Consider the following 283,181-nt stretch of genomic DNA (forward strand, 5'->3'; position numbering starts at 1 on the left):
AAGTGGGGTTTCGTTTTGTTCTGCTAGACTAATAGAACCCGTCTAATTTTGTATCAGGCGACAGGTTGGACGTTGATGCACTCTATATATCTCACATCCAGGAGAACGAGGCTCAGAAGCAGAGGTGCCGCACCTACACGCTCACGGAAGAATGAACCATATGTTATCAGACGTTGTGCCCTTGTCATCGTCGTCTTCATTCATACGATTGCTAATGTTATCTTGTTTAATTTTTTACGGCGTATGTGTCTGTCTCCTTATCACATCAAGCTGATTTTGTCATAAACTGATGAACCCGTGAGGAAAGAGGTAGCCTGTTGTTCCGTCTTTTACCACGTTAATGGCATAAGCTGCCTTGTCGAGCCGTTTTCTTAGGTGCAATGTTGGTCTTGCAGCTGCTGACTGCGTTGGCAACCAGCAAATCTGAGAAGTCGCAAGCTTGAGGCTCTTTCGGGAGATCGCCCTCGTTTTTGCCTTTTTTTAACTCTTTGCCGTGGTAGTATTCAGGAGGTCTGTCATCACCCTTTGGTACGAGAGGAACACTTCTTCACCATACGTAGGATGTTCTAGTCCTTGGGGCTTTGCTCAATTGAATTTTTTCTGGGTTCTTGGTTAGGACAGTCAAGCGAGCTCTCTATGTGTTCAGGGTCCTCCAAACTATATTATTCCCTCAATCAAAATCGTGATTGCAGTTTTCTTCGCTAATCATCAATGCACGGAATGTCCTTAATATCGACCCGATAACATTATGAGTTCTTATGTTGTATTCTGCTAGTCCAAGACAGTAGTTACGAAAACAGAAACATATGCGCCAGTACATTAATCCACTTTGACGGGAGTCCATCTGTTAATGTGCACTATGCACAATATGATTTGTCGTGTTTCTAACATCAAATTCTGGCAATATCCCAGTGCATTTCCGAGCATTCTTCATATGAGGCGGTATTATCGACGAGGGACAATAATGGTGATTCAAGTACCTCAAGAGACACGAGGTCTATCTACTTACAAGTTTTTCAAGTAGTAGACAAACTAGTTTGAAACTGCTTGCACTTGTGACATTTTCCCATATATAAATTAAAATTTCCTTAAATCTGTCTTAGTGGATGGATGTAAAGAAAATTACAAGGAGCTCAGCTTGTCACCCCCCCCGCGGTTTGGAAGTAAAAGAACTCAAAAAGTTAGACATCACAGTTATGCAAGGCCCAGACAGGCCAAATTGGGTCAGGGGCCAAGTGAATATATATATACTCATAGTCCCACATCGACCAGGAGACACCATGAGAGAGAATGACTTGCTACAAAATGGCACGCGAGAGTACATCAATACTCATCTTTGCGCTTGGGGCAATGACGCAGCTAGTGAGGTACTAACCGAGGCGCGTCTATTGCTGGTTGAAAACTATTTCCAAACCCCCTCTTTGGCCTGGGCTAGCCTCAGGCCATTGAGAATTTCTGGAAGGGCTCCCTTTATTGGGTAAAGTCCTACAATACCTAGTCTAAAACCATATTTCGCCTAGTCTACAAACTTATTTCGTCTGGTGAGGTTGAGGAGTTGAACGACTCTACGGCCTTGACAAGCAGAGAAGTACATTAGCATGAGAAGTACATCTTTTCCCTCTATTATCAATTGAATCACTCCCGAGGGTAAAAATAAGCGTACTGGGTCTATTCGACTAAAGTAAGATCTTTCAGACTGTCAAAGGTCAAAGGTTCGGGGAGCTCACGATCGAATTACAACTCTAAACGCTTGCAGCTACAAAATCATGTTGTCCTGTACATGCATCTCTCTCGATCTGGTGACACTTTTACATCTCCAGAGACTTGATATGATAATCGAACTGAGATGCATCGACCACGCTTTCATATACTCGTCTAGGCCCTAAATTGAGTCTTCTTGACATCTATTTTCATAGCAGAAAGGTCAAGCTAAGAACAACTTGGTTAAAGCCAAAACAGAAAGTTAATATCTACAGTTCTATAAACCCGCATCAACTCACTGGCTGTTTTCATTTCTTAATGCTCTCAAGATGGGATCATTTTCATCATCTAATAGGCTGTCGTCGTCATCCAGCTCATCTAACTCATCCAGTATAGATTGGTTGATCGTCTTTCGTGATAGCCTTCTGTGCTTCTTGGGCTCCAATCGAGGTTCTGCTTGTTGGACCCCCATATCTCCTATCTTGTATCTGCAAAACGAGAAGATCATTAGTTCAGATAAAAAAGAAAAGATTAGGATCCACACGTGCGTTCACTAGCTAATGATAGCCAAGAAAATAATAATAATTAAATAATTAAATGACCTTCACAGGCAGCTGATATAACATGCATTACAAAGCTAGCCGCATCATGATAGATGAATGTTACAGGAAGTCTTAAGTTTCTTCTGCAGGAAAGATTGATATTCAACAGCCCCACTTGCATTTTAATATCATATGCCGATCAATTTCGCCACATCGCTAGAAACCAGTACCATGGCATAGTTGACAAAATCAGGACATCAACACATTCAATGCAGGACAGTCTCAATACCACACGAAATCTCCCATGCATGCCATTAACTACTCGTCATCAATACAAACATACCAAGCACACATGAAGCACACAGGAAATACCTAACATCACTCTCTTTTTTGGTCCCAAATGTCCTTAGTTGAAACTCTTCTCTGACTTTTATCTCGTCAAGGAGTTGGAAGTAATAAGGATATCTCTCCAAAGGTTCTCCTTCCAGTATGCACCCAGGCTCGCCAAGATGTAAACAGTTACTGAATGAGCACTTAGCTGGTTCACTTGCTTTGAGTTTCTTCCTGAACTGAAGATAGTTACAAGACCATTGTTTCAGCAAAATGAACATGAAGACAGAGAGAACACCAGAAGATATGTGAGGAAGTGATGACATCACCTCTGGAAAAGCTTCTGCAAGAGATTGCTTGGTGACTTTTAGTAGACTTGGCTGGTTAAACCCAGGAGTATCAGCAAAATATCCTCCACCTGACAATGGAAGTAAAGAAACATTGCGTGTAGTATGTTTTCCTCTTCCACTTCTCGAAGACACTTCCCCTACCCGCTGATCCTCATACCATTTACTGCCGAGAATCTGTTGGGAGAACAGCTAGAGTCAAAATGTTGAGTTTACTTCATCCCATCACACATAAACACAAGTGCAACAAGAACTAGAGAACCCACAGGCTCAAACCAATTGGTATTGGCTGCTGCATCAGAAGGATGATTGTTGCTTCGCAAAGCATTGATCAGGCTGGACTTTCCAACTCCACTTGGACCCACAATCACAGTCGTCTGGTCTCTCAAGGTAAAAGCGAGCGAGTCAAGTCCCTTTTTGGACTCAACACTGCAGAAAATCGGCCTATAGCCCCAACTGCGTAACCTAGACTTCCAGGCAACCAACGTCTGCAAACTTCATTGAAGCCATTCATCAGTGAAGAGAGGAAAGAGAACTCATTCAAGAAATGGCAGTATTCTAGGCTAATGAAGTTTTCCTAGTATAAGCCTCCCTCCATGTCACCATAACTCAAGCTTAATCCAGGAAAAGGTTCATAGATGGTGACCGAGGCAACAATGACACCATACTGTGGTTCTTTTTAATTTTCATTAGTAACACTGCGTCACGACACCTGTTACTTGTCTGTGGTTTTGATACAACTTCAGAAACAATTCAGTCATTTAATAACCGAAGCAACAAAAAGTACATAACCTATGCCAGAATATTCAGTCTCATTTGATATCACAAACTGAAATGGATAACCGGAACTTCAAATCTAGTCTTGCGTAGATGAACAGCACTCTCTTCCCTCCATCTAAACAAAAACAACAATCATCGAGTAACTTGACCTTCCCTGGTGTAAAAAGAAATGCCACTTATCAGATCTTGAGGCCTCGCTCTTTATCTCTCAATCTGCATCTGATAGAATATCACAAAGGAAATGCCCGTTCCGTGACATTCTCCCACTTCAGAGACATCTACACCAGTCACAGGCTAGGGTAATGAACACGAAAGCCCTAAGCCTACACCAGTCACAATCTAATCTTTATATTACCAACCAGCGCAGATGAAATTTGCCGTGATCTAGTAGCTCATGCACACAACATAAATTGCTCCCCTAATCCTCCTATCACAAAAGCATTAAGCTTGACCACTAATAATCACTCGTTTGGGCCTTAATTCAGCTCGTAGAAAGAGTGCCAACCTCTTCATCGACGAGTTCGCACTTGTTCAACGCGAGCGTGAGCGGAATTCCCGTAGACTCAGCCTCCACAAGGAACCGAGTGAGCAAAAACGGCTCCACCTTGGGTTGCTCCATGGAGAAAAGCACGAGCAAGTGGTCCACATTCGCGACCGGCGGGTCCAGGACCTCGGTCCTCCTCTGGAACACGTTCTCGATCATGCCCCTCCGATCCACCCAGTCGATCGACCCCACCAGCACCTTGTCCCCCACCAGCACCCTCCTCTTTATCTTCTTCAGCACCGCCTTCACCACGCACAGCAGCTCCACCCCGATCCCGGCGCCCTCGATCGGCGGCAGGGACTGCACTATCACGCGCATGAAGTTGGCCTGCGCCGCCGCGACCGTGCCGATCGCCTGGAAGTCGGACAGCGGGGGCTCGTCGCCGGGGGAGAGGACCGGCGCGAGGGAGGAGAACTCCCTGACGATGCGCTGCTTGGCCCTGAGCAGGTTCTTGCCGGGGCTCTGGAGCTTCCTGGAGACGTTGCCGGGGTTCCGGTGCCTGGCGGCGGCGGCTGCGGCGGAGGCGGCGAGGGGGAGGTGGCGGAGGTGGAGGAGGGAGGCGGCGGCGCGGTGGCGGAGGGCGGAGATGGAAGCGATAGGCATGAGTGAGAGATGGTGAAATGGCTGAGCGAGAGTTAAAGAGTTAGTTGCAGAGGTTGCAGAGACGCCGGAGGAAGACGAAGGTCGAAGACGGAAGTCTGGATAAGCATCGATCTCTTGGGTTTTTCAGAGAAATGACAAATGCGGGAGAGAGGGCAAGGGGCATTCCGGTCAATTCACGTCGTTTCCGCTTCTAGTCCGATCGCGCGTCCCCCGGTTTCTCTGCAGGTGGCCCGTAGCCGATTCTAGCAGTCTCTGGGGGTTTTCTCTTCCAGCTAAACCGGTTTGGCGCCCGGTTTTGGCGGATCGGGCCGAAAATGGCCCGACCCAAATTGATCTCGTTTTTACGCAACTCGATTTTAGTGATCATACACGGCCCGATCCATATTTTAAAGCACATCCTTATTTAATTTAACTTTTGAAAACTCATAGGCGCCCATTTAGCCCACTTTAACCTCTGTATAAATATGTTAGTTGTATAAAATTTCATATCAAATTGAAAAGGCAAATCAACAAAATAAAATGATCACTTACTATCGTTTGCACTGCTTCACATAGCCGCCATAGTCTTGCCTCTGTCCGAGCCCCCAACACTGCTGCCGTGAGGCCCCAAGCCTAGTCCCCCACCAAGCATAAATGATCTTTGCAAATATGGATCACCAGCGAGATACAGGTAAGTATTATATGGTTAGATTTTGGAATGTAAGTAGTCCAATTATATATAATAACAAGCTCAAACTTGGACTCTATCCCCCGCTTGTTCGTTGGGCTCTTTTATGCGAGAATACTAATGCATCTACTAGGTATCCAATGAAATATTATTTAATGCAATGCATATTTACTTAGGCCATGAAAAAAAGAAGATAATAACACCACGGTAGATATCATCCATTCCATTAGAAATCAACCCACAACACTAGAAATTAAAAAGGAGACAAACAAAAATCCTCCCATCAATTTTATGAAAAACTTCCAAGTGTTTCCCGCCGCAGGTCATCTCACCTGAAATTGTGCGCTTTGTTGTTTTTCCGTTTTCCATTTTCCTTTGAGTTAAAAATCTCCAAACCTGCTCCAGTCTTAGAAGGTCAATAAGTTTTTTTTTTTTTTTTTTTTTTAAGGTCAAAAGAGTTGAAATTGGGTCATTTAAGTGACCCATTTTACTAAGCCCTGTTTGTTTATTAACCCATGTCGATTCATGGATGACCTAAAACCAATCCAGCCAGGATGCGGTTGAAACCGATCCACATAGCTCACATTATCTTAACTATGCCAATTAACACTTGACAAATTTAAAATAATAATAATTAAGGGAAAACGAAGATGCAAAAATTAAATGTATATAGAAGATACAAAAGCTATACAAATCTCAAAAAATAAATTAATGAATAAAAAATATAAAAAAATCTCTGAATTTTGTATTATATCCTATCTAATTCTACATTGACCAAATATCCATATAAGCAAACACAACCTTCGTGATAAGGATGAAAATAATCAGGCGTGATGCAAATCTAAATTCAATTCATTTCAAGTGATTGACTAATGGAAGATTTGATTTAATGGTAGTTTCCTCTTTCGATTATGTGCGATACAGTCCATGCAGATCTCAATCCAAGCAAGAATTTGCCCACTTTGGACAGTGCTCTTAAGAAAAGCATTTAAGAGTGCATTTGTCTTGCGAAAGATTAATGATAATACAATCGTTTATATTATTTGAAATAATTATTCAATACGAAATGTCTTCATCATTCACAAAAATTTAAGTTTAAATATTTTTGTTGATAATGACAAAAATTTTGTTAATTTTTCTTTCATAAATGATATAAACGATCATTTTTAGAAAAAATATTTTTCAAATCTTAGTCTCTTACCAAATATCCTAGAACTCGAGTTAACAATGTTAAGGCCCAGAGTTCGGGAGGTGTAACCTTCCAAAATCAAGAGACAACGTAGGTGCGGCCCAGAAGCTTCGGCCCAATTTTCGATCGAGCCTGTAAAAGGACAGCGATATGTCGGGCAATGAGTCGAATCTAAAGCGAGATACACAACGTACGAACGCCTTGGATAACGATGATCATGGGAAGAGGAGCTTCTTTTGCTTTCACACGTTGGAGTCGGAAATTCTGATAAGCCGCCCTCTTGAAACTTCTAGGGTCATAGACTCCTACGCATCGCAAATGATAAATTCGGAAAAAAATATCTAAACATATCATAAACCTATTATAAAATAATTAATTCAACTTTAAACTTTTCAATCACATCAATTTAATCTCCAACCTTATAACAATTTACCAATTTAATTATTCCGATCTATTTTAATCGAAAATTATTAGTGTATTTTAATCGGCATCAACCATTCTATATAATATGTTCATTTGTTGACCATCACCGGCCTCATAATTATTAGTAAACATTAGTACGGATCGCTAATTTGCCTAAGAAATTGTTGACGTATTCTAATTAGCATCGGCCGTTCTATGTAGTGTGCCCATTTACCGGCTATCATCGACCTTAGAATTATTAATAAACATCATTACAGATCGCTAATTTGCCTAAGAAATATTAGTAAGCATCAGCACATGTTCTTATAGGTGAAGAATATAATACTCATTAAACATTAAAGAATGGGACTTTTTTGGCAAAGAGAAGGGTGTGGAAATTGTTTAAAGAATTAAAGTCAAGGCATGCTATGTCCCTCCACATTAGTAGCTGGATTTCCACGAGTTGAAGAACAGTTGAGGAGGATTCATGCACCGGACAATTGACTTGCTAAGGCACTCAAGGTCTGGACAACGTGTTATCGCATTATCAAATAAGTCTTTTGGTAATCTCCCCGGAAGGCCAAATCGCCAGCCCTAGAAATGATGACCTCGAAAGACGTGGTGAGTGCGTGTAGCTACGCCTACGCCCACCGTCCGTTTCTCTCTCCCCCGCGATTCTTCGTGAACGGCCCAGATTTCACCCTCTGCCACAGAGCACGGACGTCGTTTTCGATGCCTGCTGCCCACCAAATTTCTCCACTATGCCGAGCATATTGAAATAAGGAAAAATGTTATGGACCAGAAAAAGAAAAAAGAAGGAAAAATGTCTGACCAAAAAAAATAGAAATACGGAAAAATGTCAAAAGGAGCTCGATAGGACACTTATCAAGATCGGCTAGTAGTGACACCTCGAGAGCGAAATTTATCTTGCCGATGTAGTTATATTGTTTTTTTTCATTTTGATCTTGTGTCATTTGGAGACTTTGTAATTGTGCTCTTGGATGCGGACGTGAATCCTCTAATCCTAAATGGTCCTTCTCTTGGTTTTCTTAACCATTAATTTATGAAAATGGGTTTTTCATCAATAGAATGAAGCGCCAGAAGAATATCATATAAAAAAGAAGCTTTATATCCCCTTTTAAAAGGGGGAAAACAACAAAAATTCTTATCATTAATGGACTGCCCCTCAATAAGGATTTGCAATTAAAACCTCATAAAAACGACAAGCTCAAAATGGAAAGGATTTTTTGTATCGTAATACTTTATTAATGATTGCAAGCATCATTTCGGTTGCCGTGGCAACAAAACTTATAAGATCAGTTAAACTATGGATTGGATATTCTACCTAGAGCTTAAAAAATATGGTTGGGATATAGTTGACATCACAATGAGAGGTGGTTTAGCTTTTATAAATTTATCGGCAAAAATATAATAACAATAATTCAAAGCACATCCTTGACTTAGCTTTCCTCTTTCCTTTCTAAACATACGAAATGTTCAAACCTTTGACTTTATAGTGATCATAAATCTAGATGAACCCCACGTTTACACTAATGAAGAAAATTCTACTAACACGGTGGTCAACAATCACTCCCAAATTACTCTGAATAAAAGGTATTGTAATTTAATTATGAGATAGTCAAGCATTAAATCACTCAATCCATACGTTACAGAAAAAACAAATAATTGCAAATCTTCTCAATCTGCACATGAAAAAATTAGTTTTGATCTCAACGGAATAAGTGAACTCACTTTTTCAATAAATTACAGTTAATTCAATATATCTCTGAAAATCAACAATATGCTAATTTCCAAACTAATTATAAAATTAATCGATCAAATATTATTTTCCTAACTCAATATTTGGTCACCATCCGTGATCGTGAGTGATTTAACGTATCATCGATTCCTTAATAGATCATGCGCCTCAATACACCAGACACGCCTTTTCTTTTTTCTTTTTTAAGGATAGCATGAATGTGAAGTGTGAACAGCTCCATCGCGACCGCACCGGATAAGAACACATCCCGCGAGAATCTGATGCCGCGGGATCTAATCACGACCACACGTGTGGTGTGGCGGGTCTCGAGACGATCCCATGACGCGCGACCGATGAACGAACGGGCCACACACGCGGCTTCCTGTGGTGGTGCTGACCGCATCGGATCGCAGCTCGTTAAAGTCGATGGTCCGCATCGCTCGACGTTTGAACCAGACACGTTCAAATCGAAGAATCTCCAGACGACGTCGACGACGACGCAGCGTGATTTCGGTATTGGGTGACCCAAAGGGGCTCCGCCACGTGTCGCATCGGCAGTGGCTCAGGCGGACGAAAATGACAAGAGAATTGTCGAGGGGGGGGAGGAAGAAAAATTCCAGACCGCAGGTTCGTGGAATCCGGCAACCGCAGCTAAACGGCGTCGTTCTTCCTGTTAACTTTGCGTTGTTGCCTTTCGAGAAAGTTAGGTGCGCTCCGTTCTTTATTGAGTCGAACTTACGAGGACATCAACGGTCAATTCGCACGTGCTGGTTGAAAAATAAAACGACCGGAATTTTCTGGCCCACGAAAATTTTGTGGTGTCAAATTTCATTCATACTTGACGTGATTATCTGGGATCACGTTAGAAAAAAATGCTATGCTGACGAGGGAATTTTTTTTTTTTAATGAAGTTTATGATCTTTAAAGTCTATAATATTTTTTCTCATTGCCCAAGAAAAACAAAAGACATTTATAGAGATGCATAGTTAAATCAGTTGTATATGAAAATTTGATTGTACTACCCGAAAAACAGGTCAGGGAATAGGTTTTAAATTTTCGGAACTAGTTGTGACCATTAGGTTTTGAGTAAATACCTATCAGAGAATCAAATCGGACCGCTCTATTTTGAAACTGATTTTATAAGTTAAAAAATCAAAACACCGATTTCTTTTTACCCTAAATTATAATCTTAGTGCCCCTTCATCTCTTATCTTTCCTCAAAACTCTTTGTCAGTCTTTTCTCTTCCCTTAAATTTTTATGGATGAATGAAGAATAGAGTTTTATAATTTATATTTTATGTTACGTGTTTGAACTTTTTATCATTTATAATTGTATGTGACTACATATTTATTTTATGAATTGTTGCTTTTAGTGAATTGGGATTTCTCTTGTTCATCTTTTACTTTGAATCGTTTTGTTACTTATAGTTTCATAGCAAAAAAAATGAACTAAAAAAGGGAACAAAAAAATAAAAATAGGTTATTGGGTAAGCTGAACTAGAAAAGCAAGAGGTTGTAGGGTCTAAAAATTAAGAACTAATTATAATCTGGTAAGTTAATCTACTCCGAAAGTGCCCAGAAGTGAGTATAGAGTAGGAATAGAATAGGACTGACAAAAAAAAAAAAGTTAATCTACTCCGGAAACCAATCATCCCTAAATATACTTACATGAGTTTGTAACTAATTGCGTAAAATTAAAAAAAAAAAAAATTATGACGCGTGCGAGACTAGTCACTCTCCGCACTAGTCCATTAGTCAAATGCGCCAATAAAATCGTCGGCCAAAAGAGAGAGAGAATAAAATCCACGGAAAAATAAAAGATCTGGTGAATTTCCCGGCGTTAACTAATTTTATTTGATCTTTTTCGGACAGGGAAAAGGCATTATTAAATTATCCGAAATTCCCCATTCGAGCGTGGAGATCTCGTGTCCCTGTCCGACGTGGTCGCTTCTGTCAGTATTATCATTATCATTATGATCATAATTTATAATCTCTCTCCTTCTCTAAAACTCACATTCCCATTTTTTTAACCGCTTTAATCTTTCCCCTCCTTTTTCCCTTTAAAATCCCCTCCCCAGTTCTTCCTCCTCGCCTTATCCACCATCCATCGATCTGCTGCTGCTGCTGCTGCTGCTCTCCATCTTCTCGCACGCGTTTTCTCTCTCTCTCTCTCTCTCTATCTCTAGCAGCTGATTCGTCTCCGGCTCCGCAGGTAATTTCCGGTCCCGGTCCGGTCGGATCTCGCGCCGGACGGCTCGTGCCGTCGACGTCGGCGCCGAGTTTTCGGGCATTCCTTTCGTTTTTGCGCGTCTTTCCGAGAATGGAGTGTCCGCGGCGACGCGGCCGATGATCGGAGTGTTGCTGTTTGTAGTGTCGTAGATCCGATTGCGGGAAGTGGTGTTTTTGGCTTGCTCGATGTGGAGCTCGATTGAGTTTCTGTTCGAGTGTTGTTGGTGTGCGAGCTCGACGAGCTGGGAATTTCTGTGTCCTGTTTGGAGCGAGTGATTCTAGTGCTGTTTCCGATTCTCTCGCTGGCTTGACTTGATTCGATTGTTCGGCGACGCGTGATGTGTGTTTTCGTGCGGTTTCGTCTGCGCTGAACGTGTCTGATTGTTGCACGAACGCGCGAGATCTGGAAGTGGTTTTGAGGTCTTCATGCTTGGATCTGTGCGGAAGAAACCTCCGACCGGACGGTTGACGAGCTAAAATGACCTAAGCATACTGTTATAAAGCGATTCGTCGGTTAAACTTTCGCAAAACCCATGTTTTGTTCTTTCATTCTTGGTTAATTTTTCCTCGCTTGGCTATTTTATTTTATTTTTTTATTTTTCGATGTTGATTGTCTGATTGCTTGTACTGCAGTCTTGCTAGAGTGTTTGGACTTTCGTTAGAAATTCTACCGCCGGGAATTACAGAACATAGGGCCGATATCCATGTTGAATATTTTCTCCTCCACAAGTTCATAACAGAGAATAATTGCACAGACGTTAAGGAAAGGAAATGGAGAAAAAAAAACTGGGAAATGGTGTATGAATCTCTCAAATGTTAGACTTGTATGGTAGGTAGGTGGGTAGAGGGTTGGTGAAGTTGAAAATGTCGTGTCACTTAATAATGCAAGGAGTTTGGCTTAAGAAAAGGGGTCAGGTTGAGAAGATCTTGTAATGTGTACTTTTTTCTTTGGTAAGTCTCTGTAGATTTGCTTCCCTGTTTCAGGTGGTAAAATTAATTTTCTTTGTATAATTGCATGAACTAGAGGTCAATGATATGTTGATAAGCCCTTACCGGAACAGGGAAGAAAAATTCTCTTCATTTTTATTTGTATCGAATCTTTTCATTCCCATTGAGTCTCTGAACTTTTTTTCCCCGGTTGGTTCACGAATCTGTTGCTTCTAGATTATGATTTAGAAATTTTGTGATTGTCCAGACACCCCATCCCCCTTGTCTTTAAGTGCTTGTGTTGTGGAGATTCACAATGTCTGATTCCTTTGCTGTGTTATTTTTGCTGATCAAGGCGTTGACGTCAACTGCTTAGGATCCTTCTGCTTGAGAAGCATATTGGTTTGTCTTAACTCATCTCTATTTGTACTAATTTTAGTTCAAATTTCTTTGTTGCCTATAGGCAGCCCACTCTCTCCAGGAAGATGGAAGTAAGAGGGGGCTGAAGCTTTTCAGTTTTATCACTTTGACTGGTATGATGTTCATGCTTGCTATTTCTTCTTGAGAATTAACTTCTAGAAATTTCTCCTAGTCAGCTTTGAGAGTCTACTCTTGATCTAGTTGTAGGGAAATGTGTGGACGGAGAACCAACTTCGGGAGCCTGGAAAATACTCTGCTTCAATCATCAAGAACAAAATTCTCTAAAAGCAGAAGTTCTGGTATGGAATTTGAGTCAGATTGGACAAAGCACCGAAAGACCTCAGCATATGCTGCATTAGCAATCCGTTCCGCCACATCTTTCATGCCTTGGTCCCTTAAAATTCCTATAGCTGAAGGTTACCATGAATTTCTCTAATTAGAAGGCCTTCCTTTCGAGTTAACTCGTCCTTGGGGAGGTCAATCCATCGGTACGAGAACCATTCACTCTTTTCTTCAGTGCAGCGTCATCTTGAGAAATGCCTTGTTTTGTGAGTGAGAAGAAAAGATCCACGGAACAGGCCATGTTTTTCTCCAATTCAGTCCACGAAAGCACTCCAGCTCGTTCGAAAAGTAACCTTCCTATAGCAACTCCTATTGCTGATGATTTTGGCAGTCCCATTCTTCCTGGACTGCCTGATCATGTGGCTGATCATTGCCTTGCACTAGTTCCTCGTTGCAACTTTCCATCAATGGGTGCTGTCTGCAAGAAGTGGAGGACAGTGCTCCAAAGCAGAGAATTCCTTATAGTGCGAAAATTAGCAAAGGTTGTTGAGGAGTGGCTGTATGTGTTAACTATGGATGCTGAAGGAAAGGAAAGCCACTGGGAAGTCTTCGACTGTTTGGGACACAAGATCCGGCAACTTCCCCTAATGCCTGGTCCAGTGAAATCCGGGTTTGGAGTGGTGGTTCTTAATGGAAAGCTATTTGTCATGGCTGGTTACTCCTCATTAGATGGACCATGCTCTGCTTCTGCAGAAGTTTACCAGTATGATTCTTGCCTGAACAGGTATATACTCTAGTTTTTGATAAGCGAGTAAGGGTAGGAAGGGTTGACTAGTTACTCTGATTCTTGTGTCTTATATATGTATTTATCTTGTTCAAGTTTCCGGGCATCTCATTCATCTGGAAAGTAAATGGGATTCTTCACTTTCTCTTATGATGCGTCAAACTTTGCCTACTAGATGATAGATCTCCTGCTAGGCATTGGATTTCCATCCTGAAGCATTGCTATTTTTTTATCATGCTGTCAGATGCCCTGAAAATGGAACAGATAACTGAACGTTTGAAGGTTAGAAATTCAGGTTTATGCATGATCCTGGAAATTGCACGCTTGTGTCTCTTGATGACCTGCTAAATCAAGTTGTTTTTTTTATCACAAATTGTTTCAAGATGCCTCTTTGTTTTCTCAATTGAACGTGACAAATACTCTGCTGTATTGAGACTGCGGTACCATGACTAGTCCATATGAACACGGGTCTGCTGACCCGATTTTCTTATATGTTCTTTGCCACTTTTATTTTCCCTAGTTGCTTTACTATAACCTGTCAGCTTGCACGCGCCAAACTATAAAAGTTCACCTGCATGCCTGCTCTTTTTTTCACTGTGGGATTTCATTGCAGTTGGAGCAAACTAGCAAGCATGAATGTGGCTCGCTATGACTTTGCTTGCGCAGAAGTCAATGGACTCGTATATGTGGTTGGAGGCTATGGAATTGAAGGTGAAAGTCTCTCCAGTGCTGAAGTGTACGACCCTGATTCTGATAAGTGGACTCTCATCGAGTCTCTTAGGCGACCAAGGTGGGGATGCTTTGCGTGCAGCTTTGAAGGGAAGCTCTATGTGATGGGTGGACGATCAAGCTTCACCATTGGGAACTCAAGGTTCGTTGATGTATACAATCCCGAGCAGCACACCTGGTGCGAGATGAAGAATGGACGCGTCATGGTCACTGCCCATGCTGTGCTTGGAAAGAAGCTGTTCTGTATGGAATGGAAGAATCAGAGGAAGCTTGCCATATATAATCCAGAAGACAATTCCTGGAGTACGGTGCCCGTTCCTCTTACAGGGAGCTCAAGTATAGGGTTCCAATTCGGTATATTGGAGGGGAAGCTCTTGCTATTTTCACTTAAAGAAGATCCGGAGTACCATACATTGTTATACGATCCCAATGCTGCCCCGGGCTCTGAATGGCAGACTTCTGAGATAAAGCCATCAGGTTTGTGCTTGTGCAGTGTGACAATAAAAGTGTGAAGCTTTTAACTACTTGAACCCAAGAGTTCTGCCAAAGTTTGGAATGTACCATCCCATCCCATAAACACTCGGTTATCTCGCACTTTTTTGAAATCAGGTCACAGGGGCCAGATTGTTTGTTTTAGCTGTAGCTTCTTGTTCCGATTGTCATGCTTGGATCACATTTCTGAATGTTTTTAATTTTGCATCTTGATATGTACTTTGTTTGCTATTAAGTTGTCTGGTACTTTGAACTGTCGAGGCATGTGTCAAGGTATGACTGCTCTATCAGGAAGTAGCAACATCTCTCTACGCTAAATGCGGTGAGATCATGTTCTAGACAAGTTCAGATATGAAGTTTATCCATATAAATACCAGGTACACTGACAAACACATTAGTTCACAATTTCGAAAAGAAAAAAAGGTCAATTGTTCGCCGACTAAGTATTGCTGTCTCCCTTCTTCTCTGCCCTTTACTCTGCAATACAGAGCAAGAAAAATCTAGCAGACCGTCAAATGCAAACAGTAAATTTGTTATGCACCTCGACTCCACAACTACATAGCAAACAATCTCCTCATAGGAGGGAGGGAGATCCATTAAACTTTGCCCGATTTTGCGTTTCAGCATTCAAATATTGTTTTGAATAGCTAGACACTTTGAGCAGATCATATAATCAAAGAGTAATGTAAACAAGTTCCTCAATGAGCAGAAAGTTTTCTCACTCACCATGCATTTAGCATGGGGGAAAGAAAGTTATTTATATGTCAACGCAGTAGAGTTACGTGGACTGAGTAAGGAACTAAGCTCGATTAAATTAGAGGGATGCTAGGATAATAACTCAGCGTGAACGCTTAATTTGAATTCTTGATCCAACTTCTTACTCATCGACTTCTTTGCAAGTGATGAGGTCGTCCCCAATTAACCTAAACTTTGTGAAACTGCTCTTATCGGCTCAGTACTTCAGGTCATCATTTTCGACTGTCATTTTCAAAACTCCAAATATGCATATAAACTAATAATTGAACAGGGTAGACAGTATCGAAAATGAGATCGCGGGCTCTTTTTTTTTTAGGGTCAAACTGAGTGAAGGTATCCTCCAAATTATTGGCTTCTCCACTAACAATAATGTGACGTTAAATACTATTTGATACAGCGCTACGTACAGTTATAGACCAAATTTCTTTAGTCTGAGGTAAGTAGAAGTACCCTGCTTCAACCCAGGCAATGAGACTTGCTGCCGTTGCTTCGCCCTCTTCTCCCTCTCCTCCTTATTTCTACCTCCGCATCGGCCAGCGATTTCCTCAGGTTCTCCATTTCTTCCTCCATGGCCGTCCTCTCTTCCTTTGCTTCTTCCCGTGCTCCAGCAGACATATCCGAGTCCTTAATGGAGAAAAACATGGGACCCAGTTCGGCCTACTGCTGTGGCTCCACAGAGATGAGGGGGCGCATTGCATGTACTCTTTCGCAGTCAGAATCAGCTCGTGGTAGACCAAATACTCAGGCACGTCCCATGCCATAGAGAGTGCTGCTTGGATGTAAATGGCAGGGCATCCTGGTCCGGCAATTCACGTATTCGCCGACATCCTTCAGTCATGCTGCACTGTGGACATATGCAGAACAGACAGCTTTCCTCACGGCATCCGTGTCGGCGAACTTTAAGTTAGTGGGATTTTAAATGTCTTGAGAATTTCCAAAAGTTGAGATCTCACTTCTCGAGCCTTCCGCAAGCCCTGGACATACAAAAAGTGATCACGAAACCAATCCCTCCGTACTGTTTACTTTTCCACTGCTGATGGACATTGTACAGCGTTAAATGGTCAGAGTCCAGAGCCAAAAACTTCGTGCTTGCAGCATTGCTCTCCTCCGCTCTATCTTTTGGCCAAAAAAATACAGATGACACCGAGAGCATCGAAACAATTGTCAAAACCTCATCTAGGCAATCTAACTGCTCGCCCATCAAGAGCTTCTTGGCAAGTCCAAACAAGCTCCGTTAACCCTCCAATGTTGTTAAGTGCACCTAAGACCCATAATTAGTACATAGAATTGAGAATGTTATCCTGTGGAGGATGGTCCATGAAAGCAAAATCTAGAAGGTTCTCCACTTTATGATACTTGAGCAATAAGACCACACCCCCAAGGGTGGTCCTATGGATTTCCAGAATGGAACTGGGGAGCATTTCATCCAAATATGCACTCTCCTATTGAAGTCGAGAACATGTGCCTGGTCCTGTTCTGACTGCACGACCAGCACAATGGGCTGCAGCTGCACAGCTCACCGGGAACACTTGGAGCGCATCCATACCCATTTTTGGATTGTAGACTTTCATCTAAACGTAGCCTGTGTCAATGCCGTAATATATTACATCTACCATCCAAGGAGTCTCTGCCATGTTGGTGCCCACAATGCACTTGTGAGCCTGTCTTCAGCCTTTTGGAATATCTTTGCTTGCAAATCAACTGGCAGCTGGTAGTACATGGGAAGAATCAATAGCTTATCACTGCCTTGCTTTGTGGTGGATACAAGCTTGTTCCATGCGCTCTGCTAGAGCATAGCACGCTGCCTCGATTTCATCTTGGCCAGTCATGAAAATGAGAATGTTGCCTGGAGGACTGCTAATATGGATGGCCATAGCCTGCTTCACTGTAGCTTCAACATAATCTTCAAATGGGGTTTTACTCCACGAGATGTTAACGGGAAATGTCCTTCCAGGTATGTGAAAAATAGCTACACTGTAATTATCTGCATCAACAGACATCCACATTGAATGAGCTTCTGACAAATGTGATTTGTACTTGCCAAAGAAGTTCAAAAAATTTTGTGCATTCAAAGTTGCAGATATTACAATGAACTTAAAATTGCGACGTTGGGCTACCACCTTTTTAAATATCCCAAAGAGAACACAGTGCTCAGTGAAACAAGTAACAACGGCCATCATTATGAACATAAGGCCCCAAATTGTGAAACCCCAGAAAGAGGCGCCTGAAGAATCCGAGTCTCCGTAGATTATTCTCGATGCATATACAAATCCACTCAAACCCAGTTCACATGAATGAGAAGTAATAGATCAGAGCTGAGAAGACATTGTCATAGTGGTACTTTTCAAGGTCCGAATCTTTTATTGTTTCACAGAAAAGCTCTCCATCTGTCAAGTACTGAAACAAGAAAGTGACATACAAAAAGACAATTATACATGACAGCATAAAATCAAAACGAAAATGCAGAGTATATAATAGAATAGGAAGAAGACCCTAGACAAGCAAAGAAAATCTAATGATGCAAACAGAAAGCCGGAGAACATGCGATTGTTCCCACAATGCCTTTATTGGGCAAATGTCATAAAACACAAAATATAGGGGGCTTTTTCTATCAAGAATGCAACAAAAATTGCGATTTGAAAGCAATTTTTTCGGCCACACAGCATGCACAATAAGCTGATGAGTCTCTTCACAGAAAGAAAATGCTAGTGATACCATTTTATTTTATGGACAAAGTGAACAGAGGCCAATTTCCCACAATCACCACCTCACCCCCTCGACTAACTAGTTCAAGGTAATGTTAGCAGGATTGCATTCTCCATCAATTGACAACGTCAAAGTACACCCACATTAATATGATAAATATATTCCATGACCAAAAGAAATAAAAATAAAAAGCTAATCCTTATAAATTTAATGCCGATTTTTCTGCAAGGAAAAAGAAGTCTTGCTCTTATTAAGTGAAATTTAAGTAATTTAATCTGGATTTCTCTCATCTCTGCAAGAAAATTTTCAATCAAATAGAGCAGAGATTCAGATGGTTCCATCAGCTAACTTGAAGACTGAAGTTTTCTCATCTTGTATTAAACAGAGTCTTCTGTTTAATTTTATTGAAAACGAATAATAAAATGTGGCATTGTCCTTAAACTGATACATAATAGCACAATTAAACTATAAGAGAGCTCAGCAAAGCTATAATTGCAAGAATTTACACTTCCCCAGCTTCTATTTGTTCAAGTAAACAAAGAAACTACGACTCTGGTCTGTGTAAGTTTGGGTCCTGATCCCAACATTATCCCCATACCTCATTACCCAATACCAGCCCTAAAAGAATACCTATGGTTAAAAACATTCATAACCTAGACTGTTACATTTCTATGAAATTTTTTGTGAAACTAACTCAATATACATTGGAAAATTAAGTCTATTCTGCAATCACTCATCCCGCAATTAATATATGGAGAGATACTGCCTTTACTGCATACTAGTTTTTGACATCACAAATTCACTCACTGCTTCACAATTTTTCATGTGCTGTGCAAACTTGCTTCTTCTTTAATCTACCTTGCCCTGTTCCCCCACTACGGCAGTATCAGCATCAATCCAGAATTTATGAAAAATAAGCTATTAGGCAATGGGCATTACTACAGGTACTTTTATTAAAGAAAAAAAGAAAGAGAGAACATCGTCATTTGAGTCAGCATCATCATACCTACCTCATTCATTTGCCCTAACCGCATATGCTATAATTGAGTCAAGTTGAAGTCTGGCTCAACTAATGAAATTGCAGCAGCTCCTGTAACGGTCTCTCCCAATAGATGTTTACTAAACACTTCTAAGGAGATATCCAGCATACTTGACAGGATTTTACGACGATTCCCCAAGCACTCTATGAGCAGTGCCGTCTCAGCAGTATAAACTTCACAGTATAAATACATATAGCTCAGTTATGATAGACCGGGAGAAAATTGGTATTCAAAGATGAAGCAGTTCCTGCGAGATATCAGCTCATGACAGTGTGCAAGAGTTATTAATTCTCAAATCCACCGCAAAACTTTCCTCACCTAACATCCACGTCCTCTCGGAGGGTCTAAAGACTACTCTCTCGTCCCCAGCAATACATAATCCGGCAATGACACGCTTCTCTGACTCCAATGCATCCTTATCCTACACGAAAGCATCCAAACATCACAAACTGAGCACCGCCCGAACACCGATTCATCATAAAATCAACACAATTCAAGATCATAGTGAAATGAACCGTGCACTTTTAATCATCGCATACCTCCATCTCTACTGCTCGGAACCCGAAACGGAAACGATCGCGGCCGAGACGACGCGGCGAGAAAGAAATGGAGAGGGAAATACGAAGAGAAGACAGTTGCCGCCCTCAGATACAGCACCAGGTTCTGTACTTTGGAGGCAACGGGCGAACGCCGGCCGAGGCCGGCCGACGGCGACGGACGGCGGAGGGAGGCCGCGCACGGAGGAGAGAGCAGACGGCGATCAGGCGACCGCGATTCTGGCCTAATGCGCCAGTAGAGATCGAGCGAGCGAGCGAGCGAGCGAGCGGGAGAGAAAAGGAGAGAGCGCGCGCGAGCATGAAGTTTGATGAAACGGTCGGGGATTTTCGACATGGGCTTGATGGGCTTTTGTTAAAATGGGCTTCACGATTCACTCTTAGAAAGTAGGTTTTTCTTCTTCTTTTTTGCGGGTTTTTTCCCTAGCATATGAGATTCTAATTGTTTAGTATGCTTGGATTTATGATATGTTGGTTCACTAACTTTTTTGTATAAAAATAACGGGATTAAAAAATGATTTTAGAGGAAGAAGGAGTATTAGGAGAATTGGGAGGCTTGTAGAATGCAATTTTCAGGCAATTACTAGTAGGAAGAGGTGAAATACGAAGAGATTGAGTAATAGAAAAAAGGGTAAGTTTGGAAGAATCCTTCCAGAATGCCTTTGCATTTAGAGAAAGGACTTTGACAGTGAGAACTTCACAGTATGCAAATAATATTTGGTGATATATGTTACCTTCATTTTCTAATATATTATTAGTTTAAAAACCATATTTTGAGAGAGTTTTGAATTTTTTTAAACTTAGAGGGTCGATAGTATTGAAAAGGGGAGCGAGGGCAATCCTTCTGTGGGCCAAAAACGGTGAAGGCATTCGGTTGCTATACAGAGCAATACGCTCATGAACTCGACATTCGATTGCGAGAAAAAGCGTAAGGTACGAACCTACCTACACAAATTAACTTGTCATAAGTCACGATTATCCTACCAAAACTCGTCTGTTCAAATTTCTGATTCTTTCCCGTTGGAGTTGTTGAAGGCCAATTTCCTCTATCAAGCATTTCGGAGGACATTTGAGACATTCAGCTGCAATTAACGTCTATCAACAATGCACTGAAATTACTTTGAATCGATGCATTTCACCCATTTTTCCATTAAAAAAAATTCCAATCAAAAGAACTTGATAATCAAAGGTATACGACTATTTCGATGAGAACGCAATTACAGGGAATTACCTTGAGCAAAATTTACCGTACGCCGTTGAAATTGCGGCAGTTTTTCCCATCATCAGTTGAGAAAGGATTGCACATCTATCATCAGTTAAAGGCTGCATACAAAAGACAAGTCCTAATTCGAAATCCATTCCGCATCTGCCTTTTTCCGCTCTTTTACTACCTTCCCGGTTTAGGTCAGTAGATGTGTCGACCGTATTTACCAAATTATTGGCTTCTCCGAAAACAATTAAATGTTACATTAAATACTATCGATACAGCGCTATGTACAGTTATAGACCAAATTTCTTTGGTCTGAGGTAAGTAGAAGTACCCTGCTTCAACCCAGGCAATGAGACTTGCTGTTGTTGCTTCGCCCTCTTCTCCCTCTCCTTCGCCTTATTTTCTATCTCCGCATCAGCCTGCGATCTCCTCAGGTTCTCCATTTCTTCCTCCATAGCTGTCTTCTCTTCCTTCTGCTTCTTCTTGTGCTCCAGCAGAGACGTATCCGAGTCTTTAACGGAGAAAAACATGGGACCCAGTTCGGCCAACCACTGTGGCTCCACAGCAGTGGCACATTGCATGTACTCTTTTGCTGTCAGAATCAGCTCGTGGTAGACCACATACTCGGGCGTGTGCCCCATGCCATAGAGAGCACTGCTCGGGTGCAAATGGCAGGGCATCCCGGTCCGGCTATTCACATATTCGCCAACACCCTTCAGTCGTGCTGCATTGTGGAAGTATGCAGAACAGATGGCTTTCCTCACAACATCAGTATCGGGAAAACTCGAAGTTAGTGGGATTTTCAATGCCTTGAGAATATCCAGCAGTTGAGATCTCACTTCTCGAGCCTTCCGCAAGCCCTTGACATGCAAAAAGTGATCATTACACCAATCTCCTCTGTACTGTTTATTTTTCCACTGCTGATAGACATTGTACAGCGTTAAGTGGTCAGATTCCGGAACAAAAAACTTCTCCCTTGCAGCATCGCTCTCCTCCGCTCTATCTTTTGGCCTGAAGAATACAGACGGCACCGAGAGCATCGAGACAATTGTCAAAACCTCATCTAGGCAACCTAACTGCTCGCCCATCAAGAGCATCTTTGCAAGAGGAGGATCCAATGGGAATTCTACCATCTTCCAGCCGAGCTCCGTTAACCCCCCAACATTGTTAAGTGCACCTAAGACCCACAACTGGTACATTGAATTGAGAATGTTATCCTGCGGAGGTGGGTCCATAAAATCAAAGTCTAGCAGGTTGTCAACTTTAAGAGACTTGAGCAATAAGACCACATTCCCAAGGTTGGTCCTCTGGATTTCCGGCACAGGACTCGGGAGCATTTCATTCAAATATGCACTCTCCGTGTAAAGTCGATAACATGTACCTGGTCCTGTTCTGCCTGCACGACCAGCACGCTGGTCTGCAGCAGCGCGGCTGACTGGGAACACTTGGAGTGCGTCCATACCCATTTTGGGATTGTAGACTTTCATCTTACCATAGCCTGTGTCTATGACATAATATATTCCATCTACCGTCAAAGAAGTCTCTGCAATATTGGTGGCCACAATGCACTTGCGAGCCCCTTCTTCAGCCTTTTGGAATATCTTTGCTTGCAAATCAGCCGGAAGTTGAGAGTATATGGGAAGAATCAAGAGCTTACCAACACCTTGCTTCGCAGATGATTCAAGCTGTTCCATGCGCTCCGCTAGAGCATAGCATGCTGTTTCAATTTCATCTTGGCCAGTCATGAAGATGAGGATGTCGCCTGGAGGACTGGTAATATGGATGGCCATAGCCTGCTTCACTGCACCTTCAACATAATCTTCACATGGGGTTTTACTCCACAATATGTTGACTGGAAATGTCCTTCCAGGTATGTGAAAAATTGGTACGCTGTAACCAAGAGAAGTTAAATTTAGTCCTGCATCAACAGACATTTGGATTGGATAAGCTTCTGACAAATATGATTATTACCTGCCAAAGAAGGTCGAAAATTTTTGTGCATTCAGAGTAGCAGATGTTACAATGAGCTTAAAATCACGACGGCGAGCTACCACCTTTTTTAAAATCCCAAAGAGAACATCAGTGTTCAGTGATCTCTCATGTGCTTCATCCATCACAATGACCCTGAAAAAAAGTTAAGAAGGCAAAATGTCAGTCCCTGGTGGAGGAACCTTTATCTCTTGTCTGCATAAATTATTCTCAATGCACGTGCAAATCCAATCCAACTCAGTTTACATAAAAGAGAAGTAACAGATCAGAGCAGAGAAGACTTTTTCATACCGGTACTTATCAAGGTCAGAATCTTTCAGTGTTTCACGCAGAAGTACTCCATCTGTCATATACTGCAATACGCAAGTGACAAACAAAGAAACAATGATATACGATGGACTGTAAATCAAAATGAAAAAGAGGGGATTCAAATTTATCGGGTAACCAACAAATTTTAAAGATGTCCTAGACTAACAGCAACAGCATGAAAAAGAAATAAAAGAAGACACAGAAAAAGTCAATCAACCAAAAAAATAGTATCCTAAAGAATTTGCTCTTAACAATAAAAAACAGTCTCACCTTAATTACTGTGCTTGGCCCAGTCACATCCTCAAAACGAATGGCATACCCCACTTTGTCGCCCAACTCAGTTTCCATCTCTTCACTCACTCTCTTTGCCACACTCATGGCTGCAACACGCCTCGGTTGGGTACAACCAATGATGCTGTTCACAGTGTAGCCATCTTCATGCAGATACTGTCACAGTATATAACAAGAAAGAGGTCATAATAGATTCGAATTGCCCTTAGAACCTAACAACAGATTTTCAGAACAATTAATGACATCGATCATGAAGAGAACCTGTGTTAGTTGAGTTGTTTTCCCTGAACCAGTCTCTCCCACAACGACCACCACCTGATTCTCACGGATAACCTATCATATCAAATATTCAGACACGATATAAGCAAGGTTACAACAAACACCCAGAAAGAGTCATGACATTCATATCTAGAATAAGAAGAAGGCCTCTAGATAAATGTAGGAAATTTAATGAGGCATACAGAAAGCAGTAGAACATGTGATTGTTCCCACATTGCCTTTCCAGGGAAAAACTTGTTCCCACACTTATCAAGGACAAAATATAGCGGCCTTTATCTAGCAAGAATGCAACAATTGCGATTTGCAAGCAATATTTTTCGGTCATATAACATGCACAGTTAGCTGATGAATTTCTTCACAGAAAGAAGTAAATACCATTTTCTTTAATGGAAAAAGTGAACGGATTATCAAGACATGATAGGTCAATTTCCTAAACCATAGCCCATCTCCCATAGTCACCACCTCACTCCTTGAAAAACCAACATGCTAGGACAACCAAGAAAGAGAAAAGGAAATGTAACCGCTATTAATTCCCCAAACAATATTTCAGCTATATCTATTTCCATCTCTATCTATCAACAACTGACTATTATTATGTGTTGTTAAGGGGATTGCATTGTCTGTCAATCAACTATGTCAAAGTATACCCTCATTAATCTCATAAACATATTCCGTCACCGAAAGAAATAAAATCAACTAATTCCTATAAATTTAGTGTTGATTGTTGTGCAAGGAAAAACAACTCTTGCTTTTATTAAGTGAAAAATAAGTATATTAATCCGGAATTCTCTTATCTTTGTAAGAAAGTTGAATCAAAGAGAGCAGAGATTCAGATGGTTTTGACAGCTTACTTGAAGAGTGAAGTTTTCTCATCTCATGTTCTTCATATTCTCATAACATACTTATGTAGTTATGGGTTACCATATTATTGTATAAACAGAATCTTCTGTTAGATTCTGATGTAGATGAAATCAATAACAAAAATGGAGCATTGTCCTCACAAACTGGCCCATAATAGCGCACCCAAACCATAAGAGAGCCCAACAAAGCTATGATTGCAAATTTTGTACTTCCCCAGCCTCAATTTAGTAAGCAAAGAATCTACAACTCTGGTCAGAGTAAGCTTGGGTCCTGACTTCAATATTAACCCCATGCCTCATTACCCAATACTAGCCCTAAAAGAATGCCTAGTTTAAAAGCATATAAAACCCAGACTCTTACAGCATGAGATATTATCCAAAACTAATCACAACTACATTGAACTTATTATATATTCGAAAATTAAAAGTCCAACCTGCAATAACTCCTCACGCACTGAATAAATGGGGAGATACTGCCGTTGCTGTGCCATAGTTTTTGACTTTGCAAAGTCACTCACTGCTTCACCCTTTTTCATGTGCTGTGCAAACTTTGCCTCTTCCTTAAAATCTACCTCGCCCTGGTCCCCCACTACAGCAGTGTCCGCATCAATCTAGATTTTAAGAAAAACAAGCTCTCAGGAATGGGCATTACTACAGCAACTTTTATAAAGATAGAGAACATCATCCTTCGATGTCGCAAAACACATTACCTCCGCTTCTGATTTCTCAACACCAAGAATATCTCCAAGTTTTGAGCCAGCCAGCTCCCAGAAGCGTTGGCGAGATTTATTCATACTCTGTTTTTCACGGATCTCCCTGACCAGAGAGGAACCTTTTCGTGAAATTATAGCCATATCTGATGTCGGATCTTTGAGGGGCATTATAGGCTCAGCTTGTTTAGTAAAGACTACTCTCCCATCCAAGAAAGGAGGTTTTGTATCTGTGACAAAATACAAAAAAATCTTAGCCTAAGCCAGAGCAACCAATTATATGTATGTGGCAATGCACATAGCCTATGCCACTGGGAGTTTAAGCCCACACTAAAGCTTACCATGTACAAGAAGAATAACCTTGCATTCTTCCTCCTCATCAAATTCGGTCTGCACTTCTGTACCTCTAACAGCTCCCGATCTCAGGAGTTGTCGGTCTTCCCACTGAGCGTTATCAGCAGTAAGCTGTGACAACTTTTTGCTCTGAGAAAGGGTCATCTTAGTACCATCCCTTCGAACCTGCAATTGAAGAAGCCAGAGAGCCTTAACAATGAGTATTAAGCAACACCAGTTTTGGATTCCATCCATTTTCAAATCTTATAGCCATATAAGGAATTATGCATGAACTACAATGAGAATACAGAAGTCAATTTACTGTCATTATCGTCAAAAGGAGTTTACCACCCAATCAAGCAACACCCTTTGAAAAATCTGAAGATTATTGATACAATGGCTCACGTAATGTCAAAGGAACCAATCAGCATCTTTTCTCACATGATGCACACTGATGACAGGCATACAAGCTGATTGCCTTCGACAGATGTAGACACAAGCTCAAATCAAAGAGATTTTGGACAATATGAGATCCAACAAAGCATATATTATTTTCATGCAAACTCATGTCACAATAGATGAATAATGCCACTATAACCCTAAAAAAACATGCAAGATTTAAAGCTTGACCGCATCTGGACACTGCTTGTCAGGTCCCTTAACTCATTTACAGATGAAGAAAAGCATCATATCATAGTGTAAACACTCCATAGGGATTAGGAGGATATCAAATGAAAAGTGTCACTTTATTGAAATTAAACTAGCCAAGCAAACAACATTGAAACAGACTGTACACTGGTCTGCCACAAGCTAATTTTGAAATGAAACATATTGACGAGAGTCACTTTACCATATCAGACGCATTGGACTTTGGCACATGATCAACTAAATAGTGGTACAGCATTAAGGAGCCCCAGCCATTGTTAATCAGACAAAGTACTTTGTGATCTATGCTAAACAAACATCCAAAGTTCAAAACAACTGAACCAGAAGCCAAAAAGAACAGAAAATGAAAAAAAAAAAAAAAGGGGCCAAGACACTCACCAGTCTTTTTGCAAGATCCGCCTCTTTCTTTTTAAAAGAGGCCTCATCTCCAAGGAAAACCGACGACCTATCCCCATCAAACATAGTGGTACCTTCTTCTCTGTCATACCTGTATGACAGAAATTGCCAAATTAAAGATTCTGTCTATACTTTATAATGCAACCAGTTAAGGCTGCACGGAAATAAATAGAATTGTAAAAATAAACTTCTGGTGACAAAGAAGTAAAGTGCATTCGGTCAGAGATGCACGAAAAGATAGCTACTTAAATTGAACACCGGGCAATGAGTGGAGAGCTGTGTCCATATAACAAATTACCATGCACGGTCTGCATCGTACTCCATCTCCAAACGCATACTCTCAGAAATCTCATACTTATGTTCATCTGCCATGTCCATATTGTCTGCTTCTCTATCCTGGAAAACAGAAAAGCAATGGAACAAATTAGAATTAACTAAGCAATTGGATAGCAAGAATAGCACTTTCTAGTTTTAATAGACGCCTCACAAAAGCACTTAATAAACAAAGGTTTCAAAAGTTAAAAGTTTCACATCAAGATTTATTCCTATACAAAAAAATTAGAAGTACCTCATTCGGTTCTGAATTTCCAGCAGAAAATGTAAGTCGATGGGACCTTCCACTGTATCTAGAACTCGAAGATTTAACCGAAGCTCCAGAAGCACGTATTGGAACAGGCGAGGGAGAGATGTGGTCCCAAGGAGAAGCTGCAGAACCTTCCAATTGGGGAGAAAATTATAAGCACAATAATGAAAGGACTAATATACCTAACAGGACATTACGAATATTTAAAACAACATACCACTAGAACGGGGAGTATGACCACCCGACCAAGGTGAAACTAATCTGGCATCAGGTGAGGCCCCAATGAACATCGGTGATGGCGAAGGTTGCTCTCGCCCACTAGAGCTAGAGTAACCATCCCGGCGTGGCGTGTCTTGCCATTCCCATCTCCCATCATCCCATTCATTTCTACCTGCAATTTCCATATTTCATGGCAATTCTATGATTACGTTATTATTAAAGCTAAGGGATACAGTAAATCTTAGACAACTTCAGTACACTCAGACAGATTCAAACATCAAATAATCATCAAATAAAAAATTGTTGACTTCTAAATTTAAGTTTTAAAAAATAACCACATAAGTCTAAATGGTAAGATCTCCAAATACTTAACCCTTGACAGAAAATACAGCTGGCCCACAAAGAGCTTCAACAGGCAAAACTGCCAATTTCCTCATCTCTCAGTCCAGTGGAAGCTAAAAATCAGAAGAGATTGAAGAAACCAAAAAAATGCAAGGGAACAAAACATACCAGGTGTCCTCTTGCCATCATATCTACTCCGTTTCTTTCCATAATCTCCCCCGTGACTATGCGCATATCGATCCCGTACTTCTCTTCCATGATATCTGTCTTCACTATCCATACTATATGTCTGTCTTGACCGCCTCCTTTCAGTTCCATCATCTTTGGAATCCCGCCGTTCACGGCGATGGTGGCCTTCATCAAATGGGGGACTCCCCCTACTATTCTGAGAGGTGAGAGTTGAAACCTTACATAAAAATGAAGCAAGCAGAATTTTCGTGAATATTCAGATTTGCAGATATCAATTCAGCATAAGAGTGTCAGAACCAACAGAAAATGATCAACGTTCAAACAATGCAGTCGGTCCTCTTGTCTCTCCAGCCCCTCAAGTATCTTTGATAAATAAATCGACTAAGAGGTTGTGGTGAATCGATGCGGAGAGTGTAATACTCAAATAGTTGAGGTTGTCGGAAGAGAGATCTCAAGTTTTACAAGTAGTATCATTCTACTGTATAAATTGCTAGAATATTTAGAAATAATTCAAATGTCTTGTGTCTACGTTGTCAATGGTATCGAGTGTTTTGTAATGAATGAACGTTAAAATACCAAATGTTAGCAAAATTAAAAAAGAAGAACAATCAAAATATCTAAATTTAAATAATGTCCATGTCATATGTCATTGCGGACTAAGAGATAATATAAGTATCAGCTCTTTCTTAATAAGAAACAACTTTACCAAATAACTCACACGATGCCCTATTAGTACATTAAAGTGTTTGGCTAAATTCTTCGTTTAGATGTACATGATAACCACACGTGCCAATTCTCTTGATTAACCACATTAGTGCCTTTATGTTTTGTCTGACTAATTTGCCAAAACACTTGAATATTACATGTCTAAAGTATTTTATAAGATTTGGTTACAATTAGACTCCAATTTAGATTGCGTTCAAGAAATTAAGAGCTTAATATTTTCACAAATTTTTATAAATTAGTATATTCAACTGGAGCTTTAAGTTTTCACTTATCACAAATTTCCAAGAGGGTGCCTGTGCAGAGCATAAGCCCTCAAACTAATAATATGACAGACCTGAATTCTAAACTATAAAGTACAGAGAACAGAAATCATAGTTACATCTTCCACACTATGCTTTCTCCCAACTCACACATTTCCTAGACTGTCCCCCTGCTTGAAATTCCAATTGCAATTGCTGAAAGAATGTCTTTATATTAACATTAACTTAAAGTTGTATCCTCCTATTAATGCACCTCCCTGATAAGAGGGCCTTGCAAAAGAACAAGCACAAAACATTTCCCAACTCTTAAGAATAACAAAATGCCAGGTCAACTTTCTTTAACTAATATCACCAATGAGATGAGATATGAAAAAAATGAAGCCAAATTTTCTTTTGTAAAATTAAACTAAATAAAAAGATATAGATACAAGGATGATGAAAAGAGCAGTTAAGAATTGCACAAATGATAAAGTTAAGCAATTAAATATAAAAGCCAACTGTTGTTGCCAGAAACATCAAGCCAAATAAAAATTATGAACAGAAGGACATGACAAGTAAAGTCCTGAGACACTTAAACCTTCCTCATAAATTCCTTAACTAAATAAGTTGTCTAAAAATAATATTATGTGTATTAGAAGCATTCATAAAACATCTAATGAAGAAAAGAATGTCACTTGTCATTTAAAAGATTCCCTTGAGGAAAAACATAACATAACTTCAATTTCAATGAATCAAAGAGAGGCTAATGCAGAAAGGCACATCGAGAAAACTAGATCAATAACACATGATTATGTAACCCTCAATTTGCCATATCTTCATCAAGATATGAGAACAGTGTTTGGACTAGCAAAGGCAGTAGATCTAATGAATGGGCATATGCACCAATCGTCATATTTACAAGAAACTACTTGCATCAGCCAATCAAAATATAGCAAAGAAATACTAGAAAGGAAAACACTCACTTCTGAACGTATTGAATCACTTGAGCGACGATTTCTGGGCGTAAAGGTCTCGCTTTTTGAACCGGAGACATTATCTGCTCAAAGAAAAGAAGAAGAAGCTAATCACATAAAACTTCTTCGAAATGGTGAAATAACCCTTTAATGACTTTTACACCAACAGCACAGGAGCTATTTAATAGTTTACATCCCAAAAGACAGCCTACAGAAATCAAGAGCTATTTTCAGTATGAACATTGCTAGGAATTATTGAACAAATCCACAACCAATGGCATAAGGCTAACGAGACTATGGGCACATCAAATCCATAGATTGCAACCTGTTAAACCACTGGAGTCTACCTTTGACGATTGTTTGAGATCAACTTACTTCTACAAGTAATTACCCATGATTAATATCACCTGCCATACAAACCTCAAGAAAGCTATTTCCGCTATCCGCTGCTTTTCTTTTTCTCAGATAATATAACGTACTAGAGAATGCAGCAGCAAATATATACCAGCTTATGAATCTCCTCATCCCTACATTAATTATTATTTTGCAAATAAAGCATCTATATCCCACTTCCAACCAGACAGTGTGAAGAGGTTCAATGATTGGAAGTCCTCCTCTTTCGCACCGGGAATACCACTACACAGTGAAGGCTCTTTTTTGCCAGATTGTTGAGCCAAAACAGCTAAAAGAACGTAGCCGATGCCCAACAACATTGTAAAAAACTCATTTTCAAACTTCAAACAGATAGCCTAACATTGAATGCGTGTTACTCCATCCGGGTGAAGTCAGTTCCTGTCCTGAGATTGAAAGCATATCTTTTATAAAATTTAGAGATCTAGTTGACTAACTGAAGCTCTTGTGTGCACGTCAAATCAATGGCCCCTAAACATATGAGGAAGATAAGAAGGGCAAGCTTATCATTGAAACAGAATGATTAATAATTTTCTAACCTAGTTGCAACTACTGATTCAACTCAAATAAATGTATATAAAAATGTGCGAACCTGGATCAGAATTTTTGCTTGCGGCCGTCTCACGATACCTCCGATTAGTATTGCGAGCACCATTAACGATATCACTTTCTTCTTCATCTAATCCTGACAACTCAGATTTCTCTTCCTCATCGATAGAGGAAACAACAGAAGTAACTCTCTCCTTAGGAACCTTAAATCCATCATCAACCTTAGATCCTGCCCGCTTTGCATTTGCAAGAACATCCAACCCTATCCATACATGAAGTTGTACAGTGACTTCACAAGTAAATATCGACATTCAAAGCTGGTAACCACTGACATACAGGACAGGGCACAAAAGATGCCATAGCTACACCAAATGAAGGAGACAAACCACTAAAACATAATTTTAATAATCAAAACAAACGCATGACAAAAAATGACATTGCTGAACTAACTGTTCGATCTAGGCAGCTTCCTCTACAGAATCACATCAAGTATTACATAGACACACCTAAGCAAACATCGAATAAGCCCTTCATAATCAGTTGCAGCTTAGCATCACATTTAATGGGGATGACCATGCAGAGTACAGTTGGTTCTTGTGAGATAATCTCTGGCTTTGCAAGCAAGAGAATCCTTTTCCTTCTCTTCCTAAAAACACACAATTTGGCCACGGTTCTTACTCAGTTACATTGAGTCTCACAAACAAACGTTTACTAACCACCTCTTCGGACATGTGCAGAATACTTGACTGAATTTCAAAATGATTCACCAATAGCAGTCATGAGTGATAATGTCTCAGCATTATGGATTGCGCAATATAATACACACATAAATAGCCTAGTTCAGTTACGATAGAACAGGAAATAATTAGTAGTCGCAGCAACATATCAGCTCATGACAGTGGACAAGAGTCATTAATTCTTAAATTAGCCATGAAACTCATCTTACCTAACAACGATTTTCTCTCGGAGGGTCTAAAGACTACTCTCTCCTTCCCAGGAATATATAATCCGGCAGCACCACTCTTCTCCGGTTCCAATGTAACCTTATCCTACACGAAAGCACCCAAATATCACTAACCGAGGAACTACTCGAACACCACTTCATCATAGGATCAACACAATTCGCAAACAAAATGAAATCGACTATGCACTCAAGCTTTTAAGCATCACGTACCTCCATCTCAGCTCTAAAATACACGACCGACGCACCGGGTGCCTAGGGCACTCGATTGCGAAAACCGAATCGCTCCCTGCGCCGGACCTGAACCAGAAACGACGCGCGGCTGAGGCGACGCGACGAGAGAGAAGCGGAGAGGGAAAATACCAAGGGAAGACAGCTGCTGGCGGACGCAACTCTCGGCGCCGCAGATTAGAGCGACGCGCGGACGCCGGCGGCTGTTGGCGGCGGCGACGACCGGAGCAGGAGGCGGACGCGCCGGGCGGCGATCGGGCGACTGCGATTCCGGACTGATGCGTCGCTAGAGATCGAGCGAGAGAGAGAGAGAGAGAGAGCGCGCGCCGAGCGAGCAAGCGAGCGACGGCAAGAGAGAGGGAGAGAGTCGGTGACGGAAGCGTCGAAAGGATAAAACGAAGGCCGATGGGAGAGACGACGGGGGGATCTTCCGACCGGGCCTTGATGGGCTTTTTGTAGAACTGGGCCTCTTGCCATTCCCGCTTCGCAGGTGGGCCCTCACTTTTCGCGGTTTCTCTTTCCTTGTGAGATTCTAATCTTTCGCCATGGAGTTGTGCTTGGATTAAAGATGTGTTGTATCGTTAATTCTTTTTTTTTTTAAATAACGAGGTTAAAATTATCATTGAGAGGCAGGAGGAGTATTAGGTAAATGGGAAGGCTTGTTGAGTTCAATTTCTAAACATTTCTTACATCTATTAGATGGATGTCAATTCAATAATAAACCTATCAATTTTAGCCAATTTAATTTTAAACTTCTGGACAATTTATCGATATAGTTCTTCTGATGAAATTTTGATTAGAAATCATTAATGTGGACGTTGTTTGTCCAATGTGACATAGTTGAGGTTGACATTGACAATTTTTAACGATTTTTTGAAAATATTTGTCTTGAAAAAAAAAAAGTTAGCATTCATCGCTTAGAACTTCTTGTAGATACATCTCGAACTAGGGATGATCAGTTCCCAGATAAATAATTTCACCTTGAAATTAGGAATCACCTAGTAAGGACTAGTTCCAAAAAAATGGAATAAGGAACCGGCGGTTAGTTCTATGGACCTACCTAAAGATCGACCAGTCCAATTTTCAGGTGGTCCAAGAAACCAATTGAAATGTCCTAACTTCAAAAGAGGCATGAGACTTAAGAGCGAGCAATGAGCTTGAAGGCTGGAGGTGATCAAGAGTAAGAGTAACGGAAGGAGTAATGAGGCCGGAGGTGATTTAGAGTAAAAGGAAGAGAGGGATCACTGAGAGTGAGAGTAAGAGAGGGAGGCAAGGCTACAAGAGATGTAGAGAGATGAAGAGGAAATTATGGTTTTGATCTAAAAAGTTAAAAGCTAAATATATATATATGTGGGTGATAACTCTATAAAAATAGAGTTATTTTACCTATTTTAGGCAACAATTAATGCAATATCTATGAGAAAATATTTGGTTTTCCTTTTGATTATTTGAATTTTCTTTATTTATGCAGAATAATGAGATATGGAGAAAATAAGGAAAATAATGGCAAATATCAGGAATTCAAATAAAAAAGCAGTGGAAGATGGATATCAAATTAGGAAATTCTTGATTTTGTTCCATAATATTATCTGCAAGTGTTGGGAGATAGATATCTTGGATATATCCTGTAAATAGAGCCAGAAAGAGCTAGGTTTTTTGGTTAGATCGTTTTTCATTGTTTTGAGAGTTTTTCAAGTATTTTGAAGAGAAGACCAAAATCATGATAGAATTCTTGTTCTTTGATTTAAGATGCTGAGTTTGAAATATTTTTATTTATTCTTTTACTATGTTCTAATTTTCTTTTGTTAGGATTACAATGTAGCTTAACCATGATGATATGATTTCATGATTTTTATGTTTTACAGTTGATTTCATTCATGTGAGTTATGTATTATTGTGTTTAATACTTTTAAGTAACTGTCCACCACTTGAATGATTTGATGTGCATGTTTGAAACTGAAAATTGATAATATGTAATTGTTCATTATAATGTATAACCATGAATTAAACGTGAATAGAGATATACCGCGTTATTTGTGTAGCTTTTGGTAATAAAGTGATCCAAAAGACTCATTGTAAGCCGAGAATATTCATAATTTTTAATGCATTTATACTTATTTTAATTCACATAGAGATATAATGGATTAATAAGCTAAGTAGGTTTGCTATACCTAAAGATAAGATAGTAAATAAATTAGGAAATTCCGCTATCACATGATTGATATCGTTCTTGTATTCACAACAATATGAAATTCATATTTAGTGATTATGGTGAAATCGGATGCTCTAACACATTTATTTGATCGATTTATTGCATTTATTAGTCTACAAATTTCGTTTTTAATTTATTCTTAAATATATTTTGATCTGTTAGATAAATTTTAGAATTAGTCTATTTTAGTATTTGATTAGTTTATTAATCATCGATCTCCGTGGAACGAAAGTGGGACGATACTTTTTCTCATCATTATATTACTTGTTTGACACGTGCACTTGCGTTTAGAATTTTATGAATAGTGGGTCTACACCTAAAACTGAGGATCAAACTGTACTCTCCGGTTCCAATAAATTAGAATTGGGAATGGCTGATTCTTGGCCAATCCGATTCGATTTGGAGCGATTTCCGGTTCTTTTTAGCCTAATATATAAAAGATCATGTTCAATTTTTTTTCTAATCTTAATATCAATTTATCACCTCTATTTCTAATGTCAGGATTTCACATTCTGAGTTTTCATATTAAATATAGAATTTGACTTAATACTAAAAATAATTTGCATTAATGATCATTATTCTTTAAAGAAAAAAACCCTTTTACTATAATTCTAAGTTCTCCAACCGCCCAAAGAAACTCCCCACTAGAAAAATCCTGACCGTCAACCACCATAGCGTAGCTTTAGTCCCCACTCTCCTGCACCACCGTTACTCTCGCACCAGCCACCGCCGCCGTAGCCTCTGCCCCTCTCGTCACCAATTGTCTTCGTCGGCGAGATGCTGAGCCACCACTCATCTCTCTTTGTCTGAAGAGGATGACTATCAAGGACCTTGAATCAAGGTCCCCATGACGTCTGCGATCGAGAGATCGAGAGAGAGAGAGGAAATGAGGCTAAGTGTGGTGGCGCCGGAGACGGTGGCCGGAGGTGGTAGGAGGATGTTCACGAGCGCTGTTGGGTGGCTCTGTCGATGCTCAAATTCCTTTGGGGTGTGTTTCGGGCGGATTTAGACCATATGATTTGCATTTTCGCAGAGGACATTGACTCAAAAGGTTTTCATGAAAACAGATAGTGTTTGGTAAAAACATTGTAAGATAATTATTACTCGGGCGGTGCAGAGCTGACATCGTAATGAAAACTACTGCGTACTATCACCCTCTCTCTTTCCCTAGCTCCACAGCTCAACCCAACGGCGAGTCAATCTCTTCATCTCTACATCTGCCGTCTTTCTTCCTCTCTACTCACCCTTTGCTTCTCATCGCCACTGTCAACGAATACAGAACAGTGACAACGACGGGCGTGATCCCAAGGTTGATACATGGTTGATTGGGTCGGTGAAAGCCGCAAGTGGCTTTTCAAAATCCAGGGCCATCGTCAACTTTGGGTGGAGGTCAGCTCGCAGACTCGAGCCGTGAGCAATGGGTGACATCGGAGGTAGAAGACAAAGGGGGATCGTTGGCGTGGCAGGGTCTCAGGTGGAGTTTATCATTGGACTTGGCGGATGACCTTTGCTTTGACCATTTGCCTAAAGGCATTTGAGATTATGTTACCAAACACAGAAACTATTTTTTCAATGGTCTTTCAAGGTCCAGAGGTGCTTATAGATAACGGACATTTCTTAATTCCAATTCAAAAACTTATTTATAGTAGATAAACTAACGCGCACACGTATACATATTTCCAAAGAGAGGTAGAGATGGGTAACATGTTACTTGATGCCAAATTCAATTAATATTCAAAAGGATTTTTGGAAAAAAGAAAAACAACTCTACAAAACGATATTTCCTAATTATTATATTGTTGTTTTACTATTTGGAATGTGACAAAGGCGTAAAGGAAAGAATTGTAATGCAATAATTAAATAAATGACACCAACAGGAAAATTCAAAAATGGAATTCAAGTTCCCTTAAAATAGTTAATTACCAGATTGGGCTAGCACTCGATAAGTCAAATAATTAATATATAATCATATAAGTTTGTATAGATAATTTGGAAAATGGACAGAATTTAGAACTTACCCAATTAGCCTGGATGAAGAAAAATGAATGCACAAAGATATGTTGTGAGCTATATTGCCGTGAGTAAGTTGTTTTCAAAGCAAAACCTATTTAGAAATGGCAAAAGAGAATATATGATAAAATACCAGTGGTATCTCCCACAAAATGGTTATGAGTAATGTGTATGTTATCTTAAATCCAATAATGTTTATGTAATAGCATAGACACAATGAAATTTAGCATAGACCAATTGAAGAATTTCATTGTGTCTATGAAAATCCGTGTTACGTCGGAAAAAGGTAATTTCTTATCTCCATTTAATGGGAAATTTCCTTTTTGCTTGACACAAATTTTTTTATATGATAAAATTCCTAAAAAGGTATGTATAATCGCATATTATCGTAATTTGGCTTAACTATTAAAGTTCATATCCAGTATATGAATGAGAATCAAAAGTTTAATAGGATGGAATGATCTACTAACATTGGGAGCATGAACAATATGGAAATGCATCACATAATTGGTAGTAAAAATCCATCTAGATTTAAAGCTCTCTATCTCAAATTCTCCTTTACAAAGAAAAATATCTACTAGATTTCCAAGGAGATCATCATAGTTAACTAAGGAACCAAATTGGGAATATCCAAAAATTTATTTAACTTTCAAGTCTAACACTATAAATACGACCCCGTCATTCCTATGACGAAACATGATAAGCACATAAAGATACAATGATATTACATCTTATGGAACATACCTCATGCATCCTCCTGTGAATGATGGCCCATAGAGATGAAGTCCATATCTTGGGACAAACTATAGCTTGCCTCTCCCTTCTGATTGCCATCCCAACATTCTAGATGCCGCAGAAGTAATTTGATCTGCGGGAATTAATAGTTGGAAGCCTATAGCCCGATCGAGTTCTCCTATATTTTCTCATTAGGAACTGCTCTACCTTGAAGAACAAGTTGGAGATGTTTCCATAGGATTGAGTGTAGAAGTCATTTCCATAAACCTTAGGTCACAATGATAACAATCCTCGACTTCGACAGAATCTAATGTTGAAGTTGAATCATGTTGCAACTAAATTGTACTTTGTATTTTGCTAAAACTATTGTAGGTTCACTTCCACCGATGAAGATGAAGCTTGGAAAGTTGGATTGTGGGCATTACTTTCACTATGGCTGCATTTGGAAATAGCTCATGCTTACGAATTATTGTTTATTTTGCAAAAGGAAAGGTCTAAAATTAGTGAATGATAGTAATTCATGTAAAGATTTGTGAGGAGATTAATTGTCTTTCCTCTCAAAGGAGTCAACTCCTACAGGAATAGTTGAACATATACGATGAAAATAGTGTATGATACATTTCATCTTGTTCATCGTGCCTATCATCTTGACTCTGTACATCTTCTTGAAATTGATGCCAATGTTTTTTCGAATTAAACAACAAAAACACTATTTTCATAAAAGGCAGATGTACAAGGGTCGAAATAGGTCACTACAAAATCCACAAATGCAAGTAGATATAACAATCTATCTCGTGCTTCACTCCAATCCTATCCATAAATTAATGGCAGCCTTTCGGGCTTCCCAAAAGTCGTCTCCAAAAGTTTTATGTTGAATATTAGCTTGTGTTTTTCAAACGCAATGTTTTAGGATGCTTGAAGATGATTAAACGAACGGTCCCCAAAAGCGAAATACAATCCGCCCAATTTGAGGAACTTTCATTGATGTTTTTCAGTTAATAGGCATGAAGATGATTGTAAAGACTGACCACCAATTCATCTCGGAGTGACTATAAATGAAGCAATATTGTTATTACAGGCTCAACCAAAACTGTAACAGGGTTACAATCTAAGTGAAAAAAAATAATCATAAAGCTATTTCTCTTCTAACCCACAAAAGGAAAAACAAATAATAATGTATAATCCCAAGCATTATACTCCAAATTTCTGTGCTAAGGAAAAATTGCCGGACTTTGAGACAAATCATGGCCTCAACCTCTTCGGAGAATGACTGAAAGAACATGAATGGCTGCAGATATGATCCTCCATAACAGAGGAACGTGCCATGCTTGATCCACCATCGAATCATTTGTGGCAACCCAACTTTACATGGCGACTAAGCTTGAAGCCGGGCGCATTCTTATGTACCGACCCTCTCGAGATTTTCAGAGACTGTCTTCATCCGGGGCCGGATCTCGGGGTCGGCCTCCGTGCAAGCTAGGGCCACATGAAACGCGGCTAGCACCTCCTTCTTGGCATGCACCTCTTGAAGCAACATCGGGTCAACCATGTCCGATAACGGGACCTCATCTTCGAACCCCTTCCTGACCCATCTTACGATATCCGGCACTTCGATGGAAGTCGAAGTGGTAGGCGACAGCTCCGGGGACTTCCCCGTGAGCAGCTCGAGCAAGACAACCCCGAACGAGTAGATGTCCCACTTCTGTGTCGGCCTGCTGCCAGGCACGCGGGCCTCTGGGGCTCGGTAGTTGTTGGCCTTCTCTGGCTGGACCGACTTGAAGTAAGGCAGGGCCCCACCGATGAAGCCTCCGGAAGATGGGTTGTTGCCGGTGATGGAGATGAGCCTGTTGAGGCCAAAATCGGAGATGTAGGCTTGGAATTCGTTGTCGAGGAGGATGTTGGATGGCTTGACGTCCCCGTGCACGAATTTCCGAGGGCTGCATTCGTGGAGGTAGGCCAATCCTCGGGCGGTCCCTTTGGCGATTCGCAGCCTGGTTGACCAAGAAAGGCTCGACGAAGGCTGGCCACTTTTACCTGAGAAATTATCAATTATATCAGCCTCAGCGGAGTTCCTAATTCAGCTAGTATAATGAATAGAAACAAGATTTTGAATGCAGCACACATCAATGCATGAATGTCATTATGAGACTGATGTCAATTCGAGAGAAAACAAGTGAAAACAAAAATGCAGGCAGCGAATGCCCATTTCGGTTAAGTACATCTCTCCGTATATAGGATCAGAAAACGTTATTCACTTAGCTGATTTTGTAAATAACTACATCAAACCACTCAGTCCGAACAGTGACGAGCTCACGCAACATTGAGCAAATACACGATCAACACGGAAGTGAGACACGGGTGCAAGAATAGTACAGAAAGGGGAAAAGGAAACGAAAAGAAGAGTCCTCTATAATTGCCGCCTACCACCTAACCGAGCTCCACTCAGAAGAAATCGCACTTCTAAAGGAAGAAAGCGTTCCTTCCATTCGAAGCTCGAATCCCCCCTTTTGTGGTAGTGCTGTTCGTTTCTGCGGTGCAGTCTAAACTGCCATTCTTTCATATTAACGAGAAGACTTCAAAAAGGTGCATCCAACCACTCTACCTTCGATAACTTGAGCTTAAATTCAAAGCAAAAGGGTCTTTGCATGATGTCGGACAGAAAAAAAGATTCCACTTTTTAAGGACTCTGATCCGAAACCAAGCGAACCAACCATAGAATGAGAAGTGACTGGTAAACTTCGATGATGGACAAAAAACACCGTACAGAATTTTCATGATATATCAAATCTTTTTTTTTGCCTGCAGAATATTTTATGTGGCTCGCGTATTTTATTTTTTTTTTATTTTTTTTTTGCAACGAAATACTTGGAAGGTGGTAGAGTCATGATCTAAATCCGTACTAGCTTTGGAGTTTGGACCATGACCTACCACGCGCGGCATGATTGAACTCTAGAAACGCAAAAGGCTTCTGCATCATTCCACACCACCATGTGTTCCTGCCGATTGTCCCGGTGGGCGAGCCCCTACTATCCCCTTGGATCTTAGCTATACCCCCAACACCCACCCAGTACCAACTATAGTGACACTACCACGCTCCAAAAGTCAAAGAAGACCCAGAAAACCCTTAAGAATTCGTTCGATTCGATTCCTTCCCGTTTTTGTCCGTTGTGATCGCCAGATGCCTCCGCACTCCGACCCGCAATTAAGTTTCACATTGTCAGTCAACGACCATGTGTAGGACTGACATTGCTCGGATAGGATAAGGGGATTTATTAAGAACAGCCGCGAGAAGGGAGCATCGAAATGCGCGACGACGTCCACGCTCGCGCCGAAACAGAACGGAGAGTCCGCGTGTGTCCGTGCGAGCCCAACATCCGTTCATGGCCCAACTTCAAGGACCTCACCGCGATTTCTCCCACGACGATAACGTGACATGACCAGGGAGCGTCCTCTATCTCGCAACTTGTCGGGCAAAAGACCAAATCTTCGCTGAAATAGAAGTCCTGGCGCACCAGGGAAATTGCACGGACCGGACAATATATTTGCGGATGACGTGACCCGGCGAGACACGACGCCCGCGAGAGCATTTCTTTCGAATCACAACCCGCTAAATTATAGTCAGACTAAACCCCACTCGAAGCGGTACGATGGTCCCAAATCTACCCAGTACCGACCCTCACTCTCTTTATCAGTTCGCCTCACCTCGACTCGACGCAATTACTTAATTAAAGCGATGCACCACGTGGGTTGCAATGTCGTTTTGAGTCATTCTATTCTAAAGATCCGGTTTCTTTAAAGGTGTTATAATGAAGTCCTTTATTGTCTTTTTAACTTTTTCAGGCACAAATTCGTAATTCCTCGAGAGAAAATTGCTGGAAAAAGCATGTTTTAAGAGAAGTGAATATTTTATATTCACGCATTTTTTGAAGACGTTATTTCGTTTCGATATTTTAGAAATAATAAGAAGAAGAAAGCTAGAATTGGGAGAGGGAAAGAATGATTACCTCGTAGAGCGGAGGCGAGATTGCCATTGGAGATGAAGTCGCTGATGAGGAGCTTCTCGTCGGGGGCCCAGTAGTAGGCCCGCAGCTTCACCACGTTGGGGTGCTTCACCCGCCCGATCGCCTGAACCTCCGCCACGAACTCCTTGTACCGCTGCTCGCCGCCCTCCCCGAGCCGCCGCACCGCCACCGGCACCCCGTTCCCCAGCACCACCTTGTACACGATCCCCAGCCCGCTCTTCCCCAGCACGTACGCCGACGCCCTCAGCAGCTCGTCCAGCTCGAACGTGAACCCCCGGTCGATCGCCACCAGGTCCCCTTCCTTGCCGGCGGCGCCGCCGCTGTCGCCGTGGCTCCGCTCCGACTTCTCCGGTTCCTCCGCCTCGGAGTCCTCGTGGCCGCCCGCGCCCCCGAGGCACGGGAAGACGCAAATGCGGGCGGCGGCCCGGCAGCCCCCGCCGCCTCCTCCACGGCCCAATTTGGTTTTCCCCGTGCAGCTGCAGGTGTCGGTGTCCTTCTTTTTCCAATAGATGTAGACGACGACGAGGCCGAGGAGCGCGACCCCGGCCGCGTCGGCGACGGAGATTAGGATGATCAGCCCCGGGCTGAGGCCCTTCCGGGAGTCGGAGTCCGTCGTTGGCGAATTGTTGGGGCCCGACGATGGCGCACCCGATTGGGCCGGGCTGTTGCAGGCCTTCTGGAGCGGGAACCCGCAGAGCAGGGGGTTGGCGAGGAACGCCGTCGGCCCCTGGCTCGCGAACGAGCCCGTCTGGGGGATCTCGCCGCTCAGGTTGTTGCCCTTCAGGTCGAAGCTCACCGTCACCGGCAAGTCCCCGAGGGCCTTGGGGATTGCGCCGGAGAGGCGGTTGTGCGAGAGGTTGAGCGTGCTGGAGAGGGACTTGAGCTGGCCGATTTCGGCCGGGATCGGCCCGGTGAAATTGTTGGAGGACAGGTCGAGCTGCACCAGATTCTCCAGCGCCGGCCAGATCGCCGCCGGGATTTCGCCGGAGAACCGGTTGTCGGCGAGGATCAGCCGCTGCAGCTGCTTGCAGCTCCGGAGCCCATCCGGCAGGGCCCCGGAGAAGGAGTTGTTGGAGAGGTCGAGGTTCTGGAGCCTGGGGAGGCCGCAGATCGAGGGCGGGAGCGGGCCGGAGAGGTTGTTGCCGTAGAGGAAGAGGCTGTGGAGGGAGGTGGCGTTGAAGAGGGGGTCGGGGATGGGGCCGGAGAGGTCGTTGCCGTGGAGGTTGAGGCGGCGGAGGTAGAGCAGGGTGCCGAGCTCGGAGGGGATGTAGCCGCGGAGGCCCTTGCCGGAGACGGCGAGGCCGACGACGCGGGGGTCGTCGGAGGAGTTGGCGGAGACGTTGGCGCAGGACACCCCCGTCCAGCGGCAGGGGGTGGGGTCGTCCTCGTTCCAGTCGGCGAAGGCGGAGGCGGCGCCGGGGGGCTCGTCGACGGCGGACTTGAGGGAGAGGAGGGAGAGGCCGTCGGGGCTGAGGGAGAGGGCGGGGCGGGGGCGGCGGCGAGGGCAAGGAGGGCGATCAAGCTCCACAGGGAGGCGCGGCGGCTCATCGCGGCGGAGCAAATGGCGGTTATAGAGAGAGAGAAGGAAGTTGTGTATGGGTGAGAAAGTGAGAGTGGGAGTGGAGATGGTTTTTAATGTAGTTTTGCAGAGGAAGGAAGGGGGGAGGAAGTGGAGGGAGGTGGAGGAGGAGAAGAGTTAGTTGAGTGTTTTATGAGAAAGAGACTTGAAATGGACGAGAGCTTCATTAAAGTGTGGCCCAGCAGTCCACAGGAGTCTGCTAATCTGGTGGGGATGGTGAGTAGAAGAAAAGCAATCACCCTCTCAAAAGTGCTTTGGTTCCTTTTTAGCTCCATCTTAAATATATTTGAATTATCTACACAGGATATATTTCACTAATTTTACCATGCAAGGCGCAAAGCAAAGTCCTAATGTGTCTATATTTGAATGTATAATGTTATTCCTGTGTATAATGTTGCGAGGTTGGATACACGTCGTGCGTTTGATTGTTTTCTTTCTCTTTATGAATTGGATGAAGAATCGTGTGAGGCTAGTATGAAGTGTGAAGGTTGATGTCAGACGAATGCTCTTAAGAGTACATTGAATGAGATCAGTAATTTACATTTATACACTATTATAATGTATCTTATGTACGTATAATCTTCGCTCACCTAATAATCTGAGCTTTACATTCAGGTTTTCCAATGAGATCGAACCATTTTTAATGCTCGAACTAATCACACTCGACTCTCGAGTTGGAAATCACTCTGTGACAACGATAATACTTCATGTAACGATGTACTAAACGAGATTTGCGAACTGCCCTCGGGCTAGATAGAGCGAGAGAGCTAGGCCTATGATGTTGATGTCAACTGTGTTGTCCTGTGGTATCATTTTTGTCTTCTTCCCGAATATATGTCCCCTGCAGCGACAGTACAGAGACTTGTGTTGCTACAACTACAGTACAGAAACTTCGATTGGCGCTTGAATTTCTTTATTTTTTTATTTAACGGCTTTTAGATAGCAGACTTCATTAGGTCCTTTGGTGCCTAAATACAATTATTTTCCGAAAATCACCTTTTTCGACGAGTTTCATTCGCCCCATTTGACCAGCAATGTGGATGCTCTACTTGTGGCGGGGATTTGGCCATGTTGCATTTTTATTTCCGAAAACGCAGTTTATGTTTGTTCGATCTGCGTTTCCTGTGCCGAAATGAATGTCTGCAGCAAAAGCTTCGGGATTGATGAGATGGACGGTGATCAAGATGAAGGACGAAATCAATGAATCTTTTGGATTTACTGATTCTTCATCGGGAACAGTAAACATGTCAATTTCCAGACAGCACAACCACCTTTCCGCTCTCGTATTTACGTCCGAAGCATAGTCCCGTCGTGTGCTCTGTAACGACAATTTACGCTTGTCTTCAACGAAAGCAATGGGTAAAACAGAAGAAGCAAATTCTCATGAATGTCGTCCTTCTCAGTTACCGTTCCGAGAGGCATGCAATTGCACACCAACGTTTTGAAACTACGTGTGTATGTACAGACCGAGTTTGTTAACTAGAAGACACCGCTCGTATCCGGGGACGGACCAAGGAGCGAGCAGTTGCTGCCCACCTCCCTCGCTGTCCATCATACCATATATCCTCCGGTCGATATTCCTCATATTAAAAATTGGAAATTATACTTTCTCTGTCTCATTCAAGCAGTTCATCCTATCTTAATGCGTCTGGACAAGACGACCAATGGACCCATATGTAGTTATTTCACGTTGACAAGCCAAAATACGAATGCGAACTGAGACTTTGTTCAAGTCGAATTTAGTGGAGCACTCTTGATGCCATCAATCCAAGGGATTCCCTTTCGGAATGAAAAACCGCATCACCAAATATCGCTAGTCAAATGAGTGAATATGAGTGTACCAATGGGCGGCAAATTTCCTTTTTAGGTATCAACCCTTTCGGCTCGTAGAAGGCTCAATTACTCCACAACCTGGCGACATCATTTTTCTACCCTTGACAACACTCATGCTTCATGATTTTTCATCCCATTCTTCTCCCTCCTTTTCCCCATCCTGCGTTATCAAATCAATACCTCCCAACACGACCTTTTCCACAAAAAAGGGCGACCCTTCTCTTCATCAATCCACGACTCGTGGTTCATCAACAGCGGGTCGCTATTATTGTAATTGCGCAGCGAATATGTCCATAATGATGGCATCTCACTCCCAATCATGAAAACATGCTTAGAAGCTAACAAACCTACGCACAAACGAGGTAGAGAGAGAGAGAGAGGTGGGCATGTTGTGTCCAGCTAGAGCCAAATAATCTTTTTTGTGTCTTTTCTCCCGTCTTGTTCTGGAGCAGTTGAGACTCGAGACTTGAGATGTACTGACTGACGGCTCTCAAATTTCATATTTCTCATGATCTTTCCAATGAGATAATGGAAGCAGCAAGTTGCACGGAACTGAAAGAACAGCACGTGCCTACCCTAAATTTCATTCGTTGGGACTCTGTATGCAATTGCATGTCCGAGGATGCTATTAGTTAGATCGGGTCCCCCCCAGGCAACCTACTTCCTTTAGTTTTCCCCCATTCCCATTTCTAATAACGAATTGTTTTCTGGCCGACTCCGAAAAGATAATTTCTTTACCCTCTTTTCCTGTTCTTTTCCTACTATAGAACTCATCTTAGGAAATGACATATTTCAATGATGTCTGCCCTGGGGCTAAAAGCGAGTTCTCACAAAGAAGCAAATAATTTCCGGGAACGTGGGAAATTTTTACAAGGATTCGAAAGCAAGACGCAATCGCTTACTTTGCTCTGAAGAGACATACCTAACGCAGTACAAATCAAATCCTGGCTCTTTCCAGCTGGGGTCAAAAGGAATTGGATAAAGAACCGGCCCCTAATTATGCAGATGTCATCCCACATACCACTGATGTCAAGGTGGGGTTCAAATCCATCACAAGCAACATTTGTCGTAAAGCAAAGGACAAGAAGGTGGACAATAACCCAATGTGCATTACGGGGTCCGAAAACCTTAAAAGCAACTCAAAGTCACTCCTTGCTGACCTAGATCCGATAGCTGCCCGCAGAGAGAGATTACTGATAAAGAGAGTGATTGAAAGATGTTCCTGACCAATTTGCCACTTCCATTCAGGTTTCCAAGCATCCCAACATCAAGGTGCCACGACAGGCAGGGCGTCAAGTCCTATTTTTCAAAACTCTGCAAGGACTGACATTTTTAATGGCCGAAAGCAGTACCACATTACGATAGCTATAAGTTGACATGTACAGTTGACTAGGATAACCAAGGAGGCAATGAGCACTGAGTAGATTCTCTTCTAATTTTAGTTCATTTCAGGTTCATCAAGGGCTGTTCTGCTCATCAATCCAACAGCAAAAAAAAGAAGAAGAAGAAGATCAAGATACATAAGCACGTGAAGATAGTCTTCCCCGGCAGATGGAACACAAAAGAACCCACTCAAAGCATTCAGTTGAAGAAGAGATCCTTTCATGGCGCCGCCACTACTTCAGCCATTTCCTGCTCCACTGTGCTAGGCGTGACAGGGTGGTAATGGTAGTGAAGCTCCCCAACATCATCACCAGATAGCTTCTTCCAACCGGTTGGTCCCACATGATAGACTGGATGGGAGAGAACAAAAAAGGCTCATGTTAAAGTTCATCCTATCGAACCATGTAAGAACCACATGTGAGCTTGGACAAATATTTCCCAGATGTGGGTGCGCTCTGCGCATGCATGCATATGTGAGTGAGAGAGAGAGAGAGAGAGTACCGCTTGCAACTCCACCACTGGCTCCATCACGAAAAGTTGCATGGTAAATGGCTCTTCTAGCCAATTCTGCAGCCTCTTCAACTGACATGTCATAACGATAGCTAGCAAATGCAAGGGCAGGAAAATCATCAGATTGAAAATGGTATTCATGAAAATTTTCAAATTAATAATAAATAAAAACTTGAAGAAACTTCAAACTTCAACAGGGTTTGGTGTAATTACAAATGAAAACTAACGCCACTAAGGGAAAGCTACTCAATCATTGGGATACTGCTAACAAAAAGCTTAAATGCATGTAGGTTGAACCATCCCAAAGCAAGAGTATCCATATTGCATATTTGCATTGTCAGGAATGACCTCTGTTGGTCCAGACCTCGTGATAAATCTAAGTTTGAAGGTTATAGTGTCTGCACTTATATGTATTCCAACAATATCTTAATAAATAACCAATTGCATGTTTTATATTCACGATCCAAAGTCTGACCACCATCATTAGTCAAAGGACTTCTCCACTCCCCATAGAGCGAAGACCCATCTAGTTTCTTACTGTGTGTAATGCAGATGCAAGATAAAAGCACGTTCTATGACTAACACAAAAAGAAGATGGAGAAGAAAGTTTGTTCTCATTCTTGCTCTTTCATTTGGGGTGGGTAGACAGAGCTTCAACACAGCATTCAACCCCCACATGCTTCCCACTAGATTTTCGCTCTTTCTATAATTTAAACAGATTAATTCATCTGTTCTTACTGCCGATAATTAGGTGAATATGTTGCCTCTTCTGCATATATAAGCAATACATTGACAAGAAGGATTTCTGACTAAGAAATGAGTAAGAAACGCATCCAACAGATGTTTGAGCATCCATTTTTTGAAAAGCAAATTAGTCCAATACAATTGACAACCTACAGGCTAATACTTCTAAGAAATAACATACCCGCTATCCAAAACCCCATATGCATATGGTGACCCAGATCCAACCGAGAAACGAGTCCCTTTCAATCTTCCTCCCTCACTGTCCACATAATATAGACCTGGGCCCTACAATGAGTAGAAGCAAGATATTGAAAGATACAGACGAAAAGCCTATATATTTTTTGAATGGACATGCCAATACCGTCTCATCCCAGCCAGCGATCATCGTCCCAACTGATAGACCCATTCCACGATAGGAATAAAGAATGTTTGCAAGGAGCTTTGAAGCCCCTGTGACTGAAATCCTCCGTTTGTTTGCCAATTCATGGAGCCGACACTATTCAGATAAAGCACATTTTCAGTAACACTTTGTATTGTTAAAAGCATGTAAAGTTCAGCATCGTGAAGTTCAGACACAGTGGAGATAGATTATAGTATACATATATCTTTACAAACCGTAGTAACACTCTTCCATCACAGTTGTTCATATTAATTGGGACTAGACATAGAGAAACCACAAACTTACGCATGCAAATCATTGGTTAATTCTGCCTATAGAACGAAGTATCGTTTAACACAAAGCGAACCTACAATTTATGATTCCCCATTCCTCATTATATAACACACAACCTTCCAAAAGAAAGAAATATCTTAGTATGCGTGAAGATTAGCAATCCAGAGTTTCTAAGAAAGAAAGTAAGCTAATTTTTCCCTTTTCTTCATGGTTTTCTTTAGTCAAGTCTATCAGAAAAAAAAAGATTCATATTGTTCTACTTTGTTTACTCATAAGCTTGCCATGCAACCAGAGAATCTTAAGATTGACGATGACAAGAAGGAGAAAACATCGTGCTCAACATGCTGAGTGTGAAACAAGCGAGCAGATTTCCAATTGCTGAAGCAGCAACTCAATAGGGGAATGCAAAGTATATCCTAGTTCACTATTTGCAATTCAAGTGTCACAGAGTTCCTTTCATAAGGTATCACTATCAACAAAAAAATATAATAAAAAAGAATTTCCTGTCGAGGAGAAAAGTGATTACCTTAATACCGAGATTTCGGTGCCAAAATTGGCAGTCAGCAGCTCCTCCAGCCATTGTTCCGAGCATGTGTGGATTTATTTCAATTATCTTCTTCACGGACTGAGATGCTGCAGATAACATAAGTGAAAAACTGATCATAATAATGTTAAGCACAGCAAACTTCATTGGGGCATGCACTAATGAACATTGATCAAGACAACCATATACAGTGCATTACCTGACCCAAAGGCAGATAACACGTACTACAGTATATAAAGGAATACGAGCTTCTGAATCTATTTGAACGAAACATGGGCATCTCTCTCTCTCTCTCTCCCCCCTGCCTTCCAGCCCACATAAATAGCCATAACACACATCCTGATGATATAACTAAATCAACAAAAATGAACTTACAGATATAGCCTCCCATGCTAGCTCGAGAATCAGCAGCAACCATAACGCCCTCTTTAAAAATAAAAGCGAGGGTAGTAGTTCCCTTAGCTGGCTTCACCATCTGCACAGCTTCTTTTTGAAAGTTGTCGAACTGAAAAAACAAACGCGAATGTAAAAACCCATTGTCCAACCGATCAACTCGGCATACACAGCCAATCCAAAGAAAAGAATGGCTTCTCGAAACTCACATCACAAGCACCAGGAATTTCAAAAGCCGGGGCAGCTGAAAACCCCTCAAAAAGCTCCTTGTTCACCCCGAAAACCGGCATGGTGGACTCGAGGCCGCTGGTATCGAGCTTCATGGCTAAAACCTGTAAGAAAAAACTCGGGCAACTGAAAACCACGCAAAGACAGGTTTCTCAGATAGCTCCAGACAGATCGAATTCCACCCTTGCCAACGAAATCATCCAATTCGAGCTATTTCTGGCAAGCTCGATTGTCAAATTACTGAAGCAACGACAACTATTCCGCAAGAAAAATTCCAATTTCTCATTACAATAACCGAATCTCGAGCATACTCTCCACTAAGAATTTGACTACAGGCGCGAGGCGAAAAGGGGAACTGCGAAACCCTAACAGGCGCGAACGGCACCGGAGCAGTGCCGACGGATCAGGACAGTACCTTGTTACAGACGATGCGGCGAAGAAGAAATGGAGAGACGAGACCTTGCGAAGCGATCGAGCGCGATGCGGAGGAGAGCTAGGACGACGAGCGCGATGCGGAGAGGTTTTATGCCTTTCTTCTTCTTTCTTGCTCTGCAGGAAAAGTGCGTTGCTGGGCCGCCTGAAGCCTAAATGGGCCATGAGGCCCGGCCCATATATGACAAGTTAATCCACATTCTCGATGGCGCAATAGGAATAGAGGGACCGCGGCTTACCGTGAGGGCGCTCGCGAGGCTGGGGATGCGCACGAATTGGGAGGGCTCCTCCCTAGCTCGCCGCCGCGTGCGGGAGCGATCCGCTGCCGCGCGGGTTGCTCTCGCGGTTCTCCGGCGGTCTTCCGGCGGCTTGACTGATCGGACACTGTGAAGTAGTGAGAGAGAGAGAGAGAGTAGGAAGGTGAGGAAGAAGGAGAAGCTACTGCTGCTGCTCTCGGGCTTTCTTCACCTGCGCAAGAAAAGGAAAATAAAAACCCTATTTTCTTTTTTCCTCCCCTTGCTTTTTTGGCTGATCGGGCCGGGCCTGGACCCGGGATTTGGATATCCGTTTTTGGGCCTAAGGCCCATGGCCCGTCTAGGAGATAAGAGGCCTGTCCTTTTTAATAAGTGAAAAGCTTCAGTAAGTTTGGATAAGCCTATGTATGGACGAGTTCGGTGGCGACTCTGATTTTGAATTTCCTTGATTTGAAAATTTTTAAGCTCCACTGTATTTAGAAAGAATGGTATTTTTGGAAATCATTGGTTTCACAATTCAATTACGTCGTCTCTTTTTCTTTTTTTTTAATCGAATGGATATTGAATGAACCTTGATGTTCATGTTGACTCACTTGTTTAGGATAAGATATGATATAATTCATATATTATGTCTTGTTTGGATGTCATTAATAGTTTGGCTACGATCTCTAAAAATCCACAAGCTCATCATTACTGCAATTGTGACTCTATAAAAAAGAAAAAGAATCAATTCACAAATCTAATCAAGTGAATTTCACATGATTCTTTTACGGGTTGTGCAAAGGCAAGACTGCAGATTTATTGAGTCCACCGACACTTATGTTGAATTATCTAAATTAATTATATCAATACATTAGATAAATAAAATAGATTAATGGCTAATTCCTTTTTGATAGATTAAAGTCGGAGTTGGTAAGAGGTAATTTATTTGCATTATAGAAATCAACGGCAAATGCAATGGGAATAGAGTTCTATGCCCACAACCCATAAAAAGTACGCTGCACTGCTTTTCTGGGTTTTATATTACATATTTAATTTCGAAGGACTATTTTCACTTTGATCATAAAATCTAGGATCACTTTTCCAATTAGGCAAGGTTACATTAGCACATAACTGCATCAACTCTGAAAATTAAGAGTTGGAAGTACCGTTTGAAAGACAAAATACTAATTTATAAAAGAAATTACCTTAAAAAAGGATATAAATTCAATATGACTCATTTCTTCAAATATTCAAAACACAGTTTACCACATCATTTTGGGAAAAAAAAAACAATTTTGTAAACCGCTCAATATGTTGCTGGCTGCTATGTTCACAGTGACACAATCCAACGAAAATTTCGAGTGACGGAATCTCATAAGACGAAAACGTCGGTACGGATAGTTGCCGTCCAACAAACAAAGTAGTGAAGCAGTGGAGCCTATACAGAAAGAATTGCCTGGCTTTGGGTATTGTCACATATGCAAAACATGACCTAACTAGTATGACGGTTATCTACTATCAGCATCATAACTGCTGCTGCAACAATGGCTGCCTATATAAACATCAGAAAATTCCTGTACAAACTGTCTCCACGGTGGAAATTACTGCTTTTCTTAAAAGTGGGCCTTTGATTGACACGTAAAAAAATGGATTAGTGCAATACTAAGGTAACTACCCCAAACGTACCCAATATTTTCTCAGGTCGGAACCCTTCCACGACAAGCACGGATATAAATTTCCAGTTCCGAATTTCCGACGTGGAGCATTTCGGGACGCCTCCACTTGCGTATTTGGGCCTAGCAGGCCCGAACGGGATCGAGCTGGCGATCGGGACTAATGAGAACCGATGAGATTTGCACCGGGTGAAGACGCACGATCCGAATCGAGCGGGCTTCCAGAACCATAAGTCCAAAAGGAATCATTTAAGCAGGCGAATGCTAAGCTTGGAATTTTATATTTCGAGAAGCGCACAAGATCTAGATCCATCGTTAGATCTATTGAAGAAGCAAAGTCCAGGGGCCGATCCTTTTCAGGCCCAATCGAGAAGAATGAGGTCCACGATCACGACTTTGAAAGTGTATAATGCCTTCCACTTAGGCAAAATCGGTATATCTTATCATGAGACCACGATTTACTCTTTCTTTTTGGTGGGTACTACAATTTACTTAAAAGGGCTCTTTCGTGAAAACTTTTATCATCGCTCCGATGGCCTAACTCTTTTTTTATTGGCAAAAAAGTTGAAGAGGGCCTGACAGTCGCTAGCGACTCCCAATGGACATTACAATTGAGATCCCACGTTCGTTATGAAATATTCCGTTCGAGTTCTTATTGCTCCGTACCGCCCTCGACCCGATAGTTCAAAGTTCACAAGCCCATCACATCGCCCGCCAAAATACTATCGCCTAGAACCTATGTCCACATGACGTATCCCACATCTTGACAGCTCAACACCACGAGCGGTCCACATTTTCATTGGACGTGAATTGAACTCGCCACCTCTCGGAGGACGGGGTGGGCCATTTTTAATCCACGGACCGGTCACTTTCGGACCGCGCGGACGGCTTTACCTAAGTTACCTCGGAGGGCGCTGCTTCCTTTTCACAGGCTCTCGCGTCAGCTGGATTTAGCCCACGCACAGTTGTCTCACGTCTGTCACTAAGAAAAGATGGGTCGGTCCTTGCCTTGATCGGCCAGCTGCGTGCGCATCGTGGTCCCCGGAAATGGACGTGGCGGAGGAGAAGCCCAAAAATAGCGTGGGCGCTGCTCGTAGGAGTGGAAAGCCATCCATTCTTCTAGGAGTATGCAAATTCGTTCGATGGAAAATACCCCTTCTTTTAAAGAAGCACTTGCAACTTTATTAATTCGAAGTTGCCCCCAATTGGAAAGTACAGGAGTACTCACAATTAAAATAGAAAAAAAGCCGACAGAAAATTCCAACCTATCCCCATGTAGCACATTTGTTCTAAAAACTTTTCCATGACGCATATAATCCCATCCATATTGTGCATATGCGACGCATTTACCACCCATCAAGGTTTTTTCAATGAGCACCGTAAAAAATCTGCCCGCATGGACATCAAAGGCAAATGGTGTTGACATGATGCCCACGTTACTGAAAAATCATCTGACTGAACCTTGTTAGAAGGTAAGTGTATCATATAAATATAAATTTGGAGTTTTTTATGTCACGAGAAAAAAAAGTTTAGATTATATAGTGGACATGATTTTGGGGTTTTATGTCAGAAGAAGTAGTTAGAGTAAATGTTATCATAAATATATTAATTTAAAGTTTAATTTGAGAAAAGTTGTCGTAAATATATCCGTTTAGTATCTTTTTGTGATGCATCATATTGAGATTTTTCGTCGCGTCAAACTTCCCATTAAATAACCAGGAATAGTCGACGTCTCCTTTTAGTTTTTGTCTTCTTTCTTTTCCCCTTTCAGTAGACCGTTTAGGCCTCGATTGGTGATGATGTTGAAAAGGCCAATGAAAGCGAAGCCGGGACCGCGAGGTCGGGGGCGAGGAAAAAGACCCCATGACGAGTATTTTCAAAAAAAAAAAAACACCATTTTTCTTCAAAGAGCGAAGCAACTCCCCCACGATCTTCATCTGATTCGACGAAATCGACCGGCAGCAATTGAAGACGGCCTTCGAATTCCCCAAAAAAAAGGGTCAAAGAACGTACCCAGATTTCAATTCACTTTTGGGCATGGCGTACTCTCTTTTAATGCGGAAGCGAGGAGGAAGGGAAGGGGGACTTCATGGGGGGAACGTGGTCGCTAATAACTGCACTGCCCCCACTTCCACTTCGAGCCTCACATGCATCCGGTGAGCCCCCTCATTATTGTTCTTTTCGTGCTTGGCGGTAATCCGCAATAATCCATTTATCTAAAGAAAACTATTTCCCCAAAAAAAATTCCGGTATTAGGATGAAGGAAAGCTAATTAATCTATGGAAAATGTTTTTCGCGGGTTGAAAATATCTGGCTTAGAATATTGATGAATTAACTTTCGTATGCTAGAGTTCGAATATTACTCTATCCATATCGATTGTGTTTCATTTTTTTTTTTTTTTGTGACCAGTAACCCACCGCACGGCCGACAATGAAAGTAAACCCGAGAGGGAGCGCAAGAAACCATCACCCACGCACCCGGGCAAGACATCACGCAACGCTTCAACCTCCCCTGCGAAGCAGGGCCAACAGGGACCTCTGCGTGGAGTCCAAGAAGCCCTACCATCCACGCTGCAACGATGGGTGGTATATCGATTGTGTTTCATTGACGGCCAATTATACCACAAAATCAATTCATCCTAATTGAAGCCTTAAAAGGGATAGCAATTTTTTTTCTTGATTTAGTTTGAATTAGGACATGTGAAAAGAGATCCATTCTATTTCAAACATCTCAAATTATTGTAAAAAGTTAGTGATGGTGCCTGAGAAAGTATCTTGTCCATCAAACATATCTGTGTCGTCGGTCAAGGTTGAGATACTTCCAACATAAACGCAAATTATCTATGAATCTTAATTAATCAACTTGCTTCCCTAGGTTGGCAACGCTATAAGCGTTACCCAAGATGCTTTCTCGTGATGATGACATGATAAGATAGATTCGATTGATTAAATACACTAGCTAGGCCCAAAATGAGCAACTAGAAGGATCCATCAACCTAAGTCAAACTACTTGAGTTTGGACCACATCAAATGTAATAATGAGGTAAAGCTTAAACACTCGAGTCCAACGTTGTTATTTCTAGCTAATGGGGTGGGGTCTGGGGAGCATAGCATGTGATTATTGCCCCTTAGGCTTGGGTTGTAGATGTCCCTTTTAAGATATATGCATGTCGGCCATTTGTATATAAATGGAAAATAAAAAAGGCGTAATTACATTGAGGATAAAAGGCGTAATCTCGAGTCCAAGATTGTAAATGCATGACAATATGCAGCATAGGGCGGCTAAGTGATAAGAATACTGCCACGTCAGTGATTTAAATTAATTGAAAGGATTTTATTAAAATTTCGCACTTAAATTTAAAATTAAATGCGTAGGATTCGAAGTTGGTTTGCATAAGCTTCACTTTTTTTTTTTCCTTAATGTCGGAGATTGACGCGGAGTGACATCTCTGGAGTCTATCTGGAAAACTGTACCATTCTCTGCAGGAAGTTAACCAATGAACTATTTTATTTTGGGTCATAATCAATGAACTAACTACCTGAGTCGGCAACGAAAGAAGTCCTGTCGCATATTAAGAGTTCAGGACAATCTGAAACACGTTAAGTTCCAAAAAATAAAAACACGTTAGGTTGCCGATCATAAATAAGGCGATGAAAAGAGCAAAGCTTTTATTGGCAATCATGAGAATTTTGTTTCTAGCTGGGGCAAAATATAAATATAAATATTTATTTATTTATTTATTTTTACGCAAGCTATATTGCATGCGCAAAGCATTACCCTTATGGGAAATAGAAAGTAAATTTTCTTGGGCTCGTGTGCATCTAAGTCATGTAAAGGCTCTTGTTGAGGTAAAATTTATAGTTAAGGTGAGTGATTGGAATGTTTAAGACTCGCTCTCAAGTAATTCGAAGCATGCATTGATTGATAAAATCTTCGGACACTCCTAGATCTAATGAAAAATGCGACTCATCAATGGCATTAGTCCAATTTTTGAGCTGAGCATAGGATGGCTGCAGCTCGATTCCAATTTATATTAGAGAGATGGCAGTGGCAGGCTTGCACATAATTGCTAGGAGATATGGCTTGAATTCTACATTCCAATTGCCAGTGAGGAGCTCTTACGATTATGCTTATCGAGAGTCGCCTCTAAACATCTTTTTTCACTTATAGGAAAAATCTAAAACGAACACTTGAAATGATGAGAGTAAGTCAACTCTTTTTGGGGTACTTCTAGGGGGCCGTAAGCAAATAATTGGGAAAGATCTCGTATTAAATAGTAATTTTTCTCGTACTTGTCGTAATTTACCCAATTCCATCATAAGATCGGTTATACCTATGTTGAGCAGTTCAACTTGATGGCTCATGATTTGTTTGTAAGCTTCCTAATTCGTTTGCTCATATAATTAGTAACTTTCCGTTGCGGATGGTAATATGGCTATAGAGTTCGTAAAATGAAAATTTGGACACGATGGTTACGTTATTTCCCTATAATTCATTGTAAATGACTAGTTAATAATCATTATCTAGACGTATCATGCAAGGTTAAATATCTTAACGGTCGTAACTATTCATAAAAGATCGGAAACAATTTGAATTTAGATATTGTTTGTTTCATGAAAAATATTTTCCTTGTTTTCCGACATTTAAATCTTTTAGAAAAATGAGTTAACGAAAAATCAATATTTAAATTTAGAAAGATGATTTTCAATTTAAAAAATTGGTAATCATTTTCCAAATATATGACTAGATGTCATGCTTGTGCTAGAAATCCTATATTTGAGCACGGAAGACTAAACATCCATTCCTGAGTCCCTAAGCTCATGCCCATATCCATTGAGGTTGGTGTGCTCAGATTCCTAGCGCATGTGCTCGAGTCTATCAAGTCCTAGCCCAGGTGACCTAAGCTGAGGCTCATGTCCATCGATGTCGGGCTAGGGTCTTGGCGACTAGGCTCAATTGCCAAGATCCTAAGGCTAGGGACTCAAGCATGTCATCAATGGACCCGGGCTTGAACGTCGGGGAACCTAAGCCGAGCACAGGCACTAGGGTCCCAAGGGACTAGGCTTAATGGACTACGCCACAAGCACTAGGTTCTAGGCCTCAACCTTGATGGATAAGGGCATAGGCACAAGACATCCAGGTACAGGCACTAAGGTCTTAAGGCCAAGTGCTAGGGACATAAGCATGGTTTGCAAGGTTCTAGGCTTAGTCTTGATAGACTTTGGACACAAGCATTAGGGACTTAGGCGCAAGCATCAAGGTCTTGAGTCTTGGCCTCAATGGACCTAGGTCCTAGTGTCGAAGTATTGGGCCCAACCTCGATTGACCCTGGCCTGGGTGCTTAAGACCTAAGCCTTGGCCTCGATGGACCCGAGCTTGAATGTAGGAGATTCGAGCCTAGCTTTGATGAACTCGAGTTGGAGCTAGCGACCCGGGCATGGGCCCAAAGTCCTAAGTGTGGTCTTGATGAACCCGAGCCTGAGCGTGGGAGATCACAACACAAGCACTTGGGTCTCGAGCTTGAGCATCGCGAACCTGAGCATAGGCATTAAGGTCTCAAGTTTAGCCTCAATGGACTTGGGCCCAACCTCTACGGAGTTGGTCTAATCATCCAACTCTAGAGTTTCGCGCTAAGCTTCTGTGGACCTAGGCTAAGGTGCCAAGAAGCCGTGTGCGAGCATTGAGTTCTCGATTCTAGATTTCTTATTCGAGACTGCTCATTGGTAACTGTCCCACAACCTTGCTACTCAATGTTCTCGTCTTCCAAATCATGACATGTCTTGTGATCTTATTTTTAAAAATGGTAACTATTTACTCCAAATATGCACATCCATTCCTTTTCAAATCCAATTGCCGGCCGTGCTTCTATGTTCTTTAAGTGAATCACCGCCAATTATTCTAATATTCTCCAATTACTTCATCCCAAATTGGTACTCATATCCCTATGCTTCTCTTGCTTCCATAGAGCTCAGATACCATTCTATTGTTTGCCAATTGCCAATTGCCAATATCTATGTTGATTGCTGCTGGAGTATTATCATAATGGATCAATAACTGAATATATGCATCACTAAATTTATATTGATACCAATCAAAAGATCAACTTCTATAGTCATCATCAAGGTGTGCGTGGTAATGCTCACGTGCTACTCATGCAAATAGTCTTTGCTCACTTGTCAAGCGTGCGCTTGCCTATGTCGACCACGCGTTATCTTTTTAGCGTAAACAACTCTTCGTGGACCGACACTAAAGAAAATCATCTGATGGCCCGAATATATTCCCTCACCCAACAAAGCAAATCGGCTGGTGGGTCAATCCGAAGTTCTCGTGGTTGAAAAATGTGATTTGTATTTTCGATCTGTTTTCACCGACAGGCGGGTGCAAATTAGTCAAAAGCTGGCTCGTCTCGCCCCTCCTCCTTCGGGGGAATCATGATTGCGGGAGCATCGTTTCACCGGGCGACGTGGAACGGACACATCATTTCGCCACCCTCCTTGTCTCGGCCAATCCGGAGAATTTATGTGGTCCGTAAGATTTCACGAATCCAGCGTATTAAAACAAAAGCCACTTTCGAATTCAATTTGACTTCAACTACCGGCAATTGACCCCCGGCCCTCGCGCGATTCACGTGTTCCCCCACCCCTCTAATTTGAACTTTCTCAGTAGCGCCACCACTTGACCCGTGCCACCATATTCAGGCAGTCTCGATTGAAATTAAGAAATGAAACGAGCATTGCCAAGAATTTGGTAACGTGCTGCTGGAGCTAGAAGTTTGAGCAAGACAATTTAACGAGATTTCTCTTTTCAAGGATGATTGTCTAAAGGCCTGAATTTATTGTACGGCGGACAAATCAATCCTAAATTTTTTGATTTTATCAATATAGTCCTAAATATTTTAACAATTTATCAATGTTGCGACTTCGACTAATTTTGGCTATAAATCGTTAATGTGATGGTTGTGTTACGTAAAATCGTCAGCATTTATGTCAGCAAAAAAATTGCTAAAATGACTGCTTTATTGACAAATCGTCTAAAAGTTTTGGACTAAATTGGAAAAATCGAAAGATTTAGAATTGAATTGACCACCATGCAATTTGGTTGGAATAGGACTAGTTATGGGCAAAAATTAACAAAAAATACTATTAAAATATTATTAATAATTGTTTCCGTTAGCATTAATTATGTCATGTAGAACATTTGACATTCATGTCAATGATTTTCCGGTCAAAATTGATTGGATGTACTGAATTGAATTGGTACAAATACAAAAGATTTAGAATTTAATTGATGAAAAGAGAAATTGTTTATGGCTAAATTAAATACAGTTACAATAGGTTTAAAGACTTTTTTTTTAAAAACTTTTCCTAGTTATGGATACTTGTTCGAGATTTGATATACATTTAAAACTAAATTTGCTAAAATGTTTAACATGGTAAAAGGTCTAGTTTACTGAACTTGAGCCCTACAAGATGTTAATATAATGCGAGAGCATAAAAGAGGGAAAATAAAAATAAGATTCAAATTAACAAAGTTAGTGATTAGTTTCGAATTCACATATTTGTCCATGAAAGACAATAGAATTAAATAATGAGGGTTACGATATTTTAGGTAGAAAAGAAAGGAAATGAAAATGAAATTTTTTTTACCTTCATGCATGGGAAATACTCAAAAGTATTTTGGAAGGGTTTTGTTCACTACAATGTGAAATTTTACCATTTCAAATACACTGATTATCCTCTTAACATGAATAATCGATGCATTGAAAATTGAATTACATCAAATAAAGTACACTTAATACGTGCTCCAAAGACATTCGCTACCAATATCTGTTTTGAATAAATTAATGCTGTTTTTCTTATTTCATCTACATTGTTGTCTCGTCGAAATGCTATAGATGTATCTTCCATTTTGCTTAGTGGATGCGAATAAAATAAAAAATTCACATTTCGATTTTTGCACGACACCCCCTAATTAATTGGTGATGCCAACATTGCCTGATATTGAATAGCTTCCTTCATGGCAATGTTCTAAGAAAAACTCATTCGAATAGTTTCATGAAGGAAAAATGCTTCTTTTCAACACAATAAGATATTTTGAGAGCTATCAATTTTCTTTATAGACGATTCTCTAGTGGGTCCTAGAGGCCCTCAATCGACGAGCGGTGATTACGCGGCATACATGTTACGTGATTAATTTGAAACCGGCATGAGTCGAGATATATAATTTCAAAGAAAATGCAAAAATGTCTAAATATGTTTGGAAGATATGCGGATAAGGACGCGAGCTCGGAAGTGACGGGCGAAATTAGTCACTTTCCTACGACTTCTAACGGCCGGATACGGTCCACGGTTTTGGGGGGAGGAAAAAAGCAGGTTTATTAGCGTCGATTCGATTGCGTCTAGAGCGAAATTAGGCGGAGCGGACGCGAATCTCGGATTTGACTCGAGTGATGTGATGCATTTTGGTCGTTAGTGCTCCTTCGATCTCCGACCCCCACCACCCGAATTCTTTCAACTTTCGGTCGTCAGGACTCGGGAGCCTGGGGCCCAGTCAGAGATGTCTGGCTCTCTTTTATCCACGTAATTTTCCGGGATTTCTTTTCTGGTCGGGGAAGCAAATAGTCGCAAACCGTGATTTTCGCCGAATACGTTTTTCGAAATTCTTTACTTGCTCGTACAATGCAGCAGGCCTGATGCAATTATTAGCGTGACCTTTCTAAAGTCACACGGAATATATATTTGTAGGTATGATGCGACGCTAATGAGGGAAAAAACGCACGGCGCGATGCCAATTCAAGCCATAATGCACGAGGTAGAGATGTCCCTCGGTCCCTGTCAAGGTTGCCCGATGCCTCAACCAAGGGTAAGGTCTCGCAAACCTTGAGGCGGTACTAATGGCAAAGATAAAGCCCAAATTGATTAACCAAACGTGCTTTGAATTTTTTTGATCTTATTACACTGTGTAGTTGACTCTATAAGGCAAATTGATAATCTAACAACAAAATAGATCACACGCCATCGATGCAAAGGGAAATTTTTTCACCATTGATTTGAAGATTATATTTACTTGTTCTCCTTAATTACCGGTGTGTAAAGCTATTTACCGTTGGAGCACATTATCATTACCCAAAGTCCAAATTCAGAAGGTGATTAGATAAGATGATGATTTTTATCTTTCCCCAGACTTTCATACTGCCTTCCCATAAATAGAAACCACCAACTTAGGTAGAAAAAGGTGACATGTAATAAATGATTATCAGCATTCAAACTAGTAAAGTTCCGATAGCTGACTATGGGGAAACATTAAGAAATGAGAGCCGACCGGCCCCGCATGTTACACCTTTTTATTTGTTAATATTTTTCTTTTGTTTCTCTAATTCTTGGAGAAAATTAAACCACTCCTCTAACTTGCCAAGTGGCAAGAGCATATTGGTGGCCCTATCGCTCGCATTTAAGTAAAAAAAAAGCAATTTTTTTTTTCACAGACAAAAGTGAGTAAAAAGAAGAAGAATGAATAGAACCGTTCATTTGAATGATGTGGGATCGGAATTTTGAGATCGAGCAAGCGATTGCCACGCGTACGACAGCTACGTGCATGTCAACGGGCGCACGTAAGCAAATTTTCCGAACGTCAAAGGGGGATGATCCCCGGACCCCACGCGGTCACGCTTGCCCATAGCGCGTGGCAGCCTGGACCTCGTATAGTAAAGTTCCGGTAATAAACAATTTCGCACAATAGTAGTGTAATTAAGTGAGCAACGGTAGAAGTATTACCGGCTTAGGTTAATTAACATATGACATGACACATGACATGGCGCAACCAACAAATATTGAGTGACCAAAACAAATAAAAAGGTCGAAATAACTATTATTGAGTTTGGGTTGGTGGTCGCTCCTATATACAAGTGAACTCTCGTTCTTCGTTCGAGAAAAAAACACAATAAAGTACTAAGTATTAATATAATGAAAAGTTCAAAAGTAGCACACTTGTGCACTTTTTGTTAAATTTTAATATCAAATTGCTTAATTATAATACACATAGCAATTGATGAATGTACTTTGTATTGATTTGTGGTTTTCTGTAGTATTAATCAAATTTAATAGAAACTAACGAATGATGAATTTATCATAAATGTATCAGTTTGAGGTAAATTTGTCAAAGCATACAAATTTGAGGTTTTTTATTATCAAAAAATTAGTTTTTGGTAACATTATTATTGGTGTAATGATTTTGAGTTTTTCATGGTATTAATTCAAGAATTTAAAGATAAATCATTTTGTTGTGCATGAGAAAAACCCTTTTTAACCTCAATCTAATTTGAACTCAATAATTTAGATATATAAGTTGATCTCGACCCAAGCACAACTAATCAAAATAAAATATGATGCACGCAATCATAGAAGATCTCAAACTCTCACTCATAAGCCATTTCGTTTTCATTTTTTTCCTCCATACCACTACGTGAGGTCATCTCAAAATTATTATATGTTTTGGCCTTTTGTATTGCATTTATCAAATGTATCAATAGAATATACTCTTTCAATGTAAAATGTATTGTGTATTTGAAAACTATAATTTGCTGGGGTCAAGTTTTTTTGTCCCCGTCAAATAAACCCGAACCTCCTATTCTTGACAAGAAAGAAAAAAAAAAATATACATTGAACAAGTTGGGAACTCAAATTAGTCCAACTCATCTCCATTGCAATCCCTTCAACAATGAGCCAGGCAAAAGTTTGGAGCATATTTAGATTGACTTCAAGATTTTCCTCTTTTTCATTGTTTGGTCGGTAAAATTTTCCCCTTTGCTTAATACAAATTTTCATGGTGCATGCACTTTTAATTTGATTGAATTTGAAAAATCTGAAAATCATTTTTAGACCACAATAATGCTGGTTTAGCCTCATCTTTCACATTCAACAAGTTTTAGTTTTTTATTGTATTTTTCTTTAGTAATTTTATGACTTAATTTTATTTTTTTGTCAAGTTTTATGAATTTATTTTAATAATTTTCTGAGATTTTGATAACATCTTAAATTTCGACCGGAGGGAAAAAAAAATGCCGTTTACTTCAACCGCATCACTGCATCGAAACTACTGCCCGGCCGTGCCTCCGCGCGTGGGGGTTTCGTCGCTAGCGGCCGAAGAAATCTCATTTCCCTCGCTGATTGGGAGGGAAAGCAAGAGGGAGATTTGGGTGGGCGGGATTCCGTGAATAACGGATCTGGAATGGGCGAGTTCGGTAATTTACAGGCGTGATGGTGCGACTCGCTGTAAAAACTCGTGGTTAAAAACACGACCACGTGGAGCAGCTGCGAGGCCGGAGCCATTGCTTATTATTTATTTCATTTTTTGGTTTTTCTCTTTTGGGGTTGGACAAGGACACCCGAGGGAATTCCTGTTTCCGTACTCCTGCCTGGAGACAGCCGCTGCGCGATTGGGAACGCGCTCCCCAAACTGCCCCTGACAGCTCTTCCCTCTTCCCAAGTGTCAATGTCATCAGTTCAATTTTAATTACAAAAGTATGATCAACGGATTTAAATAAAAAGAATTATAAATTGGTAATTATCTCAAATAAAGGTCTTTCCCGACAATCCACGTGTTTACCTTTTTTGTTTTTTTTTTTTCTTGTCGAGGATTATTGTTCAAGAAGAACTCCATTTGAATAGAAAACCAAGTTAGGAAGTTGGATTGAGAAATTCAAACGTGATGTTGAATTTTCTATACAACTATGGGAGAATTATTGAGACCTCTTTGGTTATGGAACAAATGATGGCGGTGCAATTTTTCTTAGATCTTCATAATGTCTATGTTTCCATACACGATTGATTCCTTTACTTTTTTGTTTTTTTATTCTCTCTCTTCTTTTGTTGCTTTTCATATTGTGCTTGGTGACAAGGTCCACTTGGAGCACCATATTCAAGTGCATATACAGTAGGATTGAACCAAAAAACAAATGGATTTTATGATTAAGGAAGCATCGAGAGAAGATTAGGCCTAACAGGCCCTCTTTTGGAACATCCAAAATTTTGACAAAATCATGGCAAATTGTGTCCTAACAATAAATCTCTCACCTATTTTTAACGTGATCACAGATTTATTCACAATAATAGTGAATTATTCGAATTGTTGGCATGTTGGTGAGATGCAATAACAGTCTTGTCAATTTCACATTTTTGGACTGCAGGCTACATGAAGTAAATTCAGATTAAACCAAACATTTTGTAATGAGTGTAGAATCCTTATGACAATATATATAAAACTTACAAGAATTAGTCGGTTCTCCCCACTTTTTTACTTAAAAAAATGTTATGAAATCTGCACATGCGAGGACTTTGAAAAGCGACTTGTATACATAAACTCAACGACACTTTGTTTCTCCGCTAGCTTGGTGGAATTTATTGGGCGGTGATTACGTTTTCGATATCGTGCTTACTATTTGTTCGTTTTTTTTTGGTCGGATGTGCTTACTATTTGTTCAAGACGAGTGTTCATCGCCTTTTCTTTTTTAAAATTGATATTTTCTCGTTTTTGGGAGAGTCAATGTGTGAGCCATAAATGTAAAAGAAAAGCCGATTCCCGAATTGATTCATTTATTGGCGTAAGGATTTGCATTGAAAGCAGGTGAGGGGGACGAGAAATTATCCAATCGGAGGAGGACACAAGGGTCATTCCCGAGGTACAATTGGACAGATCTGCTAGCCGACAAACGGGGAGGTCGGCAACTGTCGGCCGGTGACCCGGGGAGACAATAGCGGCGATATATTGCCAAAATCCCCCCCTCAAGAAATTCTCCCCATTACTTTAATCCCTCCCCCTATTTTTTAAGCGCCAAATTTTAATTTCCTCGACATCATCCCCCTCCCAACGCTTTAAAATTAGAAATAAAAAAAACGAAAAAACAGAAAAAACGATAGTAAGTACGAATCTCTCATCCCATTTAATTTCCCCTTTTCAAATAACTAATTTAAAATCACTTAAATAAACAAGCCCCACGGAATGCTTCTTCTTTTTCCCTTAAGCTAGCCATCGCCAAAAAAGAAAAAAAAAGAAAAAAGAAAAATAGCCATTGCCATTATTTCCCTTTTTGTCTCTTCACCGAGACTATTATTATCATTTCCTTCGTCCTCTTCCCTCCTCCTTCCTCCTCCTCCTCCTCGGTTTGCATCTCTCTCTCTCTTTCTGCGCGAGAAACCTGTTCGCTCTCCCGGAGCCATCCGAACCGGCGGAGCTCGGAATCGCGGCGTCGACGGAGAAGGCGGCGCGTCGCTGATTCGCACCTCCATTTTCGCTCCCTCCTCCGTCTCCGCCTACCTACTCCTCCGTCTCCGCCTGCCTACGCCTCTCGCCGGCGCTCTCCTATGAAGCCGCCTCCGTGGTCCCTCCTCCTCCCTCGCTTCTTCTAGGTATCCGCGCGCATTCCGGATCCGGACCCCCCGGCTTCTCCCCCGCCGAAGATTCGTTCCTTTCCGTTCTCGTGTTTCGGCCGATGGGGATTCGTCGCGCTCTCGTACGGACGATTTCGTTCTGCTTTCGGGCACGATTCGCGTCGCGCGTCAGGCATTGATTGCGCAGAGTTTCGGCGTCACTTGCGTGTTTGGTGCTTCGCCGAATCGGATTGTTGCTCGTCAAATCAGAGGCCCTGTTCCGGTTCGGGTGAGATCTCGGATAAGCCCGTCGCTTTCCGTCGTTATGCTTGGAGTCGTTGTTCGGATTTTATTTTATTCGGCTGGGAATTGTTGGCGGAAAAATAAAGCTCAATCGCTCCGTGGTTTTTTGGTTCGTCTCGCACGTCATGTTTTCTTTCCTATTTTTAAATGGACTTCTGGAATTTCGCATATTCCGTTTGAGGAAATGTCGAAATCGCGAATCCTTCCTCGGTTTTTCTCCTCTTTTTTTTTTTTGATTTTGATTTTGATGTTCTAATCTTTTTAGATCCTTTTTATCTGAGGGAACAAATGAGTTTTCGTTATGCTGTGTCCTAAATAGGCGTTAAATTGTCTTAATACAAGCAATCATTGTTTGCCTGTTGCTTCGCTTATATGCGAGGAAGGTAAAATGGTGGAATTTTTCGCCTTTGATAAGAAAGTTTTTCTTTTTCTTTTCGAATTTCATCCATTTTAAATTTCTGCAGAGAATCGAACCAATAGGGATGAAACTGAATACAATGGATTTGTTGTTTCTGGCCGCGTCTTCCTTTAGCTGCTTTTGTTGATAATGAAATTTTTGTCTGAAGTAACTATGCCCTGTAACCTGTTATCTTCGATCCCCTTCCCAGTTTATTTGGCCGTTTTGGAATTTAGTAGCTGTGTTATCTTTTGAAAGTTAAAACTGATGAAGTTCGTTTCTTTTCTGATGATGGATTTGCTCCATTTTTTTCTGTGGCAGACTGTAGAAAGTTGCTTAGGAGTTTTCCACGTTAGCAGGACCTATGGACGTTGTTGAAGTTGAAGAAAGTTATTTTGCAGCCAGCGATGCCAAGGTATGAATGGACTATATACCCACGAAATTTGCCGAAAGAATTGATTTTTAAGATATTCTTCATAATAGAAGCTAAGGCTGTGAGTCAATATTGTACTGATACTTTCTCAACCATCTAAAAGAGTGCTTCCATCTTCTGAAATATTTAGTTGTTTATTTTGTTGGCACATTAAAACAGAGTATACTTGGGTTTGAGTTATGTTCTAGTTTTTGGAAGGCTCTAATAATGAAGAGTATCATGAACAATTTGATAAAGATCAGCTTAAAGTGCCGTTTTTTAGCACTGGACCATGACGAGGCAATTATTTTGTCTACAATTGGAGTTTGGTGACTGATTTGACAAGTTGCGTTTTTCAGTTACATGGAGATATGTGTAGGACTCTCTCCGCAATTTACTGCAAAGTATTGGCAATTTTCCCTGAATTAGAAGCTGCAAGGCCTAGAAGCAAATCTGGAATTCAGGCTTTGTGTTCATTGCACGTGGCTCTGGAGAAAACAAAGAACATACTTCGGCATTGCTCCGAATGTAGTAAACTTTACCTGGTAATGTTCTTCTTGGAACTCTGAGAGATGCCATTCTCTTATTTCTGATCTTATAGCATTGTGAATATTACGTGGCTTCCAACAGAGGTTTCTTTTGGGAGAATGAAGAGGCATTCGGTGTCATACGTCTTATCTTCTTCTCCTATCTTACATGATTATCACTAATTTTGATTTCATGTGCCAAGCTCTGTAGTTTTCTCTCAGCAATCCATTTTTCTTTGCAGGCAATAACAGGAGATTCTGTTCTTCTTAAATTTGAAAAAGCTCGATCTGCTCTTGCAGATAGCCTTAGAAGAGTTGAAGACATTGTCCCACAGTCTATCAGTTGTCAGGTAATTTTTAGTTGTTTAAACTACTATTGATGCAGGGGCAATTTTTTTTTTTTAACAAATCAAACTGATTTTTATGGAGACCTTTCTTCGATTGGTGAGAGGCAATTGATTAGGATGATCTATATGTGGTTGATTGAGGTGTTTTATCTATTTAGGAAGCAAAGCTTTAGATGAGGGGCTCTGAGAGACCTACTCTTTTACTCTTTATTAATGGAAACGTGCTTTGTGGCAATTATATATGTGTTTCTACAAGTTCGTTACCCTTGTATGTGCTTTGGCAATTTCATTGAATGCCATTACTTGGCACGTTTTATTTTTCTGTTTTCGTTTTTAGTAATTGGAACAGTCCATGAGTCTGTCTTGCTTAAATTGAAATAGGCTGAACCAAACATAATATTCTACTTTTGCAGATATTGGAGATTGTTGCCGAACTGGAGGCTGTTGTATTTACCCTTGATCCGCAGGAGAAGCATGTGGGCGAGGAAATAATTGCATTGCTCCAACAAGGAAGAAAGTTTAATGACTCTAACGATAACAATGAACTCGAGTCTTTCCATCAAGCAGCTAGTAAACTTGGAATCACTTCTTCTAGAGCGGCTCTTACAGAGAGAAGAGCATTAAAGAAACTTATTGAAAGAGCTAGAGCAGAGGAAGATAAGCGAAAGGAGTCAATTGTGGCTTATCTTTTACATTTAATGCGAAAGTATTCGAAGTTATTCAGGAGTGAATTCTCTGACGACAATGATTCACAGGGATCAACTCCTTGTTCACCAACCGTCCAGGGTTCCCTTGATGAAGGAGGCATTGTGGGCAATGGTCACGCATTTGAAAGACAGCTATCAAAGCTGAGTTCTTTTAACTTCAGGCACAACATCAGGAAATCAGGCCAGATGCCACTTCCACCAGAAGAGTTGAGGTGTCCGATATCTTTGCAGCTTATGTACGATCCGGTTATTATTTCTTCTGGACAGACATATGAAAGGATCTGTATTGAGAAGTGGTTTAGTGATGGGCACAACACCTGTCCTAAAACTCAACAGAATCTGTCTCATCTTTGTTTGACTCCTAATTACTGTGTGAAAGGACTTGTTGCTAGCTGGTGCGACCAAAATGGTGTTCCTGTTCCAGAGGGGCCTCCAGAGTCTCTTGATTTGAATTATTGGAGGCTGGCATTATCCGAGTCTGAGTCCACGAATTCAAGATTGATGAACAGTCTCGGTTCCTGCAAGTCAAAGTTTGTCAAAGTTGTTCCTTTGGAGGAGAGTGGTACCATTGAGGAGGAAGATGATGAGAAAGAAAATATTTCTGCGCCCGAGGTCAATATTTTTCAGAAAAATGATCATTTTCTTGGAGTGCTAAAGGGAGGAGAGGAATTGTGCAGAAAGTGCAAAGTGGTAGAACAAATCAGGCTTTTGCTAAAGGATGATGAGGAGGCTAGAATTTTCATGGGGGCCAATGGCTTTGTTGAAGCCCTTCTGCAGTTTCTGGAGTTGGCTGTCCATGAGAGGAATGCAATGGCTCAGGACGTTGGAGCAATGGCTCTGTTCAACCTTGCTGTCAACAATAACAGGTTTGTCTTTTAGTGTATTGCTGTTTTAGAGGTCTCAATACTCTTTTGGGCATTTTGACAATTAATTATGCAGCAAAAGCAATAGGGTATCCAGTCAATTGTGAATGCTATAATTTTCTTTTGGGCCAGTCGGTGGGTACAGTACTAGAGTTTCACCCACTTGGGCTCCATTTTGCATGTTTGTATTGCTTTTATTAACAGCTGCTGGGAATTTGCTGTTGTCTGCAGAATGACTGATATTGTTTCCATGCAATGCCCCTTATGGCTTCCTTTTCACTTCTTATGACCATAGGACTGGAGTCTCATGCTTTTTGGATCAATATTGTCGTTTTGGCATTTGTGTTTTCCACTATTCTGTCTTTTCTCTGATTCTTGTACTCAAGTTTTGATGTCCTCTGAGGGCTTCTCTTTAAGCAGGAGGTATATTTCTTTTTCCATTCTGCTTACAACTTGAATGTTTGAAAACAAAGGGGTGGAAGGATATTCTGTTCTTAGTTTGTTCATCACCTATAACCTGTTTCAAGTGCTGCTTTTGTTTTGACCACAAAAGAAAGTGCTGCTTTTGTCTTTTCATATAGGAGAAATTGCTATGCCATTCCTTATATGCTAAACAGCACAACAATGATTATTTTTGCCTTCACTTTCTTTATCTCCCAGTTCTCCTCCTGTAGTTTCTTGCATCATTCTTTGCCTGACACAGTGTTTTAACATGTGTTCTCCTTGCTTCTTTAACCTCAGGAACAAGGAGTTGATATTAGCTGCTGGAGTCATTCCACTTCTCGAGGAAATGATATCCAACCATAACTCTCATCCATCAGCAACGGCTCTATATCTGAATCTGTCCTGTCTCGAAGATGGCAAGCCCATAATTGGCACGAGTCAGGCTGTACCCTTTCTGATCCAGCTTCTTAAAGATGAAACGGCACCTCAATGCAAGCTTGATGCTCTTCATGCCCTTTACAATCTCTCCACCTACCACGACAATATTGGATACCTTCTTTCAGCAGGCATTATTAGTGGCCTTCAATCTCTTCTTGCAGATTCTAGCGACCAAATGTGGACAGAAAAGTCAATAGCTGTCCTTATACATTTAGCTTCAAGCCAATCAGGAAAAGATGAAATGGTATCTTGCCCTGAGCTAATAAGTTTACTTGCCACGGTACTTGACACTGGAGAGCCTGTTGAGCAGGAGCAAGCTGTGTTATGTCTTTTAGTTTTGTGTAATGGAAATGACAAGTGCATTCAAATGGTGTTACAAGAAGGTGTTATACCTGCATTGGTGTCCATTTCAGTGAATGGTACACTAAGAGGAAGAGAAAAGGCTCAGAAACTTTTGATGCTGTTCCGGGAGCAACGGCAACGGGATCAATCTCCTGCCAATTTGAGCCAGCGGCATCATTGTCAGCTGGAGGAGACGAGTCACAGGACTGTGTCATCAGCTCCAGAAGCCAACCCGCTTTGTAAGTCTATATCTAGAAGGAAAACAGGCAAAGGCTGGGGCTTTTTATGGAAGAGCAAGAGTTACTCGGTCTACCAGTGTTAGATGTTATCACAATCTGTATATTTTTCTGTGGTATCTTCTTTTCTGCTGGGCAAAATCATCTGTTTTGATTTTCTTGAGATAAAAAAGAGGTGTACAGTTTTCCATGCAATGAATGGATTTTTGTCTCTCCCTCCTACCCCTTTTCTCTCTCGTGGGGAGATTGTTAGTTCTTTTATTGCCAGAATCAAAGGCTTAAGTAGCACGGCACATTATGTAGTGGTTGGTTCTGGCGTTAGTACTTTAAAGAGGCCCCTAACTTAATACAAGTTATGTGAACTTGATTTTGAGTCATGCTCGACTTGCTCAGCAGCAGGAAGAATGCAAAATGCATTAGAGAAGATCTCTACACCATCTGTTGACTGAAATGTGGAAGGCCACGATATTGAGCATGGTTGATTTGATCTTGTTTTATGTCATAGAAACATGATTTACGTAATTACTCCATGTTGAGTATAATCCTTTTGTTGAAATTGTGAATGTCAGGTCAATTTGACATGAGATTGATTAGACCCAAGATGTCCCATCTAAATTTTTCCGTCATTCAGTGACTAAGCCGGATTTTGCTTCTGAGTGTGTTTGGATCTTCTGAAGCAGGTTGACATAGGAAGAGTCGATTAACCTATCTGTTTCTAATACCAATGAAAAAATAAGCTCTGTTTCTGTTTCTGTTTGCACTTAAAACACATAAGATGATCTATAAAGCAGTTGCTTCTAAATTTGTTGCCTGCAATTAGAAGCGGAGAATTCCTCTCCAGTTCAGGAGCTTCGAATATCTTTTTGTTGCGTACTTGTTTGCCAAACAGAACCATTGCAGTATATGAACAAAAGACGTTTAGATTTAATAATACCCTCAAACTTTGTTTGCTTAAGACACAAATGATTCATCTTAGGCTTCGTTCTCATATCAAAAGCTGGTCGATAGGAATGATGATAGCTACAGAGTGTTTGAACCATATAACAACAATGAAGTTCCAGCATCTCTTGATAGCATGATGAGAATTAAACTTTATGCAGGAAGAACCCTGTCTAAGAAATCAACCATCTTTAGCAAATAGAAATATGTAGGCATGAATTCTCTGTATCATCCCATCAAAGAAACTAACCCGATTCTTTGAGCAGATTGCAAATACAAATACTCATTGTACCATCTCGTTATGAAGTTCCAACGGAAATGCCAAATGGTTCTATATCGACAGAAAACTGATATGGTATTTTTGTCAACTAAGCCCATACAATACTGGAGTATGGATACATCGGCCATGGCTTGCATCTCTTGTTTTACTTTAGTTACGTGTCACATGTAAGAGATAGAGTCTCCTTTTTTCCTTCTTGCTGGTTTCTTTAGCCATGCGGACTCGAACAGCTCCAAGATGGGATCATTGGTGGATTCGTCCTCTATTTGCTCATTGTCTTCAGTTTTGACGTTGATCCTTTCGTTCTTGCCTTCCAAACTGTCTTTGTTTTCTTCTTCTATTTCTTCCTTCATTCCCTTCGTTAGAATCTCCTTGTATGATTCCTTTATTCCCTTCTGTAGAATCTCCTTGTATGAGCCCTTTTCGTGGGTCTCTGCATCAGAAGTTCTTGTCTCGCCTCCGGCTTCAGACACTGGAGAAAACTGCCCTGTTTTTCGGCTGTCAAAGTGCGGTTCCTGATCAGCAGGGTAGTGTGCATCAGCTAAGTACGCCAATCTATCGCAGCATTCATTACAGTTCGGATCGACCGGGATCTCTTTCTCTCTGACGGCTCTTGATTCCCAGCAGGTTATTATCGAGACCCAAAATGACAACCACAATATACAATGGACTAACACCCAATCTAGAAGTGGAATTTGGTGGATAAAACCCGGCACTTTGTTTATGACATTGTCGATTCTATCTGGGAGGGCTTCCGTCACTTGGATGAGCTCATCAATCTTATCAAACGCATAACTCGATGCAGGGAAGATTTCTCGATGACATCCTCAGCAGTTAGGATGGTACTGTCCGCGAAGGAGAGCATGGAAAGGCATTGGTACTGAACCACGTACACAAACGGGCTGATTTTGTTGGCTAATCTGGTGAAAACTTTGAACAACGATCCAGACGGTCCATTGAAGTCTTGTGCTCTCATGTAGGCTCTGTGAGCTGTTGCAAGTATCGAAACCCTGCAAGTGTGCAAGGGACGGCGTCTCGGACTCATCCTGTCGGTTGTTACCTGTTTCCTGCAATCACAAGCCTTAGTTATGTCTTGGACGTTACCCAACAAACATAGACCTGTTGCCGACTTACAAGCTAGGATTCATCTTAAAACGTGCCTCCCGATTAAGTTAGAATCTGCATCACTGCATACATTGTACTCTGTACTCGTAGTATCCAAAACCGACATATCCCAAGCGACAAAACTTCAGATACATAGGAGAGGAATTTCGTTTTGATGTGACAGAAAAACGAATTTTTCAGAGTCTATGCAGTATAAAAATGATTCAACTTCTCACTCAAGAAAAAGAAATTGCTACTTTTAATGGAAATGATGCAAAAGATTCACAAAGTTACCATCCAGCATAACGTGATGCATTATAGACCTTCTGAAGAATGTGGCATATTCGTTTCGGGAAGCAATTTCGACTATAAATATGGAAATTCTTTCTTGCATAATTACAGATATCAATATACCACGTTATGAGATTGAAAGTTTACAATTTCTAGAGACAAAGCTTGTTTTTCTTGTTCATACCAACTCCTAGCAGCAAATTAACAACATACAAGCAGCAGGCAGGCAAAAGCTCAGGTAGTCTAAATTGACACAAAATGATATAGAAAAACACGACCATTCAATCTTTCCTGAGAAAACTTTATCTTTGTGGGATGGAATACAAACGTAACACTTATCAAAAATTTGAAAAAAGACCAAAAAAATCATCGGAAAAGAGCTAGCAGGCATAGAAATTTTCAACTAGATGAAACGCCCTATTTCATACCTCTGCCAAGAAAGATGGTGTCAAAATCGTTTGGTATCAACCAGAAAAGCTTCCTGCAGAAATTTGTAGCGAATCTAACGAGGATCATCAGCAAAGAAAAACCTTAAATTTAAACGGGGTCACTCCATATATAACCAAAAGATAATGATAATAAAATGAAATAGAAAAAGCAAAATTTCTGCACCTGGTAATAATGGGATTTCTGCTTGGGAAGTCATAAACAAGCAGAGAGTGAAATTCTAATTTTGCTCCCGATTTAGTTGGGAAAACGAGTGGCCGTTAACTGTTTAACGACATTGAAGTTTCAGGGGGGAGAAAAGGTGGGAGTTGAAAAGGCCCACCCGCGATCTTTCTCGTTTTCGTGTCCTTGGATCAGGAGGGTCACGTGGTCCCTTGTCTTCTTTTCCTAATTGCAAATTCGGGTTTTACCATAGGATGCACCGAAACACTCGATAAACATCGAAAAAGAAAAGTTTTTGAGTCTCTATGAGCCATTTTTCTTGTATAATGTCTAGTTATGTTTTGGTGATCAAAACATTTCTCGTTGGATGAGGAAGATCCATCATCTATTTACTCACCCGAAATTAGATATTGTCAATGCATGTCGATGCAATAGGAATATAATCACCAATATGCATATGCACATTGTCAAATTATATCGAAATGATATACTAAAAATATATTTGAAAATATTTCACAGGCTTTGGCAAATTTGAAGATAATGATGTGTTGGGTGTTCATGTGATTCGTTCATTAATATTATTGTATCATGAATGCAATGGTGATCGAGATTGATGGAGAGCTACAGAACTGTAGCATTTGTCATTTACACATAATATTAGTAGCTAATAATTCATTTGATTCTCGGAAATTAATGATTTGGAAGTCATTTTCTTAAAAATATTCACTTCTATCACTTGGAATAAATAGGCAAATAAAAAAAAAACCTCATTATTGATAATAATTTATGTCTAAAGATTTTTGTGATGAAAATATTTTTCAATCATTAATTTTTATAAGGGATACAAGTCATTTTTTTTAGATAAATTATTTTTAATCATTCATTTTAGTGAAACAAAAAGGGCCAGTAATGAAAAATAGAATAAGGACGTCTTTTTCACCTAAGGGGAGAAAAAAAACTCTTATCTTTTGTATCATAGAAAAGAGGTCAATTATCATTTTAAACTACTGAAGCCTATTTCTCTCGAAAAGACGATTGTCATTTTCTAGCACCATGTCTCGCCTAATTTCATATTCTCTATATCTCTGAGCAATTTCCTTTTTTGTACACCTTCAACATCATCAAAGTTTCACTTTCTTAGTAGCCATTGCTTACTGTTTATCTGTTAATGTATAAGTATCACTGTTGGTTCGTAATTTTTTTTTTTATCTTTATTTTTACACCAACAAGATGACCATACATTGTTGTACCGATCTAAAACTATATTTGTCATATTATTTTGAATGTTTGTGTCGATTTGATTTTCACAAAAGTAATATAACGATATGAAAAATATCATAACAAAAATAAATATTCATATTAATTGTGTTCACTGCTAGAGCTTACATGAAATTTTATTTAAATTTAGAAGTTGGATATTTATTGAGTAATAACGTAAGTAGACAGTATATTCTGAGCGCGAAAAACATTATAAATCAATAATAAACTTGGCAGCATAAAGTAGAATGTAAAATTGTAAATGCCCCTTTCTCTAGCTTTCCACCATTTTATCCGAAACTTCACCTTTTGTGCCATCCATTTTGCGCGGAAAAGACGAGCAAGCTAATTTATATAGCATTTCTGTTCAAGAAAAAAAAATTATATAGCATTTTCTTGAGACGAAAATAATTTCTTTTTCTCCTCCACTTGCTCCTCTCTATTCCTGGAGAGTTAAAAGGATACTTCTATATGATCACGTTCCAATTCCATATATTTCCCCTTTTTTTTTTTTTACCATTTCTTCCTTTTTCTTTTTGGTTTTTAATGTCAATTATTTTGTTTTGGCAAGAGTTAATAAATATTTCTTATCAATAACAACACGTCACAAAGAGAAGTATTGGATATTTAATCGGGGTACTTTTAACAATCACGGCCAGGACCCTGGCAGTTAGGCATGCCTACTCGAGACCGGCCCCAATTGTCGGGGTCTTGGGCCGAGACTTAGGCTTGAGTGTTGAGGTCCTCATCTTGGCCTCGAGGGCCCTAGTGCCAAGGTCATGGTCCTCCCCACCATGGGTTCAAGCCATGTCCCATGGGACTCGGGCTCGGGCATCGTGATTCTTGGCTCAGCTTGGGTCCTTCAAACCTAAGCATTAAGGTCAAGTTGTATTTCAAAAAAAAAAAAAAAAAAATTCTAAATTTTAAATGATGAAGTTATTCTCCTTAACTTAAAAATGGTTTTGCATTAATTGTCTAAACGATCCAAATGTAGAAACATGATTCTTAACCAAAAAAGAAAAAATAAATAAAATTGCAAAGTCAAAGTACCAATAACAAGCAAAGAAATTGTTCTTGGACCTGAGTTCGGGGAAATTCGAATTTTGAAGATGTTAATGGTTTGGTTTGGATTTTTGGGAAACTTGAGCTGAATTGAATCGTTTGGGTGTGCATTCTCTTTTAATCGAACCACGAACTGAATATAATTTGAACCAAAAATTTGATTTGATTCGGTTCGGTCTGGTTTTTTGTTTTTGTTTTTGTAACATTAAGAAGAGATTTCAGTGAAAAATGAGAGAAATAAATTGTAATATTAAGAAAAATGATAATTTTCAATTCAGTTTGGTTAACCAAAACTATCCCAACCGAGATAAAAAAAAAAAGGTGGTTAAATTTTTCATTATTTGAACAGAAATCAAATCTAAATTAAAAATTTACGAAAATTCAATTTTTAGTTTTGACACAACGGACGAATTCATTGTAGCCATGGGGTGAGGAAATTTTGTACTAACCGTTCAGTCAAGTCAAAGACTCGAAGATAATGGACTCCTTTAATAGGAAGGTGCGGTTGAGGATCGTATTTTCACCAAATACATGAATTTCGTTTACTTTTTGAAACTTTCTAATAAAAAAAACATATATGAAATAGATTAATTACAGGGAAAGTAAATAAATGCAAATAACAAGAAATTGAGGGCGCGCATGACAAAATTTCTATTTCTCTATTTCTCTGTTTCCCGGAATAGGTTTGGAACAGAAATCCGTTTGGTAATGCAATTTAATTTCTCTATTTCTAAAACAGATTTCTATTCTAGACATAGAGAAATTGAAAAAAATCAGAAACTGAAATTTTTAACTTCTCAGTTTCTAAAATAGAAATCAGAAGCTGAAATCAAACCATATAAAGAACCTTGTGCTTTCTTGCTAACTTAATTCACTCATAACCACAACTTCACAAATTATTACTAATTTTCTTTTTCTTATTTTGCTCATGTTTTTTTTTTTTTTTTTTTTTCAATTTTTTTGATAGCAATTGAATGGGTCCCCAATTTTCAAAAACGACCAAAGTTCTTAAATGCTTACTTAAAAACAATGGGGCTCTTTCCTCTTAGAAAAGGCACGCGCATGGCCAGTTGAAGAAAAAGTTCTTATGTAATAGATGAATAAAAAACGTGCCTAGATAACCTTGTTTCTTTACGAATTTAAAATTCTTGCAAAATCAAAATAATTAGATTGTTACACAATCTTGAATTTTAATTCGAAGGCAAAGATTCAAGAGAATCTCTCTCTTTGCTATGCAAGGGCTATTAAAGGTTCATTGAGCAACAATAAAGAAATTAGGGATGAGCAACTGGACTGATTCAATTCGAGAATCAAAATAAACCGACCTTCCCCCGATTGGTTCCTACCATAAACATTACTTCAAGGTAGAATTCTCATATATTTCTTTACACCATCAATTTTATTTTGTTGACAATCTTGTATAATACTAGTCTTTGATAAAAGGATAGGGTTGTATAGGCGCCATTGATAGCCCCCATATTCATGCTTTCACAGTACTTGTCTGAACCTATGCAGCATGAGCTTGCAAACGATACATTGACTGAGGAGGGAAACCAAATAAATATGCTTAGAAAAACCATTACTAATAAAATGACAATGTATAATAATATGCTAGAAATTTCATGAAATTATATTTTCAACTTTGGTAATGTATTAGTATTATTTCGACTATTATTTTGTATTTAAGAATTTCCTATGTTGTTTTAGTATTATTTCAACTATTATTTTGTATTTGAGGATTATCTAATCATTTTCTATTCCTATAAATAGAAATTTTATTTTGTTATCAAACGGATTTTGTTTCAGAAATAGAAATTTTGAGTTATTATCAAACGAGTTTCTTTGCTTAGAAACTTATCCAGGGAATAAAAATTGAGAAATTGATTTCTGGCCATAAATCAATTTCTATTTTAGAAATTTTATCATGTGCAGCCTGACTGGAGACCAAGGACTATTCATCATCGCTCCACTGTTTGGAGTCGATATATGACAGCCTTTCTACCACTCTTTCTTTCGAGCATCCAGTTTGGCAATAGTGAAGTGGGTGAAACTTGGCCACCGTCGTGAATGATTGAACCTATTGGAAAGTCCAATTCGTTGCTGTTATAGGATTTTCTGAGGATTGATGACCCGTCCTCAACAAGTTTGATTTCCCATCTCTCTGATGACGGTGCCAAGTGAAGATGCTGGAGGTGGTGCGTATGCATTTGGTGATGCGATGTATGGGATACTTGTTATCAACTGTTCGTCTTAATCAACATGATCTTGGATAAAGATGAAAAATGTTTCATCATTAGTCAAATGATGAGTATGAACAAATTATTGATCAGGAGGCTGCTCCTTGTCAACAATTTATTTGGTCTGTGAACCTCAATGATGAATATTTAGAAAATTTAGCTCAAAGAGAAGAATAATTATAGACGGTTGGCGGTGACGGTTGGTGAGAAATAAAGGACTATTCATCATCTCTCCATTGTTTGGAGTCGATATATGACAGCCTTTCTGCCACTCTTTCTTTCGAGCATCTAGTTTGGCAACGGTGAAGTGGGCAAAACTTGGCCACCGTCGTGAATGATTGAACCTATTGGAAAGTCCAATTTGTCAAGCTTGTTGTCGTTGTTATAGGATTTTCTGAGGATTGATGACCCCGTCCTTGACAAGGTTTGATTTCCCATCTCTCCGATGATGGCGCCAAGTGAAGATGCTGGAGGTGGTGCGTATGCAGTTGGTGATGCAATATATGGGATACTTGTTATCAACGGTTTGTCTTAATCAACGTAATCTTGGATGAAGATGAAAAACGCTTCATCAATGTTTAATCAGTCAAATGATGAGTATGAACAAATTATTGACCAGGGAGGCTGCTCCTTGTCAACAATTTATTTGGTCTGTGAACCTCAATGATGCATATTTAGAAAATTTAGCTCAAAGAGAAGAATGATTGTAGATGGTTGGTGGTGACGGTCGGCGAGAAATAAAGAGGAGAACAAACTATCGAAAAAGATAGAGTTAAAAAACAAAGATTACTCAAACCATTGAATTCGCAATCTTATCAAATAAGCGAGAAATAGCGTAAAATCGAGTAAAATGTTACCTCAACTACGACTCGAGTAAACTAGCTTAAAAACTAATAAAAAACAACTTAGATGCTCCCACAAATCACTCATCCCAAACGATTATTCAAAGTCATCACTTACTAGCCGTTCCGATTCATGATTGATTCCGTTTGGCGAGGTGTTCGAATTGTGCACACCTTCCCTTTCTAAAACTCGTTGAAAAATTATAATTTTTGAATAAGTGTACTAGAAGTTTTAAAACTTGTCACGAAAGTACAATTAAGTCATAAAATTTATTATTAAAATGCAATCAAATCCTAAAATTTTCAAAAAGTGTAATTCAATCCTTATATTTATCATGAAAGTGCAATGACTATGAATTGCAATCCAGACACCTCACCAAGTTGAATCAACTACAAATCACAACTTTTAGTTAGTGATTGCGCCCTTCGTTCATTTATTTGGAGTGACTTTAGAAGTTAGGGCACAAATTTAGGGTTTTGTGGATTTTGAATTCCAAGATTCGAATAAGGAGTTGTTGACCTGTGAATATATATAGAAATGATATCTTAGGGTATTCTGGAGTCGCGGGATTTTACATAACTCAATTTGGATTTTTAGTTTGTTGGAAATAAAAGTTTAAAGTTGGTGTGAGTGATGAATAGTGCATGGCCAATGATTTTCGAATCAAATTTCAATAGTTTTGGGCTTGATTTTAGGTCCAACCTAGCTAAGGTTCTTGTAGTACATTGAAATGGCTTTCCGTTGATTGTAAATATGTTTGAAACGAGATTTAGTGGAGAGAGTTATGGTATAACTAAATTTCATGCTCAATGTTCATGTTACAAATGGTTTTGAACAATCTCTTCGGATAAATGATTTGTGGGTGCATATGAGCTGTTTTGTTAGCACTTAAGTTTTGTTTAGTTGGTTTTGTTCTTGTGAATATTGAAAAAATGAAACTAACCGTCCAAACATTACAGCAAGTGTTTCCACAATTCCCCTCCGATTGAAAATCTTTCTATGTCTACTCGTTTCATCCGGTGGTAAAATTTTGACCGCATAGGGCTACTCCCTTCCTTGCACATAATATGCAATGCTTCTATGTGGTGCATGACTGCCATAACGAATTGAGAATCACTTGGCTAATCGACCAGAAACCCATCATTCTAATAAAAAAGGAAACCCATCATTCTAATAAAAAAGGAAGCTAGAAACTCATCCTTCAAGAGCTTGAAGGGTCTATAAATAGGGTTTTGAAATAAGGGATCTGCCAGCACCAGTATAGGAGAGGAGGGAGGACTTGCCTTTTTCCCCGTAATATGTAATGCTTCTATGTGGTGTATGACTGTCATAACGAATTGAGAATCACTTAACTAATCAACCAGAAACACATCATTCTAATAGAAAAGTAAGTTAGAAACTCACCATTCAAGAGCGTATCTGTAAATAGAGCTTGGATCTGCTGGTGCAAGTATAAGAGAGGAGGGAGGACTAGCTTTCTTTCGTGTAATATGCAATACTTCTATGTGGTACATAACTGCCATAATGAATTGAGAATCATTCAGCTAATTAACTAGAAACCCATCATTCTAACAGAAAAGAAGCTAAAAACTCACAATTCAAGAGCTTGAAGGCTTTGAAATAAGGAATCTGTTGGCACCAGTATAGGAAAGGAGGGAGGACTTGCCTTCTTCTCTATAATATGCAATGCTTTTATGTGGTGTATAGAAGTACTCACGTTAGTACTTATACGAGGGCAGTCTTCACTCTAGCATTGAGCGAGCCTCCTTCTCACCAGCATAACCACAGCCACCATCGATCACTAATTCACCCTAATCACAGTGCTGATGGTCTTGTAGAACATAAAAAATCAAAAACTACATGTGAAGGATTTAATTGACCAAGAAAAAAACCTTAAATCTAATTAAATATTAAAAATTTTCATTTTGAATTTTTCCAAGTGAGAGATATGGTGGAAGAAAAATCGAGTGAAGATATCAATAGTTAATTTTTCTCATAAATCACAAAGAAATTTAGTTATTTATTATTGAGGAAGCCTCAATTTAAAAAAAAAAATCATAAGTTTTGACCTCACTGAAGTAGTAAAATAAATAATTGATCAATGAAACGTAACTACAACTCAAATTACTTAATGCTAACCAGTCGACTATTGTACTATCAACACTTCTTGCCTTCATGAGAAGGCTGTATACTAGGCATTTAAAATGTTCAGAGCCTAGAGGTCTATTGAATCTCTGATAGAGTGATCAACTCTTGAGTGTTATATAGATAGCGATTGCAATAAGGTGAATCACCCGATATATTTTCGCAAAAAAAATCTCCCATTTTTGCGGATAATAGCGAGGGCTTTCTCATTTTCTCTTTCTATGAGCTATTGGATTGATAAAATGATAAAAAGACATTTAGGAAGTTAAGCCAAAAACCATAATTTTCTATTATTCATGGCATTGCTACTTCCCAAATTGGATAAAAATACAGAAGAGCCATTACATAATTTATAAATCGGGAAAAACAAATAATTAATAAACAAACATAAATTGGTTGGGACAAAATTTGGTTGAATAAAAGAATGGAGAATTTGAAGTTTCAGTTTCATGGCATTGGAGTGTGGTTTTAATTTTTTAGATTCTATTATGTTTTCATAGCTTTATCTTAAATCAAAACCAATATGGTAGATCAAGAAAATGTGAATTTCTAACCTCTCTCTTCTAGTCAAATCCAATGGGATGGGCTTATCTATCAAATATGCGGTTTTTATTATATCACAAGTCTACATATTAGTTTGTTTAAAGAGATATAATAGATAAAAGTAACAATAAGAATAAAGTCAATTTCTTACAAACAAATCATTTCACTACTTGGTGATCATCTGGGATAACCAATCTCACTCGAGACATACAGCTTAGTTGATCAGCCCCCTATGTGTCAGCATCATCTCGGGCATAATGCTCCTCGAGGTTATTACTTGATAAATCATGTTTGTCGCGTCTCGGTTGTAATAGTGACATAAAGTGTGGCAATAAATAGTAAACATCTTAACAAACGCAAGAGACAGAATGAGTTAACGTGAACATTAAAAAAAAATGGAATTAACCATCCAAACATTATAGCAAGTGTTTCCACAATTCCCCTACGATTGAAAATCTTTCCATGTCTACTCGTCTCGTCCGGTGGTAAAATTTTGATCGCATAGGGCCGCTCCCTTTCTTTAATATGTAATGCTTCTATGTGGTGCATGACTGCCATAATGAATTGAAAATTACTTGGCTAATCAACCAAAAACCCATCATTCTAACAGAAAAAGAAGCTAAAAAGTCACCTTCAAGAGCTTGAAGTGTTTGTAAATAGGGCTTTGATATAAGGGATCTACTGGCACCAAAGGAGGGAGGACTTGCTTTCTTCCTTATGCAATCTTTTATGTGGTGCATAATTGCCATAACGAATTGAGAATCACTCAGTTAATCAACCAGAAACTTATCATTCTAACAGAAAATGAAGATAAAAACTTACCCTTCAAGAGTTTGAAGTGTCTATAAATAAGGCTTGGATCTACTAACGCTGTTATAGGAGATGAGGGAGGACTTGCCTTCTTCCATGTAATCAATGTTTCTATGTGGTGTATAACAATCATAATGAATTGAGAATCACAAAACTAATCAACCAGAAACCCATCATTCTAACATAAAATGAAACTAAAATCAAGAGCTTGAAATATCTATGGGCTTTGAAATAAGGGATCTATTGGCGTTAGTTTAGGAGAGGAGAGAGGATTTGCCTTTTTCCCTATAATATGCAATACTTCTATATGGTGTATAGAAGTACTCACATTAGTACTTGTAAGAGGGCAATCTTCACTTCAACATTGAACGAGCCTCCTTCTCACCAACATCACCATAGCCACCATCGATTGCCAATTCATCCCAATCACAGTGCTGGTTTCTCATGCTACCAGTTCCTTCATCATATCAAATGTGCTAACATATTGGTTTTTTTTTTTTTTTTTTTTTTGAGCAAGTGCTAACATATTGGTTAATGTGAGTGGATCTCGTGAAACTTGCAGACATTGGCAAAGGTATGTCTCATCAATTCATCCCAAAGATCGATTGATTCGATGGGTAACTTGATTGGAGCTCATTCATGGTTTTTTTTTTTTTTTTTTTTTTGGGTTTTTTGTCATTCTTGCTCTCCTATGGAATATAAAAAATCAAAAAGCTACATGTGAAGAATTTTATTGACCAAGAAAAAAACTTAAATCTAATTAAATATTGAAAAGTTTCATTTTGAATTTTTCCAAGTGAGGGATATGGTGAAAGAAAAATCGAGCGAATATATCAATAGTTAATTTTCTCATAAATCACAAAGAAATTTAGTTATTTATTTTCAAGAAAGCCTAAAAAATAAAAAAACTACACGTGAATAATTTAATTGCCTGAGAAAAAAACCTTAAATCTAATTAAATATTGAAAAGTTTAATTTTAAATTTTTCTAAGTGAGGATATGGTGGAAGAAAAATCGAGCGAATGTGTCAATAGTTAATTTTTCTCATAAATCACAAAGAAATTTAGTTATTTATTCTCGAAGAAGCCTCAATTAAAAAAAAAATTGTTAGCTTCGACCTCACTGATGTAGCAAAATAAACAATTGATCAATAGAACGTAACCACAACTCAAATTACTTCAAATTACTTAATGCTAACCAGCCGACTATTAGAGTCAACACTTCAGTGAACCACTCAACAATTGTTGCCGTCATGGGAAACCTAAATACCCTACGTATGAGAAACATCAAGAGGGTAGAGGTCTCTCAAATCTCTCGGAGAGTGATAAACTTTTGAGTGTTATATAGACAACGATGATAATAGTGTGAATCATCCAATAAATTGCCGCAAAAAAATCTCCCCCTTTTGTAAATGATAGCGAGGGCTTTTTCATTATCTCTTTCGGCAAGCCATTCGACTGACAAAATGAGAAAAATACAGTCATTAAGAAATATAATAGAGAAAAAAAAGTTAACTTCTTATTGGCAAATTCATACGCCGTGTCACTTTTGTTGAGAAACATGTATCACTCGAGGCATACATTCTAGTTGTTGAGCCTGCCTCCACATAAGCATCACTCCAGCTTTGGCAAATTCCTCATTTCAAGTTACTATTCGATAAATCTTGTTTTTCGCGTATCGGCTGTAACAGTGATAGAAAATATGGCAGTAATACCAGGAACTAACCAACAATTATAACTTGATCTCAGATGACCATCTATAATTACTACTACCATTCCATACGAAATTCTAGCCTCACTTGACATAGATTGAGTTAACGTTGAAAAAAAATGGAACTAACCGTCCAAACATTACAGCAAGTATGTCAACAATTCCCCTCCGATTGTAAATCTTTCCATATCTATCGTTCTTTGGTGGTAAAATTGTGACCACGCAGGTAGATGGTAGTTAGAGAGATACGATCTCCACCGTTAGATCGATGAGAGATCTACAGATACGATTTGCCATGTATTTGTATATATAGGGGTCTCCTCCCCCTCATTGTATATCTTATTCACAAGTGAAATATAATAGAAGTCTAATGTCAAGTGTTACTGTACGAGGCTTTAATAGTTTCAAAAATTGTTGTTTGATGTGAAAAATGTAGTTCAAAATGAAATGTTAATTTGAAACTAAAGGGGCTATTAAAGGATGACTCTTAATTCCTTATCTCAACCGATTGATTCTTTTCAACTTGAGTGAGCAATTCCTTGAGAAGTGAGGATTTTGCAAGTTCTTGAGTTGAGCAAAAATAGAGAAGGTGGCGAGAATTTACCGGTCTCCACTTATGCTACTAAACTAAGTCAATTAAACAATAACATGATAGGAAATAGATATGGTGGAAGATGATTCATTTCTGCCGCACTTTTAGTTTTATGCTTCGTGTAATCCATAAATTAAGTCTACATATTAATTTATTGCTAACCACAATGTCACGGCTCGAAGCATGGCATGACCCAAGAGGGTTCTAAACAACAGCCGTGACCCATCCTTAGAGCAAGCGACCCTCAACTAGTATCCCGAGTCCTAGGTTTTCTTGAGTGTTTTAGAATAACTCTTGGGGGCGGGCGATACGTTTGACCATTCTAATTCCATCTGACAAACCTAGGTAACAAACAAATTAGCTTTTCCTATTGAAAAGAAAAAAAAAGGTTCCACAAAAATATAAAGCATAAATTGAATAACCCTATGTCAAATTAAGATCAGAAGGTATATATGCAGTAAAGCCTGGATAGAATTGGTTCTTCGTGGTAATTGTATATATCTTAAGGAGGACGATCCTGAAGCGAGGCCCTCAATGGATGAAGTGTTGGTGACATTAGAACATATTGACATCATTTGGGAGAAGAAGAAGGAGGCCAAGGCAAGTGCATTAAGCGAGCCTCCTTCTCACTAGCATGACCACAACCACCATCGATTGCCAATTCACCCCAATCATAGTGTTGACGGGCCTCATGGAACCTAAAAAATCAAAAAACTACACGTGAAGGATTTAATTGACCGATAAAAAAAACCTTAAATCTAATTAAATATTGCAAAATTTCATTTTGAATTTTTTCAAGTAAGGGATATAGTGGAAGAAAAATCGATAGTTAATTTTTCTCATAAATTATAAAGAAATTTAGTTATTTATTCTTGAGGAAACCTTAATTTAAAAAAAAAAAAAATCATAAGCTTCAATCTCATTGAGGTAGCAAAATAAATAATTGATCAATGGAACGTAACTACAACTCAAATTATTTCAAATTACTTAATGTTAACCAGCCGACTATTGGAGTTAATAGTGAACCACTCAACAACTGTTGCCTTTATGGAAACCTGAATACCTTATGCATGAGAAACATCTAGAGAAGGGTAGAGGTCCATCGAATCTCTTGGAGAGTATAAACTTTTGAGTGTTATACAGATAGTGATGACAATAGTGTGAATCACTCGATAAATTGCCGCAAAAAAATCTCCTCCTTTTGCAGATGATAGCGAGGGCTTTCTCATTATCACTTGTAAGCCGTTCGACTAACAAAATGAGTAAAAGAATGTCATAAAGAGATATAATAGATAAAAGAAACAATAAGAAAAAAGTTGTGTCGCTTTTGTCTGTGGAAACATGAATCACTCGAGACATACATTCTAGTTGTTGAGCCCGCCTCCATCTTAGCATCACTCTAGCTTTGGCAAATTCATCTTTGAGGTTACTTTTCCGCGTCTTGGCTGTAAGAGTGATAGAAAATGTGGCAGTAAACCATGAACTGACCAACATTTATAACATGATCTCAGACAAAACAACACAATATATAGACGCTAACCGTAAATAGGAAGTCCACAACCATCTATAATTACTACTACCATTTTATATGAAATCCTAGCCTCACTTGGCTATTTAACCAGAAACCCACCACTCATTCATAAAGAGAATCCTTAACACTAAACATCTTAACAAAGGCAAGACACAAAATGAGTTAACGTTGAAAAAAAATGGAACTAATCGTCCAAACATTACAGCAAGTATGTCCACAATTCCTCTCTGATGGTAAATCTTTTCATATCTATCATTCTTGTCCGATGGTAAAATTGTGACCATGCAGGTAGATGATAATTGGAGAGATATGATATTTACCATGAGATTGATGAGAGATCTACGGATATGATTTGTCCTGTACTTGTATATATATGGGCCTCCTTCCCCTTATTGTATCATTAGTGAGATACAATGAAAGAGTCTATTAGTGTCTACTGTCGAGTGTTGTTATACGAGAACTTTAATAGCTTCAAGTATTGCTATTTGATGTGGAAAATGTAGTTTAAAACAAAAAGTTAATTTGAAACGGAAGCGACTATTAGGGGATTGGCTCTTAATTTCTTATCTCAACTGATTGATCACGAACTCTTTTCAATTGGGTAAGCAATTCCAACAGAAGTGAGGCTTTTGCAAGTTCTCGAGTTAAGCAAAAACAGAGAAGGTGGCGAGAATTTACCGGTCTCCACTTATGCTACTAAACTAAGTCAATTAAACATCAAGGAAACAACAACATGATAAGAAATGGATATTGTGGAAGATATTCATTTCTACCGCATTTTTGGTTTTGTGCTTCACATAATCCATAAATTAAGTCTACATGATAATGTATTGCTAACCACAGTGTCATGGCTAAAAGCAAGGACAACCCAAGAGGGTTCTAAACGACAGCTGAGACCCATCCTTAGAGAAAGCGATCCTTTGCTAGAATCCCTGTGTCCTAGGATTTTCTTAAGTGTTCTACAATAACTCCTAGCGCGGGTGATAAAAGCATTACATGCTTTGGAATCATGATATTTAATTTCCTGGGAAGTATTATTATCATCGCTCAATAAATTTGTGAGGAAGTACCACTGACGACTAATAAATTAGGATGAAAAGGAAAAAGTTAAATGGAAAGAAAAGACAAATGCTTACCGCATTTTTCGGTTGTATTTACTCACATGAAATTAGATCTCGTCAATGCATATTGACGCGGCAAGAATATATTCCACGGTACGCATATAAAAATTGTCAAATAATATTGAAATGATAAAAAAATTGAAAATATTTTGTAGGCTTTGGCAAATTTGAAGATCGGTGTTCATGTAATTCGTGCATTCTAAGATTCTTGTCGAGCATGAATATGATGATGATCAAGATAGTAGAGAACCACAGAAGTCATTTACACATGATATTAGTAGCTAATGCTCCGTTTATTTTGTAAAAAATAAGTGATATGAAAATCATTTTGCTAGAAATAATAATTTATATTGCTTGAAATAATTAATCAATTTAAAAAATTCATTATTAACAATAATTTTTGTGTAAATATTTTCGTGGATAATGAAAATATTTTTTGTTCATTAATTTTTATAAGGTATAATAACGATTATTTTTAGATAAATATTCTTTAAATTATTTATTTTTGTGAAATAATCGGAGTTTGTAATGAAAAATAGAAAATAGATGCCTTTTTCACTTGAGGGAGAAAAAAATTTAAAATTTTTTGGACAGGTCAATTGTCACTTTAAAAATACTGACGGCTCTTTCTATCGAAAAATCTATTGTCATTTCCTAAGATCTTGTCTCACCTAATTTCATATATATCCTTATCTCTGACTAATTACATTTTTGCACATCTCCAACATCATCAAATTTCATATCAATCTCTTTCGACCAAAAAAATAATAATTTCATATCAATATCTGATCTACAGTAGCCATTGCCTACTATTTATCTGTTAATGTGTAAGTACCTTTGGTTGGTTCGTAAAAAAAGCTTTGATGTTTATTTTTGCGCTAACAAGATGACCGCGCATTGCACGGATCTAAAGTTATATTTATTATTTTGAATGCTGGTGTTGATTTGAATTTCCGTGCGAGAAATATAATGATATGAAATAAATTATAACAAAAATAAATATTCATATAAATCGTATTCTCTGCTAAAACTTCCGTGGAATTTTATTTAAAATGGATCAACTCTACCATGTAGGTTTATCTTAAGAAAAACAGAAACTTAGAATTTGGATATTTATTGAGTAATACTTAAGTAGGCACAACATATTTTGAGCGCAAAAAAAAAAAAAAATTATAAATCATTAGAATTGAATCCTCCTTTCTCTCGATAGTTTTCTCCATTTTATTCAAGACTTCACCTTTTGTGCCGTAGATTTGTTGTGGAAAAGACGAGCAAGCTGAATAGATAGCATTTTCTCGAGACTTGCTCTTCTCCGTTCATAGAGAGTTAAAAGGAGACTTCCACACGATCACGTTCCAATTCTATGTATTTCACTTTATTCTTTTACAATTTCTTCCCTTTTTGAGCTTAAGGAAACCCGAATTTTGGGGGTGTCAACAGTTCAAATTTTCAAGAAAACCAAACCGAATTTGAACTGTTTGAGCATACAATATCTTTGAACCAAACCACCATCCGAATCGAATATAATTTAAATCAAATAACTGGTTCAGGTTTTTTGGGTTTTCTTTTTCTGTAATATTAAGAAGAGGTTTCAATGAAAATAGTAATATTAAGAAAAAGGGCAATTTTCAGTTCGATTTGATTAACCGAACTGAAACCAGATCCAAACTGAAAGTGTACGATATCTCAGTTCAGTTCTGACACCCCCAGATGAATTCATCATAGCCATGGGGTGACGAAATTTCCTGGCCAGTTCACTTGTATTAGCCGTATGGTAAGGTCAAAGAGAAAGGTGCTGTTTAAAATCGTACTTTCACCAATACATGAATTTAGTTTCCGGAGTCTTTTCTTCATTTAGCAAAACTTAGTACTTGTTATAGGATACTTACTTGAAACTTTCTAAATAAAAAAGGATATATTAAGTTGACCAGATTAATTACAGGGGAAGTATATAGATGCGAATAACAAGAAATTGGAGAGCAAGGCAAAGGAGGGACTATTCACCATCTCTCCACACTTCCTTGAGGAGTCGGTATCTGACAACCTTCCTGCCACTCTTTCTTTCGAGCATCCAGTTTGGTAGCGGTGAGGTAGGCAAAACTCGGCCACCATCATGGATAATTGAATCTATAGGAGAGTCCAATTCGTCGAGCTCGTCATCGCTAGTATAGGATTTTCTGAGGACTGATGATCCTGTCCTTGACAAGCTTTGATTTCCCATATCTCCAATGACAGCACCAAGTGAAGATGCTGGAGGTGGTGCATATGCGGTTGGCGATGCAATGTGTGGGATACTTGTTATCAACTGTTCGTCTTCATCAAGGTGATCCTGGATAAAGATGAAAAAAGCTTCATCAATGTCCGGTCAGTCAAATGATGAATACGAACAACTTATTGCTTTATTTTAATCGCACAAGAACTCAACAGAAAATTAGTATGAAGCAACGGCGTTAGTCCAGAAGCAACTTGTTGAATGAACTAACCTCGGAGTCCAGGGTCTCAATAAGTGCCTCCGGCACAGGGTTTGGAGAGTATTCATCAGGAACAAAATTGTCGAGAACCCTCATGATCAGTGGCACACCAAATGCAGGGCATAACTTACAAAAAGCAAACAGGATGTTGGTGAAATTAATAACACAGGAGCAGACATGCAGGCAAGCAGAGAGAGAGAGAGAGAGTGAGCAATACCTCTTTTCTTGCACTCCTATCAGCCAGCAAGTCAAAGGGCAGCTTCATCAGATCACTCAAGGCATTAAGGAGAGGAAAAGCTTTGAAAGATGTACCGCCTTCCTGTTTCTTGCTGCCGCCATTTTTGTTCCTATCTTCAAGAGAGTCATCCTCATCAATGTCAAATAAGTCAGCCAGCCATCTGGACCAGTCCCCAATCTAGTGACACGAAGCAATATAAAGTGTACCATATGTCAGAAGTTTAATACTCTTGTCAGGGTATATGAAGTTAATGAAAAAATTAGAATAGTGCCTTAAAACTTTCAAGACAACCACGTCTCAAGTGAATTCATGCTTAGTGATCCAAATAGTCCGGTATCTTTTTATCATCTCTATAAGCGAGTTCCATCTCAGCTGCTGACTATTAGTTAGAATCATGTGTCCCCTAGTGAGACATCTCACATACTCTCAGATAAAAGCACTAAATGCTCTGTAATCAGGAGATTGAACTCTCTGGAGAAGAATTATTGTCATCGCTCAAGAAGTCTGTGAGGAAGTACAATTGATGATTGATAAATAAGGATGAAATGGGTAAAGGAAAGAGAAGACAACTGCTTACCGCATTTTTCAGTTGTATCGCAGGCCTAAAACCAGATTTTCCAGCTGGAATAGGTAGCACCTTTGAATCACTGATCGGATCAGAAACAGGATCTGTTGGCATCTCATCATCTGATCCACGCAGTATGGCGTTGAACATGGCAACATCCAGCCTACCTATCACCTGCTCCATTACCTGTAAATAAAAATCAAAGAACTTCTTATAAGTCTATGGTTTCATTTTACTGGTCAATGATATACACATGAGACAAGAATCTGGTAACAGATTTCACAAAAGCATAATACGATAAAAAGAAAAACTTATTAACCACACGAATAAAATATTATCTGGTCCTGGATTTACTGGTAAGCGTTTGTGCTTTTGCAAGTTGGTCTATCCACAGCTTTCACAAATGCATACAATGCACCGGACTCAATTACCCAATGCATATCAATAGATAATAAGGTGTGGATTCATTACCAATCTGGCCAGTAGGGGCAAGCATCCACATTCGTGACCTCCAGCTCGAATGGGACAAAGCCTTTCACGGGCATCCTTGAAAGCCTTCTTCCAGAGATCAACAGAAAAGTTTCCATGGATTTTCCTCGAGTTTGAACCTTTGGCAGCAGAAGGCTGCATGTGTGGAGTGACAGTCTGTAGTAGTAGGAAATCTTTAAGCAAACAACAAAGAAAAATATGGGAACTCAATCAAGGTACTAAAAGCAGCAACTGCATTAAAACTGTCAAATCACCTGCCACCACACAGATTCAACTATTCGGGAAAATATCCAGCTTTCAACCCTTTCCAGTGCAACCGCAAAGGCCAATGGATTCTCCCATACATCAGCATATTCTGACACATCATCTTTGTCTATCCCACGAACAGAGGAACCAACCAATGTTTCCTTATTTACTTTATTTCCGACACATTCTTCACCAAGCAGTTTGCCGGCAGCAAGAGTGATGATTGCTCTCAACGTTATTGCATTGGACAACCAGAAAGTTAACCTGCAACAAAAGACAACTAAATGACAACCGTTAACTGGAAGAGAAGGTGAATTCTGGAAAAATCAGCAATTCACTGGATGAGAGTTTAATTTTCTTGAGTAAATATGATTCCCTTTTCTTATAAAATCCAGTTGGGACATCATCACATCCTCTTTTAAGCAATCCAGTATATCATGCAGCTTCTGCAAGATAATGACAGAAGAACTTCTCCTGCTGAACAATTCACTTGACACAAATATCACACAACTTATCCACTATTGATACTAGGGAGCAAGCTCCCATGGTTCATTTACTATTCCTTTTAACTGACAATTGTAGATTTTGCAATTGCTTGGCAAGAATACTAGCCAAAATCAGCAAAGTAAAATTGTTTCTGCATTACTTTTACTATTTGAGCTTCAAAAGTACCTCGGTACATCATTTCCGCATGCCTTAGAGACCAAAACTAGTCCAGAAACAACAGCTCTGGCTGCACTCCCCCTCTTAGATGGAGAGTTTAATTTGCAAGCATGGAAGTAGAATCTAGAAAGTCGCCGAGCTGGAGAATGGACCTTGTTCGAGGAGCTTCCATGCTCAGCAACAACAGAATAAAGACTAGCCTCAATAGCGGCAGCTTCCCTCAGCTCTTCCTCAAGCATAGCAATTCTGTTTTCCAACTTGGTTTCGTTGGCAGAAAAGTCTGCCAATTTCTTCTTATCATTTATCGCAGAAAAAGTAGCACTTTTCTCATCATCTCTGCGTGGGTGAATCCGTTTTGCCTCTTTTGCAACTGCGCTCTTAACAAGCAGTTTAAAGTTATCCGATGGATTACATAATAGGTTCACATCTTTTCCATGTTTTAGTTCATTGCTATCAACAAAATCAACCATCTCATCTGCAGCATCTCTCGAGAAGGCAACCTGTTTTCTGGTGTCACGCTTTAGAAAACCCGAAGCTACGTCTCGAAAATGTTTCTTTTTTTTGAGTGTTTGTTCTGCTAGGCCATTTTCTTGCTGTTCATCCTCATCTTTTACTGAAAAAGAACCTAACAGCATCTGTAGGGGTGGAGACGGGCCATCTTTATTTGAGCTCCAATTGTTTTCATGATCTTGAGAGAGGGTGCTTCTTACAAGCTCTGTGTCAATATCCCTCCCAGCATTTGGAGCATTAGACGATGAACCATCAGAAAAGCATCTAATAACATCACCTTCACTTTCTGTTCGAGAGCCCTCTCTAATCCCATCACTTTCATCGGGAATTCTCTCATGGAGCTTATAACGTATTGGTTCCAGCAAACGCGTGTTTTCCTTGTGGTACAATTCTCTCATATGTTGGAGACCTGTAGATGAGAATTAATAACTGAAGATAGTGGAGAGCTTCCTGGTATGAAGTCAGACTTTTCTTAAGAAATGGGAGAACAGAAGCAAACCTTGAGCATGGTTGCCAGTGTCAAGTGAGTCTGTAGATGGTGAAGAAGAGGAGGCTTTTCCATGTTCAACTGCTTCAGCTGCAAAAAGTTTTTCCTGGCTTGAATTTGCTACTTCTAGTAGCAGTGCATCTTCTCGATTAGCAACTTGTTTGCCATTATCTGATGTTGCTAGTTCTCTCTATGCACCAAGAACAGTCCAAGAATAGCAGGTGTACTTGTTAACAGAGAGGACTGAAAGCTAAAGAACAAAATGAAGCATTATAAGATGCGCAAACTAATTTATTGGTGATATAATATCCTCGGCTAGCAAGAATCTGTTATGATTTACGATAAAAGGCTAAAGTGTATGAAACATCTAACGGTTCCTTCCAAAACATGTGTCTGCATATCATCCACCACGTGAGAAAGTCGCAAATCAACAAGGAACGAGCCTCTCAATTTCAAATTTCAAGATCTGATAATTCAAGCATGAAAGCTATGATGGTGAGTCACACTTCAAGTTCAGGAGTTTGCTCACGTGGTTGGATTACCAAACCAGGAAGGAGATTCGAGATTCCATTGATTATAATGACAGTTAAACAAAATGAAGTTGATATAGGCATGATATCCCAATTCCCAAGCAATGTGTCAGGTCATTGATTATTTAATGGAAGGAACATCTACTGGCCATGTCAGCCCCCTTCCTGAACAAGAACTAATGATGAAAAGCATTAAATTTTCCTGACTGGAGTATATAAACTAAATAATCCATGGGAATAAATATCAAAAGAAGTCCATGGCCAAGAGATGAACAACCGGCTATTAGCAAGAAAAATCTCCATCATCAGGAAGGAAGGAGAAAAAAAAAAACACCAGTTGACAGAGTTTTCCTGTAATGATTTCAAGTACCTTATCATCTCGAGACAGTGAGGTGACAACATTTTCAGGAAGAGAGGTGGAAGTGATTTGCGATGAATGGATGGGGACATCACCATCTAAATCATCATCAGTGAACGACGTGATCTCAACATCCTCATCATTGACCTGAGCCAAAACAGATCCATTTCCAGGCTTCTCAAGAGATACTTCTTTTGAAAGTCGACTCTTTGGTGAAGAGCTGGAGCTATCCACATCACAGGGCTGAATGCTAATGTAAAGCACAGGTTGTGCCGCATTTTTCAAGCTTTTCTTACAGCTCACAGGAATGCTAGCATTTGCTGTCTCTTGAATAACCCCATAATCTGCAAGGTTTATCACAGCAGATCCCAGCAGTTGACCTTTCACCGCCCTGTTCTTCAGGGACTCATATAACGAGAACTCCAAGCAGTTCTTCTGGAAACCATCACTGCTGCTTCTTCTCTTGGACGCTTCCTTGCACAGAGTGACAGGAAGCTTAAGCGACTCGCCAATCACGATCTTTCCATCCTCGGCACTGCAAGGGAAGGATCCCGAACTATCGTCGTTTTCCCATTGAACCAAAACAGATTGAGCAGATATCGGAGATTGGGGCCAGGGCTTAATCTGTTCCACATGGATAAGGTAATCAACATGAAGCGCAATGCTTTTTCGGCTCTTCGATCTCAGCCCGAGAACCATTTTTGACAGCAAATGCCGATCAAGCCTCAGCCAATATTACCATCCACTGCAGCATCTCTACATCCACGGAACATCCGGATATCACCTCATGTCATAGACAGGATAACAACTAGGAAAGTGGCATAAATGATGTTGCTCAAGAGCAATCACCCGAAAGTATACAAACTTATGCCACAAGCAAGATGATTGAAACCAGAACAACCCCAATGTCACGCGCCGGAAGCAACATAGAAAGACTCGCCACTGCTGAAACAGCTCAAAGTATAGGCTAAAGGGCTACTCAAAGAATGAGAAATTGACAGCAACAAAAGAAGAAAACACTACAACTCTTGGGTACAACCCAGCCTACTCAATCAGCTGATTGCCAATATGTCCATCATCAGAAAAGCTTTCTGCTTCGTTGCGTCTGAAGAGTAGAGAAACCCAACACGAGAAGCTAAAACCAGAGATCAGACGCTTTACCTTCTAGAGAGAGAGAGAGAGAATCGGACGCGGTGTTTCCAAATATAAAAATCGAGAGGAACGTAGTAACGACGACGCGGTACGCACATCAGCGAGAGCATCCAAAAAGAAAAACTAACAAATTCTAGTCAAAATCAACAAAAAAATACCCACCTAACACAATGTCCACATGATCTGCATTGCACCCGTGAATCTAAAAGGAACAGAAAAGACCAATAGGGAAAGGCAAAAAAAAAAAAGGCATCTACCTTTCCGGGAGAAAAAGGAAAAAAGCCGACCTCTACAAACTCAGCAGGAAACACTAAATGAAAAAAAAAAAAAAAACACAGAAAGAAACCGATCTCAAGCAAAATCCGCAAACGCGAAGCTGAAAGACGACAGTCAAAGACGGTGGGAACTGCAACGTACGAGTACGGTCGGGGCGAGTTCGGCCGGTTGTTGTGGAGACGCCATTAGAGATAGATAGAGAGAGAGAGAGAGAGAGAGAGAGAATTGTCAGAGCTCGAGCTGAAACGTCGCGGCTTTTAGATACGAGGGGGCGCCCGCGCAGGTCAAAGCGGTAGTGCGAAGCATGTGTTGCGCTTGTTTCGGCGAGAACCGAATCTGGAACTCGAAAAAAAAAAAAAAAAAAAAAAAAACACTGACAAAAAGGAGATTGGAAAAAAAAAAAAAAAAGGAGTTTCGATTTTCAGGAGGAGATCCCGAAACAGAGCAGGAATATATCTGGCATTGGCTTTGCAGAATGCAATGACCCCACCTCTACCCTACTGCTTTACTTTTGCCGGTGAAAACTGAAAAGGTTTCAAAAGAAAGAGGGGTAAAAAAGGCCAGGAGTTGAGGATAATATCCGTCTGGCCAAAATAGATATTTCGATTAAAATAAGTTGGTCGTACTATAATATGCGGATACACATCTCAATATCAATTTTGACTCAACGTCGTCTACGACATTATCATGAGAAAAATACACTTTGCGGTGACGGTGTTTCGAGTAATTATGATTTGACGACAAACCCCGAGGAGGCGGGATGCGTACCTAGTAGGCATGGCGCAGCCCTTGTGCCATTCCGGTCCCGCATCAAAATGCAAAAGAATCTGGGAATACAAGGCATTGTGATTACATAAATCCAGTGCATCTTATAACTGTTCGTGCATTTATTTGTTTCAACATTTTCTAAATAGAAGTTACCTACTTCCATTCTCATTACAATCGCGCAAATTATAAAACTTAAAAAGATTGTGAAAAGATTTGGCACGATTGCAAATGACTAAAAGTCCTATCGGTAACTTTTAAAGATTGAAGAGATCTTCACCCGATGATAAATAAAAAAAAATTGTAAAATTTTCTTGAGTATAACAGCCAATATGCATAAACACTCAAAGCCAATATATGACGCCCATGAGAGCATCTCAACCGGTGAAACGTGGGACATTTACTAAGAACGATTAAGAGTATGGTACGAAATGCAACAACGGATTGAATGGCCCCTCGACCAGCTCATGTCTGATTAGCCTCAATATCCCTGAAAAAGGCAAATTGGATGGGTTTGGACGATCAATTCCATTAGCATGCTCAACCCTTCCACCTTAGCCCCTATTTCAGCCAATTCGGACTCGATCAATTTCACATAGTAGGTTCAATAATTTCTTCTTTTGTATTTTTGGAAGCTTGGATGAGGATTTGTAAACGTCGCAACCACTAGCACAGTAGAACTCGCGTCAGCCAGTCTTTCACTTCCTTCTTTTCTGAGACGGCATAAAAAAGTTTACTTTGATGCAAAGATACCAACTCATTTAAGTATCCGCGATTACGACACATTGCCCTTAGAAATAGATGAACCTTGCACCGCAAATGATGTTATATGGTAGTTAGGTGACAAGATTTGATCAGTTTACCTTTCTTTTAAGTCAACAGTATCTCAGAAAGCCCGACATAAAAGCAAGGTGATTTTGATAAGACAAACAGAAAACCAAGCTTTCTCGGATAACCATTGGGAAATAAACAGGAGAGTGTAATCTAGGGCGACAATCATCTCGAGAAGTTAAGGTCTCAATATTTCAAACAAACATTGTATCAAGGCAACCTAATCCACTGCATCAAGACCAAGCCAATCATCATACATAATAAAATATAAAATAAAATGAAAAAACCACTACTGGCATTGCAGACACATTTGAAAGCATGAAAAACATGTCCAACGGCTATGCCTTCGGTTGAGCAGTTTCAAAGAAGTTTGGACGATAGTCACTGATATATTTGGTGCCCAGGAAAGGTAGTTCCCGCAACCTAGCTTTGCCAAGACAAGGGACAGGAGAGAATTCGAGATGCTAATTTCATCAGCAACCATGAGTTCATTGGACACCTATGGACTAGCCGCTCATGTGCAGCCTCCAGTTCAGACCAAAAGAAAGAAATCAGGTGACTCAGCTAATCATCAGAGCCATCACTCAACAGACAAGGTCAAATGACAGAGACCTTCGTAGCAGCCGACCAGTTGAGTCAGTCGGAGCTCAGACTTGAAATTCACCAAACGCATGGTGCATGGATGAGGGTTTCCATTCTCAAATTCAAGATACTGGACATGCCGCACAATAATACCATCTCAGGGGAACAGTTTTCCCGCGACTACTTACAGACAAGCAACATCAACCAGAAGACAACATACAAAGATTTATTGACAAACTTTCTGGAAAATGTGAGCTAGTTAGTTTTCCCATAATACACGAAATGACAATACATAACTCCTGTCCAGATAATTGAGAGAATAAGTTTCCTTGGCAGTGAATAAACTCACTGTGCAGCTTAGCAAGAAATAGAAATGCAAAAGACCCAGAAGCCAAATCCACCCATCAACCCAAATTTTGGGTAGTTCTTCTTGTTATTCTAACATTATCCACCAACAAAGGGATTTACCTATGGAGAAAGACAAAATAGATACCAATAAGAAACCAGTAGTAACTTCACAATCACAGCAAAAGTATACAACCATGTACCTACAAGTAAGACTGTAAGAATAAATGTCCACATTGCACATACGAATTGTCCCTTGAGCTTAGCAATATGTCATATTTAAGCCCCTCTGCCTCGCCATTTGCCAAATGCTAGCAAAAACTATAGAAAAATAATCAATGACTATTCCCTTTTCGAATATTTGAACTTGCAATTATGCTAAAGCAACATTTAGTCCTTCATCACCCCACAATTCTCATCTTGCCGGTTTGAATTTACAGTTACTTAGCCCATCCATTATCATCTCACCAGCCACTCAATAATCTAACAGAGTCTAGTTAATGACAGAAAGAAAAATAAAAAAAGGGAGAGGACATGAGTTTGTAAACATGTGAGCTGTAATTGCTTTCTCCTTTCTACTTAATTATGGGATAGTACAAGAAATAAATCGAGAACAGATTGGAGTAGAAACCTGAGTATAAAAACTAAGCTGCAGCCTCCAGCAACTCTCTCTCAGCACGTTCCCTAATCCTTCTCTCGAGTTCCGGCCTAAAATGCCGAATGAGACCCTGGACAGGCCAAGCAGCCGCATCACCTAAAGCACATATTGTATGCCCTTCAATCTGCTTGGTCACCTCCTGCAGCATATCAATCTCTTCCAACTTTGCATTCCCAACTTTCAACCTTTCCATTATCATCCAGAGCCATCCTGTGCCCTCCCTGCAGGGCGTGCACTGCCCGCAGCTCTCATGCTTATAGAAATAAGAAAGCCTAGCAATTGCATCGACAACATCGGTTGATTTATCCATCACTATAACAGCTGCTGTTCCTAGACCAGACTGGACAGCCTTAAGAGCATCATAGTCCATCAGCACATCATCGCATATGTTCTTTGGGAGAAGCGGTACAGATGAACCCCCTGGTATTACTGCAAGTAAGTTGTCCCATCCACCCCTAACGCCGCCGCAGTGTCTTTCGATCAGCTCCTTCAATGGTATACTCATTTCCTCCTCGACTGTGCAAGGCTTGTTTACATGACCCGACACGCAAAACAATTTTGTCCCTGCATTGTTTTTCCTTCCAAAACTGGCAAACCAATCTGGACCACGTCTGAGAATCGTTGGAGAAACAGCCACAGTTTCAACATTGGTAACAGTGGTAGGACAGCCATATAAGCCGGCATTAGCCGGGAAAGGTGGCTTTAACCTTGGCTTCCCTTGTTTCCCTTCAAGACTTTCCAATAGTGCAGTCTCTTCACCACAAATATAAGCTCCAGCACCATAATGGATGTGGACATCAAAATCGTAGCCAGATCCACATGCATTCTTTCCCAACAGTCCAGCTTCATAAGCCTCTTTTCTGGCCCGTTCAAGATTTATACGTTCGTTTACGTATTCACCCCTTATATAAATATAGGCAGCAGATGCCCTCATTCCCACACCAGCAATTAAGCATCCTTCAAGAAGCTTGTGAGGGTCATGACGCATAATTTCCCTATCTTTACATGTTCCCGGTTCACTTTCATCAGCGTTGACCACAAGATAGGAAGGACGACCATCTGATACTTTTGGCATGAAAGACCACTTCAGGCCAGCTGAGAAACCAGCACCACCACGCCCTCGGAGACCAGACTTCTTGACTTCACTCACAATCCAATCAGTGCCCTTTAAAACCAAATCTTTTGTCCTGTACCAGTCACCGCGTTTCATGGCACCTTTCAGAAAAGGATCATGCATTCCATACAGGTTGGTGAAAATGCGATCCTCATCCTTTAGTCCACCAAAATGGGTTTTCTCTGGAGGAGGTGGAGGCGGTGGAGGCGATGGAGGGGCACTAGCAGTTTTGGCACCTTCGGTGCTGAATGACCTAACACCTATCCCCTGCCCCCGAAGCAAAATCGTCTTTCGAAGAGAAAGCAGGCCCCTCATTGGTGCCTGCTGGAAATACAAAAATATGAATGAATCAACCTGAAGTAGATCATGCACATGAAGCCATGTAACGGCATTACAAAAAAATCACCCCTAAATAACTGTCCAGCCTTGTATATTTAGAATACAGCAGCATCATATTCAGGTAATTCTGCTGATATTCACAAATCCCAATTATGCCGTGAGTGCACATGGCAGCATATTTGGTTTATTTACTTTACATAGAGTGAAAAACAAAAGCCTAGAGGATGGTGCGAAGATGACTTTGCGTTCCAACAAGTCAACTTTTACGGATGAAACCAGATCAGAATTTCTAAAACAAATAAGATATCAAACCCAAGAGTTCCTGAATACTTAGATTTAGACTATCACCTAAGCAGAACGGCGAATTTAACCCGGCATTACATGAAGCTATTCGGCGTGAGAACGCCAATTAGAGTGCATTTCCTAGGTCTCCTCTTCCGACAAATCTCAAGGATTCGAACCCCGAACGATCAACAGAAATGACGCTACTTCAAGACAAAAACCCTGAAAAAAACCGAAAATGCCCCCACAAAATGAGGAACTCGTCGAATCCCTATCACTCGCCAGAACACTCCGCAAAACCCCAGAACAACGCAAGGACCCTAAACTCAAACCCAATCGAATCGAATTCGATCCTCCACAACCCGTCCCCCCCTAAAGCTCGTCAAAAACACATATCGACGGATCCAGCTTCGACAGGCATTCCCCTCCCAACTCCCCTAATCAGTCCTAACCGCGAGCGAATTGCACAGTCGCGATCGATGACGAGAGCACGAATAAAAAGCGAAGCGCGAGCGAGAACGCGGAAGTCGCGCGGGCGAAAGAGATGAAGGGGCGGCGCGGTTCGCATACCATGGCGCGGGACGTCGCGGATGCGCCTCCGACTGGGCGGGCGGATTTCAGGTCGAGGAGCGAAGCGAGACGATCGAGAGAGAAGAAGGGACTGCAAAGGTGGGGCGGATGAATAGAAAGCTCCTCTGTCGCGTGCGAATGGCGATGCGAGCGAAGGACGGTGGAGATGGGGCCGTGATGAACGGTGATCGAAGGGGAGCCGGTGATCCGACGGTCGGAATCTCGCGGGGTGCTAAGTGATGAGGAAGGATTCCACGTCGAGGGAGCAGTAGTGGGCCTGGAATGTGGGCCGTATAGGGACCCGGCCCACGCACAAACGTGGGCCTCTTTCTGAACTTCGTCCTCTGATAATTCATAATTCCTCTGTGGACAATTTTAAGAAAATGAAAAGAGGGTTTTGCTGATCTCAGTCCATTCACGAGGAGCGACCAGTCTTGCAGGCCATTTCCGGCCACGACATCGAGATCTTCCCCTTCTTTTTCTAAGATGAGACATGCTTCGATGAGGCCAATTGGAACGAGCTGGTTTTAGTTCATATCGAGGCAGGTTTTTTGGGCGTCAGGGGGTCTTGCAGTTCTGTCTCTACCTGCTTCAAAATTCCACAGCCAGCCATCTGCCAGCTCGTTCCCAAGATTTGTCTAAAAGGTTCCTTTTATTAAGTAATGACGCAAGTATTCTCGCGGTAAAATCTGATATTTGTGAAATTATTATATTTTCCTCTATCTCCAATCATGATACTTGATCGATAGGTCGTGTGAATTGGCTAAATACCAATATGGTTAATTTCGTGTTCATGATCTACCGATTTGTTAATTGTTTCCTACTATCAAAAGTGAAGAAAAACACGAATTTTATGAAGAAACAATTCTTTATACAAGGGAACTTGGTGGATTCATGTGGAGATCGTACAAATTGTCATTATGTAAAAATCATGATAGTGCGTCTCGACTTTAATAATGGGTGGAAAGTAAAATCTTTATATAAAAATTCAGGGTAGGTTTAGTGCATGTTTTAAAAATAAAAAATGAAAAAGTGTAATTTTGCCTACTTAAGGAATGTTGCAAGGGTGTTGCAAGCAAATCTCACACTTTATGAATCATAACAACTCGATTGTTGTGGTGATTATGCTTAGATAAGTAATATATACATTTTGGTTAAAGAGAAAGTGGGCTTGTGTTTGAATTATACCCTTCTCACGAGCTTACTCAGATAGCTATGCTTGCTCCATATTCAACGTTCAATTCTAATACAGGTAAGACATTTCATACTCCCTAATAAAAAATCCAAATCTTTTTATAGATATGATTTAATTCAAGCCAGTATGGTACTAAAAATGTTGAGATTGATTGGTCAAGCGCCCGCCCGGGGAAAGGGGGGGGTACGGACTGCATAGAAATACGGTAATTTTTCTCTTGGATTATGGCGGATCGGACAATTATGGCAGGATTTCCATAGTCATTACGCAGATCACATGTTACCAATAAATTCACACGGATTTATATCAATCCTTAAAAAAATAGAAAAATCATAAATCTGGAGTACCAGTGGGCCCCACTCTATGGACCAACCCCCGACCCAGTCAAACTCCATTCTTCGTCTCCAGATAAATGCACGGCGAAAGCATTTCCGGCATCTCTCTCCGTAACAGCAGGAAGCCTCACACGCCAAGCGCTTCCTCTCTCTGTGTGTTCAGACGCAGCAGAGAGGAACAGGATCGCATTTCGCGGCCGGCTGCGGCGACGGCGGACATGACGGTGTTCGCGGGCCCCGGCGCCGGCTACTTCGCCGGGAAGCAGGTGGTGCCGGTGGACTACCAGGCGGAGGTGTCGCAGCGCCTCGTGGACGCCGCCCACGGCGGCGACCTGAGGACGGCGTACGAGTGCATGGTGGACCCGTTCGTGGACGTGAGCTTCGTCGGGACGGTGAGCCTGCGGTCGCGGCGGGCGGAGATCGTGCCGCGGGGCGAGTGCCCGCACGAGGTGGCGGTGGAGTACGAGGAGTTCAGGACGGAGGTCACCGCGCTCTTCCTCGCCGCTCAAGCCGGGAACCTGACGCTCGTCAGGAAGCTGCTGGTAAACGCGCGCATCCGCAGTTCGTTTCGTTTCCTCCATTTCCTTTGCGATTTTCGCACTCCATGGCTTAGCTCTCTCGTTTTGCTTGGCTGATCAGTTCCTCTGCACATCGGTCAAATTCTCATGAAATTTTTTCATCTATTGAACGCTTCGTTGTTTTTCAAATTTATTTATTTATTTATTTCTGCCATTCGTGTTTTTAATCGGGATTTATTGCTGTCGCTGGTGTTATTACCCGCTAGCGACGGAAGCCATCTCGAGAATTTCCTTTTCGCCACCATTTAACGTACGGCTTGGGAATCACAGATTTAAAAACCAAACATAGGCCGGTTCAACTCGGATGGGCCTCGGTGGTTCGGTTTTCGAGTCGAATCGGCGATTCCATGGATTTGGCTTGTTCCAAGTGTTTGGATCAAGAATTGGACCTCATTTTCTTTGAAACCAGACCAACCAATCTGATTGATTTCGACTGATCATGAGCTTGAGTTAGGATCTATTATTTGATGCATCGGTGTCGTGTAAATCGGTGCTCCTTAGCTCCAACCCTTTTGAGATTTGTAGCGACGAGATAAGGGTTTAATGCAATAGCAATTACACTTATATAATAAAGTTATAATGGCCATTACACTGCTTGGGTTAAGTAATATAATACCCGTATGTAATGATGGCAATAGAATAAGAAATCTCAAAATACCCTTAAAATCAAGATTTGAAGGAATAGCGAAATTTATTATGATTCATGAGTTTAGTTTCCTATATAAATTATTAGCTGTATAATTTGTTATATCAAATGTTTATTTATACTTTTTATAATTAATTGATTGATTATGATTAAAATATAAATGTATAATGTGCTATTGCCTTAAAGTAAATATTATACCACAGTGGCTATTACTTGATATCATAATTTTATTTAATCATAAATGCGAGATTACATTAAAAATAATTTTTATTACGTAATTAATAGTATGGTTGAAATAATAATTTAATTTGAAATTCAAGCATTAATTGATATAATTTCAAATTAAGATTACAACATATTACGAGTAATATAATATGAAATTATGAAAATTTAGATCATCATTCCAAATAGTGAGTACATATTTATGCCGATTATGATATCACGTATAATATCTAATATAATAAATAATTATGTATTCGCCAGATAGCATAATCATTATCCCTAAATGATATACCTAATATTTAATAATTCATTTATTAATTACATATATGATTAAGTCAAAATAGTCATAATCTAGCTGTAATCCATATAAATTTTAATAATAATCAACAATTTAACACTATTGAGTGAGCAGGAAAAAAAAGGAAAAGTATTTTGGCTGTAATACGGGGATCTATGAAATAACTATGTTAGCTATATTAGGAATTACGCTGTGATATCTATTACTAAAAGAAAATATTGCAATAGGTATTTAACTTGCAATTAATCGTACAATGTAATAGTCGTTGCTTCCTGGCTCTGACGGTACGACGTTTGTTGGTGGCGATTTATCAGCTTGTCTGACCATTGGGTTATTGCTCCGAGAAGAGAAGTCATTTTTCTTCTCTCTTTCCCTCATCAATGTTCGACCAATGCGTGCGCATTGGTTGTACATTGTCACGACATTTATTTTCTTCGGTCCGGCGCTTCCGGTTTCTGTAAATGAAAACGCGAAAGAGACAAAGATCTGGGCATTTGCGAAATTCTTAGTCGATTCTGTCCTGCTGTAATAATCTGTGCTTGGGTAATACTGCACAGCAGCGTGCGTACAGAACCTGACGGCCTGCGAGATGGCATCATCTCCTCCACTTGCTCCGGATTTATGTTGGAGTGTCGTGATTCTTCAGCGTCACACACGTGAAAATATGCTTCCGCATCCTGCCGAAGCAAAAAATTGCCGCAGATCCAGAACCCCCGAGCTCGAGTAGACTACTAATGGAAACCCACTTGACTCTAGTTCTGCCTTTTCTAATCTTTACACTTGAATTTGCGTTCTACTTTTGATTTTTTACAGCACAGGTTCCTGAGCTCGAGTAGACTGCTAAGGTTTCAAGTTTTTTCTATATTAGAAAATGGTCTGGGCTGACCTCATTTGTAATTTTCAGTTAGTCTCGTGTCGAGTCCAAAAAGTTTGAAGCCTATAAGTTGTGAATTGATGGGACATTGATCATTTCAAATCGATTCCTTGACGTGTGACTTTTTCGCATCACACCCTTGATGCACCTCAATGAACATATCATCGACAAGAAAATTGTCAATCTTCTGTATCGAATTAACTTGATTCTTGCATATCTATGTGACAGAGCATGGGAGCTGACGTTAACCAGAAACTGTTCAGGGGCTATGCCATAACAGCCGCCGTACGAGAGGGTCATATTAAGGTTGCTGAGGTTCTTATGACCGCAGGGGCATCTCGTGATGCATGTGAGGAGGCCTTAGTGGAGGCGAGCTACGTGGGGCAGCCAAGGATTTCCGAAATGCTCATGGGATCCCAAATGATCCGTCCACATGTTGCTGTTCATGCTCTTGTCCTTGCGTGCTGCAGAGGGTTCGTTGCGGTTGTTGATGCACTCATCAAGGTATGGCTGATCAGTCACAATAACGAGTCTTTTTAATCTTTTGTGGACACTAGCAACCTCAGAGAATTACAAGCAGAATCAGGAAATATTAACCCCAATTAAAACTCAAAGCAAAATTGACTTTTGTGAAATCAAGTCTTCATCTGTCATTCGGTTCATTATTTGTCTCAACAATTTCCTGAGATGTATATTTCTGGTTTCAAAGTTGCGGGTAAAATGAATAAATTTTCAACTTCGACGGCCAGGAACTGAGTGCAATATCCTATTTATTCATATTGGGAAAAGTTTACTTGTTTTACTCCGACTTGTCTGTCTCTTTGAGCTAATTACCCATTTCTTCCTAGTGAAAGACACCAATCTTGTCCTATTTGATGAATATGAGATGTCATCTGAGATTGCAATATCGCTTGATGCAGTGCGGTGTGGATGTCAATGGAACTGACAGGGCATTGCTTCAATCCTCTAAGCCATCTCTCCACATTAATGTGGACTGCAATCCACTCATTGCTGCCATCATCAGCAGGCAGGTTTCAGTGGTCCGAAGGCTGCTACAGGTAAGGTTATCACGGCTGCAGTAGTAGAACCGAGCTTTTTCTTAAGCTACTTGTGGTACCGGCGAATAAAAAGAAAAAAAGGTAGCATGGTCAACTAGCTGTCTGTTACCGGCAGATTGTGACCATTTCGGGTTTGCAATGCAGGCAGACGTTAGAGTAGACATTGAGGTGAGGCTGGGGGCTTGGTCTTGGGATGTAAATACAGGAGAAGAATATAGAGTGGGTGCAGGCCTAGCTGAGCCATATCATGTCACCTGGTGCGCGGTGGAGTACTTTGAATGCAGCGGTGCCATCTTGCGCATGCTCCTCCGACGGCTTCCCTCTTCTTCTCATCATGGAAGAACTCTTGTCCACCATGCAATCCTATGTAACAACAGCAAAGCATTAGATGTGCTGCTGACATGTGGCGTGGATCCAGAATGTCCCTTGGAAACCACTCCTAAAACTGGAATACGACCCATTCATTTGGCAACGCGACTCAGGTATCCAAAAGTTCTACCATGCTTGATCTCTGCTGGCTGCAATCTGAATTCACGGACAGAATGTGGAGAGACCGCATTAATGATTGCTGCAAGACGTTGGAATGAGGAATGTGTGAAGGTTTTGGCTTCAGCTGGCGTAGACATGGCTTTGGTTAGTTCAGCAAGTCAGTCGGCAGAATCAATCGCAGAATCAGTTCAATGGACTCTTGGCTTCCAACAAGCGGTTGTGGATGTCATTCAAGCCGGGAAAGTTCCTCAATCAAGCAATGTGAAGATATTTTGTCCTTTGATGTTTGTAACTCAAGCAAATGACGTTGAAGCTCTGAAAAAGCTTATTGGGCATGCAGACATTAATCTTAATGAACAGGATGCCGACGGATATACACCTGCCATGAGGGCTGCAGCAAATGGCCATTTAGAGGCTCTCAGGGTGCTTGTCTTTGCCGGGGCCAACACAAAACTGAAAAACAAGCAAGGCGATACGGTGAAAAGCTTATCGGAGTTGACACAAAATGGGGAAACATTTGAAGCGATAATGCAAGAGTACGAACTTCAAAAACAGCTCGATAATTCTGCTGGCATTAGTAGTCTACATCATGCCGCACGGGATGGACTGATTGATATGGTTTGTGTTCTAACGAGCAAAGGTCACGATGTGAATGCCTTTGATGCAGATGGATACACTCCACTGATGTTAGCTGCAAAGGGAGGTCACAGCGCTCTGTGCGAGCTCCTGATCTCACATGGAGCGAGGTGCAGCTTAGAGAATTCGAGACACGAAACGGCACTCTCACTCTCGAGACTAAACGGTATTGGAAGTGACGCAGAGCAAGTGATCTTAGATGAGCTTGCTAGGAAGCTTGTGTTGGAGGGGGCTCGTGTTAAGAAGCACACGAAGTGCGGCAGAGGAGCTCCGCACGTTAAATTATTGAGGATGGTTGGGGCCGCTGCAGTGCTGCGCTGGGGCAAGTCGAGCAGGAGGAACGTGATATGCAAGCAGGCCGAGGTGGGGCCTAGTTCGTCCTTCCGCTGGAACCGGAGGCGGAAGTTCGACACGGACGAACAGGGGATGTTCCATGTCGTGACGACGAAGAACAGGGAAATCCACTTTGTATGTGAGGGAGGCAATGAAATGGCGCAGTTGTGGGTGAGGGGAATCAAGCTTGTGACGAGGGAAGCCATCTTCGGGAAGAGCGAACCGAGAGAGTGATTCGTGAGGCTTCGAGGGCTCTATTCGCGGTGTATATTTATTGGAAGCTAAAGGAAATCCGCCTGATCTTGCTTAGACTAGATCTTTAGTAAAAAAAGCTTTCGTTTTATGCAGTGATCCAGAAAGAGATTTTTCTTGAGCATGGCAAACTAATAAGCTCCATTTCTGTTTTTTCTCTGCATCATAACAGATGTTCCTAGACATTGCAATAGCAGTAGCTATATGAGCAAGTATTCCCGCGCTACCTTGATCAAACTACATCATCACTGTGTGGATCCTACTTGCGAAAGTTTCCATTGTCCTTTAGCTTCTGGGTTCCTCGTACATTTCACGGTAGAAATTGTTCAGTTCAGGACAAAGGGCTAGTTGAAGTTGAAATTTGACTTGGGTTGGAAGTTGGAGAAGAAGATGATGATAAAAGATTTGATAGAATTGTGACTTTCTCCTGATTTGATCAAGTTGATACAAGCATGCATGCTTTGGTGACTAAGTTCTTGAGGAAAGCAGGATCAGGCGATCTCCTTTGTTCCATGCATATAAACTCGACTAACCTTTCTGGGCTGATTTGGTGTAATTCCGGTTTCAATTCGGTTCTTACATTTTAAAAGGTGTTTTCAAACAAAAATAAGATTTAATTGTTTTCACTTTCCCTAGCTATTAGGCGTGAGCAACTAGACCTATTTGCAATAAAAAATTGGTCCAATTCTCAATTCCAAAAATTGCAAGCGGACCTTGACCTATTAGGTTTATGGCTCCAAATCTTGAATTGGTCGATTTTATGCAAAAACTTGAAATGTCGATTTCAGGATAGAATGTGAAACTAAAAGCCTTAACCTAAATAAGTTATTTCAATTTTTTATAAAAACAGAAAATGTAAATTGAAAATGAAAAAATGGTATTATTCTCTTATAGAAGAATTGTATTCATGTACGTTGGACACCGATCCTAACATGATACGTTTTACATATCATCTTTCTTGGAATCGATCATTCTCAATAACTATAGAACAAAAAAAAGAAGTAATTTTTACAAATTCTCATTCAGGATGGAAGCATAAATCACTTAAAATGAAAATACGCTTCCTTAATTTCGAAAACACCACGGTCCCATTTTTTATTCATGTCAAAACTTCCATTTTCATAATCATGAAAAAGAAAAATCATTAATATTTGACAAGAGAAAGAAACACAAAAAAAAAAAAAAAAAATTCTTTCCCCCAATTTTTTTCCCGGCACATCCTCATTGCCCGCGTAGCAATAGTGCGCTCGAGAGCTTCACCGTCGTCGGCGGCGGCTGCTTCTTCTTCTTCTTCATCTTCATCATCTCCTTCGCGCCTTCGCTGTCTTACCGGATTTCGCTGAGATGGCCGATCGGTCGCCGTCGCTCCCGGACCTCCCCATCCTCCAGTTCGAGGAGAAGATCGCCGAGACGGTCGAGAAGAATCCGGTGGTGGTGATCATCGGCGAGACCGGCTCCGGGAAGAGCACGCAGCTCTCTCAGATCCTCCACCGCAGGGGCTACACCAAATCCGGCATCGTCGGGGTCACCCAGCCCCGCCGCGTCGCCGCCGTCTCCGTCGCCAGGTGTAGTTCGCCTTCCGGCTCCCTTTTCTTCTTAGGCTTTTCTCAATTCGGGCACGCGTCCTAGGGTTTCGGCATCCCTGTGTATTAACGAAGAATCGTGGGACCAGTTCGCGTCCTCACGTAACATCGACAAGCATGTATATTCATGGGGGAGCTGTCTATGTTGAATTCTCTGCTATGTCTAGTGTCCTACCGATGGTTTGTGGATCTTTTATCAGTTGAAAAGCTTCGACTGGGAATTAGAAATTGATATGCTTTTAGGCTCGTCGTGCGAGACAGTTTGGCCTCTGTTACGAGGTGGTCTCTTGTCTCCTTACTTTGGTGTTCGAATGATCTCATAATGGGTAGCGGCTGGTTTTTTCTGCATTGTCAATTTCGCGATGACCCATTTTTGTGGAAATGATGTGATCCTAATACTTCACGTGCACAGACGGGTGGCGCAAGAGCTTGGGGTCAAGCTTGGGGAGGAAGTGGGTTACGCCATCCGGTTTGAGGATAGGACTTCAGAGAGAACAAGAATCAAGTAAATTTTTTCTGAACGTTCCAAATTATTTTCAGCTTCAGTTTTGTACAGTTTCTCCTAGATAAATGAATGTCCACCCTCCATTGCTTGCTCAGTTAGGGAAATTGGATAGAATCTTGTGCTCTCCCTCTCCTTGCGGTTTCTAACAGTGGAGTTTGTACTTGCTCAGATACCTTACTGATGGTGTACTTCTTCGGGAAAGTTTATCCAACCCAGAGCTTAGTGAATATTCAGTTATAATATTGGATGAAGCCCATGAAAGGAGTTTAAATACGTGAGTTCTATGTGTGATTCTTCTCTTCATTTGTCTGTTGGGTTGACTGTATCATGTGAATATGATGCATCTTTAGTCTCCAATATTAATACCCATGTCTGTATATGTCCACTGCTTCTGATCAAGTTTTCCTTTTATAATTATTGGTGTGAACTTTCAGGGACATATTGCTTGGACTGATGAAGCGCTTAGTCAAGATCCGCTCATCCAATTTGAGGGTTCTGATAACCTCGGCTACTCTTGATGGGAATAAAGTCTCTAATTTTTTCTCAGATTGCCCAGTACTAAATGTTCCTGGAAAGTTATATCCAGTGGAAATAGTATACAGCAGAGAGCGTCCAACAAGCTATCTCGAGTCTTCTTTGAGAACGGCCCTCAGTATGATACGAGTTTGATCATAAACTTATCTTCTAATACATCCAAACTTGCACTTTGATCTTTTGGGCTTAATGCCATGACCAAGCATGATGATGGCTCAACGAATTTGTCAATTATTCGTTGACGGTTTATAGTGTAGTTGATGTTTGTTTTTGTAAGCTAGTTTATAATTGATCCATTGTTTTTGTCTATCTTCTCCAAAGCTCAATCTTCTGTCATGGCGATCTTTTCCTTTTGTTCCCTGTAAATTTCACTTTACCCGCAGAAGTTATGGGTAGTTCACTTAGCACACTGAAGTTCTCTGGACACAATATTTGAGTTTGTTATGAACTTTCCGCCCACAACAGAATGAATTTCAATCATAGGTCATTCTTGCATGTTACCTTTTTTCTTAGTTTTGAATTGCAATACTAACTCGTTGATTATTTCTAACTAATTTAAATTGTAGACATACATGTTCGGGAACCAGAAGGCGATGTCTTGATATTCATGACTGGACAGGTGAAATTGAATTTTGCTTGATTTTCCCTCTAGTTGTAGGTTAAGAAATGAAATAGTTGATTTTACTTGGTCTTACAGGATGATATAGACAAGCTGGTGTCGAAGTTGGAAGATGAAGTTCGAAGCCTACAAGAAGGATCATGCATGGACGCCATTATTCTACCTCTTCATGGTTCACTGCCCCCGGAGCTACAGGCAATTTCTTGCTATTTTCACGCTTGGAGAAATGTTTAGAGAATTAGGAAAGTTGATCAATTTATCATGCGAACTTCTCATTTGTGTACTTCACTTTTGAAAACATATGCTTTTATGTCGTGTTGTAAGTAAAAATAGCATTGTTATAGTTTTTGCCACTGCATTATAATTTGCTTACAGACATGGAATTCTCTCTCTCTCTCTCTCTCTCTTAAGTATCCCAAAAAGTTATCTCTTAAAAAGCTAATTATGTTGGGGTTAAATTATCCATCCACCCGTTTCTCATGATTTCTACTAAAAAAATCTAGTGTATTAAATGCATATATGCTGGCAATGGCAAGGCTGCTATGTAAAGTTTAAACTGGGAAATATTGAATTTTTGACTCTATTTGATTTGATTTGATTTTCTTAATTTCACTTGCTTCATGAATCGTGTAGGTTCGAGTGTTTACTCCTCCACCTCCAAACTGTAGGCGATTTATTGTTGCTACCAATATTGCTGAGACTTCTTTAACTGTTGATGGAGTTGTGTAAGTAACTTAGATTCATTTCAGTTGCATTTGCGTGTGAGATTTAAATTGCTGATTTACATGATTAGGACATAATGACATGTCTTTTAATTAGTGCTTTCTTATCGAGAATAAATTAAATATTTATCTAATTAAAAGAGAAGAATAATGGAGATAAATACTCAAAAAGCCAAGAAATCAGGATTTCTTTATCAGCTTAAAGGGCCAAGAGATAGAGTACTGAAATGTAGATTGTAGTTTCTTATAAATCCTCCTTTGTCCTATTGTAAAGCAGTTCTTGTATTTTAGGAGTGGGTGATTCTCATTTTCAATGTGCTCAAGTAGGCTGTAACTGTTGGTGCTATCTCAATTTGCAATTGACTATAACAAAGTAAAATTTTAACTACATAATCTTTCTTCTTCTTCAAACCTGCAGTGCAAATGATTCTGATCCCTTGCAGAGTTAATACAGCTAGGTTCGCTTGTTGATTAAAGAATTGACTGTGTTACTATCGAATTTGTGGGGCAAAGAATACAAGTTTCTAGTAAATTTGCACGCTTGTCACTTTTCTTGGCTAGAGTTCTTATGTGCCAAACACATCCTATGATAGGAATTTTTTTATTATTTTTTGACATTCATACTGCCGAAACTTATGGGATCATGACAAATTTATTAAAAGCTAAAATTGCTAATGAAGCATGATTTAATGTTTAAATGTTCTAACACTCTCCACTGCATAAGTTGGGATGTTCTGTAAGACTAAAGCATATTGATTTTCAATTCAAATGTGGATGCTGGTCTCCTGTTCCAATTGGATACAGAACTTTGTGAGGCCACTACTTATCTTAAAGTTTGAGCAGATAGATGAATGTGAGAATTAGTATTTGAACAGTCTTAGAGCTTATTCTACTTTAAATGCATGAAATCAAGTTAGATGGAGCTGAATTGGTTCCTTCTTATGTTAATTGTCTTGGCCGAACCCTGGGTACTTTTTGTATAAGAGTTGGAGATGGAGGATGGAAATTTAAATCAAAGATCGGATTATTTTTTGACCAATGGACTCATACTTGTAGTTGGGTTGCTCAATACAATTTGGTTATAGCTCTAGTAAGAACTCAATAGCTGTGTTATCTTGTTTTTTCGAAAGTTGAAGTACTGGTGCCAATCAGTTGCCCTCACATTTTCATTTGGTTTAAATTGACAGGTATGTTATTGATTCTGGTTATGTGAAACAGCGTGGATACAACCCATCCACTGGAATGTATTCCCTTGATGTTGTTCCAGTCAGCAAGTAAGTGGACAATACTGTCAATGTTAGATCTTGTTTTCCTCATTTTGCTTGGCAGTTCATTTAATGCCTTGCTTCCTTTTAATTAGTGATAGAAATTCTCATTCAATTGAGCAGATATGCTCTTGGAAAAGATTCCAAGGTTGGGTTCTTAATCATAGAAAAGGCTGAGTAAAAATTTGCGGCCTTCAGTCTTGAGCTTGTAATCCTGAATGTCTGTGAATTACTATTAAATTTTAAAACTGTCAACATCTTCAACAGAATGAGACATGGTATTGAATGTGTGATCAATCAGTAGAAGCCTTTACAGCATGCTCTCAATGAACTTCCTGTGTATTTTGGGGTTGAGGACTTGAGGCTTCGTTGTTTCTTGGATTCCCTTATGGATATGGTAATTCCTTAATTTTTTCAGTCATTTATTGACTTGTAATTTTGCAGAGTTCAAGCTGACCAGCGTGCTGGACGTGCTGGAAGGACACGTCCTGGGAAGTGCTACCGATTATATCCATCCACAGTTTATCAAGATGAATTCCTAGATGTAACAGTTCCTGAAATACAGAGATCTTCTCTGGCTGGCAGTGTCCTTTATCTGAAGTCGTTAGATCTTTCTGATATCGACATCCTAAGATTTGATTTTCTTGATTCTCCTTCATGTATGTTTGTTCGTATATTCTGCTTTCTCTTCATATATCTTGTATTATTTTTCTATCTCTGTTCATGACTAAAAGTCACTTGTGAAAGTAAAAATCAGCTCCCTTCTCCCCAATATGGAATAAAATGAATTGATTAGCAAAAAAGAAATACACTATAAAGCTCCATATCGGGTTCTATTTTCGATGGCGAAAGTGATCAGAAATCTCAAAAAGGGATAGCATATAGCTCAAAAAACCTTTTCATGTTCTCGGGTTATACTTTTTTTTCTTTGGGTCTTATGCATATTGAATGTACTGCAGATGGTTCTTTAGAAGATGCTTTAAAGCAGTTATACCTTATTGATGCAATTGATGAAGATGGATCAATTACAAGCATTGGACGGACAATGGCCGGTAATGCATTTCATCCTTTTAAGTGTGATTTATTCGAATAACTGTCTATGCGCCAGATTGCATTCCTGTCATTACAGGATAGCTTAATCATTGGTATAAGTTGTGACTCCTTCCACAATACTTGAGAACATGCTGCTATCTTTCATAAGAAATAAATGGAATGCTTCAGAGTTTAACCATAATTAGTGTGATTGGAAAAATGGCCTTTAAAAAAATTTTGGTTCCAGATTTTTGTGAAGTAACTTAACAACTTTTTTTCCAGTTGCATATGTAATGGTACTTGTGGGGTTTTTCTTTTCTTTTATTTTTATTTGGTGTTTTTTTTTTTTGGGGGGGTGTTTGTTAACAAATTCTGCTGTTGACTAAGCTATCCAGAATTAATTGGCAACTTTAAAAGCCAAAAGCATAATTTGCTCCACCAGCTTTGAACTTTCTACTTTGGCTTTTACCAGAAATAAATGTGAAAAATAGAAATTTTCTTTTCAATAGTGAAAGGTAAAGTTAGATTGTTCTTTCTTCTATTTTTTTTTTAGTTGAAGCCACAAAAATAGTAGAAATAGGAAAAGAATTACGATTGATTACATGGATCCTCCATAATATCCCACACTTGACCCTCAAATATGGTTATCCGGAGAACTTCCTTTCCTCAACCTAGACACCTAGACTCAGTAAAAGTATATAGCTGAAAACAAAAGTCAAAAGTTACAGTTAAACCCAAAAAGTTACAAGCAAAAGTTAGAAGATTATAATTTTTCAAATTGATTCCCTTTGGTAAAACCCTGTTATTGTATCATTATTTGTCTATCGGTAGAGAGACTTCTCCGTGTATTCAAATTATTATTTTTTCATTAGTAGAGAGACTTCTTCATGGATTGTTTTCTCCGTGTTTTGTCTCATGCAATGGTATAGTTGTGCAACTTTGCTTTCTTGTGAAAGAAACTGTAATTGTCTTTTTGACTTTGTCCACTGCTTCTCACAGATTGCTCTCACAATTTCCACAATTTCGGGAAAAGAATACAGTTGAACAATAATGGCATGCTGCCACCATCAATGCTGTTGCAATAATATCACGTTTTAGGAAATTGAAGTAAATTTGTGCTGTCCTAATAGGTTATACAAAATCTTTTCCTTTTTGTGCTATAGTGGTGAAGCTCTAGAAGTGTTTCTATGTGGAGTGTCATCTCTTGTAAATTCATTCACTTGGTTCTTTATCTATTTTCTGAAATTAATGCAGAACTTCCTTTGGAGCCTTCACTCTCAAGAACATTGATGGAAGCTAATGAGTATGGTTGCCTATCCCAGGCCTTGACAATTGCTGCCATGTTATCTGCAGAGACTTCTCTGCTTCCTGGTCGAAGGTCAGTTTCTGAATGTCTTCAACTGTCCCTGATTCTGCATGTTATTAGATTATTTTCAGCTTAAAAAATTGGGAGTTGTATCAAGTGCCTCATGATACTGCACAAAAAGGAGAGTGGAGAAATTGCAAAATGGGTAGATAAGTACTGGTTTGCACTCCGCAGCAGATGCTCAGAACTTGACAACTCAACATCTTTGTATGTTGGAATCCGGAATTGGAGAAATCACAAAATTGGTAGATAATTATTAGTTTCCATGAAGTTTGGCCTACCCTTCTATTAATCACACTCTGAACTCCACCGATTACAAAATTGGTAGATATGAAGTTTGGCTTCCCCTCCACTGATAACAAAATTGGTAGATAAGTACCTTCACTTCCTGCAAAGTCGAACTGTAAGATTTTCGTCTTGAATGTTCATGGAAATCGTACATTTTAGCCTGTTACACCTTTCTTTGAAAGATATGTTTGTTGATGTCGGAGGGCTGACCACCAGGACCATCGTCATCCCAGCTTCACAGCCAAAATGGCACTTATCACCATTATATCTTAAAAATGAATCTATTGTTTTCAAATGAGTCTGGCATGTCAGATGTGAAAAATGAGAGGACCAACTATAAGTCACTCTGAAAGTTGAGCATCCAGCTTGAAGTTAATCTGGTGAAGTAACCATCATTCATTTCACCAAATAAGTGATGAATTAATTATGATCACAGCAAAGGTACTGAAAAGAAGAGAAGACACAGTGCAGATCTTCCTGATGGATCTGGCTTGGGAGATCACATTCAATTGCTGCAAATTTTTGAGCAGTGGGATCAAAATGATTATGATATTGGTTGGTGCAAGGAAAATAATTTACAGGTATTTGTCTAACTTCAACTTCAGGAAGCTGGAAATATCTTTAGATGACATTAGTTGCAGTTTCTAGGTCAAATAATCTTGCAAAAACAAACCTTATACCTTCAAAGTATTGATGAGTGCATAATTTCCATTGTTATGTATATGAAACATCGTGAGAGGAGGGAGGAAATGGTTACAAAAACTTGATATGATGGCTCTGCATAATTTTGATCATTTGCAGGTTCGGGGGATGCTGTTTGTCAAAGATGTTCGGAAGCAGTTATGCCAGATAATGCAAAAAAAAGCAAAAGGTCAGTTTGCATTGTTATACAGAATTTCGCTTTTTTGAGCAAACCAGCTGTAGTAATTAGTCTATATATATAGTTGCATCTGGAAGAGATTCTATATAACTCATAAATGCTGAATCGAGAACCAAAATTCTAAGTTTAGGGAGCAGCTTTTAGGGTTCAAATCAGGTGGTTTGTTTTAGTGGCACCTACAAGTCATCCTAATGACACGCCCATATGCAGCATTCACAAGACAATATTTATGTCCATGTTGACGTACTCTCTATTGTAAAAAAGTCAAGCTGCATTATGTAATGTATTTTCTTCAATAAATTCTTTGTGATAACTTAGCTTCTAAGTGCAGATTGTGATGTGAAATAAAATTTATCTTTTTGTGTAACACACACACACAAAATGACTGTCAATCAGAGATTCTTTTTACCTGAATGATTAACAAAATTCCTTTCAGGAGATGCGCGGGGCTGCGGGGTGGGGGTCTTTTTTTTTTTTTTTTTTTTTTGGGGGGGATTCCCATGAATTTTTTACCTACTTAAAGCCGATACTAGAATATCATTACCTGTAATAGTGCCTCTTGATGGGCCCTGTCAGTGTGTGTGTGACTTTTTTTTTTTTTTTTTTAGAATCCACTTGTAAACTGGCCGAGGTTCTTTTGTATGACCAGCTTTAGCTCCCAACCCAGTCCTATTAAAAATTTCATGCCAAAACCGTGTGCTTTGGCATAGCTTTGTGTGCTTTTTCAATTCTTATGGCATTTTTGTGTCTAGAACTGCTAGGTTGTTATATCATCTAACAGATATGCTCTTCTGGTTGTGTAATTGAGCATTCTTTTCCCATTTTCACCTGAAACAGGAACTCTAGATGTACGGACATCTGAAAGTAGGAAAGAGAGAAGGGATGATTATAGGAACTTGAGGAAGGCTCTATGTGTGGGTTTTGCAAATCAGCTTGCAGAAAGAATGACTCTCCACAATGGATATCGTACGATAGGATTTAAATCCCAGCTAGTTCAGGTACTCATAAACATTTTGCTGCTGCTACTGAGCATGCTGACATTACTACCGTAGAGACATTCATCCAAACTTCACTATATTCATTCTTACTAGGGATAGTTCCCACAGCTCAGTACCGAGTATCAGAACTGTGCTTAAATAGGAAAAGAGTTAAATCATAGGGATTAGTAAGTTAAGTGGAAGCCGTTCTTCTATTTTTGTATCTGTGTGCCTGTACTATTGCAGTGGAAAAAATTGATGTTGAAGTACTTTTCTTTTAGGTACATCCTTCCTCGGTGCTAGGGACAGATGAACAGGGAATGTACCCAGACTTTGCCGTCTACCATGAGTTGATTACCACCTCACGCCCTTTCATGCGTAATGTGTGTGCAATTGACATGAAATGGGTCGTTCCCATTTTAAGGAAGCTTGAGAAAGTGAATGTCAATAAGCTAAGGTAACGCGATTGTAGTTCTGTTTTCACAATGTCCCATAACACGTAACGTGTTGATTCTCTTTTGTTTGTGATGTATGTCTCTCTTAAGCAGTGGAGGATATAGTCAAACTGAGGAGGGAAATGATGGGAAATCAGCATTCTTGCCAAAGGAAGATGTTAGCCCAGCTAAGGTTCTGCCTGACAATGAAAGCAGAATTCAGGCAGCGAGAGAACGTTTTCTTGCCCGGAAAGCCAAAAAATGAGCTCATAATTGTTGAACTGAGTGCTGTGGGATTGATTTATAGAAGAAGATAATTCAGTTGATTGCTGAGGTAACAGTCTGAGATCTGCTGCCAAAGGGAACATCAATCACTCGTATTTCAGTGGCCCAGGGCAAGATGTCATCATGCCTCGTTGATTTTACATTGAGATCCCATGTACAATAAAGGCCACTCCATGGACAATTTTCGATGGGGGGAGGAACATGGACACGTTCTGTGGCCTGGGTTTCTCCCGATATTTTCAGATAAAATAGATCGGGTGGAGTGGGATCTACAGGATTAACCAGCTGAAGATTTCTGTTCTTTAAAGAGACTGCATGGTCTTATTTTCCCTCCAAAATGAACAGGCCTATTCTCGCAAACTGCCGAAGATGATTGGCTACTGATCTCAACATTCCTCTGTGCAATACTGCGTGAAGTTCCCTCTCGGCTACAGAGAACAGCCCCCATGTTGCTGGAATTGGGCAGGCTTGGGGCTTTTATCATTTTGCTGAGACTTTTCTCACCAATAGATATTTAAGAAAAGCTGCTCAACAAAGACTTAAAGACTTATATATGTATTCATTCCACAAAAGAAACTTGTTATTCAATGCATCATTGGTGATGAAAGTGTCATGGCTAATTAAGAAGGCGACTTCCCATTCGTGTAACCATTAAGAGTGGTGTACATCCTCATCTTAGTACAGAACCCTTGCTTTTATTATAGCCATTCGTCCCAACATGTTGCAGTTAGTTAAAAGTGCATCAGGAGAGATTCTACTTGAGGGGCTGAAATCACCGTGCACGATTTATCTTGGTGGTTCGAGCTCGATAGAAAGGCAAACTTAAGAGTGAAGAAGCAAAATACCATATTTGACCAAACACAGGCCAACTCATGTCGACTTGCGTTAATACATAACGCGCTAAATTTCTTTCATTTTCTTCATAATGAAATCCCCGTTACAAATTCTGACTGTCCAAAGGACAAACCTTCCAATGCCAACTTCATAGGCAAACACCGTACCCACCGTCCGGCCAATGCCCCATACATGTTAAACGGGACCCAGATCGCCTAATTTTAAACTTGACTTAGTTGGCCCCCTCCGAAGAGAAGAGCCCTCCAAAAATTGGCGTATGCCGCTGTTTGCGGCGCGCACACGGTATTCTTTAGTAAAAGGCGAAAGAATAGTTCGCTCTGTGCTCACCGCGCGGCTGCGTAATTTGAAGAGTAAGCACGAGCTCCTTATTTATTGAAAGCCCAAAGAGCCTGCCAGGTATCGCTAGTCGATGTGGGACTCTTACACTTCAAGATACCCACACTCGCGCAGCGCACGAAGAGAAACTTTTCACCTTCTCCTTCACGCTCGCAGATATCCCCCCTCTCCCCAAGCGGGCAAGTTGACAGTGTACTTCAAGAGGCTCTTTTGTCCTCTTTTCCATCCCCAGAGCAAGAAGTGATGCTTGTCGGTTCTCTCGTTGGGGTGAATGTTTAGAATCTGCTCATTGCACCAAAGAGGATTGGCCTACTTTTAGCTAATTCCAGTTCAACTGGAAGCCAATGTTCAGCTGTCATCAGTAGCGACGAGGACTGCCGTTGCTGCTGCCAGACGGCTGTGCGGTTTGCTGATGTAATGCAGTTCAGTTCGCATCCACGTCGCGGATCTGAATAGCTTCTCTTGCTGTCGCTTCCTTCCACTCTGATGGCAAACTCCCCATGAGAATCACCTAGCTTTTTAGTTTAGATGCGAATTCTTTATACAGTACAATGGAACTAAGTGTATTCCGTTCTGTCCTTGGAGCGCTGTTTTGCTGCTCGAACCGTCCAATTTCGAGCAGTGGCTCGCTAAGAACAGAATGTTGAACTGTGAATCCCTCAAACTCCTGCCGGAACTTGCGCGAATCAGAAAGCAGAGTAGAGATTGTGAATTGTTTCGATGCTTCTTAATGACAGTCTTCGCGATTCTCGAACTTGGCTGCAAGGCATTTGCTCGTCACAACTTAGGGAACTCGAAAGGGGGAAGGTCCGTGGCATCATACTCTGCGACGTCAATTCAGCAGATCACCGGAGGACCTGAATGTAAACTATATGCCATTCTTTTTCCTTTGTTCCTGTTGCGCGGGTGCGGAATACGGACCAAGCGAATTGGATAAATTAGTCGGAATGAAGGAAAGGGAATCGAACACCGGATTTATGTGATTCGGTCCGAATATTGGAACTTACGTCCACAGGGAGAGCAGTACGGAATTCTACTATAGAAACAAACGATACACCGAAACAAACGATACACCGGAGATTACAATCACTTGAGTACTCAAACACACTCTCAGTGTTTCCCAGTCCCAAATTACACCTAAATAACTCATACAGTGTTTAGTCCCTGACAATTCCTAGTGAAACCTCACAATTCCTAGTGAAACCTCACTCAAGGAATTATACAAATTCTATTCACAAAAATTTAACTGGCTAAAACACTCGGGTATAATTATAACGAGAAAATCCTCTCTACCGAGAGTTGCTGCCTCTACAGGAAGTCTCATGACTTCTCTCACCAGCTCTACAGCTCTCTCTCGGCCATCGAAATAACTCAGCGCAATTTTCTCCTTTGCTCCTCTGCCTTTTAAGGGCGAAACAAGACAAAATGTGAAGCCATTCAGGCGCCCACAATCAGCACCGATGCCTACCAAAATTCACGGGCACGCATGCACACTTTGCATTTAATGAGGCAGAAAACGCGCGCCCATAATTTAAGCGCGAAAGAAGGATGGCCATCGTCTTCCAATATCATCTCCACGACGTTCAACTCCTTCAAGTAATATTTTACCCTTTCTTTCCTTTTGTTGGCTTCAGCTGAATAAACAAATAGCTAAGGAAAGAAACAAGGAGTTAATGAAAGAAGACAAAACAAGCTCACAACTTTTTACTTTTGGCCTTAGTCTTCTACGTCCATTTCTTGCCATGCATGCACGTCCATGTGCATGCAATTAAAGAGGTAGAATAAAATAATGGACTTCCCCTCACGTGTCTGCACGCTCCCTTCTAGCCTCATTCTTCACGTTTGCGGCTCATAGATCCGCATGAAATCTTCTTTTGACAATTTCGGCCAATTCAAATGCGCTGCTTTGACTCGTACATGGTTGACTTCATGTATTTTCGTTAGTCCAATTTCATCACGAGCTCAAACTCAAGACATATTCAACAATCTTCACCTTAGCTCGACGTTTGAGCCAAATCATAATCACTTCAGTGGACACCTCGCTACTACTAGCCCCAACGGGCTCAATCGCCATAGGGTACTTCCAAGTTCAAGCCACGCTTGAACTTTCCCATAACCGTGGACCTCATCAAGACACCAACTCCACTTGCATAATTAGTTACTCTACAAGGATTTTCTGACATAACCTCTTATATCACAGATAAAGCAAAACTATCATTGCTTCCATATCTAACAAAAGGTCGAACCGTACCTTGTCAAATTTAGCAGCTACAGCAACCGTTGGCTCTATTGGCTCCACCTCGCTACAAGCATCATCCGTGTCGATTATTTCGCTAGTATCCGTTACCTCAGGAGTTTCTGGTTGCAACTCCACCTTGAGCTGAACACCGCCCAGATCCGTATTAACATTGCCACAAACACTCCCAACCAAAAGTATTGGAGACTTGTCAAGGGTAACTTTTCTGTTGTCAACATGTGAATTTATATCTGAGCACCACAACTAATCGCCCCACTCACCTGTGCATAGCCATGGAATATGCACATTGCCCTACCATCAAGCTTACCATCACTTACTCGAAAATAACACAAGCAATCAAACATTCTAAAAATAGAATAACTAGCAACGTTACCTGACCACACTTCATTAGGAGTCCACCATTTAATAGCAGTTGATGGAGATCTATTAACTAGGCAGCTTATCGTACTAAGCACATCAGCTAGGATTCTCCTAGCAACACCAGCACTAGAGATCATTTTACGGGCCGTCTCTAGTAATGTTATGCTCATCAATTCTGCAAATTGTTGTGATTTACTAGCACTAGTGCGGTGTTTCACTATGCCCTCTGTCATGCAGAATTTATTTGCTAGTTTCGAGCAGAACTCCATGCTATTGTCAGTCCACACATGCTTGATCAACTTATTAGTCCCCGTCTCAATCAAAGCTCTCGACCACGTGATCCTGACACCAGTATCAAACTTGTGCATTGGTACAAACACCTAGGTCTTCCTCAAGCAGTCAATAGACTCTTGAACAGATGCATCCAACGTCTTTGGGGCGAAACCTGTCATTGTCTCAACTTGAAATTTATACAGGCCTCCATGCTTGATTCCTTTCATTATCACTAGGGCACCTCGAACAACCTTCAGAATTCCACCGTCTGAAGAATACCTACAACCAGCTGAATCTAGGGCACCCAAGGAAATTAAGTTCTTTTTCAATTCTGGAACGTGTCTTACTCTAGTTAGTGTCCTCACAATACAATTATGCATTCTAATTTTAACATCACCAACACCCACAATATTGCACTCAGCGTTGTTCCCTAACTGCACTTTACCACTACCCGTGCACTGATAAGTGGGTATAACGTGAAATGAACAACCAGAATCCATTATCCATCCATCAAATGACGAATCCCCAGTAACATACAAGACACAATCGACACCATCAGAATCATTCTCAACTACAACCGTAACATTATTTGTAGACTCAACTCTAATTCCCTTACCTTTTTCATTTTTCAGCTTAAAACAGTCTCTTCTACGATGCCCACTATTGCCACAATTCCAACAGACAACTCTACCAGTCCTAGACTGTCTACCAGTCCTAAACTGATTACGTCTGTTCATGTTCTTGCTAACACGTGTGCTAGTTCTTCATCTACTTTCACCTACTAAAGCAGTAGACACGGGTTCACTAGATTCTTTCCTACGAATGTTTTTACTCAGGATCAAATCGCAAACCTCATCAAACGTCAAATTTCTTGACCTGGAAGAATTACTAACAGCAGTAACAGTAGTATTCCAACTATTAGGTAATGAGGATAATAGAATCAATGCACGTACCTCATCTTCAAAGTTAATCTCAACCGAACTCAATAGGTTAACGACCTCATTGAATTCATTGATATGTTCAGCTACCAACGTACCTTCGTCCATCTTTAAGTGAAACAGACATCTCATTAAATAGACCTTATTAATCACAGAGGGTTTCTCATACATATTCGACAGGGCTTTCATTAGTTCCACAGTGGTTTTCTCCTTTACAATGTTAAATGCGATGTTACGAGTCAACATCAGTCGAATAACACCCATCGCTTGTCTATCCAGCAATTCCCACTCGGCATCCTTCATCGAGTCCGGTTTCTCTCCATATAAGGGCAAATGCAAATTTCTTTGGTACAGACAATCTTCAATCTGCATCTTCTAGAAAGCAAAATCATTCCCATCAAATCGATCAATTCTCACATTTCCTTCTTCCATCGTCACCGATTTGCTTCACGTCAGCCAAGCCGGGCTTTGATACCACTTGTTGCCCGCGTGCGAGAATACGGACTAAGCGAATCGGATAAATTAGTTGGAATGAAGGAAAGAGAATCATATACTGGATTTATGTGGTTCGGTCCGAATATCGGAACCTACGTCCATGGAGAGAGCAGTATGGAATTTCACTATAGAAACAGCGATACACCAAAGATTACAATCACTCGTGTACTCAAACACACTCTCAGTGTTTCCCAGCCCCAAATTATACCCAAATAACTCACATAGTGTTTAGCCCCTCACAATTCCTAGTGAAACATCACTCAAGAAATTATACAAATTCTACTCATAAGAATTTAACTAGCTAAAACACTCGGGTATAATTACAACGAGAAAATCCTCTCTACCGAGAGCTGCTGCCTCTATAGGAAGTCTCACGACTTCTCTCACCAGCTCTACAGCTCTCTCGGCCACCGAAATAACTTAGCGTAATCTTCTCCTTCGCTCCTATGCCTTTTAAGGGCAAAACAAGACAGAAAATGTGAAGCCATTCAAGCACCCACAATCAACACCGACGCCCACCAAAATTCACGGGCACGCATGCACACTTTGCATTTAAGGAGGCAGAAAACGTGCGCCCATAATTTAAGCGCGAAAGAAGGATGGCCGCCGTCTTCCAAGATCATCTCCATGACGTTCAACTCCTTTAAGTAATATTTTATCCTTTGTTCCTTCCGTTGGCTTCAGCTGAATAAACAAATAGCTAAGGAAAGAAACAATGAGTTAATGAAAGAAGACAAAACAAGCCCACAACTTTTTACTTTTGGCCTTGGTCTTCTATGTCCATTACTTGCCATGCATGTGTCACGGGCCGATCGATTAGGATCGTGACCGCGCGGCGACTCGGGCATTTTAGGATCGATTTGGATCACCGAAGCACCTAAGCCAAGCCTTGCTCGATCGAACGCTCACTTGTTCGCCTTACTCGGATCATAGAGAGAGAAAGAATTTAGAGAGAAGATCTTTGGAAAGAAGTTTGCTTTGTGTTGCGGAAGTAGTGGATGCTTCCAAATGAAGGAGGACACCCCTTCTTATAGTCAAGGGCCTCATTTTACAACCATTGATCTAGAATTCAATTGGCGGACGAGATCGCACCATCTCAACTACCGACATAAATGTTTAACTACCAGCTACTAACATTAATGAAATGAGACTTCTAGAATCAGGCGTAATGACGGTGATGTCCATACTTGGAAATCTCCGGGAGAAGTCTTGATGGGAATCCAAGTGAAAGTAGGAGGTCCTCCACGGATGAGTCACGGTCAACCTCTAGGAACCTCTCGGGTCGACTTTCTTTCGGCCCGTGACATTCTCCCCCACTCAATCGAGCAACATCCTTGTCGCTCACAGCTTGACGGGTGGCCTTCTTGGCACAAACACGGGCTTTGGCACGGGCTCTTTTGTTTCGGTTTTGTTTGGTGCGGACGCTCACATACAAATGACCGCAACCTTCTATGATGAACTCGGACTTGGCACACGGCTCCATCTTCGGCTTGGATGGAGCATGCGGAGCGCACTCAACCTCAAGGAAGAGCACTTGGATTGGCATGGCGTGTGTTGGAGTAGGATCCAACTCTACCTTCAGCTTCACCTTGGCCAGCTTGTTTAGTTGCTTCATGGATTTCAAGTTCTTGTCGAGGCGTCGGATTGACGCGATGGTCTTGGTATCGATCACCCCTTTGATCATAGGGATCGTCGTCGGGCATTTCGGGTCGTGGATCACGAGGCACTTGGTCCTCATGTCGATCATGGATCTCACACTTTGGAAGAATTGAATACCAATGATGAGATCTTAATCATCGAGAGGGATTATCTCGAAATCCATATTGCCATTCCATCCGCCAATTTTGACATCTACATCCGAAGTCGACCCTACGCCATGGACACCTTCCGAGTTGATTTGCTTGAACGTCTTCCCAGTTGGCTCCACATGAAGTTTCAAGGCCTTTGCAACCTCGGTCGATATGAACATGTTGGACGCGCCAGTGTCGACCAAAGCGTAAAGCGTTCGGCCGCACACTTCGACCTCCACAAAGAACATGTCCGTGTTCGGCGTAATTCCTTCTTTGGACAGCAATCGAGCTCGGACGGAGTTGATTGTCTTCACGCCTCCAAGTTGGATTTGCTACCTCTTTTCTTTGGGCTCCTCCTCCACCTCTTCGATGGCTAGGAGGGCGTTGATTCGACCATTCTTTGGGCATTTTTAGGTCCAATGCAGACCTTTGCATATGAAACAAGGAGAAGGCGGAGGTTGATCGAACTTACTCGTGTAGTCCGTCGATGGTTGACCCCTTTGGAAGGATGGCTTGGAAGACCCTTCTCCCCACGTCTTGACTCGGTTGCTTTGATCGGGCGCGCCTCGGGGAATGTTTCTTCCTTCATCTTCGGGTCGAGCCTACCTCCAATCTCTTTGTCTACTCCTTGGTTCGGCTTTGGTGAGGTTAACGAGCGACTCAGCCACGCTTAGTGCTCGCGCAAGACTACTTACGTCCTGTCTCTTGAGCTCGAGAAGTGCCCATGGCTTCAATCCATCCATGAACGCTCCGAGAGCCTCCTATTCGCTTAGGTTGCGAATTTGGAGTTTGAGCTCCGTGAACTCCTTCACGTACTCTCGGATCGCACCTCTTTGCTCGAGACGATGAAATTTGCTACGGGCTTCTTGTTAAGTGAACTCGGGGAAAAAGTAGTCATGGAACTCTCTCACGAAGTCGTCCCACGTGCTTATGGGATCGGCACCGCGTCTAATCTCATCACACCTATTGCGTCACCAAAGTATTGCCGTATCAGTAAGGAACATGGAAGCGGTTCGTACCTTGATCGACTCGTTTCAGATGTTGACAGCGCAAAGTATTACTCCATGCTCCACACGAAGTTGTCCACCTCTTGGGCGGATCGGTTGCCTTTGAATTCTTTGGGTTTCGACACCTCAATTTTGGGCACCGCTTGAGTAGTAGGCACCGCACCGTTCGTGATGCTTAGCTTGCATAGGGCAAGCTCGATCTTGACCTCTTGGATCTCTGCCTTCATGGCTTCGACCTCTTCCCTACACGAGCTTACCTCTTCGATCCCTTGGATGCGCTCGTTCAAACCATCGACCGATGCTTCGAGAGCTTCGTCATTGTCGTACAACAGAGCCGTAGCTTGGTTGATGCCAGTCGTGAAGTCCTCACGGAGCGAGCCCTCAACCTCCATGATTCGGTCTCGCACATCGTCAAGACCTTCCATGAGCTTGAGCACGGCACTCTGGACCTTCCCGATCTTCTTATCGAACGTAGCCGCAGCATCCATCGAGGTTTCTCTCTTCTTTGATCGGTCGCGGGTCTCTTTGATTTGCACGGCCTCTCCCTCCATAGCCGCTTCTTGGCTTGACATTCTTTCAAATAGTAGGCGCTTTTCAATCTCTTGGAAACGGATCTCTCTTTACGCTCTGATACCACTTGTTACAGGCTGATCGATTAGGATTGTGACCGCACGGTGACTCGGGCACTTTAGGATCGATTTGGATCACCGAAACACCTAAGCCAAGCTTTGTTCAATTGAACGCTCACTTGCTCGCCTTACCCAGAGTGTAGAGAGAGAAAGAATCTAGAGAGAAGAGCTCTGGAAAGAAGTTTGCTTTGTATTGCGGAAGTAGTAGATGCTTCCAAATAAAATAGGACACCTCTTCTTATAGTCGAGGGCCTCAGCTTACAACCATTGATCTATAATTCAACTGGCAGACGAGATCGCACTACCTCAATTACCGACATAAATGTTTAACTATCAGCTACCGACATTAATGAAAGGAGACTTCTAGAATCAGACGTAATGACGGTGATGTCAGCCCTTGGAAATCTTCGGGAGAAGTCTTGATGGGAATCCAAGTGAAAGCAGGAGGTCCTCTATGGATGAGTCACGGTCAACCTCCAGGAACCTCTCGGGTCAACTCTCTTTCAAGTCCGTGACACATGCACGTCCATGTGCACGCAATTAAAGAGGTAGAATAAAATAATAAACTTCCCCTCTCGCGGCTGCACGCTCCCTTCTAGCCTCATTCTTCACGCTTGCGGCTTATAGATCCACATGCAATCTTCTTCTAACAATTTCGGCCAATTCACATGCGCTGCTTTGACTCGTACGTGGTCGACTTCACGTATTTTTGTTAGTTCGGTTTCATTACGATCTCAAACTTGAGACATATTCAACAGTTCCCTTGAGAAGGAAATTGTCGTATCGATGTAAATTTGCATGGGGGGCAAGAAGTCGCTTGCCTGTCCTTCTGTTCTCGCTCAAGGGATCTTGCTTGTCCAACAAACAATCCATTAAATAACGTGCACTTCCTCAAAGCAAAACATCGAAAGAAGTTTAGAATCATCGTCCTAGGATATATCGATAGACCAGTAGTCGATGCCTACGCAAAATGCTAGGTACATACTCTCAGTGAAACGGTTTGAGAGCTTCATGATGCATATGGTCCTCTGCTCCCTTGCTTTGCTTATTTGCTTCAAGTCTCCATTGCTACACTAGCAAAGTTTCTAACACCATCTGTAACACGACGCCGGAGAAAGCTTTCACTCGAGATTTGGAATATATTTTTCTAAAAATAATAATTTTTATTGTTTATGAAAATAAATAAATAAATAATATTTTCATCACTTACAAAAATAATTAGGTATCCATCATAACTGATGATGAACATATTTTCCGTTAACTAATTTTTCAAGCCACGTCATTAACTATTTAAAAAATATTTTCTAAATTTTGAGTTTTATGTAAAAAAGAAAGAACCTAAAATACTTATCCAATTTCATTTCCATTGAACATATTTTCCGTTGAGAGTTTTTTGTCCCCTTTGGTGGTGAGAAGAATGGGTGGTAGTAGATTCACAGCCCTTTCAATTTTTTTTTTCCAATCTACTTCTCTGATTGCTTTGCATACTTTCGTCCCCTTCTAAAAAATGCACGATACAGCACCTCGTGAGTAGACCCGATCGAACAGGTGCCATCAATCCGAAGCATTCGTACGCATGCCCCCACTAGGATTGAAAAAACATGTGACCTGACCTGAATTTTTTTTTTCTTTGCCTCATAAAAAAGCATCATGACTCGCGTCTTGATTCATGACCAAATTTACTTTTTGTTTCATAATTAAAACACCAACTCTAGGTGATGTTCGAATTCGAATCCAAATCTTTTGTTGTCTTATAAACAAAGCGCAACTTTAAGTCAGTATCTAAATCCGATCCCTGTTAAGTTGCGGTCCAATGATTGCCTTTAACAATTTGAAGTGTCATTCCATCCGTACTTGGTGGAAACTTGATGGAAATTTAATGAAGGTCAGATTTGGGGCATTAATGGTATAAAAAAAAATTGGTCTAAATTGGGACTTCACTTGAATGTCATAATGAAGACTCAAGCTGAAGTTTTATTTTTTTTCAACTACTTGATGTGTAACTTTAAAAAAAAAAAAACTTAAGAAACATGATTTTCAATCAATAACTTAAGTACTAAAATATTTAAACAATATTCACCTAGATGTTGGAAACACGGCGTGATATAACACTTGTCGTCAACATTTTTAAAATGTTTCAGTACTCAAATGATCGATTATAAAGTAATATGGCACATGGCAATCAAATTGAAAAAATAGTTACAACACCAACACTTGTGTTCTCTTGGCTAATTACCAGAGAGGACCATCGATTATTTTCATGAATATTTTTGGGTGGAATCACTAAAGTGGCTTTTCTTTCTTGGCAAATTACAAAAGAGGATCATTGATGGTCCCATGATTATTTTTAGGCGGACTACTAAAGTGGCTTTTCTGTCATTCTATTTCGGGTTCGTGGATCCAATGGCCCCAATCGACCGTGACGTGATCCAGCAGGGGACCAATGCGACGTGCCCGCTGCCTAGTGGTTGCGTCCTTTGCCTCAATTGACTCTGATCTGACGTGATCCAGCAGGGGACCATGAGACACGCGAAGCACGGTTCTTTTTGGGCGTTTCTGAGGCGCTAATTATCTCTGAAATATTAATAATTAAAAAAAAATTAAAATGATCGTTAATACCACTATTTTTATCTTTCACGAAAATATTTAAATATAAATTATTATCAATAATAAAAATATATTTTTATTGATTAATTATTTCGAACTATATGAATAATCATTATTCGATAAATGTTTTCTAAATTATTTATTTTTCGTACTATAAAGGGAGCTTAAGATGGTTGGAAAACACATTTAAACCCATCATCGGAACTCACATACCGGTCATTACCTTCATTGCGGAGAAAAATTGAGATCTAGTCCCTTTCATTTCAATGAACCCCATTTGGAAAACGTGGTTTTGTTCCCCTTAACCCCACTTTGAACATGTTGTGGAGTTTTATAATGAAATATAAATGTCCATACTCAATTTTGATATGCACTATCTTTTTACCAATTTGGGGCATGCATCTATAAAGGGAGCTTAAGATGGTTGGAAAACGCATTTAAACCAATCATCGGAACTCACATACCGGTCATTACCTTCATTGCGGAGAAAAATTGAGATCTAGCCCCTTTCATTTCAATGAATCCCATGTGGAAAACATGGTTTTGTTCCCCTTAACCCCACTTTGAACATGATGTGGAGTTTTATAATGAAATATAAATGCCCCTACTCGATTTTGATATGCACTATCTTTTTACCAATTTGGGGCATGCATCTCCACATTTTTTGTGCTTTCGTTCGTTATAAATCTTCAAAAGTTAACACTAGTGACCACAATAAGCTGGAACTTCTAGATAGTCATCCATGTGTTTTTAGCACAAATGACCCTCGTTATTAGTCATAGACACCGAGCACAGTTAAGTTGTCTCTCGACACTTGCCTACCGCCACTAAACACGATGACCACAGGTGGACTTTATTGCCGCTAACATGGCCAATTCTCTTTTATATACAAAATTTTCAAGCAATAGTCAGATCAATAGATATTTTTAATATTTATACCAGAAATAAGTACCTGTCAATAGGGGCAAGCACAGGTCAGGTCTCAAGAAATTTCTTGGCCGCATCGATCATACAAGAAAATGCCTCATATCGGACTAAATGAACCGATCAGTGTCGGGTTGATTCAAGCCTAGCCCAATTTTCTTTTTGAAATTAAAAAATGGATTAGTTACTATATTTTTGACCTCATAAATCATCTTTTTAAACGTTTTGGCCACTTTTTAGAATTCAACCCATATTGGCACATCTTTTTTGTTCATTTGATTTTAATTATCTTGTTTAACTTATATATGACTTTATTTAATTGCTTCAATGATCATAGAAAGTGACTAAAAAAATAAAAATAAAAAATATTTTGATCCTTACCAACTTGATCTTGTTGTCTCTGACAATAAATATGCATGGACCATTTCTCGAAGTATGTCTAGATTCTAGATTTTAAATCGAGAGATAATGAGAGAGATTTAGAATCTCAATATAAGCTTATATTTATTTTCTAAGGTATGGATTCATTTAGTTTACTTATGATGAGCGAATCTAAATTTAGGTAAATAAATCCTAGACTCATCAAGTAGTACGTTAATTTTGTGGGTTAGATAAGATGGGGATCAAATCAAAATGAATGATAAAGGGTATATTTTATGGTGTACAACAGTGATCATCGTCCATGATCATTTCTTAAGCATAAAGTTGGCGATTGGACTTGGACCCACTTTTAGCCTTTCAAGATCTAGAGGAAAGAAGAAATGTTTTTGCCGTCAACTTTAGAGAATTAAATATTCTGCCCCAAGACACAAACCATATTTTGTACTTAAATAGTTCGTGCATGACTGTATTTTATCAGAAATCCTATATTTATAAAAGATTTCGAGCGTTTTGTGTTAATTCATGTTCTCATACTGATCTTTGCCTTTATTCAAAATCTAAACAAGAGCAATCGTCGACTAACTCCCTTTAATATCTTCCCCGATTCTCTATTCTAATACTTATTCATGATTAAAAAAATAAGAGAGAGGATTACAATAACTTTTGCGCATCTATTCATGATTAAAAAAATAAGAGAGAGGATTACAACAACTTTTGCGCATCTCGACCGGCATCAATAGCTCCGTGATTCAAAGCACTCGATTTTTAAAATGCTACATCATTGTCAATAGTACCGGTAGGTGATACCCTCCAAAGATTGCCAATCTTACTGACACACATGTTCGGGACGAATGCTATTCAAACTGTCCATCCCTCGATGATCGACTGCCAGCTTTCTCTCCCTTGGAAAGCCATGCCTCGGCTTAGTTTTTGTTATCTTAATCCTCGAAATAAGCACCTCAACATACATTAATCCCCACGTGCATGTTCCTGTATCGTTATGCGACACTGCTCTCGTGTTCCACGCGGGTCGCAGGCCACGTTCCTGAATCTTCACCTTGCTTTTCCAGCAGGAGGAGATCTCAATCATCGCGTTCCTAAGAGAAAAAAAATTGAAGCCAGAAGGCATACTCGCCTGTATCCTTTTTCTTCTTAATTTTTAAGTCCAAGTGCAAGATTTTCTTACAATTTATGCTCGGGATACGTGAGTGATTAGCGGGGTATACGAGATTAGTGATGGGTTTTATGGGGTCGGAATCCGTGGGATTAAGCGAGTCGTGTTTAGCATGCATTTTAAAGATGGTTTACGTTCAAATAGCTAGCTTTAGAATAAGAACTAAGTACTTTAAACACACATATCCCACCGCAAATATACAGGCAGTTTTATTTTCAGCGACCAAGTTGACTACTCGGGTCAACGGTAATAAAGGCGGGATGTGTAGAATAGTGTGCACCACAAGATTTAATAGAAAGTAAGAATCTTTACATACGCCTTGCACATCAATCATGGTAGACCTCGTGCAAAGAACATATACCATACCCGCGTCACAAAAATCAGTATAAAAGTATGAATTGTATGATGCGGCAAGCGATACGATATCTCAAATTAATAAATTGGTATTTTAAATTCGTGATTCCCATTTTATATTCGATATCACGTCTTGATCCTAGGACAGAACTCTCATAAAATGTCATATTTATTGATTTTTTAGCAAGTTTCACCTTCAGGCCATGTCTGTCTTTCCTAGCCAAGACAAACCCATCAACCCCGTGTCTCTGTCGATCCGCATGAATCGGGACCCGTCAGATCGGATCACCTCATTAGTCCCTCTCACTGTTCCTCACTTTGTAAAGTCCAAGTCATCTCTCAACACTCCATAAGAGTTTTATAAATCTTGTTTCTTCCCCGTGGAGTTAACCCTGCAAAAGGAAAGCTGAAGAAAACAGGAAAATGTTTGCTGTCAAACCACTCTATCCCTTCAAGTCAGAAGTTTCCGGGCCGGTCTTCCGGCTTCCTCCGCCTGCCTCCGGCGACGGGAGGCGGTCGAGGGCGGCGGTGGGCCGAAGGTCAAAGGACAACCGGGGTGGTGGGCGGGTGAGGGCAGTGGTTAGCGGCGGGGACAACAAGACTGTAGAGGCTGAGAAGCCAGCGGATGGGAAGGGCTTGAGTGGGTCATTGCCATCATCTTCATCGTCATTGTCATCGTCTCCTTCTTCAGGGAAGATTGATGTGAGAGCAGTGATTTCAATAAGGAAGAAGATCAGGCAGAAACTGGTCGACAAGGTTGAGGACTCCTTAGAGTCTTTCAAGAATGGGATTGGTCAGGGCATCGTGCTTCAGCTTGTCAGCGAGGAGGTCGATCCTGGTCAGTCTATCGACCCAGATCAATCTTTTCCGTTTTCAAAATTCCATCTTTTCCTTACTGGGTTTTGTGTGGCTGAACTTGCACTGTTTTCTATTTGTTATTACCTTTTTGGAAGGGTGAATCGCTGGCAAAAAACATGCAACGCAGTTTAGATTTCATTTCGTCATTCTTCTTCGAGGTCGTGCTATCACTTCTGCAAGATGGAAATCTTTAAAATATTTTTGTGGTTCTCTGTTGCGGGTTATTGGTCAAGATTAGTTTCTGGAAAAAGGAGGCTGAAACAGAGGACCCTTTCTCAATTCATGGGGTACGGACAAGTATCAGTCTGATTCAGATCTTCCACGGCACCTCGTGAAAGGCTAACCTTAACTTCTTGATGATTTTAGTGATGAACAGTCAGATTGTGCTCGAATGAAAGTTATGGTTATGCTTTGCTTACATGTCCTTTTTCCTTTTTTGTGTTTTTATTTTTGTTTGATCCCAGTTTACAGAGATTCCTGTGCTTGATGTCCTTGGAAAGCTATAATATTTTCCCTCTCAATAATTGCAGATTTTTTTTTTTCCGTCGAATTCAATAATTGCAGTTAAATTGTCTTTTCTTGACCAAATGAGAAGTCCAGGAACCTTGCTGGTCCTAGGATGTCTTTTTGTCCTAACCAATCAATGCATACCATAAATAAAAAAAAATAAAAAATCAAGGCATACCATGCGGAGAAAAAAGGTCCTTCACATGTTGGCCACCAGTATTCTCTTTCATCTCTTGTTCTATTCTGGGATTTGCTCTTCAACATGTCTCTAATGCTGCAAAATATCAAGTTTAGCCATAATCACACAATTTTGTTCTTTTTCTCGAAGCTAATCTCACTTGTTTGCAATTGCAGCGACACAGTCAGGGAAGAACATTGAGTCCAGCGTGAGAGGGTGGTGGCCAAACCCTACAGAACACTCCTACATAGCCGAGTATGCAGCTGATTTTAGTGTCCCTCAGGACTTTGGTTGTCCAGGAGCTGTCCTCATCACCAATCTCCATGGCAAGGATTTTCACTTGCTCGAGATCGTGATCCACGGTTTTGGCGAAGGCCCGATTCATTTCCCCGCCAACACGTGGATCCATGCCCAGAAGGACAATCCCGAGAGCAGAATCATCTTCCGAAACCAAGTCAGACCCGCAAATTGCCTTCTTAGAAATCCGTTTCTTTTAATAATGGATCTGTTTTTCCTCTATTTTGGTTAAGCAATGCGGGTTTTCTTTGTAAATAGGCATATTTACCGTCGCAAACGCCGGCAGGTCTTAGGGATCTCCGGCGCGAAGACTTGTTGAGCATTCGGGGCAATGGGAAAGGCGAGAGAAAGGCTCATGAACGGATATACGATTATGATTTGTATAACGACCTGGGAAATCCGGACAAAGATGATGATCTTGCTAGGCCAGTATTGGGCGGGGAGGAGAGACCATATCCGAGGCGGTGTCGAACAGGCCGGCCACCTATGCGAACAGGTATAGGAGCTATTCAATGTGAACCAAGCAAACTACTGACCTCAATAGTCATTTCTTCATCCTTTCTTTCTGATGATGTAAAAATTTCATTTTTTTTTAATCTTCCACAGACCCGCTTTGTGAGAGTAGAATTGAGAAGCCCCGCCCAGTATATGTGCCTCGGGATGAGAATTTCGAGGAGATCAAGCAGAACACCTTTGCTGCAGGGAGGTTAAAGGCTCTGCTCCATAATCTGGTGCCCCAAATTGCTGCTTCATTGTCAAGCTCAGATATTCCGTTCAAGTGCTTCTCGGATATCGATAAGCTGTACAACGATGGACTGCTCCTGAAAGATGAAGAGCGGAATGAGGCCACAGCCACTCTGGCATTGGCGAATCTGACGAGAGAGGTCTTAACGGTAGGCAAGAGGTTGCTGAAGTACGAAATTCCTAATATAATATCAAGTAATTATCTCTTCCTTCTGTTGTCTGTTCAACACGATTGTTTTATCTGTTTCGAAGAACTTTGGTTTGCCAACTATGGTCTGTCATCTCATTAAAACCCTGCAAAATGTCTGCATCTTCTAGGGGATAGATTTTCTTGGCTGCGAGACAATGAGTTTGCACGCCAAGCTTTGGCTGGGGTTAATCCAGTCAGCATTCAGATTTTGAAGGTAGTCAAAGCGACAGAATGAAGAGAAGGCTCCCATCGCAGCATAATTCTTAGTTCAATCAGCGTATAAACAAACTTTTGATCTTCTTGATGTCATTTGGCAGGAATTTCCAATCCTTAGCCAGTTGGATCCTGCCGTTTATGGCCCTCCAGAATCAGCACTTACCAAGGACTTGATAGAACAAGAACTCCATGGAATGAGTGTCAACCGGGTAGATGAACTATCTTCTCTGCTTCTTCCAAAAACGCTTATTAGTTTTAGAAAATGTCACGTCACAGGCTATTTCGATAATGCAGGCCATAGAGGAAAAGCGATTGTTCATAATTGATTACCACGATATGCTTCTGCCGTTTGTCGATAAGATCAACTCCTTGCCGGACAGAAAAACTTATGCCTCCAGGACTATCCTCTTCTATAATCCGGCCGGCAGTTTGAAGCCAATAGCTATCGAGCTTTCGCTGCCTCCAACGCCTTCTAAGCCTTGGAACAAAAGGGTTTACACCCAAGGGCACGATGCGACAGCTCACTGGATTTGGAAGCAAGCCAAAGCCCATGTCAGTGCCAATGATGGCGGGATCCATCAACTAGTAAACCACTGGTAAGATTGGAAAGTCTGAGATAGAATTTATGAAATATAGATCAAGCTTTAGTGGGTTTGACCTGCTGTTAACTGGAGTTCAATTTTCGCATTAATGCGGAAACACACGACATTGAGGTTATATCTTGACTGAATTTTGCATTTCACAATTTGCGCAGACTGACGAACATGGTCAGTACTTAAACAATGCTATGTTTTATCTAATCCTTAGTTTGTTGTACAAATGACTCTCAGGTTGAGGACTCATGCTTCCATGGAGCCCTATATAATCGCGACCCATAGGCAGCTCAGCTCAATGCATCCGATTTACAAGCTTCTTCACCCGCATATGCGCTACACGTTAGAAATTAATGCTCTAGCTCGACAGAGCCTAATTAATGGAGGAGGTATAATTGAGGCCTGTTTCAGCCCGGGAAAGTATGCCATGGAGCTGAGTTCCGCTGCATACAAGAGCATGTGGCGGTTCGACATGGAGGCATTGCCTGCTGATCTCATTCGGAGGTAAGATCCTAGCACATTCCAAGAAAAAGTTACCTTCAAAACCTGGCATGGTTTCGAGCTCTCTTTTTGTTTTGTTTTGAGTTCGACATAGTCACTCTTGTTTCATAGCGAGTTATCGCTCAGAATCAATCTTCTGGTCGAGCCATAGGTGGTATGAGAAACAGTGCGAGCTATGCTGAATCATCCAGGATCGCCTTCTATTCATCTAGGAAGTATCTGTGAACTGATTCACTGACTGTGGTATCTTTCAGGGGAATGGCAGTGGAAGATCCTTCGGCGCCCCACGGCCTGAGGCTCGTACTCGAAGACTATCCTTATGCAGATGACGGCCTCCTTATATGGTCTGCCATAAAAGAATGGGTCGAATCCTATGTAGACCACTTCTATTCAGACCCTGGATCAGTCAAGTCCGACGTCGAGCTCCAAGCCTGGTGGGACGAGATCAAGAACAAAGGCCACTGCAACAAGAGGAACGAGCCCTGGTGGCCGAAGCTAGACACCAAAGAGGACTTGTGCACCATCCTGACCATTATAATATGGACGGCGTCAGGCCAGCACGCGGCCATAAACTTCGGGCAGTACCCATTCGGAGGGTACGTGCCTAACAGGCCGACGCTGATGCGGAGGCTCATCCCTCAGGAGGACGAGCCCGAGTACGAGAAGTTCCTGCTGAACCCGCAGCTCATGTTCTTGACGTCGTTGCCGACCCAGCTCCAGGCCACCAAGGTGATGGCGGTGCAGGACACGCTGTCGACACACTCGCCCGACGAAGAGTACTTGGGCCAGGAGAACCAGCTCCACGGGCGTTGGATCAACGACCGCCGAGTCCTGGAATTGTTCAAGACGTTCTCGAGCAAGCTCGAGGACATAGAGAAGATAATCGAACAGAGGAACAAGGACAAGCGGCTGAAGAACCGAACCGGGGCCGGCGTCCCGCCGTACGAGCTGCTGCTTCCCTCGTCCGGTCCGGGGGTCACCGGCCGAGGGATTCCGAACAGCATATCCATTTGATTTGCCTCTACGGACGTCACCTTTTTTCTCCTTCACTTAATCTTTTTGAGGAAAGGCATGTTGTATATGTAAACAAGAACACTCTCACTCTCAAACTCTCAACTTGGATTTGAACTGAAGCTTAGATAGTCATAACTCATCAATTTGTCGAACTCAATCTATGAGATCGAACTCCAATTCACAAATTCTAGAAGTATAACAATCGAGAAATGGCGTTGTATACTTAATTTTTCATAAGTTATCAACAAAAGGGTATAAATGAAAGGAGTAAGTAATATTATGAAAAATTTCAAACTAATAAACCTGTAATAAATTTATCAAAAACTAACATTTCGACTATAAAATCACAAATTAATACAAATGTGGCAAATTTCCATAAAAAATATTGAACCGATAAATATATAATAAATTTGCTATCCATTAGTTATGTTAAAATAGATTAATATCACAAAAACCATAACCGATATATTTCTAATAAACGGAGGATAAAACTTTAAACTATTACATCCATCAATCATCATATGTTATTTAATTTAGTAATTTTATTGTAAATTTTAAGGGAAACTAATGGACACTAAATTTGTCATAGAATACTAATTTAGAAGTTTTTAGTAATAAAAAATTACTTTTGTGTTTTTCGTGATATTAACATTAATTAAAATACGAGCACATCTTTTAACTCAACCAAGTACATAATCCATGCAAATCGCATCAAGTATTCTTACGCACCTGCGTTCATTTCACTGACAATAAGGAAAATTTTCAACATAAAAGTGGTTAGTTTTTATTTATTGGGTATTCTGAATAAAATGATTTCTTTTTCACCGGATAAGAGAATTGTTTTACCATAAGTCAAGTTTACTGTTTATGGTCCAAAAATCGAGAAGAATAATTTCCATAAATCGAACAGTTTTGTCATGATTCAGATATCCAAAAGTCGAAAAAATTAATTTTTCAAAAGTTTTTTCTTTCTTTTTTTTATCCGAACGGACAAACGGACCATACTTACGCAATCGAGCTGAGCCCCACCAAATTTATCAACGAGCCATAAATAAACTCAATTGGCCACCTCGACGCGAACGTGGGGAAGTCGCAAACCGCAGCTTTCAAAGCCGAAACGCAGACCGCGACGTCGTTTAAGGCCCTTCCGGTTCCAGGGCTTTTTCCCCGAGCTTCGTCTCTCTTTCTGCGCCCCAGTCATGGCGGTCGCGCGCTCCCTCAAGCTCCGCAATGGCCTCTTCGCCGTCGGACGCGGGACCAGATTCCATCCGTCCCCGTTCTCCCGAGCCCGTGGGCTATCGGTCTCCGCCTCCACGAGCGGCGGCGACGGCGGCGGCGGCGGCGGCGGCGGCGGGGCGCCGCTTCCGGTCCTGATCGTCGGCGCCGGCCCCGTCGGCTTGGTCCTCTCCATCCTTCTCACGAAGCTAGGTACCGTTCCGGCCTCCCGCTCTCTTTCCGCTTCTCGTTTTGGGCGCGTTTGCGCATGATTCCGCCGATTGCTGAGGGATCGCAATGAGAGGACGAAAGTGTGTGAATGTACGTCGGCGGCTCTCTGTTCAACAGTCATTGTCGCATATCATGGAGCTTCGATCTAAGCACAGTAAGGTCGGCTAGGAGGAATGAAAAGAATGAAGAACTTCAAACTTATATGTACTTGCACTTGAAGCTCGGAAATGGTAGTCCTACTCCAGCGTGAAATCAGTTGTAAACTGAGAGGAATTCGCCGCTTAGTGGTTTCCAGAAAATTTAATCTTTCCCAAACCAGACAATTAAGAGCTGGTTTGATACCGTTTACAACTGCCTTGCTGAGTTCATAACAGGCTGTATATACAAAAATAACTCCTTTCCCTAATTGGGGTGTTTCATATTCGCCGAAGTTCAGAGAATTGCATTGACTTGTCGAAGTTCAAAAGTAATATAGTGATGCAAAGAGGCGGCTTAATCCTCTCCGTACTTTTCCTCTTGTTCTTCTCTTTTGTTTGGTGCACTTTTGCTGTGACCAATCGGCATTGAATAATTTTCCCGCATTATGGCTTTTTGTAGGAGTGGAGTGTGCGATCGTGGAGAAGAGTAAGACATTTTCTAGCCATCCGCAGGCTCACTTCATCAATAACCGTACGATGGAGGTCAACTCTCTTTCTGTTGGAAAAGGTCTGTCTGTCTTTCTTGGGATTTTATGTAAGCAGATTTTTTCGTTCTATTAGGTGTTCCGCAAAATTAATGGCTTGGCAGAGGAAATTCAAAAATATCAACCGCCTGTTGACTTGTGGAGAAAGTTCATTTATTGCAGCTCACTCACCGGTTCAGTTCTAGGGACAGTTGACCATATGCAACCTCAAGGTATGGATACTCCCATTGTTTTTCCTCAGCTTGATTATTGATAAAAATTAGGCTAATATCCATGTCATTTTGTGTTCGTTTTTGGTCTTTCCAAATTTGCGGTGGTACCATTCGTCTGTGAAAGGAAATAGTTGTTAACTGTTTCCCATCAATATAGTTTTGATTGTGGAGAATTTGTGTTCTAAGAGATGCTTAATACATCCCTTGCTTAGCAGATTTTGAAAAAGTTGTCAGCCCTGTCTCTGTGGCACACTTTTCACAATACAAATTAACAAGGTTATTAGTTGAGCATCTGAAAAAGCTCAACTTCCAAATTCGCGAAGCAGACAACTCAGAAGGCCTGGATTGTGAAGTTCCCAGGGCAAGAGAAATACTGATGGGGCACGAATGCATCTCCATCGATACTACTTCTAACCGATGTGTAACTGCCACTGTCTCTCATATTGAGGGAGGAAAGTGTAAGGAGAGAAAATTTCGGTGCAGTACTCTTGTCGGTACAGATGGGGCTGGAAGTAGTGTTAGAAGGCTTTTAGGAATTAGTTTGAGAGGTGAAAAGGATTTACAAAAGCTTGTCAGTGTTCATTTTCTTAGCAAAGACCTTGGGCAACATCTCCTCAGGGAAAGGCCTGGCATGTTATACTTTATCTTCAATACTGAAGCTATTGGAGTTCTTGTTGCTCATGATCTGGAGCAAGGAGAATTTGTTTTGCAGGTATACATTGGAATTTCACGCAAAATGTCTAGTTGATCATTTGACCTGCTTCAGATCCCCACTAGATAACACCTGAATTTGCTTATTATGTTGTAGATGCCATTCTATCCACCTCAGCAAAATGTACAGGATTTTGAGCCGAAGGTACTGTTATATTTTTTAGCTGGATATTTGTTACATACTCCATTTAAATTCTGGTTTAGTGCGTTTTCAAATTATGTGCCCTCAGTTAGGTTCACTTATAAAATACCCTCTCAGGTGCTCTGTGTGCAGCATAGCTGCTTTTGCCATACAGCATTAAGTTATGATTTGTCGATAGGATTATAATTCTTTGTTGATGGAAACAATATGTTTTTTGAAGGATTCAACCTGTTGTAGATATGTGAGAAGATAATTTTCAAGTTGGTTGGCCGAGAACTTGTGGACATCGATGTAATTGGAGCAAAACCATGGGTGATGCATGCTGAAGTTGCAGAGAAGTTTCTTACCTGCAACAATCGAGTCATAATTGCTGGTGATGCAGCTCATCGATTTCCTCCAGCTGGCGGTTTTGGTGAGTAGCCCTTTAATCAGTTGGCTACTTAGTTAAGATTCTTCAGGCTTAAATCCTGCATCTTTTACTCAATCGCTTCTGTGCTAATCGCGCTTCTATTTACCCAAATTTTAGTTTATTTGGGGTAATCCACTTTGATCTTGTGCCAAATGCCTTTTGTAATTCAATTCTAGTTGGATGGAACATTACTTTTGACTCGAGAAATCAACTAGGCAATGCTTGTAAGCTATAGCAACTGAGCTTTATTTCTAGCTTTAGCTGCTGATGGAAGTCAAAATCTTTTGTATGTTGACATTGCACTGGATTTTTTGTCGAACATGGAAATATATAATGCTTTCTTCTTTTTCCATTTTAGATGGCCCCCAAAGGCTGCCACTTTTCTAGTGTTTCCAAGAATCCTTGCACCCTAAGTATGAAATAATTTTGGCTGAAATAAATCAACAGAATCATCACCTGCAGAGAAAAGATAAGTACCTAATGAGACGAGAACTTTGATCATTCTTCTGCTCTTTTTATCCTTAAGAAATGCTCAATTAGAACGGGCCCAAGCATGTGGTTGGCTAGTTGATGGCATGATCAATAGGTTAGGAGCAGGAAAGTTCAACTTGTCAAAGTCTGTTAGAGGAAGACTCATAGATTAGTAAAATTTCCATGAAATTATTGCAGGAATGAACACTGGAATCCAGGATGCACACAATCTTGCTTGGAAATTGGCTTCTGTTTTGAAGGGTATTTCACCATCTTCATTTCTTCATACCTATGAAGCAGAACGTAAGCCGGTACTTCTATTCGATTCCTCCTTGTAAGTGGTGGAAGTTGTATATTCTTTGAATTGGATGGATCCTTGACCTTGTGATAACTGATTAGATTGCCATCTTTAATACTACATTGAGTGTTCAAAACTTCAAAGCTGCCATGGCAGTTCCAGCTGCTCTAGGTCTCGATCCTGCTGTCGCAAACTCAGGTATTTTGATGCTTGCTTCGATTCTCTGCAAAATACTCTTTTCTTTTGTTGTAATCAGTTTTTAAACTTATCAATCTTTAATAAAGTCCTCAGAAGCATTGCTGCAGCTGCCTATTAATTTATGCCTGACTTTTTCTTCCTTTCTATGTGCTCTGTCTTACAGTACATCGAGTTGTCAGTGATGGCTTCGGTTCCATTCTACCATCTGAAGTTCAGAAGGCAATTTTGGATGGAGCTTTTAGCTTGGGCCGTGCACAGCTTTCAACATTTCTTCTTAACGAAAACAACCCACTGGGATCATCAAGACTGGCAAAACTGAAACGTATATTTGATGAAGGGAAAAGCCTCCAACTGCAGTTTCCTGCTGAGGATCTTGGCTTCAGGTATCGCTCATATTCAGATAAAAGTTAAAAGAAGCGGATTCTGAGGTGGAAATTTCATATTCGACCTTTCATTCTGCTAATATGACAAATAATCAAGGAATCTTTGCGATTGACCAATAGAAGTGTTTTATTTGTGAAAAATTTCATGTTGATGTTTTCTGCTTGCTTGGCAACTTGTCAATTGGGTAATGTTAGTTGTTCTGTCATGAAATTCAGATCGTTTGTCATCCATCTTGATTAACTTTGAGCCTGGTTAGGAAATATTCATGTATATTTGGCCTGCATTCTCTTAGGAATTAGAGATTGATAATAACTAATTATTAATTTCCTGACTTACAACTCATTTGATTTTGAGAATCCACCAATCTATTTTGGGAAGCTTCTGTTATATGTTATTGCCCGCATGAACATGATAATCAACCGTTATATTTCAGGTACCTTGATGGTGCACTTATTCCTGATGTTGATAGTACCTCCATTCCGCTTCTGCGACCTACTGGCCGTCGGAGGGACTATATACCATCTGCAGATCCAGGATCAAGGCTTCCCCACATGAATGTGAGGCTATGGTCAGATTCTGGCAAAGAGGTATGCCTAGTTATCGGTTCCTGACATGCTTATTTGATATACACATGAAGTATGCAAGCTTGGCTTCTCACCATTTACTTACATCGGGTGTGCCTCTATGTAAATGTCTTCTAGGAAAAAATGTCAACTCTTGACCTTGTATGTGGAGATAAGATTGAGTTTGTCCTCATCATTGCCCCAATTGAAGATTCCTACAACCTTGCTCGTGCTGCTTTCAAGGTGGCTGAAGAATTTGGAGTATCCGCTAGAGTCTGTGTAGTGTGGCCCGTTGAAGCTAGTAATGCGTTTGGAGAAGGTAGTAAGGTTGCATTGGCACCTTGGAAAAATTACTTAGATGTTCAGGAAGTTAAGAATCCATCAATTTCTTCTTCTTCCTCCTGGTGGGAGTTGTGCCGGATGACCGACAGAGGGGTGATTCTGGTCAGGCCTGATGAGCATATTGCTTGGCGTGCGAAATCTGAAATCATAGGCGATCCCATGTTGGAGATGCGAAAGGCCTTTTCTGCGGTGCTGGGTGTTAAGTTGAAGGCGGTCTAGGGAAACTTAGCAATCCTCATGGATGTTGTTAGTTCCAGAGTAGCAAGAGAATGATCTTATGTACGGCATTTTCTATCGATTTAGGTTTTGGAGAACAACGAATATTATATTGTGAGCATTGATTGCCTGCTCCACAGTTAATAATTTTGGGTGTTGACCCTCAAGTACTCGATGATGTCGGATGCATAATACGATAGGGACAAGGCTCGTCTCCAATTAGCAAAAATTTTCACTTACTTCCAAGCGGCTATCAAAATAATGATCAAAATAACAAACATCACCACCATTTATCCTCTCTAGAGTAGGCAAGGTTATGATGATTCACAGATGCAGGTAAACTGTTAAATCTCTAGCCGGACATGGCCACAGAGAATTGACTTCTTTTTTTCCATGCCCTTTGTCTTCCGCTGTAACCACTAACCAGAGGGAAGAACCCAGTGCTTGATAGCATCCAATAATTCACATTTAGTTTCTGTCAATTAATTCACGTCCTCGTTTTTCTTTCCCTGCGACCTAAATTGAATCACCCACCCTCTCTCGTTTTTTGCAATCTGCAACCCCATGATTGGATGCAATGGACCGACAATTCAACACTGGATCAGACGGCAACCGTATTCAATCTTTGAATCTTTCATTTTGTACTATTTTACAGTGTCAAGTTCATCAGGAACAAATGCTGAATTAAGGCATCAAGAAACACATGTTTGAGAAAGGAGTTAATGTGCTTGGACATCCTTCCATCTGTGACCTCGGCTTGAGTTTTTTACATGTTGAAGCGCAGTGCTTCGGATTTCTGCACAATCGACTGGTTAGTAACATCAGCTGCATGCCAGGATGATCATATGCCCTACAGATGCAGTAACAATTCCGAGCAACCCACCAGCGATGACCTGTGATTAGCAAGGGAAAAAAAATGAAAGAAGCAAAAACACATGAGTATCGACATTCGAAGTTTCTGAGAATACATAAGCAGGGGATGGTAGAGATGTCATTTAGTTTCCTCTGTAATTACTACGTGAAAATGCATCGCATCTTAATAAACTTGATGAAATCTAATGTAAGCCACTTACCTATATCCAGTCAAGTTGCCTAAACATGTAAGGCGTTTTAAGAGGAGAGAGTTTAAAAGAACTGCCAACTATTACGAATCCTCTCCTTAGAATACATAATGGATGTGAATAATTCCATGACTCTGCAACATCGTAAAGCTCGAAATTTGACATATTCTCTTTGCCTGAGACAATCTTGATGATGATTTAACAGGAATCATCAAATCAGGCAACTAGAGTACCCCAAAAAAGAGTCCCCACCTAACGTACAAATTGGAGAATTTGACGTAAGCTACTGTATGCTAACAGATGAGCAAAAGCAAAGACTGAGCCTCACAATCATCATTTGCAGCACTTTCAATAATCAATCCAGAAGAAATTGGATGGTAACCTAGCATGTGTTCATGGTGGTTTTTCACCTAGCGTATCCTTCATATGTTTGATCCCAAACCATACTCCGAGGACTCCCAGTGAATAATAAATGTATACAGATACAAGTTGAACCAGGATAGTCGAGCATACAGCAGACCTGAGGAGGAGTATGGCCTAGAAGTTCACGCAGTGGCCTGCTCTCGGCGAGGGGATGCTCAGCAGGAAGTTCATATACAATTTGATTTAACACCTGGACAATTAAAATGCAGAAAAGATGAGTCCTAAAGATATTAAATAGTCTTATTTAATCTAAGCACTCTAATTTAAGATTCATTTTTGTAAAATAGATCGTAAGAGATAACCACCGAGTGCGGAAGAACAGAAAAAATGGTTAAAAAAAACCTAACCTCTGCCTGACGTCCAGCCTGTAACCGAACACCAGTTGCATCATACATCACCTGCACAATTTGTTCCATATTAACATTCTCTAGGAAAAGACAGCACAATAAATAGCATCCTTTTAACAGGTTATCAACACAATCTGTCGGTTTGCATACTAGACTATCTTACAGGCATTGCAGCAAACCAGGAGATTGCAGAAGCGAAGAAAATGCCAAATCATGACAATGATTCCATTTTCCCCTAGTAATTCTTTAAGACTCGACAAGGATAGGATGAAGATTGGGTTTTTGAACCAGATTTTCCATGGCTTTCTTAGAATTCCTTAATTGCGCAAGATGGGACAAAAATGAAATAAGGCCGTACCACCAATGCTAAGATCAATGTGATGGCGAATGTTGTTCCTCCGAAGCCATCTTGAAACCCAATTGCTGCTGTGAGAGCTGTTACGGTCGCAGAATGAGAAGATGGCATCCCTCCAGATCCAACGAGCCGTTTGAGATCCCATCTCCTTTCCTTATACCTGCAAATCTAAGAAAAGCTTAAGACTCTCAGGACATATAACCACGTAAACCAAATTACAAAAGAGAATTATATATATGGAAAGGGGAAACAAATAGACCCTCTAAATTCCACTTTACCGCCATCTAGTCAAAATGAATTCATTACGACATCCATGATCTTAAACCACAAAATTCGAGGCAATTTTTAGAGTAGCGAACCGCATATAAGCATTGGATTGGGAAGAGATCAACTTTAAACGACAGATGCATCGATTCAGGTGAATATCTATAGCCTGCGACACACGAAGGTTGCCTTAAACAAACGTGACCTAAGGTCAACGAGCTAGATCAATCAGCTCAGATTCAGTTTCTTGGTGCGTTCTCTAGCTTCGGCGAAACAATAAGCATTAGGTTCAATTTTGGAAGCCAGAGGATTACGCCAAAACGGCGTTCATCCCGGATCGACTTGCCATCGTTTGCGCAAGCTAAGTTTTACTTTACAGAATCGAATCGAATCCGGACGTTTGATTTGATCATCGCTCAAAAAGGAGTCAAAAGAAAAGCCATCATGACAAGGCACGACGAAACCATACAGACACATTCGCCTTCACCGATGCACACGTGGACATCGACGGCGAAGATCGGGAAGCTCACGAACACGCGGGAGCCAAAACAACGGGGAGAAACGAAAGGAAGGAGTACCAGGAGGTGAAGAACTTGATGGACTGAGCGATGGCGAACGCGGCGAAAGCGGCGAGGAGGGCGTAGTTGTTGAAGATCGACGCCGACGCCGACGCCGGCGGCGCCGACGAGGACGACGACGCCGCCGTCGACGACGATCCAGACGCCGCCACCGCCGCCGCCGCCGCCGCCGCCGCCGCCGCCTCAACCAGCATCCCTCTCATTGCCGGCGGACGTATCGGATTGGATTCGGTGTCGCTCCGACGACGCTTCCTCTTCTCCTCCTCCTCCTCCTCCTCCTTCGAGTCCGATCTCGGAATGCAGAGAGCGAGAGGAGATCGAGAGGAGATCGGTCGTCGTCGTCGTCGTCGTCGTTCGGCGTCGTTCTTCGTCGGCTTTTTATGGGGAGCAACTAACGGTCTTTTCAATCCCCGTTCTTCACGTCTTAAAGAGAGAAAAAGATAGGCGTGAAAATGCGTTCTTCCCTCCTAGAAAACAGAATATGCCATTTCCCACCACCATCTTATTTTATTTTCTTTATTCTAAATTTTTCGGATCCGTCGTCGTTTTCCAGGCTGCGTCTCTAGATTCTCTCAAGCTACAAAATACGTCCTAAACTATACTTGCATTTATTCTAATTTATTTGTTCTTCCATTTATTCTGTGGCTTGTTCATCCTAAAACATATTTGCAATCCTGAACTTACAAGAAAATCCATCTTTTATCAAATACGTAAACTCGGGTGGTGAATATATCATATGGGGCACGAAACGTATTTTCCCCATGTCCTTACTCGAACCGATTTAATTAATTAAATTTGTGGCGTGGATAAGATAACGATAGAGAGAGAAGGCCGTACGTTGTTACATCCGAAGTATCCAACGGAACGAAGGACGGCCGAGTTTGACCTCCTATATTACATGGTCCCCGCCAAAGGTTTCCATCATTTTGTGTTGATCATATTCCAATCACGCGGATACCAACAAGATGCACGTACAATTGATATTGATGGTGATGATTTAGGCCAGTTTGAGAATTTGCATTTATAGTACGTGTCTAGTATGTGATATCTCTCCACATATTTTCTTAACTTTGTGTCAGAAGTGGGCTTCACCAAATTTATTCTGCGGGTACTTCCTCTTGTTTTTCAATCCTTATGCATCATTCCTAGTCCAACCTACACAAGAAAAGCATAGTAAAGCATCCCACCCGCTCGTAAATAGGGATCTTATGATGTTCATATAAATGCGATTTTCCCTTCACTCATTGGTTTAATATTAGTCTTTCGATCTTGCCCATCAAGTCTTTTTCCACGACGGTCGTATCAAAGTTAAATCAGCCACGCCGATGTCAGTTTTTCCATAAAGTTGCATGTGCCTATATACACACATGGATATATGGACGAGCAGATGAGTTTACTCGCAGGGTGAGCAGATGAGAAAAGATGGGCATGGGTGGGCGACATGTCCTATGCTTGTCATGGCACGTTCGACGCCATTCGCTTTAATAATCGATGCGCATGTGGGGGTTGTGGGTTTTTTCTCCAAGAAGAGAGAGAGAGCATTTAACCTTATGGACCCAAGCGGGAAAAGTGGAAATTCCCTGCCATTTGCGAGGAAATTGTCAAATCTATCTAGCTATGAAATCTTGACATTGTCGGGCTCAATATGGTGTGAGAATTTCGGAGTTGGTGAACCGGGTCAACATTCCATCGAAGGGCCTCCTTCCACGGCATGGTTTAGACCAATACCCTTTGGAGATTCGAGGGGGTCGTTGACTTTGGAATTCGATGCGAAGCTAATGGAGCTTCGAAACGCCGCACAATCCAGAAACAAATAGATAGAGAGAGTCGAGAAATCTCCATCTCCATCGTGCTTTTCCCTTCTTCTTCTTCTTCTTTTTTTTCCCTGCTTTCACCTTTTCTTGGCTTTGACCTTTTGTTCAGGCGCCAGGAGTAGGAGGCACACCATGTTATTGCGTGCAGAATTGATTGGTTTGCGGCTCTTTCCTCTTTTGACTCTTCCCGTTTGGTTTTTACCTGCTCCACGGTCCACCCCCTACTTTCGTTTTATGAAAAAATCAAACAAGTACCTTTGAATTTTGATTCAACACGTGATGTCGCTTTTAAATTTTTAATTTATTTAATGCGAAACTCAAACTTTAGTCCCGTATTTTATGTTGTTCCTGACCTAGGGAAGACATTACACATTAACTTTTGCATGTTAGACCAAAATTTAGAGACCAGTTGTGCTACCATCCCTTTACTTTTCCAAGCTAAACACGCGTGGCAAAACAGTAATAACAAGAGCAGCAACAAGTCATGAGATGAAGCTCAACATTGTTAGTCGAATGAGTCAACCGTGGCTCATCTAAACTTGTTAACATATCCGAGGACCTTGAGAGTGGTTGGCGCCCATGTAATTGAATGAATGTTGACTTTGCTTTGAATTCATAAATCACACTGCTCTCGAATTGAGGATTTAAGACAGATTGACAAAATACAAGAATGTGGGGTTACACTCAAACAGACATGCCCCTCACTACACTACCATCAGCCTAACCATACTAAACAAAAATTTACAAATCTGGAACCCAACACAAATACAGTGGTCGCTGCCAATAAATTGGAATAAACAGGAGCTAAACGTGTACTAACTTAAAGAGCCAATGCCTTTCGAATTACAAGACCCTCAAGCCAGGTTGCAACCCGGTTTCACGGGAGCACTCAGGATGTGTACCTTCTTCACATTATTATGCAATTGCACTTGGATTCGAGCTTCGGCGGCTTTACACCGTCCAACTTGTTTGGGATCCCGATATTACGCATCAAGGACTCGTCAATGTTCTCGTCGTTCTCAGTCTTGCTGGATGGGAGGTTCTTCTCGGTTTCTACCTGCCTCTGCCTCGCCTTCTGGGATTTCAAACTGCGTTTACTTACAATTCTGCCTCTGCGTGGATCCCTCGTTTCAGTGGTGGATTTCCCCAATATGGTTACGGTAGGATGCGAGCCTTCCAGTGGAACAGCAGGTTCTTTCTCCATCGCAATAGTTGCAGCTTTATATGCCAAATCATGAACGATGGAACTGCAGAAAAGTATTGTATCCGTTGCTTCATCAAGGGTAAGGCTTCTTCCTCTTCTTCCAGGTCGTGCCTCCACTGTAACGGTTGATTCCTCTGTCAATGTCAGGGAAAGCTAGTCAGTAGCAACAGAACCATTGACTAAACATCAAAAAGAGGCTTTAAGATAATTTGTATAGCAGGGACCAGAGAGCCAATTGGCGAAATATCTGGTCAAGGATACAATATCTAGGTGCTAGTTGTAGTTCACTAGAATCAGTAAAGAGTGAACCAGACAGGTTTTAAAACAGATGCTTCATTATATAAGGATGCAATTTCAATATGCAACCCAATATATCCTTTATTGTTCCCCGCCATCTACTAGAAGAAAAAAGATTGTCATGCAGAATTACTGGATTAGCTACCATGAGACAGCATTAACTAACACATAAATAAAATGTCAAGTAGCAACAGGAAAAAAATTAATCAACAGAAAGCAATTAATGATGACATCACCAGATGAAACAAGAAATGAATTTTCACATTAGTTAGGTGCTCATACATGAAGCCTTTCATACTATGCCTTCCATCTGACTCATGTTCTTAGATAGCTATCTCTTTCACGCTACACTAGAACCCTTACCAAGTTCTCATTTATCAAGTCTACCATTCTATACCTTCTCTTCCCAATCATCAAATTGGATAACTATATTTCACGGTACACTAGAACCTTCCATACCCTTCCAGAGGAGATCACTTGCATTCTAATAGCAACAAGCAACTTCTTTCCTTCAAAAAGAATTTTGTCAACACAAGGAAGGAACTCATGTGCAGTTTATTTTCTGTGCCTTAATCAATTGTCAAGGATGATTTTCAACAGCTAGCGCAATAGATGAGTTCTATATGCATGTTAATAGCAGACATAAAAATCACAAATATGGACATAAACAACAGCACGCGACATAATAAACTTCTGCTTCAGTCTTTACTGAATTATCTTGGGTCCTAGTCTCTGGGTTTTGGGCAGGGGAAGTTGTTGAGGCAGTGACGGGAAAAAGATTGCAACATTCATAATTTTATCAGTAGAACATATCTTATGCAAACACCAACCTAATATGCCATGCCCATGGTCAGAGGTCTTGGCTTCTGGAGCTGAAGCATCCATTTCTGTATCTAAAGTCCCTGGAGATTTACTCTCTAATTTATGTTCAGACTCTGAAAGAGTCCTACTTTGACCATCTATAGTTTCCATTTCAGATGATATGACTAGGGACCGGTCAGCCGGAACATCTGAACATTCTAAAGCACTGGCGCCAGGGCTCAGCAAACCACTTCCCTCTCCTGCAGAAGGCACTAGAGCAGCAACAGCTGATGCCTCCATATCAGTAACAACCCTTAAGTCGTCTTGGGGAACTGCCCCGTTATGAAGTGAAATAGTGTCTGCGACATTAGAAGACGCTACTGTACTGCCCTCAAGTCCCATTCCAATTGCATGACTTGACAAATCTGTGGTAGAAGCATTCAGGGCTGTACTGCCCTCATTAGATTCAAAAGTATCTTCCCCATAAGAGGTGGACATTGTGGATGTATGAACAGCATCCGTTGTCTCCAAAGCATGCATTCTCTCTAGAGAAGCTAAAATTGATTCTTCTGCATCAGTATCCTCATTGCCAACATGATCCTCAGAAGAGTCATGCATGCTTGCTTCCAGACCAAAACCTTGGGAAGCATGGTTTGACAACCCCGAAAATGACGATCCGATGCTTTGAGTTTTAATGTCATACTTGGAATTCTCACTCTCAGATCTGAGGCCACTTAACTGCCGATGCATGTGAACATCTGTTTGTCTAGAAGAGCTAAAATCAACAGAAGATGATCCAGAAACACTTTCCCGGCCATAAGAGCTTCTCAAGCTGGTTGTGCTATCTCTTGCATAAGATAGATCATCTCGAGGAATTGTAGAAACAGTATATGTCCTACCCTGAATGACACGCCCCTTGCTACTGCTCGATCTCTTAAGCAACAAAGAAATTCCCGCACCTTCAGTAACGTCATTCTTGTTATGATCTATATACAGTTGCAACTCTTGATTTGTCACATCTGCATGTGATGGACTTGAACTAACTCTTGGTGCAATAAATTCTCGCCCATCGCTGAATCCCTCATTATCTCCTGCAATCAGGTGCTCTGGACAAGATTTTTCTAGTAGATGGACCTGGCTTTGTTCCTTTGAGAAAGATTCACTCTGGTGAACAATTTCCTCTCCTAACAAAACTGTTGGTTCATCCACATCTATTACTTCCTGCAACTCGCACTCAGCCATTGGCAATTTCACTTGACCCGAATTCTTATGTTTATCTGGAGTATCTATGGGTGTTAGTGTGAAGTCCTCTGCAACAACCATGTCAGCTTCCAGAAAAATAGTTTCTTTCTTTCTGCATTTGGGACACAGATTCTCTTCATTTTCCACCAGTTCGGAGGCATCGTACCGGCAACCACATATAGAGCACGGCACCAAATCTCTAAAACCATCAACTTCAGAAGCTGCAGTTACATTCTCGATAGCACTGTCTTGGCAGCTATCTTCAGCATTGGGATGGCCACTCTCAACAATAGTGACAACATCAAAATCGCTGACTGGGATATTAAGTGATTGATGTGCAGCATAAATTTCACTGCCCGTGTCTTCATTAGCAGTGTCACCCCTGTCAAATTCAAAAATTTCTTCATCAACAGTAGCATATATTCCTCCGCCCGATTCACAGGTCATATCATCACGAATCTGGTCAGTCCCTTCAGTGTCAAGTACAGGTCCAGTGCCATGGTCAGAACTGGCATTGCTGCTTGTTGTCACTGGAGAGTTTCTAGATACCATAGAATGATGCATAGAGCCTGCTTTTCCAACATAGAATGTACTACTTGGTACACTTGACAGGAGGGGCCTAAACATATTCTGAGGGGCTTTCCGATGATCCTACAATAAGGTAGCAAAACCCAATCAAATGTGAGTAAAGACTTAATCTCAATAAGGTGTGGTGAAAGATTTCAGCTTTTCCAAATCTCCACTTCTTTCGATGTATGAAAGTTGATTTCCATAGTTTGCAACCCTGAACAAGGACTCAGAAATAACAGGCCACGACATCACCAAGACCATTTAAAGCATAGTCCATGCATTTACGAAATACGTTTTTTTTTTTTTTTTTGTTTTCCTTTCAAGATATAAGGAACATTGATATGAGAGAAACTCCATGAAGGGCTTATTAGGGAACCATCTATGGAAATTAAGCCACTACAAAATGCCACAGCGCCATGTTGAATTGAAAATCCATTCTAGAATTCTTAAATGCCAAACACTCCTTACTTCAAGAATATGAGACTAAAAAGAGTAAGATGTCATTGCTATTTTTCATTAAATTACTAAGGAAGTACAAGTTACCAGCACTATCACTTGCAAATCAACTGGACCTTGTTTTTTATGCAACCAACAAGGACACAAAATGATTCAGTTAGACACGTACCATTTGTCTTAAAGCCGAATCAAAGGACTTCTTTGGAGCCGAAACCGAAGAGACAACTTTTTTCCTGGGAGAGACCAAAGATCTTCTATTGGGAGAGGCACCAACTTTACTTAAAGTTGATCGGTCCAGACTTCCCACTTGAATCGACTGGAGAGAGTCCATATCATCATCACCAGATGATGCCACAGAACCTTTGCTATGTGAGCTGAAGTGATCTCGGTCATGGCTATAAGATGACGCCACACTTCTTGAAGCAGTTGGAGAAACTGATTGCCGACTATTTCTAGATGCTGGAGAACTACCCCTCACATATGAGGCGGGCCGGTCAGCCAAGGAAGTGCGCAGATTGGGAGGCACTTCAGTAGAGAAACCAGGAATGTTGGCTTGCCATGCCTTTATTTTGGGCGAAGCAGAGTTTCCTCGACTTGTCTTTACAGGGGATGTTCCTCTAACCCCTGAACCACCAGTAGTACTAAACCCACCGCTGATCCTCCTGCTAGTAGGGGTGGAAGACCTTGGAGCAGACGTAGAGGTTTTGCTTGGTGGAGTAGATGGCCTCTGTGGAGGAGTGGCATTCCGCAGGCTAGGAGTCGGACTGGCATGACGAGCCGATGATGGCCTTCCCCTTGACTGGGCAGCGCTGTTACCGGAGCGTGGAGATGGGCTCGAACGACTTGGACTTGCGCTACCTCTGCTGCTCCGATAACTCTTCTCCATCTACAACAAAACATGGTTAAGAAGATGAAATTTGAGCAGATGTATACATACTGCATAGATAAAGCAATGGTGTGAGATGATCATATTTACACTCCATCAAGTGACTCAACGACCTACCGTGGATGACCTTGATATGGAAATGGGTTGACTCCGGGGACGTCCTCTAGGTACAACATTGGCTGGCGGTGTCTCGTCATCCAAAGATGGAAAGAGCGGGGTATCAGGAGGAGTTATCAACCTTCGCCAAATGATAATGTCAATTAGGAGAACCATGAAAGCAAGGAGAGATTACAATTTCTAATTAGCATCATGAAACAAACATGTTAAGATCTAACTTGCAGCAAATCTTCCAGCATTTAGCTCATAAATTGAACTCAAATAACCCCAGATGCATGAATTTTGGTCTAAACTGTAAAGCAGAAACTGAACAGTTGCATTATCTAATGGTTAAATATTCCGAAAGTGATGTGGGACCCTAGGTTGGATTACATTTTGTTTAACACGGGGAGAATGTGACTCACCATTCATAGTCATTTTTCTCTCCATCGGCATTGAGAAGGTCGCTACTCTCTCCTCTAGCAGGAATGGAGATCCCAAGTTTAAAGTCAGAGAAGTGCTTGAGTTTCGTAGCTGCCAGCAAGTTCATAACAAGAAATAACATGCAAAGCTATTAGATATGGCAAAGGTAAATCAACAGAAACCTGAACCCCATGCTGTGGAAATAAAAGGAAATTCGATTCAGCAACTCACAAAACACATCTTCAATATCGTCGTCCGACTGGAGCAGGAAATTATCCCTTTCCCGCGTCTGCATTTCCTTAAACAGAGCAAGATCGTCGTCCTTCTCTCTGAAGAGCAGCCCGCCTTCGAGGCTGCGGCCACGCTTGTGACTCTCCGCCCTCATTTCTCTCCCCGGAGAGCATCTCAACGCCGGAGAAGGCGGCATTTCCCGCTCGCCCGAAAAAATTCACCTACCGAGAGCCACACAAAACCCGTCAAGCAATTACCAATACGAGCCTACACACACGCAGGCGCACACCAATATAAAAGCTTTCAGATGACAGCGGAGCTGGAAAAAACCAACTCGGCACCAAAAGCTGCAAATTAGTCGGTCACGTCATCAAGCACAACCAGCCATCCACCTGAACAGATTAATCGCACGATGGGGAACCCTAACGGAAAACCAAATTTCGCAGAGACTGTGCCATTAAAGCAAACGCACGCAAGCGAAGGGCCCGAACTCGCGCCCCGGTAAGATCCGTTCGATTCGCGGCGAAATCGAAACCGCGAAGAAGAAAATCCGCCGGAACCGGGGCGCGCGCCGGAGGAGCCGCGAACTCACCGGAAATTCTCCCCGAGTCAAAGGGTGGAGTCCTCTTCGTGGGCGCCGACGCCCGAGCTCAATTGGGGGCCCCGCGAATCGCGACCCGCAATGCCGGGAATCCGCGGCGGGGGGGAACGGCCGGACGACGCGCGCGGATCTAGCGGCGGGACCGGCGAGCAGATCGGGGAGCGGGCGGCGGCGGATCGGCCGGCGGCGGCGACGACGACGGCGGGCGCCGCGAGTGCCCTCGCATTCACACCGCTCTCCCTCCCTCCCTCCCTCCTCCGCGCCTCCGCCTTCCGCCGGGAGAATGAGGGGGCGATTCCGAGGTCCGTCGAGGTCGTCGCCTTCCGCTGTCCGCTGTTGGCGCTGTGGCCTCAAGATTTTCTTCTTCCCTCTGAAGCAAGCCTCTTCACTCTCTCTCTCTCTCTCTCTCTCTCTCTACTCTCTGCTAACTGCAATATTTTTTTTTTTTTTGCTTTTTGCTTTTTGCTTTATTTTCCTCTTTTTTTTGTTTATTTTTTTTTTTGGTGGCCTCTTTCTGTTATCTGATGGTATCTATTTGCTTGATCGGGATTAACTCCTCGTGAAATTTTCTCTGAATGGGAGCGACCTGCCAGAAAATTTTAATTACGGGAAACTGATTTTCCGAGATTTGTTTTGTTTATTTAAGGGAAAAAAAAAAAAAGGAGAGGAAATTAACTTGTCTTCGTCACCACCGGCATGGCGCTGGGTCCCCTCTCTCCCATTCAGGCGCCGTCCCGGGGGGCATTTATAGGTACATGGCCCCCTCGCGATTGAACTGGCGCACCCAAAAATAATGCTGCGCATTTTGCTCTTGCAACGTCCACATTTTGCTCTCCATCACGGCTTTTTTATGTCCATTGAATTTGCCCGCGATGAGCATTGAACCGGTCAGGTCGGGGTCCGGGTTGGGGTCGGGATCGGGATCGGGATCATGATGGGGCCGTGACAAGCTCGTCGTCCCTTTGCTCGTGGGCACGTAACTCAAGGCCTTAGAGTGCACCATGAATTTGAAGTTTACATGTCGACACCATCGAATTCAAGATTTCATATTAGGCATCTTTTTCTTTTTTTTTTTTTTCCTTTCTCCTATGCAACATGGTTTAGAGAAAATATGCTAATTTAGTTTTAAATCCACTGGTGTGGCAACATCTTTTTCACTTTTGTTAATTTAGTTTTAAATCCTCACGCGAAATTTCAATATAATTCTTTCAACTAACTTTTGCTGGAAATTATTGATGTAGCAGTTTAGTCACCACCGATTGTGCTACATGACACATCGCCACACTAGTGGTTTTCGATAGTTGAAAAGATATGTTAGAGTTTCATGTAAAGATTTAAGATTGGATTGGCAAAATTAGAAAATTTATAATTGAATTAATATCTGTAAAATAAGTTTATGATCGAATCAAGAATTTTCCTTTAACATAATCTTTCACAACGGCGGCGTCCCAATTAACATCCGTTCAGCTTGGGCAAAATTTTCTCGTCGATCCTTTCGATTCTTGTTCACCCAAACGCGCTCTTGTCTTATCGAGGAGAAATACCCGAAAAGTCAAGGCATTTCCACGTCGCATTCGTATAAGATTTGAGAACGTGAAAAATGCGGGATAACTAGTGATTAATCCAAAAATTATGATTCAAATTAGATTTGAGAACGTGAAAAATGCCACGGACGTAGCGTAATCAACTTAAATGCGTTGGAAATGATCATTTGCACATGCATGCATGCATGCATGAATGCATTGTAAATCATATGTCGTGCCACCCGTAATTGCGTGGCCCTAAATTAAATCTAAAACTTATATTTTTGCCCATTTAACTCCCTAGACTTTGCGATTCTCTTAATTACGCCCCGCTACTTATCGTAGACGAGCTCTTTTGGCGGAGAAATTTAAACAGGCTTGATTTCCCCCTTCAAAGCTATTAAAGACCCAAGCGACATAGCTACGAAGATCAAGCATACATTCGATGTGATGAAACCAATCACATTGCTCGTCCCGTGTGAAAAAACCGCTTTCGTGAAATCATTTATCCTTTTTTTATACTTTAATAAAAAAAATCTGAATAAAAAGATGAGTACGACGACCTATGAATTTTTATAAATAAAAAAGATCAAATAGTTATGTATATTTGACTATGTGGTAACTCTAAATATTCATTTTTCCTTTCGATATTTTTTGTAACTCATGAACCCGTAAGCCGACAGCCGGCGAGCAAAACCTAAGGAAGTGACTGCAGACCTATCACCACAATACTTCAAGTAAGAATCCCTAATAACGTTTTTGGGATTCAAACTCCTCCCTTCGTAAGGGGGTGAGCGCCCTAAGCTAGCTACACTACTGCAAGCGGTGGTATTTCCCCTTTCGATATTCGTGACTCCGCTAGCACTAAAAATGAATATATGAGATATTTCGCCACCTCTTGAATAACGTAGTTAAAGCATATCTTTCGTTACTTAATTACGGGCCCTTCAGACCTCCTCGAAACTTCGTACTCATTCGACTGATGCTCTGAACTTCGATGTACGTACAATCAATGCACCTTGGTCGCACAAGTTGCTGCTAATATGTCCGGTCATGCGGCAAGAAACCCACATGTGTAGACATATTTATAAGCGAAAAAGATAAAAGAAGTAAGGGGAAATGAGCTCCTTTCTTTACACACCCAATTAATGCGAATTTGATATTTACAATGCACTAATTTTCTTTTATGCACAACCAGTGCATTGAAAATCGAAATATTCCTTTATGATTAAACAACGTTCTGAACCAAAATTTTTTTTTGTCATGTCAGAAAGTCCCAAATGAAGGCTTTTATATGGATGTGTTCGCTTGCTTTCAGCTCTTTGCTCGATTCCCATTGATTGTGCTTTTTTTTTTTAAATTGATTCCGCCGACTCTCATATTAAATGCCAGGTAAAAGATTCCGCCAATATGGAAATTTCAGTATTCATTTAGGTAGCGACATGTTTGCTAACTTCAATTCTTAAAAAATAAATGATGAAAATCCGGCGGGAAAATATGAGAGTTTCCTGTCTGTGAACGGTGAGAACGACTTTTAACATAGAACCCAAGAATCAAAAGATGGAGTTGTTCACCAAACATCCAGAAGGGTGAATTTCTGATGGGGAAGAGTCAAATCTCGAAGCTGTCATTAACCCTTCACAGCTCTAAAGCTCCTCTACCAAATTAGATGGAAGCTATCAAGACAAGCTTCGACGTTTGGTTTGAGAATGTCTTTGAAGAGCCCACTTTACCTTAATGAATGGATGAATTGTGCAATCATTATCTCAATTTGTCCAATGCTTCTCCCATCCTAATTAGGACGAAATCATTGGATTAGGAGCGGGATGATTAGGCTAATCATGGCTCATGTTCGGTTATGTTGACCTTTTTTCGCTTCTATATTGCCCCTCAACTAATGCCTCTCCCCCTTTTTGATTCCGTCCCCATTATCTAACCATTCAAATATCGTTTTCTCCCCCTTTGGAGGTTGGGATGTACTTATTGGATTACATCTCCTAAACAGCGATGATGTCCTTGCACCAACCTGCACTGTCCAAAAGCCTTATCTATTGCCTAGGTTCTTGAGTGGACCCAACTCCTCCTTTCTTTCCACTTAGTTTCATTGTTTTGGAAGGGAAGGAAATGATATAAAACTAAACAAAGTGAGAAAACAAGGATGAAGATGAAGGAATGGCCCTCAGAAGGCAACTAACCACCAACTTTGCCAGACATTCTTTTAAGTTAAAGGTTGTTTACGTTAATGCTCTCGCGTCAGCACATACAAATATTTAGGTTTTTTTTTGGAGAATCGAGGTTTGAATAAGTACTTCATCACATAAGAGCGAAATGCAACTTTAGGCAAGCACAGAATCGGTATCAACTGGCCGTTTGCATATGCTAAATTGATTTGACTTAGTTTGCGCTTGTTTGAGCATGGGTTGGTCTTGGAAATTGTTCTTGTGTTAATTTTGATTATTAAATTCCAGTGTCCGTTCATGCAATTACTAAGTAATTGAAAAAATAGTACTTAGAAGATATAGAAGTTTCATGCTTTAAAAGGGTCATAATTAAAACAAAGTAAAGTTACGGAGCTCTTAAGAACAATAGCCCCTAATTCTATCACTTTTTCCATTGTGATCAAGCCAACTTTCGCCCTTAGCTGCTTTGGACAACTTTAACGAATTAGATACCTTACACCTCAAATTTTTTTGTTAGCTAGCTCGGTTAGGATATTTAAAATATGTATGGAGGATTATTATTGCAATGTGTACATGTGGCTGAATACGGTAATGTGGCTATCTTCAAGTACACATCTCATCCATCCAACAATAATGCGTAAGTTTTTTTTTCTTTTTCCATATATATATATATACACACACACCAGCAGAAGACCTAATAATTAATTTATTGAAATAAAGTGACATGTGGATGAATACGGTAATGCAGCTATCTTCAAGTACACATCTCATCCATCCAACAATAATACGTAAGTTTTTTCTTTTTCCTTATATATATATATATATAGACACACACACCAACAGTAGACCTAATAATAATTCTTAATTTATTGAAATGTACTATTAATTATTTTTTAAAAGTTGGCTGGTTTGTTAAAAAAAAAAAAAGTAGGCTGATTTGACCATGTTGGGCTTTCTATCCATGGGCTTGAAAACCCAAAAATTTGCTTGAGGGTTGTGGTCCGAAAGCCCAGATTGAAGAAATTAAGTCAGTTTGGCGGTGGGCCTGTGGGCTTTTAGCCTGTAGGCACCAAAAGAGTTTTGGCCGTTCACCTATGACCGTATTCACTGGGACGAGGATCATGTTTAGGTGAACCAAACCTACAAAGTATCTTGAATAACCTATAAGTTAGATAAGACGGGAAAGAAATTCTACTCGGAGATCTCGATTATAGGATTGTTTATGGCCGTCCGTGTCACATGGAACCCATCATGTCATGCAACGTTAATACGCGGGGCCAAATTTGGTTAAATCAAACATTAAATTGACTTCATAAAGTTTCCCAATACTTTCTAGGCTATAAAAGAAATTAGATACATGCGTGTTCCAACTTCTAAGCATTCACAAGTTTCGATTTCGATTCTACACGTCGCTCGGCGATTAAACAAGCCTTGTTCGACGACTCTTTTCTTAAGTTGAATTGACTGGAGTTTATTTTTGCTTTCGAAATTGAACTTCTCAACGGGAGTTCATTTCTGCATTTTCATGCTATGAATTTAGATAAGCCGTAATATCGCTTTCTTAATCATTGCGATGGCTTCATTCCCTTTAAATTTCAAATTTTGCATTATCTTTTGTTGTGTAACTTTAGGCTTCATTTATTTCATGAAAAATGAAACATTTGCTAAAATTAAGAGGTGAAAATTACCAAAAAAATAATCCTAAACTTATTGCAATCGTACCAATTTGGTCAATTTATTAAATTTTGGCTAGTCGATAATAACATACACACCCACCATTCGGTCATTGTTGACATGAACAATTTTTAATAATATATATTTTAATATTTTAATTTTTTTCTTCTTTCTTTTTCCATTTTTTCCCCATCCATGCCAATGAGGCAACTTCACCCAATGACAAGTGGGGGAAAAAAGCAAAGGAGGAAGAAAGAAAGAAAGAAAAAAAAAGAAATATTAAAAATTTGAAAAAATAATACTAAAAAAATTCTCCACGTCGGTGCTAACTGATTGGACTAAATTGACATAATCACAAAAGTTTAAGACCGATTGATTAAAAAAAAAGTTCAAGACTAAATTGGCACAAACACAATAAATTTAAGACTCTTTTGGTAATTTTTACAAATTAAAAGTTTAGATCGTATGAAATATATAGCCAATGAATATTTTCGTGAACAATAAAGACTCTTTTATTTATTTATTTATTTTCATAAACAACACAAACGATTAATTTTAAAAAAAAAAAAATTTTTTTAATGTGCTCGAAATAAACCATCAGACCGTGACTAATAAGTTAATGGGAGTGTGTCTTAGGAATGTCAAATGTACGTTGCAACCACCTCTTTCGAAATAACGAACCCCACAGCTTCGTTTCCATCGCCACCCGCGGGCGCATTCCGGACCTCCCGAGGCTCCCCTCCCTCGCATTTATATCTCTCCAACTTCTTCTTCTTCTCCACCGCCCCGACCATTTTCATTTCCGGCTCCGTCCTCTCCTCCTCCTCCGCCGCCGCTGCCGCCGCTGCCGCCGCTGCCGCCGCATTCGATTCGGGCGCCGCCGCGACCTCTCGCCGGATCTCCGATGGCCGCCGTCGCCGGATCGAGCGTCGCCGCTCTCCCCTCGGGCCGGCTCGAGAGCTCCGGCGGTCGGAGTCTCGGGCTCCCGCGGCGGAATGTGAGCCCGGTGCTCGGCGGAGCCCGGCCGAGTCGGCTTCTCCGGAGCCTGCCGTCTCTCCGGTGCCGAAGCGGGAGCTCCATCGCCGGTACTGGTTCCTTCGTTTTCTCCTTCATGCAATGTGTTTGCTATGCTTTTGCTGCTCCTGCTGAGGCTTCGGGCGTATAGAGTCGGTTGTTGTGGGCCTTGGCTCTCGAGTTTATGCCGAGTGCTCATGGTGTGTGAAATGAGAGGCGCCGGAGTGATCGGCGACTGTGGAAGATTTTCTGCTGATTTCTCGTTTCTGAGTTAAGATACGGTTGATTGATTGGGATACTGACCGAGTGGGAAATTATGGGGAATGGTTACGAAGTAGGGTGAGTATTTTGTTTTTCCCAAGGAAAGTGCAATCACCATAGGATTTAGCAATGACATGCTATATTTTTCCAAAATTTCATGAGTGCGAGACTAAGGAACACAAGCTTCGCGTTAGTGATTGCATTCATGCAAGTTTTGCCCCTCAGGGAAGCGATGATCTATTGTGGTTTGGCTTTGTTGCACAGGAAAGAGGGGCCATAAATTTCTGGCTTGTGGTGCTGGATAAATCTATCATTAACCTCATGGAATTTCATTGTTCATGCAGGTGTAAGAGCTCAGGTTGCCACTGTTGCTCAAAACGTAGAATCACCGGTCGTCATAGTTACCGGAGCCTCCAGGGGTATTGGTAAAGCCGTTGCATTAACACTGGGTAAAGCAGGTTGCAAGGTGGGTGTGATCTTGTCAATCCACAGGCTTTGACTATTTGCAACTTAGTATTTTGCCCGCTTTATGAGTGTTCTGCTCTGCAAATGAATGAATATTCTTCCATGCACATCTGTTGTTTTCTCTTGGCAAAGTGACTACGGTGATATGAGTAAATGCACTTCCTTATTCAGTGAGCCATTCTGAAATCGTTCAAGTAATTGCATACGTTGGTTCTCAAGATACAGTATATCTTTGTAACAGGCCATGATTGTGATGCTTCTGTGTGTGGGCATGCACATGTGATTCTTCCTTGCGTTCATTTGTAAATGCAGTCCTGTCTTGCATTTTGGTTCAGAATATCCACATCCTAATTTTTCGTTCAATTTCCACAAGTTGAGAGAAAAGATATTTCCAAGAAATGTAAAAAACTTTGACGTGGTTGATAGTATTATATAGTTTTCAAATTGATGTGATTTACTTAAACTTAGAAACTCAAAACGTTGCATCATGAAATAAATTAAAGAAACTCTGCCACTTGCATTTTGCACAAAAGGTAAGACATTTATTACTTATTTTTTTTTTTTTTGAGTTTTCTAAAACTTCACATGTATTAAGCCATGAATAATTCTGACAGATTTATTTGAACTGTATTTTATTCATCCTCACTAAGCCATCCATCATGCCATTGTTGTTCTTCCTTGTGCCATCGCAGGTCCTAGTAAATTATGCCAGATCATCAAAGGAAGCCGATGAAGTGGTCAAAGAGGTTTTAACCATACCAAAATCTTCTTTATTCTGCCTCCTCCTTTACTATTTGGTGCCCATACCTATCTGGTGGAGTTCGAAAGAATTGCTATCGAAAGCTGTCTTTTAGTCTCGTATGTTTTGCAAGTACTCTCTCTACCCCTAGCTGTCTAAATTAAGCTGATCAACACTGGTAAATCTTTTCTTCCAGATTGAGGCATGTGGTGGTCAAGCTCTTACTTTTGGTGGGGATGTTTCAAAAGAGGCTGATGTCGAAGCTATGATTAAGACTGTAAGTAAAATTTTAGAATGATGGTGACATGTTGGTGAACCTTGTTTTACTGCTTCGCGATTCTCATTTGCAGGCAGTGGATGCATGGGGAACTGTGGATGTATTGATTAACAATGCGGGTAAAGCATGAAGGCTTTTTTCTATCATTTTCTTGTTTCACATTTTATTTTTTTATTTTTTTGGGGTGTTAAGCAACTTGTGACACTTTAAACATGCCAGTCATTAATAGTTCTTCTGTTCGAATCAACTATGGCCCATTCGAATTTGGAGAATGTCACTATAAAGATGAAATTTTTGAGCATATTATGAGTAGAGAAGCAGAGAGTTCAATGTCTCATATTCGAAATGAAGCATCAGCCTTGGTTGCAGGGATCACTCGTGATGGGTTATTGATGAGAATGAAGAAAGCCCAATGGCAGGAGGTCATTGATTTGAATCTGACTGGTGTTTTCCTCTGCATTCAGGTTTGTGAACTTATCAGATTGACTGTATCATATAAATGGTTTTCTTGATCACTTACAAAAATTAGGACTTCTTTTTCAGGCAGCAGCTAAAATTATGATGAAGAAGAAAAAGGTAGCATAGCATTCCTATCCTGGCTTTTCATTTGTGATTACGGAGCTTCTGCCCTTAGGAAGAAGGCAGCCTGCTGGCTGAGTTTGATCTTCTTATTCATTAGTATGATGCCGTCAAGTGGGATTATGATATTAAGTATATGGTCCGATCACATTTAAATGGAGACCGAATTTGCAGGGAAGAATAGTAAACATTGCATCAGTTGTTGGCCTCGTGGGTAATGTTGGGCAGGCCAACTACAGTGCTGCAAAAGCGGGGGTTATTGGCCTAACGAAGACTGTAGCCAAAGAATATGCAAGCCGAAACGTCAATGTAAGCTTTTGACATCTTTTCATTGTTTATTCTTTGCCTGATTAAGAATATAGTCAGTTTTTCCCCTTGTTTGACCACATGAAAAACTGCAGTTGGCTTACTTCTAACAACATTATTTTCCCAGGTTAATGCTATTGCTCCGGGGTTCATTGCATCTGATATGACTGCCAAACTTGGGGAGGAAGTTGAAAAGAAAATCTTGGAGGATATTCCGTTAGGTAAGATATGCAAGGAATGGCATTTCACCATAGAATTGCTGATTTAGGGATGTTCCAGTCACTGTTTCTGAGGACATTCCATGAGATCTAATAACAGTCATGCTTAGCATGAATTGTATTTGATACTTAGGAAGATACTCACCATATTCAGGAAATTTTTTGGTGGCTTTAGTGTTGGGGAAGGATTGGGAGTATCGATAACTCCTGATGGAATGTCGAATAAGAAGAATATAGAACCTTGTATCCATGCTGTGTTGCCTCAACTAAGAGTAGCCCCTAAAAAATTTATTTCATCAAAGAGTATGTGGGACTTCTGTTCTGATGTTAGTCATCCTTATGAGTACAGGAAGGTACGGAAAGCCAGAAGAAGTTGCTGGACTGGTGGAATTTTTGGCCATCAACCCTGCAGCCAGCTACATTACGGGACAGGTAAAAAAGAATTGCTGTTCCCGCTGTTTTACCTTTTTCCCTGCTCATCACAGTGTTTCATCTTTCGTTTGCTTAATAACTTGATGTTAATATGCAGGTCTTCCCAATAGATGGTGGAATCGTCATGTAGAGTATCATATCTACTTTGTTGAAGCCTGAATAGAACTTCCAATTGCAGAGCTTAGTCTACACAGCAGCGATTCACAAGTGACCGGTGGTATGACATTAGAGCCTATGTTGAAAACTTTTATTACTAAGGATGGACAATAAGAGGTTTTTGTGGCAAGTTTTTTATATTATCAGCTGTAATTGATCACACAGAATCATTTGTCATGTACTTGTTCATGAAATGCCATTGTATGGTCCTTTTTAGCACGATCAGGAAATTATGATTTGCAGTGTTGAATTCACTAGTTCGAGGATATAAACTCATCTTCAGCTTCAACTCCAAATTAGCTTGGAAGTAATCCGTCTGCCACTTTCTTTCATAGGTTGTGCGTAGAATTCAAATTTCTACGCACAATCAACTGCTGGACACCACAGAGATTAATGCTGCTTTAGAAAACTTTGAGAGCATTCTTACGAATAATTTCGAGTTTGGAGAAATCGTTGGATCTGAAACGTGGAGATATACATGCTCTACAGATGTCCCTCTTTTCGTGATAGCTAAGTCGAAAGGTATGCTTTGGCTTTATGTACACCTAGACTTGTCAAAGCAAAGAACATGATCCTACCATATCAAGCCGGAAGATTATGATAATGTCGAGGCACGTGACCAAAGACACCGTCGCAATCTATTCCTCCCTGAACTGGTCATTCTCATAAATCGTCTACATTTCATCATCATGCCGGGATAATCCTCATGGCTAGTCAATCCTCCTGTTTAGGGTGAAAGCCTTTATGAGAAGAACTTGTGCTCTTTCGATGAAAGGATGATCAGCCTTAGGCCATCAATTGGTCGGAGAGTCAGCAGTATGACACCGAGTATGATGCTATCTGATGGGCAGCACAGATGAAGCTAAATCAGCAAAACAATCAAGAATTTGCAATGGAAGTAAGCGGTTATGTATCCATAAGAATTGGTGCATGCCCGTTTGATACCCCCATGATAAGCAAAATCTCCTCGGTTTGTAGAATCAAAGCCACATAATGCAAAAAAAAAAAAAAAAAGGCCACATAATGCGCCGAAGCTGTGGAAGCCGTGGAAATTGGAATGGTGAATGAACCTTCTGTTAGATTTGTAAAGAGAGTGATAGGTAACGAAATGAATGATTTTTGCTCTCGCTTAAGAAGAACATTGTTGGAAAGAAACTAAACTATCGAAAAATAGATATTAGCAGTGTCGTAATTTTGATAGGGTACTCATTTTGATGTTAAAATTTTTTGTCCAATCACTTGACCACCTTTTTTAATTGAAAAAAAAAACCACCACTTAAGTGTAAATTTCGACCATTTTCACAATCGAACTCGATCCGACTCGTCCGGTTGGAGAATCGGTTGCCGGCCGCGCGCGGTCCCGTTCATTCAAACCAAAAAGGTCGGTCACGTTACTGTATAGACCGACGCCGATGCTGCAAGAACGAAGCATGTCCGGAGGGCCGCGTCCGTAAATGCTGGGGACTCGCTAGATTCTAGCGCCGTTCGGGCATTTCCACGCGCCGTGAAATCTCCACTGGCGCGACCTGACGAGGTCCTAACTCCTAACTGGGCTCCGCTAGCTTGGAGCCGCTGTCCGAACGCCGCCGCTTCGCTGGGAAACCTTCGTGGGGTTCGCGGCTCCTTGGCGCGCACTCGTTTTTGGCGGATTTTCGCTTCCTGATTTCGGTCCCGCGGCGAATTGAACCGATCTGCGGGAGCGAATCTGGCGTGCTTGATTGTTTGCTTTAGTGGGTACGGTCTCTGCGAATTGTTTTCGCGTTAAAAAGTTCATCTTTTGCTGTTAGTTGTACGGTTGACGACTGCTTTTGATTGATAATGCCGTGCTTATTCCGGGGTACGACGTTTTGGTTGCATGAATCTTCCTTCATGGAAGCGTCTTCTCTCGGTGATGACTGCATCGACGTTGCTCGACGAAATGCTCCAGAGATGTTTAGTTTTTCTTTGTTGAGTTCTGTGCCTCTTTGCTAATTGGTGACTTTTCCCTTCCAAGTTAGTGTACCTGGGCCTATTAATGTGAGCTGCGTTATTATGGAGAGTGTAGGTTGAGTAGGTAGATTACCGGGAACTCGCATCATATCTAGTCCCGATTCAACTGTTTTAGTTTTAGATACATGAGGATGTCTATGTTGGGTGTTAAAAAATTTATACTTATGCTTGTTTGGGAAGAGAGGGAGCGGAGGGATAGAATGAGAGCTGGTGGAGGAGTGCCGGACCAAATTTCAAAATTTTCCCTCACACACATTTCAATTTTGATCCCATATATATTACCCCCACATACCCCATGCCCACCTGCCCCCTCAATCTTACTAGGAATTATTTAGGATAAGTTGAATACATGGGCACCTGACTTGGGTTCATTCCTGTAACCTTGTGTTGTTTTATATCAGGCTAAAATTAGGTGAATTCTGCATATATCTCTCTGATTTTGACATGCAGTTTTCTTGAATTTTAGTAAATATGGATGGACAAGATTGTTTATTAATCCTGATTTATAAGAACTCAGAATCTGACTGAAGTTAGAGATGTATATTTGCTCTTTTGTTCATTATTCTATGTTCTTTTTCTGCTACAGGAACAAAACTTAACTACAGAACTAGTTGGCCTGTCACATGAGTAGTAGTTGAACTCCCTGGTTGCAATGGATATGGTGCAAAAATGATTACTATACTGTCAGCCAAAAGTAGCAAGAAACTTGTGAAAGTCATGCTAGCATTGGCTTTTGGGCCAAGCAGGCGGTGCATTCAAGCAATCCATCATCGAGCACACACTATATCTTCATTGTTCACTCAGAGTCCATTTAGTTATTTTCGCTTCCTTTGCACTGAAGCTACCGAGAAGTTTCCCCAAGGAAGCCTGCCTGTAAAAGCAGAAGCAGAATGCCTTTCCTATAGAATTGAAAAGCTGCCTAGAGGACAGCCAGTTGGGTGTGCATTCCAGAGTTGGATGGGGACGGTTTCCCCATTCATAGAGGGGAAATATATCATGCTATCAATCGCTTGAGGAAGCTGAAGATGTACAAGCGCGCTCTTGAGGTGAATGCCTTCTCTGCTTGATTTTATTTTCATGGGTGGTAATTTGATTCCGATGGCAAAATGTGCTATCTGCATCAAATGAGTGCACTCTAGAGGGTTCTTTTTCACCTGATCATTGATTCTTGTCAGAATATTGAGGAAAGTTTAAATTGAGTACGAGGTTAACTTGTGTTGGTCCAAATAAATGGAGACATCATATTGTATAAAGATTTACCAGTTTGATAGCATCCTTACATTCTCCTTCTCTTGGGCTGTACTGTAAAAATTGAGAGGCATATATTTGTTCCTTTACCTTGTTAAAGAAAATTCCAGCAATATTTCTCCCTTAACTAGATGCTCTTATATTTGGATCCAAGGTAGACTGAATATGGGAAGCCTAATTCTCTATCGTGTTAAATGTGTTTTACAGATGATGGAATGGGTTATTCGCGAGAGGCCATATAGGCCAAAGGAACTGGAGTACTCCTATCTGTTGGAATTCACAGCAAGATTTCATGGGATGTCAAGAGGTGAGGGTCTTTTCTCTCGAATTCCAATGGAGTTTCAGAATGAGCTGGTTTACAACAATTTTGTAATTATCTGCTTAGAGAAAGGTGTTGTAAGGCTTCCATTAACATACATGAAGAAAATGAGGGAGCTAGGTTATGCTATCTCACACTTGGTTTTCAACCGCCTCATTATCCTCCATTCCTCCCCCAGCCGCAGGAAAATGATCCCAAAGATCCTAACTCAAATGAAGGCTGATAAGGTGGGCCCACATGTGTCAACATATAACATTCTCATGAAAATAGAGGCTAATGAACATAACATCGAAGGTCTGGCGAAGGTATACAGTGAGATGCATCGAAAGAAAGTTGAGCCGAATGAGGTGTCTTACTGCATACTCGCTATTGCACATGCTGTGGCGAGGTTATACACAGCTGCTGAGGCCTATGTTGAGTCTATAGAGAAGTCTGCTACAGGAAGTAACTGGTCTACACTGGATCTCCTTCTTATATTGTATGGATATCTCGGGAAGGCTAAGGAGCTGGAAAGAACTTGGTGTGTTGTGAAAGATCTTCCCCATATTAGGTCAAAAAGTTATATGTTGGCTATTGAAGCATTTGGTAGGATTGGACTACTTTCTCGAGCTGAGGAGCTTTGGTCAGAGATGAAGTCGGCGAAAGAGTTGAAATCAACAGAGCAATACAACTCTCTCATATCCGTGTATTGCAAGCATGGGTCCATTAATAAAGCTTCTGCTCTATTCAAAGAGATGGTCGTGAGCAGGTGCAGACCAAATGCCATTACTTACCGTCATCTTGCATTAGGTTGTATGAAGGCGAATCTAGTAAACGAAGCCCTGAGGACTCTGGACATGGGTTCACGGTCAACAACAAGTGCAAAGGTCAGGAAATCCACGCCATGGTTGGAGACTACACTGTCTATAGTTGAGATATTCGCAGAGAAGGGTGATGTTGTCAATGCTGAGAAGTATTTCGGGGAGCTTGCTCAAGTGAAGTACTCCCACTATACTTTCGTGTACAACACGTTGATAAAGGCTTATCTGAAGGCCAAGGTTTGTGATCCCAACCTCCTGAGAAGAATGATCCTCGGAGGTGCAAGGCCGGATGCTGAGACGTATAGCTTGATTAAGCTTGCGGAGCAGGTCCAGAGATGATTCCGTTTGTTCTAATTAACCGCTGTTTAGTTGATGCTACCATGTATTTTCTGTGAAAATGAGGAAGCCCCCCTTTCAAAAAGAAAGTAATTGATGCACGGGACGGAAGTTTCTCAAATTAAAAAATATGCTGGTCATGTCTTGGTGCTGTTCTGTTCTCACAAGTGGACCAAAATATACCTAAATTTCCCAATTATCCTTTTGAAGCATTTTACAACTTGCTTTGTTTCAAATATCAAACCAAAGCCCTTTTCATTAATGGGTATTAATTATATTTTTATATTAGCTTAAATTATGAACTTTGTAGCAATTACTCTAGAAAAAAATGAACATCTGAATTCTTATTTCTTTAAAGGTAAACATCTCTGTTTTGCCAACGATTGCTAATAATCAGTCCGAATTTTAGGCTGCAGTTGATCACAGAGTCATTTGTCATGTTTGATATGTTCATGGAATACCAACTGTATGGTCATTTTTTGCTCGATCAGGAAGTCGTGATTTGCAGCCGTGAATTCACCAGTTCTAGATTTTTTTTTCATCTCCTGCTTCAACTCCAAATCTCCTCTCCAAATTTGGATTTATGTAAAGCCGTCTGCTAATTTTCTTGACAGGCTTTGTGTAGAATTCAAATTTCTTCGCACATTCAGCTGCTGTACACCATAGTGATAAATGCTGCGTTGGAAGACTTTGCGGGAATCCTTATAAATTTGGAGTTTGGATAGATAGTTGGATCTTGAACATGGTGACATACATGCTTTCTCTAAACGTCCTTGTTTTCCATAGTAGCTACGTTAAATGCGTGCTTTGACCGTATGTACACATAGACTTGTCATAACAAGAACACGATCCTCCCAAATCAAGCCAGATGATTGTACAAACGTCAACATATATAAACAAAGACACTGTCGCGAACTAATCCTCAACTCTCCATGGAATCGCCATCATTACGTCGTGATAATCGTCAAGGTTAGTCAATCCTCCTCTTTAGGGCGAAAGCCTTCACGAGAAGAACTTGTAATCTTTTGACGAAATGATGATATTCCTTAGGCCACCAATCGGTCCGAGAATCACCAGCGTTACACCAAGGATGATGCAAATCTGAAATGCATAAAAGATCGAGCTTCATCAGTAAAACAACCAAGAGTTTGCGATCAAAGTTCTGCTAATGTGCAATCTAGGAGAGTTGGTGCTCACCCAGTTGGCGAACCATGATAAGCTGAATGTCCTTGGTTTGTAGACGCAAAGCCACATGATGCACGGAAGCTGAAGAAATTGGAAAGACGATATCAGTTTTCTGAAGTATCTGCTAAATTTTCAAGTGAGAGCGGTAGGTAATGAATGAAGCAATTTTGCTGTCACTTACGAAGTACGTTGTTGGAGCAAGAGCAAGCCCTCCAAAGAACCCGAGGAGACTACCGAAGAAGGGGATGCAGATGCCGACGATCATTGTGAATGCTGAGCGAGGAAGACCAGAAAAAGATAATAAGTCACATTGCAGAAGAAGAACAGCTCTTTTTCACGGGAACACCCACTTAAGTCCGTACTCTAGCTTCAGATTCAGAACTTCCATGCATCAAGAACCAGTAAGCTTTTCGAATCACTCACCGACATAAAGTGTACGTGTGATGAAACGGAGAGTGAAGCGAGGCTTGAAGCGCAATTTCCTGACGAGAAAGGTCTCCATCATGTCGAAAACCGGCATCGCATAGATCTGTGCACACAAACCGTTGCGAAGTGTAAGGAAAACAGTTCTCGGCATGGGACGAAACTTTTCGACGGGAAATTAAAGAAGGCAGAAGCAAATCATTAGGTCTTTCTTCTTGTGTATTCCCCCTCACCTGGTAGCTACCAATGACGTGGATGACCACAAACAAGTTAGCAGCAGCAATGAGCCACTTGGGCTTTTCGAGAGTGATGAGGATGTTGTCATCGACGGAGTTGCCAAACACGTAGTAGCCGACGAGAGCCACAGGGAAGTAGCAGATGGCCACAACGATGTACGCAAACACCACGCCTAACCACATGGGCTTCTTCGAGGGCTTCTCTGGGGTGGAGGGAATGGTGGCCTGGATCTCCAGCACCACGTTGTGGCCGGCATAAGCAAAGGCCACATCTCCCAGCGCGCTGAAGAAGTTGAACATTACAGTTTGTTGATCTTTGCCCTTGTACGAATAGTCCACATCTGGTTGCACTCCCTGTGCAGAGATGCTGTCCAGGCAATGGTGGAGTAGCTGTGTGCACACAAAAGAAAAAAGAGAAAAAAGATCAGGGCCTGCCCATAAAATTGCAGGACCAACACCAACCGTGGGGTCGATGTAGATTCCAGACTCGCGAAAATACGTTAAAAGACCCTGTGATAGATCAAAGTGACATGACGTAAAAAAATAAGGAAGTTAAAAGATTGAAAAAGTCTAGCCAAAGGGAAAGGTCAAGCTCGCTTGCGTCTGCATTTTTTTTCTGTCGTTGGCCTATGTACCGTTTGGCTTGATTAAGCGAACCTAGACAGAAGCGAGCCTACCGTCTCTCGAGCCATCAAAACTATGACCAATTCTATAGTAGGGCCATTATGTAATCTTCCAAAGCCGTCTCAGGATCAAGCGTACCTTGATCCTTTCTTAAATGTACAAGCTAAAGCCAATGTGGCTTGCTCACGGAAGTTCAAGGTTTCTCATGAACAGATAGACTATCTTGTTTTTCCTTTACCTGAGGGACATGACTGCAGCCGCCAAGGAGACAACAGAGATGGAGTTGAAGTTGGGGAGGTGGGAGAGGACAAAGTGGATGGAGGCAAAGATAATGATGAAGTAGGAGGTCTTGATGGGCTTGCAACCGGTGCAGAGCGAGTCATGGATCTTCTTCATGGACTTGCCACCGGTGATCATGTACACGATGCAGACCCCAACTTCAACAATTAGCTGCTGGGGGACCACAATCCACAGGCCCAGCTTCTCGCCAAAGGCGTGTTGGCCCAGCTCGTGGTACCTGTCGAACCTCTTACCCGGCACCATCTCGTGCATCTCCACCATCTGCCACAGAGTGTACAGGGTGACAACCCATGAAATGATGAGCACAGTCACACCGGGTCCCCTGCAATGACGTCCATCCCATGTTTAGAAAAAAGAAAAAGGGAAAAGGACAATGTCAAGGCAGAAATCTAGATGTCAAACAACATCATCGTTTGGCGCAGTTTGCTTGCATTGGTGGGAATCAGTTGAACCAAAAAGTTTAGATATCCGCGTTATAAAGGGATTCAAAAAGAGATGGAGTCCATGAAGTTTTCTTCAGGTTTTTGAACTTTTTAAGATGAAACAGAAGTTTTGAAATTTCTCTGTCTATATGAAGTGGAATTTCTGAGAGTTCACATTGGCTTTCTGATATCCTCGTGGATCATATTTGTGTTTCCTTATGCTCACTGGAAATTGAAATTCAAAAGCTGATGAATTGAAAATTGCATAAAGAATCACATCCCTCATCTAGGATCCTGAAGATTTTTCAGGTCAAAAGCAACCTTTGAAGCATCAATGCGAGAGAAGTGATGTAAACAGCAAAGGCGAAAGAAATGGATACAAGCATCGTGTAAAACAGACAGCGATGAAAAGTTTCGCCTAACGGGCTTTAAGGAGCCAAAATTATGCTATGGTTGAGAGAAGAAATGGAAACTGAAGAATCGAGGGGATGCAATAATTTACCATCCAAGCGCAGCCAGAGAATAAGGCAAGCTGAGGACCCCGGCACCAACCATGGCGGTGACATTGTGGAAGGTTGAGTACCACCACTTGGCTTTCCGGGAGGATGTGATCGGAAGCCAATCATTGATCGCCTTCTCATCGATCTCATCCTTCCGTGGCTGGTGTTGGGCCATTGCTAGGGAAATGCAAGCGTTCGCAGGCTTTTCCCCAGACCCAAAACCACGGAACGGCGTGTTCTCGTTGCATGAAGATGGAGTGATTTTATATAGAGGGAGAGATCACCCCTGGAATCAAGAGAAGCCATTTTTAGCACCCTCCCCTTACTAAGAATATACCATGACGCAGGTCTCGGCTGTTTTCTCTCTGTAAAACACCTTAACCGAAACCTGAATATTCTTACAGCCACCCATTCCTCATTTACGTGGGTCTTTTCTGAATTTTTTTCAATGAAGGGCAGGCAATTCTGTAGCTAAAATTTAGGAGCATTTTGGGAATCTTGTCCTGCACGTTGAATTATCCGGAGGCGGACGCCTGAAGCAAGTCGCATGCTCGCTTAGAATTTTATTGTTCGCGACTCTGCTGGAATCATAACAAAGAAAAGGGTATTCACCTATCTAACAACAGATGCGATTGAACGAGAAGATCAGAGAATACACCAAAATGAAGTGCAAGCCTTTTCGAGACGAAAAGTTTGTTAGGCCGCACCATCTTTCGATATGTCGAGACCAACCTAACTGCGCTTGATGACATGTGCTTTGTTACCTGGCGTCTGATAATCGTCGTTTTCCGCTAAAACTACAGATAACATGGGCTGTTGCTTAAAACGAGAACTTGCACGAGTGCAGGGCGCATCAATCATATCACCCCGCAATCTTGGGTCCATTCAAATACATGACCTAAGAACAAGTCACTTCAAGGCATTGGAATCTCCATCAACATGCAATCCATACAGAGTCTACCGCGTATATACAATTCGCATACTTGTTCAGAATCTTGCTCTTCAGAACATTATTTATACAACCAACACTGGGACACCGCCACGTGTTTTAATGCGCTGAAAAACTTCCAACAGCTTTATGTTTATCGTCACAAAGAAGGGTTTTAACGAATCAACAATATATCATGATCTCTCAGAATATCTAATCTAGGAAAACCCACTAATACTGTACTCTTCCTTGGAATCAAGATCATACCATTAAGGCTTGCTCGTAGGCTCGATATTCCGGGGCAGACTCGATGGAATCTTCAGTGGCTAGACGCTGTGCACCAAAGCAGAAATACTGATTCATCAGCTTCCTGTTGAAAGAGGTCTTTATCTGGTCCCTCCCTAGGGTTCTGCCGTTGTTCAAGGGTTCAATTGACCCTGATGCTCTCAAGACATCACTATTCTGTCTGCCATCAACTGATATAGGTGAAGATACGGATGACCCTGAATAAGAACTCGGACCGGAATCAGCTTGCCAGAATTGTGGCTTCGCCTGAAGCACACCATGCATAAGGCCCGTGGTATACTTCTTTCTCGTGGAAGGACTTGGAAAATCAGTCCCCAAAGAGTAAGTCCTCTTATTGTTTGGAAGGGATGCTTGTTTCGAATACCGTTGTCTGAGTGAGATTGGATGATCCTTCAAATTACCACCTGCTTTGACAGACTCAAAAGAATCGTTGTCGTTGTCATCTCTAAACTCCACCTTAATGGCATTTCTTTCTTTCTTTCCAGCCCAACCAAAGAGAAACTTCAGGCGTCTTGCACTACGATTTATTGGACTTGCCATCTTATTTTCAGACAAGTTACCAGAATCTCCATCACTCATTTCACTCAAGCAGCTGGCATACTCCAGAAGGCCCGAATTGAGACGGGACCCACATGCACTATCGACCTCAGCATACAAAAGAATCTCTCCGTCGGGAATCCTGAATGAAGTTCCCGGGCTATGCACTAGGCCCTGCTCTCTAAGATGAGAAGCAAGCACGTTTCTAACTTCGCGGTCTTGACAATTGGTGATCCCCCCGGCAGAAATCAACTGCTTTATTAGAATGTCAGAAGATGTTGATTCGGGCCATTGCTTGAGAAGATCTAGTGGAGTCATTCCGTCAGAATCACGGACATTCAAATTGACTGCCTGGACAGTCAGCAGCAGTTCCACGAGACTCGTCTGGATATTCTCAGTTACAGCCATGTGGAGGGCAGTCCTTCCATCGTTGTTTCTCACATTGATGATGTCTTCAATATTTATGATCTTTCCACCTAACAACTGCTTCATAAGCTCGATCTGACAATCAACTCTTCGGAATCCAGGGCTTCTGAAACCTGCCACAGCAAGATGAAGGAAAGTATCGCCATAGCTGTTTGTCACCGAGGCTAGAGAGGGAGATGCAAGAATGAGGACCTCCACTACACTTAAATGACCCCGGTAAGCAGCCACATGTAACGCTGTGTTGCCATGATTATCTGTTGAGTTAATGATATCATAGGATGCTATTAGATCCTTAACAACCTGCAGCCAGCAAAAACACGCATAAGTGTTCACAAAAGGTAGTCCTAAATAAAACCTGTGGCGATGTGGGCATCCGTGATTGAATGCATGGGGATTTCATTATCACAAGTGGGTCAGTAAACCAGCAAATGAAAAGAATTTTCTTTGTCCTAGTTTAAAAATAAGAAAAGATAAAATAAGACAACATCACACACTACAGTTACACTCCTTGAAAGAAAAACAGGAAACACAAAATTGACGAGTCACAACAACGGCATCTAGATACGGTCTCATTGACCATTCTGATGCCCCACTTTGTATCCTGTAAAGATTGAAATATTCAAAAAGCATGATGCTGATGCACTCGTTGATAGTTGAGTTGCTGGGTGTTTCTCTCAGAAATGCTCTGATTGACTAGCCAATGAAACATCGCGTTTCCTACGATTAGCACAACAAGTTGCTAGGGGCCATTCTCCCATTTCACATATCAACACCAGAGGAATTTAACATGAGGACTAAAGACTCTAAAAACTGCAGCATCATAGGCCATCTGCTTTTGGCTGCTTCAAAATGTTAGGCAGAAAAAGAATCACAAAGGCATTTTCCAAGGTGGAATTTTTAAAATAGCACACGACATCTGAGCATCAAATCACTTCCTCATCAAGAAACATCGAGATGTTTATGAAGCTAAGCAGGTCTTTGCGAACAAGTGCTTTTTTGCTATGCACGACAAAGCACAATGTATCCAGCTTAAGCAATCCATACAGCGACAAATAACGAAGCAACTTGCAGCACAATTAGAGTCAGCCCTCAATCCCCTATTCAATACCTTCATATCACACAAGCAACCTAACTCCCAACTTATTGGTGATCAAAAGAAGGATGGCATCTTAAAGGCAGTCAACATAAAGAGAGTTTCGCCAAGAAGACAAAAAGAGCTCCTCTTATAGCCACACTTTTGCATGTCACCAAATTATGAACTACCACCATTATCAATCTCACATTCCGATGACTAATTTCATTTACCAGCCAAAGCATGAAACGAAAATCTTCAAATGTAATACAGAAAACAAAGAAATCCCAAAACTATAAAGAGAAAAAGGGGAAAGAAAAAGAAAAATCCTAACCTCAACTCGCCCTCTTCCAGATGCACTATGCAACACAGTGGAGCCCTGCAAATCTCTGTATTCTAAAACATCAGAACAACCCTGGAGCAGCTCCCTCAGAATCTCCACATTCCCTCCCCTTGCAGCTGCATGAACAGCTCTGTTCATAATCTCCCTCCGAAAACCTCTGTCCCCATCACCTTCACCACCACCAGTCAACCCGTTCCTCGGCGAAACCGCACAGTCAAGCAAGAACCTGAAAACTTCACAATTCTTGCTCCTAGCAGCAGCAAACAACACATCACTCACCCCATACTCCCCCTCTCCAAACACCAGAAAAGGGTCTCTCCCCAGCAGCTCCTTCACGAACTCGAGGTCGCCCGCCGAGGCGGCCGTGTACACGAGCCACCCGCCGTAGCCGGCGCGGACGAGCGAGTTCTCGCCCTTGCCCTTCCGCGGCTCGCAGTCGAGGAGGAGCCGGCGCGCCACGGCGGCGCGGCACCGGGCCACGTCGTCGAACTGCCCCGCCGTGTCGTCGTCCCACACGGTCTCGAGGCGGCGGATGCGGCGCAGGAGGTGAGCTTGATGAGGAGGTTGGAGTCCAGGTGGAGCAGCTCCCTGACCACGTCGTAGAGGCCGTTGGCCGCCGCCCAGTCGATGGGCGACGCGTACCACCACTGGTCGCCGGTGCTCTCCCACCGCAGAGGGAAGTAGTCCGGCGGCATTCCCAGGCAGAAAAGAGGACGACCCAGAAACAAAGGCGGGAGCTTTAAGCGAAAACGAGCAAGAGGAAGACGAAAGGAAGCTGATGAACAGAAGAAGGAAAGACTCCACAGAGTTCGACGGTCAAATGTGAAGAGGCCGAGTTGAGTTTGAGGAGAAAACGAGGGAAAACAATGATTTCTTTGCCCCTCAAAAGCGGAGCAAAAGGGAAAGAGGACTCAAAGAGAGACAGAGAGAGAGAGAGAGAGAGAGACCAGAACACAGGGGAGAGCAAAAGGGACAACCTTTGCAACTGTTTGCTCACACGCTCACGCTCATGCTCAAACAGGAGATAGCAAGAAGGTGGTGGGAGATTTTTGGAGGGTGTTTTGCTTTCTTTTCTTTTTTATGGTGGGGAAGAAGTCTGGAGACGGAAAATGAATGATTGGGATCTGATTCCTTTGGCCCCGCGATGGCCTACGAAAAGGAGATCTTGTAGAGGGAGACTGCGGCCAGAAAATTTCCGGATATGCACGTTCTCATGTTTGGAAAATGAAATCCCGTGTCGTCGGAGCAGTTTAAGAGATAATTACTGTATATATCTATGCCCCTGAATCTACACATCTAGATAAATCTTCATTACTTTCCTAAAGCTGAAACCGGACATGAGAATAAAGGTGGAGGAGGGCATGGAGGATGGCACCGTTGACCTTCATCGCGCATTTCTGTCGACTTCTCGAGGTGATGAAACGATTCCGATTCATGGGGTTGGCCAAAAGATAAAAGAATGACTTACAAAAAAATAAAAATAAAAATTCTTTTCCCAAGCTTTTCTTTGATGGCGTGCAATTTGGGTACATGACCTGTTCTCTCACTTCACGGATCGACGAACAGTTTTTGGCCAGGAGGAAGCTACGCTAGAACGCTCCCGATCCATTGACGAAATCCGCAACATTCTGCCAATGATGTGCGAATTATACTATAAAGAAAGAAACAGAGGCATCGGCCCACGGCATCCAGCGATCCAACCATCGATCGGGACCCTCTTCAAGTTGCCATTTTTATACGAGAATGCACATGCTGCATCGGCCATCTTTCTGTCTTGGCCCGAGCGCTATATGTACCTTCCGAGAATCTTCACCCTTTGCCTGCGTCTTCCATCAATGAGTTTGGACAAGGACTGGTCGGTGGCCTTGGGATTCAGTGCATTTCAAGAAAGAACGGATTCGCGTGAAGGATTTGCCCACATAAATGGAAACAAAAAAAAAATAAAAAAAATACTAAAACCATTGGATGCCAATTCACGTTTTTCTTCATATTATTTTACTTCTACTCGGCTATGTTGTAGGTTTAAGCTTCTGGATAATGATTCGCATCCGGTTTGGCAAATGCTTTTATTTGTTACCTTTTCGGAATCGATGGATGACGACCCTAACTGACCGGCATATAAAATCATATACACAAACAACGAAAATGAGAATAAACGCACGTAAAGTTAAGTAAAATGGAATATGCCTATACAAAAGCACGGGGCGGCGTGATTAGTTACAGATGATATCTATAAATCAATCATTATATGACCATCATCCCTTCAAAAGAAAAATTCATGTTCTAATATTGTTACCTTTTGCATCTGATCCTAACAAAATCGATAGAGATCAGCGAAATAACAAGGAAGAAATAGACCATTTTCCTGTTAAAATCATTTGGAGACTTCCATTTATTTGCTACCTTTCTGGACCAGAGGAAACAAGGGGCTCCATTACATGGACCCCGCCGTTTTTCTCCCGCATCATTATCTTCCAGATTATCTTTAAATTCGTTTCTTTAACGGATTATTAAAAAGGAATTTCCAGAGGCCCTTTTGAGAGATTTTTCTTTTTATGTCGTTATTTATTCTAATATAATAATCTAGAAAGAGAAAATCGACGAGATGCCTTTCGATACCGGCCTTTAAGATAACCTCGAAGCCCTGCCGACCGCAACAATGCTCTTAGCCTCCCCATCTTCGAAATTTCAATTTGGCTAAAGCCGACATTAATGACAATGAAGATCAAAATCCTTAATTTTAATCAATTAGTGCAGAAAGCATTTCCTATCCCCATCGGAGCTAAACACCTCAACGGCCTGTTAAAAAAGATACGTAAATCAACCCCTTAATGTCCAATGAATAAGACTACTCGATCAGTCCGAGGATATCACGTCGTTGTCATTTCATGCGTAATATGAACGGCACAACGCGTTTTTTCTTGACTTCATACTCTTCTTCCCCACTTCGGTTACATCTCAACCGAAGACCCACGTTGAATTTTGGACAGAGTGCACGTCCAAGGAAAGATGCGCGCGGGGATGGATTGGTTCGGGACCGGATTCCGCGATTCCTACAGCAAGCTCCTAGAGGAGTACCAATTTCAAAGGGAAGATGACAATGCGGTGGTTCAGACGCACGTCCAAAGAAGCGGTTTAAGGGATAATGATGATCATGGAGGTGGCCCATCAAGCACATGGGAATGTCGACGACGAGGAAAGAATGTGATGGGGCCTAAGTGATTAGAAGGTCCGTTGTTGTGTTGTGCTCCTGATTTGGCTCCCCTCAACGTGCTTTTCATCGCCCATCGTGCTTTTTGGATCACGAGATTTGGATTCACTCTCGGCCTGACTTGGGATTCGTGTCTTGATATATAAAGTTCGAGGGAATCACGCGTGCCGACCCCTCGTAAGAAGGACCCCGATGCAACCCAGTTTGGCACGCACTTAGTTGAGTTACATGAATTATTCCATCCCAATGCCTACCCCCTTTTCTTTCTCATTAGGACCACGAACTAGGACATTTGCATATTACTCTTAGTGTCTGCTTGATCTTTGAATTACCCATCACTATCTATCTTCCACAGAAAGAACAAGCTCTCGCCCTAGTCCTACAGCATATGGCTCGACTATCATCCAAGTCCATGTGTTTGTTCTTCTTTAAGCACTTGTATGTTATGATGTTGCATCAGGCGTCCGTTGCAAACTCGCAATTCCCTTCATTCAAGGTTTTCAGCAAATTCCTTGCCAAAAGATGAGATGGCGAGCGAATAGCGCCGTTGTTTGTAGCGCTCACTCTGCCGGAAACTCCATGGACGATGGATTTTTTGTCACCACGGGCAGATGAAGATTCTGCCCTTTGGCTGTCCAGCATCCTCCACCAGCTACGGTTGGCCCATGCTGTCCTAACAGACTGTGACCGTTGAGCGACACTCTGGTTAACAATGTCAGCATCAAAATGAGGCTTCCGGCGCCTGGGGCAACAGAAGGCAATCCTGTTAGGGGGGAATCAGGTTGTCGACAAGAGAAAGAGCAAGTTCATCAGTCAAGCAGGGTGCGTGTATTGACCAATGGGGAGTACATGAAGAGAGCACAGACAAGTTGGGATTAAAAAAGCTGAAGTGAATATGCTTTTACATAGATCAGAGACTCACACACTGCCACCGACACCAACACCGACAGCATTCTCCACACGAATCTTACTTTTAAGAATCCAAGCAAAATTCGATAATCTCTATCTACACAGTTCTACCGTGGCACATCATTTTGGCATTCAAATTTTATAAAACAAGAACTGCATCCATGAGTGGTTGGCTTCACTAGCCAGTAAAGCAACAATAGGCAAGGTAATTTCCGGGATTCAAGCCAATTGAGGCAATCGTCGGCCGGTTAACTCAAACTCTCTTTGCTTCTAGGCTACAACAAATTTGAAATTCACAAAGATGACCTTGTTGGCCACTTACTACAATCTTGAGGGAAGAAAAAGAACAAGAACGCAGCTCCGAAGATGCTCTTAAGTTAGATTCACATTAGTGACAGAAACAAACACTACGAATACAAAAGGAAAATTCTGTCTGATTAACATATCAAACAAGGTTTTATATATATATATATAGTTGAACTCTTGCAATAGAAACTATAAAATAAATAGTATTCACGGAAGATTCAAGCTTCCAGTAAGTGGACATAATGCCTTCACATGAAGTTTCATGCACGAACCATTCCAACACCATGAAGACGTGTGATGAGGATATTCACATTTTGCACTCTCTGAATTTGCAGAGCGTATTTCAGAAACCCTGAGTGCATTCGTGGGGACACGTCACATGGGCCTACTTTTCATATTTACTCTCTCTTTTCTGAACAACTGAGCACTCTCTCTCCTCCATTAATAATTTGCCTCTTCTTCTTTTACACATCTGAGCGTAACACAATCAAACCTCGTCCATGGCCATGGCGATTTGTTAATATCTTTTAACAAATGTACGTTTGCTTGCTTTAGTCTGTTTCATTTTCGTCATAAAAACCTTTTGCTTTTGTGCTTCGATAAGAGGGATGTAAACTAACCAGCGAAAGGATCAGAAGTACCCTTGGCGACTTGCGTGCTTTACTCCGTTTCATTTTCCATGAAAAAAATTCAAACCTTTCGCTTACTAAGAGGGGATACTTTTGCTTGTTAGTATACATTCATATCACGACCTACATCTAAGGGGCCACCCTCGAGAATAGATTTACAAGTATTACTCAAAAGACAATCCAAATGATTCATCAAAAAGACAACCCAAATATGTCATCTAATGTCATCACATAAAAGCATAGACTCTGCCAAGCTCATTACCTTGCATGGCGTCTCATTTTTAGTTCATTAAAAACCTAATTTATAGGAGTCATGACTAGTCATTTGTTTACGCTAATATTTTTATTAGTGCCCTTTCAGTACTTAACTTGAAGATGTGTTATCTAAGATCTTGTTTAGTAAGCATTTTGTTCCTGAAATAATTTATGCTTAGAAATATATATATATTTTTTTAATTTTGTTTTCTAAACAAGTTACTAAGCATTTCAAGGCATTTGGTAACTATTTAAAATTTCTATTCCCGAATAAAATTGCGTTTGGTAGGACCTCAAATTCTTTTGTGATTTAGAGTTCTTTTAGTTTTTTTTTATTGATTTTATTACATTTTTCTTTCTCTTTTTCTTTCTCTTTTTCTTTTTCCTTTTCTTTTTATCCTTCTTCCTTTAGCTAATTGCTAACCTTGGCCAAGTTGACAATGCTTCAGTGAGGCCACTGACCCTCATTTGGCTGGTCGCCAGCCATTGCCAAGGTCAGCGATTGGCTAAAGGAAAAAAAAGAACAATAGGAAAAGACGAAAAAAAAGAAAAGAAAAGAGAAAGAAAAAAAGGAAAATGGACTTGATTCCGAGGTTGTTTTGAGAAACAAAGATGCAATTTTTTTTTATTTCTTGATTCTATTCCAAATCCATCTTGGGAGCAAAAAAGTTACCAAATGAATTTTTGTTTTTTTTTTTTTGTTCCGAAGAATAAAAAAATAGAATCAGACACTATTTAACAAGTTACTAAATAGGACCTAAGTGACCATTAATTATTGACCAAATAGGGCCTAAGTGACCATTAACTATTGATTATCATTTTATGATCCTAAAATAATTAGTCCACTCGTGATCGTGCAAATTTTCTGTAGGGTGTTCATTATGTTCTAATTATATTCTCAAAAAAGGAAATTAACAATCAATGTATTGAAAGACGGTATGAGAATTAAACACTCAAGTAATTGAAAGCATCTTTCTAAGTGCAAGTAACAAAAACTTGATAAAACGTTAGGCAAATAATATTACACGACCTCATTGTTAAGCCTCGAGACATGATCCATTGAAAGCTTGCCATTTGAAACTAGGGCGAGCCCAAGTCTAATCAATCGATTAAGGTAAAGCCCAAGCTTAGGTACCCTAATTGTTATGATGAGATGGCGTAGCTAAATCTAACTTGCTTTTTATTTTGAAGTTTGAACTAATCCTAAAATGATTGACTAGGTTAATCTTATGACAATAAGCTAAACCTGAGCTAGCTATTACAAGATTAAGAATGGAATGGAGATCGTTCTTCCATCATTGGCCCCCTCCAACCGCCACCTCCTCGTTGGTTTCGAACATCCATTTCATCTAACACTCACACCATGTAATCAATCAAAGCTATCAATTAGCAAATTCACTAGTTAGCAAACCATCAAGCAATCCGGTTTGAGAATTTGATTTCACTCATGCAATCCGGCAAGCCCAACCACCTTCTAATCAAACTAAAGGTTCATTAATTAAAATTAATGATCATTAACCCCACTTGTGTCCACAAAGCAATTGCTAACCTCGTTAACCCCTAATTAAATTTCTTCCATCTAAACTGACCGCCAAAGGACATGCATCGCTAAACGAAATCAAAACATTCACCACTGAGTATAGTTAAGCATGCGATTGGGCACACAAGTCGCCAAACGATCAAATAAGCAATGGCATGAATTCCACTACAAGAACAAGAAGTGGCATTTTCTTAATCAATTTTCTAATTTTATTTAATTTTTAAATAATTTTTTCTTTTCGGATTTTTTTAAATCTTATTATTTTAAAAGTATTTACATTTTTTTTTTTTTTTATCACTATTTTCTGAAAATGGAGACCCGGGCCGGACATGGACCATAGCCGCCTGATGGGTTAGAGCCCATAGAGCCCAAGACCAGACCAAGTTTGGGCTCTTATCTCAAGCCCACTAAAAGGATCCCATCATGCTCAACAATTTTGAGTTGAGCACAAGTCCACCTGAAACGAATCCAGTCCAAACTAAACCAGACCAAGCAAGCCTTCAGACCTCTAAAGCCGATTAGTCGTCAACAAGCCCATGATGACCGAGCCCCATCTTCGGCCACTCCCGGTTTTCGCCGGTTCCCGACCGTCCTCGGCCACCAGTTCCGTGAGTCCGTACCATCACCGGATCAATAGCGCCGCCGTCACGCTAATGGCCACCGCAGGTTGCCGTTTTGCCGGCCAACAACCCCCCGGTATACGCAGGCGCATCAAGGACATGAATCACATAAACAAGCAATGAGGGAATGGCAAACAAAAACCGGTGAAGAAGACTACCATTCGCACTACGAATCCAGAGTCACGGTTTTGCGGACCATTGAACACGACTGGCCATCAACAGTCAAACGAGAAAGAAAAGAACCAGGAGACCGCTGTCAGATTCGGGATTCGGGGGAAGTGAGGCAGACCGGACTCGAGTTTTAATATTCGATGAAGTCCTTCCATCAAGTAACCCATGCCAACGACACGCCCAGAACAACCCCAGAATCAGAGCAAACGTGATGAGGGTTAGGTTCTGTCAAGATTTCAAGAACTTAAGATCCTCTTATCAAAACAAATTTCATAATTTTTGAAACTTAAATTTTACTCTACATATTCAAGTTATGTGCAAGTTCGAAACATCGCACAATCGGTCGACTCGATTAATTACGGAATACTGAGCATCACGAGTTTTTTTGCAACCTCAAAGAAATAATGTCGTGCGAAATCTAATCGCGTGTGCGGTCAATTAGGTGGACAATCGCGCGATGTCGTCCTGTAAATTCATGTGAAGGAGGTAGTGAGGATCGCAAATTTATGTCCATTTAGCAAATGGGAACAATGTGGTATTTTTCTCTCCTTTTCTCTCTATCCTTTTCTTTTTTCTCTGTTTTTGAATATTAATTTTTTGTTCCTTTTTATTTATTTTATTAAATTGAAATTTCAGCTCTCTTTTTCGTTCGCTAATATTTTCTCTAAAGTAGTTCTGTGTTTTACCCGACCACAAAGACGTGGCCGACTAAATCATTCATCCATGATCTTGTCCTATTTTTCACTCGAGCAAGTAGCAAATTGACCGGCAACACGGCGTAGCAGCTGGGGTGCAGCGGCACGGGACCGCGACTCGAGAGTCGCGGTCCAGGCTTGAAAACGATTCAAATCCAACTTAAAGGCGAGGTTCCTATCCGTCCACCCACGCAAGAGTTTCTTCGTTCCGCTTGCTTGGTGTCATATTGAAACCGAGCTTGGGTAACTCAATAGACATGGTTCATTTAATGTCAAAATTCATACATAATACGCGTCCCTAGAAAATGCGTCACAAATAATTTGTCCCATCTTAAAATGATCTGCCTCATTATCTTCGATTTGACTGAAGCCAACGTTAATGATAATCAAATCCTTGATTTAATTATTACAAAAGTACTTCCTATCTTGTCGCCAAAATCCCCATCAGGGCTACAGCTCAACATTGACTATTGTTCCACCATTACGCTAATTAAGCATTTTCATTCAATTCAAAAGGACATGTCTATTAATCATTTAATTTCAAGTAGACTTTCTCTTAGCTCTAAACTCTGATCACATCTGCACCATTTCTTGGCTCGTCTACTGTCTTGAGTCCCTTGTGTTTGTCTTCTTCAAGCACTTGCGGGGCATGAAGGCAATCTTGTTAGGTGGAAGTCAGGTTGTCAACATGAGAAAGAGCACGTTCATCAGTCAAGCAGGGTGTGCGTGTCGACCAATGGGGAAGACATGAAGAGAGCAAAGAAGCTGGGATTAAAATAACTGAAGTGATAAATGCTTTTACATAGATCAGAGATTTATATACTGCCACCGACACTGGCGGCATTCTCCACATGAATTTTACTTCTAAAAATCCAAGCAAAATCCAATAATCCCTATCTACATTTTTCTACTGTGGCACATCATTTTGGCATTCAAATCTATGAAACGAAATCGCATCCATGGGTGGTTGGCTTCTCTAGCCAGTAAAGAAACACAAGGCAAGGTAATTTCCCGGATTCAAGCTGATTGAGGCAATTGTCGGCCATTTAACTCATACTCTCTTTGCTTCTAGACTACGACAAATTTAAAATTCACAAAGATGACCTTGTTCGCCTTCTGAACTTGACCGTAGTGACAAAACATTGAAATCGTGGTATTGTAGGTAGGCGCGTTTTTCACAAAATTTAGGACTAGAGTAAAAATTGATGATTTTTTTTTTTTTTGACAAAAAAAGAGATTGAGGTAAATTTGGGATTGGACCCAAAGTTTGAGGTTTTTTAAGCAAAAGAAAAGTTTAACGTAGATTTGGGACTAAACTTAAAGTTCAGGGGTATTTTCTAAGACAAAAAAAAAATGGCACAAATTTGAGAGTACACCTAAAATTTGGAGTTCTTTTCTGAGACAAAAAAAAGATTTGGAGCAAATTTTTGAGATTAGACCTAAAATTTAGAGGTTTTTAAGGAATTAGCCCGTTTAAGAGGTGATTTTCCAACCTTTTATAGGTCTTGGACTTAATAATTGAATATGAAAATACTAAAAAATAGCACATGCAGTCGATTAGGTGGACAATCGCACTATGTTGTACTGTGAATTCATGTGAAGGTAGTGATGAAGATTGCAAATTTTGGGTAAATATGGGGGTCAAATTTGAATTATGTGTTCGCTTTCGAAGCCTAAGTGCTTTTTGCTTGGAGGAAAGAGTTTTAAGTCGATCGGATTCTATCTTATCAATATTGTTCTTATTCTAGTTATATGTAGTAGTCTCTTATCTGTACTCTACAACTCTTTATTTTAAAGAAACAATTCAAATTAATCTAAGAATGAAATGATCTTCTTTTGTTCCTCAATCGAAAAGAGATGTCTTGAGCAATCAGAGAAGCACTTTAATAAACAGATTTAATCTTGACCGACTCAATGTTGGTATTAGTCTTTGTTTTCTTAGACAACAAAGATCGCATTTTTTTAACTTCGTTCAAATACGAGTAATCAACGGCACCAAAAGAGGTAAGGTGTGAGTGTGACAGTGAGCAGGTGCCCACTCATGTCCATTTCGCTGTGTCTCAAGTTTTCCTTCCTTTATTTTGAGTTGCTAGTAGGAAGCTAGGCTATAAAAATTCAATTGTGGTCCTTTTCACTCCTTCTCTCTCCCTTTCTTTTTCTCCGTTTTTTTTTAATATTAATTTCTTTTGTTCTTTTTTATTTATTTTATTAAATTGAATATTTGGCCCTCTTATTGTCTCTCTCTATTTTCCGTTCGCTAATATTTTCTCCTAAAGTAGTTCCGTGTTATACCCGACCACATTGACGTGGCCGACTATAAATCATTCATTCACGATCTTGTCCAATCTTTCACTTGAGCAAGTAGCAAATTGACCGACGACACAGCGTAGTGTCTAGGAGGCATGGCGGCACGGGGACGGCGAGAGTCGTAGTGGAAGAAGAGAAAACGATTCAAACCAAAAGGCGAGGTTCCTATCCGTCCACCCGTGAAAGGGTTTTTTTCGTTCCGCTTGCTTGGTGTCATATTGAAACTGAGCTTGGGTAATTCAAAAGACCTGGTTCATTCAATGTCAAAATTCATGCAAAATACGCGTCCCGTGAAAATGCGTCACAAATAATTTGCCCCATCTTAACATGGTCTGCCTCCTCATCTTAGAACTTCAATTTGACTAAAGCCAATGTTAATGACAATGACAATTAAATCTTTGATTTAATTAGTACAAAAGCACTTCCTATCTTGTCGCCAAGATCCTCATTGAGGCTACAGCTCAACAGTTGACTATTGTTCCACCATTACACCAATTAAGCATTTTCATTCGGTCCAAAAAGACATGACAATTAATCATCTAATGTCAAATGAAAATATCCCGTCATACCACCGCCCTCAACGGCGCAACTGGCTCAGGATCTCTCCCTCTCACGAAGGGAAGAAATTCGAATCCCAGAGGCGTCGTTAGAAATTCTTATACGAAGACTTGTGGTAATGAGTCTGAGTCGCTCCTTCAGGTTTGCTCGCCGGCTGTTAACTTACGAGATTCCCTAGATTACAAAAAAAAAAATCCCGTCATCGTCTCACACGATACAAACGACACAATACACTTTCTCTTGGCTCTAAAATCTTATCACATCTACAGTATTTCTTTGCTCGACTACTATCTGAGTCTCTTCTGTTTGTCTTCTTCAAGCACTTGCACGGCATGATGTCCGTTGCAATCCCCTTCATTCAAGGTTTTCGGTGAATTCCTTGGAAAAAGATGAGATGGTGAGCAAACGGTGTTGTCGTTTGTAGCGCTCACTTTGCTGGAAACTCCATTTACAATGGATTTTCATTGCTGTGGGCAGATGTCGATTCTGGCCTCTGGCTGTTCATCATCCACCACCAGCCGCAGTTGTCCTATGCTGTCTTAACAGCCTGCAACGGTTGAGCAACTTTCTGGTTAACAATGTCAGCATCAAAATAAGGCTTCCAGCGCCTGCTGCAACAGAAGGCTATCTCGTTAGGGGGAAATCAGGTTGTCAACATTATAGAAAGAGCACGTTCATCAGTCAAGCAGGGTGTGCGTGTTGACCAATGGGGAAGACATGAGGAGAGCATAGAGAAGTTGGGATCAAAATAACTGAAGTGATAAATGCTTTTACATTGATCAGAAATTCATATCCTGCCACCGGCACTGGCAACATTCTCCACATGAATCCTACTTTTAAGAATTGAAGCAAAATCCAATAATCTCTATCTACACCGTTCTACTGTGGCACATCATTTTGGCATTCAAATCTATAAAAATAAAAATCGCATCCATAAGTGGTTGGATTCACTAGCCAGTAAAGCAACAATAGGCAAGGGAATTTCCTTGATGCAAGCTGATTAAGGCAATTGTCGGTCATTTAACTCAAACTCTCTTTGCTTCTAGGCTGCAACAAATTTGAAATTCACAAAGATGACCTTGTTGGCCTCTTTCTACAATCTTATAAGGAAGAAAGAAGGACACAAATGAAGTTCCAAAGATGCCCTTTAAGTTAGATTCACATCAGTGACAGAAACAACCACTCTATGAACACAAAAGGAGAGTTCTGTCTGATTAACATATCGACCAAGGTTTTACATAGATATAGTTGGACTCTTGCGATAGAAACTATAATATACTTAGTATTCATGGAGGACTCAAGCTTCCAGTAAGTAGACATAATGCCTTTAGATCCTAATAAAAGAGACCATGGAGTTTCACACACGAACCATTCCAACACCTTGAAGATGTGTAACAAGGATATTCACACTTCCCATATTCTGAATTTACAGTGCATATTTCAGAAACCTTCCTTGAGTGCATTCGTTGATTTCAGACTGCTTTAGTCCAAACCAAAGTCCGTCCAACCAGCTTACGCACTAAAAAGCACTTGTCATCTCACCAAGCTGGACCCTTGCCTTCAATAATGTGCTGGACGCTAATTCATGATTCACAACATTGTCCATTTCGAAGCTTCAGAGTAATGGCAATTATTCAAACAAGCAGGATCACAAATATTGAGGGCTGCAGCTACTTGTTCATTGTAACATCCAGGCCATATCAAACTAGATGTCAGCTTATACAGATTTTACCTTGTGCTCATAATTTCTTCATGAAATCCTCAATTCTCTCAGCAGCATCATACATGTTCTTCTGTCTCACTTCATCCAGCATCAAACGACATGTCTGATACCTTGGAGTTATTTCTTGACCAACCATCTCGTCAAACAGAAGGTAAGCCCAATCAGCTTTGTCCGCTCTGCATAACCCATGAATTAGAAGTGTGTATGCTGAGACATCCAAACTGAGGTGATGCTTGTTGACCATGTCATCCAACAATCTGCTCAAAAAGCCATCAGTTTTTCCAGATTTAAAGCAAGACTTCAGCAAGGGATAGTAAGTCTGAACATCAGGTTTCGCAAAATTTGACTCTTCCATTTCTTGAAGGAGATCCATCGCCTTCTGAACTTGACTGTGATGACAAAACATTGAAATCATGGTATTGTAGGTAGGTGTGTTTGGTCTCACGCCACGAGCAGGCATCTCCACCTCAAAAACATCGACCGCATCATGAACTCGCCCAGCTCTCGCGAGCACATGGATCAAGCAATTGTAGAAGGGCGTATCCGGCTCGCACCCATCCAATTTCATCCTCTCAGCCAACTGCAGCGCTTCATCGAACTCCTCTGACTTCGCCAAATAATGCATGACCGTGGTGTAAGTGACCACATTCGGCGGGCACCCCCCATCCCGCATTTCGTCGAACAGTTGATAGACCTTATTGAAATTGCCCTGACGGCAATAGAACTGCACGATCGTCGAGTAGCTAATGACACAGGGCCGAACCCCGTGGCCCTTCATTTCCTGGATAGTCCACTGCGCCTCGTCGACCCGGTTAATCTTGCACCAACCGAAGATCAGGATATTGAACGTGTGCGCATCGGGCAATACGTGAGGCTTGAGCTGCAGCATAATCGCTCGCGCCTGCTCCACTCGACGCTCCTTGCAAAGCGTGTCCAGCAACAAGTTCATCGACTCGGTGTTCCTCTCCAAACCGAAGTCCCCCAATTCATCAAACACCTTGACCGCCTCTTCCCACAGCCCCGCGCCGGCATACCTCCGCATCACCTTCCCCACCGTGCCGAGCCTCACGAGCTTGCTCCGGTTCATCTCCTCCAGGACCTCCCTCATCCTATCCATCCGCCGGCTCTTCCCGAGGATGTCGACGATCGCGTCGCACGCCTCCGGCGAGACGCGGCCGGCCTCGACGCGCCGCCCGGCCCATCGGAACACGCCGAGGGCGGCCTTCCAGTCGTCCCGGAACCGGTCGAGCAGCCGCTCGACGAGGCCGTGGGTGACCTCGACGGAGGCGCAGGAGGGGTCGAACTCGAGGGAGCGGAGGACCTCGTGCTCGCTGCTCCCGGCGCGGACTCCGGACACGACGATCGCGAAGTCGGACGGCCGGTCGCCGGCCAGGCGGACGGCGGAGGAGGAGAGATTGGCAGCGGCCCGGCGGCGGGTCGACGGGAAGCCGGAGATGCGGGGGCGCCGGGCGGTGGCTCGAGAAGAGAAGAAGCTCATGAGAGAAGGGCGAGACTGGACGGACACGAACGGTCTGACGAACACCGGAGGCGCGGGATTTTAAGGTTTATGTCGCGGGCATTTTATACTCTCTTCTCCTTTTCGTGAAATTTACTTTTACCCCGTACTATACAAAATGCAATTTTTGCTTTTGGGCAAGAAGATTTTAGTACTCGATTTGGACCCTATATTCGTTTTCTAATTATTGGGAATCAGGCTTTTCATTTGCATAAATTTTATATTCATTGAAGTCTTCCTTTTTTATTGAAATTAAATAATTAACGGTTCATCCTCACATTAATCATAGTAGCTTACGCATCAATTGCGGCTTACGTGATTGAAATTATCGTCTGATTAAATTTGACATAAGATTTCAGTTTGTCGTGAGGAGGTCATGAAAATCAGGGAGTTTTCATTTGTCCTTTGTTTGTGGATCATTCTTTCGTTGGCTGATAGGCGGATCGTTTAAATTTTCTTTACGACAATCGCAACAATGAACTTTCCCATACAATTGTAGAAATATGTTTAAAATTAATTCAAGTAAAAATAACCTATTCGAGCAATGCTTTCGGAACACTTTTTCCTCGAGCATTGATTTATTTCTCCTCCCCCAACTCTGTGATCAAATCGCTCCGGCAGCGACTGAAAAAAGCCCTCCCGTAGTCCTCTTTTCGGCTTTAACAATGATGGATACAAACTCACGAGTCTAATCAAGCCCACCGTGGGAGTGCATATGAGAAAATGTTCGGTGAGATTGTCTCGTTAAGGTAGCAAACAGTCACTCAATTCAGTGTGCAACACGTATCCAGACAGTTTTCAGAGTCCAGATCTTCTCTCTCTCGGTTACTTCTACATTTACGTACTTAGAAATAAAAAGACCCATTTCGTAATGCTTCTATTCCAAAAGTAATTTCTTTGCTTCTATTTTAGAGAATAATTTTTTTAGAAAGAGTATTTTTCTATTTCAATATCTCGAAATAAAATATGAGTAAAAAAATACATTTATTAATTATATATATTTATATATGTTTAGTACGATTCACAATTTTTTTGTAATATAGAATTTTTTAATAATTTTTAATAATTTTCAAGATTTTTTTCTTATTCTTCCTTGCCGATCATCATCGATGGCAATTGTTGGTGACAGTCGGCAATGAAGGTTGGCTAGCGGCAACAAGTGCAGTGATCAAATAGGAGAGGGCCAGCAACAACAAAGATGAAGAAAATGAAAAATAAGTTATTTCTAAAAATTGTTTCGAAAATAAGAAATTATTTTTCTACTTCTTATTTCTGTCCAAATCTATTCTCAATCACTTTTCTATTCTAAAAAATAGAAAAATTAATTAATGTTACCAAACGGATCTTTTTTTTTTGTTTCAGAAAACAAGAGAATAGAAAAAACAAAGAAATTGAAACATTGCCAAACGACCCAATATGTATCCCCACTCCCTCCCTCCCTCTTCACGAGTTCACTCCCTCTTTTAATTTTCTAAGAGTCTCTCCTCATTTTCTTGAAAATTTTAAGAAACGCCTCTCTTCAAGACCGAGAAAATTAAACGAGGGAGTGAACTCATGAAAAGGAGGAAGAGAGCATAGGCGCCTTTTTTTTTTTCTGAAGTGAACTCATGAACAGGAGGTGAGAGAGATAAGAGGGAGCTGAGACTCCTTTTGTTTCTCAGCAAAGGGAGACCGTAAACGGAGAAGTAACAAAGAGAGAGAACTGGACAAAACCATCTCACCTAATATTTTTCTCAGTGAGCACAAGGACTGCAACTAAAGTGGTTAGATGTGACTAGCCATCAGTCGCTCCATCGCTGGTGCTTAAGGTGAGGCATTCGCAATTGTGCGATGGTTTGTTGCCACCAAACGATAATTATGATGTCGATTATCAACCAGATCTACGACGGTGATGCTAGTGGCGGCAGATCATCCGTTGGGGAACAAGGCAATGCTTCAATTGCCAACTGCCAACAGCCCAGTCGATGGCAATGGTTGCAAGAGTTGGGCAAGACGCTGTTTGAATCATTACATCGCATGAAATAATGAATGGTTGCCCTAAAAAATTGTGACAAACGCCGACAAACCAACACGTGCTCCACAAACTCCCCAGTTATTAACGGATCAAATCTGCTACCAGATATATAATTTGCAATTTGCGTGTGAAGATCCCATTTAAGTATTGGTACACATATGCATGACGAATGATGCTCCTTGGTCCCCGAGGAATTGCTAATCCAAAACCTAACTGTATAAATGGGCTCAGGCATATAATTCGTGGGAAGGGACCTGGTAAAGATAAGTGTTACCCTTACAAATTGATCGATCACTATGTTTTAAGAAGTTAGAACAACCATAGAAGACGAATGACTTAATTAACACATCCATCTGTCCAGCCCATTTTCTTATCCCGTCAGTTGATGAAAAGCTGTAGTGAAATGAAAAGGAGAGTAAATAGTAAAAGATCCCATTTAAGTATTGCAAAGCCTCAGCAAGCAAGAGGATACCATAAAAAAGGATGTTGGCAATTCGTGTCTCTTTTATTGCACCAAACATCTAAGATCGAGGACACTCGAATACCATGGGGCTTAAACGCCGAAACACCTAAACGAAAGCATATGAGCAGACGCTCGCAACAACAACGATGGTTGAGGATATAAGTAATCCCGAACACAAACAAAAGGCCTCGATTAATCATAAGACGGATTTCCCATTCAAGCGCAGGACGCCATGTGGACAATCAAGTCAACAACACGGGAACTGCAAAAACAGAAAATATATATCAATTGGCAAGTGTTCCTTTACAAATATGCATATCCATTAACACCACAAGATTTAATTTGGGCAGGAAAGCCTTGCTTTGGCAACAATGGCAAAGTAAAAGCAATTGCAAGGGGAGAAGAACATTTACCTGTAGCCCCACTCATTGTCGTACCATGAGACCAGCTTCACAAAGTTCTTGCTCAGAGCAATTCCAGCCTTGGCATCGAAAATGCTCGACCTACACAAAAATACCAAGGAAACCGCCATCAAACTTTGCTGAAACATAGACTAAGCGTCATTGTCCATCAAAAATACACTGAGATTATAGCTCAGGAACATAAGCAGAAACGGATCGTATTATTAAAACATCACAGTAACGACAATGGATAGGCTATAAATATTGAATCCTTCTGCTTCCAACAACAATCTGCAACCATACATAAATAAAAAAGTACATAAGCTTATGGTTAATCATATTCAGAATACACCGTACCTGCTGTCACCAACAAAGTCTGTGGACACCACATCTTCTTCAGTGTAACCCAAAATGCCCTTCAGTTTGCCCTCGGACTCCTCCCTAAGAAAGGCCAATAAATTTAATGAGAATAGGCAAGTAGCATGTAAACATATTGCAGACTTAAGTAGCACTTGTGCGACAAATTATCTTCCTAAATAGACAACCCAAAAGACTATTTAAAACTTACTTAATGGCAGCCTTGATCTCATCATAAGTTGCCGCCTTCTCAAGCCTGACGGTGAGATCCACAACTGACACATCAACAGTAGGAACACGGAAGGACATTCCAGTGAGCTTACCATTGAGGACTGGGAGCACCTTTCCCACAGCCTAGAAGCACCAAATACATGCTTAGCAAATTCAACTCGGGCTTCGCAAAGCACAACAACACACAAGATAATGAATTTCATAGCCAAAAATTCCACCAGATAATGCAAAAATATGTCGCCGCGGCAAACAACCCCAGAAGAAATGAAAATGAGCGCATTCACTATCAAAATACAACAGTAATCAGGAAACTATACAGTTCAAGGTACCTTTGCGGCGCCCGTGCTGCTGGGAATGATGTTGAAGGAAGCAGCCCTTCCACCTCTCCAGTCCTTCATCGATGGGCCATCAACAGTCTTCTGGGTGGCTGTATCACAAAAGAGGTAGCAACCAATGTCAGATTTATACTTAGATTAGATGGACTGAATGACTTCAGAAGCGTAGAAGGGCAAACAGTTCACCAGTAATGGAGTGGACAGTGGTCATAAGTCCCTCAACAATGCCAAACCTGTCATTGATGACCTGAAATTTGCAAGGATAAGGTCAGTTCACAAACAAATTTCACATTGCCCAAGAACGATTAAGAATGCTTAAAAAAACAATCAGTCATGTTTCATACCTTGGCAAGAGGTGCGAGACAGTTGGTAGTGCAACTGGCGTTGGATACAATGTTGAGCTCCGGCTTGTACTCCTTCTCGTTCACACCCACAACAAACATGGGCGCATCTTTGCTAGGCGCGGAGATGACAACCTTCTTAGCACCACCCTATAAACAGATAAAATACCTCGTCAATCATCTCACACGACACAACGCGATTACACTACCCCACATAATGGAATCTCAAGGGCCAACTGTCGTTCGGAAATACCACGTCAGCAATCAAGAATCAAGTCACTTTTCGACCAATCACGAGAATCTTCCCTAGATCTAACGGTATACCAACTAGAACGACGGGCAGAGGAAGCTAATCCAATCGATCTTTCGTCAAATAAACGGAACAGAAGGGCATCTAGACAAACGAACCTTCAGGTGAGCAGCGGCCTTGTCCTTGTCGGTGAAGACACCGGTAGATTCCACGATGAACTCAGCTCCAGTCTCGCCCCACGGAATCTCCTCGGGGTTCCTGTAGATTATTTTTACGAATCATCGCACCAGATCCCGTCTCACGCCGTCTCTTAAGAGTACAAATTCGGAAGAAGATCGAGCCGAAAGAGAGAAAGAAGGGCGAGAAACGGCTAAACCAACCTGATGCCGAAAACGGAGACCTCCTTCTCGCCGAAGAGAAGCGTCTTGGTGTCCTTGACCTTGAGCTCGTGGTGCTTCCACTGTCCGTGGACACTGTCGTACTTGAACATATACGTCTGCGCATTCGCCGCGTCCCGCAAAAAAAAGTCAACGGATCGGTTCGACGCCAAAAGAAAAGGCGCAATCGGATCGGGGGAAGAAGGGGGGGAGGGGGCGACGTACCATGTAGTCGGTGGTGATGAAGGGGTCGTTGACGGCGACGAGCTCGACATCGTCCCTCTGGAGCGCGACCCTAGCGACCAACCGACCGATCCTTCCGAAACCTGTAACGAGGAAAGGAAAAAAAAAGAGCAAACGACAAATCAGCGCCAGATTAGCCGCGGAAATGGAGATCTCCGGTCGATCCCTAAAGCGGACGGGGCGAATCGAGATCGAGATCGAGCGACTGTTACTGACCGTTGATTCCGATCTTGACCTTCCCTGCGAAGACAGATCCAGACAAAACGCATCAGCATCGGACCAAATCGAAGGAGCAGAAACTCGCGATCGATCGAAAACTAGAGCGAGAGAGAGAGAGAGAGAGAGAGACCGTACCCATGGCAAGCGACGCGCGACGAGGGTTCTGGAAATGGCTAGCGAGAGAAGACGAGAAAAAGCAGTGTAGAGATGAGAGTGAGTTGAGAGTGGTTTGAGACAATAGGGTGAGGGACAGTAAGGGGCTTTAAATAGCGAGTCAGAACGGTGAGTTCGCTCGGGCCGGGTCACGTGAGTCGACGAGTCAGCCGTCTCTTTTTCTCTCTGCCTTGGGCGAAACGAAATCCCTAGAAAAGATGATAGCGAAGAACGATGCTTAGGGCCGCTGATTTAGTTGAAGCGGGACTCTGTTGGAGCCCGCTGGTTCCGGAACGCCGTGCCCATCACGGACACGCGCCGAGCCGAGGGAATTCGAACGGGAGGCCGGCGCGGAGGGTAGGATTGTGAGCCACGCGCGTGAATCGAGCGTGGGGAAAACGAGAAGCGGGAATATTCGGAGCATATCTGAGAGCCAGTGGGCTTCGGTAGGAGGAGGTTTTCAATGGTTCCGCTTGTCTAACATTATTTCCTTCTCATTTAATTTTTTGCCTCCCCCTTTGCAAAAAATAAAATAAATATTAGAAATTCTAAGAAATCGCGAACAATTTGTATCGATCTTACGTACCAAAATTTGTTTCGCGTATGTCGCTTTTAGCGACAGTCGTATCGAAGAAGTGATTAATTCAAGAACAAAAGACTGAGCATATTGCGCCAGCGCAAAGTAAATTTTGATCAAGCAATTTTGATCTATTCTTTATTATATTAGACGCCCGCAAAATTTACTATTATTTTATGTGTTGTTAAAAAAAAACTTGTGCTATAATATATCGCCCTTGATAATATTTACTCAATTGGATTTTTTATTTTTTGTGCGAGAATGAGGAAAAACTTGTGGCCCTTAAGGCATTGCCCGCCGAATTTAGGAGTACCTAAACCCAGCAGCCGGAGGAGAATTTTGAATTGAATTAGGGTTTTTTGGTCAGGAGGAAAAGTCAAAAGGCGATGAAAGGTTGATGGCGGACGGACAAGACATGAGCAAGTTGGCAGCTACCTTTCGCGAGCTCCCGGTTCTAGAATCTTCTACAGAATACGGATGGTCTTTGCGAGTTTTCTTCTTTGGTAATGTATCCAAGAGTCGGCCTCTTTCTAGATGCCGTGTATAAATCCAATTTATTTATTTTGGAAATAATCTCTTTTCTTTATTTTTGCTATATGTCTTGTGTGATCCCGCGTATGGGAACTCGATGTTTTTGGTAATTGCGCTCGATATTACATTTTTCTAGTGAATGGATTGGATCTCTCAATTTTGTTGCACATTTTCTGCGATTTTCTCAAATTTATTATAGAATGTTGTCATTCCGTGTTAATCTTTTCTTGGTTTTTAGTTTACTGTTGAATAGCACATGTCTGTATGTGCCTACTAAAATTAAATTTGATCAGTTTCTATGAAAAAAAGTTCTAAAAATTCAAAGATTTGGCAATTTTTTTAATGCTATGGGTTTGGGATGTGCTTGAGATTTTATAGCTGGGAATTCCACTATCAAAATCCGAAGTGTTTCACTTGCTAAAATAACTTTATTTCTTTTGTGGTCTTTAGATTATTTAGCAAGTGTATGTTACCATCATAATCCTACTAGAGTTTTGAAACCTTTTTTGAGATTTACTCAGTTCTTGAAGGTTACATAGGCTGCGTTTGTTTGTATTTCTTTTTTTGTTTTTAAATACTTTTTTTCTGCTTTTTTTTTTTGTTCTTTTGTTAAGGAACAAAAAAAATAAACAAGAAACACAAATTTTGTGTTTTTGTTTCAAACACAAATCGAAACACTTTTGAAATTTTTCTTCTTTTTCTTCTTATTTTCTTTCTTTTTTTTTTTTTTCGCCGGTCGCCGGCCTCGGCCATGGCCGGCGGCCTCGCCCGAGCACGGCGAGGCCGAGCCCGGCGACGCGCCGACATCTCGCCGCCCGGCGGGTGAGCTCGACCTCGCCGGGAACTGGCGAGATCGAGCTCGCCCGGCCGGCGAGATGTCGGCGCGTCAGCCGGGCTCGGCCTCGCCGTGCACAGGCGAGGCCGGCCCTCGTCGAGGCTGGTCGCCGGCCATGGCCGAGGCCGGCGACCGGCCAAAAGAAGAAAAAAGAAAAAGGAAAAAGAAAAAAAGAAAAATAAGAAAAATAAGAAAAATAAAAAAATTATACAAATTTACCAAACGTGTTTCTATTTATTTTTTGTTAGGAACAAGTTTACCAACGCGTTTTTTGTTCGAGAAATTGTTAAGTGAATGTAAACACTTTTTATTTCTCTTCCAGAACAATTTTTTAAGCATAAACATAAAACAAACGCACCCATAATTTAGTGAACTCCCAAAAAATTGCAATTTATAATTTTTGTAGCAATCATCGTTACAAGCTCGATTTTTCGTTATTGGATTATTAATTGTAATTGCTGTGATTTGCAATTTTGACATGGCTTAATATATATTTAAGGTCTATTCTTTTGATAAAAAAAAAACCTTTTTTTGAGAAATTATTTTAGAACATTTCAGAGTTTGGTGGACGGAAAGCTACTCAATTGACCAAAATAGATGAACTAAAAAGAACAAGTTTAGATTGGGGTATCAACTTCCCTTCTAGCAAGAATGAAAGATTTATTGTGATTTCTTACGACACATCCAAGTGAGAATAATAGATCCCTTTTGAATATACTTTATTGATGCTTGTGCTCTACATTCCAAAAAAAAAAATCATATATAATATATTGCAAATGTGATTTCGCGATTTATTTCCTAATTTCTTTGTAAAATCTCGTTACTTTGATAGATTACAAAATATACGAAAAGGGTGCGACTCCATTTTGTGGTCATTTTTTTTTTTTTTTTGCGATATGAGCTGCCTTTAGTGGATTTCACTTATCAACAAATATCATTAAACCAGCTCTTTTTTCATCGTGTTTTCTGTACAAATAGACATCAGAAAAATGGTTCACTTTCTCTAATTGTGAATTTCCCAAAAACATTTTCTTAGGAAGCTTTTGGTGAGCGCAAGAATGCTAATGACAGTAGTAACGTCATAGGCTACGGGTGCTTGACCGACACTCAACAAGTTCAATGGGATAGAATTGAGATCTTATATGAAAACCTGTAAAGGACTCTAATAAAAAAATTACAGGCTTGGGACGAGACCGTTCATGCTAAACCCCATTCCTCTTCCATCCCTACAAAAAAGCAAGGTGAAAGTTCTGAGGAGCTGTTACCTTATTCGAGTAAAGAAATGTCATGTTTACTAAATCATACTAAATGGTTGAACTTAATTAAGTCCTTCAATTGCTTCATCTAGAGTAATAACGAACATCTGCAATCTTTGGATGTAAAGCAATGATACGGTATTCTTTGTTCTTGAGAAAGAAAAATATATAGAGAGAAATTTGAGGTTAAGCATGAAGATACCAAGGACGTTAAAATAAGGAACGCGATCACATTAAAGCCCACCTAAATTATTGGACAAGCCGGGCGACCTCAACTTGGAGCAAAACTTAACATATACTAAACGGAATGTCAAATTATTATCAAACGTCGGAAGTGGCCCACCAACTCAAATGTCTATAGGCAACTTGCTACATTATTATTCAGCATGTCAATTTTATAATTTGATGTTAGTATAGCCAAGATCCAAGATCCCATCTTGACAGAAATTAAATATTTTGTAAATTGTTTAATCACTGAGGATGATGAATTTAGTTAGTTGGGAAGTCAAATTGTCTGGTTGACTGTCGTTGCAGCCCTACAGTCCAAAATTATTCGGAAAAAGAAAACTAAAAAAAGAGACAAAAAAAAAAAGTGGCGTCGCCCGGGTTTGAACCGGAGACCTTCAGTGTGTTAGACTGACGTGATAACCAACTACACCACGACACCTTTCACGCATGCGCGTCTATTAGTAAGTTATATAAAAAGAACGTAATAAGGTCAAAGTCAACGACTACGACCGGCGTAGGTATATAAAAGGAAGGGGAGCGCAAAGGGCAACGGGCGTGCGAAGCAGCGGGTGTTCACGCCTGCATTGCTGAGCGGCGAGAATCGCGGCTGAGGGGGAAGGTGGCACGACACGTCGTTGAATAAATGGAGCTTGGATAGCTCCTTTTCTTTAATCTTTCGAAAGCATCTATCTAAAAGTCATGCTAACGAGAGATATTGGAACATCTTGAGCGCTGAATTGGTTAAGATTGGACTGGCCGTCCCTCATTTTTCGCACATTAGGGGATTTAATTTTAAATGCATAGATCTTTTCCATCATAGGGTGACCCAGAAGAGCAAGTAAGCACAGCGTCACAGGCTAGGTCTATGAGCAATGTCTTGGAAATAATTTGTTCGGACAAAGAAAAGGGCAAATTCAAAAGAGAAAACGATACAAATGGTTCATGAATTATAGCACAATATGACTCTTAAACTTTTTATTTGTTTAATATGAATTCTAAATTTTAATCCAATATGCAATGTGATCTATATACTTTTAAATTGTTTAATATGATTCATGAACTTTTGGTACATTGTTCAATTTTGACCATGGAATATATAAAAACATTCAAAATGTTGTCGTTGAACTTAAATTAATAAAAGGAAAACATTGACATCTCCGTATAACTCAAAGACTAAATTGAATATGTACCAAAAGCCTAAGAGTTATATTGAAGTATGAGGATTACATTATACATTGGGCTTAAGTTTATAGATCACATCAAACAAATTAAAAGTTCAAAAATTATATTACGCATTAGACAAAAGTTCAAGCATCATTCATGTCATTATTTCAATTGAAAAATAGTGAGAGATTTTCTTTTTAAGTTAACATATGGAACTTTGCATATACACAAGTGGTCTTGAGCTCAGCAACACACCGAGACACTTTTTTTTTTTTTGGTCGGACACCGAGACACATGCATGGTTACATAGTATAAAACACTGTGTGACGATCTTAAGATTGGCCCTTCTAAAGAAAAAGTTATATCACCATAATTTACTAAATTCATTTTTAAAGAAGTATGAAGAATTACGTGCGACGTCCCAGTATTAAATACCTCTTCATCTGCACACAACGTTGTCTAAAAGATTCATCTCTCTATCCTTGGGACGTTGAGCCACTTATCACTTTTGAAAATCTACAATTGATCCTCTAGTCCCGTGACTCAAATAGATTAGCAAACTGGGTTGTAAAGGACTCTCTACGAAAAACCCTTCTTCTAAACTGGTTTCTAACCCCCCGTCCTCTCTTTGGGAAATCTTATATTTTGATGCCCCTTGTTCTTGTAGATGGAGTTGGGTTTAATGAGATGATATATCTGTTTCAACACCAAAAAAGAAAAAAGAAGAAGTTTGAACCACATCGAATGACTCTAATTCCATTCTTTCTTCATTGATCCGGCGCCGAAACGTCAATGCCGAGAGAGAGCTGGAGAGGATGGCGCATGCGTAGGGGACAAGACAGGCTGTTCTAGGTCCGCACGCCGCACTTCCACGAATCCCGAACAGCAAATCGCCCCTCGGAATATTCGGAGGACAACCCGGAACCCGGAGAACCCAACTCACGGTCCGCGATCCAAGGTCAGACTCAACGGTCGACGGTTGTACATCGATGACCCGTGTCGCAGTCGAATTCTGACCGATCGGTGTTCTTCCTTCCTTTTTCTTGTTCTTGCTATTAATAAACGCCGATGCCCCCATAAAGATGGGAGACTTTTCCGTTGTTTTTTCCTCTGGGGAGGGGGAGGATCTTGGGGTGCGATTCTGTCTTGCCTTACTCTCCAAGTTTCCTTGCTTGGGGAGGAGAGAAAATAGGTCTTTGCTTCTTCGTCCCTCTCTCTCCCTTTCCCAGCAAATCTCTAGTCTCTCTGGCAATGGCTCCTTCAACTGCTAACAGATGGATTAGGCCCGAGGTGCATCCCATATTCTGTCCCCTGTTTTTGTCTACTCGTTTTTGTGGAGTTCATTTTGGAGTTCAAGAGTTTGGTTTTGTTAGTCCGTATGTGACGTTGCAGTCGTGCTTTTTGTGCCTCTGGATCTGTAGGTTAAGCAATTAGTAGATGGTGGTTGTTGTGCTAGTTCTTTCTTTCCTATAGGACAATTCAAATAGACGGTGTTTGGAAGAGTATAACTTGAACCTAGAGAACCGAGCATTTGGCGAAATATTAGTGTTCATTGGTGCGAATATATAGATACCGAGCAGCTTTCAAGATCTTGCTGCAACAGCTTTAATCTGTCTCGAGTCATGGAGATTAATATGTTGATGAGCAGTTTTGCCGTAACAAATGTGGGGATTTGAACATCAATATGCTTTTGTTAGATCGCGGGCGATCTCACGTCCTGGAGAGTTGGTACTCTATCTACAGTACCCGTCCTCGGGTCGTTCGGGGCCAAAAACCTAAACTACCTTATCGTCCAACGTCATCAGCCGGACCTTGTTGCTTGACGCGTCGTTTGTCATGAATGTGTTAATGCGACATTGCCGAGGACTAACCCCAGGCTCTCTCCTCTCATCATTGCAAAATAGGTGTTCCCTCTTTTTGCTGCGGTCGGCGTCGCGGTCGGCATCTGTGGGATGCAACTCATTAGAAACATCTGCACTAATCCAGAAGTCAGGTAAAATTTTGGCTCGCAAACATCTACGTCCCTTAGTGTACAGCGTTTTGTGAATTGAGCCGCTACATTTCATGATTGTGAAGCCGACGATGATTTCGCTTATGTTCTTTTTCCAGAGTTACCAAAGAGAAGAGAGCCGCCGGGGTGCTCGATAACTTCGCAGAGGGCGAGAAGTACTCGCAGCACGTGGTCAGGAGGTTCGTCCGCAATAGACCCCCTCAGGTCATGCCGTCCATCAACAACTTCTTCTCCGATCCCAAATGAAGGCGTCGGCGATTGATACGTTTCCAATATAGAAAGTCAATACGTTTGCTAACATTGCTCAAAATCTTTGGATTGTCTTTGATCTGATCAGAGGGGATGGGATGATTTGTTCATTGAACCGTGATATTTGTTGGGTCTGAACCTGATGAATAAATGAAATCTTTAAACATTGAAAGTCAGTCCAATTTGATATTACGACGAGTACTTTCTATTGCAAAGGAAAGTACATGTGGTTGCACTCCCTCGCACTTCAAATTGTCAATGGAAAGAACAGAGCGTGTAAAAGTACCACATGGAAAAATACAAGTTATTTAAAAGCATGCTCTGTTTAACCCTATACCACGTCGATTGCTGATTGGCGACCAATCCATAGTTCGCTCGGTGTGGAAATGCCCGTCCCTCCCAATCACAGCCTGACCAGTGCTCCATTGGGTATGGTTAATTACCTTTAATCCCGATCATATCAAGTCATTACAGAGTCACATAAATCTATGCCTCTTAGACAGACACAAGGAATTGGTGGCCGTGAAGCAAATCGATCTCGAGACGCACCATTAGGTCCAAGTGTTTTACCACTTTGCCAGTGCGCTCGGGTTTTACGAACAAACTATAGGATAGGAGCTTCTCTGGTCTTAGGCTTCACATAACACGGTTCTATGCATTAGGAAATCCTGCTACTTGTTGGGTCTGAACTTGATGAATGATGAGATCTCAAATACCACAAAATAGGTCAGAGAAACCCTGCATCATGCAGTCTCTTCTCAAGATGCAAATTTCAGTGGGCTGGGTTGAATCTTCAATTAAGCCCAAGAAGATAAAAACAAAACCTACAGTATGCAGTCTCTTCTCAAAATACAAATTTCAGTGGGCTGGGCTGGATCCTCAATTAAGCCCAATGAAAATGCTACGACTGTACTCGTAAGGAGTGGGAAAGCGGGTCACAGTCCCATGAACATGGGCCTGGCTCATGCTGGCCCAAGCAACCCCTTCCAGGCTTGTTGCTTAAAGCTCAATGTGTCGAAACCGAACCAGACCAGCCAGTTCATATCCCATGATCGTCAACCAAAAGCGAACATGAACACCCATACGATTCTATCTCTGATGTAGTTCGTGAACATTGATAAAGCTAACGATTTTTAGTCGTATGACTCGAACACGAACGCCCATACGATTCTATCTCTGGTACAATTTGTGAACATTAATAAAGCTAACAATTTTCAGTCGCACAACTCGAACTTCATTCTCATAAATAACATTGGCGCACACAGATCCAAACCAATTGCTTCCTAGAAAAAGGACTAGAAGGTGGCAGACAACCAAAGGATCGAGGGCCAAAGGAAAAAACAGAAAAGGAATAAGGAAACCTTAACTGACTTGACAAGTGGCATGAGCCATGTACTAGTTTTCCCCAGAGATGGGAAAGAGAAAATGTTTTCGCAACCACTACGGCAAAAGAGCTCATGTACATTTCAACCTCAGCTTTTTCTTTTGGCCTACCTTTAGTCTGTCGAGAGACGGAAACCAAAGTTAATATACCTATCTCAAGAATCTCAACAGAACTGAATGATAGCCATCCCAACAATCATGATCATCACGTGCTTCGTCACCTATCCACATTATGATAAGGAAATAATGCAAATCAAATCCATCATAAAAGATTATGGTGCTTCTGCGCTATTTCTCATAATGTCGTCATGAAACTCTCACACGACTCATAAACCATCGAAATTCTTGTGTTATGGATGTGACGTGTGAATATATTTTGGTATATGCTCTGTGGAAATTATGCAAATCAAATGCGTTGCAAAAGATTAAGATGTTTTCGTGCTATTTCTCATAATATTATCATAACATGCAGATCTCGACATTTTTGCAACACAATGGCCACATGCGAATATACTCGGTTACTCGCTTTGGTCATACATGAATTGAAGCTTCCCCAAATTGTCGTCTAGATGAGGATCAGCTGTAAGCAACTAACTTGAGTGGATTTCGCTATTAGAGGTCGGAAAACACAATATCAACTTTGGTGGGCGGCTTTTATCGGATGCTTCCGCGCTATATCTCATAATGTCATCAGAAAACTCTCACGCGACATGTAAACCATCGAAATTCTTGTGTTACGGTGACGACATGCAAATATACTTTGCTACATGCTTTGTGGAGATAATGCAAATCAACTGTGTTGCAAAAGATTAAGATGTTTCCGTGCTATTTTCCATAATGTCGTCATAAAATGCGAACATCGACATTCTTGTGATAGGATCACGACATTTGAATATACTTGGCTATGCTTGGGTCAGACATGAAGCTTCCTCAAATTATCATCTAGATGAGGATCAACTCTAAGCGACTAATCCAGGTGGATCTCACTATCAGAGGCCGGAAAATGCGGTATAACCACCTTTGGCAGGCACGCTATTTCTCATAATGTCGTAATGAAACTCTCACACAACTCATAAACCATCGAAATTCTTGTGTTATGGATGTGACATGTGAATATACTTTGGTATATGCTCTGTGGAAATTATGCAAATCAAATGCGTTGCAAAAGATTAAGATGTTTTCGTGCTATTTCTCATAATATTATCATAACATGCAGATCTCGACATTCTTGCAATACAATGGCCACATGCGAATATACTCGGTTACTCGCTTTGGTCATACATGAATTGAAGCTTCCCCAAATTGTTGTCTAGATGAGGATCAACTGTAAGCAACTAACTTGTGTGGATTTCGCTATTAGAGGTCGGAAAACATGATATCGGCTTTGGTGGGCGGTTTTTATCGGATGCTTCCGCGCTATATCTCATAATGTCATCAGAAAACTCTCACGCGACATGTAAACCATCGAAATTCTTGTGTTACGGTGACGACATGCAAATATACTTTGCTACATGCTTTGTGGAGATAATGCAAATCAACTGTGTTGCAAAAGATTAAGATGTTTCCATGCTATTTTCCATAATGTCGTCATAAAATGCGAACATCGACATTCTTGTGATAGGATCACGACATTTGAATATACTTGGCTATGCTTGGGTCAGACATGAAGCTTCCTCAAATTATCGTCTAGATGAGGATCAACTCTAAGCGACTAATCCAGATGGATCTCACTATCAGAGGCCGGAAAATGCGGTATCACCACCTTTGGCGGGCGGGCTATTTTCGGTCTTTGTTCATAGGGTGGCTTCAAATGTGATGGCTCGCTCACAACAAAAATGGAGGGGTCCAGTTTGATCTATCTAATTTTCGAGGTACCGAGATGAAAGCTGCAAGACACTCCCATTGCACAAGAACAAATTGTCACCACAAAACCAAAGGGATAAAGAGGGGTGAATATGAAAAGGCAAAGGGAGAATGACATACAGCAGAGAGATTTCCAGAAAAATGGAGTTTTTCTTCTCTTCTTTTTGTTTTTTCCCGTGCGCATGACGGGATTGAATCGTAAAAAGCCGACGAAGAATCTATCAAAGCATTTAAGGGGGGTGGTCCTCTCTCTCTTTCTTTCTGATGAATCTTCTCAGTTCCTTTTCTCGCCTCTAACGCCAGAATGTCGACATTATGACCATCTCGTTTCTTCATTTTGCGAACATTTTGTAGGAGTATCGAATCTGATAACGACAGATTATCTGTCTCCAACCCCAAGATGTTGCTTAGAATAAGGAATCCCATGAGGTATCCCAGAAAATTCGCTGAGTTCTAGGATGACCATAATGTTCTTGGTACTCCCCTCGATAGTGATGCATCGACTTTTATTTTGGGTGGAAATTGTCCTTAAAGGGAATCAATGCTTCAGATTCCGCTCGAAGAGCTGCCTTGATGATGAGGAATCGCGAGGTCGAGGGAAGCCGAGAGTAGGTTCGTAGGAAAGATCGAAAATTATGGGGAAAGGTCATGATAGAAAATGCGTAGAAAATTGAGCAAACAACAACCAGGGGCGATGGCCACCGCTTGCTCCACTTCCGGGTCCAATGTAACTTAGGACTAATTTGAGCACGTGAAGTGATTTCATTTGTTTAATGAAAAATAAATATTTTATCATTTGTATAACTTAAAATAATTAGTTAATAAAAAATTATTTTTATTTTTAAGAAAATATTTTTTCAAATTATTCATTTTTCACGAAACAAACACTCTCTAATCAACGGCAATTTTGATGTGCATAACCTCAGTGTTCTTATCAAAGCTTGACATTTATTCGATGCACATATTCGAAAACAATTTCCTTTTTTGGGATACCCTTTTTTTCCTCCGAGAGTAGCATCGTTCTTGGCAACTTCATAATAAGCTTAAAAAATCTAGGGGAATATATATGTTATTCAATAAATTGGTCAATTAAAAAATGACAATTGGACCATTTCGATATGAGAATCACTATATTCAAATCCCTAATAATTCTAATGTCCTATTATAACGTGTCACAAACTTGAATCAATCTTATCCTCTAAAATTAGAAAGGTGGACAACCAAAAGAATGGTTAAAAAAATGCTGAAATCGAAAAGGCAATTGACAATGAAATATGTGAACTAATTAGTCAATTTATAGGATCCGAGGCAACTCATCATCAATTAAATATGATATATACCAATTAAGTAGTCCAGCAGGATTGAGAATATCTCCTCCCCGAAAGCAAGCTGAAAAGTCATGTCAGTGGGGAGTCGGTCATTTCAAGACACTCGACAATGGCCAACTTGGCAGTCGGGGCTCCATGTTAAAAGAATAAAAACTGAAAAATGAAAACGCTAATCATGGGCTTATAGTTTGCAAATAAAAAAAAATTAAATATTTTTCCCAAAAAGATTATAATGAATATTTATATGTACATGAGTCTCGTGCCAAAAAACAAATCCCTGATTTCGAATTTGTAAAAGCTTTTTAGAATTCAATTAGGCAATTCATCTTGCGACACGGAGTCTTCATATTAAAAAAAAAAAGCTAAGAAAATATTCACAAGTTAAGCTCCATGTTACCTAAATTCCACAATTAAGTAAAAGCTACTCAAACTTATGGAGATATTGGGTTTTGCTATAATAGGCTACACTTCTTTTAGGAGTGTAATCCAGCTAAGTTGATTTCACATAATTTGTATACTTGATGTTTGAAACTTGACTCATGTTCAATTGACTATCAAATTACTTGCTCAAATTTCACTCAACTAGAAAATCAAGATACATACTTGAGCTCGACTCAACTAGATTTGATAAATGAACTTTTACTGGAGCTTAAATATATAAAGCTCAAAAACTATGTAATGTAAATGAGTTTAAGTCTCATGATCATCAAATGATTTAAATATATTCAAAAAGCTAAAAAACTTGATTGGGCCGGCGAGCTTGTGGAGTCAAATATATCTACGAGCTTGAGCTAGAGAAATTGGTTACGGAGTCAGGCTCAAACTATTCACAAGTGACCTGACTCGATTTGACCCCAAAGCCTAACTCTCTGGCGAAGCATTGCTTACACGAGGTGGACGAGGTGACAAGGACCGCATGTCACTGAATCAAAGTTGAAGTATACAAGAATTTTGGTACTACTTCCCCACTTTGATCTTTCAACTATGGTTATAGATGCATGCACGGGAAAGTGGAGCGTCCCCATGTCGTACCATAAAAAGGTACCTTTGAACAAATGAAAATAAAAAAATTGTTGCCACCTTATCTTCTCTCTCTCTCCACTATAGAAGTACCTCTCCATTGCATCCGCATGACTCAAAATTGGCGGCCAAGAGCAGGAGAGCACAGTTGGGAAATTTCTTTTGGCCACAAAGGTAATCGCCCCTTGATAAGGGATTCTCTTATAGAAAATTTCGTTGGTAATTAGCATGCATCGTATTTCAAATTGTCTTGTTGGGCGAGCTTGAAATTGCACGTCATCTACATCTCAACCAAGTGTGTATTTGATCGTTGAGATAATGATTAGAACATGTGAGAATGTGATAGTTTAAGGAATACGAGAATTTGTTATAAATTGTGTTTTGTTTGGTGAAGGACTAGGTACTTACTATGAATATAGTAAAAACAATCAAAAAGTAAATTGGACCTAATCGTTGCTGCTGATGTGATGGTCGTGGTGATATCGGGCAACCATTGTGATAGAATGTCTAGGAGATAAGATCTCGATCTAGATCTCGACCTATACAGACAGCTGTCTGGATACCAATCTAATGGTGGTTGCCTATTGAATGCAACCACCACAATGGTGATTACTCAAAACTAGAATGTTGCAATGGGGGAATTGCAGGGGATAGGGGCATCATAAGGGATAGGAAAAGTCGAAGGTAAGCACTGTACATATTTGATATCATATGGTTTTTTTCATTAATAAATTAAGATTTTTAACTAATACACAAACTAAGGCTTCGTTTATTTTGCGGATAATGAATAATTGGAAAAAGTTTTTCCTTAAAATATTTGTTTATATCTTTTGCAAAAATGAATGAACAAAAATATTTTCATTATTCATGAAAATATTTAGACATAAGTCATTGGTAATAATGAAATTTTATTCATTTTAAGCGATTATTTTAAAAAAATTCAAATAATATATTTTTCATGAAACAAACGAAGCCCTAAGTGCAACGTGCAATTGGTCACCACGTAACAAAAAAAAACTCCACCCATAAAAAGCTACTTATCAAATATCATGAAGTCAAATTCCATGGAGTCAAATTCCATGGGAGCAAGTAGTGTCAAACAGACAAACTAAATTAATTGAAAAGAGCCCGATTGATGTTAAAGCTCCACTGATTTGAGCTTTTGGTATTTATCTTTTTAACACATGGATAGAAAGATGCACTGATTAACGCATAATTAATCACAAAAGAAAACGACGTTGTTCTAAACTAGAGATGCACAAAACTTTTGGCCATGTCTTGCGGGTGCTGCGGCAAACAGTGACAAAGGGAATCAAATTATTAAAAAAATTAGAGATGGCCAAAAAGGGATTATTTAAAAAAAAAAATTAGAGGTGAGGTTAATGACTAAGACGTCAAAAGAACTTGTATTGACCACCACCACGAGTTACCCTCAAGCTACAGTGAGCCTGCCATGTACCGCCACACGCCTTCCGCCTACTGGCCACGTGTCCAATGTATCCAATCGGACTAAAGTAGTCATATCTTTGACCTGATCGCCACGTCACCCACCCGCCTCCATTCCATTGTGGCCGACTTGTCAGTCCTTCAGTCACGATGATCTTATCCAATTTTTTCACTTGGGCAAGTAGCGAATGCACCGGCAGCTTGGCCCGGCGGCGGTAGCACGGGGACACCGAGTCGGGATCCGGACTCCAACAATAAAAGGTTAGAAAAAATGTCGAGTTCAGCTCGAGACATGCATTTCCCCCTATGCTAGCGCGCGAGTTTCTTTGTCTTGCTTGCTCGATGTCGCATTTGGTATCGAACTTAGGAAACTCAATAGACATGATTCATTGAATGTCAATTAAACTAAACATTAGTGACTTAATTATATAAATTGAAAGTTTAAGAATGACATTTGATGTGTAATAGAATAATAAAAGTCCAAAGTTTAATTATGTAACTATCTCTTGGTTTTCATCATGTCCATGCTTTATGGAGCAAGTAAGTCAATAATTTGATAATCAATTCTAGGTTGCCAAGCATATCCCAAGGGTGCTAATCAATTGGCTAGGCTTGGCCTATTTGTCCGAATGAGATTGGCCCTAGAATTATAAGTTTATGATTGCTTTGACTTTTTTGAGGAATTCCTTTTCGGATTGTTAATTGTTTATATTTCAAAGCTTAAATATTCATCATTAATATCTTATAAGAACCATCCTTATTTAATTATTGATTATAATAGTGCACGGAAAATATTCAATAACCTAATAAGTTTATTGAGAGGGATTGTTAACAAATCTCGAAATTGTAACTTAAAAAGAGTGAGATTGATCTTACTTTTTCAGTCCATTCCAATGTTACTCTTAAGTTACTTTTGAAAAGAAAAAACACTTATTCTCTAATCAACTTATTTCACACCTTTGGCGATAACCTAAAATCACCAACGTTAATTCCTCGTATAATTTTCACTCCTTATCATCATTGTCTAATCAATTTTTCAAATATTCTTTTGTTAGAAAAAAAATTATGTTAAGTTATAAACTTCACATAAAAATAAGTATATTTGTTTACCACGAAAATGATAAGTAATTAAAAGCCATAAAAGGTTTTTTTTTTTTTTTTTTGAGTTCCAATTCATGTGTAGCACTCAGCAGCCAGACATGTGCGTAAATGCCTTGCCAAATTCCTTTTTGCCGACCTGGAAAGCCAGTTAGTGGGGCCCAGTGAGATGACCTGTCCCCCACATTTTAGATTTACAAGATCAAATTAAAAGCAAATAGAGGTGGAGTTCCAAGCCAAAAGAAAGAATTCTACAGTGTTATAATTAAAAAAGGGACTATGGATATGCACGCGCGGTCAGGCCAGGCTAGGCATCCTTATTCAATTTGGATCTATGTACATCAAGAGCATTTAAGGTTTTGGTGAGATCTCTACTTTCTTTTGGGTACACAAACGTCGTGTTTTAATTAGCAAGTTTCCCTTTCAAAACCCAGTTAAGGTTGAGAGAGAGAGAGAGAGAGTGAGTGCCTATTAATTACATTATCTAGCAAATTTGTCCATTTGTGAAGTTGTTTTCTCAAGATTATCTAAAGAGGTCAAGTTAATGCTATGTTTATAAACCTTTGATATATACACACTTGTTAAAAATTTGACCATATAAGTTGCTTCGTGTTTACCATTTAAGAACAATGAGGAATTTTATTTGGAAAATTGCAATTTCTCCCCCTTTGTCGCCTTCAACTTTGCTTCTTGGTGATGATCGAATATAAAGGATATTCTTTCCGCAAAGTATTCAATCCGCATGACTCTCTTGTCAATCCAAATGTCCTCTCAAATTGTCAAATTGGGCATTTCGAACCATTTTGAAAGGGGGTGACCATTATCTTATTTGTGAGCGTTTGATTGTCATGACCTTTTTTTTTTGGTAGGATAGGATGAGGTCCAATAACATATAGGTCCAATTAGATAAAGATAGGATATATAATATCTGATATAAATATATGGATATCCGAGCTAGATAAAATATCAACTTTCTCAGAGATAATCTCTTGAAAGAGGAGGTCCATAGCATATATATATATATATATATATATATATATATATATTTTTTTTTTTTTTTTTCAATGCAATAAAGTTACATACTGTATATTCTTCGTTGATAAAGGAATATATCCTTGTTCCAACCACCTTGTAAAAGTCCTATATAGGGGATAGGCTGGTTTGTTTGAAGAGAATCTTTTCTATGATCTATGATCGGACTTGATTATATCGTACATGAATAGGCTCCGTAAGATCCAGTAGAATAAGTAATGTGACTTAAGACAGCTTTTGTTTTAGCTATTTTACTTACTTAATAGTATAGAAATGCAGCCATTTCTTCTATATCAACCTAATTTATGATACTATCAGAGTGAACGAGGGGTCTAAAGAATATCGAGGGGGATGGTGGGTAGCGGTTTAGATTTGGCCATGGAGCTCGTCCATAACCGAGGTTGAGTCAAGCTTAGACATGGAGGAGCTGAAGATCTGGCCATGAAGCTCTTGATAACGAGACGAAGTTCGATGGGAGGCCACGGGTGGCAAAGGCTATAACTAGTAGCCATGGGTGGATGGAGGGGACAAAGAAGAGAGATGAGCTTGAGATATATCTTATTTACCTTTATCCCACTCTTCACATGGGATTACATCTTAGCTAACAGTCATGATGATAGGAGTTTGCTGCTTATGATGCCTTCTCCACCTTGTTAGTCAATTTTTTCAAGTTTCCACTTTTCACCCGGCTGAGTTTATGTACTCTCTTTTATATACACGTGATCTAATTTCTTTATTAGGAAAATAAAATTAAAGTCATGTCTTGTCAAGATCATTTTTTCATGCCATTAAACTTTTGGTATTTCATAAATATGGAAATCCCAGCAGAATGTGGGTGCAACACTTTCAATACGGGGATGAAGATGAACCGCCGACCGGGGAAAGAAAATGAAAATAAAATGCATTCGCAGGGATTATTCGACAGAGAATATTTATAGGACTGCAACAGCGGGGGATATTCTCTTGGCCGCATTTTCAGGAGGTGATAGTCTCGGTGCAAGAATACGAACAAGAAAAATCCGAGAGGCAGATTCCGTGTCGTTAGATGAAGACACGGATGAAGACATCCTCTGCCCTCAGAATCTACAACTAGCGAAGCCACCCGTGCATGCCCGGGAACGCCTCCCTGGCGAAGGAATATGTGAGGAAAGAGAAAGAAGAAAAGGAAAGCGGCGAAGATAAAGAAGCTTTACCAAAAGAAATGGCGACAGGCTCGCTCTTCCGGTGTGAATAGAGCTCGGTGGTTTTGAGGTGGAGCGGCGGATGAGATTCTGGCCTGGTTTACTGTATTGCTTTGGTAACATAATGATGTTAATGCTATAAAATAGATGACGTTCCGTCTTAGGGGGATAGCGATGGAGGCGTTAGGCTGCTAACTAAAAAATTATGGCGATGGTGATTGTCTATTGTTTTTTTTCTTTCGTTTGGACTTTTGCTTCTGGCTGCTCTGGCGTCTATTTAAACCGTTCTCAGAAACCAGGCTCAGTGACTGTGCAGTCCCACTGAAAAGCTCGCTTTATCGTCCACCAACCCACGCACGACGAAGAACCACGTGCTCTCTCTTCATCATCTCTCTCCCCAGGTTTGAATCTGAAAAGGAAAACAGAAAGCTCCCCCCCATTACCTGTACATGTTCTTGAAGTTTATCCACGGATAGCGAGAATGAAACCGTTCAATTCCTCGTTCTGTAGTTTCTTGATATTCTAGTGCGAAAAGCTTGAACCAAGTTTCCTTTTTATTTTCTTTTTTCATTTGGGTTGCAGGTTCTTGTAGTTGCAGAGTTCTTCCAGTGTCCATGGCCATTTCAATGGGAAGCATCTTGCCAGGAGTTTTGGGAGCTGTCAACTTGTATATAGCACTTGAGCTAGTGAATGTAGTGTTTGGGTTCGTTTTGGTGACGTGGGTTCTGATTTACATTCGGAAACAGGGAAGATATGGTGGTGGTGGTGGTGGTGGTGGTGGTGATGCAGAGATAATCCACAGTGACAGAGTAATGAGCAAACTTCGATTCTCTTCAATGGCGATTCTGCTTTGCAGTGTCATAATCTCCATAGTATACGTTAGCTTTTGTGTTTATCGTTTTTGGGTTCACAGAATTGTGGATGGTGACACTGTTTCTTGGGCCGTCACTTGGATCCTCGCGTCTTTCATTTCATATTACGCTAGGAACACAATTGTCGAAGGAGGTAGAAGCAACTGGCCTCTTGTGCTAATTCTTTGGTGGGTCTATTTCACTATTTTCTGTTCACTTTCTGTCTCTTCTTACTTGGTGTTCCATCTGAGAAAATCCAAGGAACTGCCGCCTCTTCCCCTGCAAGCCAATACTGTTGAGATCGTGTCCCTCCCTTTTTCACTAATGATTTCTCTAAGTGTCGTGGTCATTAGTTGCACCACCAAGCCTACTAGTAGTCGTCATCTCAACCAACCGTTTCTTCAGAAAGAGGTAGGGAGTCTATGTAGAGATCTGGATGGCTTCGACAATGCTGGATTTTGGAGTCGACTAACATTTCAATGGCTGAACCCCCTTTTCTGTACGGGTCGAAAGCAAAAGCTCGAATTAGGCCATATCCCTTCGGTATCGCAGTCTGAGAGAGCAGAACATGCTTCATCGTTGTTCGAGGAATCGCTGAAGAAACAAAAGTTTGGACCTTGTTCGTTGCCGAAAGCAATCAGCTTTGCTATATGGAGATCGCTGGTCAAAAATGGAGTACTGGCAGGTACTTACGGTTGTTCTGGACTCTTCCCTTCTGTTTCTTTAGTTGCATCTTTAGCCAAGTATATCATAGACATTTGTGTTTTATGTTTGTTTGCTGATAGGAATTAATACACTAGCTTCGTACACGGGCCCTTTGTTGATCACAAGCTTTGTGAATTTCTTGTCCTCCAAGCGCGAAGATTCAAGCTACCACTTTGGACTGATTCTTGCATTCATCTTCTTTTTTTCAAAGACTATGGAGTCGCTAGCTCAAAGGCAGTGGTATTTTGGTGCTCAGCGAATTGGCGTACGCATTAGAGCTGGCCTTATGGCATTGATTTATAGGAAGTGTCAATCGATCAAGTATGCTGGTCTAAGCAATGGGAAGATTGTAAATTTGATCAATGTGGATGTTGAGAGAATCGGGGACTTCTGCACATATGTTCATGGGATTTGGTTGCTTCCGGTCCAAGTATTTTTGGCCCTAGTCATTCTGTACAGAAATCTCGGCGCTGCCCCCTCAATTGCCGCTCTCTCTTCCACAGTTTTTGTAATGGTTTGCAACACGCCATTAGCGAATATGCAAGAAAGGCATCATTCAAAGATCATGGAAGCGAAGGATGCTAGAATGAAAGTGACCTCCGAGACTCTAAAGAGCATGAAAGTCCTCAAACTGCATTCTTGGGAGCTGACATTCTTGAAGAGGATTCTCCGACTCCGAGAGACGGAGAGAAGTGCGCTGAAGAGATACCTCTACACATGCTCCGCGGTGGCTTTTCTCTTCTGGGCTTCGCCAACTCTTGTTTCGGTGGCTACTTTTGGTGTTTGTGTTATCTTGAAAGTACCGTTATCAGCAGGTACAGTTCTTTCAGCTTTAGCGACGTTCAGGATTTTGCAGGAGCCAATCTATAACTTGCCGGAGCTCATTTCCATGGTTGCGCAAACTAAGGTCTCCATTGATCGTGTCCAAGAGTTCCTTAAAGAAGAGGATCACAAGAAGTTATTGGCTTATCAATCCCCGAATCCAACAGATGTTGCTGTTGAGATTGAGGCCAGTGAATATGCTTGGGGTTCAGGCGATCAAACTTTGAAAAAACCAACAGTGAAAATCTCAGAAAAGATTAAAATAATGGTTGGTTACAAGGTTGCTGTTTGCGGGGCTGTTGGATCTGGTAAAACGAGCTTGTTGTGTAGCATGCTTGGCGAGATTCCTAGAACAGCTGGTGCAGCAATAAGGGTCAATGGAACAAAAGCATACGTACCACAGAGCGCTTGGATTCAAACCGGAACCGTGAGAGAGAACATCATGTTTGGCAGGAAATTGAACTCCCCTTCTATGAGAATGTCGTGGAAAGTTGCGCCATGAAACAGGATATGGAGATGTGGAGTGATGGAGATTTGACTGTGGTTGGTGAGAGAGGGATGAACTTGAGCGGAGGACAGAAGCAGAGGATTCAATTAGCACGGGCAGTCTACAGTGATTCCGATGTTTATTTTCTGGATGACCCTTTTAGCGCTGTCGATGCGCACACCGGGACTCTTCTGTACAAGGCAAGCATCAAAACTTCATTATATTTAACTCTCTTGCTTCTCCTTTAGCTACGAGTTCCCTAAAAGAAAAACCTTTTTGCAGAAATGTCTTCTGCAAATGCTGTCTCAGAAGACCGTCATTTATTCCACCCATCAATTGGAGTTTTTAGATGCCGCTGACCTCGTTCTTGTAAGTTCCATGTAGCAAACAACACCTTACTAAAACTTAAAAAGATATTATCTCCTTTAAGGCATTTTATCCTGTCTTTTGTCTGACACATAAACTCCGCAGGTTATGAAAGATGGATGTATAATTCAGTCAGGGAAGTATGAAGATCTAATTGCTGATCAGCAGGGTGAACTTGTGAGGCAATTGTCTGCGCACAGACAATCTTTAAGTCAAGTGAAGCCAGCCCAAGAAGACAGGACATCAACCATCAAGCCACACCAAGCAAGCCAAATCGAAGTCATGGAAGAAAACTCTGGGCATCGCGTTAAAAACAGAAAGCTTTTGAAGAAAACACAAGAAGAAGAATCGGAAACTGGCCGTGTGAAATGGAGCGTTTACTCAATCTTTGTGACTTATGCTTATAAGGGTGCGCTGGTCCCAGTTGTGCTTCTTTGCCAAGTCCTCTTTCAAGGGTTACAAATGGCGAGTAATTATTGGATGGCTTGGGCGACTGAGGACGATCGCATGATCAGCAGAGAAAAGCTGATCGGAGTATTCATCTTGCTGTCTGGCGGGAGTTCAATCTTTATTCTTGGACGGGCAGTTCTGTTGGCAACTATTGCCATCGAGACTGCTCAACATCTCTTCCTCGGCATGATTTCTTCGGTCTTCCGTGCACCCATCTCGTTCTTTGACTCCACCCCTTCAAGCCGAATTCTCGATCGGGTTGGTTCTTCAAGCTTCTGCTTTCTGTTATAGGTCACTGGTCTGATACTTATTGTGCCAGAGATTAACATCAGCATTGTTTTTTCTCCTTATTTCTTCCAGTCTTCCAAGGATCAAAGCATAGTGGACACGGACATTCCCTACCGGTTAGCTGGGTTGGTATTTGCTCTAATTCAGTTGTTAAGTATAATCGTCCTAATGTCCCAGGTGGCGTGGCAAGTTTTTGTTCTCTTCCTTTTAATCCTTGCTATCTCCATGTGGTATCAGGCAAGTTTTCAAGTTTTGCTTATGTTATATCTCTGTGCTCATGGCATCATAGAGTTACAGATTACTAATTCAGATAGGATCCATTTCTAAGGACGTAAAAGATCTTTGTATATGCTTCCCAGTTTTATTTTTGAGACGTCACAATGCTGACCGCATGCAAAAAAACCGTGTTCTGCAGGCTTATTACATCACTACGGCCAGAGAACTGGCCAGGATGGTTGGGATACGGAAGGCTCCAATTCTTCATCACTTCTCGGAATCAGTCACAGGAGCTGCAATAGTTCGTTGTTTCAACCGGGAAGATCATTTCTTTAGGAGGTGTCTTAGCTTGATCGACAATTACTCGTGCATAGTCTTCCATAACAGCAGCAGTATGGAATGGCTCTCTCTTCGGATAAACTTCCTCTTCAATTTTGGTTTCTTTGTTGTCCTAATTATCTTGGTGACCCTCCCTTGCTCGGTTGTGGATCCCAGTAAGTTCCTCTCTCCATTATCCATTTCTATGTAACCGGTCTCCAAAAATGCGTGAAATTTCAAGGGCTATGGATAAATGCAATCAAACATGGCATAATATGATTTAAAAGTACTAGTCTTGCCACCTTCTTTTTCCTTGACTGGTTAACTTTTGAACCGATCAACTTTCCGTCTCAGGCTTGGCTGGCTTAGTGGCGACATATGGTTTGAATCTTAACGTGCTCCAAGCATGGGTGATATGGAATCTGTGCAATGTTGAGAACAAAATGATCTCGGTCGAGAGAATTCTTCAATTTACCAACGTACCAAGCGAAGCTCCCTTGGTGATTGAAGATTCCAGGTCGACCCCTGAATGGCCATATGAAGGAAAAATCGAGCTTCAAGACCTCAGCATCCGGTATGCTCCTTCTCTCCCAGTGATCCTCAAGGGGATCACCTGCACATTCCCCGGAGAGAAAAAGATCGGAATCGTTGGACGAACGGGTAGCGGAAAGTCCACTCTCATCCAAGCGCTTTTCAGGGTGGTTGAACCCTCGGGAGGGCGGATACTCATTGATGGGGTGGACATTTGTAAAATTGGTTTGCAGGACTTGAGGTCGCGGCTGAGTATCATTCCCCAGGATCCTACCCTATTTCAGGGTAACATTCGGACAAATTTGGATCCTCTGGAAGAGCATTCGGACCAAGAAATCTGGGAGGTAAAGCCAAAAGTTATAAAATTTGAAAGAAGGATGACTTTATTTTTAGGGGTGACTGATTACCAAATCATCGATATATAGGTTCTTAACAAATGTCACATAGCAGAGATGGTAAGGCAGGATTCGAGGCTTCTCGATGCACCAGGTATTAAAACCAAAGCAAAATACGAAGGCTTTGTTCTCGAGGAACTTTTAACTCCCTTAGGTTCATTGGACAATCTTTTTATGAGTTTGTGTTGAATTGTCCTAGTTGCTGAGGATGGACAAAACTGGAGCGTCGGGCAAAGACAACTGGCTTGCCTTGCTAGGGTGCTTTTGAAGAAAAGAAGGATCTTGGTTTTGGATGAGGCAACGGCTTCGATTGACACGGCAACTGATAACCTGGTTCAGAGGACTATCAGGGAAGAGACGGGTAATTGCACTGTCATAACCGTTGCTCACCGGATTCCCACTGTCATCGACAATGACTTGGTTTTGGTTCTCGACGATGGTAAGCCCTTTTTTGTTCTGTTAAATATAGACTACTATACAATTGAAGAAAATTTCCTGTGCTTTTAATTGCATGAAGAGTGTGAACCTAAATGTGCCAGCATTGTTTGGTCGATGCAGGCAAGATAGTCGAGTACGACTCGCCGAAGCTCTTGCTAGAGAATAAGTTCTCATCGTTCTCAAAGTTAGCAGCAGAGTTTGTTAGGAGATCATCTAGTAATAGCTGCCGTGGGGATTTAACTTGAGGAAGGTAAAGGATCGATCGAGACAAGGGAGTCTTTTTTCCTCCAAGCTGGTGATTGAGCTGGTCGCATCACTCCTCTTTTCTGGCCATCTGGGTCCACAGGATTGAAATAACACCCAAACAAGCAAGCCGTCGCAGTTAACATGATGACAAAAGCACTTACGATGAAAACCAGCCTGACGATTAGTGCTGCTGCTCCTCGCTAACATCTCTAACTATATGTAAAGATATGCTGATATACATATAGAGTAGAGAATTCCAAAATTCACAGCACATCTTTTTTGAAGGTGGTATTCTGACTTTGATACGTTTGCAACTAGAGTTGTATCATACATCATACATACACAGACGCTTTGGCTAGGATTTCAGAAAAACTTAGTTGGTGTGAATATTTATCTGGATTCTGTAATTGTAGACAGACTCTTGTTCAATAAAATGTCTGTCTTTGCTTGTAGACTATCCGAATTATCTCGAGTTGAACTGGACCGACGAGTGAGGTGTCATATTATGAGAGTTGACAATCAAATTTAAGTACGGGGAGCTTCATTGGTATGCATTATTGCAGCTATGTGCGAGGGATTCACCTACCACGAGGACCAGGTGAGAGCATGCTCTACCCTTTTGGCAAAAGGTGAATATAATTGTGCGTAAAAGCGGACAAACGTTCAATGCACATGGCTTCGGCTGACAAGATGAGACAGAGACCGCACATGCACAATTACACTTCAGTGCGTTCTCAGTAATTCGATGGTTGCACGTGAACAATAAAGTGGAGATACTGAACCAGCTTTTGCCTCATAGATTCAAAGAGATACAAATGGTCCATGATCTTTGGTCCGACATATAATATCTTCTTTGAACTCTTAATTTATTTAATATGATCTATGAACTTTTGTCCAATATTCAATATGGTTTCTGGACTTTTAAACATTTTCACATATTTAATGATTTCATTGAATTCTTACTATTAGTATAGGGAGAACATCGAGCAAATTAAAAATTTAGGGACGACATTGCACAAATTAAAAGTCACATTGAGTTAAAGTTTAGAGACCATTTGTACTATTATTCAGTGAAAAACTAAAAGTTGCAAGTTTGAGAAATGCCCAAAGCTTATGGTCTCGTCAGGGTGTATGCAGCTTGGATAAAACATAGAACAGTTGGCCAATAATTACAGATATGCTAGTTTTCCCGATTAATCACTTACTTTGAATACTTAATCACAATCTATTACCTGTATTACGTGATTTTCCCAGATGAATTCTGGAAAAAGAGATTACATGATCCGATGAATAACTCGGCTTTTCCTTTACTGATTCTATGGAAAAACCAAGAAAACGGTGGAAACCGAGTTGATGGAGAAACGAACTGAACCCGGATTCAATCGCACTTGACTGGAAATGCATGTGAACTTGTCTAGGCAGATCGCTGCTCAGGCCAGGCGAGGCAAGACAGATGAATGTATAGACCATGCTGTCTTTAGAACCATGTTGTAGAATCAGAAGCATTCGATGTCTTCATTGCAAGTCTGAGAAGGTCTTGTCTATAAGAATGTGTAAGGCATCACTTTATTTGGGGTAGAAATCATTCTGAAAAAGAATCAATGCTTGGGATTGTACTCAGAGCTGCACGACATTGCGGAATCACGTCCGCTTAAGTTAAGTGACAACGGAAAATTTAGGACGAGAGTAAGGCGATGGATAAGTTCATGGGGATATATTTGACAAGGCAAATCTTAAGATACACAATGACTAGGCCAACGACCACCACTAGGCCCTCTTTCGGGTCCGCTATCGCTCGAGTTCCTCCCCTTCAGTCATCCAGTTAAAAGAAATAATTTGTATGATTGCGACATATATCGTTCTTATAATAACACTCTCTAGCGACATGTCAATCGTCGAGATTCTTATGGTATGATCATGACGTGCGAATATATTTTGGCACATGATCTGTTTAGACATGAATTCTTGATAGATTTCGTTATTAGAGGCTAGAGAAAATTCCGTATTAAGGTCTGGCAAGCACTTGTTCGGTCTTCCGTTCAGGTAGCTTCAAATGCGATGGCCTCTGGTAACAAAATGGAGGGATCCAATTTGAGCTTTCTACCTAAAACATGAGTATTTGATGGAACATGAAAGCTGCTAGACGCTCCCATTGCACAAGAACGGAATACAAAAAGGGGAAACGAGATGGGCTGATCGAATTAGCTAGGCTTGGCCCATTTCTCCAAACGAGATTGACCCTAGAATTATAGCTTTATGATTGCTTCTCTCTTTGAAGGAATCCCTTTTCTCATCGTTGAAATTTTTCATTTCAAATGCTTAAAGATTCGAAGCTTATGCTTAAAGTTATGTATCCACCTAATTCAGATTATTTATTATTTTATAAAAATCCTTTAATATCGCTACTGTGCAATTTTTCTTCTTGTCAGAATTATGGAATTTTGCTTAGTATATATCTTGTGCAAGTCATGTAATTGTCCAGATGAGAGCAGCAGATAGTGCTTTATGACGTCATCAGTACATTCTCTCTCTGTATATAAATATGTATGCATATATATATATATATGTATATATTTAATGGGGTATTCAATGAGAAGGTAGGAGGTTCCTGTCCATGGATTAATCGGTTGTTATTAATGAATCCTTAATTATTTTCTCAGTTATAATAGAGAAATAATTGCATGATAATATTAAATATATTGTGAGAATAATAGAATAGACCACAAAAAATCAAATTGCAAATAATTATAAATTATTTTGGTACCCACTTCATCAAAAATTTGTGACTCATAATAGAATGTTATTCTTACATTATTTAAAATATTATTATGCTAGCAAAACCTTTTTAAATAATCAACCATTTCTTTTATCCTGTGCCTTTTTTCTTTTTCGTCATTAAAAGACCATTTCAAGTTTGGTCGGACCAAAAAATAAAGCATGCAAAGTTTTAAAGGTGACAAAATTTTATGGGTACTATTTAGATATATAAAATAAGGAATAATACACTTTTCAAATCATTATTACACTAAAAGTGAATTAAAAATTGCAAAGTTTTCTCAATTAGTTACTTAACAAGTGTCTCTAAAGTATTGATCAACAAAATTTATATATTCAAAGTTAAGGAATGCATGAAAAAGAAGATGACACTTACATGAAGTCAACATGCTTAGATTTTCCAAAGCTTTGTTTATTTATTTTTCCTTTTCATTTGGCCAATCCATGTTGAAGCTCAGATGACTGACAATTCATTGAAGTTGTGGTGGGGTATGTGACGTGCAAACACAAATATTTTGGCTGAGAACTTATGTGTCTGCATACGCACGCGGGCAAGTATGTTTTATGCGTGTGCCTATCGTTCTCAGGTGCAATAGGGTCACGAGCTCAAGCTCTTGATATTGCATTTGAGCACTAACTTACGGCGAGGCCGCCGGCTTGAACCAAAAACGAAATCTCAACCTCACCTCTTGGCTTATCATTTTATACAAACTCATATCATATGCTCTGAAAAAAGCCACAAAGAGCTCATATACATTAATTCGTTTTATACGTCTCTGACCTTATAATTTGTAGCATAGTACTTTCTGAAGGCGCTGGGAATATAAACCGGAAACATTTTTGTTTCAGTAGGACGGGGTCTAACTCTCAAACGTTGATTTAGAGATCACATCTCATGTAAGGAATTTTCTGAAGTGCCATTTTGGATAGAGCTTCCATTTTATTTTTGCATATTAAGATACTTTACGCATAATTACATTAGTGAACTAGTTTGAGTACCTTCTTTTCAAATTAAGACTTTATCAAAACTTGACAAAAACTCGATCCATATAGTGGAAAACAATTTCCATTTTATAGCCAGTGTGCATGAAGAAACCAAGGCTGACTTTCACATGTGACACCAAGTCCATTTCGGGGTCCCATAATTATTGCCAGATGCACGATTTGCAGATTATCCTTATAACAAAAGAGAAGTTATGCGGTTCGTGGCAACGCCTGACCATGTTTCTAAACTTGGTTCGCTCGTTGAATCCTGGCTGGTGACTGGGGATTGCAGATTTGAAGTAAAACTCCTCCGTGTGCTCCTACTCAAGATAGGAAGAAACTAAAAAGAGCTGAGTAGAGTTCTTGGCCTCAATGAAAGAAAGGGGACCGTGAATACCATGATGAGATTCTTTAAGAAGGCATATGTGAAGAAATTTAGGGGGAAGAGCAGTGCAGTGAGCCCTAAATGCTTTGCACGATTATAGACCCCGACTTGCCATATTATAAATAAAGTAGTAAACCTTGAGAGAGGAGGGGGGCGCTTCGCGCGCACACAGAGAGAAACAAATATAGAGAGTGGGCGTTGGTCTCCTTTATGTCTGTTGGGAGATCTCGAAACAAAGTTCACGTTCAGGGAGTTTTCGAATTCTAGCACGCCGGGTCCTCTCGGCCGCCGCGCTACTGTACATCGTCAATCTCATCAGCTCCTCAAGCCACACCATCAGTCGCTCTCAAGCATCCTCCGACAGCATTCCGACATTCGTCAACCTTGAAGCCACCACCACCGTTGCTGCTCCTGTAACCTGGCTTCAGCAAGTCCGGCGTCACTTCTAGCAAAGCTCACGTGCCCTGCACTCGAGCGCTATTGACATTCCGACTTGATTGCTCCGCCATCATCCGTTTTTGTCCACACTGGCCAATAACGGCAACCCCGAGCCATATCAATCGCCTTGCTAAGCTTGCTGAATTTCTTTTGCAGGTTTTTCCAAACGCTCCAGTTCAGTCCATCGGGGAAGCCTCGCATGTTCTTGCTGTCATTGCAGCTCCTCACCACCGTGACCATCTTGCTCACGACCTGTTGCTGGTGTCTCCTCAAGCTCACTGTTGTTGCCTCTCGTGACTTATCAAGTCCATCTTTGGAGGAAGTCTAGATAAAACTTTCGCTAAAGGAAGGCACGCCACTTTGAAGATTTTCTCTCAGAGGGGGGGCCAATTTCTCTGAGGTCAACGGAGACTTTCTCTCTCCATACCCACTCTTTGCTTTGCTGATTTCAACGACAAATTTTGGTGGCCAGCAAGTGTCCAAGTTGCTACACCTCCCTGTTCCTCCATTGATCCACCATCCCAGGATCGTGGTTCGCAACTTGCCCTATTTGAAAGCTAATATTTGGATTAAGTAAAAATCTTATCTAACTTTATTTCCAAATATTCAATTTCCTTATTTGAAATATCATCGATGCATATGATTAAAATTTACGAATATGCTATCATGTCTATAGTCTCAAATAGCCTTTTTTTAAAAAAAAATCAGGGATTAATCCTTGATGTCACAATGTGCATGCGATTGCAAACAATTTAGATTGCACGTTTAATTGTTGGACAATTTTAATTTCGAATTTCATAGAAAAGAAAAGAAAACCTAGAATTAGAGAATTCTTTGCACGTGACCTAGTTATTGCATATTAGGATAAGACTGAAGGCAACCGGTCAAGGCCATTGATTGTCTTAAATACTATTTGAGTATATTTAACATAAGATGAAGGATAATTGCTTATCCTATTTTGGAAGTAAAGTCAATAAGTCAAATCTTCTACTTATAAGTCTAACTAGCGTACATGTCTATTTGCGTGCCAAAACACTTCACAAAATATCTAAATGTGCAAAAAAGGAAAATGTTTAAAGATAATGATATGTTTTTTTATATTCGTTCTTAAAATAACAACGAAGATATATATATACACATTCCATCTTAGAGGCGATAGCTAACAAAGATTACAGGGATGGTGATTGTTGTGTATTTATACATTTCCGACGAGGCCTAATCTTTCCAAAATAAAAAAATAATCGATCAGTGAGATTATGATGTGTTTTTTTGTGTTCTTTCTTAAAATAACAACGATGATATATACACACTCCATCTTAGAGGTGATAGCTAACAAAGATTACGGGGATGGTGATTGTTGTGTATTTATACATTTCCGACGAGGCCTAATCTTTCCAAAATAAAAAAATAATCGATCAGTGAGATTATGATGTGTTTTTTGTGTTCTTTCTTAAAATAACAACGATGATATATACACACTCCATCTTAGAGGTGATAGCTAACAAAGATTACGGCGATGATGATTGTTGTGTATTTATACATTTCCGACGAGGCCTAATCTTTCCAAAATAAAAAAATAATCGATCAGTGAAATTATGATGTGTTTTTTGTATTCTTTCTTAAAATAACAACGATGATATATACACACTCCATCTTAGAGGTGATAGCTAACAAAGATTACGGCGATGGTGATTGTTGTATATTTATATATTTCCGGCTGGTCTCGCATCTATATAAAAGATTTTAGAACACAAACTCAGTGATCGCAGTCCCACTGAAAGCACACTGTCTCATCGCCAACCTGCTCTATCTTGATCCTTCCCAGTTTTGAATCTCAGGAAACAAAAGAGGAAACAAAGAAAGCCGCCTGCTCCATCTTCCTCCTTCTCCTTCCCAGCTTTGAATCTCAGGAAACAAAGAAGGCCACTGCCACATACTTTTGAAGCATCACAACATGTACATGTTTTTCAAAGCGTTCTGCAGGTTCTAGATTTTCCGGTGCAAAAAAGTACGAGTTCCCTTTTTTTCCCTTTTTCTTTGGGATTGCAGGTTCTTTCTTGTGACCATGGCATTTTCAATAGAAAGTTTCTCACTGGGAGTGAATATAGCATTACCTGTACATGTTCTTGAAGTTTATCTACGGATAGTGAGAATGAAACCGTTCAATTCCTCGTTCTGTAGTTTCTTGATATTCTCGTGCGAAAAGCTTGAACCAAGTTTCCTTTTTTTCTTTCTTTTTTCATTTGGGTTGCAGTTTCTTGTAGTTGCAGAGTTCTTCCAGTGTCCATGGCCATTTCAATGGGAAGCATCTCGCCCGGAGTTTCAGGATATGTCAACTTGTATATAGCACTTGAGCTAGTGAATGTAGTGTTTGGGTTCGTTTTGGTGACGTGGGTTCTGATGGACATTTGGAAACAGAGAAGATATGGTGGTGGTGGTGGTGGTGATGCAGAGATAATCCACAGTGACAGAGTAATGAGCAAACTTCGAGTCTCTTCAATGGTGATTCTGCTTTGCAGTGTCATAATCTCCATGGTATACGGTAGCTTTTGTGTTTATCGTTATTGGGTTCACAGAATTGTGGATGCTGACACTGTTTCTTGGGCCGTCACTTGGATCCTCGCATCTTTCATTTCATATTACGCTAGGAGCACAATTGTCGAAGGAGGCAGAAGCAAGTGGCCTCTTGTGCTAATTCTTTGGTGGGTCTATTTCACTGTTTTCTGTTCACTTTCTGTCTCTTCTTACTTGGTGTTCCAACTGAGAAAATCCAAGGAACTGCCGCCTCTTCCCCTGCGAGCCAGTACTGTTGAGATCGTGTCCCTCCCTTTTTCACTAATGATTTCTCTAAGTGTCGTGGTCATTAGTTGCACCACCAAGCCTACTAGTAGTCGTCATCTCAACCAACCGTTGCTTCAGAAAGAGGTAGGGACTCTATGTAGAGATCTGGATGGCTTCGACAATGCTGGATTTTGGAGCCGACTAACATTTCAATGGCTGAACCCCCTTTTCTGTACGGGTCGAAAGCAAAAGCTCGAATCAGGCCATATCCCTCCGGTATCGCAGTCTGAGAGAGCAGAACATGCTTCGTCATTGTTCGAGGAATCGCTGAAGAAACAAAAGTTTGGACCTTGTTCGTTGCTGAAAGCAATCGGCTTTGCTCTATGTAGATCGCTGGCGATTAATGGAGCACTGGCAGGTACGTCTGGTCTCTTCCCTTCTTTTTCTTAAGTTGCATCTTGAGGCCTAAAAATCGTAGACAATTATGTTCTATGTTTGGTAACAGGAATTAATACACTAGCTTCATATATGGGCCCTCTCTTGATCAATAGCTTTGTGAATTTCTTGTCATCCAAGCGTGAAGATTCAAGCTACCACTTAGGACTGGTTCTTGCGTTCATGTTCCTTTTTTCAAAGACTATTGAATCACTAACTCAAAGGCAGTGGTATTTTGGTGCTCAGCGAATTGCCATACGTGTTAGAGCTGGCCTTATGGCATTGATTTATATGAAGTGTCAATCAATGAGGTATGCTGGTCTGAGCAATGGGAAGATCGTGAATTTGATCAATGTGGATGTTGAGAAAATGGGGGACTTCTGCTCCTACGTTCATGAGATTTGGTTGGTTCCGGTCCAAGTACTTTTAGCCCTAGTCATTTTATACAGAAATCTTGGTGCTGCCCCCACAATTGCTGCTCTCTCTTCCACGATATTTGTAATGGTTAGCAACACGCCATTAGTGAAAGTGCAGAAAAGGCATCATTCCAAAATCATGGAAGCCAAGGATGCTAGAATGAAAGTGACCTCCGAGACTCTTAAGAGCATGAGAGTCCTTAAACTGCATTCTTGGGAACCGACATTCCTGAAGAAGATTCTCCAACTCCGAGAGATGGAGCTAAGTTTGCTGAAAAGGTACCTCTACACATGCTCCGCAGTCGCTTTTCTCTTCTGGGCTTCGCCAACTCTGGTTTCAGTGGCTACTTTCGGCACTTGCATTTTCTTGAAAGTACCATTATCAGCAGGTACAGTTCTTTCGGCTTTGGCAACCTTCAGGATTTTGCAGGAGCCAATCTATAACTTGCCTGAGCTCATTTCCATGGTTACGCAAACTAAGGTCTCTATCGATCGTGTCCAACAGTTCCTTATAGAAGAGGATCGCCAGAACTTATTGGCTCATCTATCCCCAAAACAATCAGATGTTGCTGTTGAGATTGAGGCTGGTGAATATACTTGGGGTACAGGCGATGGAACTTCTAGAAAACCTACAGTAAAAATATTGGAGAAGATTAACATAATGGAAGGTTACAATGTTGCTGTTTGTGGGTCAGTTGGGTCTGGTAAAAGCAGCTTGTTGTGTTGTTTGCTTGATGAGATTCCTAGAACAGCTGGGGAAGCAGTAAGGGTCAATGGAACAAAAGCATACGTACCACAGAGTGCTTGGATTCAAACCGGAAGTGTGAGAGAGAACATTTTGTTTGGGAGGAAATTCGATTCTGCCTTCTATGAGGATGTTGTGGAAAGTTGCGCAATGAAACAGGACATCGGGATGTGGAGCGATGGTGATTTGACGGCGATTGGCGAAAGAGGGATAAACTTGAGTGGAGGACAGAAGCAGAGGATTCAACTAGCACGGGCAGTGTACAGTGATTCCGACATTTACTTTCTGGACGATCCTTTTAGCGCTGTTGATGCGCACACTAGGACTCATCTGTACGAGGCAAGCATCAAAACTGAATCATCTTTTAACTCTCTCTTGCATTCCCTTTTCGTGCGAGTTCTCTCATAAGTAAAAAGCTTTTTTGCAGAAATGTCTCATGCAAATGCTGTCTCGGAAGACTGTTATCTATTCCACCCATCAGTTGGAGTTGTTAGATGCCGCTGACCTCATTCTTGTAAGTTCATGAAGCGTGCAACACCTTAACAGAACACAAGATATTATCTCCTTTTGAGGCATTTTATCTTGTCTTTTATTTAACACGTCAATTGTGTAGGTTATGAAAGACGGATGCATAGTTCAGTCAGGGAAGTATGAAGATTTAATTGCGGATCCGCACGGTGAACTTGCTAAACAATTGTCCGCCCATAGACAGTCTGTAAATCAAGTGAACCCAGCCCAAGAAGACAGGACATCATCTGTCAAGCCATGCCAAGTGTGCGAAATTGAAATCGTGGAAGAAAACTCTGAGGAGCACGTTGAAAACAAAACTCTTTCGAAAAAAACACAAGAAGAAGAATCCGAAACTGGCCGTGTGAAATGGAGCGTGTACTCCAACTTTGTGACTTATGCTTATAAAGGTGCGCTGGTCCCGATTATTCTTCTTTGCCAGGTTCTCTTTCAAGGATTACAGATGGCCAGCAATTATTGGATTGCCTGGGCGACCGAGGACGATCGCAGGACCAGCAGAGAAAAGCTGATTGGAGTATTCATCTTGCTGTCTGGTGGGAGTTCAATTTTTATTCTGGGACGGGCAGTTTTGTTGTCAACTATTGCCATCAAGACTGCTCAACATCTCTTCCATGTTATGATTTCTTCAGTCTTCCGTGCACCCATCTCGTTCTTTGACTCCACGCCTTCAAGCCGAATTCTCGATCGGGTTTGTTTTTTGAAGTTCTCTATTCTGTTATTGTCACTGGTCCAATATTTATTGTGCCAAAAATTGACATTGGCATTGTTTTTCCTCTTTTTCCTTTTCAGTCTTCCACGGATCAAAGCAGAGTGGACACAGACATTCCCTACCGATTAGCAGGGCTGGTGTTTGCTCTAATTCAGTTGTTAAGTATAATCGTCCTAATGTCCCTACTGGTGTGGCAATTTTTTTTTCTCTTCCTTGTGATCCTTGCTATCTCCATGTGGTATCAGGCAAGTTTTCCAGTTTTACTCATGGAGTTACTGGTTACTACTTCAGATAGGCCCTATATCTGAGGAAGTAAAAGAATTATGTATAAGCTTCCAGCAGGTTTATTTTTGACACGGTCGTGCCACTGACTGCATGCAAAAACCGTGTTTTGCAGGCTTATTACATCACCACGGCCAGAGAACTGGCCAGGATGGTTGGGATACAGAAGGCTCCAATACTTCATCACTTCTCGGAAGCAGTCACAGGGGCTGCACTAGTTCGATGTTTCAACCGGGAAGATGATTTCTTGAGGAGGTGTCTTAGTTTAATTGACGATTACTCTCAGATAGTCTTCCATAACAGCAGCACTATGGAATGGCTCTCTGTTCGAATAAACTTCCTCTTTAACTTTGGTTTCTTCATCGTCCTGATCATCTTGGTGAGCCTCCCTAGGTCGGTCATGGATCCCAGTAAGTTCCTCTCTCATTACACATTTCAATGCAGCAGGTCGCCAAAATGTTTGAAATTTCATTGGCTATGAATAATGCTACCGATCAATATCTGTGTTTGGCATATTTTGATTTGTAGAGATTAGTCTCCCTGCCTTCTTTTTCCTTGACTGGCTAAATTTACTTTTGAACCGATCAACTTTCCATCTCAGGCTTGGCTGGGCTAGTGGCGACATATGGCTTGAACCTAAACGTGATCCAAGCATGGGTGATATGGAATCTGTGCAATGTTGAGAACAAAATGATCTCGGTCGAGAGAATTCTTCAATTTACCAACATACAGAGTGAAGCTCCCCTGGTGATTGAAGATTCCAGGCCGGACCCTGAATGGCCAAATGAAGGAAAAATCGAGCTTCAAGAACTCAGCATCCGGTATGCTCCTTCTCTCCCAGTGATCCTCAAGGAGATGACCTGCACGTTCCCTGGAGAGAGAAAGATTGGAATCGTTGGACGCACAGGCAGCGGAAAGTCCACTCTCATCCAAGCGCTTTTCAGGGTGGTTGAACCATCGGGAGGGCGGATACTTATTGATGGGGTGGACATCTGCAAAATTGGTCTGCAGGACTTGAGATTGCGGCTGAGTATCATTCCACAGGATCCAATCCTATTTGAGGGTAGCGTTAGAAGAAATTTGGATCCTTTGGAAGAGCATTCGGACCAAGAAATCTGGGAGGTAAAACCAAAAGTAATAAAATTTAAAAAAAGGTACGACTTTCTTTGTTATGGATGATTGATAACAATTTTTTTTATATTTAGGTTCTTAACAAATGTCACGTAGCAGAGATGGTAAGGCAGGATCCGAGGCTTCTCGATGCACCAGGTATTATACCATGGATGAACATATGAAGGCTTTGTTCGTGAGAAATCTTTGCGCTCCCTTCTGTTCATTGGGCAATCTTTTTCTGAGTTTTGTGCTTAATTGTCCTAGTTGCTGAGGACGGAGAAAATTGGAGCGTCGGGCAAAGACAACTGGCTTGCCTTGCTAGGGTGCTTTTGAAGAAGAGAAGGATCCTGGTATTGGATGAGGCGACCGCTTCGGTTGACACGGCCACCGATAACCAGATTCAGAAGACTATCAGGGAAGAGACTGGTAATTGCACTATCATTACCATCGCTCACAGGATTCCAACTATCATCGATAATGACCTGGTTTTGGTTCTCGATGAAGGTAAGCCCTTTCTGTTCTGTTATATATTGATTATCTTACAATTAAGAAGCATTTTCTGTGCTTTTGATTGCATGAAGAGTGTGAACCTAAATATGCGAGCATTGTTTGGTGGATGCAGGCAAGATAGTAGAGTATGACTCGCCGAAGCTCTTGCTAGAGAATAAGTTCTCTTCGTTCTCAAATTTAGCAGCTGAGTATGTTAGGAGATCATCTAGTAAGAGCTGCCTTGGGGATCTATCTTGAGGAAGGTAAATGATAGATCAAGAAAAAGGAGCCTTTTTTCCTTCAAGCTGGTTATCGAGCTGGTCCTGTCGCCACTCCATCTTGGCCACGCGGGTCTGCAGGATTTATGACCTGCTCCCATCCCGTTCTTTGACTCCACGCTTTCAAGCCGAAGTCCTGCATTCTGTTATAGATCACTGGTCCTATACTTATTGTGCCGAAGGTTGATATCAGCATTGTTTTCCTCTTTTTCCCCTCCAGTCTTCCAAGGATCAAAGCATAGTGGACTCAGACATTCCCTACAGATTAGCTGGGTTGGTGTTCGCTCTTCTTTCAGTTGTTCAAGTAAAATCGTCCTAATGTCCCAGGTGGAGTGGCAAGTTCTTGCTCTCTTCCTGTTAATCCTTGCTATCTGCATTTGTTAGACAAAAGACATGATAAAATGCCTCAAAATGAGATTATTATCTTGTACGTTCTTGTGTTGCTCGCTCCACGAACTTACAAGAATGAGGTCAGTGGCATCTAAAAACTCCAATTGATGGGTGGAATGAATAACAGTCTTCCGAGACAGCATTTGCATGAGACATTTCAGCGATGAAGTCTTTTACTTTTGAGGGAACTTGCGCAATAGAGCTAAAAAAATGACGCAGTTTTGATGCTTGCCTTGTACAGGTGAGTCCCAATCTGCACATCGACGGTGCTTAAAGGGTCATCCAGGAATTAGACATTGGAACTGCTGCAGACTCTGGCCATGCTGATTGAAGCCTCTGCTTCTATCCTCCACTCAAGTTCATCGCTGTTGCCAGCCACAGTCAAATCTCCACTACTCCACATCTCGACACATCCTGTTCATAGCACAACTTTCCTCGACATCCTCATTGAAGGCGGAATTCAATCTCCTGCCAGACAAGATGTTCTCTCTCACAGTTCCGGGTTGGAAATCCAAGCACTCTTGTTCCATAGACCCTTACTGCTGCCTCCGCTGTCCTAGGAATCTCGCCAAGCATACTACACAACGAGCTTGTTTTACCAGACCCGACCGACCCACAAACAGCAACATGGTAAGCTTCCATCTTTCTAACATTCTCTGAGGCTTTCACCCGTGTATTTTCTTTTGAAGTTTTGATCAACTGAACACCCAAGCGCTTGGACAAGATCAGAGAAACCTTGGTTTGCACGATCCTGGAAACGAGCTCAGGCAAATGCCGAAAGTAGCCACTGCATGTAATTTCCCAAGGGAACCCAACCCAAGAAGATAGGACATCAACCATCAAAGCCACGCAAGACTTTCACTATGGGCTTGAGGCTTGAGTATGACTGGCGTGGCACGAATACAAGGAGCAGACCTGCCCACGTCACGAATGACAGCATTTCTTCGGTTCCGCGCGCAAAAATGACGGCCATAGGCGGACACTGGACCAGCAAAATTCTCTCTGCCTCTGTCTCTGTCTCTCTCATATCGCTTCCTTGTGTTGCTTGCTCTGAACCTTTGATTGTTTGATCATTAACGATAAGTACATTTGATTTCTGCATCTCAAGTTGGAGAAGGTCTTCTTCATTAGTGTAAGACATCACTTTATTCAGGGCATAAAGGGTCTTCTTCATAAATCATTCTGAAAAGGAATCGATGTTTCAGATTCTACTTAAAGAGCTGCTCAACAATAAGGATTCGTGTCCAGTTAAGTTCAAAGATGGAAATGAGATTTAAGTTGAGAGAAGGTGATGATGGATAAGTTCATGGGACGAATTTTGGGAAGCACATAAAAATATTGGCAAGGCAAATCTTAATGTACAAACAACAGCGGGGGATGATGACCAACGCTTGCCCCTATTTTGGGTCCTATGTCGCTCAAATTTCTCTCCCCCTCAATCATCTTCAATGGGCCTCAAGAAATGTTTTTGCCTCAAGAAACTATAAATCTACTTCTACGATCTATTCAAATTAAGACTTCCCAAAACTTGACAATTACTCAATGCATATATTTGAAAAAAATTTCCATTTAATAGAGATCATGCATGAAGAAACCGAGGGTAACTTTCCCATGTGACATTAAGGCTGCGCATGACAAAATTTCTGAAATAGAAATTGATTTCGACCAGAAATCAATTTCTTAATTTCCATTCCCGGACAAGTTTCGAGAAAAGAAACCCGTTTGATAACGATTCAAAATTTCTATTTCTGAAACAGAATTCCGTTTGATAACATAACAAAATTTTTATTTCTAGGAATAGAAATTGATTAGATAACAACATAGGAAATCCTCAAATACAAAATAATAGTCGAAATAATACTAAAGCAATATGGGAAATCCTCAAATACAAAATAATAATCGAAATAATACTAATACATTACAAAAGTTGAAAATACAATTTCATGGAATTTCCGGCATATTATTATCCCTTGCCATTTTATTAGCAATTTTTTTTCTAAGCATATTTATTTGGTTTCCCTCCTCGGTCAATGTATCGTTTGCAAGCCCATCCTGCGTAGGTTCAAACAAGTACTGCGGAAGCATGAATATGGGTGCCATCAATGACGCCTATACAACCTTGTCATTTTATCAAAAAACTAGTATTATACAAGATTATTAACAAAATAAAATTAATGGTGTAAATGAATATATGAGAATTCTACCTTAAAGTAATGTTTATGATTAGGAACCAATCGGGGGAAGGTCGGTTTATTTTGATTCTCGAATTGAATCAGTCCAGTTGTTCATCTCTAATTTCTTTATTGTTGCTCAATGAACCTTTAATGGCCCTTGCATAGCAAAGAGAGAGATTCTCTTGAATCTCTTGCATTCGAATTAAAATTCAAGATTATGTAACAATCTAATTATTTTGATTTTGCAAGAATTTTGAATCCGTAAAAGAATAAGGTTAAATTTCTAGGCACGTTTTTTATTCATCTATTACGTAAGAACTTTTTCTTCAACTAGCCATGCGCATACCTTTTCTAAGAGGAACGGCCCCATTGTTTTTAAGTAAGCATTTAAGAACTTTGGTCGTTTTTTAAAATTTGGGACCCATTCAATTGCCTTTCATATATAAAAGGAAGTTATAAAAAAAAAAAAAAAAAAAAAAAAAAAAAGCACGAGCAAAATAAGAAAAAGAAAATTAGCAATAATTTGTGAAGTTGTGTTTATGAGTGAATTAAGTTAGCAAGAAAGTGCAAGATTTTTTTTATATGGTTTGATTTCAGTTTTTGATTTTTATTTCAGAAATTGAGAAGTTAAAAATTTCAGCTTTTGATTTATTCAATTTCTCTATTTCGAAATAGAAATCTGTTTGAAATAGAGAAATCAAATTGCGTTACCAAACGGATTTTTGTTCCAAACTTGTTCCGGGGAATAGAGAAACAGAGAAATCGAGAAACAGAAATTTTGTCATTCACGCCCTAAGTCCGTTTCAGGGTCTCATATTTCCTGCCTGATGCACAATTTGCAGACTGTCCTTATAGAGAAAGAAAAGTTAGGTGGTCGTGGCAATTTAATTTCACGTGACCATGTTTCTATGCTTGGTGCGCTTGTTGAATCCTGGCTGGTGATTGGAGGTTGGAGATTTGAAGCAAAATCCAGCTGTTGGATCTATCTGCTCCTGCTCAAATAGGGAGAAGCTAAACTGAGTTGAGAAATTTTTGTGGCCTCAACGAGGAAAGAAACCCTATTGGGCATTAGAGATGGTGAGCTCGGCTGGTCTGAACTTCAAATAGCGAGAGGTCTAAAAGGGGGACCGCAAATTGCACGGTGGTATTCTTTAAGAAGGCAAAGCTTAATGTGAAATCAGACGTTTGAGCGGTGGAGAGCGTTATTTGCATATGTGAACAAATTCACGGGGGAGAGCAGCCCCAGCGAGTCCTTAATGTTTTGCACGATTGTAAACTAAGTCCTTGAGGTTTTATTTAGTCATGGATTCCGATCAATCAAGTCCTAAGGTCTAATTTTCGCAGCTGGCTTTTGTGCTTATCGACATTAGGTTCATAGAATTGTGAATGATGACATTTGTTTTTGTGACAGCCTGAATTTTCAGAATTTGTTTTTGATTAAATAATTGGGCATTTAATCAACGTGCCGATAATGCTATTTTTGAGTTGATTACTCACGAGATAACTAGACTATCTAGGGAAGTCGTTAAGGGATTTTAATACAATAGACTTGAGAATTCGACCGCGAATCGACTGTTCGACCGTGTTGGTCTGCAAGGGTCATTATGGCACTGTCGAAATCGATCAGAAATTGAAGATAGGCCAATTCGACGGAGATATGTGGTCAGAGTGTGGGTGATTCCACCTGATTGCAAAATGCTCGTTAATCGGTACTAGATCGATTTTTCTATCGTTTTGGTACCCGATGCCCATAATTGAAATCTTGAGATTTTCACAACAATCAAGGGTCGCCAATGTGTCGAAGATGAACATTATGACTTGAGATAAATCGATCACGGGTCAATTGCACCAAAATTTCCTAAAAGTTACTCGGTAGATTAGATTATAGTAAAATCGCATTGGATTGAAATTAACCGTGAATTTGAACCCGATTTCAAAATTGAAAGTTTTGTTGTGTCATGATCTATTTTAGGAACGTTGACTCATCTTTCGAGGAATTTCGGAGATTCCGGGATTTTTGCGGAAAATTAGCGGAAATTCGGACGGGCCAAATTAAAGGAAATTTGGACTTCCAAGCCAAACCTTTGAGTGTCAGGGACATACAGAAAATTGTTCGAGATTTTCCTTCAGCGAAATTGGACCTCGATTTGGATAATCGAAGAGGAAATTGAGGCATATATGGTGAAATTTGTATGCCATTTTGGAGGCCACATTTCTTGGCTTTAAATTGGATTAATTGGTGGAATTGTATTGTTGGAAAGTATTAGGGAACATAGTGATATACATGGAGATAAAAGGGAGACCAAGCCATTAATGGAAGAGATGAGATTATGGACTTTTGCCCCCCTCCATCCAAAGCGTCTCTCGCACGCCTTTTTTTCCCCCACCGTCTGCCTTGCTTCTGTTTCATTTTCCTTCGAAACTTCATCCCCTCAATTGCTCTCCCTCACCGTTGTTTCTCTCTCTCTCGCCTACCGCTCCATCATCATCATCATCCATCGTCTATTTCCCTGCCACGACTCAGCCCACCGAAGCCCCAGCAGCACTGAATCTCCCAGCTTGCCGCACGTCCTTCAGCTCTCACGCCAGCGCACCTCATGGGTCAACACCAACAATTTTCTCTGCTGATTGTTGACCGCAGCAACGCCCTGCTCCACCACCGAATTGCCCTCCATTTCGCTGCCGTCCACGCGTCTCCTTAGCCCACGAAAACGCCAGCTTCATCCGTCGACGCTGCTTCTCTCTCCATTGCACCGTGTGAATCGAGCGAAGCCAGCCGTGGATTTCCTCGCCCTAAGCAACCTCTGCCAGCTTGCCCGTTTCTCCATCGCGTATCTTTGGCCCAGCAGTCTTAAGTTTCACGGGCCCATCTTCTCTGCAGCAATTTCGGCCCAACTCTCCATCGAGTCCAACTCAGATCACGCCCATTGGAAGCCCATCTACACCGCAACACTTAGGCCTAGCAGCTCCATTAAGCCCGTGCAGTAGCCCAGTGATATCAGCAGCCTATTTTCAGTTTTGGTCAAACCCATTTGAAGTCCGTTCAGCCCAACTTCGGCAAGCCCAACTCAGCGACTCTCAAGCCCAAGAAGCAGGCCCAAGCCAAGCATTTGTTGTGGGCTTGCAAGGCTTTTGGGCCTGGTCTGAGTGCTCGTCAACGCCGTCGAAAATTCGAATTTCGGCCGCCATCTCGCTGTTGTCGCTGTGAACCGGTCTTCACTTTAAACCGGTGAACTTAACTTACTAATCCTCGCTTAGTAGGTTAATTATGCTTAAGGATTGATTATATTAAGCTAAGTATACTGAGGTGGTTAGTTAGATTAGATTAGTGAAATTTAATTATTTGCCGATGCATGTTAGGTCGTTAATTGGTGCAATTAGTGAGTAAATAGGCTCTAGTATTTATAGAACTAGTCATGGAAATTTTCCGAGTCCGTTTCGGCATCCAATTAGGCATTACGGGCCTAAATTGGATTTATTGGCATTTATTTAATATTTTCCGTAATTATTTATTTATTTATTTATTTTCCAAAAATTAGGCTGGGATAGTTGACAACTGGAATTTTATACTGGTTATTGTGGTGCAGTCTATTTATTTATTTGAGCTTTAATTTGTGCTGAATTGATTTAATTGTGATTTTAGGATTTCATTCATAAATTAATTAATTTTGGTAATAAATTGGAAAATTACCAGGTGTCGGTCTACAGCGCCAAAAATCTATTTTGGGACTGTTGAAAATAGTGGGAGGTTCGAAAGTTAAAACCTTGTATTTTGGCTAAGGCTGGCTATATATCCGTACACGTGTATTTTTATCGAGTATAATAAAAATGGTAAATTGATTGTGTCTTCAGAACAAAAATACTGTAATGGCTCGATGATTCATATGTCATCTTGGAGAATGGATATTATACTATAATAGCTTGATGACTCTCATGTCATCTTGAGAAGAAATTGTTTATATACCGGCTTGGTGACTCTATATGTCATCTTGGAGAAAGGATGGTATGACCTAACAGTGTGTTATAACGACTTGATGACTCTATATGTCGTCTTGGAGATAGAACGTTATGCATCGGTATGTTATAACGGCTTGATGACCCTATATGTCGTCTTGGAGATAGAATGTTATGCATACCTACTTGATAGCTCTATAAGTCATTTGGAGATAGAATATTACACTATTTATATTTCACCCTGACTAAGGAGTCCTGTATTTTGATCGGACTCATAGATAGTATTGAATGAACTAACCAAGAGATGGTCGTGATGACATGTAATTAACTGAGTCGATTAATCGAGGATATGATCTGATTTGATTGAGTGATACTATTGTTAGTATTTATTATTTGAACTGACTTGCGGTGACATTATGATTTTTCCACTTCTGTTTCCGATTAAATGAGTCGGGCTTTTCATCAACGTGCCTATAGTGTTATTTTCTGAGCCAATCACTCATGAGATAACTAGATTATTCGGGGAAGTCATTAGGGGATTTTAATGCACCAGGCTTGAGAATTAGACCAAGAATTGACTGCTCGATCGTGTCAGTTTGCAAGGATTATTACGACACAGTCGAAAATCTATCAAAAACTGGAGATAGGTCGATTTGATAGAGATGCATGATTAAATGTGGGTGGTTCCATTTAATTGCGAAATTCTTGCAAAATAACACTAAATTGATTTTTCTGTCGTTTTGGTACCCTGTGCTCGTATTTGAAACTTTGAGATTTTCACGACAACCGAGAGTCACCGATGTGTTGAAATGTACATTGTAATTTGAGATAAACCAATTACGGGTCAATTGCGCCAAAAATCCCTAAAAGCTACCCGGTAATTTAAGTTACGCTAAAATCGCATCCGATTGAAATTAACCACGAAATTTAATATGATTTGAGAAATTGAGAATTCTATTGTGTCACCATGAATTTTAGGGACATTGATGCGTCCTCTCAAGGCCTTTTTATAAACTTGAATTGTTGGTGAAATATTCAAATTACAGCAATTAAGTGAAATGGAGAAATGTCATAATTTAAATGGATTTTAGTTTTCAATGTGGGATCAATGGAGAAAGAAGTTATAAGAGTTTACTTGAGGACTTATTTTTGTTATCTAAGGCCATTAAATGGCAAGGTGAAAGAAAGAAAGGAAAGTAATGTAAAGGCAATGAAATTCGGAGCTTCACTTACACAAGGGGAATTCAACTTCATTTGAGTGTTATTTGAAGAGGATAGAGTCATTCAAGGGGGGTAGGTCCCTTGAAAGTGATGGAAGCTTAGATTTCATGGAAAAAGGACCCTAAGACATGGAAAAAGGAGGGAGGGACCCTTCATGGTTTGTTTTAACTTCTTCTCTCTCCCCAATCTGTGCGCTTCCTCTCTTCCTCATGGCATGCAACGCCCCTCTCCCTCTCCTTTTTTATTTCTTTCATTTTCCTTCCTTTTCCCTTGCCGTAAATTCCTTTGTCCTATTCTTCTTTAAGAGTTTCGGTCACCCCTGCCTCGGCTCCCCTGTTTCGGTTTCCCCTTAGTTGACCAAAACAGCAACCGAAAAATAGAGGAAGCTTTATTTTGGGTGCCATCGATGCTGGTCCAACACCCCCTCTTAGCCAAGCTATCCTTCATGTTCCATTTCTCCTTGTTTGGGCCTGTGTTTGCTGAACGATCGCCCACACCAGCAAGCCCATAGCTCTCCAAAACAGGCATAACCCTTGCATCTTTGTGCCGGAAACTCAGCAACTCCGTCCACCTTTGTTGCCACCACACCACAACTCACCCATCCTCTGTTTCAGCTCACCACCCCCACCGAAAGACCTCATCTCTCTGCCTGTGCTGCTGTCCAATAGCCAAGACTCCAGCAGCTCTAAAGCAAGCCACCAACTGACGTCGTTATGCAGCCGCCTCGCCTCTACGGTTGCCGTGCAACCGTTGCTTGGCTCCCCCTAGTCGAGGGGACTCTCTCTCAGTCATGAGCTGAGGGCTTCACGACCCTGTCCCAAGCTAACCGGAGCCACTCCGGTGCCCCCAAAGGTCGGGACCTTGCTACCGCCGCTTCGCCGTCGTCGGAGGTCTTTGGCTTTTAATTTAAGTGAGTTAGTTTCCTAATTGTTGATTAGGAGTTGATTACATTTATTAAGTGTTAGATTAAGTTTAATTAAGATTGGTAATTAGTTTGGTTAGGGTAAAGACTAGTTAGCTAAGTTAGTTAGGGTAAGTATTAGTTAGCCAAGTTAGTTGAGTTAGGACTAAATAGTTAGACTAGTTAGTTATGTTGGTTAGACTATTTAGTTAGGAATTTAAATATTCAAATAGCATTTTAGTCTAGGAGGTTAATGTAGTGAATTAATTTAATTAGGTATTTGAATAGTGGCCTCAAGTTATGTGCAATTATAATTCATAGTTAAATTTGGTAAATAGTAATTGGCCAAATAATTGATTTAATTATTTAATATTTTCCGGAAATTATATCGGGATAGCCAGTAACCGAAATTTCGTGCTGATTGTAGTGGTATGCTCAATTTATGCAATAAACTGTTGAATTGTGTAATTGAGTGATGATTGTTAATATTGAATATTTATTTCAAAATTGTGGAATTTCGGTAATTAATTGGAAAATACCAAGTGTCGGAGTTTAGACACCGAAAGTATTTGTAAATATTATATCAAACTATGGGATTTCAAAAGAGATGATACAACTTTTCTGGTTCGATCTAACCGTGTCCCAATACACGATTATTTTACTATGCATTTCTAATATGAAGAAAATGGGCCAAAATCACCATTTTAATTGAGGTATTTGAGTGCAATGAATGGTGTCCTGGGCCAAAATTGAATAAATGCATGAATGATATGAGATGCCGTCACGAGCCTTTAGAGCCGGATGATGCTCATTCGGGAATGATATATAATTATATGTGTATACATGTCGAGATGTTCCAATGATGCATGATTTCAATATAATTATATGCAAGTTGAATGGTACTGTCATGCAAGACAAACACTAGTGTTACATGAGTTTTGAGGAGATATGGTTAGATTGCATGCGGGTGTACTTTTCTCCTAATTGGGATTTAGGAGATGGACTCGCTGAGACATTGTCTCACTAGTTATTGTATAACCATTTTCAGGTCCCTAGATGAAGGATCATCAAACGAGGTGCAGGGGTCGCAAGAAGTGAAGTTTAGGTTTTTCTTTAGTCCATGCCAGATGTCGACGGGTCTTCCGTCTAATTTGGACAGTGAGTGACAGTTCACCCTTTTTGTTATCGAGAAGTCTGATAGGATCGGAAGGGACTCTAGTTCCATAAACGAGGAGCTCAAAGCTTAGATAGCCTAGACACTTTTCGTTTTGAAATAGATCCATGTGATATTAGACTTTTTTTGTATATATACGTTGCTGTATTGTAAGTGTATTTTGTGAAAATATCATCCTACGTTTCTATCCCACTTCTATGTTGTTTGGAGATTGTTATTACGTTTCCGTGTGTGCCATAAACTAAATGGGTCGGTGACACTTCCTAGGACGTCACAAATTTTATCGACCACTGAGGAATGTGCATGTGCTCGAGGTTCGGGTCGTGACATCCACATTTAAGTGGTATCAAAGCAAGTTAGTGTTTGGAGTGATAAGGTGCGATGAGTCATGGGATAGTTAGTAGGAAAGGCTTTTAATATTCCGATACACGTGAGTGATAGCTGATTGATAGCTTGTTTGTGACATCATTCAAATTCTAATATGGTGTTGGAATGGGAAACAGGTGTCTATAAAGAATCTACACCATGAGTGAGCAAGATCAGAGGCCTAGGAAAATGGCAATTGAATTTGTTACTTGGACTAGGACACTGACTTGAGTTGGTGCTTGAGGCAATAGAGGTAAAGCGCTGGCTTAGGCCAGCGCTAGTAGAGTAGCATCGCGGCCGGTTCCACCGGTTGGTGCTAGGGTAGTAGCGCCTGGTGATCCAGGAACTGTTGGGATCATGCAGGCGCTAGAAGTGATGAGAGACCTGATGGGACAGCAGGTCCAGAATCAAGCTGTCGTCATTCCTGTTGCCACTACAGGTGCCACTGCTGCTGCTGCCAACGTTGTTGTTGTTGCCGCTCCTGCTGAGGTTCCACCAGGGAACGTGGTTGTGGAGAGACCTATATACAAGCTGGTGGAACAATTTTTGAAGTTGAGTCCGCTGAGATTCACCGGTACTGAAGATCCAGAGACTGCCTTTCGTTGGATTTAAAATTTAAAAAAGGCATTTGCACTTTTGAGGTGCAGTGAGGAGGAGAAAGTAACCCTGGCAGTCTATCAACTGCAGGGTAACGCCAATACCTGGTGGAGAGTCATCTGAGAGATCGTGTTTCTGGGAGGAGTAGTTTCGTTATGGGACGCCATCCTCAGGGCGTTCAACGAGCAATATTTCTCAAAGAGCGCCAGAGAGCAGAAAACGGAAGAGTTCCAGCGTCTCCGCCAGGGAACAATGACTGTTAACCAGTACGAGGTCAAGTTTACGTAGCTTTCTCAATATGCTCCAAGGTTGGTAGAGGACCCTAAAGAAAAGGCTTGAAGGTTCGAGAATGGCCTCCTATTAGAGATGAAGCAACCAATGGTGCCTTTTGACCTGAACGATTATCGAGAAATTTATCGTCGAGCTCAACTGATAGAAAGAGATTTGAACGAGCAAGCTACTGCGTTAGGGTCGAGGTTTAACACGAACAGGAACAGTATCAGGTTCAGGAAGAAACCTATGATCGGAAAAAGATATCACATCCCACCTAATAGGAAAGGTGGGGTGAGTAAGTCAGCGTCGAGCAATAATCAAGTATGTTGCTTCTGTGGGAGACAACATGGATCTGCACCATGTCATGCTAGGATAGGAGCTTGTTATGGATGTGGCCAATAGGGCCACCAGGTCAGAGATTGTCCCAGTCGACCAATGGGACAGCAGTTACTGCCTCCTCCACCGATGGTCAGAATCGAAGGTATGCACCCCCGAACACACAACAGGATGAACCAATTAGGCTTCCAGCACGAGGAAGGACATATGCCATCACCAGAGGGCAAGTAGAGGATGCACTGAATGTGATCACAGGTATTGTTTCCCTGAATGATCATTCAACATATGCTTTATTTGACCCCAATGTAACTTATTTATTTATAATTGAGCAATTTATTGAGTTAATAGGATTGAGTCCTGAATTGTTGAAGTCGGCTATTAGTATATCGATGCCATTAAAGAACAGGGTATTGTTTACGATGGGCTGTCCTGATTGCAAGTTGGTGATTGGTGAGCAAGAGGGGAGAATAAACCTGATAGTTCTAGCCACGTATAATTTTGATGTAATAATTGACATGGATTGACTCACTAAGCAACGAGCTAAGATGGACTGCTATCGTAAAGCGATTCAGTTCAACTCGTTAGAGAGTGAAAGTTTCGAGTTTAATGGAAGTTGAGGAGGACCCTCGATTACCCTAATCTCGTCACTTGAGGCAACCCGTTTGTTAGACGAGGGTTGTTAAGGTTACTTGGCAACTGTCGTTGACACGACAGTTGAAGAGTTGAAAATTGAAGATATTACAGTGGTACAAGAATTTCAGGATGTGTTCCCAAAAGAATTTCCAGGTCTACCACCAAAAAGGGAGATAGAATTTGTGATTGAGTTAGCCCTCGGGACGGAACCAATCTCTAAGGTTCCTTATTGGATGGCGTTATCAGAGTTGAAAGAACTAAAGGTGCAGATGCAGGAATTGTTAAATAAAGGATTTATAGGTCCCAGTGCATCACTTTGGGGAGCGCAAGTTTTGTTCGTAAAAAAGAAAGACGGTTCGTTGCGTCTGTGCATCGATTACTGACAACTCAATCAAGTGACTATTAAGAATAAATACCCGTTGCCAAGGATAGACGACCTATTTGACCAGTAACAAGGAGCGTTGATATTCTCTAAAATCGACCTAAGGATGGGATATCATCAGCTGAGGATTAGAAAGGAGGACATATCGAAGTCAGCGTTTCGTACGCGATACAGTCATTATGAATTCACAGTAGTGTTGTTCGGATTGACGAACGCCCTAGCTACTTTTATTGATCTGATGAACCGAGTGTTTAAGGAATACCTAGATCAGTTCGTGATTGCATTCATCAATGATATCCTAGTGTACTCTAGAAGCCCAAAAGAGCATGAAGGACATTTGAGAACGGTACTCCAGACCCTGAGGATTCATGAGTTGTATGCCAAGTTTAGCAAATGCAAGTTCTGGTTGACTCGTGTTGTTTTATTAGGTCACGTGATTTTAGGTGAAGGAATTTCTGTGGACCCAAGCAAGAATGAAGCAGTGATTAATTGGTCAAGATCGACATCAGTGACAGAGATCAGAAGTTTTCTGAGGTTGGCAGGATACTACAGACGGTTCATGGAAGGATTTTCAGCATTAGCTTCACCATTGACTCACCTACTGAAGAAGGAAGAGAAGTTCGTGTGGACAGACAAGTGTGAAGGTAGTTTCTAGGAACTTAAATAGAAGCTTACCACCGCACCTGTGCTGACCATTTCTTCTGGTCCTGGAGAATATATGATCTACAGTGATGCGTTGTTTAGAGGATTGGGTTACGTGTTAATGCAGTATGGTAGAGTTGTTGCATACGCGTCCCGTCAGTTGAGACCTCACGAACTGAATTATCCGACGCATGACTTGAAACTCACATCGATTATTTTTGCTCTGAAGATTTGGAGACATTATTTGTGTGGGGAAAGATTCCAGATTTTCACAGACCATCAAAGTCTCAAGTATCTATTCTCTTAGAAGAAGTTGAACATGAAACAGCGTCGCTGGATGGAACTCCTAAATGATTATGATTGTGATATTTTATATCACCCTGGGAAAGCGAATAAAGTCGTAAATGTGCTGAGTCAGAAGTATTCAGTTGTCCAGATTGTGCTCAAGGAATGGACCTTGATCGAGAGGGTTTGAGATTCGGATTTCAAGTTTAAGGTATGCCAACTTTCAAATCTTATGGCTACCCTCAGAATTGAATCGGAACTACAAATGAGGATCAAGATACTTCAATGGACCGACCCAGAGATCCAGAAATTGTACAAGAGGAGGTAGGAAAGAGAAAACTAGACTTCCACATCTCAAAAGATGGAATGCTGAAGTTGCGAGGATGACTGTGTGTAGTCAACGATGCGAAGCTTAAAGAGGAAATCTTATTAGAAGCACATCGTAGTAGTTACAGCATACATCCTGGTAGTATGAAAATGTATCAAAATTTGCATCGACACTATTAGTGGTCCAGTATGAAAGCAGACATAGCCAAGCATGTCGTCAAGTGCTTGACGTGTCAGCAAATAATGGCTCAGCATTGTAAACCAGGAGAACTTTTACAACCTCTAAAAAATCCCGAGTGGAAATGGGAGCACATCACAATGAATTTTGTGACATGCTTACCAATGAGTTAGAAGGGTAATGATTCCATTTGGATAGTAGTCGACAAACTGACGAAGTTGGCCCACTTCATCGCAGTATGGAAAGACCTTGATTTAGATAGGCATGCAGAGTTGTATGTACGTCAAATTGTTCATCTGCGTGAGGTACCCGTGACAATTACGTTAGACCGAGACCTGAGGTTTACAGCTACATTTTGGAAAAGTTTGCAAGCCGCCTTAGAAACGAAGTTGCAGTACAATACAACTTATCATCCTCAGACGGATGGCCAATCTGAGAGGACAATTCAAACCCTTAAAGACATGCTACGAGCTTGCGTGTTGGACTTCAAAGGAAGTTGGGAGGAGCAACTTCATCTCGTCAAGTTAGCCTACAACAACAGCTACCGACAGAGCATTCAGATGGCTCCTTTTGAAGCGTTATATGGCAAAGCATGTAGAATGCCGGTGTGTTGGGATGAAGTCGAGGAATGAAAGACCACAGACCTAGAGTTAGTCCAGCAGTTAGTGGATGCCATTACAGTTATCAAAAACAGTTTAAAGACTACTCAGAGTTGCTAGAAAAGCTACGTCGACAAACGTCAAAGACCATTGGAATTTCAAGTTGGTGAGTATGTTTTTCTGAAGATGTCACCTATGAGGGGTACTTCACGCTTCGACAAGAAAAGGAAACTACACCCAAGATACGTAGGTTCCTTTGAAATTCTGAAGAGAATAGGGACCCTAGCATATCATCTTACATTACTGCCGAGATTGGCACAAGTACATGACGTCTTCCACGTGTCAATGTTGAGAAAATATGAGCCTAACCCAACCCACGTGCTAAATTTTGAAGAATTAGACGTGGACGACAGGGTGTCGTACATGGAGAGACCAATTTAGATTGTAGATCGAAAGGAACAGGTTTTACGTACCAAGATGATTCCGTTGGTCAAGGTGGTTTGGCAACACCACGACACAGAAGGAGCAACCTAGGAAAATGAAGACGCAATGAAACAACAATACCCTTACCTTTTTTATTTGAGAGATGTAACAACTTAAATTTCGAGGACGAAATTTTTATAAGAGAGGAAGAGTTGTCACAGTTTGATTTTTCCACTTCTGTTTCTGATTGAATGAGCTGGGCTTTTCATCAACACACCTATAGTGTTATTCTCTAAGTCGATCACTCATGAGATAACTAAACTATTCGGGAAAGTCATTAAGGGATTTTAATGCACCAGGCTTGAGAATTCGACCAAGAATCGACTATTCGATCGTGTCAGTCTGCAAGGATCATTATGGCGCAGTCGAAAATCTATCAGAGACCGGAGATAGGCCGATTTGGCATAAATGCGTGATTAAATGTGGGTGGTTCCACCTAATTGTGAAATTCTTGCAAAACGGCACTAAACCGATTTTTCTATCGTTTTGGTACCTTATGCTCGTATTTGAAACCTTAAGATTTTCACGACAACTGAGAGTCGTCGATGTGTCGAAGATGTACATTGTGATTCAAGATAAATCAATCACGGGTCAATTGCACCAAAAATCCCTAAAAGCTACTCGGTAGTTTAGGTCACGCTAAAATCGCATCCGATTGAAATTAACTGCAAAATTTAATATGATTTTAGAAATTGAGAATTCTATTATGTCACCACGAATTTTAGGGACATTGATGCATCCTCTCAATGCCTTTTTTTTAAAATTTGAATTGTTGGTGAAAAATTCAAATTGCAGCAATTAAGTGAAATGGAGAAATGCCATAATTTAAATGGATTTTAGTCTTCAATGTGAGATCAATGGAGAAAGGAGTTATAAGAGTTTAATTGAGGACTTATTTTTGTTATCTAAGGCCATTAAATGGCAAGGTGAAAGAAAGAAAGGAAGATGATGTAAAGGCAATGAAATTCGGAGCTCCACTTGTACAAAGGGAATTCAATTTCATTTGAGTATCATTTGAAGAGGATAGAGTCAGTCAAGGGGGGTAGGCCTTGAAAGTGATGGAAGCTTAGATTCTATGGAAAAAGGACCTTAGGACATGGAAAAAGGAGGGAGGGACCCTCCATGGTTTGTTTTTCCTTCTTCTCTCTCCCCAATCCGTGCGCTTCCCCTTCCTCCTCGTGTCGTGCAACACCCCTCTCCCTCTCCTTTTCTCTTTCTTTCATTTTCCTTCCTTTTCCCTTGCCGTAAATTCCTTTGTCCTCTTCTTCTTTAAGAGTTTCGGTCACCCCTGCTTCGGCTCCCTTGTTTCAGTTTCCCCTTGGCTAACCAAAACAACAACCGAAAAACAGAGGAAGCTTTGTTTTGGGTGCCGTTGATGCTGGTCCAGCACCCCTTCTCAGCAAAGCTGTCCTTCATGTTCCATTTCTCCTTGTTTAGGCCTGTGTTTGCTGAACAATCACCCCCCACCAGCAAGTCCACAGCTCTCCAAAACAGGCATAACCCCTACATCTTTGCGCCGAAAACTCAGCAACTTTGTCCACCTATGCTGCTATCCAACAACTGAGACTCCAGCAGCTCCGAATCAGGCCACCAACCAACGAACCAGCGTGGTTATGCAACCACCTCGCCTCGGATAGTTAAATTTGGTAAATAGTAATTGGCCAAATAATTAATTTAAATAATTAAATTATAATTTAATTAACTATTTAATATTTTTCAGAAATTATATCGGGATAGTCAGTGACCGGAATTTCATGCTGATTGTAGTGGTATGCTCAATTTATGCATTAAACTATTGAATTGTGCAACTGAGTGACGATTGTTAATATTGAGTATTTATTTCAAAATAGTGAAATTTCGGTATTTAATTGGAAAATACCAGGTGTCAGGTTTTAGACACCAAAAGTGTTTTTAAATATTATATCAAACTATGGGATTTTATAAGAGATGATACAACTTTTATGGTTCAATTTGACCGTGTCCCAACGCAAGATTATTTTATCATGCATTTTTAATATGAAGAAAATATGCCAGGATCACCATTTTAATTTAGGCATTTGAGTGCAATGCACGGTGTCCTGGGCCAAAATTGAATGAATGCATGAATGATATGAGATGCCATCATGAGCCTTTGAGGCTAGATGATGCTCCTTCGGGAATACTTCAAGTCAACAGATGCCGGTTGCAGTGGAGGTTGCACCAATCTCCTTTGAGGAATGTCGTCTAGATGTAGACGTTGTTGTGCTCGATGGTGCGAGCTGAAAGACTGCTGACTGTTGAGTCAGCCGTGACCGATGGGTCATAATAAATTGGAACGCATGAATAATTGACTGTTTGGTCTGGTAATCGGGGCCTGATTAGGAGACGGAATTGTGTAATGCGGTATGGGATGTACCATAACTGTTTGATCTGGTAATTGGGGCCCGTGGATTGATGATGATATATAATTATATGCGTATACATGTCGAGATGTTCCAATGATGCATGATTTCAATATAATTATATGCAAGTTGAATGGTACTGACATGCAGGACAAACACTGGTGTTACATGAGTTTTGGGGAGATATGGTTAGACTGCATGCGAGTATACTTTTCTCCTAATTGGGATTTAGGGGATGGACTCGCTGAGACATTGTCTCACTAGTTATTGTATAACCATTTTTAGGTCCCTAGATGGAGGATCGTCAAGCGAGGTGCAAGGGTTCGCAAGAAGTGAAGTCTAGCTTTTTCTTTAGTCCTTGCCAGATGTCGACGGGTCTTCTATCTAATTTGGACGGTGGGTGGGCTTGGGCTTAGGCCCATCCGGCCACTCCCCTTGGGCTGGTCAAATTCTCCTCTTGGGCTCTAATGGGCCGACTAGCTTGGCCCACCAAGCTTTAGGCTAATGGGTCCAAGGACCATTTCGAAAATTAATCCCCTTTTTCTCTTTTTTTTTTTGAATTCCTTTTTATAAATATTTCTAAATTCAAATTTAAAACCCAATATGACAAGTGGCAAATGGCAAGAGCATGCATTGGTGGGTTTGTAGGCAAAGCAATGATTGCTAATCATGGGATTAAGGGGATATAAAAGGGATGAGGAGAGAGAGATGGCCGGTTCTTTGCTTCATTTCGTCCAAAGAGAGTGTGTGAGAGAGAGAGAGAGAGTTCAAGCGGAAGGGAGAAACCGAGAGGAGAGGAGGCGGAGCCGAGGGGTGCCACCGTTCGTTCGCCGTCTGATCGCCGTGTCCCGTCGCCGTTCGTCGTTGCTTGTTCATCTTTAAGGCAAGTGGAGTCCGTAACTTCTCTTGCATGTTTGTTGTGGTGTTTGCATGTTAGATTTTAGGTATGATTCGTGCGAAAGACCGAGGTAAGAGTTGGTTATTTGTAAACCGTGTGACTGTTCTTGTTCGGTTTGCTGGAGTCAGTAGCTTGTTTGAGTTTGCATGTGTGTTTGGAGTCCGATTTTGGCTTCGGTGTCTCATGAAAGTTTAAGCTAACGTCTTGTACTATGACATACTAAAAATTAGTAGAAAACGATGGAGATTTGAGGGGTCAAAAGTTCTATTGTACGGAGACTTTAGATCTGCGAAATCTTCACTGACCTCTTGTTGATTTATGTTGGATATTTCACTTTGATGTCTTCTTGAAAGTTGTAGGTAACACATTAAACTACAACATACTCAAATTTGAAGAGAAATGAACGAGTATAGCCTAGTGAATCGGCTAGATCTTGGAGATGATGTATTCTGGTGAGGTGTACCGAGACACCCGAGACTTCATGGACTAAAATGGTGACCATAATCTGGTTATTTGGCATATATCTCTTCATGAAAATTGTAAAGGACACCTTGGTACATAACATACTAAAATTTCAGAGGAAAAGAAAGAGATTTTATGGGTGAAAGCTACAAATTTCGGAGAAGTGTGTTCTGGACGTCGCGGTCGTGGTTCCAGAAGCTTCGTAGGGTTGTAGAAATTAATCTAAAAATAATTTGGCGTATGGTTCTTCATGAAAAGTGCACGAAAATGTGTTGGCTATCACCCTGTGAAATTTCTTAATTTTTGAAGGCCATATGAGTATTTTAATCGAATTTATTTGGAAACTGTGCAATTCTGGTCATTATCCGAATATCATGTGCTAATTTGTGGAAATTGTGAAATTATGAGAAATTCAATTTGGCCATGAATTTTGTATGAAATTGTGATCCTATTGATTTGTTTAGTGATTTTTTGAATACTATGATTTTGGGAAAATCATAGATATTAAATTTAATATTTATTTATGAAAATAAATAAATATAATAAAATAATAATAAAATAAAATGGATTTTATTTTGGCCATGGATTAAATTCTATTTGTGTGGCATATGTGTGATGAGGTCTTTGCACATGTATTGGATTGAGCTGTATATGTGATAAAGTCTTGGTATGCGTATGACATGGTCCTTGTACATGTATTGAATTGAGATGTGTATGGGATAAAGTTTTGGCATGTGTACGACATATGAATTGAGATGCAAGTGTGAATTCCATGTCAAGTGTGACTTGTTTGATACCATGCCAATTGCCATGTTAAATTGAGATAAAGAAATGGTATATGTGGATGATGGTAAATGAGTAAGAGGTTGTGGTGGAGGATGTTGTCTGGTGGCCTGGTGGCGTAATTCCAGAGATTCCCTGGGAGTTTCAGGATGCCCGGAATGTGGGGGGCCGGAAGCCTTGTCGGAGGTCTTTGCCCGAAAGGAATGCCTCGCGATGCCAGGATTTGGGGTGCGGGATGCCCGGCCAGAGAGTGTAAATGCCGGAAGCCCTGTCGGAGGTTTATGCCCGAAGGGAATGCCTCGTGATGCTAGTTGAGATGCGAGATGCCCGAAATGTGGGGGGCCGGAAGCCCAGTGGCCATGAGATGGCTGGAATCTTTGGGATCCCTGTCGGAGGTTTTCGCCCGAAGGATGGTGATGATGGTGAATTTGATGATTTGAGAAAAGATAATGTGGGGATCAATTGATAAGTAAAAGTGGAAATTGATCTATGATGTGATATGCATGGTGATGCATGGCTAATGATGATATGATGTGATATGCATGGTGATGCATGGCTAATGATGATATGATATGCATGGTGATGCATGGCTAATGATGATATGATGTGATATGCATGGTGATGCATGGCTAATGATGATATGATATGCATGGTGATGCATGGCTAATGATGATATGATATGCATGGTGATGCATGGCTAATGATGATATGATGTGATATGCATGGTGATGCATGGCTAATGATGATATGATATGCATGGTGATGCATGGTTAATGATGATGTGATATGCATGATGATGCATGGCCATGATGATGATATATATGCTATAATGATGCATGAATACGCTTGACATCAAAAAGGTAAGCAATGCATTGTATGATGGTATGCATGGTGCCTTTGAGTTGTTATTGGATTTCCCTATCTATTTGAGTGGTTGTACTCACCCCTTTTGGGGATAACATTTCAAATTAGCACTATGCCGCTACTTTGTTTCGCGTGGGGTATTTTATGGTCTACCGTATGATGTTGAGGTGGAGTGTACGGAGATAGGTGTCCTACGTGCCCGGATTGACGTTTATCCGAGTGCGATGCTTAGTTATGTATGATATCGGCCTGGCTGGGGGCCCTGTCATACAAGAGTTCCTGTTTGTGCACGTTCGACGGGATGGAGAGATGCGAGGGATGCTACTGCCGCCACCACCTAATGCACCGGGTTGGGTGTGAGACCTGCGCGCGATGAGTAGGAGCTGGATCTCTTTTTGATGTAGTTAGTCGACGCTTTCGATGGGAGGGTTCCTTGTTCACATGATGTTAGGGGTCGAGGTTTCTTTTTGAGGTTTTAGGCTGGACATGGCTGAGTCCTAGCTTTTCCTTGTTATGTACCGACCCGAGAGTAGTCCCATCTTGAAAATATATGTAAATAATGTGTCGACGTTTGTTTATAAAAATCCCGATGTTTAGCTGGTGTGTATTTGTATCATGGGTTAGAAGGGAGATAGATGACGATGTGAATTTTGCTTCCGCTATGAGTCGCGCATGGGACCGCTTTAAAAAAAAAAAAATGCCATAATCGGCAAGGCTTAATTTAGCCAAGAGATAGAGATGGTAAAAGATGTAACACCGGCGTTGGTGACGACTTGCGAAGGGTTCGGGGTGTCACGGCCGACTGCGAAGGGTTCGGCGCCGGTGACGACGATAAAAGGGCGGCCGTGACACCCGAACCCTTCGCAGTCGTCACCGCTGGTGTTACATCTTTTACCATCTCTATCTCTTGGCTAAATTAAGCCTTGCCAGATTACAGGCATTTTTTTTTTTTTTAAAGCGGTCCCATGCACGACTCATAGCGGAAGCAAAATTCACATCGTCATCTATCTCCCTTCTAACCCATGATACAAATACACACCAGCTAAACATCGGGATTTTTATAAACAAACGTCGACACATTATTTACATATATTTTCAAGATGGGACTACTCGGGTCGGTACATAACAAGGAAAAGCTAGGACTCAGCCATGTCCAGCCTAAAACCTCAAAAAGAAACCTCGACCCCTAACATCATGTGAACAAGGAACCCTCCCATCGAAAGCGTCGACTAACTACATCAAAAAGAGATCCAGCTCCTACTCATCGCGCGCAGGTCTCACACCCAACCCGGTGCATTAGGTGGTGGCGGCGGCAGCATCCCTCGCATCTCTCCATCCCGTCGAACGTGCACAGACAGGAACTCTTGTATGACAGGGCCCCCAGCTAGGCCGATATCATACATAACTAAGCATCGCACTCGGATAAACGTCAACTGGGCAAGCAGGGACACCCATCTCCGTACACTCCACTTCAACATCAGACGGTAGACCGTAAAATACCCCACGCGAAACAGCAGGTAGCGGCATAGTGCTAATCTGAAATGTTATCCCCAAAAGGGGTGAGTACAACCACTCAGCAGATAGGGAAATCCAATAACAACTCAGTGCACCATGCATACCATCATACAATGCATTGCTTACCTTTTTGATGTCAAGCGTATTCATGCATCATTATAGCATATATATCATCATCATGGCCATGCATCATCATGCATATCACATCATCATTAACCATGCATCACCATGCATATCATATCATCATTAGCCATGCATCACCATGCATATCACATCATATCATCATTAGCCATGCATCACTATGCATATCATATCATCATTAGCCATGCATCACCATGCATATCACATCATAGATCAATTTCCACTTTTACTTATCAATTGATCCCCACATTATCTTTTCTCAAATCATCAAATTCACCATCATCACCATCCCTTCGGGCGAAACCTCCGACGGGGATCCCAAAGCATTCCAGCCATCTCATGGCCACCGGGCTTCGGCCCCCACATTCGGGCATCTCGCATCTCAACTAGCATCACGAGGCATTCCCTTCGGGCAGAAACCTCCGACAGGGCTTCCAGCCTTTACCCTTCTAGCCGGGGATCTCGCACCCAATCCTGGCATCGCGAGTCACTCCCTTCGGGCAGAAACCTCCGACAGGGCTTCCGGCCCCCCACATTCCGGGCATCTCGAAACTCCCAGGGAATCTCTGGAATTACGCCACCAGGCCACCAGACAACATCCTCCACCACAACCTCATTCTCATCCACATTTATCTTTTATCTCAATTTAACATGGAAATTTGGCATGGCATCAAACATATCACACTTGCATTTCAATTCACATGTCATGCACATGTCATAGCTTAATCACATAAGTATTTCAACTTAATGCATGTACAAAGACCTCATCACACAAGTGCCACACAAATGGAATTGAATCCATGGCCAAATAAAAATCTATTTTATTTTATTATTTCATTATTTTATTATTATTTTATTATATTTATTTATTTTCATAAATAAATAGTTAATATTTATGATTTTCCCAAAATCATAATATTCAATAATCATTTATAGGATTACAATTTTATATAAAATTCGTGGCCAAGTCGTATTTTCACAATTTCACAATTTCCTCCAAAAACATCCTAAAATTCTTGGATTTAAACCCACTGCACAGTTTCCGAATAAATTAAATTAAAATACCCATTCGGTCTTCAAAAATTACGAAACTTTACAGGGTGATAGCCAACAAATTTTCGTACCTTTTTCCTTAAGAACTTTAAGCCAAATTCTTTTTAGATTAATTTCTATAGCCCTACGAAGCTTCTGGAATCTCTACCGCGACGTCCAGAACACACTCCTCCGTATTTCTTAGATTTCACCCATCAAATATCTTTAGTTCCTTCTGAAATTTAAGTATGTTATGTAACAATATGTCGTTTACAATTTTCATGAAGGGATCTAGGTCAAATAACCAGATTATGGTCACCATTTTAACCCATGAAGTCTCGGGTGTCTCGGTACACCTCACCAGAATCAACCATCTCCAAGATCTAACAGATTCACCAAGTTATACTTGTTATTTTTGCTTCAAATTTGAGTATGTTGTAGCTTAAGGTGTTTCCTAAAACTTTCAAGAAGACAACAAGGTGAGATCTCCAACAGAAATCAACATGCAACCAAGAAATCAACAAAAGGTCAGTGAAGATTTCGCAGATCTGAGGTCTCCGTATAACAAATCTTTTGACCCCACATATCACCATCGTTTTCCATGAAATTCTAGTATGTCATACTACAAGATGTTAGCTTCAACTTTCATGAAGACACCGAAGCAAAAATCGCACTCCAAGTACACATGCAAGCTCGACTAAGATACTGACTACCACAAACCAAACGAAAACAGTCACATAGCTAGAACACATCCAACCCTTACCTCGGTTTTTCGCCCAAATCACACCTAAAACCGAACATGCAACCAACAAAACAGACATGCAAGAGAAGTTAAGGACTCCACTTGCCTCCAAGATGAACAAACAGCGATGGACGACGGCGTACGGCGGTCGGACTAGGCGGACGTACGGCGGACGGGCGGCGGCAACTCTCGGCTCCACCTCCTCTCTCTCGGTCCCTCCTCTCCCTTTCTCTCGAAATCTCTCTCTCCCTCTCACTTCTCTCGACCGAATGGAGCTAGAGGAACCGGCCACTCCTCTTCTCTCTCTCTTTTTATATCCCTTAATCCCATCATTTGCAATGATTGATCCACCTAATGACCAACCAATGCATGCTCTTCCTTTGGCCACTTGTAATCTTTATTTTTTTTTTAAAATTTTGAATGGGCTTGGGCTTAGGCCCAACCGGTCACTCACTTTGGGCTGGTCGACAGCCACCTATTGGGCCCTAATGGCCGACTAGCTTGGCCCACCAAGCTTTAGGCTAAGGGGTCCAAGGCCCATTTCGAAAATTAATCCCCTTTTTCTCTTTTTTTTTTTGAATTCCTTTTTATAAATATTTCTAAATTCAAATTTCATCTTGGCCAAAGTCTTGGGATATTTTTTATTTATTATTATTGAAATTTAAATCATATGGCTAAGCATTAATCTATTAAATTTGAATTTCCACAATACAAGCAAAATTCATCAAATTAAAGGACAAATTGGCTAAAGCATAAGCCATAAAATTCTATCACCTAATTAAAGACATTTAACACACCTTAAGGCTTGGCTTTGAATTTCCGGGATGCCACAGGTGACAATTCACCCTTTTTATTATTGAGAAGTCTAATAGGATCGAAAGGGACTTTGGTCCCATGGACGAGGAACTTAGAGCATAGATAGCCTAGAAGCTCTTCTTTTTGAAATAGATTCATGTGGTGTTAGACTTTTCTGTATATATACGTTGCTGTATTATAAGTGTGTTTTGTGAAAATATTATCCTACGTTTCTATCCCACTTCTATGTTGTTTGGAGATTATTATTACGTTTCCGTGTGTGCCATAAACTAAATGGGTTAGGGACACTTCTTGGGACGTCGCAAATTTTATCGACCACCGAGGGATGTGCATGCGCTCGAGGTTCGGGTTGTGACACTTGCAGGGAGGAACTGAGGCCATGGTAAGTCCTCTGATGCCTGTATGTGCTTAGGCAGCCCTTAGGGTATAATTTTCTTCCTAATTGGGTTTTAGGGGGTAGAACTCACTGAGACGTAGTCTCACCCCATTGTGGGATCAATTTTTCAAGTCCCTAGGTGACGGTCGTGAAGAGCCGGAAGTCCTGAAGTTTGGGAAGGTGGAGGAAACATAATCGGCAAAACTGCCTGGCTAGTTAGTCATAGGACAGTTTTTTTTTGGCTAAGTCGATATTTTTGTAAGTGACCTGACGTTGTGAATAAACCTCTTTGTTATAAACAGGTTTGTTTTGGTTTGAAAAAGTTGGCCCTGCTTTCCTATCCCATTGTTTTATTGTCTGGGGATTTATATCTACTTCCGCATGCGTATATGAAAACAAATGGGTCGGCAATGCGTCTTGGGATATCACTATTATATCGACCAAGCATGGATGGGCACAAGCTCGGAGGATCGAGACGTGACAGTTTTTGCATCTTTAATTTCATGTTTCACTAGGAACACAAATTTTTCCATGGAGGCAGAAGAAATTGGTCCTCTTGTCGTGATTCTTTGGTGGGTTTGTTTCACTGTTTTTTTGTTCACTTCCGTCTCTTCTCACTTGGTGTTTCAACTGAGAAAGTCCAAGGAATTGCCCCCTGTTCTCCTACAAGTCTATAATACTCTTGAATTCACGTCCCTCCCTTTTTCACTAGCAATTTCTGTTAGTGTTGTGGTCATTAGTTGCACCACCAAGTGTAGTAGTAGTCATCATCTCAACCAACTGTTGCTTCGGAAAGAGGTAGAGAGTCTACATTGGACGGCTTCAACATTGCTGAGTTTTGGAGCCGATTAAAATTTCCACGGCTGAACCTCTTTTTAGTATGGATTATTGAAAGCAAAAGCTTCAAGTAGGCCATATCCCTTCACTTGTGCAGTCCTAACGAGCAGAACAAGCTTCAAGTTGTTCGAAAAGTCGCTGAGGAAACAGAGCTTTGGAGCTTGTTCGTTGCTGAAAGCAATCGGCTTGCCATATGGGGATCGTTGGTGAAAAAAGGGTTAGTGGGAGGTGCTTATTGTTATTCTGGCCCCTTCTTTTTCTTTAGTTGAATCTTGAGGCAAATATATCATAGAGATATATGTTTGATGTTTGTTTGTTGATAGAAATTAATTCAATAACTTCATATATGCCCTCTCTTGATCACAAAGCTTTGGAAATCACTTGTCGTTTAAATGCGAAGATTCAAGCTACTGTTTTGGACTCATTTTTACATTCGTCTTCTTTTTTTCAAAGACTATTGAGTCGCTGACTCAAAGGCAGTGGTATTTGGTGCTCAGCAAATTGGTATACGCGTTAGAGCTAGCCTTTAGGCACTGATTTAGAGGAAGTGTCTATTGATCATGCATGCCGGTCTAAGCAATGGGAAGATTGTAAATTTGATCAATGTGGACATTGAGAGAATCGGGGATTTGGTTGCCTCCAGTCGAAGTATTTTTAGCCCTAGTCATTTTTTTACATGCCGCTATCTGTTCCACGGTTTTTATAGTGGTTAGCAACAAGTCGTTAGCGAATATGCAAGAAAGGCATCATTCAAAGATCATGGAAGCCAAGGATGTTAGTATGAAAGCAACCTCCGAGACTCTAAAGAGCATAGGTCCTTAAACTTCATTCTGGGGAACCAACGTCCTTGAAGAAGATTCTCCGACTCCGAGAGACAGAGAGAAGCTCGCTGAAGAGATACCTCTCTACACATGCTCCGTTGTGGCTTTTCTCTTCCCAGCTTCGCCAACTCTAGTTTCGGCAGCTACTTTCGGCATGCATTATCTTGAAAATACCATTATCAGCAGGTGCAGTTCTTTCAGCTTTAGCAACGTTCAGGATTTTGCAGGAGCCAATCTGTCACTTGCTCGAGCTCATTTCCATGATTAAACAAACTAAGGTTTCTTTCCATCGAATTGCTTGAAGAGGATCATAAGAAGTATTGGCTCATCAATCCCCAAATCCATCAGATGTTTCTGTCAAGATTGAGGCTGGTGAGTATGCTTGGGGTTCAGGCAATGAAACATTGAAAACTCCTACACTGAAATCTCGGAGAAGATTAAGATAACTGAAGGTTACCATGTTGCTGTTTGCGGGGTGGTTGGCTCCCCTAAAACGAGCTTGCTGTGGAGTATGCTTGGCAAGATTCCTAAAACAGCTGGGGAAGCAATAAGGGTTGATGGAACAAAAGCACACGTACCACAGAGTATGCAATAAGGGTTGATGGAACAAAAGCACACGTACCACAGAGTACTTGGATTCAAACCGGAACTGCGAGAGAGAACATCTTGTTTGGCAGGAAATTGAATTGCGCCTGCTATGAGAATGTCGTGGAAAGTTGCGCTATGAAACAGGACGTCAAGATGTGGAGCAATGGTGATTTGACGGCGGTTGGCAAGAGAGGGATGAACTTGAGTGGAGGACCGAAGCAGAGGATTCAATTAGCATGGGCAGTCTACAGTGATTCCGATGTTTAATTTCTGGATGAACCTTTTATCACTGTCGATGTGCACACTGGGACTCATCTGTACTGTTATTCATTGCACCCATTCAATGGAGTTTTTAGATGCCGCTGACCTCATTCTTGTAAGTTCATGGAGTCAGTAACCCCTTACTAGATCATAAAAGATATCATCTTCTTTTGAAGCATTTTTTCATGTCTTTTGTCCAACACATCCATTCCGTCTAGGTTATGAAAGATGGATGCGTGGTCCGGTCGGGGAACCTAAATGTGCCAGCATTGTTTGGTCGATACAGGCAAGATAGTCGAGTACGACTCACCGAAGCTCTTGCTAGAGGATAAGTTCTCATCATTCTCAAAGTTAGCACTTAGCAATAGAGTTTGTTAGGAGATCATCTAGTAACAGCTGCCATGGGGATTTAACTTGAGGAAGGTAAATGATCGATCGAGACGAGGGAGTCTTTTTTTCCTCCAAGCTGGTGATTGAGCTGGTCACATTACTCCTCTTTTTCTGGCCATCTAGGCCCACGGGATTGAAATAACACCCAAACAAGCAAGCCGTTGCAGTTGACATGATCACAAAAGCACTTACGATGAAAACCAGCCTGACGATTAGTGCTGCTGCTTCTCCCTAACATCTCTAACTATGTGTAAAGATATGCTGATATACATATAGAGTAGAGAATTCCAAAATTCACAGCAAATCTTTTTTTGAAGTTTGTATTCCGACCTTAATACGCTTGCAATTAGAGTTGTATCATACATCACACATACATGAATGCTTTGGCTAGGATTTCAGAAAAACTTAGCAAGTGTGAATATTTTATTGGAAATTTTCTATAATATGGGCTTATTTTAATTAATTAATTTTCTAATTTTAAATAATCGGGTTAATGGATATTACAATATTTGTTAAACCTATAGTGATCTTATTGAATTGGGTATTGTCATTTATTAATAACGAGTCTAGTTGAGCAACAAAGTGTAGGCAATTGTGTTTAATTGAAGCCCGTAATGGGAATGGCCCAATTCACATGCTATTGACTAGGGTTTACTAGATCTCCTCTCTAGCCCATAAAAAGTAGTCACTATAAGTCGCTTAAATCCTATTGAAACCTGCTATATTGAAATAGGTTGTAGAGAGGAAGATCTAGCATTCCAATAGATCTCTAATTATCAGAGTGATCTATTTTTCTTCAAGTGAAGCAATGGTTCAAATAGGTACGCTTTATTTCCGCTGTGCTTATTGATCTCAGTGTTTTACAGTCATATATGGATCCGATTTTTCCTAATTAATTAGTTTTTTATGTGCATAATTTTCTATCAGAGCAACATATATGATTGTAGAACAAAAAAAAAAAAACAAATATGAACAAATTCAAATTTTTTTTTTCCTTTTGAGCCGAATATGGACGTTATTTTTTCGTGTGGATTTTTTGCTCAGTTGATCTTGAAACCATAGGAATTTTGTTCTACATGTCGAGTTCTTCCAACCATATATAATTTGTATAATTTTGTTGAGAATTGAGTGAGGGTTTATACATGAAAAAGTTCTAGAATTTTCAAATTACTTGCAATTGATTGATGTTCGTCGTAAATTGTTACATGGGTATTGCTATATATATGTTTTTACATCCTTTTGTTGTATTAAAGTAAGTTTTTAGGGCTTAAATTTAAGAAATCTGAAATTCGGCCATGGGAGGTTTAGATCCGAAACTTTGAAGCTTGTATGTGGACGATTTACTCATTTTTTTCTTCGTTTAATTCAATCTAGTTAATTATATTGATGTTATATGCAAGACCCATGAAGAAATTTAATCAAAAATCAAGTTAATTTATGTTTTTAAAGATTCGGGTCGAAACTAGGTTGTGCGACCCGGTTTGCAGCAAATTCGGGACCTGACTAGAGGTTGAAGAAGACCTCCAGCCGGGCCGGGCCGGGCCATCAAATTGGGCTCACACCCATTAAAACAATATAAAAAGGGTTATGGGCGTAAGCCCAGAACCATAAACAAATTAAAAGGTTCTAGGCTCACGCCCATGAACCAAAGTAGAGGTGCTGGGCGTGAGCCCAGAACCAAAATAAATGGGTTTGGCCCTTCTTTTTTGTTTTAAATTAGTGGGCCATTTTAATTTGTGGCCTGCCCGTTCCAAGAGGTCTGCGTGGGCTCCTGCGGGTCTACGGGCCGGGCGCGGGTGGGGTCCGAAATATTAAAATTAAAAAAAATTAAAAAAAATTGTTGTTTTAAGAAAATGCAATATGATCTTGAGAAGCACATGTTGTAAAGTGTTTCATATTATTTGATGAATTTTGAGCATAAATTTATGGAGTTCCCTATTTATAAAAATTAGTATATACAATTACTCGCCCAAAGGAGGTTATTGTGTATATTAACTTGAAATAGCATGAAGATTAATTCCCATATTTGAAAGATGGGGATGTATAATTGGAAAATATTTATCTGCCCAAAGGGGATAAATGTTTTGAAAATTATATGTGATCCCCTCTATATTATAATTTAAAAAATTTGTCTACCAAAAGGGAATAGATTCTTGATAATCATATGTTATTCTCCTTGTTGTCACTTTACAAATTTTATGTTGTGGAAAATAATTGTGCATTATACACTCTGCCCAAAAGGGAGTTTATGATGTACTAATTATTTTTGTTGAATTGTTTATTGCCCATAATTGATCTTATTATATTACGTGTGACAAACAATTACATTTACTGTAAATAAGAACAATGTCACGGTTGATATGTTAATTAGATCAAATATTATACTGTTAAAGAGTTGATAAAAAAAAGGGAGACATTGTGATCGAGAATATTAGAACTGAGTCCATGTTAACTGATCCTCTAACAAAAGGCTTACGACCCATTTTGTTTAAAGAACATGTGTAGAATATGGGTATTTTAGATTCTTTTGATTTCTTTTATTAGTGGGAGTTATATAATTTCTATTTATGGATATTATAGTTATATGCAGACTAATAATGATTTCATGATGTCTATTAAAGTATTTATTTTCAATAATCATTATTGTTGATTCTATTGTTATCATTTCTTCTATTGACTGAGAAATGAAAGTATAAAATAATATCTTAAACAATTTTTATGTCACTGATTATGAGATCTCATGTTGGATTGTGATATATCGTGCAATTTAATGTTGTTTAGAAATTGCGCTAATGCAATTTCATGTCGTTGAGAAATTATATTGAGGACCGATAAGAAATAATGTATATTTTGGTCATATGTTGGCACTATTTCTTACTACACTACTCGGCCTATGATCCATGAAAATATAATACTTATTATATGTGATTATGGAAGGTATGTGTTGTGGATTAGATTGGTTTTGAGATGCCGTTATTGGAATATTATTTTTCAAAGTTATGGCCACATAAAACAAAATTTTCAATTATTAACCCGATAGTGTCGTTTTTAATATAAAATCTTTTTCAAAATAAAAATAAGTTAATTAATGTAGCCCAAGTGGGAGAATGTTGGAAATTTTCTATAATATGGGCTTACATTAATTAATTAATTTTTCATTTTAAATAATCGGGGTAATGGATATTTCAATATTTGATCTTATTGAATTAGGTATTGGTATCTATTAATAACGGGCTTAGTTGAGTAGCAAAGTGTAAGCAATTGTGTTTAATTGAAGCCCGTAATGGGCATGGCTCAATTGACACACTATTAATTAGGGTTTGTTAGGTTCTCTTTCTAGCCTATAAAAGGATAGGTTATACCTTTAAGTTGCTTAAATCCCATTAAAAGCTATTATACTGAAATATGTCATAGAGAATAAGATCTAGTATTTCAATAGATCTCTGATTATCAGAGTGATCTATTTTTCTTCAAGTGAAGCAATAGCTCAAATGGCTCAAATAAGTACGCTTTAATTCCGTTGTACTTATTGATCTCAGTGTTTTATAGTCATATATGGATCCAATTCTTCCTGGCTGATTAGTTGCTTATGTGCATAATTTTCTACATATTTATCTGGATTTTATAATTATAGACAGACTCTTGTCCAATAAAATGTCTGTCTTTGCGTGTAGACTATCTGAATTATCTTGAGTTGAACCGGACCGACAAGTGGGGCGTCATATTACGAGAGTTTTAAGTATGAGGAGCTTCATTGGTATGCTTTATTGTAGGTACGTGCGAGGGATTCTCCTACCACGAGGACCATAGTGCAAGATGAGACAGAGACCGCAAATGCACAATTACACTCCAATGCGTTCTCAGTAATTCGATGGTTGCACATGAACAATAAAGTGGAGATACTAAACCAGCTTTTGCCGCATATGAACAATAAAGTGGAGATACTAAACCAGCTTTTGCCGCATAGATTAAAGAGATACAAATGGTCCATGATCTTTGGTCCGACATATAATATCGTCTTTGAACTCTTAATTTATTTGATATGATCAATGAACTTTTGTCCAATATTCGATATGGTTTCTGGACTTTTAAAAAATTTCACACATTTAATGATTTCATTGAATTCTTACAATTAGTTTAGGGAGAGCAGTGAACAAATTAAAAATTTAGGGATAACATTGCACATTATGTTAGAATTTTAAGGACGACATTGCACCAATTAAAATTCACATTGAGTTAAGGTTCAGGGAACGTTTAGAGAACAATTGTGCTATTATTCAATGAAAAACTAAAACTTGCAAGTTTGAGAAATGCCCAAAGCTTATGGTTTCGTCAGGGTGTATGCGGCTTGGATAAAACATAGAACAGTTGGCCAATAATTACAGATATGCTAGTTTTCCTGATTGATCACGTACTTTGAATACTTAAATCTATTGCCTGTTTTACGTTATTTTCCCAGATGAATTCTGGAAAAGGAGATTACATGATCCGATGAATAACTTGGCTTTTCCTTTACTGATTTCTATGGAAAAACCAAGAAAACGGTGGAAACCGAGTTGATGGAGAAACGAACCGAACCCGGATTCAATTGCACTTGACTGGAAATGCATGTGTACTTGTCTAGGTAGATCGCTACTCAGGCCAGGTGAGGCGAGACAATGAATGTATAGTCCATGCCGTCTTTAGAAACATGTCGTAGAATCAAAAGCATTCGATGTCTTCATTGCAAGTCTGAGAAGGTCTTGTCCATAAGAATGTGTAAGGCATCGCTTTATTCAGGGTAGAAATCATTCTGAAAAGGAGTCAATGCTTTAGATTGTACTCAGAGCTACACGACATTGCGAAATCACGTCCGCTTAAGTTCAGTGACAACGAAAAATTGAGGACGAGAGTAAGGCACGGGATAAGTTCAGGGAGATATATTTGACAAGGCAAATCTTAACATACAAGCAATGACTGGGCCGATGACCACCACTAGGCCCTCTTTCGGGTCCACTATCACTTGAGTTCCTCCCCTTCATTCGTCCAGTTAAAAGAAATAATTTGTATGATTGCGACATGTATCATTCTTATAGTAACACTCTCCAGCGACATGTCAATCGTCGAGATTTATATGGTATGATTGCGACATGCGAATACATTTTGGCACATGATTTGTTCAGACATGAATTCTTGATAGACTTCGTTATTAGGGGTTAGAGAAAATTCCGTGTTAAGGTTTGGCAAGCACTTGTTCGGTCTTCCGTTCAGGTAGCTTCAAATTTGATGGCCTCTGGTAACAAAATAGAGGGATCCAATTTGAGCTTTCTACCAAAAACAGGATAATATGATGGAACATGAAAGCTGCTAGACACTCCCATTGCACAAGAACGGAATAAAAAAAAAAGGGAAACGAGATGGGCTGATCGAATTAGCTAGGCTTGGCCCATTTCTTCAAACGAGATTGACCCTAGAATTATCGCTTTATGATTGCTTCTCTCTTTGAAGGAATCCCTTTTCTGATAGTTGAAATTTTCATCTGAAGTGCTTAAAGATTCGAAGCTTATGCTTAAATTTTTCATTTTTAACGGAGGGACTACAATGAGTGGATTTTAAATGCTTGAGGATTAGATGGAACAAAAATAAAATAAAATAAAAACAGTTCAAGGATCATATTAAACATTAAAAAATAATTAAGGGACCACACGTGTCATTGTCAACTGAGAAATGTACGTTAAATTTATGCACTAATCTTATTATCTAGTGAGCAACATGCGTGCAATGTATGTGCAACATATGTGGAATGTATGTATAATAAATGTACAATCTTGAAATATGCGAATAATCAACAAAATTATTAAAATATCTTTACCATAAAAAAAAATTCTAGAGAAAACCCTAATTATCTCTAACATTCCCTCAACAAGTGGCAAAAATTGAGTTCAATCTAATTGGTCTTTTCCCTTCTTTTTCAGCAATGAACAAGGTCCAATGTTCATCAGAGTCTCGGTTTCTCTTTTGTTGGGATGGTTCCCCTCTTTCCCTTTGGCCGTAATGTTTGGCCTTTTTTCTCTGCTTTTGTTCTCACCGCCTTGTTTGGCGTTTTTTCTCTGCTGCCTCTTTTCTTTCTCTGTGCGGCTCTTCCCGTCTTCCATCCACTCAACTTGACGCCTGTGTCTAGTTGAGTGTATGTTCTCTTGGAGTCGGTTGTGTTGCTGTGCTTTTTGTATAGCTCATTGGTTCAAAAGTTATAATACATCTTACCTATTACCATAAAAAAAAAAAAAAAAAACAAGGTCCAATGTTCTATTTCTAGAGCGATTCCTCAAACAACAATGAAGCCTGTTCTGCTCTTGTTAAAGGAAATAATTTGTATGATTGTGACATGTATTGTTCTTATATAACACTCTCTGGTGACATGTCTATCGCAAATTCCATTAAAAAAAAAAAGAGCAGCAGCAGAGTGATAGTGCTTTATGGTGTCATCAGTACAGTCTCTCTCTCTAGGTATATATATGTATATCTCCAGGTATATATATATATATATATATATTTAATAGGGTATTCAATGAGAAGTTCCTGTCCATGTATTAAACGGCCGTTATTAATGATTCCTTTTTTTTTTTTTTTGGTTAGTTGGGCGTGGGAGTCGGAATCCACTCTTGAAACCGTAGCGTCCCCACCCCAACCCCTTGAGAATGTGGGGATTCGAACCCCCAGCTCCCCTTACATGTTAAAAGGGTAGCTACTGTGACAAATCCCAATAATTAGTTATTCTTTATTTATTTTCTCAGTTATAATAGAGAAATAATTACATGATAATCTTTAATATACCGTGAGAATAACAATTTATTCTAGATCACAAAAAATAAAATTATAAATAATTATAAATTATTATCGGGTCCACTTCCTTAAGAATTTGTGACTCATAATGGACTATTATTTTTACATTACTCAAAAGATTATTATGCTATCAAAGCCTTTTTAAATAATTAACCATTTCTTTATTCCATGCCTCTTCTTTTTTCTTTTTCTTTTTGTCATTAAAAAACCATTTTTAGCTTGGTCGGACCAAAAAATAAAGCATGCAAAGTTTTAAAGGTAACAAAAATTTTATGGGTACTTCTTAGATGTATTAAATAAGGAATAATATACTTTTCCAATCATCATTATGCTAAAAGTGCATTAAAAATTGCAAAAGTTTCCTCAGTTAGTTACTTAACGAGTGTCTCTAAAGTAGTCATCAACAAAATTTATTTATTCAAAGTTAAGGAATGCATGAAAAAGAAGATGACACTTACATGAAGTCAATATGCTTAGATTTTCCAAAGCTTTGTTTATTTATTTTTCCTTTTCATTTGGCCAATCCATGTTGAAGCACAGATGACTGACAATTCATTGAAGTTGTGGTGGAGTATTTGACGTGCAAACACAAATATTTTGGCTGATAACTTATGTGTCTGCATACGCACGCATGCGAGTATGTTTTATGTGTGTGCCTATCGTTCTCAGGTGCAATAGGGTCACGAGCTCAGGCTCATGATATTGCATTTGAGCACTAACTTGCGGCGAGGCCGCCAGCTTGAACCAAAAATGAAATCTCAACCTCACGTCTTGGCTTATCATTTTATACAAACTCATATCAAATGCTCTGAGAAAAGGCGTAAAGAGCTCATAAAATTAATTCATTTTGTACATCCCTGACCTTATAATTCGTAGCATGGTACTTTCTGAAGGCACTGGGAATATAAACCGGAAACATTTTTGTTTCAGTAGGACGGGGTCTAACTCTCAAACGTTGATTTAGAGATCCACGTCTCATGTAAGGAATTTTCTGAAGTGCCATTTTCATAGAGCTTCCATTTTATTTTTGCATTTTAAGATACTTTACGCATAATTACATTAGTGAATTAGTTTGAGCACCTTCTTTTCAAATTAAGACTTATCAAAACTTGACAAAAACTCAATCCATATAGTGGAAAACAATTTCCATTTTATAGCCAGTGTGCTTGAAGAAACCAAGGTTGACTTTCCCATGTGACACCAAGTCCATTTCAGGGTCTCATAATTATTGCCAGATGCGATTTGCAGGTTATCCTTATAGCAAAAGAGAAGTTAGGCGGTTCGTGGCAACGCCTGACCATGTTTCTAAACTTGGTTCGCTCGTTGAATCCTAGCTGGTGACTGGGGATTGCAGATTCGAAGCAAAACTCCTCCATGTGCTCCTACTCAAGATAGGAAGAAACTAAAAAGAGCTGAGTAAAGTTCTTGGCCTGAATGAGAGAAAGGGGACCATGAATATCATGATGAGATTCTTTAAGAAGGCATATGTGAACAAATTTATGGGGGAAGAGTAGTGCAGTGAGCCCTAAATGTTTTGCACGATTAGAGACCAAATCCTTGAGATTTTTATTTAGTCGAACTGAGTGGAAGACATTATCAATTCCAATCAATCAAGTCCTAAGTTCAATTTAAGCTTATGCTTAAGTTTTTCATTTTTAACGGAAGGACTACAATGAGTGGATTTTAAATGCTTGAGGATTAGATGGAACAAAAATAAAATAAAATAAAATAAAAACAGTTCAAGGATCATATTAAACGTTAAAAAATAATTAAGGGACCACACGTGTCATTGTCAACTGAAAAATTTACTTTAAATTTATGCACTAATCTTATTTTCTAGTAAGCAACACGAGTGCAATTTACGTGCAATGAACGTGGAATGTATATATGTACAATCTTAAAAGATACGAATAATCAACAGAATTATTAAAATATCTTTACCATAAAAAAATTCTAGAGAAAATCCTAATTATCTCTAACATTCCCCTAACAAGTGGCAAAAATTGAGGCAATTCAATCTAATTGGTCTCTTCCCTTCTTTTTCAGCAATGAACAAGGTCCAATGTTTTGTTTCCTGAGCGATTCCTCAAACAACAATGAAGCCTGTTCTGCTCTTTCAGACCGCGAAACCAAAGGGATATGACCTAATTCAAGCTTTTGCTTTCGACCTGTACTGAGAAGGGGGTTCAGCCATTGAAATATTAATTGGCTCCAAAACCCGGCATTGTGGAAGCCGTCCAAATCTCTACACGCACTCTCTACCTCTGTTTGAAGCAATGGTTGGTTTAGAAGATGACTATTACTAGTCTTGGTGGTGCAACTAATGACCACAAAACTAACATAAATCGCTAGTGAAAAAAGGAGGGAGACGAATTTGACGACATTGGCTTGTGGGAGAAAATGAGGCATTGAAGGTGAGAGCATGCTCTGCCCTTTTGGCAAAAGGTGAATTGTCCAGATGAGAGCAGCAGCAGAGTGATAGTGCTTTATGATGTCATCAGTACTCTCTCTCGGTATATATATGTATATATTTAATAGGGCATTCAATGGGAAGGTAGTAGGTTCCTGTCCATGTATTAAACGGCTGTTATTAATGATTTCTTATTTATTTTCTTAGTTATAATAGAGAAATAATTCCGTGATAATTTTTAATATACTGTGAGAATAACAATTTATTTCATATCATAAAAATCAAATTATAAATAATTATAAATTATTATCGGGCCTACTTCTTCAAGAATTTGTGACTCATAATATATTATTATTTTTACATTACTCAAAAGATTATTATGCTATCAAAGCCTTTTTAAATAACCAATCATTTCTTTATTATGTGCCCTTTTTTTTTTTTTGTCATTAAAAAACCATTTTTATGTTGGTCGGACCAAAAATAAAGCATGCAAAGTTTTAAAGGTGACAAAAATTTTATGGGTACTTCTTAGATATATTAAATAAGGAATAATATACTTTTCCAATCATTATTATGCTAAAAGTGTATTAAAAATTGCAAAAGTTTCTTCAGTTAGTTACTTAATGAGTGTCAACAAAATTTATATATTCAAAGTTAAGGAATGCATTAAAAGATTATGACACTCACATGAAGTCAATATGCTTAGATTTTCCAAAGCTTTGTTTATTTATTTTTCCTTTTCATTTGGCCAATCCATGTTGAAGCTCAGATGACTGACAATTCATTGAAGTTGTGGTGGAGTATTTGACGTGCAAACACAAATATTTTGGCTGATAACTCATGTGTTTGCATATGCAGGCGTGCAAGTATGTTTTATGCGTGTGCCTATCGTTCTCAGGTGCAATAGGGTCACGAGCTCAAGTTCTTGATATTGCATTTGAGCACTAACTTACGGCGAGGCCGCCAGCTTGAACCAAAAAATGAAATCTCAACCTCACCTCTTGGCTTATCATTTTATACAAACTCATATCAAATGCTCTAAGAAGAGTCATAAAGAGCTCATATAAAATTAATTCATTTTGTACATCCCTGACCTTATAATTCGTAGCATGGTACTTTCTGAAGGCGCTAGGAATATAAACTGGAAACATTTTTGTTTTAGTAGGACCGGGTCTAACTCTCAAACGTTGATTTAGAGATCCACATCTCATGTAAGGAATTTTCTAAAGTGTCATTTTGGATAGAGCTTCCATTTTATTTTTGCATTTTAAGATACTTTACACGTAATTACATTAGTGAACTAGTTTGAGCACCTTCTTTTCAAATTAAGACTTATCAAAACTTGACTAAAATTTGATCCATATAGTGGAAAACAATTTCCATTTTATAGTCAGCGTGCATGAAGAAACCAAGGTTAACTTTCCCATGTGACACCAAGTCCTTTTCGGGGTCTCATATTTACTGCTTGATGCACGATTTGCAGATTATCCTTATAGCAAAAGTGTCACGCCTTGATTCTCCGAGTATGTGCCCATCCCTCCATGGTTGATTAATAGCGACATCCCAGGATGCATCACTAACCCAATCATTTAATATACGCATGTGGAAGTATATAAATAATCCCCAGACAATAAAACAATAAAGATACGAAAATAGGGCCAATTTTTCACAAAATATATTTTTATAAATACACAGGTTTATTCCCAAAGGTTTACAAAAGAGATCAGCTCCTCACAAAAGAGAATTGTCCTACGACTAGCTAGCCGGACAAGATCGCTGATTCTTCGGGCTTCACCTCTTAAACTCCGGTGCTTCCGGTCCTTCACCAACACCACCTAAGGACCTGAAAATGGTTATACAATAACCAGATAATGTCTCAGCAAGTTCTACCCCTAAGACCCGATTAAGAAGCAAATACGCCCTAAGGGTTGCTTAAGCACAATCAAGTGTCAAAGGACTCACATTGGCCTCAATTCCTCCCTGCAATTCAACACAATTCATAATCTCATCGAGTCACATCAACACATCAAATCATTCACTCAGATTAACTTATCGATCAATTGACCTCGTTGATTACATGTCAATCAGACCATTCCTTGGTCATTCTAATCAATACTATGCATTCTCCAAGATGGTATATCTACTCACTAAGCCCACGTGCATTATCCAAGATGTCATACCTAGTCACCGAGCCCACATGCATTTTCCAAGATGACATACCTAATCACCAAGCCCACATGCATTCTCCAATATGACATATCTAGTCACCAAGCTTACGTGCATTCTCCAATGTGACATATCGAATCACTAAGCCAACGTGCATTCTCCAAGATGACATATCGAGTCACCGAGCCCACGTTCATTCTCCAAAATGACGTACCAAATCACCGAGCCAATAAAATATAACGTCTTTCTCACCTTTTATCATACCCGATAAAATAGCCGTGCATGGGTACACAGTTGGCCTTAACCAAAATATAATAATTTCTTTTCCATAAATCCCACCATTTCATATGGTCCACCAAATTATTTTTGGTGTTGTAAACCGACGCTCGGTTATTTTTCAATTAAATAATGAAAATAAATAAATTTAGGAATATATCCAAAAATATCACACCAAATCAATAAAAATTCGACCTCAATTAAATAAACAGATCACACCATCACAATCAGCATAAAATTCTGGTCATCGGCTATCCCAACCTAATTTCCGAACAATAAGTAATTAATTAAATAATTACGGAAAATATTAAATAAATGTCAATAAATCCAACTTAGGCCCGTAATGCCTAATTGGACGCTAAAACAGACCCAGGTTCGTTAAATAAATATTAGAACGTGTTTACTCGCTAATTGCACTAACTAACCACCTAATATGTATCGGCAAATAATTAAATTCTCTAATCTAATCTAACTAACCACTTAATCCATCTTAACTTAAACTAATCAACCTCTAAGTATGATTAACCGACTAAGCGAGGATTAGTGAGTTAAACTCACTTGTTTAATGAACCACTCGATTCAAATCGATGGGGATGCGACGGGGCTCGATCTTCTCCAAAGTGGCAATAGCTTTTGAGCACGGATTGGGCCTGAAAATTGGCCCATAAAGCCATAAAGCCTCACGACGCTGCTGGTTTTCCGGCAGAAGAACACCACAAGTGCCATAACTTGGCACGCCGGGACACTTAAATGCCATAACTTCCAAACGGTACACTTAAGTGCCACTTTTTTTTTTCAAGTGGGACACTTAGTGCCACCTCCGGCGACCCTTGCCGGAAATCATACGTGGCACTATTTTATTACTATTTTTGCCAACGTGGCTCGCCGGAGAGCCGAGTCGGCGCGTCACCGAAACGACGTCGTCTCCATAATAAAAGCCCCAAATCTTCCAAAACGACGTCGTCTCCCCAAATGCCCCAAATCTAAAACCCTAAATCGGCCAAAATCCCTATTGAAGTGCTCGAATTGAAGTCTCGAACCCTAATTTTCATTTGCCCAAAATTCCTTCGTCGAATCTTGGAAATGGAGAGCGGGACTCGCAGCAACGCCTCAATTTCCTCTCATCGAAGCGAAGGAGAAGGCCAGCGTTTCTGTTTTTGTGGGTTACCGAGTCCAAGAAGAACATCGTGGACTCAAATCAATCTGGGAGAAGATTTTATGGATGCGCCCGATATAAAGAAGCGTCGAAGTGCAAATACTTCAAATGGATTGATGAGAAGTTCTCGACCGAGCCACGAGGTGATATTGGATCTACTTCATAAAAGACAGCAATCTTCATCTGTGTTCGTGGACGACTTGGACGATGTTGACTCAATGCAAGCTCAAGTGTCTTCAGTGAAACTTTCGAAGAATGAAGTGTCAATGCACGCTCAAGCATCTTCAACTAAACCTTTCAAGAATGAAGTCCCAATGATGAAGATTGAACGAAAGTGTTACCAAGCGTGTATTATGGTGTTGTTTTGTTGTCTATTGTACTTTATGATGAAATGTAAAGTACTTGAGAATGAGAAAAGTTTCTGCGACTGCCATAGTTAAAAATGGTGTTGTTCTGGATTAAACGTTGGGTTTTTTTTCTTTTGAAAGATGCGAAGAAGTTTGTGTTGTGGAACAAGATCATTGTTGCTTTGTTGTCGTTTGTCTGTGGTATGGACTTGCCATAAGTTTACCATCATCTTCTCTGTTTTGATGCAGAATCATCTTCTCTGTTTTGCAATGCAGAATCATGTTCTCTGTTTTGATGCAGACCGACATATACACAAGACAAACATGAGTCATTACCCGAGTGCCATAAGTTGTATTCAGTAATCACGTAAGTGCTAGTCGCGATGAAAAAGGATCACTTTAGTGTCAAGTTATTGTTAAAGTGATCGGTTAAGTGTCACTTGTAGTTAAAAGTGAACAGTTAAGTGCCAAGTTTTTTAGAATAGGATCGGTTAAGTGCCAATTTTTTTGTCGGTTTTCGTAAAAATTGCGCCAGCCACCAAAGACCGGCGACACCACCAACCATCACCACTATCCACACTACACACTAGGCGCTCCAGCCACCACCATGCTGGTGGTGTTGCTGCACAAGATACTAGTGCAAGGCTCGACTTGCACTAGTTTGCACCAATACACATGGTGTAAGATGTGCAACCGCACACTTGTACCAGTGTAGGTGCAGCCGCTTAAGCCTATAACCCCACCACAAACCAATAATCACCAGGCATCACCATCAGCCACACCAAGACCCCAGCCACGACATTAGCACCCCACCAACAAACCGACTACCACCTACCACCAAACATCACCATCCACCATCACTAGATACACCAAAGACTCCTATCACCACGAGAACACCAACGGCGGCAGCAACAAGTAAAAGCCAGAATCCATGATAAACAACAACATAAATTGACAAGCAGCGCAAGATCATTTCATTGATATTAATATCATCAAGTCGAGTCGACAACATTCATTTCATTGATATTTCATCAAGTGTGAGTCTCGAGTCGACAACATCAATGAATGACAAACTAAAGAAAAAAAAAACAAAAGATAACCATCGATGCATAGACTTTCTATATGCACGACAACATCATCGTTTACATAACTGTTTTTACTCCTAAGCTCCACAAATCCTATCACATCTCATCTCATCAATCAATATGCACGACACCCCCGTTCGTCCTCCTTTCGATAGACCTTTCACTTGATTCATAATTCGGCACTCTTTCTAACCGGACGTGCAACTTCTTCTTCAACCTTCTCGGTATCCACCGACTCAGATGGAGCTGCAAATGTCATAGGCCGAATTGAATCAAAAGGAGCTGGAGCTGGAGCTGGAGATGGAGCTGGAGCTGGAGCTCGAGCTCGAGCTGGGTTCTTTCTCTTATTTTTTTTTGGCACAGTTGATGTTGATGTTTTCTTCTTTTTTGTTGGTGCAGCCGTCGATTCTTGAGTTGGGCCTGAGATAAGAACTTCTGAACTTCTCCCAGGCTACAAAAAAACAATAAATTGTTAGCAAAAATCTACAGCATAAATTAAATTAAATGCAGCCAATAAAACTTACATTGAGAATGACTGTTCCAAAGAGGCTCATCGTATACGAGCCATAGCCATATTGTCTCGAACCTCTTCCCAAGTGCCCCTCTTGTTTGAATAGGGCGTCACTTTCAGAACTTGTGATTTGTTGCCCCTTTGTCCTGCTTTCTTGGGCCCTTTAACTACAGCCGAGGCTTGTTCGACCCATTGTGTTGGGCGTCTTCTAGATGGCCTTTGTGTACCTGCCCCTTCACCTGGCCTTGTTCTAGTTGTCCTTCTGTGTAGCCCTTCAACTTCAGTGACACCTCCTTCTGTTTGGCCTTCTGGTGGTACTGGTGGTGGTACTTGTGGTGCCCCTTGCGGTGATTCTTTCGGTGGCTCTGTGATGATCCTTGAGGTGGCTCTGTGATGATCCTTGAGGTGGCTCTGTGATGATCCTTGAGGTGGCTCTGTGATGGCCCTTCGGTTGGCGGTTGAGTTCGAACTTGCTTTCTTCGAACCGAGAAAGAGGCGAAAAGATACCATAAATATAATATCGAGACATATAATAATAAAAACTGAATACAAATTGATTGAATTTAGCACCGGGTATTTCTTTCATTTGCTGAAGAACAACGATCGCACCTGGCCGTGATGCTGCTTGGGTCAATCCTTCAGCTGGCCGTGATGCTTTGCTTGGGTCAATCCTTCACTGGCCGTGATCTTCGCCACTTGGGCCAATCCTTTACCCGGCTGTGTTCTACCTTGCCTTCTTCGAACAGTGTTCGGTTTCATGACTTACCGAGGTTCTTCTTGTGACCTAACAAACACATTACATACAAGGCCAAATAGGATATCATTATGTACATTTTTATGATAAACGACAAGAAAGCAACATAAACATAAAATAAATTTCATGACTTACCGGGGTTCTACTTGTTGACTGAAGAACAGTCGACTCACTTGGCCCTGCTGTGTGCATTTCTCCAATTGTCTCTTCACTAGGCCCTTCACCTTGCCTCAACCGTTGTTGCTTCCTCAATTGACAACCTTTAATATTGTGGCCTGTTAGGCGACAATAAGAGCACGTGATCTTTGCACCCTCCCTGCTCATTCTTTGCCGACCCGAGACCTCTCCCTCCGCCATTCTTCGTCTTCGTTTTGTCCTTCCAATTGTCTTCTTCGGTGGCAAAGGTAGAGGTGCTTCACGATCCGTGGGCTCCCAAAACTTGCTACTTCTAATTGGCTGCATCATGAACCGATAGGAAGCAAGATACTTTGATTTATGGTACCAATCATCGATGTAATCATCTATATTGTCGCCCTTCAACTGGATGGCACATATGGCATGTGCACATGGAATTCCACTTACTTGCCATGATCTACATGAACACTTCCTACTTCCTAGATTGACAACATACTTATCTGCACCCTTCATTATCTCATATCCGTCATCTCCATTCCAAATGGGATGACAATGCGTACTTGCAGCCAAGTTGTCATCCAATTTCTTCACAATCCTAGGACCATATTGTCTTGTCCACTTTGCAGCCTCATCTCTTTGTTTCGCAGCCGAGTCATAACCGCAACTCGTATATCTTCAAGCATTGAGATGACTGGTTTGCATCTCGGCATCTATTATCTTCGAATTAAATACTTCACAAATGTTGTTGTCGACGTTATCGCACTTGAACTCCTCACTTTGAAGAATGCCCCGCACCAATGCTTCGGTTCTAGTTGAAATAGGGTAGCACAACCTTCCTTTGTCAACTGAAGCAGTCCTTCTTTGGCTATTCTAAAGTCAGCCATGTTTGCACTCTTTGCTAATTGCCAAAATTGCAATTGCAGCTTATCCCCTTTATAGTTCTTTGCCCAATTTCCGTATATGTGCCGCGCACACATTCGATGTTCAGCATGGGGCAACAACTCGGCTACTGCCGGAACCAATCCCTGCAATAATTCAAAGTAAGAAATATTATAGCAAATTACATGTTCATATTACAAAGCAAAGCAAAGCAAACTATTGACTAAACTTTTCAAAAAGCAAGCATTACCTTCTGTTGGTCACTCGTGAATGCCCACCCTTCCCCGTTTGTTATCTCCAAGTCAGCCATCAGATTTTTCAAGAACCAAGACCAATTGTCCTTGTTCTCAATCTTTACAATAGCCCAAGCTAGTGGGAACATTTGATTATTCGCATCTCTTCCAATCGCTGCCAACAATTCTCCCTTGCACAAGCCCTTCAAGAAACAGCCGTCCAATCCTATAATCCGTCTACAACCAGCTAAAAAACCTCGTCTCGCATGCATCAAAGCACACATAGAACTTATCGAACTTGGTCCCATGATCGGAAGTGGTCTCTCAATCACCTCTACATACACTCTACTTGTAGGGTTTTGCAGCCTACACTCCCAAGCATACTCCCACACCTGCCCATATTCCTTAGCATACTTGACCAATAAGTACCTTTATCACCTTTTGCTTTGCTCTTTTGCACCGATTCCTAGATACATTGATGCCTACACGCTCCTTCACCAGCATCCTAAAGTTAGCAAGTTTCAAGTTGGGCATCACCTTGATCGATCGAAGAAGTGCTTCGACAACCATGAACTTGTTACCCTTTTGTTTTGAAAATTAATGGAACAAGTGTGTTCCTCTTGGTAGGCTCTAATCTGAAAAGACCCACTCTTCTTAACAAACGCACCGTAAATCTTCCATGGACAGTTTTCTTTGCGAACACCTAGCTCTTACAAATTTCTTGGTATTTCTAATGAAATCAATATTTCTTTGTGCAGCAATGGAAGAACTCAGTATAGCTTCCCTAAATTGTATCGCATCATGGAATTTCATACCTACTGACAAAGTAGGAGATGCAACAGATGGATCATAGGAAGGAAACTTACTTTTCCTTCTACGCACAGCTCGTTGATCTTCTTCAACTTCGTCCGGGAAGTTGCGGTGTCGATGCTTTCTTCATAATCTGTCTCCAGGACCTGGCCAGCAACACCAACATCTGCAGGGCCTTCGTCTCTGTTTGGATGAACAGCTACATGCAAAGTTGCAAATCTATCTGACAAAAAGTCCCTTTGTTTTTTCCTTGACTGTGTAAGCTCCTCATCGTCGGCGTCACTTAAGATTAACAAATTTTCAGCTTCAGCAGCCAACCCTTCATCGTCATCGTCACCCTCACTGGATTCAGCTACTTCCCAATCTAATTCAGTGATGGTGACATCACCCATGTCACAATCGCTCTGGTGAACAGCATCTGCGCCCCTCTCCTCCCCATCCCGTCCATCATGACCTACTTCATCTCCTCCTTCTCCTACTTCGGTGGTATCGTGTCATCATGTTCGTCCTCACTATTGTTTTCAACAAACACTTTCGCCTCTTCGCCATGAAGATAATGATATAAGACATCCCTAAAACCATTATCATCTTCCAAAACTCTCAAACCATCTCTCAAGCCTTTCCCGGGAACACAAGACAAGTAACTTTTGTACTCTACAAGGCAAAAATGTCACTATATCCCTAACAAATCCAATATAAGATGCCTTCTTTATATCTACAAAGATAGTACCCTCATTCCCCCCTCATACTCCCACTCATCCTCCCCAATCACAAAATCTCCACCGTAGTAAACGATGACAGCAACATAGTCTTTATGCGCCATTTTTCGCAACAAAAGAGGACAAATATACAATTAACTATTTTGGGACCACATTCACAAAGAACAGACAATTGCAAGTGGAGGTCCCCACACTCTTTATTAAAGAAAAGAAAAGAAAAGAAGAAGAGAGAGGGAAGATGCGGTCGTCGACAGCTGCGGCTTGAAAACAACAGCCTCGGGACAAGGACAAATAAAAATTAAGATGGGACCCGACAAACCGCTTTGATTATGCCGTCGCATTTCTTTAAAATATGGAGAGATTCCTCAGCATGGGTCCTCAACAATGCAATTTATTAAACAAATATCCAGAAGTCCCCATCCCCACAACCTTCGATTCTCACATGTGCAAAGTCCAATACTCGAACCCTAACAATCACCAATCATCGCACATTTCACATCCGACCACTACAAATTACTTTCGCACATCACAATTCAACACCCCTGAATGAATCACACATCACAAAGTGGATGAGGCGACGTCGAGCCCTACACCGAGCCCTAATTTCCCCCTCGAGCCCTACACCGAGCCTATATTTCAATGCCGCTCCTAAACTGTCAATTTGAACCCCCAATAGGATTGTAGCACTACATCTCAGCCATTAAATCTCACATCAAGCCTGACCTTTCCCAGTCGACCCCCAAATTTGAAGTCCGAGCCTAATAAACGAGTCGGAGCCCTAATTTCACCACAGGGGAGAGGAAGAAGAGAAAAAACCTGAGCAAATCGACGACGGCGAGCGATGACGGCGCTCGACGACGGCGACCTACGACGGCGACCGACAAAGGCGAGCGACGACGGCGAGCGATCACCTGCGAACGGCGAGCGTGAACGGCGATGGATGGATGGAGAGGACGTCGACCTACGTGAACCGACAAAATGTTAAATTCCAAATAAACGAACGACGTCGTTTTGTTTGGCCAAGTGCACAGTGGATGGGGCGACGTCGTTTTTTCCTCCTCCACGTCTGCTTTTTTAAAAAAAAAAATTGCCACATCGTTAAGCTTGTCGCCGGAAAATGCCACGTCTGCATTTTGGCCGGTTTTTCGCCGGATTGGCACTTAAGTGTCCCATTTTACTCCGATGATGGCACTTAAGTGTACCATTTTAAAGTTATGGCACTTAAGTGTCCCGGCGTGCCAAGTTATGGCACTCCAGGTGTCCCGACCTCCTGGTTTTCCACGGCTGTAGGCTGCTTGAGCGGCTGATTTCACGCGGAGAGAAGGGCTGGATTTGCGGCTTCAATGAGCTGCTTCGATGTACTCAAAAAAAAAAAAACAGCAAAGGAGGAGAATTCACGGGGGTCGGTCGCTCGGGTCTTTGTCCGAGCAAATGAAGTAGCAGGAAAATTAAAAAAAAAAAGAAAAAAGAAAAAAAGAAACGGGATGATTGAGGGGAACCGAACAAGATAGAAGGAGAAAAAGGGGATGGGGTGTGTCGGCAAGAGGGGAGGGGATATGTATGACCAAGAAAGTCAAAGAAGAGGGGAAAAATGGGACACGGCGGAGAGGGTTTTTTTTTTTTTTGACAGTCCTATTATAATCCTACTCTAACATTCACTCTCAGATTTTTGTCATGCCTCTTTGCAGAGCGTGGGAGTCGAAACCCACTCCTGAAATGAAATCGTCCCCACCACAATCCCCCCTGAGAGGGTTATCGATGGGGTTTTTTGCGCGAGTGAGAGAGAGAAAGGAAAAAGGAGAGGGGGACGTGCGCGGCCAAGTGGGGGAAAGAAAAATAGGAAAATAAAAAGAGAAAATCCTATAATTCAAAAAATTTGGTCCCACTTGCTTTTGTTTATTCCAATTTGGTCCCCAAAAATTCTCATGCTAAAGCACTTGATCCTTAGTTGCTTTCTTGCATCAAATTTCCCCCAAACAACAAGTCTTGGGCAACAAAAACGACTATTTCCTTCAATTCCGAATTCTAATTTATTTTTCTCGGAATCCGATTTTCTAAATAAACCTCTCCAATTGAGGTCCAATTTGGATGAAAAAAAAAAGCCCACAAAATTTCTTGTCACTAATTCAATTACACCAAATGCCAAAAGTTCCTTCAAATGGGCCAATCCAAATTTCCGTTCGTTTTCCCAATCGTCCGAAACGATTTTCCGTAAAAATCCCAAACTCTTTGAAAATTTCTTGAAAGATGAGTCAACGTTCCTAAAATGACCTGTGACATAACAGGACTTTCAATTTCTGAAATCGGATTCAAATTCGTAGTTAATTTCAATCCGGCGCAATTTTAGTGTGACCTAACCTACCGAGTAGCTTTCAGAAATTTTAGTGCAAATGACTCATGGTTGATTTTTTCGAGCCACTATGAACCTCTTCGACACATTGGCGACCGAGTCGCGAAAATCTCGAGATTTGAATTAAGGACACATGGTACCAAAACGATAGAAGAATCAATCTAGTGCCGATCAATGATAATTTTGCAATTTAGTAGAATCACCCGCATTTAACCACATATCTCAATCGAACCGACCTATCTCTGATTTTTAATCGATCTTATTATGTCATAGTGATCTCAGTAGATGAGCACGGTCGAGCAGTCGATTCTTAGTCAAATCCTCAAGTCAATTACATTAAAATCTCTTAATAATTTCTCCAAATAGTCTAGTTATCTCGTGAGTGATCAGCTCTGAGAATAACACTATAAGCGCATCGATGAAAGGCTTGATTTATTCAATTGAAATCAGGATTGAAAATCCAGGATGTCACAAAAAGAGAAGTTAGGCAGTTTGTGGCAATGCCTAACCATGGTTCTAAACTTGGTTCACTAGTTGAATCCTGGTTGGTGACTGGGGATTGGTGATTCCAAGCAAAATCCAACTGTTGATTCCTTGTGCTCCTGCTCAAGATAGGAAGAAGCTAAAAATAGCTGAGTAAAGTTCGTGGCCTCAATGAGAGAAAAGGGACCACGAATTGCATGATGGGATTCTTTAAGAAGGCAAAACTTAACGTGGAATCAAATGTTTATATGCATATGTGAACAAATTCATGGGGGAAGAGCAGTGCAGTGAGCCCTAAATGTTTTGCACGATTGTAGACCGAGTCCTTGAGATTTTTATTTAGTCAAACTGAGTGGAAGACATTATCAATTCCAATCAATCAAGTTCTAAGTTCAATTTTCTCTCAATGGAAAATGCCACTTCAGTGTGTAAGTTAATTAATCTTAGTCTTTGCAGAAACTCTTTTCAGCGAATACACTAGCATTTCCCAATTTAGATAAATCTCTTTGGTTGAATGTACACTTCTTCCCCATTTGTGAGTTGGAACACTCTTCTTTCTTCCCTCATATGCATTCCTAACCTATTGGACAATATTAGATCTATTTTACTTTAAAAGATGACCATATAAATTGCTTCGTATTTTGCCAGTAAAGAACATCGAGAAATTTTATTTGAAGACATTGTAATTTCTCCCCTTCCTCGCCTTCGACTTAAGTGTAAAGGATATTCTTTCCACACAGTAGTCAATCCAAATTGGCCATTGATTGTCTTAAATACTATTTGAGTATATTTAACATAAGATGAAGGATAATTGCTTATCCTATTTTGGAAGTAAAGTCAATAAGTCAAATTCTCTACTTAAGTCTAACTAGCGTACATGTCTATTTGTGTGCCAAAAAACTTTACAAAATATCTAAATGTACAAAAAAGGAAAATGTTTAAAGATAATGATCGATTTAAATAGAAAAAGAAACTGAAATTAAAAGTTCCATGAAGGTATGTAATTAAAATGGTATATTTAGTTGAATTCTTGAAAATTACTACCTTCCTTTTTAAAACAATATAAGATTATTGTACATAGGGGCTATTAAAGGAATTTCCTCCATTTCTTTGCGAAGTAAATTTTGTTGAAAAAGTACGATTAAATCTTAAAATTTCTAAAAAGTCCTATAATGTCTTCAAACTTGTCGAATTAGTTTAATCAAGTGCTAAAACTTTTTAAGTTAATTTAATCAAGCCATTCCATTAGCTCTGTCATTTTTATTTTTATTTTTTCTATCTTATGTAGCGTTAGCATTATCTAAAACATGGAGCATAAGAATTAAACATGTTTTCGTCCACTTTTTACCCCAAATCTTAGTTAAATGTTAAAAAAAAAAAAAAAAAAAGCCTAAAACTTTGTTCAGAAAAAAGAGACACGAGCTATATATAAAAAAGAAAGGCCAATGAGGACTTGTAGGGCAGCGAAAGGTTTCAACATTGTCCCACCATCACTGGTCATCACCAAGGTCCAAGCAACCCTGATGGACCACAAGCGATGGCCTGTAGGCCCTCAGTTGGGTCGGGGTGTGGGTGATTCTCACCCCGACCCAAATGAGGGTCGCCGGTTTTGAGGCTTCGATGACTCTTGCTGGCCCTTTCCAACAATGGTGTGCACGACCAATCTCCTCGTTCCGTGGCTTTTTTCTTTTCAATTTTTGTTCTTACTGGAGAAACAAAGGCACTTCCTTTTTAAGCCCATGAGAGGGAAAGAACAGCGTCCACGACAGTTCAATGGAATGCAAAGAGTTGAAGGAGTAGCTTGGTTGGGTAACCTAAGTCTGAAGCAAGCAGATAACGAGGCGTAATCTTTCCAAAAAAAATAATCGATCGGTGAGATTCTGATATGTTTTTTATGTTCTTTCTTAAAATAACAACG

At 40.7% G+C, this 283,181-nt stretch overlaps 24 protein-coding genes, 3 non-coding genes and 1 pseudogene across 35 annotated transcripts; 12 read left to right on the forward strand and 16 right to left on the reverse strand.

The window, feature by feature from the left end:
* Nucleotides 1-1,332: 1,332 nt before the first annotated feature.
* LOC120287919 lies at nt 1,333-1,485 on the forward strand. Its single transcript, XR_005546174.1, has one exon. It is a non-coding gene; the product is annotated as a U4 spliceosomal RNA (small nuclear RNA).
* Nucleotides 1,486-1,648: 163 nt separating this feature from the next.
* Nucleotides 1,649-4,963, reverse strand: LOC104415691 (small ribosomal subunit biogenesis GTPase RsgA 1, mitochondrial). Its single transcript, XM_010027022.3, has 5 exons — nt 4,206-4,963; nt 3,187-3,408; nt 2,903-3,097; nt 2,616-2,812; nt 1,649-2,189 (listed from the first exon to the last, which is right to left on the reverse strand). Exons 1-5 carry the CDS (start codon nt 4,845-4,847, stop codon nt 1,997-1,999), a joined length of 1,449 nt encoding a protein of 482 aa, XP_010025324.2. The 5' UTR covers nt 4,848-4,963; the 3' UTR covers nt 1,649-1,996.
* Nucleotides 4,964-10,895: 5,932 nt separating this feature from the next.
* Nucleotides 10,896-15,113, forward strand: LOC104415692 (F-box/kelch-repeat protein At1g67480). 2 transcript variants are annotated; one of them, XM_039300492.1, is made up of 4 exons: nt 10,896-11,076; nt 12,376-12,553; nt 12,642-13,506; nt 14,120-15,113. In XM_039300492.1, the coding sequence occupies exons 3-4, from the start codon at nt 12,977-12,979 to the stop codon at nt 14,745-14,747; spliced, it is 1,158 nt and encodes a 385-aa protein (XP_039156426.1). In that variant the 5' UTR covers nt 10,896-11,076; nt 12,376-12,553; nt 12,642-12,976; the 3' UTR covers nt 14,748-15,113. The 2 variants fall into 2 exon arrangements, with proteins under 2 accessions (XP_039156426.1, XP_010025325.1); XM_010027023.3 differs by having other exon boundaries at nt 12,484-12,553.
* A 767-nt stretch (nt 15,114-15,880) lies between these two features.
* LOC104415693 lies at nt 15,881-19,208 on the reverse strand (annotated as a pseudogene).
* A 1,748-nt stretch (nt 19,209-20,956) lies between these two features.
* On the reverse strand, nt 20,957-32,620 carry LOC104415694 (pre-mRNA-splicing factor ATP-dependent RNA helicase DEAH7). Of its 4 annotated transcripts, XM_039299463.1 has the most exons (18): nt 32,413-32,620; nt 32,233-32,319; nt 32,005-32,107; nt 31,102-31,320; nt 30,108-30,181; nt 28,139-28,376; nt 27,627-27,800; nt 27,395-27,540; nt 27,125-27,222; nt 26,809-26,917; nt 25,773-25,950; nt 25,432-25,661; nt 25,156-25,332; nt 23,844-23,915; nt 23,562-23,738; nt 23,274-23,335; nt 22,965-23,117; nt 20,957-22,883 (listed from the first exon to the last, which is right to left on the reverse strand). In XM_039299463.1, exons 2-18 carry the CDS (start codon nt 32,236-32,238, stop codon nt 21,284-21,286), a joined length of 3,816 nt encoding a protein of 1,271 aa, XP_039155397.1. In that variant the 5' UTR covers nt 32,239-32,319; nt 32,413-32,620; the 3' UTR covers nt 20,957-21,283. The 4 variants fall into 4 exon arrangements, with proteins under 4 accessions (XP_039155397.1, XP_010025330.1, XP_010025329.1 ...); XM_010027028.3 differs by having other exon boundaries at nt 28,139-28,355; nt 32,233-32,620; XM_010027027.3 differs by having other exon boundaries at nt 27,395-27,531; nt 32,233-32,620.
* Nucleotides 32,621-38,218: 5,598 nt separating this feature from the next.
* Nucleotides 38,219-42,925, reverse strand: LOC104415695 (receptor protein kinase-like protein ZAR1; the record flags this gene model as incomplete). The annotated part of the gene is made up of 2 exons (XM_010027029.3): nt 38,219-39,241; nt 41,212-42,925. Coding segments are annotated over 2 exons (2,349 nt in total), but the record flags the coding sequence as incomplete, so codon positions are not given.
* A 3,045-nt stretch (nt 42,926-45,970) lies between these two features.
* On the reverse strand, nt 45,971-49,692 carry LOC104415696 (proteasome subunit beta type-5-B). 2 transcript variants are annotated; one of them, XM_010027030.3, is made up of 8 exons: nt 49,532-49,692; nt 49,098-49,220; nt 48,871-49,000; nt 48,478-48,584; nt 47,640-47,774; nt 47,460-47,563; nt 46,526-46,626; nt 45,971-46,374 (listed from the first exon to the last, which is right to left on the reverse strand). In XM_010027030.3, exons 2-8 carry the CDS (start codon nt 49,209-49,211, stop codon nt 46,244-46,246), a joined length of 822 nt encoding a protein of 273 aa, XP_010025332.1. In that variant the 5' UTR covers nt 49,212-49,220; nt 49,532-49,692; the 3' UTR covers nt 45,971-46,243. The 2 variants fall into 2 exon arrangements, with proteins under 2 accessions (XP_010025332.1, XP_010025333.1); XM_010027031.3 differs by having other exon boundaries at nt 46,047-46,374; nt 49,098-49,242; nt 49,532-49,680.
* A 14,886-nt stretch (nt 49,693-64,578) lies between these two features.
* On the forward strand, nt 64,579-70,060 carry LOC104415697 (U-box domain-containing protein 45). The gene is made up of 6 exons (XM_010027032.3): nt 64,579-65,111; nt 65,844-65,937; nt 66,294-66,479; nt 66,704-66,811; nt 67,222-68,381; nt 69,120-70,060. Exons 2-6 carry the CDS (start codon nt 65,887-65,889, stop codon nt 69,922-69,924), a joined length of 2,310 nt encoding a protein of 769 aa, XP_010025334.2. The 5' UTR covers nt 64,579-65,111; nt 65,844-65,886; the 3' UTR covers nt 69,925-70,060.
* Nucleotides 70,061-70,951: 891 nt separating this feature from the next.
* Nucleotides 70,952-73,055, reverse strand: LOC104417754. Its single transcript, XM_010028975.3, is given in 3 exon segments — nt 70,952-71,871; nt 71,874-72,124; nt 72,881-73,055. Coding segments are annotated over 2 exon segments (882 nt in total). The 5' UTR covers nt 72,103-72,124; nt 72,881-73,055; the 3' UTR covers nt 70,952-71,218.
* A 15,637-nt stretch (nt 73,056-88,692) lies between these two features.
* LOC104415699 lies at nt 88,693-95,279 on the reverse strand. The gene is made up of 10 exons (XM_010027034.3): nt 95,039-95,279; nt 93,482-94,225; nt 92,594-92,771; nt 91,594-92,503; nt 90,930-91,185; nt 90,658-90,831; nt 90,199-90,372; nt 89,601-89,798; nt 89,396-89,509; nt 88,693-89,241 (listed from the first exon to the last, which is right to left on the reverse strand). The coding sequence occupies exons 2-10, from the start codon at nt 94,166-94,168 to the stop codon at nt 88,909-88,911; spliced, it is 3,024 nt and encodes a 1,007-aa protein (XP_010025336.2). The 5' UTR covers nt 94,169-94,225; nt 95,039-95,279; the 3' UTR covers nt 88,693-88,908.
* A 1,873-nt stretch (nt 95,280-97,152) lies between these two features.
* Nucleotides 97,153-100,581, reverse strand: LOC104415700 (NADH dehydrogenase [ubiquinone] flavoprotein 1, mitochondrial). Of its 2 annotated transcripts, none has more exons than XM_010027038.3 (3): nt 100,384-100,581; nt 98,052-99,513; nt 97,153-97,543 (listed from the first exon to the last, which is right to left on the reverse strand). In XM_010027038.3, exons 1-2 carry the CDS (start codon nt 100,384-100,386, stop codon nt 98,065-98,067), a joined length of 1,452 nt encoding a protein of 483 aa, XP_010025340.2. In that variant the 5' UTR covers nt 100,387-100,581; the 3' UTR covers nt 97,153-97,543; nt 98,052-98,064. The 2 variants fall into 2 exon arrangements, with proteins under 2 accessions (XP_010025340.2, XP_010025338.2); XM_010027036.3 differs by having other exon boundaries at nt 98,052-99,516.
* A 1,453-nt stretch (nt 100,582-102,034) lies between these two features.
* LOC104417755 (ankyrin repeat domain-containing protein 17) lies at nt 102,035-107,406 on the forward strand. The gene is made up of 4 exons (XM_010028976.3): nt 102,035-102,455; nt 104,760-105,035; nt 105,452-105,589; nt 105,734-107,406. The coding sequence occupies exons 1-4, from the start codon at nt 102,132-102,134 to the stop codon at nt 107,279-107,281; spliced, it is 2,286 nt and encodes a 761-aa protein (XP_010027278.2). The 5' UTR covers nt 102,035-102,131; the 3' UTR covers nt 107,282-107,406.
* A 1,106-nt stretch (nt 107,407-108,512) lies between these two features.
* Nucleotides 108,513-118,492, forward strand: LOC104415701 (probable pre-mRNA-splicing factor ATP-dependent RNA helicase DEAH4). Its single transcript, XM_010027040.3, has 16 exons — nt 108,513-108,864; nt 109,295-109,387; nt 109,557-109,661; nt 109,822-110,039; nt 110,488-110,540; nt 110,619-110,735; nt 111,174-111,265; nt 112,450-112,536; nt 112,972-113,186; nt 113,487-113,579; nt 114,814-114,937; nt 115,650-115,794; nt 116,015-116,084; nt 116,931-117,091; nt 117,352-117,527; nt 117,619-118,492. The coding sequence occupies exons 1-16, from the start codon at nt 108,644-108,646 to the stop codon at nt 117,767-117,769; spliced, it is 2,121 nt and encodes a 706-aa protein (XP_010025342.2). The 5' UTR covers nt 108,513-108,643; the 3' UTR covers nt 117,770-118,492.
* Nucleotides 118,493-118,863: 371 nt separating this feature from the next.
* LOC120287923 lies at nt 118,864-118,980 on the reverse strand. Its single transcript, XR_005546178.1, has one exon. It is a non-coding gene; the product is annotated as a U5 spliceosomal RNA (small nuclear RNA).
* A 13,448-nt stretch (nt 118,981-132,428) lies between these two features.
* On the forward strand, nt 132,429-137,424 carry LOC104415702 (lipoxygenase 6, chloroplastic). Its single transcript, XM_010027041.3, has 9 exons — nt 132,429-133,007; nt 133,889-134,166; nt 134,268-134,505; nt 134,616-134,948; nt 135,072-135,157; nt 135,261-135,368; nt 135,454-135,755; nt 135,990-136,256; nt 136,508-137,424. Exons 1-9 carry the CDS (start codon nt 132,593-132,595, stop codon nt 137,265-137,267), a joined length of 2,787 nt encoding a protein of 928 aa, XP_010025343.2. The 5' UTR covers nt 132,429-132,592; the 3' UTR covers nt 137,268-137,424.
* Nucleotides 137,425-138,376: 952 nt separating this feature from the next.
* LOC104415703 (2,4-dichlorophenol 6-monooxygenase) lies at nt 138,377-143,511 on the forward strand. Its single transcript, XM_010027042.3, has 11 exons — nt 138,377-138,695; nt 139,311-139,393; nt 139,472-139,607; nt 139,823-140,319; nt 140,416-140,463; nt 140,698-140,872; nt 141,539-141,651; nt 141,740-141,836; nt 142,000-142,219; nt 142,654-142,807; nt 142,922-143,511. Exons 1-11 carry the CDS (start codon nt 138,467-138,469, stop codon nt 143,342-143,344), a joined length of 2,175 nt encoding a protein of 724 aa, XP_010025344.2. The 5' UTR covers nt 138,377-138,466; the 3' UTR covers nt 143,345-143,511.
* A 433-nt stretch (nt 143,512-143,944) lies between these two features.
* LOC104415704 (uncharacterized membrane protein YuiD) lies at nt 143,945-146,829 on the reverse strand. Its single transcript, XM_010027043.3, has 5 exons — nt 146,370-146,829; nt 145,531-145,687; nt 145,173-145,223; nt 144,923-145,015; nt 143,945-144,234 (listed from the first exon to the last, which is right to left on the reverse strand). Exons 1-5 carry the CDS (start codon nt 146,570-146,572, stop codon nt 144,163-144,165), a joined length of 576 nt encoding a protein of 191 aa, XP_010025345.2. The 5' UTR covers nt 146,573-146,829; the 3' UTR covers nt 143,945-144,162.
* Nucleotides 146,830-148,765: 1,936 nt separating this feature from the next.
* LOC104415705 lies at nt 148,766-155,408 on the reverse strand. The gene is made up of 7 exons (XM_010027044.3): nt 154,982-155,408; nt 154,390-154,610; nt 154,161-154,269; nt 153,757-153,877; nt 152,923-153,639; nt 150,515-152,378; nt 148,766-149,521 (listed from the first exon to the last, which is right to left on the reverse strand). The coding sequence occupies exons 2-7, from the start codon at nt 154,583-154,585 to the stop codon at nt 149,091-149,093; spliced, it is 3,438 nt and encodes a 1,145-aa protein (XP_010025346.2). The 5' UTR covers nt 154,586-154,610; nt 154,982-155,408; the 3' UTR covers nt 148,766-149,090.
* Nucleotides 155,409-161,055: 5,647 nt separating this feature from the next.
* Nucleotides 161,056-165,068, forward strand: LOC104415707 (3-oxoacyl-[acyl-carrier-protein] reductase 4). The gene is made up of 11 exons (XM_010027045.3): nt 161,056-161,452; nt 161,987-162,108; nt 162,800-162,853; nt 163,043-163,123; nt 163,197-163,242; nt 163,493-163,587; nt 163,667-163,699; nt 163,877-164,011; nt 164,136-164,229; nt 164,576-164,658; nt 164,756-165,068. The coding sequence occupies exons 1-11, from the start codon at nt 161,272-161,274 to the stop codon at nt 164,786-164,788; spliced, it is 957 nt and encodes a 318-aa protein (XP_010025347.1). The 5' UTR covers nt 161,056-161,271; the 3' UTR covers nt 164,789-165,068.
* A 1,058-nt stretch (nt 165,069-166,126) lies between these two features.
* LOC104415708 (pentatricopeptide repeat-containing protein At1g07590, mitochondrial) lies at nt 166,127-169,801 on the forward strand. The gene is given in 4 exon segments (XM_010027046.3): nt 166,127-166,548; nt 167,390-167,761; nt 167,764-167,849; nt 168,259-169,801. Coding segments are annotated over 3 exon segments (1,626 nt in total). The 5' UTR covers nt 166,127-166,548; nt 167,390-167,472; the 3' UTR covers nt 169,510-169,801.
* Nucleotides 169,802-170,208: 407 nt separating this feature from the next.
* LOC104415709 (lysine histidine transporter-like 2) lies at nt 170,209-173,634 on the reverse strand. The gene is given in 8 exon segments (XM_010027047.3): nt 170,209-170,607; nt 170,704-170,772; nt 170,873-170,964; nt 171,115-171,220; nt 171,348-171,694; nt 171,697-171,740; nt 172,213-172,596; nt 173,199-173,634. Coding segments are annotated over 8 exon segments (1,314 nt in total). The 5' UTR covers nt 173,372-173,634; the 3' UTR covers nt 170,209-170,508.
* Nucleotides 173,635-174,109: 475 nt separating this feature from the next.
* LOC120287707 (ankyrin repeat and sterile alpha motif domain-containing protein 1B-like) lies at nt 174,110-177,864 on the reverse strand. The gene is given in 3 exon segments (XM_039300965.1): nt 174,110-175,693; nt 176,800-177,353; nt 177,356-177,864. Coding segments are annotated over 3 exon segments (2,010 nt in total). The 5' UTR covers nt 177,504-177,864; the 3' UTR covers nt 174,110-174,385.
* A 10,334-nt stretch (nt 177,865-188,198) lies between these two features.
* On the reverse strand, nt 188,199-191,261 carry LOC120286752 (pentatricopeptide repeat-containing protein At3g04130, mitochondrial-like). 3 transcript variants are annotated; one of them, XM_039299223.1, is made up of 2 exons: nt 189,742-191,261; nt 188,199-188,556 (listed from the first exon to the last, which is right to left on the reverse strand). In XM_039299223.1, the coding sequence occupies exon 1, from the start codon at nt 191,228-191,230 to the stop codon at nt 189,749-189,751; it is 1,482 nt and encodes a 493-aa protein (XP_039155157.1). In that variant the 5' UTR covers nt 191,231-191,261; the 3' UTR covers nt 188,199-188,556; nt 189,742-189,748. The 3 variants fall into 3 exon arrangements, with proteins under 3 accessions (XP_039155157.1, XP_039155156.1, XP_039155155.1); XM_039299222.1 differs by having other exon boundaries at nt 188,199-188,617; XM_039299221.1 differs by having other exon boundaries at nt 188,199-188,620.
* Nucleotides 191,262-193,644: 2,383 nt separating this feature from the next.
* Nucleotides 193,645-196,806, reverse strand: LOC104415712 (glyceraldehyde-3-phosphate dehydrogenase, cytosolic). The gene is made up of 12 exons (XM_010027051.3): nt 196,615-196,806; nt 196,477-196,500; nt 196,243-196,343; nt 196,021-196,136; nt 195,799-195,898; nt 195,394-195,540; nt 195,236-195,296; nt 195,044-195,141; nt 194,695-194,837; nt 194,484-194,567; nt 194,139-194,228; nt 193,645-193,987 (listed from the first exon to the last, which is right to left on the reverse strand). The coding sequence occupies exons 1-12, from the start codon at nt 196,616-196,618 to the stop codon at nt 193,942-193,944; spliced, it is 1,014 nt and encodes a 337-aa protein (XP_010025353.1). The 5' UTR covers nt 196,619-196,806; the 3' UTR covers nt 193,645-193,941.
* Nucleotides 196,807-200,424: 3,618 nt separating this feature from the next.
* Nucleotides 200,425-200,498, reverse strand: TRNAV-AAC. Its single transcript has one exon. It is a non-coding gene; the product is annotated as a tRNA-Val (tRNA).
* Nucleotides 200,499-202,240: 1,742 nt separating this feature from the next.
* Nucleotides 202,241-203,659, forward strand: LOC104415713. Its single transcript, XM_018861613.2, has 3 exons — nt 202,241-202,513; nt 203,128-203,216; nt 203,333-203,659. The coding sequence occupies exons 1-3, from the start codon at nt 202,475-202,477 to the stop codon at nt 203,478-203,480; spliced, it is 276 nt and encodes a 91-aa protein (XP_018717158.2). The 5' UTR covers nt 202,241-202,474; the 3' UTR covers nt 203,481-203,659.
* Nucleotides 203,660-213,652: 9,993 nt separating this feature from the next.
* Nucleotides 213,653-220,399, forward strand: LOC104415714 (putative ABC transporter C family member 15). The gene is given in 12 exon segments (XM_010027052.3): nt 213,653-214,235; nt 214,417-215,370; nt 215,471-216,676; nt 216,679-216,899; nt 216,982-217,068; nt 217,171-217,773; nt 217,876-218,040; nt 218,219-218,513; nt 218,692-219,212; nt 219,294-219,357; nt 219,463-219,702; nt 219,822-220,399. Coding segments are annotated over 11 exon segments (4,449 nt in total). The 5' UTR covers nt 213,653-214,235; nt 214,417-214,448; the 3' UTR covers nt 219,947-220,399.
* Nucleotides 220,400-226,815: 6,416 nt separating this feature from the next.
* Nucleotides 226,816-232,634, forward strand: LOC104417756 (putative ABC transporter C family member 15). The gene is made up of 10 exons (XM_010028977.3): nt 226,816-227,728; nt 227,816-229,245; nt 229,334-229,420; nt 229,520-230,122; nt 230,224-230,388; nt 230,541-230,835; nt 231,027-231,547; nt 231,631-231,694; nt 231,803-232,042; nt 232,161-232,634. Exons 1-10 carry the CDS (start codon nt 226,816-226,818, stop codon nt 232,283-232,285), a joined length of 4,443 nt encoding a protein of 1,480 aa, XP_010027279.3. The 3' UTR covers nt 232,286-232,634.
* The last annotated feature ends 50,547 nt before the right edge of the window (nt 232,635-283,181 follow it).

This window comes from Eucalyptus grandis, chromosome 8 (genome assembly GCF_016545825.1).
Source record: "Eucalyptus grandis isolate ANBG69807.140 chromosome 8, ASM1654582v1, whole genome shotgun sequence".
Taxonomy (NCBI): domain Eukaryota; kingdom Viridiplantae; phylum Streptophyta; class Magnoliopsida; order Myrtales; family Myrtaceae; genus Eucalyptus; species Eucalyptus grandis.

What these genes read in the sequence shown, in the direction of transcription:
- LOC104415696 (XM_010027030.3), bottom strand. Translation starts at nt 49,211, where the DNA reads ATGAAGCTCGATACCAGCGGCCTCGAGTCCACCATGCCGGTTTTCGGG. An exon ending in AAATTCCTGGTGCTTGTGAT is followed by an intron (nt 49,001 to 49,097) that starts GTGAGTTTCGAG and finishes TTGTTTTTTCAG; the next exon opens with TTCGACAACTTTCAAAAAGA. An exon ending in TATGGGGTTTTGGATAGCGG is followed by an intron (nt 46,627 to 47,459) that starts GTATGTTATTTC and finishes TGCATTTGCTAG; the next exon opens with CTATCGTTATGACATGTCAG.
- LOC104415697 (XM_010027032.3), top strand. Translation starts at nt 65,887, where the DNA reads ATGGACGTTGTTGAAGTTGAAGAAAGTTATTTTGCAGCCAGCGATGCC. An exon ending in AATGTAGTAAACTTTACCTG is followed by an intron (nt 66,480 to 66,703) that starts GTAATGTTCTTC and finishes TTTTCTTTGCAG; the next exon opens with GCAATAACAGGAGATTCTGT. An exon ending in CACAGTCTATCAGTTGTCAG is followed by an intron (nt 66,812 to 67,221) that starts GTAATTTTTAGT and finishes CTACTTTTGCAG; the next exon opens with ATATTGGAGATTGTTGCCGA.
- LOC104415692 (XM_039300492.1), top strand. Translation starts at nt 12,977, where the DNA reads ATGCCTTGTTTTGTGAGTGAGAAGAAAAGATCCACGGAACAGGCCATG. An exon ending in TATGATTCTTGCCTGAACAG is followed by an intron (nt 13,507 to 14,119) that starts GTATATACTCTA and finishes ATTTCATTGCAG; the next exon opens with TTGGAGCAAACTAGCAAGCA.
- LOC120286752 (XM_039299223.1), bottom strand. Translation starts at nt 191,230, where the DNA reads ATGAGCTTCTTCTCTTCTCGAGCCACCGCCCGGCGCCCCCGCATCTCC.
- LOC104415702 (XM_010027041.3), top strand. Translation starts at nt 132,593, where the DNA reads ATGTTTGCTGTCAAACCACTCTATCCCTTCAAGTCAGAAGTTTCCGGG. An exon ending in GAATCATCTTCCGAAACCAA is followed by an intron (nt 134,167 to 134,267) that starts GTCAGACCCGCA and finishes CTTTGTAAATAG; the next exon opens with GCATATTTACCGTCGCAAAC. An exon ending in ATGGAATGAGTGTCAACCGG is followed by an intron (nt 135,369 to 135,453) that starts GTAGATGAACTA and finishes TCGATAATGCAG; the next exon opens with GCCATAGAGGAAAAGCGATT.
- LOC104415707 (XM_010027045.3), top strand. Translation starts at nt 161,272, where the DNA reads ATGGCCGCCGTCGCCGGATCGAGCGTCGCCGCTCTCCCCTCGGGCCGG. An exon ending in AAGCGGGAGCTCCATCGCCG is followed by an intron (nt 161,453 to 161,986) that starts GTACTGGTTCCT and finishes TTGTTCATGCAG; the next exon opens with GTGTAAGAGCTCAGGTTGCC. An exon ending in CTTGGAGGATATTCCGTTAG is followed by an intron (nt 164,230 to 164,575) that starts GTAAGATATGCA and finishes TTATGAGTACAG; the next exon opens with GAAGGTACGGAAAGCCAGAA.
- LOC104415712 (XM_010027051.3), bottom strand. An exon ending in GAGATCAAGGCTGCCATTAA is followed by an intron (nt 194,568 to 194,694) that starts GTAAGTTTTAAA and finishes GGCCTTTCTTAG; the next exon opens with GGAGGAGTCCGAGGGCAAAC. An exon ending in GACTTTGTTGGTGACAGCAG is followed by an intron (nt 194,229 to 194,483) that starts GTACGGTGTATT and finishes ATTTTTGTGTAG; the next exon opens with GTCGAGCATTTTCGATGCCA.
- LOC104415703 (XM_010027042.3), top strand. Translation starts at nt 138,467, where the DNA reads ATGGCGGTCGCGCGCTCCCTCAAGCTCCGCAATGGCCTCTTCGCCGTC. An exon ending in TACAGGATTTTGAGCCGAAG is followed by an intron (nt 140,464 to 140,697) that starts GTACTGTTATAT and finishes AACCTGTTGTAG; the next exon opens with ATATGTGAGAAGATAATTTT. An exon ending in TCCTGCTGTCGCAAACTCAG is followed by an intron (nt 141,837 to 141,999) that starts GTATTTTGATGC and finishes TCTGTCTTACAG; the next exon opens with TACATCGAGTTGTCAGTGAT.
- LOC104415713 (XM_018861613.2), top strand. Translation starts at nt 202,475, where the DNA reads ATGGCTCCTTCAACTGCTAACAGATGGATTAGGCCCGAG. An exon ending in ACAGATGGATTAGGCCCGAG is followed by an intron (nt 202,514 to 203,127) that starts GTGCATCCCATA and finishes ATTGCAAAATAG; the next exon opens with GTGTTCCCTCTTTTTGCTGC. An exon ending in TGCACTAATCCAGAAGTCAG is followed by an intron (nt 203,217 to 203,332) that starts GTAAAATTTTGG and finishes TTCTTTTTCCAG; the next exon opens with AGTTACCAAAGAGAAGAGAG.
- LOC104415705 (XM_010027044.3), bottom strand. Translation starts at nt 154,585, where the DNA reads ATGCCGCCTTCTCCGGCGTTGAGATGCTCTCCGGGGAGAGAAATGAGG. An exon ending in GAGAAAAATGACTATGAATG is followed by an intron (nt 153,878 to 154,160) that starts GTGAGTCACATT and finishes CATTTGGCGAAG; the next exon opens with GTTGATAACTCCTCCTGATA. An exon ending in CCATATCAAGGTCATCCACG is followed by an intron (nt 153,640 to 153,756) that starts GTAGGTCGTTGA and finishes GTTTTGTTGTAG; the next exon opens with ATGGAGAAGAGTTATCGGAG.
- LOC104415699 (XM_010027034.3), bottom strand. Translation starts at nt 94,168, where the DNA reads ATGGTTCTCGGGCTGAGATCGAAGAGCCGAAAAAGCATTGCGCTTCAT. An exon ending in CACTGTCTCGAGATGATAAG is followed by an intron (nt 92,772 to 93,481) that starts GTACTTGAAATC and finishes CTTGGTGCATAG; the next exon opens with AGAGAACTAGCAACATCAGA. An exon ending in ATAGGAGTGCAAGAAAAGAG is followed by an intron (nt 89,510 to 89,600) that starts GTATTGCTCACT and finishes GCTTTTTGTAAG; the next exon opens with TTATGCCCTGCATTTGGTGT.
- LOC104415701 (XM_010027040.3), top strand. Translation starts at nt 108,644, where the DNA reads ATGGCCGATCGGTCGCCGTCGCTCCCGGACCTCCCCATCCTCCAGTTC. An exon ending in GCCGCCGTCTCCGTCGCCAG is followed by an intron (nt 108,865 to 109,294) that starts GTGTAGTTCGCC and finishes TCACGTGCACAG; the next exon opens with ACGGGTGGCGCAAGAGCTTG. An exon ending in CACTGCCCCCGGAGCTACAG is followed by an intron (nt 110,736 to 111,173) that starts GCAATTTCTTGC and finishes TGAATCGTGTAG; the next exon opens with GTTCGAGTGTTTACTCCTCC.
- LOC104417756 (XM_010028977.3), top strand. Translation starts at nt 226,816, where the DNA reads ATGGCCATTTCAATGGGAAGCATCTCGCCCGGAGTTTCAGGATATGTC. An exon ending in CTAGGACTCATCTGTACGAG is followed by an intron (nt 229,246 to 229,333) that starts GCAAGCATCAAA and finishes GCTTTTTTGCAG; the next exon opens with AAATGTCTCATGCAAATGCT. An exon ending in GGTTTTGGTTCTCGATGAAG is followed by an intron (nt 232,043 to 232,160) that starts GTAAGCCCTTTC and finishes TGGTGGATGCAG; the next exon opens with GCAAGATAGTAGAGTATGAC.
- LOC104417755 (XM_010028976.3), top strand. Translation starts at nt 102,132, where the DNA reads ATGACGGTGTTCGCGGGCCCCGGCGCCGGCTACTTCGCCGGGAAGCAG. An exon ending in CGCTCGTCAGGAAGCTGCTG is followed by an intron (nt 102,456 to 104,759) that starts GTAAACGCGCGC and finishes TCTATGTGACAG; the next exon opens with AGCATGGGAGCTGACGTTAA. An exon ending in TTGTTGATGCACTCATCAAG is followed by an intron (nt 105,036 to 105,451) that starts GTATGGCTGATC and finishes CGCTTGATGCAG; the next exon opens with TGCGGTGTGGATGTCAATGG.
- LOC104415694 (XM_039299463.1), bottom strand. An exon ending in AAGCAAAAATTCTGATCCAG is followed by an intron (nt 30,182 to 31,101) that starts GTTCGCACATTT and finishes TTCTTTGAGCAG; the next exon opens with ATAATGTCTCCGGTTCAAAA. An exon ending in TGCGTGAGGAGTTATTGCAG is followed by an intron (nt 23,916 to 25,155) that starts GTTGGACTTTTA and finishes TTGATATGATAG; the next exon opens with GTTATCCGTGAGAATCAGGT.
- LOC104415691 (XM_010027022.3), bottom strand. Translation starts at nt 4,847, where the DNA reads ATGCCTATCGCTTCCATCTCCGCCCTCCGCCACCGCGCCGCCGCCTCC. An exon ending in GCGAACTCGTCGATGAAGAG is followed by an intron (nt 3,409 to 4,205) that starts GTTGGCACTCTT and finishes TGAAGTTTGCAG; the next exon opens with ACGTTGGTTGCCTGGAAGTC. An exon ending in AAAAAAGAGAGTGATGTTAG is followed by an intron (nt 2,190 to 2,615) that starts GTATTTCCTGTG and finishes CTCGTTTTGCAG; the next exon opens with ATACAAGATAGGAGATATGG.
- LOC104415704 (XM_010027043.3), bottom strand. Translation starts at nt 146,572, where the DNA reads ATGAGAGGGATGCTGGTTGAGGCGGCGGCGGCGGCGGCGGCGGCGGCG. An exon ending in AGGCTGGACGTCAGGCAGAG is followed by an intron (nt 145,016 to 145,172) that starts GTTAGGTTTTTT and finishes TTAATTGTCCAG; the next exon opens with GTGTTAAATCAAATTGTATA. An exon ending in TAGGCCATACTCCTCCTCAG is followed by an intron (nt 144,235 to 144,922) that starts GTCTGCTGTATG and finishes TGCTAATCACAG; the next exon opens with GTCATCGCTGGTGGGTTGCT.